Source organism: Pantherophis guttatus, chromosome 2 (genome assembly GCF_059756535.1).
Source record: "Pantherophis guttatus breed Tessera chromosome 2, ASM5975653v1, whole genome shotgun sequence".
NCBI classification, from domain to species: domain Eukaryota; kingdom Metazoa; phylum Chordata; class Lepidosauria; order Squamata; family Colubridae; genus Pantherophis; species Pantherophis guttatus.
The window spans coordinates 222,555,261-222,839,013 of NC_142064.1; the positions used below are offsets into that span (position 1 = coordinate 222,555,261).

General features: G+C 38.8%; 7 protein-coding genes across 13 annotated transcripts; 5 read left to right on the top strand and 2 right to left on the bottom strand.

Annotated features, from left to right (window-relative positions):
* Positions 1 to 15,908: 15,908 nt before the first annotated feature.
* Positions 15,909 to 140,980, top strand: COL7A1 (collagen type VII alpha 1 chain). 4 transcript variants are annotated; one of them, XM_034431483.3, is made up of 121 exons: positions 15,909 to 16,364; positions 22,890 to 22,983; positions 24,393 to 24,573; positions 26,570 to 26,729; positions 27,495 to 27,588; positions 29,095 to 29,253; positions 29,618 to 29,775; positions 31,037 to 31,166; positions 32,759 to 32,881; positions 34,783 to 34,932; positions 36,177 to 36,296; positions 36,690 to 36,836; positions 37,380 to 37,490; positions 38,166 to 38,315; positions 38,427 to 38,555; positions 39,640 to 39,786; positions 40,107 to 40,232; positions 41,665 to 41,811; positions 42,421 to 42,546; positions 45,873 to 46,016; positions 46,126 to 46,251; positions 47,115 to 47,261; positions 48,393 to 48,515; positions 48,631 to 48,777; positions 50,510 to 50,629; positions 51,506 to 51,652; positions 52,339 to 52,472; positions 53,415 to 53,541; positions 53,786 to 53,929; positions 54,553 to 54,722; positions 56,271 to 56,306; positions 57,598 to 57,624; positions 57,732 to 57,776; positions 59,187 to 59,279; positions 60,723 to 60,794; positions 61,524 to 61,559; positions 61,640 to 61,684; positions 63,285 to 63,353; positions 63,828 to 63,923; positions 64,641 to 64,667; positions 65,328 to 65,384; positions 65,669 to 65,731; positions 66,414 to 66,473; positions 68,696 to 68,731; positions 69,163 to 69,207; positions 69,667 to 69,702; positions 71,156 to 71,200; positions 72,114 to 72,149; positions 72,793 to 72,828; positions 73,150 to 73,182; positions 73,453 to 73,524; positions 74,156 to 74,215; positions 74,622 to 74,657; positions 75,252 to 75,332; positions 75,850 to 75,885; positions 75,977 to 76,021; positions 77,723 to 77,794; positions 77,884 to 77,928; positions 79,196 to 79,222; positions 79,310 to 79,351; positions 84,576 to 84,656; positions 85,167 to 85,202; positions 85,350 to 85,385; positions 85,712 to 85,792; positions 86,442 to 86,477; positions 86,678 to 86,749; positions 88,242 to 88,286; positions 88,486 to 88,521; positions 89,589 to 89,624; positions 90,373 to 90,477; positions 91,972 to 92,007; positions 94,100 to 94,135; positions 94,935 to 94,982; positions 95,406 to 95,441; positions 96,379 to 96,510; positions 98,165 to 98,365; positions 98,849 to 98,884; positions 100,456 to 100,500; positions 101,380 to 101,454; positions 102,138 to 102,182; positions 103,807 to 103,869; positions 104,067 to 104,111; positions 105,633 to 105,668; positions 106,927 to 106,962; positions 107,561 to 107,605; positions 107,919 to 107,951; positions 109,145 to 109,207; positions 109,292 to 109,327; positions 109,461 to 109,541; positions 110,193 to 110,261; positions 112,832 to 112,867; positions 114,259 to 114,300; positions 114,401 to 114,445; positions 114,577 to 114,621; positions 114,998 to 115,033; positions 115,416 to 115,475; positions 116,590 to 116,715; positions 117,329 to 117,400; positions 117,555 to 117,590; positions 118,083 to 118,142; positions 118,931 to 118,975; positions 119,063 to 119,098; positions 119,649 to 119,684; positions 120,153 to 120,209; positions 120,791 to 120,862; positions 121,673 to 121,744; positions 121,841 to 121,876; positions 121,966 to 122,046; positions 122,824 to 122,877; positions 124,757 to 124,810; positions 124,901 to 124,963; positions 125,663 to 125,725; positions 127,276 to 127,392; positions 128,578 to 128,655; positions 129,157 to 129,210; positions 132,100 to 132,148; positions 133,455 to 133,487; positions 135,301 to 135,396; positions 136,470 to 136,589; positions 137,956 to 138,135; positions 138,261 to 140,980. In XM_034431483.3, the coding sequence occupies exons 2-121, from the start codon at positions 22,899 to 22,901 to the stop codon at positions 138,293 to 138,295; spliced, it is 9,231 nt and encodes a 3,076-aa protein (XP_034287374.2). In that variant the 5' UTR covers positions 15,909 to 16,364; positions 22,890 to 22,898; the 3' UTR covers positions 138,296 to 140,980. The 4 variants fall into 4 exon arrangements, with proteins under 4 accessions (XP_034287374.2, XP_034287373.2, XP_087739851.1 ...); XM_034431482.3 differs by lacking the exon at positions 105,633 to 105,668 and adding an exon at positions 105,863 to 105,898; XM_087883725.1 differs by having other exon boundaries at positions 50,513 to 50,629.
* Positions 140,981 to 146,515: 5,535 nt separating this feature from the next.
* Positions 146,516 to 171,728, top strand: COPG1 (coat protein complex I subunit gamma 1). The gene is made up of 24 exons (XM_034431485.3): positions 146,516 to 146,871; positions 150,707 to 150,759; positions 150,851 to 150,931; positions 151,245 to 151,316; positions 152,195 to 152,274; positions 152,969 to 153,044; positions 153,265 to 153,357; positions 153,797 to 153,883; positions 153,998 to 154,155; positions 154,892 to 155,025; positions 155,669 to 155,736; positions 156,490 to 156,678; positions 156,795 to 156,890; positions 157,856 to 158,099; positions 158,732 to 158,807; positions 159,880 to 159,983; positions 161,721 to 161,846; positions 163,068 to 163,136; positions 164,010 to 164,152; positions 165,700 to 165,871; positions 166,632 to 166,729; positions 168,500 to 168,638; positions 169,390 to 169,488; positions 170,669 to 171,728. The coding sequence occupies exons 1-24, from the start codon at positions 146,835 to 146,837 to the stop codon at positions 170,797 to 170,799; spliced, it is 2,625 nt and encodes an 874-aa protein (XP_034287376.1). The 5' UTR covers positions 146,516 to 146,834; the 3' UTR covers positions 170,800 to 171,728.
* A 3,516-nt stretch (positions 171,729 to 175,244) lies between these two features.
* Positions 175,245 to 187,836, top strand: HMCES (5-hydroxymethylcytosine binding, ES cell specific). Of its 3 annotated transcripts, none has more exons than XM_034431487.3 (7): positions 175,245 to 175,547; positions 176,924 to 177,134; positions 180,437 to 180,580; positions 182,187 to 182,306; positions 183,822 to 183,991; positions 184,702 to 184,894; positions 186,327 to 187,836. In XM_034431487.3, exons 2-7 carry the CDS (start codon positions 176,952 to 176,954, stop codon positions 186,534 to 186,536), a joined length of 1,020 nt encoding a protein of 339 aa, XP_034287378.2. In that variant the 5' UTR covers positions 175,245 to 175,547; positions 176,924 to 176,951; the 3' UTR covers positions 186,537 to 187,836. The 3 variants fall into 3 exon arrangements, with proteins under 3 accessions (XP_034287378.2, XP_034287377.2, XP_034287379.2); XM_034431486.2 differs by having other exon boundaries at positions 175,299 to 175,689; XM_034431488.2 differs by lacking the exon at positions 175,245 to 175,547 and adding an exon at positions 175,583 to 176,184.
* A 3,223-nt stretch (positions 187,837 to 191,059) lies between these two features.
* Positions 191,060 to 191,970, top strand: LOC117673842 (histone H2A type 2-B-like). The gene is made up of 2 exons (XM_034431490.3): positions 191,060 to 191,161; positions 191,355 to 191,970. Exon 2 carries the CDS (start codon positions 191,441 to 191,443, stop codon positions 191,819 to 191,821), a length of 381 nt encoding a protein of 126 aa, XP_034287381.1. The 5' UTR covers positions 191,060 to 191,161; positions 191,355 to 191,440; the 3' UTR covers positions 191,822 to 191,970.
* A 6,165-nt stretch (positions 191,971 to 198,135) lies between these two features.
* On the bottom strand, positions 198,136 to 200,237 carry H1-10 (H1.10 linker histone). Its single transcript, XM_034431489.3, has one exon. The coding sequence runs from the start codon at positions 199,653 to 199,655 to the stop codon at positions 198,984 to 198,986; it is 672 nt and encodes a 223-aa protein (XP_034287380.1). The 5' UTR covers positions 199,656 to 200,237; the 3' UTR covers positions 198,136 to 198,983.
* Positions 200,238 to 212,414: 12,177 nt separating this feature from the next.
* On the bottom strand, positions 212,415 to 232,923 carry RAB7A (RAB7A, member RAS oncogene family). 2 transcript variants are annotated; one of them, XM_034431492.3, is made up of 6 exons: positions 232,745 to 232,923; positions 219,619 to 219,707; positions 216,455 to 216,581; positions 214,712 to 214,930; positions 214,248 to 214,376; positions 212,415 to 213,709 (listed from the first exon to the last, which is right to left on the bottom strand). In XM_034431492.3, exons 2-6 carry the CDS (start codon positions 219,669 to 219,671, stop codon positions 213,614 to 213,616), a joined length of 624 nt encoding a protein of 207 aa, XP_034287383.1. In that variant the 5' UTR covers positions 219,672 to 219,707; positions 232,745 to 232,923; the 3' UTR covers positions 212,415 to 213,613. The 2 variants fall into 2 exon arrangements, with proteins under 2 accessions (XP_034287383.1, XP_087739852.1); XM_087883726.1 differs by lacking the exon at positions 232,745 to 232,923 and adding an exon at positions 232,133 to 232,627.
* Positions 232,924 to 244,983: 12,060 nt separating this feature from the next.
* Positions 244,984 to 258,816, top strand: RPN1 (ribophorin I). Its single transcript, XM_034431493.3, has 10 exons — positions 244,984 to 245,583; positions 248,135 to 248,199; positions 248,686 to 248,992; positions 249,764 to 249,973; positions 251,944 to 252,136; positions 253,009 to 253,108; positions 254,937 to 255,075; positions 255,294 to 255,413; positions 256,143 to 256,388; positions 257,833 to 258,816. The coding sequence occupies exons 1-10, from the start codon at positions 245,347 to 245,349 to the stop codon at positions 258,013 to 258,015; spliced, it is 1,800 nt and encodes a 599-aa protein (XP_034287384.1). The 5' UTR covers positions 244,984 to 245,346; the 3' UTR covers positions 258,016 to 258,816.
* The last annotated feature ends 24,937 nt before the right edge of the window (positions 258,817 to 283,753 follow it).

Here is a 283,753-nt window from a genome sequence, read left to right on the forward strand (position 1 = left end):
CTGGAGGCTGGGGACAGCAAAAAAATCACTTCCTGCCCCACCGAGAGTTGGGAAATGGGCCCTTTCAGCCTCCATAGGGCCTCCAAGGGAGTGGGAAAGGCTGTTTTCGACCTTCCCAGATCCATAGAAAGGATCTGGAATCAGGTAAGAAAGAAAAATGGGCCTACCAGGCCATTATGTGCCAGGAGCGGGGGTGGGTGGGGTAGCGTGCGCATGCGCATGGGCATGGGCATGCGCTATCCTCCCCCCTGCCCCCCCTCTCCTGGCACGCGATGGCAAAAAGGTTAGCCATCATTGCCCTATACCATTTCTGACAAATGGCAGTCCAATCTTTTCTTGAAAGTCTCAAGTGATGAAGCTCCCACAACTTGCACCTAATGTTACTACAAAATCCCAATCAATGGGGATATTGTGTATTACAAACGGGAAAAGCATTTGTCCATAAATTAACCAAGTTACAGAAATGTCCAGTGTGGGTTGGTGGGCAGTGAACCCAGATCTTTTCCAAACAATGTTTTGTTGTGTTTTGTTTCCTTTAGTTTTGTGGTATGATATAAATTACAACCTGCTGCACAAAGGAGGTCAGATGAGATGTGTTGGCAATTGTTTGAAAGGAACAACGAGATGAGAAAATGACTGTCTCCGGGTCTTGCCAGATTCCCTATGCTGGAGGTGTGCCCTAACTCTTCATGAAGAGAATGAAGATCTCTCTTCCTCTCAGACAGAGGGGCTCCATTGGGCACAGTGCCTCCTGGGAGACTGCCAGGGCCTGCAGGAATGCGAGGTGCTGCTGATACTCAGCAGAGATGTAATTAGGGGAGCCATCTTTGTAAAAAAGATGTCACTGTCTGAGTTGCCCCCTTTAATTTTGCTTCTTTCCTCCTAACTTTAAGTAATTAGTGCTGCCACTCAGACTTTACGTGTGGCACCATACTGGAGTCATTCTGTCAGGGCTCCTAGCATTTAGCATATGTAAAACACCTATCCACCTCTGCTCCCCCACCTTGTACACACACATTGAGCTGTGCTCCCTGTCTGCCTAGAGGATTTATTCATTGCCTTTAGTTCTTTGTGTTTAAAGTCTTAGCCCAGAATAATTTAAATTAAGTGTGTTGTAAACAAAATGCTGCCATCTTGCTTGCCCTAAAGGTATGCCTAAGAAAACATCTTTTGCCTTTATTTTCATCTAAAGACATATCTAAAGGTTATAGGCGACACAAAGTTATCTTGTCTCTGGGGACATGGTATGGGATTTAATGACCCTAAAGTTTTCAACGAACTCTCTACACCTGTGCCTGGCCCAGCATTTGAATGGACCAGCACCCTATGCTGTAGTAACTTCTGCTTGGATTATTTTGAAGTACTGTGATGCTCTTTCCTTTAAGGCAGGGGACTCCAAATTTAGCAACTTTAAGACTTGTAGACTTCAACCCCCAGAATTCCTCAGCCAGCTATATTCCTTTTTACATCAAGGAGAGGATTTTTTGTATGTGGTTTCATCACAACTTAATTAGCTTTTCACTGACAGAAATCAGTCCTTGGCTGAAAGTGAAGAACTATTGTTTTACAGTCACAATAGAACAGCATCGATAGCTTGACTTTGTTCTTTAAGGTGTATTATTATGATGAAAAAAAGTTTATTTCTTTTGCATAGTTTTACTGTAGCTTATACTATGGATTGCAGTCATCAGTAAATTTGTCTAATGGTTTGAAAAAGAAGTCCTCCCAAAATAGGGGTGGGTGAGATTGAGTGTAAAAATGTAAATGGCTGCATTTCTGAATGGCTGTATAGTTGCCATAGCTGCAAGCACATATTAAATAGTTCCAAAGCCTGAATTGTGCAGCCAATATGATGGCAAATGTATATTCAAAAGCCTTGTCTTTCTGAATGACAGTTACCATAGCAACTTGTTATTGGAAAAAAAGGGGGGGGATTTGGGAGAAATAAAGTATCTCTAATGAATGAATTTATACATGCCAAGATATTCAAGGCCAATTACTCTACTTTCCCATGGAAATGAAATCGTGAATCCAAGGACAGTGGGAGAATATTTTGATAATTTCTTCTGTGTAAACTAGAGTGACCCCATAGACTGCAAAGAGGCAGCTAAACACTCTATGTATTAGTTAGGATGGTAAATTGCCAATTTTAAAGCTATAAATGCTTTCCCCCTTTTTACTGTCTGTGGAACATATATTACATTAGAGCTGGGATGATTTCTGGATCATGAAAACTTCCAGGAGGAGACGTACAGTATTTAGTTAATAAACTAGAAAACACCTGTGACTAAATCTGGGAGCATCAATAATTTTCACTTGCTTTACATCAAAAGCTAGGGCTTTAGGTCAGTGGTGAAATCCAAATTTTTTTACTACCAGTTCTGTGGGCGTGGCTTGGTGGGCATGGTGTGGCTTGGTGGGCGTGGCAGGAGAAGGATACTGCAAAATCTCCATTCCCACCCCACTCCAGGGGAAGGATACTGCAAAATCCCCATTCCCTCCCCACTCCTGGGGGAAGGATATTGCAAAATCTACATTCCCACCCCTCTCTGGGGGCAGCCAGAGGTGGTATTTGCCGGTTCTCTGAACTACTCAAAATTTCCACGACCGGTTCTCCGAACTGCTCAAAATTTCTGCTACCAGTTCTCCAGAACCTGTCAGAACCTGCTGGATTTCACCCCTGACCCTAAAATTTCTGTTGCTAAGCAAGACAACTATTGTGTGAGTTTTGCCCCATTTTATGATCTTTCCTGCCACAGTTGTTAAGTGAATCACTCCAGTTGCTAAATTAGTAACACAGTTGTTAAGTGAATCTAACTTCCCCATTGACTTTGCTTTTCAGAAGTTTGCAAAAGGAGATCACATGATCCTGGCCATCATAAACATCAGTCTGTTGCCAAGTGTCTGAAAATGGATGCCGCAGCAGTCATAAGTGTGAAAAACAGTCATAAATCACTTTTTTCAATGTTATGTAACTTCAAGCAGTCACTAAATGAACTGTTGTAAGTAAAGACTACCTGTACTAGACAATGAACCCCCCTCAAGTTAGAAGGTATTCAGTGTGTACTGGGGAAAGGCCAGAAAAGCAAATACAATTAGCCCACAAGTACTTCCAATATAGCTGGATTAAACCCGAAAAGTTGTTTAGCTGCTGAGGTATCTAAAGACAAAAGAAAAGTTCAAAACTTTGAAGTTTGAAATGGAGTAGCTATCCTCATCAATTAAAAAGACAACAAAGTTAAAGGTCACCCCTCCTAATTATGTTAATTGAAATTCACAGCAAGCCAACTGGCTTATTGTGTTTCATGTCTATCCCAAAGTTGCACACGAAGCAGAAGTTGAATAGTTTTATGGTGATTCGCAATACTTTGTTGACACAACATCAAAAAAGGCATCTTATTAATTGTAGGGGAATATAATGCATCTGGAATAATGCAAAGATTTGGCCTTGGTATACAAAACAAAGAGGACACAGAGTTCTACCAAGAAAAACCAATGCTTATAATAAATACCAGCTTTCAACAACTTAAAAGACAACTTTACATATGGACATTGCTGAAGACGGAACTCAAATTGACTGGATAATTTGCATGCCAAAACAGAGGATTTCTATTGACCTGATGTTCATTGTAGCTCAGATTTTGCAGAATTACAGTTTAAATGAAAGACGACAAAATTGTTAAGACTAGCAAGATACAACCTGCACAGCACTACATATGATTGTGCTGTGAAGATAAAGTATAAATCAATGAGTGAGATTTGCTCAATAGAGTGCCTGAAGAAGTCTGAATGGAAGTCCATAACATTATTAAAGATGAAACAAAAGTATCCCCAAATGCAAAAGAAGGCAAAATGAGTTAAAATGGGGTCAAAATATTTACAGAAAGATAGATACAAAAGGCAACAGAGTAACATTTGCCCAACTAAACTCTGAATTCCAGAGAACAAACCAGGAGTTGTGTATAAATAAGCAATGCAGGGAAATTGTGGATAACAACCAAATGGGAAGGATGAGAGTTTTATTTTGAAAAATGAAAGCAATGGAAACTTTTAATTTAAAGCCTGATAAAATACAAACAAAAGAAATTCTCAAAGCATCCAGTGATATTTTCTTCTGCAATTCTGGTGCCTTGAAAACCATGATAAACTGCACCCTCTATGACTGTGATGGCGAACCTCTGGCACACGTGGCACACAGAGCTCTCTCTGTGGGCACGTGCACTGTTGCCAGCTGCTCTTCTGGTTTCCAATGCGCACATGTGTGCCGGCCAGCTGGTTTTCGCGGGTACCAGAGTGCCAGAAAACGGCGTGAAAACGGCCTGGAAAATGGCCCCCAAAACAGCCTGAAAACAGCCGGAAAATGGCTTGGAAAACAGTCCAGAAAATGGCCTGAAAATAGGAATGCGCACACCAGCCAGCTAGTTTTCGGGTTTCTGGTGCTCCAGCATGCACACATGCACGCACATGCACACATGTTCCGGTTTGGGCACTCAGTCCCAAAAAGGTTCGCCATCACTGCTCTATGACATAGAAGGAAAAAAAATTATAGATTCACAAGCACTAGTTTCCATAAAATATTGTATATGATTAAAATGGTGGCAAAGATTTTTTATTAAGCTAAAAGTGCAATTTTTGTTGTTATATTTGTGAAGCTAATTTTATTTAGTCTTATGTTGGCATGGATTTTATCATATTTACTGATTGAGCAATAGTTGTAATAAAAGATGCTGTTATTGATAAGAGACAAAATACACAAGGATTTACTAGAGAAATAAATATAATGAAAAAGTAGCACAGAAGAACTATACGAAAAATATCTCCAAATCAATGATGCAGACAAAGTTTTGATCACTGGAGAGAGCCAGACATTTTGGAAAGTGGAGTAGGACCTAGAAAATATTGTCAGCAACAAAGCTGCAAGGGTTGATGAAATGCCAGCAGAATTATTTAAATTCATACACATAACTTTTTTGCCAAATCCTGTTTGGCAAAATGGAACATGCTGCTGAAGGAAAACCAAAGCAGAGGATTAGCAACAATAAACATGTTCTTTCTTCTCCTTTTCACTGTAGTATAAAAACTCTCTTCTAAGAACCTTTCCTCTTTATTAGACTGAAATGAATGTATTTCTGTTGCAACTATCAATTTGGGAAGAAAGATGCAGCACTAAAGACTAAGTTTGCTTCATTGTGATCTTGTGACTATCCAATATTCAGAATTAAATGTTCTGGTCATCTGATCTGACATTTTCACGGGGAATATATAAATAAAAATAAAACATAACAATATATAAATAAAAATAAATATATAAATAAAAATAAAACAAGACAGTTCAACTTATAGCTAATTGACTACTAAGTTTCTTGGAAAAGAAAGAAGACTGCAGTATGAGAATAAATTCTCAGGATAGTAAACAAGAGCATTTTAAATTCCTTTTGGTGAAAAATTGGTAATAAGGTATTCCTATTAAAAAAGTTATTATGTGCTTAGTGTGAGATATGAAAAATATAATTTAAAAAGATGTTTCCTGGGCATGTTTTCTTTCTTAGAACAGCCATAATCTTTGCCATGAAGCATGTTATTAGATATTCATTTAAACTCTAATAGCAGCAAGCCCACTTTGTAAACAAGTTTCCCCTCTTGGTTTATTCTCTCTCTCTCACTCTCTCCCCCCCTCCCTCTCTGTCTCTCTCTCACACACATATGCTGTTGTTCATGGTGACTTTGGCAGAAGACAAAATCATTCAGTAAATGCCTGCCAATGCTGACTCAACATACTGAGAAGCCAAAACTGTGATTGGGGCATACAGACAAAATAGCATGTCTATTGTCTTCATCACTTCCTTCCAACTGGTTGCCCTCCAAACGTTTTGGGATACAGCTTTCATGAAATCATTTCATGAAATCAGCTTTGTGACTAGTGGTCAGAAATTGTGGGAGAAATACTTCAAAACCTAGATTCTGAATCATCAGATCCTTTAGCTTAAATGTGTAATGAAGAATAAAGCCTGGAATCATACATCATGCTGTGTACACTATGTGGCTTATTTCATTTTACTTAGCATTTGGTCTGAGCTCTGTAGTTGTGCATTTACAAACTATGATTAAAACAAAGCACAGCTTGATAATATAGCTTTATGTACCTAACATCAGAAAAAGATTGTTTTATTGAAGACATTGATTATTCCAAGTGTTTCATATACAGTACATTATTTCCATACTATTGTAAATCTCTGCTGGTCAATTTCATTATGCTCTGGAGAAATTAAAGTAAGAAAATATGTTTGCCAAAATCCTCTGCTCCATTTTTGGCAGTTCAGATTTAATCTGATTTCTTTCTGGCTTACAAATTATACTCTCAACCACCTGATCAGCTTTTCCAAAATAGGCTTCCCCAGATGTGTGGATTGCTTGCTGCTGGAAACAAAAGAAACTGTAGTTCAGTAGGATAATAATATTTGAGCTGCAAAACTCTGGATGACAAGTAAATGGAAGCAAAAATAGTTTTCTCAATCTATCTCCTAGAGTTTTGCATCCCAAATATCATTGGCCCCTTTGAGCACATCTGGAAGGAATTATCTTCAGGAAGGTTGTCATATAGAATTAAAGCCAAGGATCCCTCTTTGGTTGAACATTTCATGATACTGTTTAAATATAGAAAGTGGGAACTGCAAATCATGTATTTCTATTCAGAGATGTATCTATCCAATCAACTAAATCCTCTTCCAAGATATTCATTCTATCCCTGCTTCCTGAATGCTGGCATTCTATTCATGTTCAGCAGTTAAGACTTCCTCATTCTGTAGTTCTGTATCCCAGAAATTATTTTGCATTGCTATACGTGTTGGTGTTTTGGTGATACGTTCTCAGATCTGCTGATATGGAGGACATATATTAGAGAATTGAGATTAATATATGTTAGAATATGTTAAAGTTTTACTTCAGTCTATTAGTATGGACACTAGAGGTGTCTAAAGCAGCCTTCCTTAGTTTGGTGCTTCCATATGTGTTAGAACTACAATTTTCAAAATTACTAGCTAATAGTCCTGCAAGTTGAAAATCCTCTAGCTGCATTATCAAAAGTTCTAGGAAACTTCAGCTTTGGAAAGCTCAACTAAAATGTTAAAAATATATTAAATGGTATAGACTTGCCCCATTTTTATCTTCTTAAGTTTTCTATAAATAAGTATGAGGAAAGGGGGGCTTGTGAGTGACATCTCTACCCATGGAAGGTAGTCTTTCTGCAGGTGCAACATATACTTGAAACCTCTAGGAAAGGACGTTCATTAGTTTCAGGTGAGATATCATCTATACATTAGTTATATTCACTTATCTGCTGCCAACACAACCCAAGGTGCAAGAATACAATAGCATTTCAATGTTATTGAAATGATGGCCAAGTGCATGAAGGTTATAAAGGCTATGATGTGTTAAAACAAGTTCAAAATAAATTTCTGGAAGACTAAGCTCTTGTTCGTTGGTGTCTGACATTTTAAAGTTCAATTTAAATGCTGTATTTAGGTGGTAGAGTTCACAATAGGTTCATAATTTGGATATCTTCTTGGACTTATGGTTCCTGCTTGAGGAACCTTGGAAAAGATTGCTGATCTTGTAGAAAATCAGGAAGGGACAGGATAAAACGGTTTGATTTAATTTTATTTTGGCAAAGAATGGACAAAATAGACTTAGAAAGATTGCAAAAGCTGTCCAGTGAGTGAACCACTTACATTGTTCCTAAAAGTATGCCCAGTAGTAGAAGCTAGATAAATTAAGCACTGCAGAAAGAAATTGCAAGATATTATTGACCTTATTTAGTCCTAGATGGATTGGTAAAAGTTTGTGCTTTTTAAAATCATTTTCTTGTAAAATTACAGCAACAATAAATATATAATAAGGGTGTGTTGATTTAAAACAGTTATTAAAGTTTTGTTTAAAATATATAAATATATAGAAAATTATTTAAGGGATTTGATGGAAACTTCTAAATACAAAACTAAAAACTTCTAATCACAAAAACTTCTAAATACAAAAATATATACATTTCTATTTCCTCTTTCTCTATTATGGTGAAAAGCAGAGTGATTTATTTCCCAACTGCTACAGTACAACCTAGAAAGCAAGTTCGATGGTGCCTTTAATTTGATGCTAAATAAACTTTTATCCTGAATTCTTTCCAGCTACATTACACAAGCAGTGAAGGTAACATGTCTGTGAAATCTATGCTCTTGAGTCCCTCTTTCAAAACATAGATTGATGTCTAAAGACAGACAGACAGAGATGCTGATTATAGCAAGAAGTTTGTGACTGGTAACCAACTGAATAGTGCTGCTCATATTGATCTGATGTATTTGAAAGACTCTCCAAAATACCAACCATCTCAAGCTCCAAAGAATTTTGCACTTGTAAACATTTAAAGTATCTTGTTTGGATTTCTTGCTTAAACTTAGCTACCTCTTGCAAGGACCCTATGCTGCCCAGATTAACTTTTTTTTTTTTGCAAGATTTGGGATCATGCTTCAGAGGATCCCAGTTTAAAAATCATTATTCCTGCAGGAGCCGCGGTGGCACAGTGGTTAAGAGTGCAGTACTGCAGGCTACTTCTGCTGATCACTGGCTGCCAGCAGTTTGGCAGATCGAATCTCACCAGGCTCAAGGTTGACTCAGCCTTCCATCCTTCTGAGGTCGGTAAAAATGAGGACCTAGATTGTTTGGGGGCAATATAAAGGGCCTGGTGGCTCAGCAGACTAAAAGCATTGTGATTAACACCAGCTGTCTGCAATTACTGTAAGTTCGAATCTCACCAGGCTCAAGGTTGACTCAGCCTTCCATCCTTTCTAAGGTAGGTAAAATGAGGACCCAGTTTGTGGGGGCAATAAGCTGACTTTGTATAAATATACAAAAGTATGAAGGCTATTACTTAACGCATTGTAAGCCGCCCTGAGTCTCCGGAGAAGGGCAGCATATAAATCAAATTTTAAAAAAAATGCTGACTCTGTAAACTGCTTAGAGAGGGCTGTAAACACTGTGAATCGGTATATAAGTCTAAGTGCTGTTGCTATAGGTTAATGAACTTACTTTCAGTTCTGTAATGAGTGCAGCCCTCTCATCTTCATTTGATAGGTCATCCAACTGAAATGATTTTCATCTTATAAAAATGATTAATAAAGGAAAGCATTTGAGAAGCTTATACCAAGTAAACAAAACAACTTCATTAAACAAGAGACTGATGAATCTGCTAAGAGAGTTGGATGTGGCTTCTAGGATCAAAGTATAAGATGCTTAGAAAGCAACATTTGCTGGAAATTCTAATAAGAATTTATCTTTATATTTGTTTCTATCTTCAAAGTTATTGGCTAGGTTTACATATGATACTGTCATGGTTTATTTTACCATGCTTTGAATAATCCACACCTGGCTGGGTTCAGACATCCTGCAAAGAAATAAATTGTAGTTTACAAACCCAAAAACTGGGTACACATATTGCATCAAGCCCAAACCAAATAAATCAAATTATATATCATGTATGAAACTAGCCACTATATTTATGCAAGCAGTTAAGACTCATCCTTACAACAGAAGAGATACAGATATGCTATTTGTGTTCTTTAAGCATACTTTAGCGGAGAAAAGGAAATTACAGACATCTTAGAGTTTGGTAATACTAGCTGCTGATGAAAAAACATTCCAAATTGTTCTGTTCTTATGAGAAAAAATATATCTGAATCCCATTTAACTGACAGTTTAATTCATCCCATCCTAAAACTTCTCCTAGTCAAAAATAATTTTTAATTTTTGAATAGCAAGGACAAGGTAAAGGAATTAGCCCAGGTACAAATGAAGAATATTTTGGCTAAAATTGCAAATGAATATTATTTTGGCTAAAGGTTGCCAAGATTGATCAGGAATGATGAAATGGTTGGTAAATAGTAACATAAGCATTCTGATTTAAAAATAAAACTGTTCTAGCAATCACATTATGCTGGTGAGCATATCTTACAATGAAGGATTCCCTATTTCAAGATTCCTCAAGTGAATTGTAGGCAAAAACCAGAGATAACTTCCACTGTGCTTTTGCTTACTTAGCAGGGATGAAATGCAATCAATTCGGACCAGGTCGTGCAAACTGGTAGTAATAAAAGCTACCAGTTCAGTCAAACCTGCAGTAAAAAAATGCTACTGGTTTGGACAAACCGGTATTTCCGACGATCAGCTGTGCCATGTGATTTATATTCGGTAGAAAGAAGGAAATCCTGCTTTATAGCGAATTCAAATTGTGCGGCACAGCTGTTCCCCCCCTATTTATCTTAGAAAAGGCTTCTTAAGCCTTCTTTTTCAGCACTGCACAGTAGCGTCTGTGGTGTGCATACGTGCAAAGCATATGTTTGGTGTGCACTGCGCATACGCGCGCAGTGAACCGGTAGCAGACTTCGGAGGATTTCACCACTGTTACTTAGCAACCTATTTTGATACACAAAATTACATTTATATATACTGCATACATAGTAGTTCTGAGGAACTACAGTTGTGGGATGGAAAAGTGAGGCTTATATATCATATATACATGAAAATTTAAATTAAAAATCTTGATCTGGCAATTAGACAATGTCTAATGACTTAGTTCTTAATACCAAATTTTGCAGCATGTGGTTAGAATTCCTAGAATTTTGTGAATAAATGTGCAATAAAAGTATAGTCTCTTCCCTATTATATATATATTAAGGGCACAAAATGTAATCAGTATTCATTAATTTAAAATGTAAACAGGGCTTTTAAACATTATATTAATAGAATTTCTCCTTTTCCATAGGAAAAAATGCCTTGTTTAAAATAAATAGCATAATCTATATACAATTAAAGTGTGTTTCTTGCATCAAAATTGTTTTACTCATATGGAAATTTAATTGTTAAACACATTGTTTCTAAAGATACAACCTGTTCTTTGCATAATATTCATATGTTATTTAATTTATACTTCCTGGCAGAGTACAAAAGTATTACTTATATGTTTAGCAGAGAACAATATGATTATGATCCACCATTCTGGATATCAAATTGAAGGGAATTCAGTTGTAGGATGTTACTGACTATAATTAAACAGGCAACGTCAAACAGCATCACAGTATACTTTCGTTGTTTTGTCTTCATAGTAGTTAATGAAATCCTATCGGCTTCATACTTGTGATTCCAGACAACACTTTAGTTTAGAAACCATATTTCTGGCTGTGTTGTAAATGCAAACCATCATGATTTATAAAATTAATTATAGCTAAGCAACTTATGGTATCTCTTAATGCAACATGTAAATCCGAACACTGACCTCAATAATGATGCTACTATTCTCTAGAATGTGTCTTTAGCTTTACTATATTTTGTTACATATTCCATAGTTTTATTATTTCCTGAGAAAAATTGGTTTTGCGCAAGTTGTATAATCAAGCTTCTGGGTTGTTTGTTTTACTGCTGCTTTTCCTATATTAGGAAAGAGAGTAAATAAGTTTTCCCCTTTGCACATATTTCTTTTCTCTCAAGCCAGGCTAGAGACCAAGCAATCCAGCTGAAGAATCCTGATGGCATTTTCTTGTTTGTCTTTTGTCTGGTGGTTAATTTGGAAAAGTTAAAAAAGTTAAAATTCTTTAACAAACTTTGGAATTGCTTCCATATGTTTAATGAAAATGTCTCCCTTATTTCCACTGTCCCATCTTGTTCCAGTGCTTGAGCTGAGGACACCCATATTCTCTAGGGCCCCACAAATTAGCTCTAGCTAGCATGATCAAAGTCAAGGCTGATGGAATTTGAAGCAACATCTCATGTGCCATGTTTTCTCCTCTGCTGTTTTATTAGTCCTCCGACATATACTAGCACAGGCAAGCATTTGAGATACAAAAATTAAGTACAAAATAAAAGTTAAAAAAAGTAAAATAAAAACCACTGGATGTCTGAAGTGACAAATGATAAGACATGTATCATGAGTTTCATCAGGCATCATGACATATTTCAGTCTGTGAATTGTGTGATGACATCATGATGCACATGTCAAGATTGGAACATCATTGTGGTCTGTTACAGATGCCACTAAAAAGATACATTCTTGTTGCTAATTATTGTACAGATAATAACCACTAGGTGTTTCATAATCATCTTCCAGAAACACTTATTGTGGGACTAAAAGCTGAATTGAAAATATTACTTGCTGAAATAAGATCATTTTCATCATTACAATAGATTTTCCAAGTAATAACAGAAATAGTGTACAATTCATACAACTGGAGGTGAAAGCCATGTAACATATGATTTACAATTACGTAACAACAATACTAGTACTTAGCAACAGACTTATATACCAGTTCACAGTGCTTTACAGCCTCTCTAAGCGGTTTACAGAATTAGCATATTCCCCCCAACAATTTGGGTCCTCATTTTACTGACCCTGGAAGGATGGAAGGCTGAGTCAACTTTAAGCCAGTGAGACTCGAACTGCTGACCTACTGGCAGCCGGCAGTCAGCAGTATTAGCCTGCAGTACTGCATTCTTCTAACCACTGTGCCATTGCAGCTCTTAGTAATAAAATACTGTAAAAACCATGATTCAATGGAAATGGAATCAATGGAAATAGAGACCTCTCTTGAAAAGAAACAATATTAAGATTTTTTTAGAAAACAGATAAATGATAAGTAATATGAAGAATAATAAAAGTTTGACCTTACATGATAAGTGATAAGTAATATGAAAAATAATAAAAGTTTGACCTTACATCCTCTATTGGTTTGCAGTGGGTCAGGTTTCCTGATGTATATCTCAAAATTAATAGATATTCGTATCTTCCACTAGTTAAAATGCTCCCTCTGTTTTCTGGGAGGAATGTTTGTCCTTCTGTAGCTACAATTTGACATGACCAGCTGTGCTGAATAGAGCCCATTACAGATGAATGACAGCTGATCAGATCTGGAATGTTATTACATTTGGATCAGAAGCAATGGTTCGTTGGGTTCCAAGGTGAGCAGGTCTGCCATAAAATTGCATGACTGTATTTCTATGACTGATTTTTGAATAATGCAACTAAAATGTATTTGATCATTTTACTAGCAAGAAACAGCTCTAAAAACAATTTTAACAGGTAGTTAGTACTATTAGGTAGCTGTGGCAATAAAAGCAATGTACCAATACAAGAGAATATCTGTATCTCAGGATTGAACTGCAGGGTCCTTAGTGCTTCCTTTGGAAGCTTGCAGACATTTTATTACCAACTAGTGCACTGATGATGTTACTTATTTTGGAATGAAACATATGCAAAAAACCCACCAAGATCAGAGAACACCACAAGAGATGATTGGAGCTGTACTGAAATATCTAGATGACCACTAGATGGCGGTAAAGAGTTGTACATAATTCTGCTGCCATCTAGTGGTTTGATAGCCCTTGCACCTTAAAGACAAAGATAAGATCAACTCTCCACATCTACACCAATAACACCATCAGAGGCTCCAACAAGTATACTGTACTATAGAGGCACAAGATTAGAGGTGCTTCCATATGATTATATACCATCATCTGCCAGCAATGCCCCTTTAGATTCTATATAGGGTAAATTTTGTGCAATAAAACTAATCAACTCAAAAAGTAAAATCAAAGCATTTCACTCTTCCAGGTCACTCTATGGCAGATCTCAAAATGATTGTTTTGGAAAAACAGGACTTTTAAAGCACCATCAGTGAAAAATTGCTAAACTCTCATACATCAAAAGGTTTCAGGCAATATCAAAGTTTTCAACAAACATATAACTGTTAATTGATAAAATACTAGTAATCTGTCTCATATAAAACAACCTCTCTTCTCCTCCCTTTTCCCAATCTAAATCTTAGATCAGATCAGTCCAGCCAGGTCACTTCAACTCAGCATACTGTAGTTTTTTAATAATATTTGTTAATTGGAAAAAGTAGTAAGTACCATATTCCTCCTAAATTCTTATCTCTACATTGCTTAAGTGTGCAGTCAAAATATCTTGTGCCCTATACATTTTTCTGCTTGTAGGAAAACACATTATTCTTCTTTCTCTTAAAAACGATGTTTTACTTTCCCTTTCCAATTTAGTTTCAAAGCAGTAGTCAGTGACCAAGCTTTTCACCTTCAATCCCCCTTTTCCCCCACAGTCCATCAGAGCCCTCTCTCACTACTGGTATGTCATTGCAAATACATAGTGTTCTTGTCATTTGCAGCCACAAAGCACATAAGAGCATATTGTAACAAATGGAGAGTGAGAAATCCCAGCTTTGGCTTCTGAGTTAAATTGAGCTATCTTCTGAATTCAAGGTAAATTTTGTGAACAGTGCACATCTTTAATTGGCTATGATTATAAGTAGAGGTGATATTTTTCCCATGCACAATAGTGATTATGTACATTGAACAAAGAGACAGTAATTATTTCAGATGAAATAGTGTAAACACTGATGATATTTTTTGTCTAAACACCTTTTTTTCTACTTAACATAGTTCCAGGAAATCTGGAACCTGTTTTTAGGTTTTCAGATGAATTCCAGTAGAACTTAAGTTCATAAATAGGATAAATAGGAGAATGTGCATTGTTCTTTTAGGGAAAAATAAAATTCCTTTAAAAGAGACATTTCCAACTCATTGGCTGTGGGCTGCATGTGGTCCTGGACAGCTAGTAATGTGGTCCTATAAGATTATAATTTTTTGAACTTATTCTGTGATTTATATACATTAATTATATTATATATGCAGTCCAAGACAATTCTTCTTCACTTAATGCAGCCCAGGCAAGCCAAAAGGATGGGCACCCATGCTTTAAAATAAATAAAGGTGGTAGGCTAGATTGAGAAGTTGGAGCATCTTGAAAGAAGTCAGTCCAAAACACCAAAACAATTGCCAAGAAAATTGCATGCAGGTATCCTTGTAGGGACTAAGAAGAGACAAGTTCAATTCCACAATGTCATTACCTTTTTATGTGGAGGGATTGCATAATGTCCTCTAAGATGTTCAACCAAGAAAAACCACTCTAACCACTGCGCCACTGTGGCTCATTTATATAAAAATGTTGCAAAAACATTGACATTTTTCCTATTGGTTCCAAATGAATTTCAGAATATAGATATTTTGTCCAGGTTGGTTGTCCCATCCGCCAACTTTCCACTCCAAGCAATAGTAAGCGCTGGCAACTTCGGCACAGAATGACTGGTTCAATAGGGAACTCATGGCCACTTATAAGAAAGATCAAGTTCAAGACATACTTTTACTTTGCAATGCTGATGGCACTATTTTCAGGAATTGATGAGAAATCATAGAGTGTACTGGCTGAATTTGGTATCCATAATAGGTAGCCCTCTTTTTTTTTTTTTTTTAACAAAGGGATGTGTCTTTTTTTAAAAATTCTCCTATAAGGAATAAATAGGGAAAAAACCCTCCCTAAACAACACTAATACAGGTAGTCCTCGACTTACGAACATAACCCAGCCCAAAATTTATGTTTGTTAGCAGATGGCCATTTACAGGTACTAACCAAGCAAATTTCTGTTGTTAAGTGAGCCAGTCGCTAAGTGAGTTTTGCTCCATCTTACAACCTTCCTTGCCACAGTTGTTAAGTGAATCCCTGCGATTGTTCAGTTAGTAACCCTGTTGTTAAGCGAATCTGGCTTCCCCATTGACTTTGCTTGTCAGAAGGTCCCAGAAGGTTATCAGGTAAGGTTACCTGGAACACCACAACCGTCATAAATATGAGCCACTGATCAAGCATCATGAATGTAAATCAAGTGAAAGCTGCAACAGTCCTCAGTGTGAAAAATGATCATGTCACTTTTCTCAGTGCCGTGGTAACTTCAAACGGTCACTAAACGGACGGTCGCAAGTCGAGGACTCTCTGTACCTCGCAGAACTAGCTTCTCACCGCTATTCCCATCCTTCAGGCACGAGAGACAAGTACCTGAGAAGGCCACCGGGGCTGGGCTGAGCTGTGGGGGCAGCCCACCGACACTCCCTCCCGCCGCCCATTTTTCTGCAAAGAAGCGAAGCGCGCTTGGACTCGCGGGGGCGGCGGAGTGGGGGGTGTGTGTGTGAAACGGGTGGGCCGAGCCCGGAGCAGGCGCAGCGCCGGAGGAGGGGCGAACGGCGTACACAGACAACGCCCCCTCCCCTTTTCTCATCCTTTTGGCAAAAGGCGTCGCGGGACTTCTCGGGTTGGAGTCCCCCCCCCTTCCTTGGCTGGTTTTTGGGAGACGGCCGGCTGTTTCTCGCTTCTTCCCCGATGAGCAGCGCGGGAGACGCTCAGGGGTGCCGCCGCTGAGGGGAAAGAGAAGCGAGGCAGAGTCCCCAAATCTTCTGCGGAGTATGCGCGCGGGCAGCGGCAGCAGCAGGTAATTCCCGCTTTCGAGGAGCGGATCTCTCCCGGCGGGCTTCCCGCCCGCCTCCCTCGGCTTCCAGGGAGGCGATAGTCAGCGGGGTCAGGTCTGCGCAGCCAGCGGGACGCACACGCACACACACACATACACACACACACTCTCACGAGAGAGAGAGAAGGCGCGCGAACTGAGGGGAACCGCGCTGCAGCTGCCCCTCGTCCCCCTCTTTCCGTCCACGCCGTTACTCGAAGTCAGGAGCGCGGAATTCGCTGGGATAATGGCTCCTTGGCTTAGCCAAAGAGGGCGTCTCGGCCAGTAAACTTCGAGGGGATTTAAGATTTAGACTTAGACTAAATTTTATTGTCACTTGGAATGTACACTAATCGGCATACATTAACATGAAATTTCGTTGCACTCTTCTGAGTGACACCTGCGCCACGGCTTTAAAATCCTGTACTACACGCACGCTTGGAGTTGCGTTCAGTGGGTGGTGGTGGTTGGGGGAGAACCTTACTTTGCACGTGCTCAGAGACACCTCGGGTTTTGCTTCCTGGCGCTAAAGGAAAATATTTAACCGGGTGCCGTCTTGATAAATTCTTACGAAATTTCTTCTTCTTCTTCTTCTTCTTCTTCTTCTTCTTCTTCTTCTTCTTCTTCTTCTTCTTCTTCTTCTTCTTCTTCTTCTTCTTCTTCTTCTTCTTCTTCTTCTTCTTCTTCTTCTTCTCCTCATCTTCTTCCTCCTCCTCCTCCTCCTCCTCCTCCTCCTCCTTCTGACTTGGGCTGCTTCTAATTCTTGTTTCCACTTGTTAATCGCTCAGAAATCAGATTTCCTTTCTATGCATGTTGCCATCTGCAAGTCCTCTCCGGGAAGGTTGTCCTGTTTCTGGAATTTGGACAGCGGCCACTGACACATTGTTGGCCATGCTCAGTTGCTTTCCCTGAACAGGGTGACTGTTCTCTTCCTCCACTTCTTTGGTGGCTCATTTCCTTAAAATCGGCTCTTGGACAGCTCAAGGATCTCAACCATAGATCCTTCATTTGCCCCTCCCCCAATTGTTGGGCTTTAATTCCCATCACCCTACACAGCAGGCTTGACTGTTGGGACCTGTAGTGCAAAAACATCAGCCAACTCTGGATTAAGTCCCATTGCCATAGACTGCTCCACTAGGGGAGAAGCATTCATTGAAAAAGATTACTAGCCCAGAATCATATATAGTTTTTCTTAAAGAAACAAAGGAAGGGTAACATAAAACTTTACAACAGTCTTGTGTGGTGGATTGGACTGAGATGAAGACCTGGTCAGGTTACCTTAGTGAGGGTTATAACTAGTTATACATTCAAATGCTGGCTTCCCTGATCCATAAATAATAAGAAAATGCTACAGTTTTGTTTTTGCAGGCTGATTTTGCTAGTAACGCTTTAAAAGGCAATAAAGTAATAGGTGGTCCCATCATAATGAAGACTTTTGGAAATGTAAAAGATAGGCTGGATATTTAAAGACTGGGGTTTAATAAAGCCTCATGCAACAGAGATTACCTTGGGGGGTCCTCCCTCCATTTTATAAATATTTCTGGAGTACCTGTATATGCTGAACCAATGAACTATTTCCTTCCTCATAGCTGCAGGGCAGGGAGGTGGTAGCTTGGCTGGAGTTCACCAGGATAGGAACTGTTTTTAGTAACTTGGGGGCAAGAGGAAATTACACTTTCCTTGGGACCAAAAAGAGCTCAGAAATAACTTTTATTGAGAAAAGTTCCGTAGACAAGAACAGTGAATTTAAACTTGATTTTCAGTCTAGAACATTTATGGCTGATAGGTGGTGCATGAGCAGAGGCAATTATGGTTTGGTCAGCAAGCTATGAGAAGTTATCCTATGGCTTAGCATATTGTGTGAATAGCATCATAGTTGTTTTACATTGTTTTGAATTACACTTCAGCAAGGTCTCAGTTTCTCCACCTAATTGTGCTACGTGTAAGACATGGCTGGTTTGTAGTTTACCTCAAAGTAATCTGGCTGCCTTATTTTTTTTTACTATGAAGTGTGAACAAATAGGACATCAATGTAGGGGAGACTGTCATTTTCCTCCAATGACTTCATTTGCTCTTTGGGCCCTATACAATTTATGAACTCATATTTTTTTCTATGCACATGTAGAAACTTGCATAATTAATTTCTAGTAAAGTTTCCAACTCAACTACAAGATGCTTTATATGCACGTAGTATATATTGAATACCTATTTATCTAACCAAGCATTGCATGCATACTCTAAGTATTGCATTTATAGCTGTAAATTTGTAGCACTGTGGCTACAAATTCAAGTTTGAGGGACAATTGGGAGAAATTAAAGAGTTGGAGAGCATCGCCTATCAGAAGTTTCCACTCCTCTTTTTAAAGGGGTAAAAGACATTCTGCTATGTATCAGTGGCATAATCTAGGAAAACGGAGGGAACAGCCACAGGCTGCAGACTGTTTACTATTTGCTGTTTTGTTAATTACTGCATTCAATGGAAATTCCTCTGTTTTCCTGAAGCTGCTAGGGGGAAAATATGAGAAAATGTACATATACATTTAATTACCTGATTCACAGATTGTGCTACCAATTCTGCCACTCCTATTAAAACCCTGATCTTGTTTTAGAATAGTAAGAAAGGGAGAATGCTCTTGACATGATCCAAAATGTGAATTTTTCCTGTGAATTTCCTGGTTTAACTCAAGGATGTGCATAATATAAAAAGACAGGAGAAACTCCAGAAGGCAGATGATGCAAAGATCTAAATGGCTAGGAAGTTTACATTATGAAAGTCACCGTGTATTACCACTGCACTCTAAATTAGCCATTGCATTGGTGGCCTTTTAGTGGATTAAATTTCTTCCTAACTATTTCACCCTTAGTTATAATCATTATTCCCTTCTATCAAATTTCGGCTATGTTTTCATAGGAATAGAGTGATTACAGACATAATCCAGCACTTTCTATTTTCCCATCAGAAACAGAGGAGATCTAGCTACTCAATGCAACCTGTATAAAAGCTGTTGGCATAGCCAGGGAAGCTACATGGAAATCTGGTTGTCTAAAGTCAACGTTGCACCAAAGCAATACAACCACTATTACTTATTAGAAGTATAAGAACAGTTACCTTGTGCAAGTTAACTGCCCTTGGAGAGCATTTGGAAGCCTCAAATGGCATATAGTACGTTGGTACAGGCAGTACTTGAGGCCCCCAGGGTGGCCCATGTTACACCACTCCTCCGTGAGCTGCACTGGCTGCCAATTGGCCTCCAGGTGCAATTCAAGGTGTTGGTTATTACCTTTACCCTACGTGGCATGGGTCCAGGTCACTTGAGGAATCATCTCATCCCACTAGGATTGGTGCACCCCAACCATTCCGGCAGAGGAGGCCTGTTGCAGGTCTCATTGTTAAAGGATTTCTGGCTGGTGGGTTCCAGGAAAATGGCCTTCTCTGCATGGCTCCTGCCCTTTGGAATATTTTACCCCCTGAGGTGAGATAGGTTCCCACCCTTCTGACCTTCCCCAGAGCCTGAAGACCTGGGTCTGCCAGATGGCTTGGGGAATCCAATGCAGGAACATGACACTAGAGTGGTTGATGAATTAAGAAGCAAACCCACCTGCCCCCTCTTAACTATAGTTCTATTTTGACTGTAATTTACATTTTCATTGTTTTAGAAATATTTATCTTTTATGATTACAGGTAGTCCTTGACTTATAAGCACAATTGAGCCCAAAATGTATGTTACTAAGTGAGACATTTGTTAAGTGAGTTTTGCTCCATTTTACAACTTTTCTGCCACAGTTGATAAGTGAATCACTGCAGGTGTTAAGTTAGTAACACCATTGTTAAGTGAATGTAGCTTCCCCATTGATTTTGCTGGTCAGAAGGTTGCAAAAGGAGCTTACATGACACAAAGACACTGCAACTGTCATAAATATGAGTCAGTTGCCAAGTGTCTGAATTTTGATCGCATGATCATAGGGATGCTGAAATGGGTATGTGAAAAATGGTCATACAATGGCACTTTTTTCAGTGCTGTTGTAACTTTGAACAGTGACTTAAAGAACTGTTGTAAGTCGGGGACTAACTGTACAAAGCTTTTAAAGCTGTCAGCTTTGTTTTGAAATGAAATGGGTGACAAATTGAATGAATGAATGAATGAATGAATGAATGAATGAATGAATGAGATTCTGAATTATTTCTCTAGCAGAATGAGCCAGTAAGGAAATTCATTATTATTTCCATTATTTCAGGTTGAGAGATGTCACATGAAAAAACCAGCTAGAGTCTGGACTTAAATTATAAGAATGATGAATACTTAAGTGTCCTATGTAGTACCCTGTTTCCCTGAAAATAAGACATCCCAATTGGGCTTTTGAGTGCATGCGCTAAAATAAGCCTCCCCCCCAAAAAATAAGCCCTCCCTGAAAATATTTAAACGCAGAACTGGAAATCAGGTAAGATGGCAAGAGGAGCCCCATCTTGCTCCACGTGCCCCAAAATAATATGACCGCCCCAAAAATAAGACCAAGCACTTATTTTGGGGTTCAAAAAAAATATAAGATAAGGTCTTATTTTTGGCAAAACACGGTATATATATATATATATATATAAATGATCTGCACTATTTATTTTTAGAAGTTTCAAAAGTTTCCATTTCAGTGGAATACAGTCTATTTATTGAAAAATCGATGAAACCAAGCCAATATTTTTGCATAATTTCTTTTTTTTAAGGGAAAAATTCCTGTTGTTTTTTTTAAGAAAGGAGATTATTACAGAGAGAAAATATGTATGTGGTATGATCTAACCACTAAGTATCTAGATGATTAAGGTGAAGGTTTGTTTCCAGTAGGATGAAGTATTTCCTTTTTCATTTAATCATCTGGTTTGGCCCATAATAAAGCCTTGTATAAGTGATAGTTCTCGGTTCACCCATTATGCTAAACAATGATTTGTTTAAACATGGGTATTCTGTTTTGTTAGTTAAGACTTTCATCTTGTATAATACAAGCTGAATGTTTAACCTCCTGCTCCCTTCCTTACTCTCTCTGAGGAAAGATGTCAGTATGTTAACTGTGATTTGTTCAATAAGCTATAGTATGTAAACTGGAATGGCAGTATGTATGAAATAGATACTAGACTGTATATATAGTAACCTGATTTACACATTGTGCTGAACCATAAGCCATTGTTTATGAACCACAATGGCTAGGTTCACATATGTGTTAAGGCTAGTCTAAAAAAAATCATATGATTTAGTTCTGCATGTAAAGCCAATTATCATGGCTAGATTTACAGACTTATATCTGGAGCTTCCAATTTAATTGATCCAAAATAATCAAGTATCATTTATTACTGTATGTAAATGTGTGGATATGTGCTTCTATGAATAATAAATGAAGATGTCTAAATGCTTTAAGAATTCAAACATTGAAAATTCCAAAATGAAGTGATTGATAAAGGAACATTAATGAATGGAATGGAATGGAATGGAATGGAATGGAATGGAATAGAATAGAATAGAATAGAATAGAATAGAATATTTTTATTTTTATAATTTTTTGGATTTCAGTCTTGTCTGGATTTTGTAATGTAGTTCTCAACTAACTATGCATTTAAAGGGGAAATTTTGAATTAAATATATTGAGACCTGTATATTTCTAATAAAATATATTTATTTAAATATCAATATGTATGTGGCCTAAACATTTTAATGTGAAAAACAGATGGAACAAATTTATAAATGCATTTGGACCAATAATAACTTGACCGTTCCTTCCTAATGTGCAGGTGGAAACCAAATTCTCATTTGGGAATTTCCCAGAGAAAGTAAGAATTTTAACTAAAGCATTATGTTTCATAAGCATATGTGTCTTCATCCTTCCTTCATGGTTTTGGTCTTGTGGCCATCTGCTTTCTTCTATCAGCGTGTTACTAAAGAGCTATCAGCCTTTATGTCAACCCAGAGATTTTGCATTACAATTTCTGTCATTCCTTAACATTTCTGGGCATGCAGGCTGTAGCTGATGGGGATGGCAGTCCTAAATTTCTGAAGGCTACTGATTTGGAGAAGGCTGATGCCTGAGGGTATGACTCTTAAATATTCCATTCTTTACTGCCTGATTTTTCCTATTAATAAACACACTGCATTCAGGTCTTTGCAATCATCATCTCTTGGAAGTTTTTAAGAAGAGATTGGATAACCATTTGTCTGAAGTAGTGTAAGTTTCCTGCCTAAGCAGGGGGTTGGAATAGAAGACCTCCAAGGTCCCTTCCAGCTCTATTATTATTCTATTCCTCTCTGGCCAGGGTTAAGCAGATGACCTAAAATTATAGGAAGCCTATTTCCAGAGAAACAATGAGATATAAAAGTAGCCTATAAATAAGCAGCGTGAACATCCTTTTTGCCACTTATCTGTGGTCCTGGGTTGGTGACTAGGACAATACTGCTCATGATAAACTTGTTCAGCTCTTGACTCCCAGTCTGAAGAATTGAGCATGCTTCCATCTCTTATTCTTTGTTTCAGACTCCCACCATGAAAAGCAAAATGTTGTTCCTCGCAGCAGTCCATGCGGTATTCTTTGCTTCCATACAAGTCTTGGCTCAAAAAAGGGAGAGAGGTGAGTCGTGGTTAATTTAACTCTGCATGGCAACTCTATAGATTAGAACAGGGGTCTCCAACCTTGGCAACTTTAAGACTTGTGGACTTAACTCCCAGAATTCCTCAGCCAGCGAAACGAAGCTGGCTGAGGAACTCTGGGAGTTGAAGTCCACAAGTCTTAAAGTTGCCAAGGTTGGAGACCCCTGGATTAGAACACCTACGTCTGTCTTTTGCACTCTGTTCAACCACCGTGTTGGCTAGAGAAGGGATAGCAGGAAACTCAGGAAAGCTAAGACGTAAAACTGTTCCTCTGTTAGAGAAGGAAAAAAGGGTTTGTAAAAACACCACTTGAAATCTTGGGAGAGCTGCACAGAGTGCCATATGGTATGATTTTACGTCTAGCACACCTGGTGTAATAGGAGAGCAAGGATTAGATACTGGAGTTCATTTGGAAGTCTCCAGAAACTACAGGAGGATTATTGTAGTTTGTTTTAGATTGTAGTTCCCTTTCTGAATCCCCCCCTCTTAGCTCAGATTCCCTGGTCCTGAATACAGATAGTTTTCAATATACAACCGTTTGTTTAGCAACAGTTTGAACAGCACTGAAAAAGTAGCTTTACACTGGTCGTTGTGCGACAGTTGCAACAACTCCACAGTCCTACGATCAAAATTTGAGCGCTTGGCAACCGGGTTGTATTTACAACAGTTGCAGCATCGCAACTGTGATTGCCATTTTTGACTTTTCCAGCTGCTTCCACTAAGCAAAGTCAATGAGGGAAGCCAAATTTGCTTAACGACCACACAATTCGCTTAACAACAGCAATGATTCACTTATAGCCATGGCAAAAAAAAAAAGTTTGTAAAAACAGGGGCAACTCACTTAACAACTGCCTTGCTTAGTGATGAAAATTCTGGTCTCGATTGTGGTTGTAAGTCAAGGACTATCTGTAGTCTTCTCACATTAGTTATTAAGCCAAGGCTTTTTCTACCTCTTTTATTGTTTATTGTAATGGTCAAATTATGGACTTGATGTATGAAGTACACGGAAACTGTAGACCATTTTTCTAGGAATGATTCAGTCTGGCTCTGTGGGACTAAAGCCTCAAGCTAGTTATATAACTCTGTGTAGACCAAGCCCAGCTCTTGCTGATTTTATTTTATTTTATTTTATTTTATTTTATATTGGATTTCTATACCGCCCTTCTCCCTGAGGACTCAGGGCGGTGTACAGCCAGATTAAAAAACATGCAGAACAAATATTAAAAACAATTAAAAGATATATAAATTTGGCCCAATTAAAACTCATTTACCAATTAAAAACGTTTAAAACATTTAAAAACAGTTAAAAATTTTGCCTTGTAATATAAATGGACGGAGGAGATCCACCGATGAAGGTAAGCCTCCTGACCAGTTGATGTTGCCTTGCAGTGGTCTGCACCAATGTGTACCTGGCTGACATTGCATTCCTGGTAGATGGATCCTCTAGCATTGGCAGGGGAAATTTCCGGATGATCCGATCCTTCATGGAAGGCCTGGTTGTTCCTTTTGTCAACGTGGTGGGTGCGAATGGGGTACGTTATGCAGCTGTGCAGTACAGTGATGACCCCAGGTGAGTCCTAGTCTACTTGCTTTTCATGTTACTTATTTTAGACCAGGGGATCTGCAACCTTAAATACTCAAAGAGCCATTTGGACCCGTTTCCCACAGAAAAGAAAACACCCGGAGCCAAAAAACCTGGGTGGGCGTGGCCAACTCAATGTTACTCACTTCCACCAGTCACATGACCCCCCTAACAACGCCTACCCAGCTGGTCATTAGGGCAGAGAACCAGTTGTTAAAATACACCAGGAACCAAAAAATCCTTTTGACATATCTCTCTCCCTCCCTCTCTCCTCTCCCTCTCTCTCTGTATCTCTCTATGTCTCTCTCTCTCCCGCTCTCTCTGTATCTCTCTATGTCTCTCTCTCTCCCGCTCTCTCTGTATCTCTCTATGTCTCTCTCTCTCCCGCTCTCTCTGTATCTCTCTATGTCTCTCTCCTCTCCCTCTCTCTCTGTATCTCTCTATGTCTCTCTCTCTCCCGCTCTCTCTGTATCTCTCTATGTCTCTCTCTCTCCCGCTCTCTCTGTATCTCTCTATGTCTCTCTCTCTCCCGCTCTCTCTGTATCTCTCTATGTCTCTCTCTCTCCCGCTCTCTCTGTATCTCTCTATGTCTCTCTCTCTCCCGCTCTCTCTGTATCTCTCTGTCTCTGCCCTGGCCACTTCTCCCATCCCACGCCGTCGCCCTTACCTTCTCGGGCCAGGCAAGGAATGATTGGGAGGGGAGGGCGAGGGGCGGGGCCAGCCAGTGTTGGGATCACCTGACAGGGAGCCACAACAGAGGGCCCAAAGAGCCACATGCGGCTCCAGAGCTGCAGGTTGCTGACCCCTGCTTTAGACAAATTCTTGGAGAACAGTTGTGTTACTGACTTGGATAATTAAATGGGGCTGCTATACTCCTAAGACATAATTTCACTAAATGCTGGGGTCAATCAGTTTGCCTTCATGGCATGTAGAATTCTTTGAGTCTCCTAGGTGGCCACAATTGGGAATATGATGTCCAATGGATTAGATAGCTTGCCTTCCCCCAGACTGGTACTGTGCAATCTGGGAGTTGAACTCAGTGCACCTAAAAGATACTGGTCTGGGGAAGACTTGAAGTGTCAAATCCCAAAGAACTTTTAACTGGTTTCACTTGCAATTAAAACTCTATTTACTTCTAACCATCTAGAATAAAAAGTTGGAAAAGACCTTGGAGGACTTCTAATCCAACCTCCCACTCAGGCAGGAAATCCTATACCATTTTAGACAAATGGTTGTCCAATTTCTTCTTAAAAACCTCCAGTGTTGGACCAGCCACAACTTCTAAACTGATTAATTGTTCTGTCAGGAAATTTCTCCTTACTTCTAGATTGCTTCTCTCCTTGAATAGTTTCCATCCATTGTTTCTTGTCCTGCATTCAGGTGCTTTGGAGAATAGGTTGACTCCCTCTTCTCTGTGACTGCCCTTTAGATATTGGAACACTGCTATAATGTCACCCGTAGTCCTTCTTTTGATTAATTCCAGCAACAGTTCTTTATATGTTTTAGCCTCCAGTCCCTTATCCCCTATTCCTAAATAGCCTCAAAAATAGCCAGCCTGCAGTTCTCAAGAGAAAGAAAAAGATTAATCCCCTTTCTTTACTCTATTTGCAGAATAAATCTATTTGATTAGAAGATGTGCGTTGAGTAACTTGTTAAATACTGCCAGCTAGGCACAAAAGGGGCTGCAGTGTGTGTGAATCTTGTACATACTCTTGAGATTCATGTTCACTCTAAAGACAAACATAACTGTCTGTTATTTGTTAGAGGAGCCAAGTACTCTATTTATAACGTTGAAAAGCTCCCAAAAACTCTCACTGAGATTGATTTTTTTTAAAAAAAAAACACAACTACTACTTGATGACAAAAACTGGTTATAGAGCAGTATTCCGGGAAATACTTCCTCTCAACTGATGGACTTTCAAGTAATAGTGTGGTTTCTGCTTTTGCTTCTGCTTAACTACTTTAAATTTTGTTTTGATTCCAGGACTGAGTTCAAATTCTCAGACTTTCTCAATGGAACAGAAGTGATACAGGCTGTCCAAGAGATAGCCTTCAAGGGCGGGAATACCCGCACAGGAGCAGGCCTGCGTTATGTAGCAAATAACTTATTTGGAGCCAATCAGATCCGTCTTAATGTTCCAAAGGTACTGTGAAAACTTTTTCTGTCCCAACAGAAAGAGAAGGGAATGGCCAGAGAATCCTGGGCAGAATCTTACCCGTTTTGACAATTCTGACAGCCATTTTTAGTCTCTTATAATATTGAAAAATCATGTTTGGCAGTAGAAGTATGATGTGTTGCTCCCTGAATGCTGAATGGATATGGTACTTAAACCTCAACATTTTTGGACTATAAGGGCCGTATGAGGAATATCTTTCCTATTCTAGCTTCATCATGTAATGTAAGCAAAACACCCCATATAAACATTACATATTGTTAATGGACCAATATTAAATAATAACTCTTACTGGTGTTCTGAAATAAGGGTATAGGTTCCCAGAAATGTGTATAGCAGTCCTGACCAGAGGTGGGTTTCAGCAGGTTCTGACCAGTTCTGGAAAATGGGTAGTAAAAATTCTGACTGACCCCACCCCCATCTATTCTCTGCCTCCCAAATCCCAGCTGATTGGGAGGAAATGGGGATTTTGCACTAACCTTTCCCTGGATTTGGAGGGGGGGATGGAGATTTTACAGTATCCTCCCCCTGCCATGCCCACCAAGCCATGCCCACAGAACCAGTAGTAAAAAATTTTGAAACCCACAACTGGTCCTGACCTTTATTTTTTGCCTCAGCCATCTAACTGCAGGTGGTCAGGCTGAGCATACACTGATCTGTTCTTCAAAAAGAATTGAGTTTAAGTCTTTGTTTGGGCATTTGTGTGATGTAGTATTAAATCCCCCCACCCCTTAGATCTGTATTCTCATTACTGATGGAAAGTCTCAGGATGAGGTTGAGCAGACGGCCTTAAAACTGAAGAATCAAGGCATCAAAGTCTTTGCAGTGGGTAAGTGATCTTGCAGCAAATAAGGACAAATTTAATGGGACTTTCTCCCTCTGCACCAGCCACTATTTCTCGTCACCTCCCCCTTGTTGTTAACTGTTTGCTGAAAGAAAAACACATTGGATGGGTGGTACATGAAATGCATATACCAGTTCTTACTTGCCAGTTTAGGGCTAGGTAAGATTGAGAACATTGCAAGCACGGGATGGGCCCTCTAGGTTTATTAATCCTGGAATCACTCCCCTCTTAAATCAGATTATAGTATCTTTTGAAATTACGAGGGTTAAATCAGACTTTGCTTATGCCTCTGGTAAACCTGGGGAAGTCTGCACTTGCAAACTGAGAATTCAGTTGTACAACTATAATGCAACACTCAGGCTAATTGTTACAGAAAGCAATTGTTTTTTTGGTGCATTGTTCTTGATACATAGAGAGATATTTTTCAGATTAGAATTATAATTTTTTTAAAAATTAAATCCCTGATTCCCCTACCAATGCAAGTGAAGTGCGTAAAAAGTAAAGGTGAATATATCAATTTCAGTTATACAGAAAAACAAGTACTGTTTTTGGCATGAGAAGTCTCTAAAATTTTATTTTATGAAATCAACTCAAAAGCCACAAAAATGTACAGGCTTTCAAAATTGCCACATTTCTTCATCAAGCAAGATATTCATCTCACCACCCTGATTATGAAGACATTACCATTTTAATATCTTTAATAATGCCTCTTTTCCTATTTTCCCACTTTCTTTTTTAATGTATTGCCCAGTGAAGAAATCTCAAAGGGCAGGGCAAGAAAATTACATGCATTTTTGGCATTTGCCTAAGAAAAGCATAGTCCTAATATGGATTTCAGATTGGAGATGTTTGTGCATAATATATGTGTGGAAACATATTTTTCTTAGCAAAACCATAAAAGACTTCCAGTACTCCCCAAGCATTTTTTGAAGGAGGACAAAATGCCTCCCGAGAGAGCTTGGAGCAACTATTACTATTTTCCACCAAGTTTCTGTGGTGGAAATTTAGTATATTTGGATTAAAAGCAACTAGGACAAGAACTGGCAGAGCTTAACTGGTCTCAACTGTTCTTTAGAGCAATAGGTTGGAGTTTTTCTCAGCCCTATCTAAAGATGTGGGGTACTGAAGTGCATGCAAAAGATGTGCCCTTCCAGGGAACTCAGATTATAGTATCTTTCCAAATTACAAGGATTAAATCAGGTTTATAGCTTCTGGAGGCCTCAATATGTTTTGGTTTAAGGTTTCCATATTTTTTCCCTTTGATCAAGTTGGCCAGGGGCTTATGGGAGTGAAATCCAAAATGTCTTAAGCATTTCAGTTTCTCAATCTCAATTTAAATAGTAGCAAAACTTACTTTAGTGATCAAAACCCAGTTTATTCTGAGAGTTGCTCCCAGTGTGAAAAAGACTGACTACTGCAAGAATATAGCAATTGTTTAAAGGAGGTTTGGAGCTGAAGCAGGGTGCTTCTTTTTCTCTCTCTTTCACCCAGGTATCAAAAATGCAGACCGGAAGGAGCTTGACCGAGTGGCTTCCACACCCACGGAAGATTATTCCTTCTATGTTACTGATTTTAAAATCCTGGCATCCCTCCTGCCACTGGTGTCACAGAAGGTGTGTGCCAGCACAGGAGGCATCCTCCAGACAATAGGTAAAGGATTCGGAGGACTTAATGTGTTCAGTTTAATGGGCTATATAACTTTCAGAACTTTCCCTTCAGTGAACCTCTGAAATTTGTTCTGTTCTTCTTTCCATGGAAACAATATTGGAGGAAGCTGAGGTCAGGGCCACTGATCTCATCTTTTTGTTGATTTGACTTGACCCAACAAATGGAGAGTGCTCCATCCTTCCATTGCAGACCACAGTCCCCACTGATATCAACACGGTCACTCTTCGTTTGATTGATCCTTTCAGGATGCTTAGCCTTTCCTTTCCATGTCCACAACTGTCTGTAATGGTTTGTGTCAACAAGAAATCTGATTTATGTTGTTCTCTCTGCTTTTTCTTTCCCTAAGGTGCCTACAATGGTCCTTCCAACCTGGCTTTTGTGGAACAAGGAACAGACATGCTAAGGATCCGTTGGACAGCAGCTGGTGGTCCTGTAATTGGATATAAAATTCAGTATGTACCTTTGACTGGCCTGGGCCAACAAATCATGTCAGAAAGGCAGGAGGTGAGTACTTTTTATAGTGCAATCTTCATGCTTTCTCGGAGGTAAATTTAGCTATGTTCAACCATAATGCAGGTCAGTTTTAATGTGGCAGATACATATGTGCAAACCATTCATTTTTGGGGAATTCTGAATTGTCCTATTTTTATTCCAAGATCACATTAGCCATGCCATTCTGGGGCTGATACAGTAGTTTTCTAGAAGTGAAACTTCTGGAATAGGAAGTGATTTGTAATGTTCTGGGGGTCCTGGGGTTGACATTTCCCAGGATAAAACATTATGCATACAACTAATGCGGGGGTAAGGCCCTTATTGGTCTGAAAAGAGGTGAAGGGTACATTATCAAGGTTATGCTATATTAATAACTTCCCTCTCCATATTAAAGCAACAACATAAATTCTAACAAACTTTGTCTGTTTTCAGACCAGCCCATGTTCCACAGTGCTCTTTTAGTTAACACATTGTTATAGTTGACATAATAATATTGAATTTTTGTTTATAAAAAAGGATGAAAGATCCAGTGTCCGCCCTGCATTCTAAGGGAGTTGTCACATCACTTTATCTTTTTAAGAATGTAACTTATTTCTTGAGCCAATTACCCCATCAGATTCCTTTGACCACTGGCCAGTTCTTATTTACTTAAAGTCCTTTTGGCTGTATAACAGAGCTGTCATTTTCTTGTATATTAGAAGTATTTGATAATAGAAAAGACTAACTTGGGGAGTGGTAATTTGACGAATTTAAGTGATAACGAAGCAGGGCCCTGCTTCAATCACTCTGTTATTCTGTCAAAAGTTGTTTTAAGCAATATCTCCATCTAATAAATTGCGATTAACACTTTAGTGCAAGAAATGTGAGGTGAACATGTGACATGATTTGCAAGTAGTATAAAATACATTAAATGTGTTAGATGATTTGCAAGCATTATGCAGTAAACATAACTTGAATAAAGTATTTTTCTTTTTATTATTTGCCTAGAAGAGGATTTTTTATTTTTACATAAAGCCCTAACACAGTTATGAAAAAAGGACATTTTATTTATTCCTAGTAGAATTAATTTGCTTTAGCATTGTAGTGACAAACTTTTATCAGGAAAGTAGTATAGAGATAGGAGTTAAGTACTGCTTGTCCCTCCTCAAGCAATTTTTCTTTGAGAAATACCAGAAATAGTATAATGTAATTTCATACAGATGTTATTTTCATATGTGATTAGATACAGTGGCACTTAATGAGTGATAACAGATCCATTCTGGATACTAAACAGGTCAGTGTGGGATCTGGTGAGACAAGCACTGTACTCCGTGGCTTGAAAAGTGGGACAGATTACCTGGTCACTGTTATAGCTCAGTATGCCAACCGCATTGGAGAATCGGTTTCTGGCAAAGGACGGACACGTGAGTAATAAGCCCATCTTTGATATATTGAGTTTCTGTAATTTATTTGACATTTCTTGATACATTTCCTTTTAAAATTCCTCCCAAATAATTCCAGAATTTGGTGCCTTCAGGTTTCTTGGGTATAATCTCACACTTGGGCTTCTTTGGGTGTCTGTGTAGGCTTGTCATGTATAATATGTAGAATTTACAGTTACGTAGTTTCTGTGTAATACTATAGTCTGTTATAACTGTGGCTATGTCCTATAGTAATATTATGGGACATAGCCACAATTTTTTGATTGCAGAGTCAGAAAGCTGGTGAGTAGAATAAGTTGATGGCTATCTTCTGGGAAGCCAATAAAAACCCTAATAAAAAGTCTGATATTGTTATGAATATATTTCTGGGCAATCCGGCTAATATATGAGTTTAAGCTCTTTTCCATTGTGATTTATTGGCGTCCCAAATAGTCTTCAAGATAAGTTGCGCAGGGCAGGTATGCCATCACCATCTCTTCCTAGAATTTGGCTGCTTTTTTCCAAACCCTGGGCACCTGCCTGGTACATTCTTACAGGGCATTATATTGCCTTTGAAGATGTCTTTATTTAGGTATCATGCCAAGAAACTTGAAGGTATAACACCATGTATGTCATCAGGAGTTGTGGTCTGCTCAAAAATAACTTCATATTAAAAAATAATGCATTAATTCATCAGACAATGTGTTCCGATCCCATCAGAATATTTCCCCCCACTATAGCTACCTCACATTATCACAGCTAGGCTGCTATTGGGCTGACCCCAGGAAACATTTCATGTATGTTTTGAAACTACTGCACAAACTACAGGTCCATTTTAAGTGTTATTCAAAGTCCTGCAATTGATCTTTAGAGCCCTATATAGCTTTGGACCTTGTGCTCAAGGACTGTCTTTTCTCACACATGTCTTGTCTGCACCATTTTTATGATTTTCACTGTCTGAAGTCAGGAAGAAATGCCCTTCTGTAATACCCTCTTTGTAACAGCTAAAACCTGCTCATTATCCTGTGTCATTTTTAAATGAGTTGCCAGCATAACCTTACAATGCAGTGGGTTTTGTTTTTTTTTTGCAACCATTATCCCATCAGAATGTTGGGGTTACATCAGTGGTGAAATTCAAATTTTTTTGCTAATGGTTCTGTGGGTGTGGCTTGGTCAGTATTGTGTGGCTTAGTGGGTGTGGCTTGGGCATGGCAAGGGAAGGATACTGCAAAATCCCCATTCCCACCGCACTCTGGGGCCAGCCAGAGGTGGTATTTGCCGGTTCTCCGAACTACTCAAAATTTCCGCTACCAGTTCTCCAGAACCTGTCAGAATCTGCTGGATTTCACCCCTGGGTTACATCTTTCATCAGTTCCAGGCAACCTAATGGTTGGAGTACAGGTGTTGTATTCCTGGAGCTCTGAAGGGAGCCTGGCTGGAAATGCCTTTGCCATTTTGCTCATTCAGCTCATTCCACTATGAGTGAAATTGACTCTGCAGATTCCTATTAGTATAAGTTCTCTCGTAACACAACGTGTCTGGAATTTACATGAATGTGAAGAACCCACCCCATTGATTCTTTGTTTTCCTTGCAGAGATGCTGTCTGGAGTGACAAATTTTCGGGTGTTAGAAACAGGACCATTTTTCCTCAGACTATCCTGGGCAGCTGATCTAAATGAAGCCCTACAAGGCTACAGGCTCACTTATGTGGCTAGAGGTTAGTGCAAAACTTGACAGGGGGTGATCTTTGGGGTTAGAAGTGCTAAATTTCAGAAAGATTCTTTACTCAAAAAGCAATTAATTCAATTGCTTCAGGGAATACTGGAGCTGAGCTGGAACAGGAAGTACATGGCTGGTGCTGCAGCTTCCCCTTAACCTCATCGATAGTTCTCTATCTCCTGATTCACAGGGATGAGGGGGAAACAGGAATTGCCGTGTTTCTTTAGGTTATACTGGGCTTGGACTCTAGCAGAAAAGTGAGTCCTTCAGCAGAATGGAGCACATTGTCTGAGAAGGAGTCAACCACACTACACTCCCCAGTCCTGTTGTTGTTTGTTGAGGTTTGCTCTGACTAGTCAGACTGCTTTTTAAAAAGAACAAATTGATTTGGGGAGAGGATAATTTTATGTCCAGCCCTAACTGCTCCCAAGCATCACTGTAATTACCAAATTACCGGAATTCAGGGTTTCCTGGGCAAGAAAGTCCAGGCTCGGGGAAGTGGACAAACCCTACTGGAATATTTACCTGCGACTTGTTGTGATGTGCTTGTCAGAAGCTGCACCTGGAGCTGCCTCACCCCAGCCTGCAGCCATGCTGGTGCTTATAGCCTGGCAACTCTCCCAGTGCCTCACCCAGTGTCTGGCCACACCTGCTGCCAAGGGAATTTATCTGCCTAGCAGAGAATTCTGGCCCTGTGGGCACCAAAATGAATGTTGATGAGATCACCACCAACTGTTCCTTTTGCTTGCTGCTGCTTTGCTTGGTGTGACTCAATCAGAAAGAAAGCCTGTGCAAAAAAAAAAAAGGGGGGGGGTCCTGTAGCTGTCACTGTCATTTGTCTGTCAATGCTCTTTAGATAGTTCTTTTAATCCACTTTAGACTAAAAATGGTCTATGCTAAAATGGTCTCCATTCTTTGTCCTAGCAGCTAGAGATACGTGTTCCATGCAATAGTAAGTACTCTGAATTAGAGGGTGGAGGTTTACATGGGATCAAATGGAAAGCAGCTGAGCCCAGTCAGGAGGTACGTGTAAGCTGGACTCCTGTAGCTGCTGTATTACAAGGAAATGTGGGCGACTTTCAATCCTAGAGCCACCTACAGCCTTCAGCCTAGTTCCATATAGCATGTGGCTTGATTTTTCAAAGCTTCCAGAAAGGATCACTTCAGATTTCTGTTAAGTATCTGTCTCATCTCTTCAATCTGCTATCGGAGGAAGATGGAAGAGAGTATCAGAAGGAAAGAAAGTAAGAAAAAGAGGAAAAATGGATTAGAGAGATTAAGACAAGTCCAGCAAGAGAATGGATAGTCTCCCTCACTTTTGACTCTGACTCAAAAGTAGTTTCTTTGATTCCACCATATGGCTGCTGGCCAACTGTGTGTGTTTCCTTCAAGTCACTGTTGACTTCTGGTAGCTGCCTGGCCAAGTTCTCTGTAGTTTTCTTGGCAAGATTTTTTTTTGGGGGGGGAGTTATTTGCAATTGCCTTTTCCTGGGGCTGAGAGTAATTGACCCTAGGTCACCCAGAGGCTGGACTAGAACTACCAGTCTCCCAGTCACTCGGTTTCTAGCCTGATGCTTTAATCACTGCAGGTACTCTCAACTTGTATTTCTCAGAATGCTGGAATAGCTGGAAAACTTATGGAAGATACAGGGTTGGGGAAGACTTGTTTTAAAAGGAAACAACCCTCATTTATCAATAATTTTATTTTCCTCAATTAATCATATAGTTCAGTCTTTAATTCTCAATGTTAAGTAATCAAGAATGAAGTCCCAATAAGAACTTGAGCTGTACTTATTATTGACATTCTTAAAGAAGTAGCACTATCCAGTGATCCTTTATGTTTCTCATAAATTTTTAAATGTACATTTCTAAAATTATCTTTGTTTTTCCTCCTAAAAGGTGAAACTGAAGCTGAAGAAGTGAATCTTGATGCCAGTTCTACTTCGTTCTTGCTCAGCAACCTTCGACCTAACACTGACTATGTGATAACATTGCACCCAATCTTCCCACATCATACAATAGTGCCTGCTGTAGTTCATAGCCGAACAAGTATGTGTCACCTAAATTAAGAAAGTAGAGCCTTGGTCTTTTTCATAGTTGGAAGGGACCTTGGAGGTCTTATAGTCCAACCCTCTGCTCAGGCAGGAAACCCTATCCCATTTCAGACAAATGGGTGTCCAATCTCTTCTTAAAAACTTCCAGTGTTGGAAATATTCACAACTTCTGGAAGCAAGGTGTTCCACTGATTAATTATTCTAACTGTCAGGAAATGTTCATGGATTTAGCTCTGATTAGCATGAATAAGTGTTAACAGAGTGCAGGAGGATGCAAGGGTGCCATGAGCAGATACTACAGAGGGTGGGTAGGTGCCACAGCAAGCACTACGGACTGTGGATGGGTGGGTGCATACCATGAGCAAGCACTATGGAGTGTGGATGGGTGGGCAGCTGCTTCAGGCAGGCATTATGTAGTGCTGATGGATGAGTACTGTGGGTAGAAGTGATGGACCACAGGCAGATGGGTACCATGGATGGCCACTACAGAGTGCAGGCAGGCAGTGCCACAGGCAGACACTACAGAGCACAGGTGGACAGGCAGGTGAAAAAATGGCAGTGGGAGAGACTTGTAGGAATGACTTGCAAACTCCTGCCTGCTTCCCCATTGACTTTGCTTGTGGGAAGCCAGCAGGGAAGGTCACAAATGGCACACATGCAACTGAGGGACACTGCAACTGTTTTGCAAGCCAGTTGCCAAGTGCCCGAATCACGATCATGTGACCGTTGGGTCACTGCAACAGCCTCAACTTTGAGGACTCTTCATAGGTCCCCCTTATTCAGCACCATCATAATTTTGATCACTGAACAAGCAATTGCAACCCAAGGACTACCTATAATTTGATTTGTTTATTAAATCCAGCCCTGATTAGGCATTTTAGGAACTATAGGCTTTCCAGTGTTTATTTTATACATGAAGCAGGCTTTGAGAAATGTGAAGTGCCAGGATTGAGACTTTTTTGTCTTTATCTCAAACTCTTAGTAATCTTTATAATTCACTATAAAGATATTGATTGTGGGTATTATTGACTATAAAAACATAAAAACATCCATAAATTCATAATTTAAGTAGGGAAATCATGCCTTTGCCTTTCATAAACTTTAAGTATAATTGCTTAAATATGTGAATTCGGTGAGAAAATATGGCTCAGGTAGATTTGGGTTCTAGGATTATTGATAATAAGTTGAAACACCCTTCTGCTCATTTTGGTTGACTTTTCCCTCTCTTTCTACCTTTAGTGAATTTGGCAGGAGTGCAACAACTAAATACCCAGAACATCTCCTCCCAAGGGATGCTGGTAATCTGGAGGGGTGTGAGTGGAGTTACTGCATACCGTGTTACCTGGGAACTCCTCTCAGGTATATCTATTCAGTGATACTCTTTGGTGTTATGTAAATATTCGATAAACTGCCCAACCTCCTGTGATTTTTTTTCTTTTTCCAAGAAATGTAGTAATTAACTCCTATGTTCCTCTTTTAGAATGCTCCCAAATTAATACAATTAGTTTTCCAGTTAATTAATAGATTAAGATGTTAGGAGTAGTGTTAAAAGTTCACTGTATCCAAAAAGACATTGTATTGTGGCAATGACACAATGAGAAGTGAAGAATTAAGGATCTCTTGCTGAATGTGATAGAAAAGTAAAAAAGGTAAACTTCTGCAATTCAGCATGTGGTCATGTAGTTCACAGATGCATGTTCCATATGGATAATGACTAACAGCTTTCTTGCTTTGTATTTTGAAATTTCTTAGGTCAGGGTCGTCAAACAGCTAATGTGGATGCTAGCAAGAATTCATATTTGTTAACAGGACTGCAGCCTAACACTGATTACCTAGTATCTGTTGCTCCACTCTATGGACAGGTAGAAGGTCCCAAGGCCTCCATTAGGAGGAGAACAGGTAGGTGCACTTGCTGATCATTGTTTTTATTACTAATAGTACTACAGTACTACTACTTCTGCTGTTGTTACAATAACTACCACTGCACGTAAAATATGTCCTATGGAATAATTGTTAGCATTCCATTTATAAACTAGTTTATAGCATAACATGTTAAATATTAAGATATCGAACATGAACATTGATTTAGGAAAGTATTCAGATTCAAGTTTAAAGATGGCATTCTGTTTACTATGTATTCAAAGGAAGGGGAGAAAATGCAACAGATATTATATGGTAATTGTAGCTGGAGCAAACAGATGTCTAGGTATCCTCATGTCAATATATGAATGTTATTTATGTAGCCCAGCTAAAGTCCATCTTTACAAAAAATGCTGGGACTTCCTGTAATAGTGAATTTGGATATAGATTGTTACTTGTTTTTCTTCTTTGAATAAATTTGTCCCATAGTGATTAAGGTTTGGATCTAAAGATTGTAATAACTGAGAGGTTATTATAGCTTTTCCTGATCATTCAGAACTTTACTATTTTTGTTGCTCTTAGAAATAGCCCAGATTCTTAGGACTATCGCTGTTGACCCGACATCAATTAAGGTTGCCTGGAATATCATCCCTAATGCTCAGGGGTATCGTCTGGAGTGGAGAAAAGCAATAGGTAGGATGGCTAAATTTGTGCAATGTGGTAGAGAAGTTATAGAGATTGTGGACACCTATAAATGTGGTGGGGAGAATCTGTTCCTTTCCCAGTCAGTTTCAAATATTTCTAGGATATCCTTTTGGAGAAGTTTTTATGCAGTGTATAGCTTTCCTTTTCCTTTAAGGTAAGTTTTAGAATAAGCTTCAGTGACTTGGTATCCTCCAGCATGTCCTATTATAATTCCATATCTCATCTAAGAAAGACAGAGGTGTTGGGAATGTTGGCTTAAAGAGAATGGTTGTTGCAGAATTTGATGGAATTTGGTGATCTGGATCTCGGTGGTAAATGAGCCTAAAGAGACTGAGTTGGACTATTTTTGTTCTGTGTTATTCTCATATATTTCGTGTTCATAGTTTGTTATGTTTCATTTTGGTGGTAAATTATAAATAATATTATTTTTTTAAAAAAAAACATCAATTGAATGTTTCTATTTTTCCTCAAAACATATATCATAATGCCTTTTGATATATTGGAGGGCAGAATGAACTATGATTATGCCTTAATGTTGAAGAAAATTGCAAGTTAAGCAATGACTTGGCATTTATGTCAAATTAGTGAGACACAGGGATAATACCTATTTGTTTTCAAATCCATAAAGATCAATGCTAATTTCTATCTTGTATTGATTTCAAGGAGCAGATTCTCCCAAGACTGTTTCTCTATCCACCAATGAGAACAGCTATACTCTGAGTGGCCTGCAACCAAGCACGGAATATCATATCACCCTCTACACTTTATATGATGGAAAAGAAGTAGCAACCCCAGTTACTATCTCAGAGACAGGTGAGTAAGAGGAAATTCATGCTACCTTTAATTCAGCTAGTCACATTCCTGGCTGAGGCTTTTGGTTTTCGCATTGTCTTTGCTGAATTAAAGTCAAAAGTTCTCTTTTAGGGGTGGCACCTTCAGTGGGAACTATCTCCAACTTGAGGATCATCGAGACTATAGGAAACAGAGTCCGGATATCATGGCTAGGAGTCCAAGGAGCCACAGGATATAAGATCGTAGTACGCAATATGCAAGGTGAGAATACTGGAGCAGCTGGTTGATAGGAGTGGCTTGATAGTGGCGGCTTGCTGAAAATCCAAAAGTATCCATTGAGAGGAGGAGATGGAAGAGCAGAAATGTACTAAAAGGAGGAGAAGAACAAAGACTTTCCAAGCAATAAACAGAGTATAGTCTGGAGCATCTGGTCCCTTTCAACATCCCTCTTTTTTCTGCTTTTCTGGGTTGAAGAGCATGTTCTGAAGGGAGATTTTCTTGCAAGTTATAGAATCTTGATAAAACATCACCTCTAATCATTTAAGCAGTACTTCTCAAACATTTTCCTTTATTACTCAAAACCACTTATCAAAAAGCCCTTTTTATCCAATGTAAGTAAAATATTTTAAGTCAATTTAAATGCCCCTATTGTGATTAGGGTTCATGTGTTACCTAAAGAAAAAGTACTTTTACCAAATTTAGGTATTTTACTCAGGTTTGGGAACCACTGATCTAAAGAGCTTTAAGGAACATTTTTTTTAAAAAAAAAAATTTATATGCCGCCCTTCTCCGAAGACTCAGGGTGGCTTACAATGCGTTAAGCAATGATGCAACATTGATGCAAGCACCCTCAAAACTTGTTCAAGTTATCAGCATTGGGAGTTGAGGGAATAGAATAGAATAGAATAGAATAGAATAGAATAGAATAGAATAGAATAGAATAGAATAGAATAGAATAGAATAGAATAGAACTTTATTGTCACTTTAAATGTACACTAATCAGCATACATTAAAATGAAATTTCATTGCATTCAGCTCTCAAAGGATAACCATTAGAGATGGTACCTGAGGAATAATGGAAGTAGGAACAACATTGAGGTGATTCACACCTAAGTAGAAGAGTGTAGCAAAACAAATCTTTTGTTGAAAGCTGAAGTGATTTGTTTGTGGCAAATGAAACTCTTGGTTTATTCTCCTCTCTCCTTATCCAATGTCAGATTCCTGGCTCTTTGTAGCCTGATGCTGTGACCACAAAATCATAAGATTTGTTTTTATGAAACAGGCTTTGAATTGGAAAGCCACAGTTATGAGTTCATGTTCACAACTATTGTGGTTTCTGCTGTAGATGGCACTGAGAGGGTTCGACACATCCCAGGCTCCCAGACCACAGAGGACTTAGTTGATTTGAAAGAGAACGTCTCCTACATGGTCCGTGTGTCAGCTCTTATTGGCAACCGTGAGGGTAATGCCGTTCCTCTCAACATCCAAATCCGTAAGTGTGTTAACCCTATCTCTATGCTCCACTGCCTCTTTTGCTGTCTTGTTCCCCACACGGAATCACTTTTGGAATGATTCATCTTCTGATATTCTAATAAAGAGAATATTTTTGTCATCAGATAATGTATGTAGAGCAACACTATAGGGGAGAAAACTGAGGAGACATTGTTATTGCAATTATTTGAGTGGGTATGTTAAAAAAGGAGCCAGATGTTTGTCTCTTTGTTTCAAGAACTTACTCAACTGTTCTCTCTATAAGCCCAAGCCATCTATTACATTCTTCCAGTAATCCTACTTTTTGTCTATCTGTGGCAGGACCACCGTTAGTGGGCAGTGTATCAAACCTGCGCATGGTGCCGGTGGGACTGGGTCGCATTCGGCTGCTATGGACTCCTGTTGCCAGGGCTACAGCTTATAGACTGGTGATTGTCAACACTCAGGGTAAGGACCTTCTGCATGCCTAGATAATTCTGATTCAGGAGGATTTTCAAGCTGTACAAAGCAGAAAAGGATCTAGTGAAGAAAAAAAGGGGGAGGGGAAATCATTTGGAGGTGGGAATATAGAAGAGTCTGTCTGTCTGTCTGTCTGTCTATTTATCTTCTTCCTTCCATCTTTCATATCCTGCTTTACTCTGTATCACTCAATAATGCAGACCCCCACCCCTACCCCAACAGCAACTCTGTGAAACAAACTGAACTAAACAGAGTAATTGGCCCCAGGAAGAAAAGGAGTTGATAAAAGGAATTTGAAACAGGGAGTCACTTGGAGAAGAAGCAAAATGAGAAAAAACAGCAGAGTTAATTGATGTTCTTTAAAGGTCTAAGAGGAGAGAGGGGAAATGAAGTAAAAGTTTAGCTGAATGATTATTGGATGTAGCTTTCATCCAGTAAGGAATGGCAAAAATGGCATTAGTGGCCACTGACCATGATGTCTGGAGCTGTGAAAACAGTGCTCACTGTTTAAGTGCTACCATTAATTATACTATAGTTATTTGTGGTTTCATACCAGCAGTAGTTATATTTAGCTTGTATATAACTGTATATATCTATTGTTTAATTAATAGTACCTGAGTGGTTTGCATTTAACACTAAGCCACAATATAATTTAGTTTTTGTTTGTTTGCTTGCTTGCTTGCTTTGGGCTTTGCAATAACAAGCCACTGTTTCTTCAGTATAAAATAACTTGGTTTCCTATTATGTAAAAAAAACACAATTTCTGACAATCTTGATACTAAGTAATTCTCACAATTTATACATTTATCCAATAAGCAAATGCAATGTGTCTCTCCATTTCCTAGTACTGTAACAGAATTTTGCGGTATGAATGTGTGTTTGCAATCATTTGAGAAAAAAGAGCAATGTCTAAGGAGATTCTCAGTCATCCAGGTCATGGTTGTCCCAAAGGTGCTTTTTCAAAAGGCAACTGGACTTTGCAACCCTTAACATTTATGAATGTGGGAGAAAATGGCCTGAGGTTTGAGGGACAATGGGGTGGAGAGAAACAGGGATGAACTGGAAGTCCAAATTGAAAATGGTGGGAAATAGTAAAAGTGCTTCAGGGACACACACACACACACACACACACACACACACACACCACTTACTTTCTTACTTGAATTATGTAGCCTTGCATCTCACATTTGTGGGTGCCTTATAATTTAAACAAACAATAGCAAAAACCAAAGAATAAAAATATGGTAATAATATAATAAAATTCAAAAAAATATAATATGAAAGATCTGAAGATGAGCGTGTGACCCAGTATTGAAAAATAATGTTTTTGTCTGGCTTACAAGGAGAGATGGGGTTGTGGTGCTAACTAAAGCTTCCCAAAATCCCAGGTTGATTTTGCTTCCTTTGCATCTTGTTTCAGATCGTTCAGAGGAAACAAGAAGAATTCCTGGAGACCAGAATTTCTTTGAATTGCAAGATCTGAAGGAGGGTGTCACATACTTAGTACAAATAACTACACAGTTGGGCACCCAAGAAAGCACTCCTGCCACCCTTACTTTCCAAGTTGGTGCGTTCTCTTCTGACGCCAGAGCTGCCTCCTTCTCTTGACAACTGTATTATGACTTTTTTAAAAAAACCTCTTCAGTACAGCACAGTCATTATGGCTGGTAAAGACTTAGCAGTAAATCAAGATTTGATGCAGCAGTAACAAGGCAGGAACATGCTCCTTCTAATGTCTTTTAAAACTTAGGTTGCTTTAACTAAGGCTACTCATTAAATACTCAGAACTGTGAAATACCAGTCTTTGGCACTTATTTCTATCCTTGCTCTGCAGAAAGATCAGGATGGGAGAAGCAGATAAACACAACTGAGGACTTTAGATCAGGGATGAAATCCAGCAGGTTCTGACAGGTTCTGGAGAACCAATAGTAAAAAAAATTGAATTTCACCACTGCTTTAGATAAAGTAGGATGTTTCAGCCTCAGCTCCCCACCAAGGGCTGAAAAGAATGTCTCCTTCTCTAACAAGTTGGTTGCACAGATTCTTGAGGAAATATTCAAGAGCAGGAAGAACAACTCTATATTTGAAATAATTTATATTAAATAATGGTAACCATTTTATTATTTTTCAATGGTTTATACGCATCATTCTTTCTTTTATATGCTTGACCTTGTAGAACGTCAATCTGTAGGCAGCATCAGCAACTTAGAGGCAGCTCCATCTGGGCCCAATCAATTGCGTGTTACCTGGAATCGGGTTCCTGGGGCCACGGGCTATAAAGTGACATGGCGATTGAGAGAGGGTGAGTTTTGACAAGTCATAAAATAAGGCATTCTAACTGCTGAAGTGTACATTTTTGGATTTTATCTTACTTGAGTATTGAAGTGTGGGTGGCAACATGATGTCAAGGCAATATATGGAGGGAAGAAAACAAAATGCAAATCCTGAGGTATTTGGATGCTTCCTATTGGAGAGTTTTTTACCATATTTTTTCCTAACATGATTGTGCTACTTTTCCAGCTTTTCCTCCTTAGTGACTTTTTCTTGGAAAGAAAAAAAATATGGAAGAAATTGGGATAAAACACTGAAAAGTAAAGTTGTCCTCATTTCATTCTATGAATGAGACAGGACTATCTTGATGAGAAAGGCCTTCTCTGAAAGCGTATTCTAATGCCACAGAGTTGTTTTAATAAATACCAATTTGGTGGCAAGCAGGCCATGTGATTTTAAAGCAAATTGAAATATCCATAAAGCCCAGTCAAACTTGGTTCTGAAATTTACAGCCTTCCTACTGGATCCTTCTGAAAGTTGGATGTTTTTAACCCAGTGCTAACCTTGGGTCATAATTTGACCTTAAACTGCACTTCTGTAAGAAATTCAGTGAGAATTCCCTTCAAATTGATTTTGCATCGGGGCAGAATTTGACACTTGCCTATGAACTAAAAAATATTCTACTTAGCGTTTTTCTTTTTTTGGCTTCCTGTTAAAACAAACAAACAAACAAAAAAACAGAACAATTGCCATTGAGGCAAGTCAATGGACTCAAAAGATTAAGCCAATAAGCTTTTAAAACTTTGCCAAAACCAAATAATTTTAGAAGAGGAAACACTAGTAATCTGATAAAATGCTAGAGTTTATCTGTGTCTCTGAGCAAGCTAATCTCTTTGCAGTTCAGAACTATTTAGGCAGTTAGTTGTCAGCGCTAAGCAAAAGGCTCTTCTTAACATTAAAATATTTCATAAGCATTCATAAGCACAGACTGGATTGTTGTCCCAATGCAAAACAAGTTAAAACAGGATTAGTGACTTTTTCCTTTGAAAATTTTTTAAGTATATAATAGATTTTATACACATACACACGGTATATATTAATATTGTGTATAAGCCCATCTGAAGATAAGCCAACTCAACTCATATTTTTAATTAAAATACTGTGAAAAATGTGCCATCTGGAGATAAGCCAACCCTCAAAGTTTTCATATCGTTTTAATTGTCACAATTTTCCACAGGTGGCACAGCTGGTTAAAAATTTGAGAGCAGCTTATCTGCATATGGGCTTATTCACAAATAGACTAGGAATATATAGATAGTACCATATATACTCACAGATGGGCCAAATCCAATTTGGAGTTATTTTTCTTGGCTTAGTGTGTGTGCAACTGTGTGTGTTCGTTCTAGAATGAGCAGGGATGCTTATATAGGACATGCCAACAACTTTTTATAGCAACTGCATCGTTTCCTTGGACAAAATAGCTTCTCTCCATAGCTATAGGCCACCCTATGGAAGATGTTTTTGGTTTAAGGAGCTGCTAATAGTTGCTATATGCTCCAAAGCAATTTTTTCTGCTTCAGATTCAAAATACTACCCAGCCTTAATATACATAAGATTAAATATATATTTTACTTTAATATGAATAATTACAAGAAAATAATAACATTTTTCTAGGACAAACTTGCACTCCTATTAGAGAAGGCCAGCTCAATTTCAGCTTGCTACTTTTCTGAATGCCAAAATATCTGTTTCTGTTGCTTGCACAGTGTGTGGCATATTTTAACATTATCTCATTGTTTCTTAGAAGATATAAAATTGAAAGATTTCATCAGTCCCCTTCGTCCTCCTTCTTCTCCACACCCTGAGAGATAGCATCCAAGAAATTGAGATGATACATAGATAATTTTTGCTTCATCTCTGTCAGTTCTGAATAAATTGGGGGATTATAAAATGCAACAAAACCTCAGATAGAAAAATTAAATTGGATATTTTGTCCTCAAAGTTTAGTTATCCTCTAGCAATCTGTGAAATACATTTTATTATAAAGAGGCAACAGCCTTGGTATTTTAGTCCTGTAGTCTTAAACTGTACACGTTCCATTGAAGTACAATATAATAGTTTATATTCAGAGTATGTAAAAGAATATTCCCTTCTATGCCTTCTTGTCTTTATTGTAGTAGCCAACGAAGAAATGATTTTGTATCTTGATATAGTCTACCTAGTTGATATGTTTGTATCAGGTAAAATAGTTAATATTTCATTTTCAGTTGACATTTTGAAAATGAAGTTAATGTACTGATAAAAACAATCACAGAGCATTGAATTTCATGAACAAAATCTTCTAATGATTTCCTGTTGTGTATGATAGCAGAAAAGAAATTAAAAGTTAGGCATCTGTGTTTTGTATCTTCTTGTGATCTGATTTTCATTATTGAATCTGTCAGGACTAAAATTAATTAGCTAACAGGAAACTCTGGGGACTGGAGTATATTAGCTGTGATTTCATCTCTCAGATCAGGAAATGTATTATGTAATATACTATCCATCACCCTGTTGCTGGCCATGTGTTGATTCTTTTTTCTTTCCATTCTGCTTTTTTGTTTGCATTCCTTAAGACAGCAGCATTTCCCTCCTTGTTTCCTCTTATATGCACATGGAACTCTTTTTTGCCCAATGAGATGCTTTATCCATGAAATTTGCATCTTGCAAATTATGTTGCAAACATAATTATTTACATTTAGCCTCCCATATAATGTTTTTGGAGCATGTATAGATTGCTAGTTAGATGTGAAAATCCTGGTTTCTTAGTTGCCAGATTTGAGTAAGCAGATACCCACAGCAAATATGCACCTATTTTGTTTTTTTTTTTACAACTTTTGAATTTTTGAAGTACAAGTTTATTCTTGGCAAACATTTCAGCAAATTTTCCAGAAACATGCATGTTGCAGATATTTTCATTTCTTCAACATGCATGTTTTGTATTCCTACAAACTCAAATAAAGGAAGAAATGGGTTAATAAAGTATACATATTATTTATTTTATTTGTTATATTCCACCTATTCTTCAGAAGCTCAAGGCAGCATATAGCCCAACAAACATGAAACAATGTTTGCTATAATTTCTGCTAATCAAGGGATTTTAGTGCACATTTTCTCCACGATTCTGATCAAATTCTGATCAAAGAATGACAGTTTAAAATGCAAAAGGGTGATTGAATTCCAGATTGTTTTTTAGCCTGGAAGCATTGGCTGATTTTGGCACCACTCTCTGGTGGTTTTAAGATTAATAATTCACTGTTTTCTTCCTTGTGTGAGTAATCTGTTGCCTCCATCTTGAACACACCTTTTCCCTTCCAGGTCAAGCGATCTCTCGACTCCTACCAGCTGATATAAACTCCTACACCATTGATGGTTTGAGACCTGGAACTGTCTATTTCATTGAGGTTTCAGCCTTAGTTGGTAGCAGAGAAGGGAGCTCAGCTACCACCTCAGTTACAACAGGTGAGACCAGTTGTAGTTGCAGATGAGTCAATGCATATCTCTCTGCCCTTTTTACTACACCTTGAGAATCCTATTACCAATCATTCTTTTTTTGTTCTTTACCTTGAAGGCTTTGATCCAGTGGGAACAGTCACCAGCCTCAGAGTCCTTGAATCCAGGGGAAATGTGATACGCATCTCTTGGATTGGGGTCCCAGGGGCTACAGCATATCGAGTGGTATGGAACCAGCGTAGTGGTAAGGAAGCTGCCAAAGTTTATTGATCTTCTGTTTCTGGTTTCCTCGCATTAATTGTGAGAAGTTGTGAGCCTCTTGAAGAAAATACTTGTTTGCTGTTGACCTGTAGAGTCTCCTTATTTTCATAACCACTTATAGTCCCTGGGAGAGGTTATCCATTGGTGCAGCCTGATATATTATCAGCACACTGATGGTAGTTTTAATCTCAATGATGGATCAAGTGAAATATACTGTTAAAATGTCCTAAAATGGGCTTGGGAATGGAAGCAGGGAATGCTCAAGCAACTTTTAAAAAAATCTTGCAAACACATACTTTTAATATACATTAATTCATTATTACAACGACTTAATTATTACATGTTACATAATTATAAGTATTCTATATTTTACAACAAAATAATTATTATATTATCACAACTATGCAATTGGATTTAGAGGGGAAAAATATACAGTACAAGCCATGGATTTGATAGCTAATAACTGACATCACAGTTTTATTAAGAAAATGAAGATTTAAGTATTTTTTTAAAAAAAATCCCTATGAATGTTAAAAGCAACCTGAATACACACACACACACACACACAAACACACACACATTCTGAATGCCTTTTACAGTGCAGACTTAATTTGCGCATCTTAGTTCTAGGAGTGAAAAACAAAGCAGTCATAAATCAAAAACACAGATCTTTTGAGGCTGAAGTTGGAGATTTTCTTGTTTACTGAAAGGAAATGTAGAATTAGGAAAAAGAGAGGCTTCTTGTTGCTGTGATCAAACTTTATACTTATTTGTGTGGGTTACAATAATCTTGCATGGCTTTGGTCGTCTTTTTCACTAGCAAAGTCACATTCTCTTCTTTTAAAGGTGGACCTGAGAGCAGCAAACTGGTCATGGGAAACGTTAATTCCTTTGATTTAGAAAACCTGGAAGGAGGAGTCAGCTACACTGTAAAAGTCACAGCACTGATTGGGAATCGTGAAGGAAATCCTGTGTCTATTACTGTCACAACACGTAAGACTTATTCATCCTTATTTGTGTGTCAGATTCTTACTAATCTTACTAATTTTAGTTGTATTATGCTTTGGTTTCTTTGCTAAGATTTGGAGGGAAATTATGTGGCACTTTCTACTGGTATTTAACACTCTACATTGTATTGTTCCTGCACTTGTCATCCTTAGAGAAGTTCTCTGAGTGCACAAACTATGAATAAAGGAGGTTCTGCCTCTGGAATGTTTTAATTTATTTATCTTTCAACACAGCATATATTAAAAATTCATTTTTATCTATCAATTGCTTCAAATCTTAGCTTCCACCCATTTTTTTCATATCTCCAGTTTTTCCCCAATTTTTAAAGTTCAATTTCCCCATAATGTCAATTTAGCATGGGAAAAGGGTCAAATCTTTTTATTGGACATTCCATTCCATAACTTTTCAACTAACATAATTGTTTCCAGGCATACTAGAGTTTTAGTGTGTTTAGATCCTAATACTATCCATTTAACCAACGTTGAGATAGATGATAGATGATAGATAGATAGATAGATAGATAGATAGATAGATAGATAGATAGATAGATATTCCAAACTTGCCCAAATTGGAAAATTAACACCAATTGTTTGGCTTCCAGTATTTAATATGTGACAATATATAGCTCCAGATTCAGAAAACTCAATTCTCCCTCATTAATTGATCATTATATTTTCTGTAAAGATATCCTCAGAATCAAAGAACCCCATAGAATTTTTTCTAAAGAAAGAATTTATTTTTCTGAAAATATTTTCCAGATACATCATCCCATCACATAATTGATTATTCAGGTATTATTGGGTAATATTTCAGTGATTATTCATGAAGTGAATAATCATCTAAAGTTAAAGTGAAAAAATTTTTTTTTACCTCATACCTCAATGCTTAACGCATTGTAAGCCGCCCTGAGTCTCCGGAGAAGGGCGGCATATAAATCAAATTAAAAACAAAACAAAACTGAAAGTGGAAAAACAATTTTTTTTATCTCAAACCGAAGACATAAATCTTATCTATGTTTCATAATGTTTCATCTTCCTAGAGTATCTTTTTCTCATTGTTAAAGATCAGACTTCCTGGCTTCTTTTCCATTGTTAATCATCATACCTTTCCTTTTAGCGGCAATCCCAATTCAACCGGTTGGAAACCTGCGTGTGACTGACTCCTCGGTAACCCATATTCGACTAGAATGGAGCCCAGCACAGGGGAGCACAGGCTATCGGCTCACCTGGCGCCCTGCAGGTGATCAACGCTTCCTATATATATGTTCCTATATATACTTTCCTATATGTATACACCTCCTCTATTATTGGCACCCATTATCCAATAAATTAACTAGCTCTCTTACATGGGACAGGTGGGCCTGAGAGGAGTCAGCTGTTGCCAGCCCATATTAATACCTATGTCATTGAAGATCTGCAGCCAGGAGGGCGCTACGACATCCGCATCACAAGTCTGAGTGGCAACCGGGAGAGCGAAGCTGTGGCCATTGTTGCCACCACTGGTAACCCAACTCTCTGTTATCCAGAGATAGAAGTCTATAGCACAAAAGTTGCTAGAGTAGCCTCTAGTTAAATATAGAATGTAAATTTCATATGTAAGAAGAATTAGAGACCAGACAGAGATAAACCAATTCTATCTGGTTTATTGGTTTTCATTAATGGCCCCTGTTGGCCTCTACTTCTGGGGAAAGCATTGTTGTGTTTTCTTGCAGCTAAGAGACCTGCTTTAGAGTTTTGTTGTTCTTTCATGCAGATTAGAGAAATTATATTTGTATTTGATATGTAATTGTAAGGATCTTCTGTAATATTGCCAAAGATCAGTAGATATTTGAATCTCTCATCTTTTGTGATATGTAATTCCATTGGCTGTTGCAGCTCCATTTTTAAACTTAAAACTAAAAAAACCCATCCTTTAAAAAACAATTTTAAAGAACAGTTTATTGTCCTTTAAAAAAAGGTTGAAACATCACACAAAGCAAAATGTATAATCTAAAACTGAAGTGAAGCATAAATAAAAGCATGAGTAGCTTTTCTAGATATTAGTCTAACCTTTTAGAAGGAAAACTCCCAAATAAGGGTGCTACACCAGAATGTTGCTATTAGGCTGTTTCTTCCACACTTGTCTATAGAGCATATAAGAAGATAGTTCAAAAAGCAGATAAAGCAGATAAGAACGTACTTCAAAAAGCAGAGTTTCAACAGTGGACATTTTTTTTCAACTATGACAGTATAAATTATCTCTAATTTATTGCTTTGGTTTTTATGTACAGAACTGCTTTTCTCTGTATAATATTCAAGTCAATGTGTCACAGACAATAACACTAGTTTTGCATATAGCTGTATTATATACTACTCATCTCTGGTATATAAATACCAGATCTGTAAAATGCTTATGCACTCCACCTCAGCAATCTGCTTTAAGCATCAGAAATAGTATGAACTTTCATTTATGCTTAAAACATTGGCAGGGATGTACTCAGCCTCACAAGCATCATGACAGGGCAATCTGCTTCAAAGAAAGTGACTTCTGCACTGTGTGTGCACAAAAGACCTCTGAAGGGCCAAAGAAGCAGCTGAAGCAAAGCATTAGGTAGAGGTAGCCCTCAACTTACAACCATTAGTTTAGTAATATTTCAAAGTTACAATGGCACTGAAAAAACTGCCTTGTAACCAGTTATCATATTTAAGAGATGCATAATGCATTGTAGCATCCCTTACAGTCATGTGATCAAAATTTGGGTGCTTGGCAACTAGCATGCATTTATGACGGTTGCAGTGTCCTGACTCATGCCATCACCATTTCCCAGCCAGCTTCCAGTAAACAAACTCAGTAGGGAAAGCCAGAGTTACTTAACAACCATGTGATTCACTTAACAACTGCACTGATCCGTTTAACGACCATGGCAAAAAATGGTTATAAAATCAGGTGCAACTCACTTAATAATTGCCATGCTTTGTGATGGAAATTCTGGTTCCAATTATATTTTGTAAGTCAAGGACTAGCTAAAAAATCCCAGGTTTTTTTTTCTTGGAGCAGCTATTATGGGGTGATTTGGGCCATTTACTTTCAAATGAAATCATCCCATTAAACCTTGTAAGGTTACAATAGATCACAAGTGTGACATCTACTCTCTGTGGTCGTCAGTGTGAGTTCCTATGAAGAGCTTCTCTAGATTTTTCTTTCAACTATCAAGGACCAAACTACCTGTCCCATATTTACTTTTATTTTTTCAGCAGCTGTGGGCCGAGTGGCCAATTTCCAGGTGACAGATTCTCAAAAGGATTCTCTAACATTGTCCTGGACTCCAGTTCCTGGGGCTTCTGGCTATCTTCTCACATGGAAATCTCCAAGAGGTTGGGCCTATGTTTGATATACATCACACCTTTCCTCCAGGAGTTCAGTCATATAGGAGCTCTGATTTCCCTTCACAACTTTTTGTGGAGTAGTGGTCAAAGTATTGGGCTAGGAATGGGGAAACCCAAATTTTAGTTTCCACTCAGTAATGGAAGCTTGCGAGGTGACTTTACACATGTCACTCTTTCTCAGACTAATCTACTCTTAAGGATTGTTGTTATGAGGGAAAAGACCTTACCCCTAAGACCTTATGCTTAGATATAGCAATAGCACTTATATACTGCTTCACAATGCTTTACAACCCCCTCTAAACAGTTTACAGAGTCAGCATACTGCCCCCAACAATCTTGGTCCTCATTTTTCCGACCTTGGAAGGATGGAAGTTTGAGTCAACCTTGAGCCGATGAGATTCAAACTGCCGAACTGCTGGTAGCCGGCAGTCAACTGAAGTAGCCTGCAGTATTGCACTCTAACCACTGCGCCACTACTGCTCTTAAACTTATGTGATATAAGCAGGTATCAAATAAAATACTGGGTTTCTTTATTTATACAGTTTCTTCCACTTCCTCAATCCATTCAGACTCTAGATAGTTTGCAGATATTAATACTAAATAAAGGATATTAACAAATCATACAAAAATCTCTGGTGCTAATGACTCCCTAATCAATCCCCAAAGGTCCAGAAGTGTCAGGTTTTTACCAGCTTCCAAAAGACCATGAGAATGAAGGCTCCCATAGCAGCAATGTAATAGAGCAGTATTGTGACCAATTAACAAGCGTACAAGCCAATATATTGTGAGACACACTATCTGCATTATTAGCCCTGTGTAAAATTCTCTGTGTTAATCCTCTATCATGTTTCTCCTTTGTTTCAGAGGGAGAAGAGGCACAAAGAACATTGCCTGCATCAGAAACATCCTACCAAGTGTCTGGGTTGCATTTTGGGGAGCAATACGCCTTTATGATTCGCCCACTGTTTGGGAGCATCTCCGGTGCTGAGGTTTCTATTTCTCACCAGATAGGTGAGGTTTTGCTTTATGGAAGAATGTCTTTACCAAGGTATCCATTCAAGAGGACAAATAACAAAGCATGTGTGATCAACCAGGTGCTATAAATTACATACTTGTGTCAGAAGCTCATCCGCAAGTAAATAATAACATTTGTTGAATTCTTCACAGCATGCTATCATTTTGGCATCACAGTAGTTTGCCATGGACACCAATGGGTCTCTAGAGCCTCTTGCTTGCAAGTTGCTGGTCAATTCACTTAATATTTGGTGGGAGAAAAGGGTGAAGTCCTATTTTTGAGAGGGAGTCCTGGGGTGTTTGTTTTTAACAATGATGATCCTATTTTAGACCTTACATTTTGGATTTCCTGATTTGTATATTCCTTGGCCTGTTTACAGAGAGATTATATGGTACTCCCTTGGTTCAATGTTGTTTGAGTAGATTTAGCTAGATCTTTCAGTTTCATATGGCAAGCCATTTGGAACAAATGTTTTAAAATATTGCAATATTTAAAAATAAAATAGAATTGATTTAGAAAGGTTCCGGTTGAGAATTACAAGCAGCTACACAGGAAGTTAAATCTCTTCAGTTATTATTTGCATTTGGGGTGGGGGTAGAGGAAGGGAAAATCAGACCTTTAGTTTATATTCCCAATCCATTTGATGCCATTCTGACTCTTTCTGAAACATTCCACCCTGCAGTCTGTCCAGATGCCCAGCGTGATGTCATTTTTCTTGTACATACAACTCGAGACAAAGCCTTCAATGCAGAGGTTGTGCAGAGCTTCCTCTCCAACATTATATCCATTCTTCATCCAGGCCCTGAAACTACCCGGGTAATCTACATCATCAAGATTTTGCAGTGCTTTTGTTCTTGTTTGATTCACATGCACAAAGACATTGAGAGTTATTTTAATTGGGTGAAGTGAACCCAATTATAACCTTGTTGATTTTCATTCTATCATTGCAAATCTATAGTTTTGTCAGTAAGGTGACAAAAGATAAAATTTGATAAAGATATGTTCTGTAACCTCCATGTGGTGGTGTTTTATTTGGCCATCCAAATAGCTGTGAATCAAAACTTTGATCCTGCAGGGATATGACAGGGATGGGATCCAGTTCTGGGATGAAACATTGGGATTCAGAGAGAAAGGAGAGAAGAATACTGAGCAATTACAAAAAAGATACTTGAGTTTCTGGGAAGGTAGTAAGCATGAGAAAGAAGCTCAAAACTGCATCACCTTCATTGTAATAGTATAATTTGAAGTAGATTGGGGGTTTGGTGCAGGGGTGAAATCCAGCAGGTTCTGAGAGGTTCTGGAGAACCGGTAGCGGAAATTTTGAGTAATTCGGAGAACCGGCAAATACCACCTCTGGCTGGTTCCAGAGTGGTGTGGGAATGGAGGTTTTGCAATATCCTTCCCACAGGAGTGGGGTGGGAATGGAGATTTTGCAGTATCCTTCCTCTGCCACGCCCACCAAACTACACCATGCCCACCAAGCCACGCCCACAGAACCAATAGTAAAAAAATTTGGATTTCACCACTGGTTTGGTGGGCTTTCACATTTCTGGTGCAGTAGCCTAATTGCATTAAAATACATTCCAAGGTTACTAGCAACTCTTGTTTCCTAATCTTGCCTATCTTAGACAGCTGAGAAGTAAATGAATATCACTCCTGGTTTCTCTCTGTTCCTAAAATGGGGAATTTGGCTGCATGCTACTTCATCTTTAGATTCTGCTTTTATCGCATTTCTTTTTTCTCTTCTGCCTACTCCAGGTGGGCATTGCAATGTACAGCTATCGAGGCCTCCCTTTACTCCTGCTTAATCGTTCCAATGACTTAGCAAGTGTCCTGCAGCACATTCGCTCACTGCGCTATGAGGAACCTAGAGGCAATGCCATAGGTAAGGAGTCACCCATTCCTTTGATTCAAGAAACAGGGAGGGAGCTGTTAGTTCCTTGTTCAAAGAACTCAGCAGGAAGAGAAAGAAGCAATCCTGTTTCTTTTGAAATTCTACCTGTGACCATGATGTCAATATTCACAGAAATTGCTGATGAAAACTTGAAATGAGCAATATATCACTAGTGCTCTTACTACAGTGTGTGTGTTTCTCTGGATGCATATCTGTTGTTACTTTTTCTATGAAGGAGCAGCCATTAATTTTGTGAAGAGCTACATGCTGAGCCCCACTGCAGGGCGAAGATCTGGCGTTCCAGGAACCTTAGTGATATTGGCAGATGGGTCATCCAGTGATGATGCCACTGGGCCGGCCAGGGAAATCAAAGCTGCTGGTAAGTCATCTATCCCTCATGTCTGGAATGCAACAAACATAAGAGAAGCATTTCTTGTAGCTGCTGCTCTCTAACAAGAATCTTCCTATAGTTTCCAGATGCTTTTCAAGAGCAGCCTCTTATAGAATGCATTGCAGTAGTCCAATAGGGAAGTGACAAAGGTATGAGTGTCTATAGAGATTCTCAGTCATCCAGGTCAGGGTTGTCCCAAAGGTGCTTTTTCAAGAGGCAACTGGACTTTCTGGTTTTTCTTTGAAGAAGTTTTGCTTCTCATCCAAGAAGCTTCTTCAGCTCTGAAGAATTAATCAGAGCTGAAGAAGCTTCTTGGATGAGAAGCGAAACATCTTCAAAGAAAAACCAGAAAGTCCAGTTGCCTCTTGAAAAAGCAACTTTGGGTTCTAACTGAGCAGTCTGTCATTTGACTGGGCTGAAAAAATAGGATCCCCCCTCCAGGTATCTTTTAAGTTGCTTTGGTACACTTTGAGTAGCCCTGGCTGAAATTTACCTTTAGAATATCAGCTGAGCTACTTGTGTCCTTAGTTTCTTCACCTGGACTGCACAATCTCCAATGAATAATTAACATGGAGGATCTCTTCTAAGTTTCCCTTTTGTGGACCTTGCAGGAATCCAGATTCTAGCAGTGGGGATGGAAGGAGCCGATCGTGAACAACTGCGTCGCCTTGTAACCAGTGAAGAATCACGTAACGTTTTCTTTGTGCGAGACTCAAACAGCCTGTCAGAGGTGGAAATGGGGCTTGCCAGTGCCCTCTGCAGATCATCCATGGTAGATGGGGTAAGGCACTGCTCATGCAGCAGAGGAAATAATTGCCTGCAGTTTTCCTAGCAATAGATCCAGCGGTGGAGAAGGTAAATGAGACAATTGGTATGGAAAAGCAATGGCCTCTGGCATTCAGATAGCAATCATGCTATAGAAGAAATGTTGAAGGAGGAAAGCACAATGGCTTTCTATGCTTTGCATTATGTCCAGAATTTCTTCTACAAGATGAAAATAGATAGATATACAACAAGTGGAATTCCTGCTTTGTATAATAACCTTTACCTTTGATCCAGTTACTGTGCATATCAGGGGTGTCAAACTCAGTTTCATTGAGGGCTGCATCAGGGTTGTGTTTGACCTTGAGAGGCCAGAGTGGGTGTGGCCAGTTTGACATCATTTGTGTCTGGGGCACCCGAGCGCTCTGCCAGAGAAATCGGGCTCCCGAGCTTCGTTTTTGACTGCTACAGCCTCCTGCAACCCTCTGCCAGCGAAAACGGAGCTCAGGAGGGCTGCACGCGGCCCTCCCAAGGTCCATTTTCACCGACAGAGGCACCACGGGCAAGTTTTTCACTGTTTCCAGGGCAGCCCTGTGGGCCAAATCTAAGCACCCCGTGGGCTGGAAACAGCCCCTGGGCCTTGAGTTTGACATTACTGGTGCATATCATGTCCTGCCAAAGTGTAAAAAGTACTTTACCACTGTCCTGCTCCCTGTAGTTTCTGATGAAGCAACTTTCTCTTCGCCTCTTCACAATTGCACTAAACAGGTGGCTTATCAAGGTCACTTATCAAGGCTTACTGACCACTCCAATCCACTCATCTGATCGGTCATCTTCAGATTAGCAGGGACTCCCTTTCAAAAGCAACCATAGTAGTCAGGGTGGTGGTATACCGAGACAGGATTAAAACCTCCCTATATGCCTTACCTTTCCTTGATAAAGTTTTCTTGCCACCTATGGTAATAGGGACTTAGTTAAAATGAGCTGTGCACAGAAAGGTTTTAGTCTTTTTTTTCCCTCTAGTCCTCCTGAAGATCCATGTGTGAGAGAAAGGAAATGGATCTGGTGGATGTGTCTGTTTTGTACTGGAGCCCTTAAAGAATTCAGCAAGAGACTTTGTGGTCTTCCCTGCCCCCAAAAAACCAGTTTCTTTTATATTTCCATGAACTCCAAAATACAATATTACTTAGCGCATGACCTGAGTCTAAAGCCAAGCCTCTAACACCGTGATGGTGAGCCTGTGGCACACAGAGCCCATTCTGCGGGCATGTGAGCCATCGCCCCAGTTCAGTCTCACCATGCGTGTGCGTGCGCCTCCCACTGGCCAGCTGGTTTTCGGATCTCTGCCGCTCCTGTGGGGGGGAGGGGGGTGGCGGGTAGCAGGCAGGGGAGGATGCATGCATGGGGCGCATGCAGGGGGCGTGCACACATTGCATTATGGGTGTGTGCGTGCACTCATCTTTGACACGTGACAACAAAAAGGTTAGCCATCACTGCTCTAACATGTAAATGTTTGCATTGTAACTATCTTAACACTCACCTTTTTATTCTTTGGGATTTTTTTCAGTCTAGACCAGACGTCTGTACTGTGCAGTGCCCTAAGGTAAGTCACTGACAATTATGCTTCACAAGATTTCTACTCATAAACAGTATTTGTTCTCTCAGGTGGCAAAGGAAAGATGAAGATTAAAAACCAAGAAAAAAAAGTCAGGGTCATTTGTAAAAATGGGAGAAATTCCTCTTATGGCCAGGTTGCCCCAACTTGTTTTATTTATGCAGTATTATTAAAAGAATATTTTTAAAATATTTTTTTAAAAAGAATATTCTATGGTTAAGACTATTTATTGAACACTAACTATTTTCAATAATGTGTAAACTGCCAGGATTTTACTAGGGCAGCTTGTAATAGATTGCAATGTGACCAAATAACATTCTAAATGATTAAAATATTAAATATAGCAATTAAAGTATGACATTAAATCTATAATGTAATAAAAGTGGCAGTAAGAGAGAATATCCATTCAAAATTGACACATGCTATTTTCCATACCTCATCCTGAAAATGCACCTGAAACAGGACCTCCAAAAATGATCTCAGGTTATGGGCAGAAATAGGAAAAAATATTCCACCAGATATTGCAATCTTGAACTATGTAAAGCTTTAGAAATTAATACCAACACTTTGAATTCACTTTTAGGGCCACAGCATCAATAAAATCTCCAATCTGTCTCAAATTCCCAATATAAAATACAAGCACTAAACTTTTGTTCTAAAATATAGACATGCCTGAAAAGAAAAAGAACTTTTAACAGTTATTCACAATTCCTCCCCATGGTATTATTAGAAGATTACTCAAACCTCATAAACTTAAAAGTAAAGCAGAGAATAAAGTGGTCCTTGTCTTCATTAAAATCCATAATGGTTTCCTGTGAAATGCAATCCTCTATTGCATCTCCCCTTTTGGTGTCTCATTGCCTTAAAAGTGTCTCACAACCTGGATGTTGACATCATCTGACCTTTAGAGGTCTTAAGGGGAGGGTGAGATGTTAATGTATTTTTCTTTATTACTGTAATTAATGTAGTGTAGTGTAGAAAGAATCCAATTCTAATAGATACTCAAAAAGAGCTAAAGGAAAACATAGCTACTCAACCAAGGAAACTTAAATGGGCCAATCTAGATAAGAGGAAAAGAGAAGGACATCAGGGAAGATTGCTTTTCTAAATTGGTTCAGTAGCATCTTCTTTCTGTAGCATGATCGCCAAACTCTCTTTGGTAGCTGGGGAAGAGAGATATAGACTTCCCACATATTCCTATTTTAAAACAATTAATTAAATATATTTGAGGTATCTGAAGTTCATATAATCAAGCCTACTATTGTATCTTTTCCTACAGGGTGAGAAGGGTGAGCCAGGTGAGCCTGTGAGTATCTGAGATTTATTGTAGAAGGAGGTATTTCGGATTCTTTTAAGGGAAAAATATAGATCATTCCTTGGGAATTGACCATTTATCTATCAATAATTTTGCAGGGACAGAGAGGACAAGTGGGAAATCCTGGCCCTTCTGGAAATCCGGTAATGTTTGGCCTTCTTGAGAACAAGTCTAACATGTGATATGGAGGAGGTTTGGTCCTGTTTCTTGAGCTCTCTTAGTTTGATTTGACTCTTTTGTCGGGGGCAACAAACATGATTAAAATCATTGGCAGAACCTCTTTCAGAATTTCAAAGAGTTTCTATTTCATTCAAATCACCAGAAGCCTTAAATAAAGTAAGTTTTTTAAAAAATTGAGATTAGTTAGATGATTTAATAATTTATTTAATCTCACTGGTTCAACATTTATCACAGAGGAAAGATTTGAAGACTCCAAAACATTACAAGATAATAAAACTGGAAAGAGCTCTTGAAATAATAGTTAGCTTTCTAGAAATTTCTGGCCTACTCCATTTCCTCAAACTCCTTTGCAGTTAATTTGTCTTTCATCAAACCATGTATAAACCAATGGCTGCAGAAGTCTTTTTTCCAAGGCTAAATGTTTCCAAATTACATGATTTTTCAAGGAGGATTTTTGAGTTGATTGTGTTGCTATCCAAGAACATATTTTTTTAGTTCCATTCCGTATCATCCTTAGGCAGAGTCTCTGTTACTTTATATTTAGAGACAATGGTATTTGTACGTTATACATTATGTATAATGTTGGTGCATTATGTTATACCATTTCTTTAAAAAAAACACCAATTTTTTTTCATATCCATTTGCTTTTACAAATAGGACATATACATCTGATAAAATGGGATTTAACATTACCTAAAATGGAACAGTCCTGAAACATATATGAACATACCTATAGTCTCCTATAGGAAATCAATCTCTCTGTATATATGAGATAGATAGACAGACAGACAGACAGACAGACAGACAGACAGACAGACAGACAGACATAGAGATACAAACACACAAACAAAACTCTGAAATTTCTTCTGAACAGATTGATTGGAAATTTCAGTCCTTCTTTGAAGTCATTCTTTATCAGAATCTGTGTTCATACATTCGCCATTTGGAGTGTTAATCAGAAAATCAAAGAAATCTATGGGTATTGTATATAACCTCCCCACAACACAGAATAATCTTCCTAAATCTTAGAGGCCTGTTATGAGAGATGTGAAAAAATAATTTAATTTAGCAGCCAATAATTATGATATTTAAAATGATAGTCATTTCAATGCCAAGAAACTACAGAGCACATAGAAGAGGGATTTTGCTGTAAGAATATTGTCTCACTTATCTGATCACAAGCAAACTGAATTAATTAATTAAATTTTGGACCCCCCCTTCACCTTCTCCCCTTGAGATTCGTACTGCTGCTGTTCCTTCATTTTATAAAAGGATATATCCATGAAGGATATGGGGAACTAAGTAAAGGAATCCAGCTATAAGAAATAGAGTGTACCCAATTATAAAACAAAATGATTATTTTTTCCCCCTAGGGACGCAATGGGATCCCAGGTCCTCCAGGTCCAGTGGGACCTCGGGGTCCCCCAGGTGACACTATTGAGAGGCGGGGTGAAAAAGGAGAGAGGGTGAGTTCTCACAGCACAAATGTACAGTAGCCTGAATGAAAGAGATGAATTTTACAGACTTTCCTCTTTAAAAGGAGAAACTTTCCTTGATCCTCTTCTCTATCATCCTTTATCAAGTTTTGCATCAACAATCAGTGAATTCCATTATATGCATTTTATCCATTTTAAGCTTAAGAGTACCTCTACTGATAAACCATTTTTGAAGCTTTCTGCCTTCTCTTATAATGTGTGGTGTAGTTCTCTTGCCTGAGTCATCTGGAATTATCTCTTCTGAAATTCTCTCTCTCTTTGCTGTTCATCTGCGTCTGCTTGGGGACAAAGTGGTTTGGATCTCATTGGTGGCTTGGTGAGTAGCAGTCTTCCATTATGTGAAGAGTGGCATTTTTGGTTGCAGCCATAGATTAATTTTCTTAGAGGAACTCCAGTTGCAATCAGGTTTATTTTACAGATTTGGTGTAAATCTGGGACCTGAATCAGATTGGTGTGCTATAAAGTCTATGTCTTCTGTTTTTGGGTCCTAAGAACTAAACAATTATTGGAATGATAGGTGTTGGTTATGCTTGCTGCAAATCTTCTAACATATTTCTATATTTCTCTGAAACAAGAAATTTTGGATTAATGAAGATGATCCACAAACAAAAACAGCTTTGAATTTACTGTACCCTAACCCTTCGTGTCTGTGTCTTTAATACTTCCAATTACAGTTGAAGGCTTACGTGACTAAATTTACATTAACTTAAGTAAACTTTTAGAGGAAAATGAGAAGACGAAGCTGCAACACATTTTTCTGACGTATTAACTTTCTGTTTGTAATATTGCTTTTATATAAGAAAGCCTTCAATTGTGAGTCCCTGCCCAAAGTATGAAGTTATAGCATATAGCACTGAAACAGGAGTAGCTTTATGGGAATTAGAACCCATTTGCCATGTGATGACATTATGACTTGATGACATTAAACCAAATTTGGTAAGCATATACATAAATATAAAATACATTCTACAGTAAGTTGGAGGAAAGTTATAACTCTGTAAAGATTTGTTAAGCCATTATTTGATAATGGATATGAGTCAAGTTCTGAATTGTGAACCCAATTTTCCAGCCTTCTATGGGGATGCATTGTGCAAATAATGTAAATTTCATGCTTGTAATATTTTGCATACTGATACAAAATGGCATCAGTAAATAATTTGTGTTGTATGCTCAACTACATTGATGTACCTGACATTTTGGCATCGTCATCATTTTCATTAGATATCTTTGCAACCGTCTCCTATCTGGCCCATTCTGGATTTGTTCAACTCTTATCTTCAGATCACATGATGAAGACAGTTGGAATTTAGAGAAAGCTGAAATCCTATCTGTGTTTTCATAGCTGTGCTTTTGATTCTTAAATGTAAATAATTTCTGCAAAGATGTGTCCTTAATGTTTCTATTTTCTTCTAGGGATTTTCAGGAGCAGATGGAACACCAGGGAATCCTGGTCTTCCTGGCAGCCCAGGTTCTCCTGGTCAGCCGGTAATTAACCTTTTTAACATTTTGCCATGTATAGTTGCATACAAACACATTCCTATATGTCCCTAATGCTTTGCTGTAATTGTGATAGTGCCTGCCACCATAAGTTGGAACTTTTGAAATACATACTTTTTTTACTGAACAATTTTTTCTTCATGGTCACAGTGAAGCATGCAGTTTTGTTCTTAAGCAGAAATAAAACTTTCTAGAACTGAAAGGTGGTTGTGAAGCCTTATGTAGTTAAGCATTTTGGTTTGACATAGTATTGTGACTTCTCCACCAGTACAACTCTGTACTATTTTAAAGGTGGTGCAAGTGCAAAAATTCAAGCCCCATTCATCGTTCTGATGAATCGAGTGCCAAAAAGAAAGAAAAAAGGATATGAATCTCTGCTTGGGACAGAAAAATATACTGGTGCCGAACACAAAGGCAAGGAGCCTCTGGTTTTATGAGTGTTTCTGCCCATCTGTACATTATATTGGTCCCCCATTTGTGTAATTCCCCAAGATCACAATGTAGATCTGGTGATTTACCTATAACTGAGATACTTCATGTACCCAGTTCTAAGTTCATGTTCTAACCATATTGAATGCTAGCCTATTTTATTTAGATCTAGGATTTATTTTCAAATGTATTGCTTTATCTTACTCTTCACCTCTCTTTTCTTATTCCCACCATAGGAAAACAAGTCCTATTCAATTTTTTTCCCCTTCTCTCCACTTCTCTTCATAGGGCAGCCCTGGCCTTCCTGGTCTCAGAGGAAACCAAGTAAGTAAAGATAATATTTGCCATTAAACTCTTTGTTTCCAAGTGAAGAGCCATTTACTCCTTATCTTTTTGCCTTTCAGGGGGAGCGTGGGCTAATTGGGCCAAGAGGAGAGAAAGGTGAGCCGGTAAGTGGATCTTTGAGAGTTTGACTGGGAAAAGGATCATATAGAGCAATGTTGGTGAACCTTTTCGGCACCAAGTGCCGAAACGGGAGCTTGTGCGCACACGTGCCAGAAACCAGAAGATCAGCCACCTGGTGCGCATGTGTGTGCCGGGTGGCTGCTCTTCCGGTTTCCAGCGCATGCCCCCTGCCCACCTGGTCTTCTGGTTTCTGGCACACATGCATGCACGAAAACCAGCTGGTTGTACGCATGCACGTGCCGGAAACTGGAAGAGTAGCCGCCCGGCTTGCATATGCACACCGGGCGGCTGTTCTTCCAGTTTCCGGTGTTCCCGCATGTGTGAAGACCAGGTGGCCGGCGCACCAGAACCCGGAAGAACAACGAGCAACGGCTCGTGTGCCCAGAGAGTTGGCTCTGCGTGCCATTGGTTTGCCATCATTGATATAGAGTTTATTTGTTGTGGTAGGATATGTAACATTTCCATGTAATGTATACCCTAGCCCAGCAACCTTAAACACTCAAAGAGCCATTTGGACTCGTTTCCTACAGAAAAGAAAACACCAGGAGCCACAAAATCATTTTGACATCTAAAATGAAGATAATACTGCATATATCATTTTTTTACCTTTATGCTATGTATAAAAAAACTATAGCGTGTTGCATTTATGAAATCAATGAACTGCTACAGAGAAAACAAATTTTTATTTCTGCATGCAACAAAAACATTTTGAACTCTGAAAAAAAAAGGATGGGCTGAGAAGCTCAATAAATCACGTGCTGGCGGGTGTCGCACATTGGCTGTTGTGACGCATATTTTGAGTGACGGAGCCACAGCAGAGGGATGAAAGAGCCACATGTGGCTCCAGAGCCGCAGGTTGCAGACCCCTGCCCTAGCTTCTCTGGTCACTCCTCCTAAGCAGTACTACAGCATCAAAGTTGCTGATATGGAATCCTAATGATAAAAAGGGAGCATCTGTCTGAAAGTAACAGTTGTTCTGCCATCATAACTTCAGAATGGAGATAATTACCTGGCGATGATTACACTCAAATGGGAATAAATGTGGGTGAGCAGAAGAAAGAAAGCTGAGAATACTTTACACACTCAGCTGAAATCTCCCATCAGAAAGGCTTCATCAAAAAGCAAATAGAGAGCTTTGCTTTTATCAACACATCTCTGTTTACAACCTGATATTTCACTGATATTGGTTTTCATACAAATTATCACATTTAATCTAAACAAAACTGTGTGACTCTGATCCCTCATTTGGGAGTTCTCTAAAATACAGAGCGCACCTATCTACTCTTAGCTCCAACCCTCTTATATTTAAAAAAATCTCATTTTTATTGTAAAGCGATTAACAGTAGTAGGCTGTTAGAGTTTCTGCACCATCCCATCTAATTTCTCTTTTTCATGCAATTCTTCTGTTAACACTCAGCATAAGGAAAAGTCCTGGTAAATATCAACTGTGAGTCACACTTTGTGATCTCTTCAGTTTATGCTTATAAAGATATTTCCATGCTCCTCTTGACATCCTAGATAGGTTCTTGTTTAATTCCTAAACTGTACTATGATAAGATAACATTAAACTTTTGTCTTGGTCAGGGGGAGCCTGGAATACCATTGAATGGAGGAAGAGGCCTTCCTGGCCTAAAGGGAGAGCCTGGCAATCCAGTAAGTAACACCCTACAGCAGGGGTCTCCAATCTTGGCAACTTTAAGACTTGTGGACTTCAACTCCCAGAATTCCTCAGCCAACTTTGCCCTATAGGCAAATAGGAGGGAGATGGAAGAAAAAGAAACTGAAAACAGGATTCCCATGGAAATGGATGGGTGGGGGGGAGGAACTATCTTAACCTTCATGAGGTCCTCATGTATGTGTCATTTGCCACACAGAAATATTTCTTTACAGCATCCTATGGCTATTTCACCACTTTGGTCTCACTTTGAAACATGCGCAGCAATCCTATGGATATTTACTTCGTCATAAATCCCACTGTTTTCCCTTCATGTTTCACTTCCGTAGATGTGTGTATGTGTTGCATACCTAACTTGATGTGTTGCAGGCCTAACTTTATACCTGCTCCTTTGGCTGAGTACCAAAGGGAAGCCAGTTCTTACTAAGTGTCTTTTTTCTTTCTGTCTGAAGGGAAGCCCAGGAATTCCAGGCCTCCGGGGTCTTGTAGGGGATCCTGGGCTACCAGGACCTCGTGGGCCAGCAGGGCCTGCTGGCATTTCTATCAAGGTACAACTTCCTCTCCTTGCAGTGATTGTCTACTTTAACAATTGAAACTATCCATGCTCATTTCTGAATATGAAGTCAAGCTATGCAGTCCCATCTGTATGCTCATAAAGTCCCTTTGTGCACCTGCCTTCAAGTCCATTAATAGTGCCCTGTTAGCAAACTGGCAAAGTAGCAACTATCACCCTTGTCTTTAACCTTCCTTCTCCTTCTTGAACAGGTATGCAATACCTCTGGAATTGGCCTCCATACGATTCATAGAGTTACAGTGCTTATTTTTAAACAGGTGTTCTGACTTAACTGAAGGCATTTTGAAACAGGAACATTTCTCCTATGTCGGGATACTTCCAGTAAACTTGGAACTGCTTCATATGTCTCCCAATCCCATATATTGCTTTTCACTACATCCATGTCCATTATCTTCATGTGTAAGGTGATAGACAGTTGAACAACCAAGTGTCAATAATTTTGGAAACTTAAGAAAATAATAATAGACCCTGACTCTATTATATAACAAGAATAACTTGGTTTAGACTATATCTGAAGCATATCTTTTTGTCATACTTTTTGCATAAACTTTAAAATTACATATTCACTGTATTGTATAGTCTGTATTGTATAGTCACTATTTCCTCTTACCCAATATTTGTGCTTTCTCACAATTTGTTTCTCTGCTGAGCCTAATGGATATGCTTACATATACTATAATTTTATTTACAGGGCGAGAAGGGCGACCGAGGTGAGCGAGTAAGTGATCCTTCCTTTTCCCTGCCTGCTCTGCTTTTGCTGAGAAATCAGTCAGTAATTCAGTTGCTAAACAGCCATATAATAGACCAACAAGGACTTCCAGTCAGAATGTAAGATTCATTTCTCTGTCCTGACTTCCTGGGAGGAAGTTCCCCAAAAATCTGGAAATGTTACTTCTAAGTAAATGTGACAGAACAGCGCTACTCTGAGTGAAAGTGAGCATGAAGAGTGCAGTGTGCTTCAGGAAAGCAACAAAAGGAAACAAAGAGTCGTAGTAACTTTGGTTTTGGGGTATCTGTGAGCACATTTGGAGCGATGCAAAGTTCCCAAATTAACAGCTGTGAGGGATTTGGCCAGGCACAAAATATATAAAAACCCTGTTCACAGTCCTCTTTATGTAAGTCTGTCTTCTCTTCTGGATGCTTCGCCCTTTTCACTCTGCTCCACCCTCCTGCTTCTTCTATGGTTCCCTCCCTGGGTATTCCCCCCCCCCCGCCACCTTCTAGTAGATTTTTCTCTCCTGCTACTTTTTTCCTCTATCCCTTTAGGATTTGGTTCCTTCTTTCTTTGCATTCCTGTACCCTTTTAATGTGCTTTATTTCATTTATGTGAAATTGGAGAAATGCAGAGATCCAGAGCTCACCTTTACTTTCTTCCTAGGGCCCTCCTGGATCAGGAGGTGCTGGGGATGTGGTCACAGGAGAACCTGGTATTCCAGTGAGTACATTCTTTGCCATGTTTTAGCTTTGGGACTATAGGACAACATTTAGGCAAAGGTGGGATTTATGAATGTAGATATTATTAATACTTGAGAAATTTGTTGGAGAACATTTGTAAAACTTAAAGTCTAGAAAATAATAATATGTCTGAAACAAAAGTATTGTCATAAGAGAGGACATCTGAATCTCCTAAAAAAATGAACAAAACCAGTAAATGACTGCTTAATTGTAAAGAATTAAAATTTGGTCTTTTGTGTTTACTTCTGTTTCCTTACTCCCCAGGGTATTCCTGGAGATCCTGGGCCCAGGGGACCTCCTGGAACTCCTGGACAAAAAGGTGATAAGGTAAGATAAGGATCTGTTCACTGACTGAAAGGGTGAATGGAGCCTAGATTAACCAAATGCTCCATTTGTTTTTGGGTTTTTTTGGAGGGGGAGGGGATTGAATACCATTCAAAATTCTAGATAGAAGCCTTCTACTGTATATTGCTGCTTCTGATTAGAAGTAGTCCTCAACTTACGATCAGATTTGAGCCTGGAATTGTGGTTGTAAGTTGTTGTGGTCATAAATTGAAGCATCATGAGATCAGACCCAATTTTTTGACTTGGTTTTTTTCCCACCCATTGGGTGGTTTTTTGCCCAAAATTGGAAATACATGCTGGAAACTTGCAAAAAATATTGCAAGGCAGTTCAGATGACTGTGTGACACTGCAAATGGACGTAAAGGTGAGCCGGTTGCAAAGTGCCCAAAATATGATCACATGACGATAGGGGTGTGTGGCTGTCATAACTTTGAAAACAGGTTGTAAGTAACTCTGAGGAGTCCATCGTAACTTTGAATGGCTATTAAGCATTTGGCATTAGTCAAGGACTACCTGCAGAGGTTGTGTAACTGAGTGTATGAATCCAGAATTGTGCTGATAAAATTAATTTGATCTGGAATTCTGTAGAGTTCACTTCCTGCTTTTAACCAGCAAACTTCCTTAAGTTTATAATGAATGGTCACTGCTTTGCTTTATGTTAAAGGGAGATGGAGAAGAAGGTTTTCCTGGACTGCCTGGACGTACTGGAGACCCTGGAGATCGGGTGAGATTTTAGAGAAAAACATTCTCTCTTCATGTTTTTAAGAGCCTATCAAGCAGAAACTATTTCAACTTAAACGAGTAAACTGGGCTGGTCTTGTACTGCCTAGTTATTAATATTTATGTGAAAAATTATTGAATGTAATCAGAAACTTTGAAATCAAATTCCATCAGTATGTGCATGATGCTCAATAATATTGCTTCTTGCCATTTAAGTTCAAGAAAGCAGCTAGGGTCCTTATGGGTTATCAAAGTATATTATAATAAGCACAGACTAAGACCAGCTTAGTCTTAACAGGAAATAAAATTAAAGGATGGAAATTTAGCCCTATCCAAATGTGATTTCAAACTCTGAAAATAGGTATGCATTGTGAGAGTGCTCTTTGATCCTCAACTTGCACAATTGTACTATTCATGACTATTTCTGAACAAATTAGAATTGGCCTTAAGTATTCATGTCTCATGTCATAGATCAAGATTGAAACACTTCAAGGCATTGTAAATGGGACTATCCTAAAATTTTGTGTTGTTTCATATCAGGACAATATTAAAGATCTGAATGTTATACACACATACATATGTGTGTGGGTGCGGGGGCGTATATGTGCATGTATTCATTCATTCATTCATTCATTCATTCATTCATTCATGATTAAATTAAGTTATTGAGTCTAATCTTTAAAATCCAAAAATATTCATTACCTAAATTACTGAGAGATATCTTTCTTGTTATGAATTTGTCCTGCTCTTAAAATCCTGCCTGAGAAGTTTTCTTAAAGATATCCTCTGCTTTCAGGAGCCCAACTGTTTGGCTATGTGGGAAGCTCCCTAGATAATAATAGTACATTATCATAAGATCAATGTAGGACAACCCTTTTTTCCACATAGCCAAACCGCAGCTACTTGGAGACAAAGCAGGTTTATTCAACATGATTTTTTAAAAGGGCTGGATGGAGAGAACATCCAAGGACAGAAATTAAAATCCCGTATTCTTCAGTTCAAAATCAGTAACTTGAATGAGTTATTAATCAGTGTCTTCTAGGTGATTCTATTAGTACATATTCCGTATAGGATTGTATAACAGAAAATGATCCTGGGTTATGGATTCATATAGGTTTTGATTTGGACATGTCCTTTGCTTAATGGAATGGTCTGGTTAGCAGTGACGAGAAGGCATGATACATCCATATATTTCCTTTTGTAGTTGCATTTGGCTCTTTAGCAAGTGCTACAAGTAGCTGATGAGTTAGAAAAGGGAGCTAGGTTTGGCAAGATCGAAGTAAGTAGAGAGAAGGGAAGACAAAAGATAAGATGGGTGGATGAGATACAGCAAATCATTGAATATTTTTGGAGATTGATTGATTGATTGATTGATTGATTGATTGAATATGTACCATCAAATTGACTCCTACCAGTAATGGCCACACAGATTTTCTACCCATGTGGTCTCCCAAAGGTGCTTTTTTCAAGAGGCAACTGGACGTTTTGGTTTTTCTTTGAAGACGTTTTGCTTCTAATTCAAGAAGCTCTGAAGCCATGTGGTGATTTTCTAAGTAAAAATACAGGTGTGGCTAACGTACTCCTGAGCAATATAAATTTATCTCTTTGTCATTGTCACAAAAGTGATCATCTGCTTCCAGCATCTTTCTATATCACTGCTGCCCAATATAAGTGTCTGCTAAACTATGCATTCAACTGTTCTCAGATTTAACACAGATTACAAACAATGAGCAAATTTAAATTAATTTAGCCTTAATTTTAGGGTACTTCCAACTTTTGGTTGTTCTGGTAATTTTTCAACAAAAGCAATTTCCTATCTTTTAAAATATTTCTAATCCAATCAAAGATGCACTTTAATTTTTCAGCATTTTTCCATGGCTGGTAATATAGTGATGAACAACATGAGTCATTTCCTTATGTTGCACTCATTTGTCTGCATTAATAAATATTAATTGTTTGATTATATATTATGTTTTACCTTTTGTTTGCTGCCCAAAATTCCATTAGTGGGTAGGTGGCTATATAAACTTTAACAAATTTATTAACAAATTAAATAATAATATGGACAGTAAACCAATACCAAAACTCACTATTACTGTACATTGTTTTTCCCATTTTTTAAATAATTTAATTTAAAAATGAATAGCTAAATTGGTCCCAAGAGAACAATATGCATTAAATTGCTCATAATCCCCCAAACAAAAATGTTCTTACTATTGTCTTTAGGGCCCCAGAGGACCTCCAGGTGAACCTGGGATCAAGGTAAGTGTTGCTCAAATGCCAATGCTGCATTTAGACTTGGAAGACTAAGCCCATACCACACTTCTAAATAAGAAAGGTGACCACAACTGTTGATGTCACTAATATTTATACTGAATGATAAGCATTGTTCACACAGATCTTCTGCCTGTATGGGCAGTGGGCAGTTATATTCATTTCGTTTTTACTTTTGATAATACACATTTCTGGGGAAATTTTCTGCAGAAGGTTCAGCCTAATGCACTGATAAGGGGAGCTGTTCGTTTGTTTGTTTGTTTGTTTCTTTCATAGGAAATTGATTTGGATGGGATTAGAGAGTCCTTACAAATAAATCTTTAATTTTACACCTATGGTTTTTGTCCCTTCATGAATTATTTGTACCTGTTGATGCTTCCAATACCTGATTTTGGTATTCCCCCCCCCCCCTGTAATAGGGAGACCGTGGTCTGCCTGGTGCACTTGGGCCATCAGCAGAGAAGGTAAGATTTGGGTGGAGCAATGCTGTGAATGAAATTCCTGTTCATGATGGAAGATTGCATGCAAGTGGTTTGGATCGAATTTTCAAATCAAGGGCTAACTTGTATGTGTGTGAATTACATAATTTGATTTTTCTAATTTCTTATATAACAATTCATGGCCTGTTAATGTAGTTACCATCATTTTACAGTGAAGTCGAATGCACTAGTGGCATCCAGACAGATTTTTATGTGTTCTCTGAAATTTTTATGAACTAGAGTGCCTAGAATGTAATTTAGGATTTCTCTTCAGATCCATCTTTAATATAAAAAACGGTTTCGTTTGTATTCAGAATTTTTCTGATGGAGCAAAATAGGAGAATATAAAGCTCAATAAAGTCATTGCTGTGGTATGTTTTTTATGGAAATAAAATGCATTTTGCCTACATTTTACCTTTTGCAAAAATTTCTTTACTCTTCTAGGGAGACCGTGGATTGCCTGGTCCTGAAGGAGAGAAGGTATATATATATTCATTCTGAATTGACCATTATATCAAAAGAAAAGTTCCTGGGGATTTTACTCCGCTGGTCATTGCCAAATATAGGGGGTAATGCTGATCTCTGTTTCAAGGCCATTGAGCCAGTAGTGTCTATTTCAGTGGTCATGTGGCCAGCATGATGTCACAGATCACTGTTACCTTTCCAAAGTGGTACCTATTTATCTACTTGCATTTGCATGCTTTCGAACTGCTAGGTTAGCAGGAGCTGGGGCAAGGATGGGAACTTCCGGCATCCTGATATAGCCAGCTGACGCCATCGCTGGCTATTGGGGGCGAATCACTCGCCCCCACGGAGAGGGCTCGTAACTTGGGTCCTCCTGGACGCACGGCTGTCTTTAGAAGATCATTTGACGGCCGTGGCCAGGGGGGCTTTTTATCAGGTCCGCCTGATATGCCAGTTACGCCCCTTTCTAGATCGGGACTCCATACGCACAGTCACTCAGGCACTCATCACTTCCCGCCTGGACTACTGCAACGCTCTCTACATGGGGCTCTCCCTGGGGTGCACCCGGAGGCTCCAGCTGGTCCAGAACGCGGCCACGCGGGGGATTATGGGGGCGACGAGGCGCTCCCATGTGACACCTCTCCTGCGCGAGCTGCACTGGCTCCCGGTGGTCTTCCGGGTGCGCTTCAAGGTGTTGGTGACCACCTTTAAAGCGCTCCATGGCTTAGGGCCGGGGTACTTACGAGACCGCCTTCTGCCACCAATAGCCTCCTACCGGCCAGTACGCTCGCACAGAATGGGCCTCCTCAGGGTGCCGTCCACCAGACAATGTCAGCTGGCGACTCCCAGGGGGAGAGCCTTCTCTGTGGCGGCGCCCACCCCCTCGAACAACCTCCCCCCAGAGATACGTACAATAACAGACCTCCGGATTTTTCGTTGGGCCCTGAAAACCCATTTATTTCAACTAGCTGGGCTGGCTTGAGTTAAATTTTAAATTGATTTTAAATTGGGTTGTTTTAATTTACGGCCAAAATATTTAATTATTTTAAACTGCTTTTAAATTTTGTATGTTCTGTTTTTTACTTTGGCTGTTCACCGCCCTGAGTCCTATTTGGAGAAGGGCGGTATAGAAATAGGAGTAAATAAATAAATAAATAAATAAATAAATAAATAAATAAACTCACCCCATCATATCACATGGCATTCAGGTCTCAAATCTGGACTGCCAGCTCTCCAGCCAAACCATTGAGTCACTGCACTGTCCCATATTATATCAAGGAATAACCTAATCCAATAGTAATTTGGATAGGTTTCTCTGGAAAAAACAGTATGGCCTAATGGCTAAAAATTAAGATTTGAACTAAGAAAGTTTTGCTTCTAAGTCTAAATTATCTGCCAGGTTTGTTCAGATGATAAAATTAGGAATATTTCACATAAACTACATGTTTACAGTACTTTTTCATTTTAGGGAGAACAAGGTCCCTCAGGCCGTCCTGGTCCATCTGGCAGAGATGTAAGTGTAGGAGTTTTTTTAATCTCAATATCTCATAATGCTGTAAAATCTAGACATAAATCAACAGTTTGTATTTCTGGGAGACAGAAGCGTTGATTGAGTTTTGGTCTTATTGGTGAAATATTGTCTATCTGGGAACAATTCTCCTCCTCCTATCTCTCTTTTTGAGTGCAATAGTTCAAAGATGATTTGGTGAGTCCAAAAAGAAGCAACTTGAGGAAAGGTTAGAGAAAGGATAAAACATGTTGAATTGTGTCTTGAATTTTCTGTACTAAAAATTGACTTTATTCTTTGGAATGAGGGGATCTATTGGACAATTGCAAATGATGGTGAAATATCATGAGTTGTAATGGAGAAGTAAAAAACAGACATGTTTTTTTTTTCTGCACACTTATTTTTTCTCCCAGAGTCTTCAAGCATGTTTTGCCTTTTCAGAGCATGTGGGGACCTAGAATGCCTTCCAAAAGGAATCAGTGATTGTAGGGAGGGTTGACAAACTTCCTACTTTATATTTCTCCACTTCATCCTCCTCTTTTCCATTTGTTGCAGCTTCTCAGTAGAAATTTAGGTTTCTTGATCTAGGTTTATCTGAAACCTGAAAATTCAAGGCCAAACCAAAAAGAATTATTTCCCATCATAAGTGACACTCAAAAAGTAATCTTAATGCTGCAGTTCAGTTATGCAATAATAAAAATATATATTTTTATCACTTTGAATCCTCTCATTACTAAGGTACACTTTTTCCTGCCTGTGTAATCCTCCAAAATAAGGACTCTTCTTAATGTTGGCCAATAATTCACCTTTATTCCCATAACTGACTTCAAGAACTCCTCCTGTTACTGCTGCCTAGCATGAGATCCATGGTTATTCTGAATAATAACTCTTCCCCCCCCTTTTTTTTAAAAAAAAATAGGGCTTACAAGGACCACCTGGGCCTCGAGGAGAACAAGTAAGGATCTTAGACCTATGGCAAATGCTCTAATTTATATTGGAAATATGCTTACACAGCAGGGCTCTTGAATCTGAAAGGAATTAGTAATGTAACCTGCCATTCCCATTTATGTAAGAACAGTATTAATAGTTGAATCCTTGCATTGCTTTTGACTGTTTCTCCTTACATTAATACTAATTTCCAGTTCTTACTACTATGAAATTGGCTCAGATTTGATCATTTGGAATATTGGAAAACTTATCTGGTGAGCCACAAATTTGTGTAGGTCTGACCTATAGAGCTCTGAATGGCTGGCGTGTATCTCTGGTGAAAACAGTTGACAATGCACTCATGTATCCAGAGCTTACTGAAATGCAAATTAACATGAGAAGTGGCCTGTTCCCACACAACAATATAATATACAATGGGCTGAATGAAATTTTACTCTCAGATTCTTAGGAGTCCAGTTTATTGATCATAACTCCCAGTAAAACTAAGATGTGGTCTTATAATGAGCGAAGGGAGTGAAGATGCAGTGCTTTGCCTGATGATTATGAGGTTATAAAGTTATCAGTGGAGATCAATAGTGGTAAAACCTTATGATAAGACTTAAACAATTTGGGCTGCCCTAACATGTTTCCTGTGTCATTTTCTGCCATAGGGAGAGAGAGGAGAGCCTGGTATACCCGGTCTGCCGGTAAGTGCCCCATTGTAATCAGCCATCATAAATATCATAAACAGCTAGAGTGGGTAAAACACCTTTCATCTTCATTCTAGTTTTCTCTTTTTCTTTTTCTGGTTGCTTAATGCCTGGTCTAGAAAAGACTATATTTGTTCTTCATCTGACCAAGTCAGCTATGGAGAACTTCATTATCCATCCGTCCTGGCATAGTTACGTTCATAATTGTATAAATGTTCATGCTATCCTATCCATTAGGAAGTGCCTTTTTGCAAGTTTGCATTTCTGGAATATGATCTGAAAAGGTCTCAGCAGTTATCTTTTTTATATTTCTTCTAGGCATCCAGCATTTCTGGAATCAAAGGAGATAAGGTAACTGCACAGGAACAAATCTCTTGTTACAGATGTAAGAAATACACAGAGTAGTGTATTTTATTTTAATTTATATTAGTTGTAGCAGGGAAGTTGACTTAAAGAAACTATTTCACGAGACTATTGTGGCTCTCTTTTTCCAGTAGTTTCATTTTGTAATTTGATTTAATAAGAAAAAGCAATGCTCAACTTAAATGTATCACATGGGAAGTAGGAATACTGTCATGCCAATATGGAACATTGATGTTGTGATTGTTTTCCTGTTTTCAGGGAGAAAGAGGCATTATAGGACCTGAAGGTCCACCTGGACTTAGAGGAGATGCTGGGGACAAAGGAGAACGTGTGAGTATTCAAGGTTATGATGAGATATCATAATACATTGATTATGATAATGCAGCCCGATAAAACGATCAATGTAACCCTGAGATAAGGTGGGCAGCCAATTAATTTTATAAATAAATTAAATAAATAAATAAAGTTGATTTTTTTTTCCCCTGCTGAACAGTAAACTGGGATGTTGATTGCTTCGATTTCTGCCAAGGCTTGTTTTCACTTTTAGATATAGCCTGATATTACCTTATAGGACTATCTGCCTTGGAGAGCAAAAGTGAGGACCAGGCTAAGATGGCTGTGAAAGTTACTGTTGGCTTCATTATTAGAATGGGATGATGGTTCTTCTTTGATAGAAGTGGAGAATATATTTCTTCTTTCCAAATATGGCTCTTCAGAGTCTCACCATTTCATCAGATCTTTCACCAGACATATTTCAATTCATTGATGAATACCCCCCCAAATACTCTTTGTGATTCAATTTCTTTTCATTACAGAACATTTTCCAAATCTTCTCAATATTTATGAAGCTGATCTTAAAGATAATACCTTATTCATAATGATGGATATGAATATTCATATATGAATATATGACAATCTTTTAAGTGTTTCTATTCCTTTTTTTTAATTTTTTTTTATTCAGGGACCTCCTGGTCTTAGTGTCCCTGGCCTACCCGGCCCAAAAGGAGAACAAGGAGAAAATGTGAGTCCTAAATTCATGCCATCTTTAAAGCTCTGTTTTTCTCCCTTTTTTCATTCAGACAGAAAAGGAATCCCTGTAAAATAGACCACTAGACTCCCTAGTTGCATTTCAATTTAATGAGCTGACATCAGTGCAATACTTTGGCTCCTAGCTCCATCATGTCTAATAAAAGAAGGCTCAAGTATCACTTCTCTTTGTAGAAATAGTAGATACAGGCCTAATCTGTTTGTGCATTCACTACAGAATGCAGAGCAATGTATGTATTCTTGCAGCCACTAATAGGTAATAAAACTCTGCTTTTTTTCATGGAATATTTATTAGTCCTTGTGCAACAACCTTCCTTATGCAGTTTTCCTGACTTAATCATTTGAACCATAATAATTATCCGTTTTCTTTTTTCTTTCAGGGACTCACAGGACTGGCTGGCAAAATTGGCCCAAAGGTGATTATTGGGCATTGGAGGAAGGGAGGAAAAGGATGTTGATTTGGGTTCTGGGATAGGTGGGTGGATTTTACATGGGTATGGTAATGATACATAATCAGTCTTGGGTAGGTGGACAATTTGGGAGTGTTCTTCAAGTTGTTGTTAACGGAAAGGCACAGTTTTTAGCAGCAGCAAGACACATTACACTCAGCTATAGATCTGGTTGAATGCATTGGGTTACCTTCAGCTTAGACTTTTGATAGACTATTGGAAGGTGTTTTGGTGGGGCTGTTACTATTAGATAGTAATTAGATAGTAATCAAAGTGGGAGTAGAAGGTTTCTCAGCTTATTTTTCTGAATGTTAGTCATTAGACTTAGTTTGCTTCAGAATTTTGCTGTATTTAGTTTATTCCCCCCCACTTGGCTCAGTGGCTAAGAGTGGCTCAGTGGCTAAGACACTGAGCTTGTCAATCAGAAAGATCGGCAGTTCGGTAGTTCGAATCCCTAGTATAGGTCTCCTGCGTGAGGAGGGGATTGGGCTAGATGACCTTCAAGGTCCCTTCCAATTCTGTTACCTGTGTTACCCTCCTTGGGATGGTTCACTTCCTTAGGGTGATCCAGGAGAGCCAGGGGAGAGAGGAGAGTCAGGAAGACCAGGTCCTGCAGGACCAACCGGCCCACGAGGAAAAGAGGTAAGGAACAACTCTACCTTTTCTTGGATTTGATATCTAGGCAACATAAATATTCATTTCTAAACTCATACTGTCCTCTATATTTTTTAACTGTTACATCAGTAGTACTGTAGCTGTAAACAGTCTTCAGTTAGAATGGTGATCCAATGGATTCATTATAAATCTTATTGCCTCACATAACTGATTGAGAGTACCTCAATCATGTCTAATAGCAGAACTGGTAAAGCTGCAAGGACACGACTTCCATAGAAACCTTTAAAAGAGTGCCATCACAATATTAGCACATCATCTTTGAGCATCACATCACTAGTGATCTCAAAACTGGATTAATTTCTTCTCAGGTCACCAGAAGATATACTCTTCCAATCTAACTTGTTTAGCAGAACTTAATTCCTGGAAGGCCAGGTTCATTTTCATAGGCGTACACGATTGCAAAGCTAGGACACTAAGTATATTCAAACACCGAGTGTATAATAGAAGCAATGGTAAGATATAATCTTTCTGCTGTGGATTTTAGGGTGAAAGAGGTGATAAAGGAGAGGAAGGAATCTCTGTAAGTAATTGTCTCAACTTATTTATTATCCACTCTGATGCTACTATTTATTTTATTTTATTTTATTTACTGCATTTTCTTTTTTCCATAGGGTGAGCCAGGCCTATCTGGGAAACCTGGAGAGAAAGGTCCACGGGTAAGTATCACAACCCAAGAGATTCTGTTAAAATGAGAAAAGGAAGTATAAGCAGTGTTGTAAATTCCCAGAGGTTGGATAGCATTGCATTGCTTCAGTGCATGGGGCTGCCTTTGGAGGCCATTTGGAAATGATATTTTTGAACTGATTATGTATCTGAGTTTATGAGTTCAAATATCAAACTTAATATTTTATGTATTAAACTGCCAGGCATCTTTTCAGTTTGGCAGTAAAGTAAATGACTTTTTGTTGTTGTTGCCTGAGCCTGAGCCTGAGCCTGAGCCTGAAACTAAAGAATGCTTTCCTCCTCTAAAGTTTTTGTCTGCATCTAGCTTGAAAGGGTGCTGGTATCAGCAGTGTGCAAGACTTGTTTGCATCAGCAGTATGGATTGACATTGCTCACAGGGGCTAAACCTGTAGACCAGTGGTGGGTTGCTACCGGTTCTCCCCAGTTCTTGCGAACCGGTAGTGGAAATTTTGAGTAGTTCGGAGAATCATTAAATACCACCTCTGCCTGGCTCTGCCCTCAATCTATTTGCTGCCTCCCGAGTCCCAGCTGATCAGCTAGAAGGAAAAAATCAGGGTTCACTTGACAAAGAAGAGAGAGAGAGAAAAAAAAGCAAGACACCGTAGCTTTAAATTGAGAAGCCAAGAAGCCTCCCAACTGATAGGCTAGAACCGATCCGCTCCTTGTAAACCACTCGGCGGTGGTAGATTGGCAATTAAGGCCAAGCTACCTGAAAGCAGTTTCCGATCCTCTCCGTGGTGGCAGAGCGGCAAAAAACTGTTTAAACTCTTGCCAGTGCGCTTCAAAGGGTCGCCCTACAGCTGATCAGCGGTAAAAGGCAGTGTGGTGGTAGACTAGTGCGCTCCAAAAACAAATGGGTATACCGGTGTACTCAAAAAACAAATAGGTAGACCAGAACGCTCCAAAAACAAATGAGTAGACCGATACGCTCTGCAAGCAGTTAAAAGCCTGGTAGACCAGTACCTCTGCTAAATCCTAAAGAATTGTTTAGTCAAAAAACTCACAGTGACTCTGAGATAATCGAACAGACAATGGCTGAAAGCCAGATCTGCTAGAGATGTTTCTCTCAGGCCGACTGAGTCGAAAGTGAGCCTGAGAGGAAGAAACAAGGGGCGTGGTCAAAAAACTATGACTCCCCTTGACGTGAGTGACATTGAGTTGACCACGCCTACCCAGTCACATGACCATCAAGCCATGCCCACAAAATAAACCACACCCACAGAACCGGTAGTAAAAAAAATTAGAACCCACTCTTGCTGTAGACTGTCAGGTGCAAAGTATCAGGGCCATACCTTAAGTTGCCGTTCGAAAAAGATTTATTGCTCAAGCCTATACACAGGAATTCAGTCAACTCACAGTCAATACTAAATTGGTACTACATAAGAGTTAATAGAATTTGGAGTGTGTGTGTGAACTTGGATTGTATGTGGCAATGCAATGATGCCAGATTGATTACTCTCTTAACTCCACCACATGGCTCTGCTTCTTCTTCTCCTATATAGACTGACAGTTTATTATAATCTACTAGTCCCACAATCTTGTATAAAGTTTGATTATTTTCTAGCATTATTTTTTCAAGCCCCATCCTTGACTAGCCAATTCCAAAAAAGATGTCTCCATGTATGAAATTATCTGATTCTATAGGTTCTTCATTTCTATTTTTTATTTCACAGGGTCCGCCAGGCATCAGAGGCCTTCCTGGTGAGAAGGGAGACCAGGGAGACCCAGGTGAAGATGGGAGAAACGTAAGAGCTCATTCCCATTTTCAAGTGTCATTGCAGAGTTTGACTGCTGAACATTGTCCAGTTTACAAAAATATTCTTTTCTTTTACAGGGCAGCCCTGGACCATCAGGGTCAAAGGGTGATCGAGGGAGTCCCGTAAGTCACCATGCCACTTTCAAGGAACCTTTTTCTTACTCAAGTTTGTTCTTCCCAGTCTAAATCTACTATTTGGTTTCCAGGTTGCTATATATTGAAACTGACCACAAATATAGAACCAGCCTATTCTTGAGGGTAGTGTCTGTTTTCCTCTTAACCAGGTTGCAAGGACTGAAGCTACAAGTTGGGAGCAAGTGATTCCTAGGCAAAAAAGGACAGTTTGATAATAATAATATTTAAACAGGTATAAAGAATAGACCTGCAAATTGAGAAGATGTTTCGCTCAAAAGCACAAAGCCCCTCTGCATCCATCCTTGAAAACATGAAATACAAGGGCAAGAATTCATTTCTGTTAGGCAAAGTAAAGCTTTGTGGACCTCAAAGCATATCTCTCAGATGCCCACCCCCTGCTGAGAAACCCCAGGCTCCAAGTACCCATCCAGAGTGCAGGAGTTGAGAGCATGAAAGAGGAAAACATATGGTCACACACATACTTCTTCTCTACCATTGTAGAAAAAAGCAATTTCTCTGCAGATATGTAATAGTCATCCAGATTTTTGTAGCTTAGGTATAGTATATGCTTATTCTAGTTCGCACAAAATGTGGAGGAAAACAAAAGGTAGTGTGTGACCGGCAACAATTACTGGCTTAGATTCCAAGAGCCGTGGTGATGCAGTGGTTAGAGTGCAGTACTGCAGGCTACTTCTGCTGACTGTTGGCTGCAATTTGGCAGTTCGAATCCCACCAGGCTCCAGGTTGCCTCAGCCTTCCATTCCTTCTGAGGACCCAGATTGTTGGGGACAATAGGCTGACTCTGTAAACCGCTTAGAGAGGGCTGTAAAAAGCAGTGTGAAGTGTATATAAGTCTAAGTGCTATTGCTATTGCTATTCCAAGGGCTCTGTAGCACCTACTTCTGTGAGGCAACAGCTGACCCAGAAGTCATAGAGGAGGAAGTAGTGGTAGACATAGCAGTGTTTCTCCACTCCATCCATGTTGTTCTTTTTCTGTGCCTTCTCTTGGGTTCCTGTACTTGGTTTACTATGTCTGAATTGCAAATACCTGGGCAATCACTACAGATTGCAGAAAAAAGATATTTGAGGAATGTCTCCAGTGATTTTTGGACACCAAATAAGAACTAGCTATCTTTCAATTTATTAAATGTGTATAATGCCATCCATAAGAAAAAAAGAAACATATTACAAGCACTATAAAATTCCCTCTTCTTATTTTAATCATTGTTGCTTTCTTGTCCTCTTTTCTCTGCAGGGAGAGCCGGGTCCTCCAGGCCAAACTGTGAGTGCCATATTTTTGTTTCCAATGTGTTGTTTTAAACCTTGATTCTGCATATGCCTGATGTACTGTTTCATTTCTGGTCTACAGGTTGGTGTGGGACCTGGAGAAGGAGGGCAAAAAGGTGAAAAGGTAATCCTGCTATAAAGTCCCAACGTGGATTGTATTTCATCTTATTTTACCACTTGTTAAGTAAGCAATTCCTACAACACTGAATTTACTTTTACAATTCTCCTGACCAAACGCTCTGTCAGAGTTTGTGGCAGCACACACAATCAGACACAATTAAATAATTCTGCAGGATTCAACTACATAAGAAACATCTTTATATACAATACCATACAGCAGAATTCAGCATACAAAATCAGGAACACAGAAGTAATATTCATAGAAGCAAGTCATTACAGAGTAGAGAGATAGAGAGGTTAATATATTGTACAGAGGTCAAACCAACTCTTATGTACAGTTCAGCAAGTTTAAGCCACACCCAGACTCCAAACTGTCTCTTATGGCCCCATACAAACAAAGAATAGAATAGAATAGAATAGAATAGAATAGAATAGAATAGAATAGAATAGAATAGAATAGAATAGAATAGAATAGAATAGAATAACAGAGTTGGAAGGGACCTTGGAGGTCTTCTAGTCCAATCCCCTGCCCAGGCAGGAAACCCTACACCACTTCAGACAAATGGTTATCCAACATCTTCTTAAAAATTTCCAGTGTTGGAGCATTCACAACTTCTGGAGGCAAGTTTTTCCACTGATTAATTGCTCTAACTGTCAGGAAATTTCTCCTTAGTTCTAAATTGCTTTTCTCCTTGATTAGTTTCCACCCATTGCTTCTTATTCTACCCTCAGGTGCTTTAAAGAATAGTTTGACTCCCTCTTCTTTGTGGCAACCCCTGAGATATTGGAACACTGCTATTATGTCACCCCTAGTCCTTCTCTTCATTAAACTAGACATACCCAGATCCTGCAACTGTTCTTCATATGTTTTAGCCTCCAATCATCTTCGTTGCTCTTCTCTGCACTCTTTCTAGAGTCTCAACATCTTTTTTACATCATGGCGACCAAAACTGAATGCAATATTCCAAGTGTGGCCTTACCAAGGCATTATAAAGTGATATTAACACTTCACGTGATCTTGATTCTATCCCTCTGTTTATGCAGCCCAGAACTATGTTGGCTTTTTTGGCAGCTGCTGCACACTGCTGGCTCATATCTAAATGGTTTTCCACTAGGACTCCAAGATCCCTCTCACTGTTACTACTATTGATCAAGGTACCACATATACGGTACCTGTGCATTTTGTTTTTCTTCCCTAAATGTAGAACCTTGCTTTTTTCACTGTTGAATTTCATTTTGTTAGATAGCACCCAATGTTCAAGTCTGTCAAGATCCTTCTGTATCTTGAGTCTATCTTCTGGGGTGTTGGCTATTCCTGCCAGCTTGGTGTCATCTGCAAATTTGATGAGTTTCCCATCTATCCCCTTGTCCAAGTCATTGATGAAGATGTTGAAGAGCACTGGGCCTAAAACACAGCCCTGGGGTACTCCACTGCATACTTCCCTCAATGTAGATGCAGTTCCATTGAGGACTACACGTTGAATGCGGTTGGTCAGCCAGTTATGAATCCATCTGGTGGTGATTCTCTCTAACCCACATTTTTCTACTTTATCTAGTAGTAGGTTATGGTCTACTTTATCAAATGCTTTACTGAAGTCCAAGTAAATTATATTGACAGCATTCTTCTGGTCCACTAATTTTATCACTTTGTCAAAGAATGCAATAAGATTAGTCTGGCATGATCTGTTTTTGACAAACCCATGTGGCTTTTGGTTATTACTTGAAATTACTGAAATATTATGTTTCAGTTTCCAAACAGTCCCCATTGGTTGACCTGTTACCATGTCTATCTAAACAGTCCCCATTGGTTGACCTGTTACCATGTCTATCTAAACAGTCCCCATTGGCTGATCTATTCCAGTCTATGAATATTCATATTCTGACCGCTCATCCCATCATCCTATCTCAAAACTGACTGTAATAGCATTAGCAGAAGCACAGTCTTATATACACAGCTGTTTTTGCTTCTTTCAATACACTTTCATTCTACACAACAACCTACAAATTGCCCCACTATCTTCCTATCAGTTTTGTACATCTTACAGTATCTTCATCCACTGGCTTTTCTTGAATAAACATTCTAGGAATACAGATTCAGCCACTGTGTCTAGTTTCTCATTGTCCATTTATAGCTTGCAATTAGTCATGCTATTTTCCTTGCCAAAAACAATATTAGTCTGTAGTGACAATAATTCTAAGATCCATGCTCCTCACTTTGATTTGTAAATAAATTATATAGGATTTGTTTTCTTGACATGTCTTGTTTGTCATTTTTTAGTAACTTTGATGATTTAGGTAGAGCCTGGACTTGTTTTGTTACAATTTTTCTTTTTCACCATTATGTCTTCTATTTTGGGGTAGCTTGACTTAAATGCTATGCTGCTTAGAGTGTCATGATTGTTTAATTATGTACAGGGGGCAGTAAAATAGGCAAAATTAGCCAGCAAAGTAAAATAAAATAGAATATGAAGAAAACAAATAAAACAGAATAGAATGAAACATGGAGCAACTAGATTGTCCTATAGGTTTATTGGTACCATTTTTCCTGCTTCACTTGTTACTACATTTTAAGGGCCTATTATTTGCTTCAAATTATCTAGGTTCACTACAGAACAGTCTTATCTCTGTACATAATTAAGTATACATTTACATCTCCAACAGCAGACTTATAACGTTGCCTCAAGCAATCCTCATACATTTGTCTATAAATATATTAAACAATTAAGGCATTATGGTCTTAATCTGGGTTCAATATCGATTGATTTGCCAAGCATTCTATTTATTCTCATACTTGGGAATATCTTTCCCTTTCTATAATATACCATTCTTAATCACTTCCAATAAACAAACCTTTTATGTTTTTACATTTCTCAGTGATTTGCTAAAGAGCAAAAATATGATCAGCACTGTCAACAAAAGCTGCACTGCACTTTTGAAATGTTGTTCCTTCATACATTTTAGATCAGAATTCTACCATATGCCTTCCCAGACAGCACACTTGATCAATTAATTCCCATGTGGTTTGTGTATTTACTCTGCTACTTTTCTTTTGTATAAGGGAAGAATAATGGCATTCTTCCAATCATCAGGCAAAGATCCAGATTTCATATATAGATTAAACAAATCACACAGCTACTCCAGAAGCAAAAAAATCCATATTTTAATCTTTCTCCAATTATATCATCATTTTTCAATATTCTCATGGCATTTATTACTTATTTTGCATGGTATCTATCTCAAATATGAATGTTTATAGCATCTCAGTTCCTTTCTTCTGGGTATAGTTATTATTCTTATGCAAATCTCTCTAATATCCTTCCTGCATTATTCTACTTCAATTTTATCCTAAATTACTTTTAGGATAAAACCTCATTACAATTTTTGAGACTTCATAATTACTCGTCTTTGCCCACATATAAAAAATACATTTCCAACAAAATTTTCATGCATTTTAATTATTTTTAATGTTAACCATTCCTTGTCATTTTGATTATATTCTTTGCAAAAATATACATATTTTTATGTATTCATTTATTATTTTAAGTTCAAGTTGATCAACTCCTAGCAATGCTAGGCAACTTGTAAATAAAAGAATTAAAAGACAATAAAGTGTATCAAGAAGAAGAAAAGTCATTTTTCTCTTATCATAATTTCTGGCAGTAATCATTTTCTCGCGTGTATTCTTTCTCATCAATAACCTTGTCACCTCATTTTTCTACCAAGCATCGGTTGTTCCATTAATATAAATCCATGTACATCTGTGTGTCTCTGTAATATAATTCTTTGTATTCTGTTGCAAGCAGCTTCCAGATCTTCTTTTGCTTCATTCACTACCAATATATTCTGTATGAGAGATTAAATTATTTTCCTAGAGGACTTCTCCTTCCTCTTCTTGCAATCAATCTACATTCATTTGTTTCCTTCATTTCTTTCTTTACCCATTTTTCCTAAGATCCACTTTTTACATACCAAAAGATGGCCAACCCCACATTCAGAAAGTCTCATCACCATTCCCTTCACTGATTCTCCTGGTCTTCCATCATAAAGAATGAGATCAGTCATGCTTTTAGATTTATAGTCATTCATTTGCCATTAATAGACTTGAGAACATATTTGAAAGCAACCTTTTTCTAAGCTACGGTAGTTCCTTGTCTCTGGTTCCTTTTACTTTTCTATACTCTTTCATCTCATTCATATCCATGCATTTGTGTCACTCATTCAATATGGTATATATTTCCCTAAATCATATTTATTCAGAACTCTGCATAATTTTTTCCAAAATTAATCCAAAATTCTTTCCATACACACTATTCATTTGAGTATATGTAGCTGCTACCAGCCATAGATTCCTACTTTCATGCATAATCATACTAATCTACCATTTCACCATTTCTCAAATTCTTTTCAATTGTTTCATTTATCTTTGCTTCCCTGTATGCAGTGATCAACTCCACAAAATCAGATAACTTTCATTCAGTTTTATTACGGTACATCATTCATCCTAACTTCACAACATAATTAGGTATTTTTCCAGCCCATTCAGTACTTTGCAGAATTCTTACAGAAAAGAGAAAACACATCAGTTTTCCCCTCTGCCATTGCCCCAGTTCAGCTCCACCGCACATGTGCCTCCCACTGGCCAGCTGGTCTTCAGGTCTCTGCTGCGCATGCATGGGGGGTGGGGCACATGTGGTTGAGCCACGTGTGCATGCAGTTGGGATGCACGTGCATGTGTGGGGGCAGGGCGCGTGCAGGGGGCTGCGCACACATGCGTGGTGGGCGAGACATAATGGGTTGCAGCTATCGGATCCCTACCTTACAGCAAATGGGAGGGAAATATCCCAGTGTGGAGTGATCTTTCCAGCATATCCTGTATACTATTCTGAGAAAATATTACTCATTTTCTCAATCTGGACATTTTTATGTATTCCTATAATAACTCACTTTATATACCAGTTTTCTGAATCTAAATAGTTTGAGCATTTTAAAATAATATTTTAATTCTTTCTTTGCACTCCTGCTTAATTTGTGATACTTGTTAGGTATTTTTCTTCACCTGCTGAAGGAATTTAATAAAATTTGTCCATTTTGTAAAAATGCATTTAATGTCATATCTAGTTTGCCTCAAAGAAACTGGGATTCTTTGGATACCTTAAAATTAGTTTCTGTGATTTAGTTTATAAAAAAAATAAAACTACTTGTGTGCTAGTTGTCTTTTTCCATTTTAGGGGGAGCCAGGAGACCCTGGAGAGGATGGCATGAAAGGAACAAAAGGAGAAGTTGGTTTACCTGGCCTGCCAGGAGAACGGGTAGGTTCCAGCTGCCACGCTGCATCTTTAAAGAAGGAAATATGGTGCCTGCTTCAGCTATTCTAGTCATGCAGTTAAACATGGAGGGAAGGAATTGGCACTTTTAATCCTTCCCTTTCTAGCATCACTCCAGGATTTGAGATGGAGGTAAGCTTTTGAAACAGATAATCTTCTCTGGTATTGAAAGAATTTCTTGTAATTGAGAATAATCATAATCAGGCTTCAAACTCAAATAGACAGAGTAAGCCCTCTGCTTCTGAAATTCACAGAAAAGAATTCACTAATTAGGAAATGTGATATGCTGGTAACTATCAATACACTCTTAATGCAGTGAGAGAATGAAATATGAAGAGCGCGAGATGAAATTACGGCTTGACCAAGTCCTTTGTAGTATAAACAGTAGTAAGGGGAGATGGTAAGAGGTTTTGGGAAGGCTTGTAAGTCTACAATCCAGGGAACTAGTATCAACCATTCCTTTCTCATAAGAGAATTGCATCCCCTCTCTTCCAGGGAATTGAAGGTGCCAGAGGGGTCCCTGGAGTTCGTGTAAGTCGTTGTTTTTTTTTTCCTTTTTCATAAGCTTCAGAAGGGAATGTAATGCTGTTGCTTCCTCTGGGATTATTGAATAACAGAGGGCCCAGTCTGCATAATCATTTTTTAATTAGATGGTCTGTCAACTGTCTCATTTTTCAGGGTGACCCTGGAGATCGAGGCCCAGTAGGAGAGAAGGTAAGAGTTCTGATTTTATCATTCATTAGAAGATATTATGAAAGAAAAGACACTGGCGAAATCCCTAATAGCCCACCAAATATTTTTATAAAGCTACAAGATCTGATATTTCATACAGAATTTAGAGAGAACCTTAGTGTTTTTTTTTCTTTTTAAAAAGAAAAACAAAGTAGCCTCCATTATTGCAGATAAAAGTGGATTTTGTCAAAATTATTGAACGGTCAATGTCCATGGTCTCATGAGCAGTAATTTCATTAATTCCCACAGCTCTTACTTGTTGCCATGGTTGTTTTCTCGTTCATTTATTCATTTAAATTTTTCCTCAGGGTGATCGAGGTCCTCCAGGCCTGGATGGTCGGAATGGCTTGGATGGAAAACCTGGACAAATAGGTCCTTTAGGCCAAAGAGTAAGTCTGATACTTGATGCCTTCAGGTATATCAGGACTGCAGCTCTTAGATTTAACAGTTGTTAAGCCACAATGATGCTGCATTTCTCTTAGCAAAGTCAGCTGTTTATGGGAAGCTGCTGCTAAGTCCAAAGGAATATTTTGAACATTTTGTACTGATACCAATGCTCACAATAAGGGAGTCACATTGAGGATCATCTTGTTAGTTCCAAAATATAAAAGTTAATTATCATTGGTCTTTACTGGAGCATACTAATTGATTTTATATATGCAAGTTTTATTTTCATGGCATTATTAAGCAGAACAATATAAAGAAATTATGTTTTTGATGTGTTGAAGCTTAGATACTACTGTACAAATGTTATGTAAATTTTATGAGATCATCACTATAGCCATTTGTCACTATTTGTCACCTAGAAAAAAGGAAGTTAATAACCTCATTTAGGAGATTGAAACTGGGTTCATATAGCACACTGGACCACAATATGCGGTGCGTTGGGTTGGATTGGTGAGGTGAGGTGAGGTGCACAAATTTAGCAAATATATTTAAATAAATATTTTGGGGAACTGCAGGTAAAAGACAATGACGTGAGCACAAGGCACAGTTCAATCCCTGACTTCTGATTGCATCCTTGCTTTATTTTCTTAGGGTGATCCAGGAAAGCAGGGTGACCCTGGTCGAGATGTAAGTATAAAGAAATCACTGACCTCTGACAAGCCTAAATAAGATAAGCGGCTATTTTCCTCATGTTTAATTGATTTCTGGATAATCTGCGTAGAGCTTAATTAGCATTCTTTCTCATATTGGGAAGCTTTCTCATATTCTATTCAGCATATCCACAACCGTCTGTTTTTGTTTTTGTTTTTTTGTTTTTTTAAAAATAGGGCTTGCAAGGTCATCGTGGAGAGCAAGGTCCTCCTGGAGCAATTGGCCCACCAGGATCTCCAGGACTGCCTGTAAGTGAAATGCTTAAAAGACTGCTGTGCATCCACTGCCCGTATGCAACATATGGGGCTGAAAGCCAATATGCATATTTTCCAGTAGGAGCATTTGTTAAGTGGGCCGTCATGTCTTTGCTAATCATCGCAGATGGCCTCTGCTACTTTACTTTACTTTACTTTACTTTTATTAGACTTCTATACCGCCCTTCTCCCGAAGGACTCAGGGCGGTGTACAGCCATATTAAAACACATAAAATTTACAAGATTTAAAAACCTTTAAAATCAAATATACCAAAATTTGGCCCACAAATTAAAACTAAAATACACCCATTAAAATTCATATTCATGTTAGGCTAGTCCGGCTTGTTGAAACAAGAGGGTCTTCAGGGTGCGGTAAAAAGTGCGCAGGTCGGGGATCATCCGCACATCTAGGGGCAGCTCATTCCAGAGGGCTGGTGACCCCACAAAGAAGGCTGTCCCCCTGGGCGTCGCCAGTCGACATTGTTTGGCCAACGGCACCCTGAGGAGCCCCTCTCTGTGGGAGCGTATTGGCCGGTGGGAGGCTGTTGATGGCAGAAGGCGGTCTCGTATATATCCCGGTCCTAGCTGCTAGTGGGTAAATTGCACAGATCTAGTGAATCAACACTCAGTTGACTACAAATTAAGGCAAATTGACTTCTCAGTTGACTAACTCACAACTGTATATACCAGTAGTACTGTATACCTCAGCCATAAAATGTAGAGAGAATGTTCTTGTACTTTCCTTGCTATCTAGGCCCATATAGAAACTTAAGATATATATTACTTAAGTTTTCCATTTCTGCTTTTTAAATTTAAAAAAATATTTAGGTTAACAACTGGAGCAAAATTAGTTAATAGAGAGTGATCTTGAGCTAAAGTGATTGGTAATTAAATTCTGTTCAATGCTGGATTCGTGTGGTGATCTTGGCAATTGAATTCCCATCTACCAATTTAGGCTTACAATTTAACAGAATGCAACACACACAAACACACACAGTGAGAGAGAAAATGTGGGATAAGGAGGGAGAAAAATAAAAACTCTGGCATCTACAGTATTAATACTATACTGTATAGATTTTATAATGTCTGTGGATAATTAGTCACATGGAAATTTATAGTTGTCTTGTCATCTAGAATGCAACAAATTCCAAGGAGGAGAAATCCAAAATGGCTGCACTGTCAACCAGACCAGTGAAATAATTCTGTTTTCTGTCCCACTCTTTGATGTGGTCCAATGGAACAGCTGCTGGATGAGAGTTTTGGGGAAAGACAAAACCCGATGAAGATGTCTTGTTAACAAGAATCTAACTGAATTTCACTTCACTTGAGTTTACTTCACTAACCATTGGTTGCAACAAAGTCATATATTCTGTATGGATTCATCCATCCTGTGTGTTCCTTGAGCCTTATGCAGGATCCTTATGCCTGTTGCAGTCAAGCTGGTGAGAGCTCTCTTAGCTGGCTGATCTCCTACATTTTTTTCCAGGGCAAATCTGGTGAAGATGGCAAACCTGGGCTGAATGGGAAGAATGTGAGTGTGGGGTCTGATCCCTCTGACCTGCTAGAAGTGGGGCTTCAGGTCTGACAGGCAAAGCCTGTATTGGGGTGGGAAAAAAGCAAAGGGAATAAAATGTGCTGTTTTCTTTCGTTCGTCTAATAGTAAGAGTATCATAGCATATGCTTCTAAATTAATCTGGAATACAAATGTGAACAAGATGTTTACTTTACAGGGAGAAGATGGGATCCCAGGAGAAGATGGGAGAAAGGTAGTTTCCTCTTACATACTTCAGGCATTTCAGCTAAACTTCTATCTCTTAACTAGAAATTAGAACCAAATTTCTTAAGAAGGGTCCCTGTTTCTCCTCCCTATTTCAATAACAGTTTTGGGCTATGTATAAATTTAAAAACTGCCATCAGAGGCACCAGCTCTATTCCTTGTTTTTCTGAGAGCTACATACCAATCCAAATAAACCTTTCTTGGGAAAACTGCTTTTAATTCCACCACCACCCAAAAAGAAAGTAGGAATGTTCTTTAGAGATGCCAGTCTCAATTTCATTCCTTGTCTCACTCCATTTTCCTTCCAACACTGAGCCAGCATTTCACACTTGGCATATTTAGTCTTTGTTGTCCTTTCCTAAAAATAAATAATAAATAAATAAATATTTTTGTAAGTGTTGAGCAGGCCAAGGAATTAGCTTAAGTACCTGTCTAGAGACATAAGAGAATGATTCTTTTGCGAGCCAAGAACCAGCAAATCTAAAAGAGACCTAATTTTGCTCTCTGTCATAGCTTAAGTTGAATATCAGATCATTGTTGATTTCTTCACTTCATAAGTGGTCATTAGAAGATAAGAGTCATTCCTTTTAGGGCCATAGTTTTGTTAGGCAATGATACAATAAGGAAGTGGCTCAGCACACATCTACAGTAGGCCATTTTGGCCCTCAGCAGTATCCAGAAAGTAGTCCATTTTATTGATTTCCATCTCAGTAGAGGAGTGTAACAGAAAAGTCCTCTCAGCATATTCCTTTTAGGGCCATATATAGCAGGGGTGTCAAACTCACAGCCCATGGGCCAGATGCATCATGTGCTGGCCACCCCCACCCCCAGTTTAGCGAAGGGGAAAAAAGTCACATTATGTCACGTGATGATGTGACGTTGCAATGTCACAAGTTTGACACCCATGCCCTATAGGGTTTAGGTGACTATCCTTTTTGGATGGTGGTAAAATTCAATGTGATGGATATTAGGATCCAAGAAAACTTTACTATTTATCTATAAGAAAACTCCAGAATGCATACAAATAGAGTTCTGATTTTTTTTTAATGTGTTTAGGGGGAGAAAGGTGAATCTGGAACACCTGGCAAAGAAGTAAGTACTTTTCCATAACAATGAGTTTTCTTTGCAAGTTTGTTTTACCTTTATTCTATTTTTTTTTTTTTAAGTAAAGGCACTGCCAGGGTTATCTGCCTGGAAAAGTAAGGTAATCAGCATTCCAGATCACAGTGATCCTGCCAAGTATGAGAGTAAATTGTTTCAAAGTAAAACATATGGAGGTAAAACACAGAAAATGCTATGCATGCAAAGAATCATGCTAGATTCTGATATAATTCAGAATAGCCCCAAGTCATGAGAAAGGAGAGATTTATCTTCACCCTTTCAATTCTCACAGCTTACCCCTTCCCAAGCTGTGAGATTTGGCACATGGGTAAAGTTTAAGGTAAAGAAAAGTTTAAGGTTAAGAAAATCTTTGGTCAACTTGCCTGGTCTTTAAATTGTTTTACTTTTATGCAAACATTTTAGAAAAAGAGAATTAGATTTAAAGTAAAGGGCTTTATAAAGTCATAAGTATGTAGGCTACCAAGAAAAGGAAAACGGATAGTATTTAGAAACATGGGGGCGGGGGAGACTGCTAGCAAGTTATTAGAGCCCAGAAGTTCTCTGCAGAGAAGAATTTACAACAAAGTCCTTGATGTCTCCTGTTAAAAGGCACTTCAGAAAACAAGGTTGGATAAGATCCTTGGCTCAAATTCTACAAAGCTGTTGCCAGTTTTAAAAAGACCGCAGGAAAGCTCCCTACAAACGATATCTAACTGTATTTGTCTTTTTTTTTTGACAGGGTCCTGAGGGTGTTAAAGGAGAGAGAGGAACCAGTGGGCCCCCAGGGCCTCCAGGACCATCAGGTGTTCCTGGCGTGCCTGGACAAGTTGGTCCACCAGGCCAGGTAATTTCCTCCTCCTGCAGAATCTACAATAGGAAATGATAAATTACAATAGGATATGAACATTAAGCCTCAGCAGAAACTAGCATGAAGATGGATAAAGGCTGAAATTCATTATGGGGAACATGTGTGCATGTATATGCAAAAAGAAAAGAAAAACATGCCCTGTTTCCCTGAAAATAAGACATCCCCTGATAATAAGCCCAATAGGGCTTTTGAGCACATGTGCTAAAATAAGCCTCCCCCTGAAAATAAGCCCTCCCCGAAAATATTTAAACTCAGAGCTGCAAATCAGATAAGACGGCAAGAGGAGCCCCATCTTGCTCCACGTGCCCCCAAATAATAAGACCTCCCTGAAAATAAGCCCAACTGCTTATTTTGGGGTTCAAAAAAATATAAGGCAGGGTCTTATTTTCGGGAAAACACTGGTAGAACTGAGATTGAAAAGCCAAAAAGAGAAGCTGAAACAACAGAAAGAAAGAAAAAAACTTTGGAGCAGGATAATTTGCATGTACATGCACATATATATAAGTAAAGAAAAACATACGGTACATAAATCTTTTAAATATGCATTTAAACATTTATGTTCAGAATCATAGTTATATAGTTAAGGACAACGTATTAAAATATTGCTTATATTATCAGTAATTAGTATATTGAATAAACTTATATTTTCATTTAGAGTTTTTCAAACCTTTTTATATGTTGAATTAGTTTTTTTAAGCAGAGCAATTTTCTACACTGTCAATATCACTAATCTGCTAGAAGTTACCTTTGAAGTGTTCTGCAAGCTTATCACATAAGAACATGATGAATGTTTATATTGTATCAATATTTATTTATTTATTTAGAAAAAGTGGCAATAGGCCAACAAGCTGGATTTGGGAACAAAGATCATTTGATCTTTCATCAAAGATCTCCCCAATATTTTCAAAAACTTTCAATCAGACTAATTAATTGGGAATTGCCAGTGAAGATGGTAATGAATACAATATATTTTACAGTCAGCAATATAATTTATCAAGTTTGCAGCTGATGCCATTTAAATAGATTATAATCCCATCCCTTCTCTTCATGATCAGTTCCTGTTGACTTGGTATAAAAATAATTCTATACAAAAAAAAAATATCATTATGGGAGTCAGTCAAAATCTTAGATCATCTTTTCAAGAGAACCATTTGTAATTAATAAAATGATTTTTGTGAGAATTGATAGTAGATAAATATGCATTGCATCAATCAGGAAGAATTTAGATTTCTAGAAATCAGTTTGAAAGAATAATTGGTGAATTTTGCTTTGGCTTTGCCAAAGAATTTATCTGAAATGCTCATAAAGAATGTTTATTCTAAGTGTTTTGGTATTGCCCATGTGGTTTGTTATTATCTTGAGTTTTCTATCCTTTCTTAGTGGCTGTTTAGGGAACATGTTGGTTGGTGTCAATAGGATACAGTAAATGTCTCTTTCTAGTTCTCTAATAGTACATTTTGCTATTTTCAGAGTTTGCCCGGCCTCCCTGGAATATCTGGCCACAAGGTAAGCAAAAATCTACTACACATTGTATCACATCAGTAGAATTGTAAAAAAAAAAACCAAAAAAACCCCAAAAACAAGTCAGATGGCACTGCAGTTCTCACTTCTGTCTCAATGGCAGCTGAATTCTCTGTATAACTTTGCAGAATTTTTAAAATGTAGTTTCAAGCCCACACATGAAGGGTATTGTTATTGTTTTGGGAACAACACAATATATATGTGTGTCTTTCTATGGCTTTTTTCATCCCAGAATCTATGAGTAGAAGCAGATGGTATGTGAAGGAAGCATATTATACGTAGGCTATATCAGCCTTCCACTTATAGTAATGAATTATGTTATCCTATCTTTCACAATCCACCTGATATTGGAATCTGGGACATAAATAACTTTGCATCTAGATCAGGCATCCAAAGTATCTTTCCTCTAGAGCAGGATGTTTCATTCTACTTCATTTTAATGGTAAAATATTTTTTTTAAAAAAATACAAAAAACATTACCTCACCAATAGAGTAAAAAGATAAATAGGGATTATAGTGAAAAAAAGAAAATCCAGATACATTATAGTGATTAAAATAAATGTTTCAAAAATTATCAGAAAAAAGATCCATACAATAACTAAAGATAACAATATAAAGTTTATTTAGCTGTTCAGTTTATCAAATCTAGATTGACAGCAATATATTGCATTACATTATCATTTTAGAATACAAACATTTTGTGAAAATAGTAAACACATGTCCTAGTTAACCATTAGTTAAAATTAGTTCTGTAAAATTCTTTGACATGCTTCATGTTATTTGGGAGATAATAATTTTCATTTTTTGGAAATATTGGTCAACATCACATTGAGATCCTTTAATATAATAGTTCTTCCCAAAATTACATTGATGTATATAGTAATTTGAAAATGAACAAGATTATAATTGGACAAGACCAGAGGCATTCTTCTTGGGCATCATGGTATAACTTCAGAAGCTGAGAGATAAAACCATTTGCATGACGGTAACCCATATCTTCATAGAATGCACCTCATAAATTCAGTCTGGACTATATCAAAATCTGTTTAACATTCATCAAAATTAAAACAATTTACTTCAATTTTTTTGTTGCAATACTTACAATAGAAATTACAAAAAAAGTATTGACAGGTGTTTATTATTTATTTCAATTGATAAGACTGTTCATCTTGATCTCAGCAAATAAGAGATAAAAACATAAAACAATAACATCACCATAAATGCAAATTAATAGCCAGGTCAAAGCATCTTGTAGATTGGACCACATTTCCAACCCCAATACGTATCTATTTTTTATAAATCTAGATTGAATTATAGATGGTATCACCATATATACTTTCAGATAAACTGAGAATTTTAGGTCCCAAAATAAACCCCCAAATTGGATTCAGCTTATTCATAAATATACATAAAAAGGAATACTTTTTAAAAGCACCCGTATACACTCATGGATAAGCCAAATCAAAATATTATGAAAAGCATGCTACCCGTGAGTAAGCCAATTGTGAAAATTTAAAATGGAATCTGTTCTTGAAAAGATTATTTATTGATGCAAAATATTAAAACAAATGAAGTTTTTCAGAATATAGTGACAAAAACACTTGAGGGTTGGTTTATCCATGGGTGGGGCATTTTTCATGGTACTTTGGTTAAAAATTTGAGGTTTGGCTTATGCATGGATGGACTCATTAGAGAATGTACAATATATGGTATTTTCTGTGGCTTCCTGGAAAACCTGAATATTTTAGCATCCACATTAAGCAGAGATATTGATCTACAATATCTAGGATTTAGGATTTAGGATTTATTAAATTTCTATACCGCCCTTCTCCCGAAGGACTCAGGGCGGTGTACAGCCATATTAAAACACATAAAAATATACAAAATTTAAAACAATTTAAAATTGAATATATAAAAATTTGGCCCATAGATTAAAACACACATACACCCATTCTAAAATTCGTATTAGGCCAGGCCTAATCTAGGAGGTCTTCCTCAGTCTTTAATATCTTCTAGAGTAGAACTGAATTTCTTTGTAATTCTCTGCCCAGTGACTTCTCATCCTGTTCTGTTTTAGGGAGAAAGAGGAGAACCTGGATTCAAAGGAGATCAGGTGGGCATTTCTCCCCAGGAATTTAATAATTCAAAATCAATTATTTCTAGAGCTTTGAAACTCATTATGAAGGCTTTCATGACACAAAATTTGGTCCAATAGGAATCCCATTTTATTGAATATGAATATGACTTTTCACTGAGCCCATCTCTTCTTTCTTTTAGTTATTTAACAATGAGATCTTCAGTGAGGTTTGATAGACCCTAAAGCACAGTAGAATCAGGTAATATTGTGTGGGACAACTATTAGCAGGTCAATGGCCACTGATATGGATCATCTGCAGTTTATGCCAGGTGTACCATGCATTTGGAAAGCTCCCCAAGTTATCATCCAATATAGCAATCCATATATTAGTAACTCATACAGTATGCCAGAGACCTCTCAATTGTGCATTCCAGTGGCTGGTTTCTGATCTGTTTTATCACTATGATGAAAAAGACCCTGGAAGACAATGATTCTGGAGAGTAACTCAATGATTAATCTGGAAATTGCTATAACAGTCATAACATACTGAAACTTTCCATAATAAATTAGTGAAATGATTTACTTCACCCCTGTCATTAATAAAAAGGAGTGACAGGATGCTGTGCAAGATTTCCTAAAACACTCTGGATGGTGTCCTTGCCTCGTGGAGCTTAATCTCTGTTTCTAATCCAGAGAAATATCTGCCTTTCTTCTGTCTTTTAACTCTGATTGGATTCTGCTTCTGAAGTGTATATTGTATGGTAAAGTCCAGATGCACACCTTGTCATTTGGACTATTTTCATTCTATTTTTTTTTTATTTTAATTTTCTTTCAGGGGAGAAATGGTGAACCTGGGCCACGAGGCGAACCTGGGACAGCATCAGTGAGTGAGCAAAAGTATTATTTCATCATTTCATTTTGAAAGCCTAGGAAGGAGAATTTACCCTTGTAAAAGTTTATCAATCAATCAATCAATTTTACTACAGTCATAGACCAGTTGTCCCTGTGAAAGTTTTAACTGAGAAGAGTGAACAATTTTATAAGACAGGGAAATTATTGAATAAAATGTTGGAGTATCAGAGCTGTGAAAACTCACTAATCAGGAGTTTTCTTTCTCAAGAAGCAGTTCACATACATGGGCATGACATTAAGTGATCTGTTAAAGTTGGAATGAGTACAAGGAAGGATCCTAGCCTACATCAGGCAACTATCATCTTATTCCAATATGTTTGATGTTTATTTCCAATGGTCTATTTTTGTTTTATTTTATTTTATTGCTCATGGTTCCCCATTTCTGTTTGTCTAGAATGTTGAACGTGCCCTAGAAGCACATGGTATTAAGGTAGGAATTCAGTTTCTATCCTCCATCTTATCTCTGTACTGTACATATCACTGTCCCTTTCTCAGAACTCCTAGCTGGCTCTGTAAGTGAACATCTAGAAAGAGATAAGTGCTTCCAGACTCAGGTCATATATGTATATATTAAAAAGAACTATCTTCTCTGAAACTATCTGAGTCATTAGATGGACCTTGGAGGATCTGTTTGATGTCTCATTACAGATAGACATAAGGATGGTGGATCCAAGAAAGCAAACCTTTTAGCATTAATTTCTAAATTGTGGAACGTTCTGTCTCAGGAAATAGTTTTAATTATTTATTTTTGGTGCTTGTGTGACCACTTGAACAAGTTGCTTTGGAATTCTGATAACCAAAGTAACATAACTTAAAGGTAAAGGTTCCCCTCGCACATATGTGCTAGTCATTCCCGACTCTAGGGGGTGGTGCTCATCTCCGTTTCAAAGCTGAAGAGCCAGCACTGTCTAAAGACATCTCCGTGGTCATGTGGTCGGCATGACTAAATGGCAAAGCTGCACAGAACGCTGTTACTTTCCCACCAAAGGTGGTCCCTATTTTTCTACTTTGCATTTTTTATGTGCTTTCGAACTGCTAGTTTGGCAGAAGCTGGGACAAGTAACAGGAGCTCACCCCGTTATGTGGCATTAGGGATTCAAACTGCTGAACTACCGACCTTTCGATTGACAAGCTCAGCGTCTTAGCCACTGAGCCATCGCATCCGTCTCAACGTAACTTATATACAGTTTAAAGTAAAGCATGGGAGTCTTGTTTATGTCTGAGCCGAATTTCCTAAGTGCCATAATGAAGTTGAATTAGGATGATGCCATCATTCTCTCTCATTTTTAAATAAGTTTAAGGAATATTAGTTTATAAATGTTTGCATTTTAGGCTGTGTTCAGTGATTCTTCTTTGCTTCCTCATAGATTTCCCTGCTCCGAGAGATCACTGGTGCTTATGACGGCAGCTCAGATCAGCTACTGCCTGTCCCTGACCGCCGAAGAGGACTGAAGGGTGAGAGAGGAGATCCAGGAGAAAGAGGGCCACCAGGGAAGGAGGTAAGGCTGAGTTCTTCATACGTAAGTATTAAGTGTATGTTTTGTTGTTCTTTTTAGTCTAGCTGGGGAAAGCTCTTCACACATATACAAACAAACCTCTAAACTCAGTATACATAATATTTTCCTGAATATTGTGTCCTAAACCCAAATACCATGGTGATGATGTAGACCAGGGGTCAGCAACCTGTGGCTCTGGAGCCGCATGTGGCTCTTTCATCCCTTTGCTGCGGCTCCCTGTCGCTGGTCGGCACAACAATTTTGAGAGGAGCTTCCAGTCGGGTGGGGGGGGGGGGAAGCAGGGCTTGCCAGGAGGATATTCTATGGCAAAGGGTGGGTTTTACGGTCAGCTCCACAATTGATAGGGCTTTCAGTTAGGACTGGTAGAGGAAAAAGAATGCCGCACTAGGAGGAGACACTATGGTGAGGGAACCAGATTTCCGGTTGGCTCCAGAATTGAATGGGCAGCTTCCAGTTAGGACCTTTGTGGCTCTTTGAGTGTTTAAGGTTGCCGACCCCTGATGTAGACAAACGGATTCAACATCGATTAATGCTTATATGTTAGTATTCCTATAGTATTATTTAGAAAAAGTTCACTGAAAGTGGGGCAGAGACCTCAGGCAATCAATTCACTACTTTCCTAAATGTCTAAATTCTGTGATAAAAGGCCAGTTTCAAATTGAGGCTCTCAGTTGTGAATTACAATGTTTGAAGAATAAAATATGAAATAGTAAGTTGCAGTACAACAGACCTGGGTGACTTCTGTGAAGTTGAAACTCAGCTTTGCAATTCTATGGAAGGAAGCAAAGGTTTTTCATGGCCCTCACCAGATGGGTGTGCCCGAAAGTTTGCATGGTTTGGGTAAGTTGTAAGACATAGGAAATTCAAACTTTTAGTATTCATTGCATCCCATTGCATCATAGGGTTCTTTACATACTTCCATAACTGAAAAAGAACCCCAAATCTAATCCACCTTTCGTTTCTTAGACTTTAAAGGGTGATAACAATGAGCACATTGAATCACACTTGGAAGCCTCCAGGTGTCCTATTTTGCTCAGTTAAATAAGGTGAAGCATTGGATTGAGATACCTCTAATACCTCCCTCAGAATACCCTTTATGGAGAAGGTTGTTTTGCCTAGGTTACGCTCTGTATTGGAAGGAAGAGCTAAATTGACTGAGACAAGACTGATTTACTATATTTCTAATGCTTAGATGTTAACTGGTCTCTCCACTGAAAATGAATGGCCTTCATCTGCTTCTCATAACGAAGTCTCATTCGTCATCTTCAGGCTGGTGTTTTCGGCTTCATGCTTCTAGGAGTCTGCGATCACACACATTGCTCCTAGAAGCACGAAGCCAAAAACACCAGCCTGAAGATGACGAATGAGACTTCGTCGAAACGTTGCCAAGACACCTCCAACTTTACGCGGGAGAAAACCCGAATAACCAAACACACACACACACACACACACACACACACACACACACACACATATAGTTTGAGCCTTACATATACCAGCTGCTGATTTTGTGGACAATTTTCCAGTATCTGCAATAAAGCAGTCTTTTAAAAAAAAAAGCTATGTCCTTGAATCTCTGCCTAATAAACTTTCTATTCCAGAATCGGCCTAAGTAAAGCCTGACTATCTCTTGTAGGGTCTCATAGGCTTCCCTGGAGAAAGAGGAGCAAAAGGAGATAAAGGAAATGAAGGACCACAAGGACCACCAGGACGTGCCATCGGAGAGCAGGGGCCAAGAGGATCACCTGGGCAGTCAGGGGAGCCTGGGAAACCTGGAATTCCAGGGCTGCCAGGCCGGGCAGGAGAACTTGGAGAAGCAGGGAGGCCTGGAGAGAAAGTAAGCAGAAGTATGAGCCACGACTGAAAAGCTAAACAAAAATCATCAGGAATAGTAAAATAGTCTTGATTTGCTCTTTGTGTGAATGTATGCTTTGATTTTATACATTTTGACGATCTTGGCTTTAGAGGGAAACTAAATGGGATTGTCTATTATAAAACACATCTGAATATTCGTTTATTCATCGCAGAACCTGCATGTATTTATTTATGTCACTATAAAGTTCTGTAACTGACAAATACAAAACAATATACATAATAACAGTAAAACCATTTAAAGTGCCTATAATAGTTCCTCACCACAATGGAGGAAAAAAAATCATACGATAACCTGAAGTTCCCTAGAAAGCTTCATGAATCCCCCTCCCCCCCAAAAAGAACCCACTTTACATTTCTAAGTTTAAACTGAAATTAGAGAGTGTGAGAAGTCATGCGACTATATTGATTGTTTATCTCTTTTTAAAATGTTATTTTCGTATTTCAGGGTGACAGGGGTGAGCAGGGTGCAAAAGGAGAACAGGTGAGTAGGAGAAAAAGTCCTTTTGGAGTAGGGATAAAACACAGCTCTTTGTGACTTGATAGACCTATGTGATTGTTTTGGCAATGGTATAAAATTGGTTTTCTATTGTCTTCTATAATATTTTTAGATTCTCCTATCTAGTGGCTAGTAGGAGATTCTGGAAAATTGAAATACTAGGGATGCTTGTGTGCTCTGTACTTCACTAGATCCTGGGGTTGTACTGACAGGGCCATCTTCTGCCTTCATGGACAATCTATCCATCCCACCCGAAGATATGAATGCCAGGCTGCATAGCAGGTCACCCTGGCTCAGTAGAAAGCCCTTGCCCTATGCAGAAATGACGATTTGAGAGTAAATTATAAGTACTTCTAGGACCTGTCACAGTTACCAGCCTTATAGCCAATTCCAGCAGCTGGAATTAAAGTTCTAGAACTGCATACACATAGCCAGGAGAATACTTATATCAACCCACAAAAGTTCTCCATTTGCTGGAAGCAGTTTTGCATCTTACTCCTTACCCTGTGCTCTTGACTTAGACTGAACTACTGCAGCTCAGAGTTAATACATAGAATATCATTTTCTGTGTTTCATTCCTGAGCCATGCTTCACATTTCCACTTTCATCTTCAGAAGAACTCTATGAGTAAATGGACACACAATGATCTCCTGTCCGTTGCTATCAATACTGGCAACTCCATATGCAAGTGCACGCATGTTGTCTGCCTGGCTCTTTCTGCTGGCAACTTAGTACATACCTTCATTTACTTATTCTTGAACCTTCATCACTGTTTGTTGCATCCCTCATGTTACATGCAGCTAAACCATTAAATGCCATAGTGTTCTCTAATGGTCTCTTTAGATAATGTAAACTTAAATTTTCTTGAAATGGAACAATGTAGAGAACTTTGCAACATTCTATTCCTGCTTTAGATCATGTTGATTCCAGTGTTTCAGATATCATGTTCTAGGTAGAGGCACATCCCTTAAAATATGGTACCAATATTTTTTTTTTAAATTGAGTGAACAATCAGTGGGAAAAGGATTTCCATATGTGTTTGTAGATCTATTATGTGTCTGCTCTGCATTACCCCTCAGTTAGTTTTCACACTGATTCCCACACAGATGTTTATAGTCAGATTTCAAGTAATCATAGTCCTCTACATATGTATGCACACACATACAGTGTGTGTGTGTGTGTGTGTGTGTGTGTGTGTGTGTGTGTGTGTCCAAATCATAAATTGACATTTAGAGCCCTGCTCAAAGCAATGTTTCTTTGAGGAAATTGGAAACTGTGAAACCCCCTTCTACCATTGCTTTTCTAATCTAAAATTCATTGACCTAGAAATCACTTGCCTTGAATCTTTTCACTTGTTTTTTAAGGTGTCTAGATTCTGTTATAGTTTTTTGTAAGTAAACTGCAGTTAGTCTGAAAAATAACTCATGATCTCTGATCTTTTCTCTTTAAAGTCAACATAGAAGGTTTGTAGCTGCAACCCATGGAGAGGCAAAAGAGAAGTGACCTCTAGCAATGCTGCATTTTGTTGATTTTTACCTGGTATTTCTTGTCCACAGGGTAGAGATGGCCCACCAGGACCTCCAGGCCCACCAGGACCCAAGGTCTGTTGGATTTAAAATAACTTGGCTACCAAATTACAAAAGATTAAGAAGTGAATGTTTTGATCTTTAAGAAGAAGACTACATGACCTATTATATTCTCCAATCCTTATATTTTATAATTCTATGGAAGGAAACTGGTGGACATTTGAGGTATATCTGTCTTGAAGAGACCAAGCAACTATGAGACAGCTATTCTTTTGTGTTTCTTTCCCCTGGAAAGAATGGATGGGTTTACGACATCACCATGAATTGAGCTCAGCTTGAAGTATATTTTACTTTATCCTAAGAAGTATTTTCCTAAACTGATAAAATTCATACAAAAATGGCTGTTTTGCAAGCCATTCACTTGTCAAAATGAAACAGAAAAGAGGGGCTCAGTGTGATGCCTCTGTTTATATTTCATGTCATATTGAACACTGCCAATCTAGTATTTAATGGCTATGTCTAGGAATTCTGCCCATTTTAGTTAAGGAGGGCATTTGTGGAATAATCATTCCAAGTTTCATATGACGCTAGTATGAACAATCTTTTTTTTTTATTATCCATAGGATTGAACTGGAATTTGGGTTGTTGCCTAGGAAAATTGATAGATTCATCAAGCACATGGATTTTTCAATATTTATTGTTTAAATATGAACAATCCCAACTTCAGTTACTATATATGTGTATGTGAAAGCCCTTGATATATGATAATCATGCACTTTCTGGGGGAGAGTTGAAATGTCATTAAATCAGAGCAGTTCTATAGCTGTGTTGAGAATGTGACTTTTGTTGATAATATTGTGGTCACAAACGGGAATCTATAGTAGTTTGTATGAGAGAGAGGCAGAGGCTGTCAGACAGACTGATGACAAGACTGACATATTTATGTGCTTTCAGGTAGATTCAGCAATAGAAGGGAGCGTCTCTGGATTTCCTGGGGAACGTGGACCTATAGGACCCAAGGGAAGCAAGGTTAGTGAATGTCCCTCCCCCCTTTGTTATTTTTTTCAATTGAATTATCTTCCTATATAATGTGATTGGGAAGCATCATTTGTTTAGTCTATGGGATTGCAATGGAAGGAATCAACATTTCTGTGATCTTGCAATCATATACTACCTTCTAGTTGCTGTCTTTGTTTTAAAATGTGTATATAAATGGGCAATGGTGGCGGAGTGGTTAAAATGCAGTATTGCAGCCAATTCAGCTCACTTCCAGGAATTTGATCCTGATCAAGGATGACTCAGCCTTCCTTCTGAAAAAAAAATGAGGACTCAGATTGTTGGGGGCAATAGGCTGACTCTTAGAGAGGGCTGTAAAGCACTGTGAAGCAGTATATAAGTCTAAGTGCTATTGCTATATAAACCATATTCACTAATTAACTGCATGACTAGTTTGACCTTAACATTTTATATTTATTGTTGAGAAAAAAGCAGGTGTTGTATTTTTAACAGAGAGATTCTGCTCTCTTCTGTGAGCAGAAGCTCTTTTGGTCGTAAATGGGTTATTAACATAGCGTCCCAGCTACTGAAAGTCTGTTGATGTTTGTTTTGATGATTGTTTTGATAGCAGGACATTTCCCCCATCCTTTTGTTTTAGTAAAACCCTTGTACTTTAAGGCTTGGAGGTAATCATTCCCTTTTTTATTTTTGCACAGGGAAGCCCAGGAGAAGATGGTGTAAAGGGCTCCAGAGGCGATAAGGTCTGAATGTAGTAAGTTTCTCATCTCTGCACTTCTCCAGCTGTCCTTGTGTCTGTTCTGTGCCTCCCTTGCGAGAGGAAACTCTTCTTTCCTGCAAGTGTTTGACTTGATCTTGCTTTAATATTATTTTGTCTCTTTCATTGTCTTAATGAATAATTCAGCAGCCCCAAGGGGTCTTTTATTCACAAAGGTGAATAAAAAACACATCTGCTGTGGCTCAGAAGTTCAGCCTATTTGAAACCCAAATAGCTTGCTTCCACCAGGTTTCAGCCAGGGTGTTATGGGGCAGGTATGGCAAGGCTGGTGCAACTTGTCCCTTTCTCTCTTTCTTCTCCATATGGCCTGTTCACCAAGCCACCTAACCAATCTTCCCAGTGCTTTCCTTCCCCTGTTCCCAGTTAACAATTGCTACGTATCACTGCCCTTGAATGAATTGTGCTATATCTGACTAACCTGCCTAACCTCTCCACTATCTCATGCAATGATTTGCACAGCTGTCATTTTTCACCATCAGAGCAATGGTGCAGTGAGTAAGAGTGAGATAGCTTTGTCCACCAAGATTACTTATCTCCTTTGATTGTATTGCCATTTCTATTAGTGACCATGAATTTTCTGCAAGAATCTTTTGCCATTGGTTTACATTATGCTTTCTTTTGAAGCTGAAGCTGAAAATGTTGTGGGGTTTTTTCGTCTGTTTGTTTATAATTACAGACCAATTTTCTGTAATCGGACTAGAAACTATGTATTGGCTCCATTTCTGTCTGAAACATTTAAAATGCTATGAAATGGTTATGTCAAGATATTGACGAAGAAGTCAAGGAAGAGTTAGGTAATCTTTTTGTGGCAAAACCCACAGGGTTTCATAAATAAATAATCACATCATGGAAGCGGTCTCCTTTTATTATTATTTTTTAAATTATACTGGGTTTTTATTTTATTCTTTGTGCTATTTTGCATTTAAGAAACACTAAGGAAGAAATTATAGTTAAGGATAATACACTAATAGAAATTCCTTGAACCTAATATGTAGTTAAAAGCATCAAATCCATTGCCTTCAATAAAACCTAGGACTCTTATCTTTTTCAGAATTGCTTCCAAGGAGTACACAGGAGATCTCAGCCTTTCAGTTGCCTTTGTAGAAGGCAAAGGAGAAAGGCAGAGCTCTCCTTGGCTTGGCAGGCTTTCTACTTTTGGTTGATCAGAGCCAGGGGTGTCAAATATACAGGCATCACCAAAAAGAGGACAAAAAGCAACACAAATTTCCGTAGAAAATTATTAAGCTTATGCATAAATGCAAAGTTACAAATAATTACTAGTTGAAATAGAAATATATTTCAACAGAACAGGAACATCTAGAGCAGGGGGGTGAAACTGGCGGCTTGCGTGCCAGATGCGTCATGTGCAGCCCACACCCACCCCAGGTCCGCAAAGGGGGAAAATTTGTGAAATGTCATGTGACAGCAACATGATGCGGCAAGTTTGACACCCATGATTTGAGCTAACCAGTAGAAATTAAACTAGGCATTGTAGTGCAATCAGTGATCCTGGTTTGTATGATATGGGGAGCTGACACCATAAAGTTGCCAATTTTCCTTTTGTGATGTCATGCCATCTTGGGTTGCAGGGTGAAGATGGTCAAAAAGGGGAGAGAGGTGAAGCTGGTGAAAAGGGCAGGGATGGCACTCCAGTGAGTATCAATGATGCATCATTGTCAAAATGATGACAGCTGTTGAAACAAAGCAATTCTGACGTAAACATTTATTCTGTTTTTTAACAATGAACGTCTTACTTTCAGAATGGGCCCGTTCCATTATCATGTATAGTTATTATTGCATTATACCACTTTGGCTTTGTTATCTGCTACTTATTCTCCATCTTCTACAGGGACTTCCAGGAGAGAGAGGCCTTCCTGGGTCAGAAGGGAAAGCGGTAAGTAAAAGGTTCAGCCTTGGCAGAGAAAACCCTATGGTACAGGGGAAAAAAGAGAGGCAGAAGAAGACAGCAAAAGAAAAGGAGTATTGTTGGAATTCTATATGAGATAATGTGACAGGGAGTTCAGTGAAACCCACAAGTCCCAAAGAAAAGGTATGCTTCCTATATCCCACAAGACGACAGTATTTAATGGAGGGGACCTGCTGAAAGGTAGGGCAGGAAGGTGGGCAGAAACAACTGGAGACAACTTGTCTCTCCATGAAGAACATTCTGTTTATTAGAACTACAATGTCTTAGTAGCACTGAGAAACCAGGATACATTTTCTTTATGAACCACGTTTGAAACTAGTTTTCGCGTGTTTCATTAATAATAATTAGTTTTAAGTGTAAATCATTTCTAGATCTCTTCTTGCTAAACTCTTGTATAATTGGATCTGATGTATTGTTTGCTTTCCAGTGCCTTGGTAGACCATATTCAGCTTAGAAGGCCTCATTAGAAGGGTTTTGCTTACTCTTTGTCACTTATAATTATGGTTGTTTCTTACATATGTCCAGTACACCTATAAACAGACGTGAGTTATTGTTCAAAATCTATAGAAATATTCAAGCATCTGAACAAGAGATATAAATATATTGGAATCAATCAACTATTCTGTGATGACATTTTGTTTCTTTTGTTTGATTGTTTTTAAGCCAGTTTGGTCAAGTGGTTAAGGTACCAGATTAAGGTATCAGGAGGCCAAAAAGCCAGGACCTCAAGTCCCACTTTAGCTATGAACACTAGCCTGGTGATTTTGGGCCAGTCATTCTCTCAACCCAACCCACATCACAAGATTGTTGTGGTGGGAAAAAAATAGTAGGAGGAATTTGCGTTGGATATGTTCACCACCTTGAGTTATTTTTAAAGATAATAAAGGCATGATATAGATGGATGCATGGATGGATGGATAGATTAAATTAGATAAGATTAAATTAAATTAAACTATTTAATTTAAATTAAACTAAACTAAATTAAATTAAAGACTTAAATTATAGAATGAAAATGTTATCATAACATTGGAGTTTATGAATTTGTTTTAGGTATCAGAATCGGCTTAAAATCCTTCCATTCAAGAACCACTTTTGGTTACCCCGAGTTTCCATCATTTCAGAGAGAAACAGTGGCGGGGGGGTAGTATAATGAATGGCAGTTATTAAACAGATAAAAATTGGACAATTCTGCAGAACTTGTGCAGAACATTCAAATATCTGCAGTCGGCTCAGTTGCCAACAGGTGTGCATGTTGCTCTGAAGTACCTTATTGTACTATTGTTGGTGCCTCCACATTGTAAACATGCATTTTTCTGGGGTCCCATTGCTAACGTACACAGCTTCCTCCAGGAGATGCTAGTGGATGCAGCAACGAGAAGGCCCTCCCTAAGAAAGTTCTTTCAGATGACAACAGTCCATCATGCTTCCTTGTGGTTGTATTTTATATAGCTGGTTCATGTGTCTGTATATGTTCTTGCCTCCATCTAGGGCTTACAGGGTATTAGAGGGCCCCCCGGCCCAGCTGTAAGTAACTTTTATACCTAAGCTGCAGCAGCCCTGAGTCTTTGACTGTGGTTGGCTTTCTCTGCCCGCTCGCTTTCTTTTTAGCGCAGAATGAACTGCTCTGCCTTGCCGTTTTGTGAGGCCATCCAAAGCTTGCTTCAGAGATTGCTCTGGGTCTCACTAACTCTTTGGGTCTTTGCCTTGGATCTTTGCAGGGCTTGCCAGGTTTCCCTGGAGTTCTGGGCAGACCGGTAGGTGCTCCTTTCCCCTTTCCCTCTCCTGTATCTCACCCACATCCTACCTTGCATGTAGCACAATGCGTCTTCTTACTAATCACAGGGGTGGGAGGATGAGGTTGCATTGCAGGGCTAATTAGCATGGTCAGCTTTGCTAAAGGAAGAGAGAGACCTTGGCATGGTGACCAAACCTGAGTTCAACAGAGGGACTCAAAGGAAACCACTTAAGTTCTTTTTTCATTTGTCGAATGCAAGATGTAATAATGAAGCTCTTGTAATATTTTTAAATCACTTTGTGAAAGGAATGAATGTATAGTATCAATAGTAATAAAATATTATGAATTACACACCAGTGTTTAATAATAGCAATAATGCAGCATAATATATGTGTGTATGTGTACATTTATTTCACAATATTTTAGTATTTGTATATTATTTTTAGAATTTAAAATTGAAGGATTATAGAGCGAGGAAATGGCAGTCAAGTATTGCCCCAATGTTTCAACTAGCTGTCTCCATCATCCTATTATATCCAGAAAACTGACATTTGGATAGTACAGCTCTGCAAAAGTATTGCTGTCATGTATGCAAATCATTGTGACATATCTGTATGTACCATAATTTCCCACGCTATATTCTGTCTATATAGAAAAAGATAGATGTCACAGCAAAAATGAGTTGATAAAAATGACTCTGAACTTGCTCTTAATGGGGAGTTCACCAGAACAAGACATAAGGAGGCTCAAATAATTAATTACTCCAGACCTGTTACCAGCTGATACTATCAACTGATATTATTAGATTGTAACAATTAGACTTTAATAGTCAGTACTATTTAAAATTCTAGAATAAGCAACATTTGGTTTTTCAGTGATCCGGATTTTTATGGAATGGGTAAAGATCTCATTTGAAGTCAAGCATTTTGACAAATCTATTTTATGGTCCTTCAGTTCTAAAAAAAAGAAAGAAAAAAAGAAAGAAAGCTACCTCAGATGTGTATCAGTACCACATCTACCACTGAGAATGTCTTTTCATTTCAACAGGGAAATTCAGGGGATCCTGGATCACCAGGCCCTCCTGTAAGTAAACCTGGTTCTTTTCTTTAAAAATATTACACCACAGTATCCATCTCGTTGAGTAGATATAAGAAAGTTTATAGAAAAATTTGGATCTCCCAGTATATTGGATACTCTTATAAGACTTTGGAATAGGCTCTTAATAGCAGATAGCAAACCCAGTTGGTCAAGGACAGAATGGCATGCATTTTATGGATGATTTCTAATTAAGTTGTCTTTGCAATTCTACGCCAGTCTTGTCATTTTCTCAGAATTGTTGGGCTAATTTATCAATGCAGAAGCGATGGATAAAAGTTGTCTTCTTATCACTAAAGATTCATTGAATTCAGAACATGGATTATTTTGGTTTAAGGTTTGTTAGTAAATGAGGTTTTGAGGTTTTGTTCAGGTCAGTAAATAGGCAGTTTTGATTGAAGTTCATTTATATAGAAATGTATATACCTTAGGGTGGTGGGACTTTTTTTTATAAAAGCAACCTTATCTTCAGAAAATGCCAATAATACAGTAAAGACAAGTTAGCATGCCTTATACAATATTTGAGTTAACTCAGTCATACTTGTGCTTTGACTACTGGAAATAATTGTCTTTTGTTTTCCTTCAGGGTCCTATCGGCCCACCTGGCACTCAAGGCATACCTGGAATAAAGGTATGTGACCTGATTTGATTGCTGGCTAGGGAATTCTGGAAGTTGAAGTCCACAAGTCTTAAAGTTGCCAAGATTGGACACCCTTGCTCTAAAGCTTGTGGAATCTTTCTTCAAACTGTAGCTGTAACTGTAGCTTTCTTCAAACTGTCTTTTCAGTAGCACTGAAAAGACAGCATGCCTCTCAGAATTTCTAATGTTATGCTATGTGATTTACCTACATTATCTTCTGTAGAAATTGAGACATTCGAAACTCAGTTTTCTCTCAAACACGAGTAATAATGTGAAAGTTTCAGTTTTTATTTGTTATTTACAGGGAGATGTAGGAGAACCTGGGTCCAGCACACGAGTAAGTAGCTTTTTAGGTTTCCTAAACTCAAAAATGTTGTGGCCTACAGCTATTTCAAGGATTTGTTCATTGTCAAAAAATGACAGATAGTCCTCAATTTAGGACCACAATTAGGACAGGAACTTCAGCAATTAAGCAAAGCAGTTGTTGAGTGAGACATTACATGATTGCTTCACTCAACAAGCACTCCCAATTGCACTCATTAAGTGATCTTGCGGGTCATTCAGTGTTAAGGACTCTCCAGTGCCTCAGAAGAGGTGGGGAAGCCCCTGTGGGTCTCCACTCAAGAGCTGAAAAGCCTCCCTGCTGAAATCCAAGCAGGATTTTCAACCTGGAGCCTCAAATACACTTGCACACAGCCTGTACTGGGTCTTCCCAGACCTCCTCCATCCCCTGAGGCATCCCGTGCTCTTTTCCTTACTGTGCTTTTTCTGTGATCAGGAGCTGAAAATCCTCCCTGCTGAAATCCAAGGAAGATTTTCAGCCTCTAAGCAAAGAGAGACTTGCGTGCAGTCTGCACTAGGCATCCCTGGGCCTCTCCTACCTGCCTGAAGCACTCTATGCTTCTTAGCACTGCCTCTCCACTTTCTGCTTGAATTTTGGCTTCCTCCCATCTCTAGGGGCTGGCTGAAAGAGCTGCCTGCCGAAGGAGTTCAGTTCCTTCATGTATGGAAGGAAACTCTAGCAGGCTGCATGAACTTCAGTATTTGAGCCCCATTTCTGCACTCCATCAATGTGTTTAGCTCCCTTGCCAAGCAGCTCTCTTGGCCAATCCCAAGAAATGAGACAGGGTCTCTCAACAGACAACAGAAGCTTGCAACCCTTTCCTGCCCCATTGACTGGCAGGGAAACTGGCAGAGAAGAATGCAAATGGTGTCACATGATTGTGAGGCACTTGGTAACCAGTTGAACAGATTACCAAGCACCCAGCTCGTGATCAGCTGAGCAGAGGTGTGATTTTGCAACATTTTTTGATGGTCAGCACCCTTTCTGAGCCATTATATTATTGGACCATCATTACACAAATGATCGTAAGTCTAGGAGTACCTGCATAGATGCATTTTGTGAATTTCCCTTCTAAAAATTGATATTTCCAAGGTCTGGGAAAGGGTCAGGATGGGAAAGTCATGCAATAAATCTGATTGGATGCCTGTTGATAACTTTGATCAAAGTGGGTTTTTTTTCCCTTGTAGGGTATGCCAGGCCCTCCAGGAAATGTGGGATTCCCAGGACCAACAGGATCTTCTGGGCCTGTGGTAGGTTGCAAATATCCTGCTTTAGTTTGAGAGAAGTATTAAATTCCTGAACTGATCCATGCTTCTTCTTGGGCTGCTTTTTAGGGTCCACAGGGCCCGCCAGGGTTACCAGGACAAGTGGTAAGTTGCTTCTGCTCCTTCTTCTTGCTTGTTCAGTTTTCCATGGGTCATCATTTCATACTCTGTATCAAATTACTGTTTCTTCTTAATGAATCAGGCTTTAATGTTCCTATGAACTGTAACTATTCACTAGGGTGAGCCAGGGAAACCAGGTGTACCAGGAAGAGATGGAGTGTCTGGAAAAGAAGGGGAGTCTGGACTGCCCGGGAAAATGGTATGTTGCCATGTGAAACTGCATAATTCTTCTCCATGCATTTAAGCAGTTTGGAAGCTATCCAATTCCATTAGATTAGAGTGGCTTTCAGAGTTAAAAGGTAATAAAATATTGAAGCGGGCAGTGAAAAATACAAACCATGCCTATCTGAAAAAAAGACAATTCCTCACACAAATAAAATTATACAGGAGCACACCCATTCTTATCCAAGTCCTGGGAAAAGAACTAGGTTTTCAGAGATCTCTTTAACATCAGCAGGTTGGAAACACACAAATCTCGGGAGTGGGGATGCTATTCCAAAGAGCAGGCATCCAACAGAGAAGACAGAGTTCCTGGGTGCCAATATATTACATTATCTAAGGGAGCAAGACTATATTGACTCTGCCTGTTAGGCAGAAAACATTAGACATAAGCAGTCTTGCAACTTCACTTTTAAAACATGAGCGACACTAAAGATGATCTCATATCTCACCCAGGGTCATGGGATAGAGAAAAGGGTAGCATTTAATAAATGAATCTGAATATAATGGGACATGTCTCTAAACAAACATGCATAGAATTGCATCGCCAGTGTGGGATGCAGCAGCCTAGCGTAATCTGTGCTTCTGTCCTCCTAAAGAAAAAAAAATGTTTTTGTTAATTGCTTTGTAGGGTATTCCAGGGCCTTCAGGACCTGCTGGTCCTAAAGGGGAGCCTGGAGATGCTGGGTCCCCAGGACAGGTGAGAGGCAACCTTTCTTTTCTTTATTCTTGATAGCTTACATGTTTTCTTTATGCTCTCTTCTCTGTTTAGTAAGTTTTAAAAAATACATTTTTGCTTTTAAGTTTTAAGTGATTTAAAAAACCCGATGGCCTGTCAAAACAAAACAGGTGGTCCTCTATTTATGACCATAATTGAACCCAAAATTTCTGCTGCTGAGCAAGGCAGCTGTTAAGTGAATATTGCCCTATTTTTGCCATATTTGTTAAGTGAATCATTACAGTTAAGTGAATCATGTGGTCATTAAGTGAATCAAGCTTCCACTATTGACTTTGCTTGTCAGAAGCTGTCTAGAAAGGTTACAAATGGTGATCATGTGACCCTAGAACAGGGGTGAGCAAATGTGGCCCTTTTACAACCTGTGGACTTCAACTCCCAGAATTCCTGAGACAGCCAAGCTGTCAAGCTGTCTCAGGAATTCTGGGAGTTGAAGTCCACAGGTTGTAAAAGGGCCACATTTGCCCACCCCTGCCCTAGAACATTGCAGCCATCATAAACAACATACTAGTTTCCAAGTGCTCAAACTTGATTACGTGACCATGGAGATGCTGCAATGATTGTGTGGAAACCAGTCATAAGTCACTTTTTTCAGTGACGTTGTAATGTCAAATAGTCACTAAATGAATGGTTGTAAGTTAAGGACTACCTGTAATTAAAGTTTGTTTTTCAAACCAAACTTGTTTTAATAGCTCTACAATAATAGAAAAGCTGTTCTATAATAGACCAAAGCCTGTCAATTTTAATATTCTGTTTCAACATGGCTTGGCCAGTTAAATCCTTGTAGGACATTTCCAGCAGGAGATAAATACAATAATACCCTCCTACTCCTGTTTCCCAATAGTGGCTACTGAGAAGGAATATGACAGTCTTGGCTAATAGAGGTGACATAAATATCACAATAGCTGTTATCCTCCATATTTATATTTTTATTAGTTGTCTCCTAAGACAAATTTCATAAGCATCATGCACTTGAAGAACTGATTTTTTGCAATAGTTGAGTTACATCATAATCTAATCAAAGTCATCAATCAGTATATATCTTTGTTCCTCTTAATCTTTTCTTTTGGTATGCACTATATATGTAATTATGTCAAACAATACAGGCCTCTTAAACATTTTTTAATATTAGCTGTGTGCTACTTTGATTAATCCTAAAATATGTTATTTAGCAATTGTAATAGCACTTAAACTTCTATTCCACTTCACAGTGCTTTATAGCCCTCTCTAAGAGGTTTACATATTGGTCAGCATATTGGCCCCCAACAATTTGGGTCCTCATTTTACCAACCTCAAAAAGATGGAAGGCTAAATCAACCTTGCCTAATGTCCATTTAGCATGGACATTATAAAACTACCTTTATTTTAAGGCTCAGGAGGAAAGAATATATAGTGTGTGGAAACTGACAGCACATTATCAAAACAAATCTCTGAAACAATCATGAGATTCTTCATTTTTCAGGAGGTTATATAAACTAAGAAGGTACTGGATAATGTTCCAAGTTTTCCACATTGACAAAATATGTTTTTTCAGTAAATAAATAACCTGGAAGCCTTCTTTAATGGTGAATGTTGAAATTTATTTAGGGCTAAATATGATGCAAATACCGTGTTTCCCCGAAAATAAGACCCTATCTTATATTTTTTTGAACCTAATTGCCATGCGCTCAAAAGCCCGATTGGGCTTATTATCAGGGGATGTCTTATTTTGGGGGAAACGGTAGTTTTTAGAATGGAAGAGATATTTGTTTCTTTATTTCCAGTGATTGGCATTCTTTAGGAGAGATTATAGAACCATTACATTTTGTGAACAACTATATGGAATGTATATTTTTTTAACAGTAACATTGTCATCCTTTGTTTTTTGGACCATTGTTTGAAGTATGGAATGTCAGCTTTGGAAGCCATATTAGGCCGGAAGCTTCCATGCTGCCACCTTCTCGTGTGTGAGAAAGTAGGAGGGGGGATTTAGTAGAGAGGTTGTCTGTAGACATAATAGCATTCTTCCTGTCGGTCAAGGTCAGGCCGATCCTGCATCTGGAGAAGGAGTGGTCAGGGGCGTTGATTGGAGCATGTGATTGACTGGGGAGAAAGGGGATAGTTTTGGGAACTTTGACTTACTGAAGGAAAACCCGGGCTTTTCAGATTCGGGTTTTCCCATATGTGCCAGTTTACCTATTCTAGTAAAGAGAACTTTGGAAAAATGCTTGCTTCTGCGTCTTTACTTGGAGTTGGGGTTTTTCTGGAATGCTGACAGAAAACATGATAGGATCTTAGGATTTCTTTTTCATTATTATATTGCTATTTCTTTCCTTATTAACATAATGATAAGATTTAAAGGACAGTACTTATTAATTGCAAAAAAAAGTAGAAAAAGTATTTCATCCTTCATTTTCTATTGTCTTAAACTATTTAGCTTTTCTTAGCTATATATCTAATTTCTGCATGCATTTTTTAGAATAAAACTTTATAACAAATGTTTTGATATCATTTGTTCCTGTTAATCTTTCTTCTTATTCTGATGATTATTATAGACTATAGTAGGGCCTCCTGGAGTGAAAGGTGAAAAGGTAAGCTAAAAATCCACATAAATAAATAAATACAGAAAATGAATATAATATTATTCAGGGCAAAAAAATCAATTAAATATTCATTAGTTGCTTCAAAATTTCCAGATTTTGGCTCACAACATCCTGCAAAAATTAGTTCTTAATATTTATAGTAATATTGTTAAAGATTATAATTACAATAGTACAAACTGAAAAAAGATAGAAGAATATAAAAGAAGAGAAAGTGCAGAAAAGAAAGAAAAGAAAAAAACAATACATTGGAGAAAAAGAAAAGAAATATATAAAGAAGTGATTTCTCACTTTCATCACAAGTATAAACAATTTCAGTAACTTATCACCTCTTAAAATATAACAAATACTGTATTCTTTTCTTCCCATTTCCCATCTGTTATCTATAAACAACTTCATAAAGCCACATCATTTCAGTTCTTATGTCAGGAAAAATCCAGCAAGGCTTAACAAAGATAACAACATATCTATTTTAATCTTGATCAAATAAATCAGTGTCCGCTCCACTTTTCAAAGCTATCTCCATTCTGCCATTTCTTCCTCCAGAAACCCCAAATAGTAGCCCTTGAATGAAAATTTGATTTTACAATGTAAGAAAATTGTGCTAGTGTATCTTAGTGTAGTGTAACCCAACAGCACAGACACAGACTTCAGAGGAGAATTAGAACTGCAGAAAAAACAATTTCTACCAGCCTGCCTTCCATTGAGGACCTGTATTCTGCACGAGTCAGAAAGAGGGCTGTGAAAATATTTAGAGACCCCTCACATCCTGGACATAAACTGTTTCAACTCCTACCCTCAAAACGATTGTATAGAGCACTGTACACCAGAACAACTAGACAGAAGAACAGTTTTTTCCCGAATGCCATCACTCTGCTAAACAAATAACACTCCTCGATTCTGTCAAACTATTTACTAAGTCTGCACTACTATTAATCTTCTCATGGTTCCCACCACCCATCTCCTTCCACTTATGACTGTATCACTGTAATTTTGTTACTTGTATCCTTACGATTTATATTGATATTGTTTCCTGATTGCTTATTTGTACCCTATGACTATCATTAAGTGTTGTACCTTATGATTCTTGATGAACGTATCTTTTCTTTTATGTACACTGAGAGCATATGCACCAAGACAGATTCCTTGTGTATGTCCAATCACACTTGGCCAATAAAAAATTCTATTCTATTCTATTATGTGAGACAATAGCTTGCTTTTGGCAGGTTTCCCTAGAAACAACTTATATTCTATGAACATCTGGCAAATAACTGAATTCTGTTAAATAAAATGGTGGGTTTTGTACACTTTCTAGAAAAGCAAGATTAAGCCCATTTAAGGTCATTAGTATATTGATAAATTATCTTCATGGTCTGTTTTAGGGTGAACCAGGTGATTTTGATGAGGAACTTCTGGAGAAGCTAGTAAGTTGGCTTTTTGTATTCTTTTCCATGCTTATTTCCTCCCATTTCCATGCAACTGGTTCCCAGGGCAAGTATTGAGATTGGTCTTTCTTCTTTGCAGGGTCTCAAGGGTGATCGAGGCATACCAGGTCCTCGTGGAGAGAAAGTAAGAAAACAGTTTTCCAGACAGGACCCTAAATTCTCATTTTCCAGCATCTGTTAGCTTCACAGAAATATTTGTCTTTAATTCATTCTCAGTGTTGACCTATCTAGATGATTTCTGTATTTTTATAATAGGGTAATCTTGGAAGTTCGGGGATACCTGGAGATCCTGGAGAAGATGTAAGTAATTTGGAATATACAATATAATAATTGTTTGATTACCGAATCTACAATGACTTAGTAGAAATGTAATACCCCAAGTGGGTTTTGATCAGCTGAAAAGACTCAGTTGTGAAGAGTCATGATCTAAAAATGAATAATCATTTTTAAAGGAGGATGTCCTAATTTGGTCAAATACACTAAAATATGCCTAATATTAAATCCCTGCCTCAAGAGGACGTTCACTGTTGTTTTTTAAATTTCAAAATAGAAGCTAGACTGCAATATACTGAGACAACATATTCCCAACACTAAGACTTCATGTGCCTTCTTCTATCTTTACATTAATATCAACCATGGAAACAATAATCTATGATATGTTTCTGAATTTTAATAGGGAGCCAAAGGATCACCTGGGATCAAAGGAGAAAAGGTATATGGTGATTCTCATATATTTTGTTCCTGATTCTATAGAAGATGAGTTTTTTAAGAAGATTAAATAATACACAATATATTAGAGTGTATGTTTTAGTCATTAATTCCAGCATAGCATTCTGAGAAATTCTCAAATCATATCATTCAAAGTATTTATTTGTGGGTAGGAGATCACAGCATAGAGAAGAATGCCTATAAAAGAGCACTGAGGAATCACTGGGTTTGTTCAGAAGTATGTCATGAACCTGTTGTGTTTTAGGAAGAATTATGGGAGTTCTCGGGGAGTGCAGTCTGTGAGAAATGTTCCACCACTATGCTATATTCACATAAATTACATAGCTATGCATTACATTATTTTTTTCTTTCACTGTAACATTTAGGGTTCAGTTGGAATTGGCATCCAGGGACCTCCTGGACAGGATGGACCTCAAGGCTTAAAGGTAATTTCTTTTTCTGTGCTACTGTTCCAAAATAACTTCTAACTTCTCATTTCATGATACACTTCTAAGGTCGCCTCACTTCTAACTTTTTCAGTACTGTTGTTGGTGGACAGTTCCTGCCAAATTAAACTGGTGATTCTATGCCAGTGATGGCGAACTTCTCGGCACTGAGTGCCGAAAAGGTCGCACGGAAACTTCATGCACGTACATGCACGTACACATGCGCTTGTTGGGGCTGCGCTTTGGAAAAGCTGAACTTCCGAGTTCTAGCGCACATGCATATCCGACGATCAGCTGGCCAGCACGCATGTGTAGGCTGGTTTTCGGCACTGCCACATGCGCAAAGAGATCACGCTCTGGAAAAGCCGAACTTCTGAGTTCTGGCACGCATGCATACTCAACAATCAGCTGGCTGGCGCGCATGCGTACACCGGTTTTCGACACTGCCACGCGCAAAGGACACTGATTGTTGCAGGCGCATGTGTGCCAGAAATCCAGAGGACAAACACGCAAGGCTATGCATGCCGGCCGACCGACATGGCTTCGCATGCCACTTTGGGCACGTGTGCCTAGGTTTGCCATCACAGTTCTATACAGTAGGACAGTGTTTCTCAACCTTTTCTTCACCACGGACCTCCTTTAAATATCTTTTGTGGCCACGGACCATGACCATGGACCACCAAGACTTAACTCAAGATTTAAATCATAACTTTTCTTCAAGCCTTCACAGACCCCCTGTGATGACATTGCGGACCCCCAGGGGTCCACGGACCACAGGTTGAGAACCACTGCAGTAAGAGAATCCTGAGAGTAAATTCTTAAAACAAAAAACAATAGATTGGAGATTTAATTTCTCAGATTAACCTTTAAAAGTTAGAATTTCTTGTTTCATTTTTGCATTCTATGTATATATCATTCTTCACTTAGAGTTTTGGCCAAGTCAAGAAACATTTTAAAGTCACTGAATAAAATTTGAAAATGCTCAAAATGGGGAAGTATATCCATACATTTGTAATTCTTTCTTCTCAAATAATTGAGGAACAACAAAAAAAAGAACGAAGTGCTGCTTCTTAACTTACCTATTAACTTGCCTATTCCAATGCTTTATTTTCAGGGAGATCCTGGTTTACCTGGCCCACCAGGCCCACCAGGTTCACCAGGTGCAGTTGGAACTCCTGGACAGCCTGGTCTGAGAGGAGAAAATGGAATGACTGGCCAACCTGGACCTCCAGGAGAGAGGGTAAGGCTGATAATTGCTGTTGTCATCCAATCCCTTAGCCTGGTGTGTTCTCTGAATAAATGAACAACAACCGCTAGAACCCACATTGAATTACTATTCCATCACTGATCACTCCCCCTTTTTATGACCCTTTATATTACCCTCTTCTTCTGGATTTCTCCATAATGGCGAGTAGTCTTCAGATTTGTTCTTTGTCTGAGCACTCATCCTATCTCTAAAGACAAATGTCACATTATTTAAAACTGATTCACTGGGTTTTACGCAGATGGGAAATCCTGGGTCCTTGGGGTAAATGCTGAACTCCAATTAAATGTTTCCTCCGATCTTCATCCCCATCTTGACCTCAATTTTAAATTTGAAGAAACCTTGTATAACTGATAGAAAGAGAATGCCTGATGTAAATGATTTTTTTCCATAATGTACCTTCATATTGAAGATGGTATGGTGTACCAGTATACCAGTATGGTGATCCATACTGGTATGGACCACCAGTGTGTCACTCTACTTATACAACTGGAATGCAGACTCCAGTAGATTTCATTAGGAGTACCATGAACAAGCCTTTTCCTGTCAGGACTTAAGCCTTTGAGTTGACAGATATTTTCCTTATTAGGGTTTGATTGGCTTCCCAGGGAGAGATGGTACTGCAGGGTCACCAGGACCTCCAGGACCTCCAGGGTCACCAGTAAGTAACGAGGTGGTTGGAAAGTGGTTTAATGAGGACTGTATGTACAGTCTGAATCAGATCCTCTGTGTTGCATTGCTATATATACATGTTCTTTGCTGTCTAAAATATTAATCTATTTTTTTTTTATTCTCTCATGATCGCTTTATTGTAGGGTACTTCAGGCACTCCAGGAGTAAAGGGTGACAAGGTAATCACATTTGTTTCTCCAAGATAGCTTATTCTAATTTTTGCTCATTCTACAATCAATCATTTCTTGCATTCACTATTAATAAATGGAGTTTTAACCCTCAAAATATAAAGAGATTAAAGGAATTATAAGGAACCTCTACTATATAGTATAACTATTATTTCTAGAGGGCTATATCTCCTTTCCTTTTCTTTTCCTTTTCCTTTTCCTTTTCCTTTCCTTTCCTTTCCTCATTCAATTTTGATAAAGCTTATGTGTCTAAAAATTATTCAAGAAAGATGCTGAAAATATTTAAGAGATTAACAGAGTTGGAAGGGACCTTATAGGTCATCTAGTCCAACCCCCCACTCAAGCAGGAGACCCTATACCATTTCTGACAAATGGCAGTCCAATCTTTTCTTGAAAGTCTCAAGTGATGAAGCTCCCACAACTTCCGAAGGCAAGCAACAGGATCTACTGATAGGCTTTCCTTTGTCATATTATGCTTTTTAGGGGGACATAGGTATTGGACAACCAGGACCTAGAGGAGAACGAGGAGATCCTGGAACTCGGGTAGGTATTTTACACTGACTCTGGAACTATCTTAACATCATTATCTAGACATAGTGACACTGCAAGGTATGGGTGTGTAAAATATTTTGCTTTGAATTGTTTGAATGCAAAACTTCATAAAACTCCTCATTTCAAAATTAAATTTATTCGAGTGCAAGATAGCCTTTTTTCTTTTTTCTTTTTTTTTTGAGATGGAGATGGAGTATTCCAAAGTTCACACAGTTTTCAGCTCTGAAAATTACTTAAGTTTTCGAAGGCAATCAGTTTCTCACTCAAAAGAACTGTTTCAAACTAGAAGAGAAACTTTGACAAATCAAAGCCCGAAGGTTTGAAACATGATGTGTTGCATACTCTTATGCTGGAATTCTAGTCATATTTGACCAACAACAAAAGAGGAGTGCACAGAACTAACTGCTAGATTTTGCATGGTCCGAAGCAGAATATATTTAGCCGTACTGTAATATCTGGCTTTTCCTCCTATTAAGGCAAAGAATTAGATATCTAGATTTTTGTGAACTAAGATTGATTAGAGATTCTACCTCCCAATATAATTTTGGACAAATTATATTATATTATTAAAATATTCAGAAGCCATTCTTCATAAAAGCATTTCTCTATTCAGAAAAGGACTGCAAAGTTTAATATAAGTGTTAGTGTGGCATTTTGGGATTTATCAGCTGGCTGAGTTTTATGGGAAATTGTCAGCTTTAACTTGATGCACAGTTGTCCCCCTCCCTGCCTCTGTTATTCTTTTGTTCTATGTCAATATTTTATTTGTCTTTCCTCAGGGTGAAGATGGGCGCCCAGGTCTGGAGGGAGATCGAGGGCCTGCTGTAAATATCTCATTCAATCTTCTTTCCTCTGTTTGTTTAGTTTTAAGCATAAGCATTTTGCATTTAAGCATTCTATTTTGTCTTTAGGGCCCTCCTGGAAACAGAGGGGAGAGAGGTGACAAAGTAAGTAAGAATGGGGTGGGACAGTTACTAGGAGGAATAGAATCTTCCTGCTCTGTCCTATTTCTAACACTGAAAAATAAAATCATTTTATTAATATAGTTCTAGCTTTGGAATGAGTGAAGAAGTAACTAAATTTCTGGCATTTCCTGTTGCCAAGCACCTGTTATGCTGCAAAACTGAATTCTGTCAAAAAACCTTTGGGGATAGACAAAGAACCAGCCTGTAAAATATCCATAATTCCAGTGTCCCCTTTCCCTTACATCACTTATCTAGTCCTCATAATAAATTGGCTCATTTATAAGCAAGCACCCAGGCCACAGTGAAATCAGATGAGTTTTCAAAATATCCCTATCAAAGTCTAACTCTGTAGATTCCTGGAAGCAAGGGCCTATTATCTAACTTTCTGCTGTGGAGTGCCATGCATTATAATTATTATCCTTAATATTAACCATCTGTATATTTATAATCTAACTGATCCAAGAGTGTTAGATCATTGACAATAATAAATTATGTAAATTAATTTATAATTATACTTTTTTTTTCCTCTTAGGGCGACATTGGGCTTATGGGGCTGAAAGGAGACAAAGTAAGTATCCCAGTTTTGGAAAGATTAAGTTGCATTAGCTGGTGATACCTAGGCAGTTGCAAAATAAACTTGCTTGGCAAGCCTTAGAAAATACATGAATGAATGAATAAACTCTTCAAAGCAAGCCAGCATCTATACCTGCATTATTTGAAGGAAGAAGGCATTCAAACTCAATCACGCACAGATTTTGCAGGCAAAAGTTGCAAGGTTGAGTCCTGGGTCTCTCCAGGTAGGACCAGCAGAAATTATGATATGAATCCCTGATCATTTCTTAGCTGTGAGATAATTGATTACTTTTCTCAGAATTGGTTTATGGGTTGGTTTTTGCCATGTTTCAAATAAAATATTTTATTATGGAACAGTTGATGTTTGCATTACAGAAAAATTGTATTAGTTCAGCGCAGAAATGGAAACTAAACAATTGGAGTATTTAGATCCTTCTTGATTGTTATATTTTCTCAATCATAGGGAGATACTGTCATTGTGGAAGGCCCAGCAGGTCTCCGAGGGAACAAAGGAGAACCAGTAAGTAATATGACACATAAAAGGTTTTAATTGGTTTTAAGGGTTAATTTTAAATTTTTTTAGATTTTGGTCTTTATTTTATATTGTGGCTTGTGTTTTATTGTTGTGAGTCCATTGTGAGATAGGGCGGCATATAAGCCGAATAAAATAAAATAAATAAATAAATAAATAAAAACTCTTAATTTCTGTTGCATTGCTTGCATCGCTCTTCTTTTTTTAAAAAAAATATATATATATTTTTATATACTTCTTAAAAATCAATCCAGATGCTCTTTCATAATAGTGCTTCTACTTTGTTTTTGATTCTCTTGTCAATGATTTTTTCCCCTTCCACTCAATTGTGTCTGATTCTGCCTAGACAAGTCCTTGCAGTTTTCTTGGCAAGCTTTTCCTAACGTGCTTTGCCATTGCTTTTTTTTTTTTTTTTGAGGGCTGAAAGAAAGTGACTGGCCCAAGGCTACCTATCTGGCTCAGTGCCCAAGGCAGGATTAGAACTCACAATCTCCCAGTGTTTATCCTGGAACCATAACCACTTTCATTAATTATTTAAAAAGTATTTTTTTTCTCTTGCATTTTTCTAGGGAGAACGTGGCCTAAAAGGAATGGAAGGGGAGAAGGGTGACAAAGGAGATCACGGAATCATTGGAGAGAAGGTACAGGGGCAGATCTTTGGGTTGCATTTATCACAATAGGCGAGGAATTTGGATTGTGCCAGGCAGGTAAAAGAGCAGACAAAGGCCCAAGTATTGATGTATCCTGCACAGATAAAGGAAGATGCTGGCTTATCAAAAGAGCTAAAATTCTTCCTAAAAATCCTGCACACTCTAGAGGCACTGAGGGCTAAAGGAACCAGTACCTGTATTAGAGTGCAGAAGATAGTTAGAGTGAAGGAAGTTGGTAAGGTCAGTGTGATCGCTGTACATCACCTGAAAGCATTCCAAATTGAAACTTTTCATCCTGCATTTTCAAATGCCATAGCTGAATTTTGTAACTTTTTTTCATTGGAGGGGGGGATCATGGTCAAAAGGCAAAATTAGATCTTTAGGCCTTTTCAAAGTTGACACCCACTCTCTGTAGCTCCCGACAGTTCTGTTGCTGCTGCAGAGTTTTCTGTTTGCTCGTTGTGTTTCTGAGTTATGAAAATCTGCATGTTGCCAGATATTTATCAAACTATATGAATACTGTATGTGTAGATCACTAGTGAAAAAGGCAGTCTCTATATTTAAGTGTATCTAGTCCATCCATCTACCAAAACAATAGGAACTTACTGGAATACAAGAGCACAAGTCAATAGAGAATCCACTGAAAGCATTATGTCAACTTTCATATGAAGGAGAACTCTGCTTACAGCATGGAATAATTATGAATACTTTCTTTTTTTTCTTGAGCACAGGATAGGCATTTATTTCTCTCTCTCTTGATCTGGCACTCATGTTTGTCTGTAATTTGCAATTTTAATTTAGGGAGTAAAGGGTGAACAAGGTGAGAAAGGATCCACAGGCTTCCCCGGTGCACGAGGACCCAGTGGGCAAAAGGTAAGAGATTATTTCTTCATTCATGGTTGCATGAATGGTTGGATGGTTTCATTTTCCTATCAGGTATTTATATACTGGCTGTTTTCCTTTACATAGGGAGAAATTGGTAAATCAGGAGAACCAGGAGAGCCGGTGAGTGCTTTTTACGTGTTGCAGTTTCTGCCTACAATTGTGCAGTTCCGTGTCAGAGAATCACAATGCCTTCATCTTTATTTCTCCAGGGTCAATCTGGGAAGGATGGTATTCCTGGAACCAGAGGGGAGAAAGGAGAAATGGGACCTATTGGAATGCGAGGCCCAAAGGTGCGATCTACCATGGTTATTTTTATCTTCTTATAAATTTAAGAGATTCCCTCTGGGTCATATGGTACTGATCTCTGTTACAAAGATTTGTGAAGCTGATGCAGGGAAGGTATCAAAAGAGAGGAGCACATTAGCTCAGAAAAGAGCTACTTATATGATGGAGTTAGAAGCTACACAAAAGCATTGGTGCCGTGGTTGTGCGGTGGTTAGAATGCAGTACTGCAGGCTATTTCTGCTGACTGCCAGCAGTTCGATTTTCACTGACTCAAGGTTGACTCAGCCTTCCATCTTTCCGAGGTTGGTAAAATGAGGACCCAGATTGTTGGGGGGCAATATGCTGATTCTGTTAAACCACTCAGAGAGGGCTGTAAAAGCACTATGAAGTAGTATATACTGTAAGTAATTGCTATCGCTATTAGGTTTAACTGCAAAAAGAGCAGCCTATCCCTTATATTGACAAGGAGGTTAGATCTCTGCATGCCAGTTTGCATCATATTTCATAGGAGATAAAAACTTGGACAGAGGTTCCAATCTTTTTAATCAGGCCTTTATCTTACCAATTTCTTATGGATTTCAGAGTATTGTTTTATTAATTGTCACAGTAGTTTTTGCTTTTTTAATGTTGCTTGTGTTATATTTGAGTAGGGGTTTTTGTTTCTTTGCTTTTCCTCTCTTCATGTTTTTAGAAAAAAAATTCTAAAAATAAGTACAATTAATAATTGGGGATGCGCATCAATGTTACATTTATTTGAGGTGCTCATTTTATATCTGTTACAGGGTGATCGAGGAATGAAAGGAGCCTGTGGCCAAGATGGAGATAAGGGTGAGAAGGTGATTGCCAGATTTACTCTTTGATTTCTTTGCATTATGAGACATTAAGTAAAAACTAAAAAGATTGCTTGGGGAAGAAGTAAAATACTTTGACAGACATTAAGGCAAAGAAGCAGAATTTTTTTTATAAAACAGAATGGTTCTTACATCTTATACACTGATAAAAGAAGCCACCAATAGTAGGGATTTAGAAAAGAAATGCATCTTTGCTTGAATATATCCTTGATGACCAAGATGCAAAGTATTACTTAGGACCACTTGGCCAAGAAAATTTGTGTATGCAAGAGGAGACTGGTATGAACATCTCTTCAGTGATTATTTTTCCAGCGGTGCTCTCTATGGGAAATTTCTGGCTATCATTGTATTTAGAACACACTGGCAAATGTGTGCAATGGAAGAATTCTGGGAACACATCGAGTGGCACTTATATATTGACCTTAGAATCATTTTTATGAACTCACATAAATTATAAGGCAATGTTGGGTCTGATAAACAAATATATGAAATGGCTCATAAACACTTCCTTGTTTGTTCAGTTAAGAGGAACTTGCAAAGCATTTCTTACATGCCAGTGAATATGAGTGTTGGGAAGAGAATTCAGTTACTAGGTTTTTTGACCGCACTGATATGAATAGAGACACAGAATAGAGTTATTTACTACAACTAGGCAGATAACAATAGACAAAGTTATAAATCAGGGTCTTTGCAAAGGCTGCTTGCCTGAATAATTCTGTTTGAAACTCAAGTACCAAGAGCATGGTTCAAATTCATTCCAGGAGTCAAATGAGGCAAATGGAATAGTCTGCCAGTCCAGTACTCAATGATTCAAGAGCAAGGAAACATAGGAACATAAGTCTTTAATTGGAATTCCAAACAACCAATGAAGACTGAAGACAAAGTAGCAACATAAATCTACCTGCAAACAGCTGGTTGTAATTACTCAGGCCTTGCCCTTTGCTTAGCAAAGAGCCTCATTGAGTACCCTTGTTCTACTCACTGATGTATGTGTCAAGACCCGGGGTTTGGGGGTTGTACCTCATCGTCCGATTGCTCCAGCTGATCAGGAGATGTCTGAAGTTGATCACCCTCAGATTAATCATGGTTTGATGATTCCTGAAGCTGACGATCTACAGACTCAGTTACAGCAATGTTGTTAGCATCAGAGTCAGATTTGGTCCCATGCCACAACTGTTCACAAGACACTCCTGATCACATATTTAAAGGATCTAATTTAATCTCAAAAGTAGAGACTAAAAGAAGGGAGTTGAATTATGTTGTTATTTATTTTACCTTACCTCTTTTGGATCCATCTTTCTGTCCCCAACTTCTGTTGAGCAAGGCTGACAGAAATATGCTTCAAATTATGAAACAAATCAGAGGCAAGGTGAGAGTTTATCTCCTCTTATTTATCTTCCTGATTTGTGGTCAAAATTGTTTCTATAAATAAATTGGGGCAGGGATATTTGGCTATATTGAATGCTATGCTGTCCACTTGCTTTTTGAGAAGATAACTTTTGTTTGTTTTTAAGGTGTATAATGATAATTTGGAATATTGTAAAAAAAAAAACATAATGGAAGATGAGAATTGAAAATATACAGCCCTCTGAAGAGAGAATTGAAATCAACAGTAAAAAATAAATATATTTTTTTCTTCCACCAGCTTCCCTCAGGATACATACAAGACTCTCCTTCTTAAGGGCAGAATTCTGGACATGTTTAGAATTCTGGACATTTTCATAATCTGTTCTGGGATAGATATATAATAACTTGGAGAATCTTTATCATAGCAAAGACCTTCACTAAGCCTATTGCAATATTGATGTCTACATTTTCTTTTGCCTTCTTCTTTCCAACTAAACATTTTTCCCTTCTGTTCTAGGGAGAGCCGGGATTACCAGGCCGAATGGGCCTTATTGGAAAAAAGGGTGATCCTGTAAGTATCTCAACTTTTTTTCTAATGGGGCAGTAGAGCTGCCCATATATTTGGACAGAAGAGCCTAAACCTTTTGTTTTGTTTTCCTAGGGAGAGATTGGCATGCCTGGGATACCAGGAATCCCTGGGAAGGAAGGCCTCATTGGTCCAAAGGTATAGAATAATGAATAGATGATATAATAACATAGTAAAAATACATCATAGAATACTATAGTGCAAAGCTGACTGGAAAATTCTGAGAATTGAAGTCTGCACTTCTTCACGTCGCCAAGGTTGAGAAACACTGATATAGAGTAATGAGCTTGTATGGGAAGAAAAGTAAATGCCAGCACCACAAACGAAATATACATAATTCTAAGGAGCTTAATGGCTGATGTCAAAGATGCTCATACTGTGGATTTGGGGGGAATAGAGGCAGCCCAGATTTGATGCACATACTTAGTATATACAAAGTGTCAGTAGATCAGTACTGAAGTATTGTTGGGGTGTGTGTGTGTTTCTGAATGACTTTTCTCACATCCCAGAGAGGCTTCCTTAGCACCTACAGTTCAGAGATTGGGGTTGCCTTGCAATATTGTTGTCTATGTAAGATTTTAACTTGGGGAGGAGTTGGGAATGGTGCTGTCTCCGTTTTGATTGGTTCAACCAATCACTAATAAATCAGCCTTTATGAATTTTTTTACCATGAAGTAAACTTTTTATTTTTTTTGCATATGTAAGATACATATACACATACTGACACATGCCTACATAAATACACATACACACACTGGGTGGGGGAGTGGAATATGACTACATGATTTACTTCTATACAGATCTCACCATTTATATATTTATTTATTTTCCCCATAGGGTGACAGAGGATTTGACGGCCAGAAAGGATCCAGAGGCGATCAGGGAGAAAAGGGGGAAAGGGTGTGCTATTCTTTCACTTAAGAGTAATGAAAAAACAAATTGATACAATAACATCTGTATATTTTAAAGATCTGAAATTCAGTGAAATGCCATGCTTTTAAAAGCTGTACTTATAGAGATAAATAGATATAGATGATATATCTAGATACGGGTATAGATAAATGAATAAATAAAATCCTTACTTTGGATGAATTCACCCATTTAATTTGCAGTCAAAGCAATAGAAATTCACCTATAAAAAAATAAATCTTTTGGTTTTCTACTTCAAATTGCCTAGATTTCAATCCCTTTGAGGGCCAGTTCTCACAATAGGAGAAATGCTTGTAACCAAACTTGTCCCAAAGCAAAACAGATGGAATTATTCTTCCTGCCCCAAAACATAGTAGTTGAAACCTCGATTTCATTATAATTAGGGCTTGTATTTAATACATAGCAGTTGCTGGAATTCTTTCATAATCATTTTATTAGTCTCAAAAACACATCTTCATATCAGAGTTATGTGTCTTTGAACTTTTACTTGCTCCAGTTGAAAGGTTCTAAAAAGCAGTTTAAATTAATTGTGCTGATAACATATCCTCTGAAACCTTGCAGTTTAATTTTCATAACATAATTAGTTTTCCAAAATTTTAAAATGGTCCACTTGTATGTTTATTCATCATTAGAGAAACATATGCAGAAACTGTTTTAACCCTATTCGTTGTGCAACCTCAGTTAAGAATATTACACGTTATAAGATTTCTGCTTTTGGGAAGATTGCCAGGACTTTACCTTTTAAAACAGATCTAGGCTTATGTGCATAATGAGGATAATATAATAAGTAATAGTAAAAGTATAAGTAACAGTAACAGTAAACCTGGTTTATTGAATTACACAGTAAAGGAGATAGCAATAGCACTTAGACTTATATACCGCTTTACAGTGCTTTACAGCCCTCTCTAAGTGGTTTACAGTCTCATCATATTGCCTCCAACAATCTGGGTCCTCATTTTACCCACCTTGGAAGGATGGAAGGCTGAGTCAATCTTGAGCCTTGTGAGATTTGAACTGCCAAATTGCAGGCAGCCGGCAATCAGTAGAAGTAGCCTGAAGTACTGCACTCTAACCACGGCACCACTGTGGCTCAATACCTCTCAAAGAAGTCATAAATGAGTATTTATATATATAATCCTTCTTACTGGATTCATAGAGATACTAAATTGAGATTACTTTTCCTTATGTATAGTCGTCTGCCGAAATCAGAAAAATTCAACAGGATTGACAAAAGCTAAAATTATCTTGAACAGTTGTCCTCAAATATTTTTTTGCAAAAATACGTTACAATAAAAAGAAAATTGTTGTTTTTAAATATTTAAAAACAATTTTAACAAGATTGAAATACTCCATTCTGCAAAAATTAATCAGATGTTCAAAAAGAAATTCTATTCTAATTCTATACAAACTCCTACATTCCAACCAAGTTAGCAGAATATTGATCCATGCAGAAGCAGGATAATTAAATTTCTTTGCAAGTGAAATCTCTATGTAAGAATTCTTCAAATCTCTATTGGTAGGGTACTCCAGGGATTATAGGTTCCCCAGGACCTGTAGGAAATGATGGACCCCCTGGGCCTCCTGGTCCACCTGGCAACATTGGCCCCAAAGGCCCAGAAGGAATTCAAGGGCAGAAAGTGAGTATTCACCATTGGACTATTTGATCGTTATTGTCAATACTCTAGGTCAAGGTTTCCCAACCTTGGCAACTTTAAGAGTGTGGACTTCAGCTTCTAGAATTCCCCAGCCAGAATGGCTGGTTGGGGAATTCTGGCACTTGAAGTCCATGCGTCTTAAAATTGCTAAGCTTGAGAATCGCTGTTATAGATTATCCTGTGCAGAATTGCCTGATATAAGATTTTGTGTCCTGGTGCTTCTTGTAATCAAATAATAAGCAAATATTGCATTTTAATCTCAACAAAAGAACAGGATGGCTGGACTGTGCTTTGTGTTTTCCTCTTTTTTTTTTTGGTCATTCCTTTCCATTTTAGGGGTGGGACATAATCCAACTAACATTCAAGTCCAACCTTTAGTAGCCTGCTCTATGCCAACCTTTAGTAGGAGGTAGATTCTTAGGCTCTTGGTTAATGATATCCTGGGCAAAGTGCAGCTCTTGACGTATAGGTGCTACATGGAAGACCATCAATGCTTGAGCCATTGCTCTCTGGATCAGATGAGGCTTCCAAGGGATCTTCAGGGGCAGCCTGCATAGGGTGGAGTCATGCAAATGGGAGATGATTGAGACGTGAGCAGCTGTATGAAGAGCCCCCCCCCCCAGTTTAGAACTGGTTATAACTGGTGCCACCAGATGTAACTGCAAAGCCATGTGAGTCACAGCTGTCATTTGCTCCTTGAACAGGTGCTGCTAATCCAGAGCACTTTGAATTTACGAATCATTTCTACACAAAGGCACATAACATACTAATCTCAGTTCTTTTTAAAAAGTAGCAGTCCCTAACTTTAAACCCATTTTTCTTAACTTATTTTCTTCTTTTCCATTTCTTCCAAGAAACAGAAACAAGGCAGATTGCTGTATTGAAAGCAATAAAACCTAAAATTAAACAAAACCATTAAGTGTCAAAAATAACCCAGAGACGGTTGGTATTATGATATATCATCACTAACATCATTAGCATTATTCAACATGAGTGGTTCACAATGGTTCAGGTTGATAAAATGTACCTCTTCAAAACACTGTTTCTGGGAAGGGAGGGAGGGAGAAAGTAAGGAAGGGCTAGAGGGGGTGTCTGGCCCTATGAAATGATTCCACTTTGAAGATCCTATGTGATGATATGATAGATGTGCTTGGTTTCCTCTTATAGGGTGAAAGAGGCCCTGCTGGTGAGAGAGTTGTAGGAGCTCCAGGACCACCAGGCACAACTGGAGAAAGAGGAGAACAGGTTTGTAAATACATTGTGAACTATCTTTACTTACCAGAATGCTTTCTCCCTCCCTCCCTCCCTCCCTCCCTATTTCAGAAATTAAGGGGGGTAGGAGCAAACTCTTAACTCAACAGCTAGTTGGATATACTTGAATATATTTCCAAATATGTCCTGGCTATGCTATAGTTTGACTGTTCTAAATAAATTGACCAGAAACTCTTAGGTTCACATATTCATTGATGGCCATCCAGTTTGACAGAAGATTTACTATGGTTGGGCATACTATTTAAACCTATTGTGATTTATGTAATAATTCATGGCTTAGCCTTTGGTGTGAAACCAGTCTAAATCGGAATGATGTCAAACTCATTTGCTTTTGTTGTTATCCAATTTTACTTATAAATCATACACACTTTTTAAATAAATGAAAATATGTATCTCAGATATTCTTCCAAATGAGCATATTTTTTCAGCTCCAAATGCTTTAATAACTTTGGTTATTTGTTTGCATGTTGACAGGGAAGTCCAGGACTTGATGGCTTAAGAGGAGAAAAAGGAGTATCTGGCATGACGGTGAGGGAAAAGGCCTTTCCAATACATTGGCCTGAGGACATTTGTTTATTGTTTTTGCCAGCTTTCTACCAGTGAATGAAACTGAAGCCTAGTAACATTCTGAATCAGAATCCTGAGACAGGATTGGGATTTGTGTATTCCTAAATTCGTTTTAGGTGGCTGCAGCAGCAGTTTTTTTTTTCCTTTACAAAAAATTACAATTAATTAAGCACTCTAGTTGATTGCTCACATTCCAGACTTTTATAAGTCTCTCTTTTGTATTTTGCTTTGACCTGGATGCTGCTTTGGAAGGTTTTGATGAAGAAAATGGAAAGGATTATTTCCCACATTTACAGTCAGGTCCAGAAATATTGGGACATCGACACAATTCTAACATCTTTGGCTCTATACACCACCACAGTGGAGTTGGAATGAAACAAATACAATGTGCGTTAACTGCAGACTGTCAGCTTTAATTTGAGGGTATGTACATCCAACTCAGGTGAACGGTGTAGGACTTACAGCAGTTTATATATGTGCCTCCCACTTGTTAAGGGACCAAAAGTAATGGGACAGAATAATAATCCTAAATCAAACTTTCCCTTCTTAATACTTGGTTGCAAATCCTTTGCAGTCAATCTCAGCCTGAATTCTGGAACGCATAGACATCACCAGACGCTGGGTTTCATCCCTGGTGATGCTCTGCCAGGCCTCTACTGCAACTGCCTTCAGTTCCTGCTTGTTCTTGGGGCATTTTCCCTTCAGTTTTGTCTTCAGCAAGTGAAATGCATGCTCAATGGGATTCAGGTCAGGTGATTGACTTGGCCATTGCATAACATTCCACTTCTGTCCCTTCAAAAACTCTTTGGTTGCTTTTGCAGTGTGCTTTGGGTCATTGTCCATCTACACTGTGAAGCGCCGTCCAATGAGTTCTGCAGCATTTGGCTGAATGTGAGCAGATAATATTGCCCGAAACACTTCAGAATTCATCCTGCTGCTTTTGTCAGAAGTCACATCATCAATAAATACAAGAGAACCAGTTCCATTGGCAGCCATACATGCCCACGCCATGACACTACCACCAGCATGCTTCACTGATGAGGTGGTATGCTTAGGATCATGAGCAATTCCTTCCCTTCTCCATACTCTTCTCTTCCCATCACTCTGGTACAAGTTGATCTTGGTCTCATCTGTTCATAGGATCTTGTTCCAGAACTGTGAAGGCTTTGTTAGATGTTGTTTGGCAAACTCTAATCTGGCCTTCCTGTTTTTGAAGCTCACCAATGGTTTACATCTTGTGGTGAACCCTCTGTATTCACTCTGGTGAAGTCTTCTCTTGATTGTTGACTTTGACACACATACACCTACCTCCTGGAGAGTGTTCTTGATCTGGCCAACTGTTGTGAAGGGTGTTTTCTTCACTAGGGAAAGAATTCTTCGGTCATCCACCACACTTGTTTTCCGTGGTCTCCCAGGTCTTTTGGTGTTGCTGAGCTCACCGGTGCATTCCTTCTTTTTGAGAATGTTTCAAACAGTTGTTTTGGCCACGCCTAATGTTCTTGCTATCTCTCTGATGGGTTTGTTTTGTTTCTTCAGCCTAATGATGGCTTGCTTCACTGATAGTGACAGCTCTTTGGATCTCATCTTGAGAGTTGACAGCAACAGATTCCAAATGCAAATAGCACACTTGAAATGAACTCTGGGCCTTTTATCTGCACATTGTAATTGGGGTAATGAGGGAATATCACACACCTGGCCATGGAACAGCTGAGAAGCCAATTGTCCCATTACTTTTGGTCCCTTAACAAGTGGGAGGCACATATGCAAACTGCTGTAAGTCCTACACCGTTCACCTGAGTTGGATGTACATACCCTCAAATTAAAGCTGACAGTCTGCAGTTAATGCACATTGTGTTTGTTTCATTCCAACTCCATTGTGGTGGTGTATAGAGCCAAAGATGTTAGAATTGTGTTGATGTCCCAATATTTCTGGACCTGACTGTATAGGAGGCCTAGACACAGTGCTGGCTTGAGAGCAGACCTTGCCCTTTGAAATACCTTCTCCTTGAGATTCAGCAGACCCCTACCCTCCTCTCCTTCTAGAAAGCATTAAAGACCTGGTTCTTCCCACAAGCTTTGTGGTACAGTGAGACTGGAGCTTAGTAAAGTTGTATATTGACGGGGGGGGAGTATTGTTTAGGGCAGGGGTGTCAAACTCGATTTCATTGAGGGCCGCATCAGGGTTGTGTTTGACCTCGATGGGCTGGAGGGGGTGTCCGGTGGCGTGGCCAACTCGACATCACTCAAGGCTCCGTTTTTGGCCACAACGGCCTCCTGCAGCCCTCTGCCAGCGAAAATGGAGCTCAGGGAGGCCACACACTGTCACGGCCAAAAACAGAGCCTAGGCAGGCTGTGCGTGTCCTCCCTGAGCTCCATTTTTGTTGGCAGAGGTCTGCAGGAGGCCATCGCGGTTGAAAACGGAGCCCTCATGAGCTCCGTTTTCACTGGCAGAGGCACCGCGGGTTGGTCCTTCGCTGTTTACAGGGGGGGCGGCCTGCGCGCCACATCTAAGTACTCCAGTGGCCGGATCTGGCTCCTGGGCCTTGAGTTTGACACCCCTGGTTTAGGGGGACAGTGGGAGTTTTTATTATTTTTTAATGATTTTTTTAAAGTTTTGTTGCTATTTCTAAGCTTCCTGGGTAATGGTGCATAATATAAATGTAGTAGATAAATAGTCATAAAGTAAAGTAATATTAGACTATAAGTCTAATAAATAAGTACAATATTATTGCTTTATAATTAACTGCTGAGAGTCCATTTGGATTGTGGGCGGGATATCTGCACTCAATAAATGAATGAATGAATGAAGAGCAATTAATTCAGTATTATTTGCTTTGTGCTTTTTTGCAGGAAGAAGAAGTCCGCCAATTTGTCAGGCAAGAGATGAGTCAACATTGTGGTAAGGCCTCCGCTAAGGCTAATTGGACCCTTCAGCCCTGCCATTTTCCCTCTAGATTCTTCATATCCATATTCTCATTTTCTTGTAAACAATTCAATCAGGGGTGAAATCCAGCAGGTTCTGACAGGTTCTGGAGAACCGGTAGTGGAAATTTTGAGTAGTTCAGAGAACCAGTAAATGCCACGTCTGGCTGGTCCCAGAGTGGGATGGGAATGGATATTCTGCCACGCCCACCAAGCCACACCATACTGCACCCACCAAGCCACGCCCACAGAACCGGTAGTAAAGAAATTTGGATTTCACCACTTAATTCAACTCATAGCTGCCCTGGATGGTGCTAAAGCATGTTTATTCAATGGAACGGCTATGCTTGGTGCTTTTCATATGCTCTGTTTAGGAGTATGCTATTTGATCCAAATCACTCAGTAGGTTAGAAATCTGGGGTTAGGATCTATTTCATCTTTTTTTAACTGGATGTGTGCTTACTGGGGAAATTGCAGATATGTTTGCAGCAGTGGGGAGGATTTTAGATGTTACACTGTTTACTCCAGGGCTTTTCAAAGTACTGTCCCATTGGTAGAGGTTTCTGAGGAAAAAAATACCTGCTATTTCTGCATTGTTTGTCATACAAGAAGCTGCTAGAGACAATTTTCCTAGGGAAAATAGTTTGGGAAGTCAAACATGAAGTTTTTCGCAGGACGAATAATGTTTGTAATGAAAAATCCTCAAACTGTAACTTGTAAGAAAGTACTGTTGAGGCTGATACTTGTGTGAACTTTATTCAGGAACAAACATAATGATAGGAAAATCTAGGTTACTAAAATCTATCTATAGCTAAGTTCTTTTTGTGTGCCCCAACCATTATGGAGAAAGAACAAATTATTGAGAACCTGAACTGCACAAATCAAAGTCAAAAGAAACCACGACATGAACTGAAAAACTACTGACAGCCCTAATTGCGTCAGTCTAACCTAGTGTTTCTTAACGTCAACAACTTTAAGATGTGTGGACTTCAACTCCCAGAATTCCTCAGCCAACATGAAGTTGAAGTCCACATATCTTAAAGTTGCTAGCATTGAGAAACATTGATCTAAGCAATAGGATGCAAGTTGGACCTGAAAGAAGATATCAGGACATCTACTGTATCGTCCTGGTTATAAAAAGTTGGGGCATTAAAATTCCTCTGAAAAAAATAGTGACCCTTATCCCCCACCTAAAATTGTATTTCTGTTTTAAAACTGCCGGACAGTCTTATCCCAAAATGAGTGTCCTGGTGAATCGATTGTTTCTTTGTTTTTCATTTCAGCTTGTGGAAGCCAGTTCTCTGTTTCTGAACGGCGTAAGTATTTTCTAATTGTCTTCCTTTCTGTAGTTCTTGTAATCTGAGACATTAATAAAGAGGTGTTCAATATATCACTCCCAAATATACCAGATATGTGAAACATTTCAGGAATACAGATTCAACCGAATGAGACGAGGAAGTAAACATTCTCTGGATGGATGGCTTTCTTTCTGTATCATAGCTATGCTATTGAGTCCTGGCATCTAACCCATTCTGATTTCTTTCTTTCATTTGAGCAAATCATATTTGTCTAGAAAAAGGTTCCATCCTGCCTTTGATATTTACTATTTATTTATTTATTTGTTTGTTTGTTTGTTTAGCTGTTTTAAAGCTCTCATTCAGCATGACCACAATATCATGAAGCGTTCAGGCAAACTGATTTTAGAAAGAGGACCTGGAAACTGAATGATATGTTTTCAAGATTAAAATAGATGTTTGCGAGACCTTTCTCTCTACCACACATCTGAAAAGTATTATGATTATTGTGAGTGAAATAGAAGAGTAGGAATGCCACTTTACCCTGCCCTCTAACCTACCATGGCATTCGTGCACGTAAAAGACAACAGTAGGTAGTAGTAATTAAGGGAAGGTTACAACTGAAAGAAGGTTAAGTAACCATCCTACCTTTGCTACTTTTTTGCTTTGGGTTTTAGATCTTCTTGCTAACTCTGCTTTTTCAGTGCTCCACAAAGATTCAGATTTCCATTTCCAAGTCTTTTACTTTAGACTTAGTTTGGTGACAAAAGAATTGAAATTCATAATTTTGTAGTTTGAAATACAACATTGCATCTGGGGAATTACAGTAATTATCAGACTAGAAAAATTGGCAACCAATCTCTGGGGGAAGGGAGGGGGGAGGGAGGAAAGAAGGAAGGAAGGAAGGAAGAGAGGAAGGGAGGGAGGGAGGGAGGGAAACGGGTGCATGAGAAATGCATGCAGCAAGCAGAAGAAAAAATAACTCCGTAGACGTTCAGGTCTCTAACAGCACAGATGGCTTAGAAAGCAGAGGGAGCTTATCTATTGTATAGGAAGATGTGAACTGTTTACAAATATTTACCACCTATGATTATGCATGAAATCAGTATTCTTTCAATCAGTAATGACAACAGAGGCAAACTTTGGAGAATAAGTGTGTTGTGCTTATTTGTTTCACTAACTTTAAATTTTAAAGTTTAAAACATTCCAATTGTACTAACCAAGAGGCCTGCATTGTGCATTAGTGTAGTGTTTTTAGCCACTCAGATTTGCCTGCATCCAATATTTTTCCATTCAAAGACAGGTAGCTTAAAATTCATCCATAAAGACTGTTCCGATATCCAGGATATGATTTTTTGTATTACTGATTACATCAGCTTTATTTGAGAACTCTCTCCTCTCTACATACATAATTATTGCTCACTTTTACTTGTCCCAGCTTCTGCCAACCTAGCAGTTTGAAAGCATGTAAAAAATGCAAGTAGAAAAATAGGGACCACCTTTGGTGGGAATGTAACAGCATTCCATGTGCCTTTGGTGTTTAGTCATGCTGGCCACATGACCACGGAGATGTCTTCGGACAGCACTGGCTCTTCGGCTTTGAAACAGACTCAAGACCCCCTAGAGTTGGGAACGACTAGCACATATGTGTGAGGGGAACCTTTACCTTTACTTAACTTTTATAGAAAAGTTCAAAAGGAGATATGTTTTCTGAGGGTTCTTGAACTTTGGCTGGAATCTTCTTCTCTTGAGGTGGGGAGGTCAAATATGTGCCAATTATTTTTATGGCAGTTATGTGCCTATTTAGGTTTGCATTGTGGCTTCTCCTTCCCAGGTAATCTCCCCAATGATCCATCCACCCACCCATACCCATCTGTTAAAGGTCAAATAATCCCTGTGCTTAAGCTGTCTCATGCTGAGGAAGAGGAAGGTGAGTTTTGTTTCTTAGTATTTTTTCCTTTTTTTTCCTTGAACACATTGTACGCTTCTTGATGTTATTATGCATAAAATAATAATTGCTGTCACACTTTCCTTGCAAGAATTAAGTATTTTCACCTTTCCTTTCAGTCCACTTAGGAATTCCAAAGTAAGGTGTACTTTGCAAGCCAGGCGTTATCAATTTGACAATCTATTTTTCTGTTGGAAACAAGAGGCAGGGTATGATTAGCTTTGTTTTACTTGGAACAAAATAAGGACCCAGATTGTTGGAGACACAATGTTGACTCTGTAAACCACTTGGAGAGTGCTATAAAGCACTATGAAACATTGTACAAGTCTAAGTGCTATTGCTATAATAACTTATGAAAAGGAAGGGGGATTGCATAAACTATTCTATAGGTAAAAGCAGTGGTGGGATTCAGCTGGTTCTGTCCAGTTTGGGTGAACCGGTAGTGACGACTGCGGGAGGCTCTGCCCACCCGCCCGGATGTAATGTGCGAGCAAAGAGCATGTGCGGAAGGCTGTGCGCATGTGCAGAGGAGGCCTGTGTGCTCACATTTGCGAACTGGTAGGGAAGGTAAGTGAATCCCAACTCTGGATAAAAGCAAGGGGAAATAATAAGTTGTGGTAATGTAATATTGCTCAATTCATTTCTTTAGTAATGAGTAATTTAGTAATGCAACAGATAAAATATAACAAATAATATGTCAAATGCAATAATATAAAATCAAAAAGAAACATAAAAATGCAGAAAAAAATAGCCATCAAGCTAATTGACATTCATAATTTATAGTGCCCTGGAATCATCTGGAAGCACCTTTGAAAATCACTCAGAAGCTGTGGCTGGTTCATAATACAGTAGAATGGGCAATACTGAAAATTTCAATTGGCTTGATGCTTATTTTTTCTGAATTTTTATGTTTCTTTTTGATGTTATATTATTGTATTTGACATATTATTTGTGAGTGGGCCCTATCTCATGGACTCAATATATTTGTTGTTCCTTCTTTCTCATCAAGTCTTCCTCACCTGAGATTTTTTGAATCAGCCATCTCTGTTTTTTAGGGAGCCAGGAACGAAACATATTGAAAGCGAGCAGGCCTGAGTATGAGTATATCTACACAGAGGAAGACTATGAAGAGGGCCTGGTAGCAGATGGAACGGAGAGTCCTATGTTGAGGGATGGTAAGTTACATCAGTCTCTGATGTGTTTGAAGGATTGGCGCATGCCTGTGGTTTTCTCTGTTGATAGTGAAAGGTTGGAATCCTTTTGAAACTTGTGGAAGTGATTAATAAAAGTGCAATCATTCATAGACTACTTGGTAACCTCTATGAAATAAGTAATGGCTTTAAATCTACCCTATCTTGTTGGCCTTGGCTGAATTTGAAAAAGATAAGCAGATCAAATATGGGACACATCAAACACTTTAGGCCAGGGGTGTCAAACCTGATCGCATCATGGGCAGTATCATATCGCGACATTTTTTGCCTTTGCAGAGCCAATTTGATATAAATCAAATTAAAAAAAAAAAAAAGTTGGGTGTGGCCTCTGTAGGCCGTATCCAACCCACTGGCTACCAGTTTGACAGGCCTGCTTTAGGCATTCTAGTTTAGATTGGAAGAAGTTCAAAACAATCCCATGGATGGGCAATGAAAAACCATGTCCATAATGTTACAAAGAAAATTAGATGGATGCTTCCATGTGGTTAAAAGGAGTGATACTCAATCAGGGTTTTTACACAAAGGATAATTTTGTTATAAGCTATTCCTTTTACATATTAGGTAATTATTTTACAATATTTTTAGATTATCTCAATTGCAAAACTCGAAGTGGTTTTCAACAAAAGCAGGAAAACAAAATAACAAGAATATTTCTTCTTCTTTTTTAAAATGTAAACATAAATAGTAAAACAAGTGCCCACCTTCAGTCATTTAGGACCAAAGGCATAAGAGGATGAATGCATTTTCTGCATTATAATACTGTATGCAAATTGGGAGGGGCCCTTGCTTATCTCTGGGGAAAGCCTGGAGCCAATTATGAGAAGGGCTATGGTTTAACCCAAGTCCTATATACACTAGCTGGCAATCTTGGATATATATTTTTTGAAGTAATAACAAGCTGGTGATGTGGTCTACTTACTGGAACTTAAATTCTGTATTGGTGCCATTAGAAGCAATTCCCCATTACCAGTAAATTTATTAAACTGTATAGTTTCTTTCTTGAGAAGGAAAATGTAGATAATATGTGAAGCCAGTCCTAAACTGGGATGGCTATAGTTTATTAACTTTAGACTTCTACTGCTCAGTGTTGGTCTTTAGGCTGAAATAGCTGGTGTATATAAAGTATAACTGGGTGTAACTACCAGCACTCTTTCTTCTTTCCAACATATTCTTGTAATATCTGACAGTAAAATTCTATCTAGAGCATTAGAGAGAATGGGCCACATTTCTGCTGAATTGCAGCTAAGTGTAATGCCTAAAGTAGCATTGTTGCATCTTAGATAAACTAATGCCTTGGCCTGTTGCATCCTCACTGTTATTTTTTTCCCAGCTGACCTGTGCACCTTGCCTCTGGAAGAAGGCGGATGCAGCAAATTAACCCTAAAATGGTACTATAACCAGAGAGTATTGGAATGTCGGCCCTTTATCTACAGTGGCTGTGGAGGAAATTCCAACCGCTTCAGCTCCAAAGAGGACTGTGAGCTTTACTGCAAGCCCCAGGCAGATACAGGTAGGAGCTGTTGACAGAGTATCCCATGAAGTGCCTTCACCTTCACACCTTTAATAGTTCTGAATATTGTAGTTTTCCATGATGTTTCACCATCTCTCTCTCTCTCTCTCTCTTTCTTTTGGCAGTTAATAGCACAGTGGATAGAAACAAAACAGTATAAATGCTGAAGTGAGTTTGGAGAACTAATGTACTGAAGAAGAGTTGCAGCCGTTTGGACTCCCTGCCATTCTTATCATGCATAAGGTCTTAGGTATACATCTGGCAGTGACCTGTGACTTGAGAATCACCTTGCTGCCATTTGTACTGCCTGTAACACAGCTGCTTGTGGGTGCATATGTCCATAGGAGTGTGTGTGTATGTACGCGTAGATTGTTTGTGTGTGGGCTGCTTCAGCTGGAGCAGAGAAATGGTGCTATTCTTCTTTTTTTTTTTAAATAGTAGCTTTGTTGCTCTTGATTTATTATTTTTTTAAATTAAGGTGCTTTTTTAATCAAATGGGAAATATATGCATACCATCTATTATGTATAATGTAAAGAAGAGACATATTTTTTAATTAGAGTTCTTTAACTTATTTGATACTGGTTAACTAATGACACGTGGAATGTATTGTGGCCTGACCAAGTTCTGATTCTGCCTGCAACTTGCAGGGTTATAGATCTATATATTATTCCTCTAGGAGTAGATTAATAAGAAGCCAACTAGACAGTATCACCCAGGCTAATCCTGAGAGGCTAAAATGTCTTTCCAGTCATAAAAATACAAAAGTCTTCTGATTCACAGGCAGTGCTAGAGTTCTTTCCATAAATTGATTTCATTATGAGCAGAAGTTATTAAGGAACACTCCCCTAAACTTTTTTTCATAACTTGTGACTTTTTATTGTTAATAAATAAAGTTTTGGGAATGCCAGTTTTTTTCTGAGCCTGAGATGTCAAAAATAAAATTGTCACACAATGGAATATCTTTTCCCAAAGCATTTTCTTTTCCCTGCCATCAGTTTTCCAAGGCCTTTAGAGTACTAGAATCCCTTAATCTCTTTCAACTCTTGAACAAAATAATGTCAGCTGGTTGGATTTAGTTCTGAATTGCTTTGTGCCCAAACTTCATGGATTAAAATAGTGGCACGGCTGGCAAAATTCAAAGTTGCAAAGATTCATATATTTTGTATTGTGAAAAATAACTGAAAAATTAAATTTGAATATTGAAAAAAATTCATTGTCCATTTCCAGGAGCAGTAGAAGTTCAACTTTATGACTAAGAATTGTTGCCTGCTGTGAATGTGCCTAATACTTTATTATATTAATTGAAGCTAAGGTAGATCATCATATCCATTGATAAAGAATGCCATATGCCTTAGAGAATATTATTTTTAATGTCTTTTGAAATACTTGGAGCTCTAGGACAACTAGAGGTATTCTATATATGGCTGCACTATATAGTTTTAAAAAAGCATTATTGTTTTCCATTTTTTTCCTTACAATTGAACTTACTTTGAATTGCCACTATTTATAGATAGTCCTTGACTTACGACCACAATTGAATCCAGAATTACTGTTAAGTGAGACATCTGTTAAGTGAATTTTGCCTCATTTTACAACCTCTCTTGCCACAGTTGTTAAGTGAATAACTGCAGTTGTTAAGTTAGTAACATGGTTGTTAATTGAATCTGACTTCCCCATTGACTTGTTTGACAGAAGGTCACAAAAGGGGATCACATGATCCCAGGACACTGTGACAGTCATAAATATGAGGCAGTTGCCAAGCATCTGAATTTTGATCACATGACCATGTGGATGTCGCAAAAGTTGTAACTGAAAAATATTCACGTCACTTTTTCCAGTGCCGTTGTAACTTTGAACTATAACTAAACAAGGTGTTGTAAGTTGAGGACTACCTGTAGTTTATTGCTTCTTTTCCCTCTTTTCAGGGCCACTTGTAGACATTTGGTGCCCTAGGAAAAGTTCTATTCTGGCTCCCCCTAAGGTCTGGATCATCTTCTGGTTGTTAGGAATTTCAAAAGGGCACCCTCTTGCTTCTTTCTTTCTTTAGATTTTCAAGCCCCTTATGATTTTCAGCCCCAGACAATTTTTTTCTTTCCTTAGGCATTGATATCTTATTTACACTGCAGAACTATATTTAATCCTCAAGCAAACACGGTGACTCACAATGTGAGCGGTTACCACTTTTAAACTTTTTTATTTTGTTTTTTTAGAAGTCTTTTCAATTTTGGTGCCTCCTAAAATTTGATGCCTCTAGGACAATACCTACTCAGCCTTAACCTAGAGCCACTCCTCCTTCTTTGGAAAGGCATGAACATGTGGATTTTATCTTGAAGTGACAAAGAGTGTTTCTATGGATTTCAGCATAGATTTCTGCATAGATTTCTGTTGTTTCAGAAATGTTCTGTAGAACCTCATCCACCATCCTGAATGTCATCAGGACCACATCAGAAGGGTAATTCATTTAGCCTCTTGCAAAACTGGTCTTTCACCTATGGTACCTTAAAGATTAAACATCAGTTATCTACTCATCCACATTGTTAAAATGCAGCAATTCTACCCCAAATGTGGATGATAAGTCCAAGTAAACTACAATAAACTAACATGGGTCATGTCTATTTTCTTCTCACCAATAAGCTTAAAAAAGCAAAAAATGTTGGCCAAAGAGAGCAACCTTGGTGTACGTATATATGGTGCTATAGCTATTTATCACTGTTGTATTTTCAAAATATTGAATGTACATATCACTGCAGAATTTTTCTCTGCTATATGTAAGATTCTTCTATTAATGATATTATGGTGCAAAAGTCTGAATGTGCTAATCAAATAAAAGTATACAGTACCTCATTCTTTCAAGTGTGTTTATTGACTTTGTTAGGCCCATCACAGATATTTTCCCCTACCTCTCAGCCCACACATCAGACTGCAGTGTTTGATCTGTAGCCTTTGGTCTGAAGAAGCTGCAGAATGCTTTTTCTGTGGTCCCACCATCCATATTTCCCAATACTGAAAGTGGGCATACTTTAGTGGAATACCTACGGGATGGTTTTACTAACATCAGTGCAATACCTGAAGTCTGATAGCTATAAAATGGACATATTTCTACATTCATTACATTTGAAACTTTAGGTGACCTGTATAGTTGTCCCTTGTTCTTTTATTTTTTTATTTTGAGCTTTTTTTAAAAAAAGTACAAGAATACAAAAAATAACCAGTACAAAAGGGCTGTGAAATACTAAAAATGATAGTTTTAGCCCTCAAGTTATCAGATTGGGGAAGACTGCAGTATATAGCCAAATTCGATTCACTATCTCCTGTTGGGTACAGAATCAGCCTTCCATCCTTACTGATTAGATTCTGGAATTTCAGGTGAAAAGAGGCTATATCAGAAAAGCAACTTTAAAAGTGTCATCAATCCAACCAATTGCATTGTAATGGGAATTGGATTTAATTCTTTCCCTTGAGCAACTGGTCATGCTCTCTAAAGATACTCAGCTGCGGAAATAATACCATATACGCTCTTGTAAAGAAGTAAGAATTGTCACCTCCTTTTACTGAACCCTGATTCCAATGTTTTAAGTACTTTGAGATAACAGTGGCTGGCAGTTTGGTGCAAAGTACACAGAGCATTTACATTGTGTGCTTAAAGGACACGGTAAGAAAAGGCTCTACTTAAAGTTACTGGGATTCCTCATAGGGTTGACCATGTTCTTCGAGGACAACTTAAGATATGGTAGGTGTCTTTTTCTTGGGGTATATTCCTCTTAATGTCAAACAGCAGTGGTGGAGGGAGTGTTTGCAAGGGTTGCCAATCAGTTTCTTTACTTTCCACAAGAACAATTGGCCACCACAAGGAATTATCATTACCATGTCATTTAATACTAATAATAAAACAGCAACTATAATAAATGTTGAACCTATCCATTAGTGAATGCATCATAATTATTCAGAAAGCAAATGCTGAAATAAGTTTTGTATGATACAGGCAATTATCGTGCTGGCTAGATGAGCATTTTCACAGCATACTAACCATATGTTTTCAGCAGTTGTACTGGTACTGAGAATTTACTGAACTAGTTTAGAAAAAAATATGGAGTGCATCTTTTAATTCCTTCAACTGACAATACCCTTTTGTCTGATCAGACAAAAAGGAACTGCAGCAATTCTTTTAGGTTGCCCTTAAGCTTAGCACAAGAAAAAAAAACATCTTAATGAATATGCTAAACATAAGAAGGTTTGATGTAATGCAGGTGTGTCTGACCTGCGGTCCATAGGCCACATGCGGCCCCGAATGGGTAATGTGGTCCAAGATTGTAAACTTTTAACTTTGTTATGTGATTTTTGGCAATAGTTACTATATTACACATTTTGTATAAGGCTCAAAAGTATTCCTCTTCACTCAAGGCAGCCCAGGCAAGACAAAAGGTTGGACATGATAGTGAAGTGATTAAGGCAACAGGCTAGTAATCAAGAGATTGAGTTCTAGTCCCACCTTAAGCACAAAGTCAGTTAGGTGACTGGGCCAGTCACTCTAGGAAGCAGGCAATGGCAAACTATGTCCAAAATCTTGCCAAGAAAACTACAAGGACTACACCAGGTAGTGACCAGGCAACAACGATTCAAAAATCACACATATGCAAGCATCAGCAAGACTACAGTATCAGTACGTATCTTGTAAATTTGTTTCTGGTACTAATTAACTTTGAAATCGAAAACAAACTCTAGAACATAGTTCTAGAAGAACATGTGCATTACAGTCTGATCTTCTTATGTATCAGAACAGCTGAATACCAAATAACATCACTCATCAATATTTCATTATTTTAAAAGCTGTGTAGTTGCAAAAAGCTTAGAACAGCCTTCCTTAATTCCCTAATGTCCTACATATGGATTTCAACCAGCAGAGCTCTAAGGAAAGGATAATGATGATTGGAAATTTTGGGAGTTGAAGTCCACTCTTGTGGAGAGGTCCTGGATTGAGGAAAGAAGGCTTGGTCAGTTAGGATTCCAGGCAAAAAAGTTACTCAAGCAAAATAGAAAATACACAGAATTTAATTGAGAACAGAACTCCTATAGAAGAGAATAGCTCAGGTTAGAACTCAGGAGTCTTTGGTGCTCCCTGAATTTGATAGTTTGCAAACATTTCATTGCCTGATTAGGTAAAATCATCAGTGCTAGCGAGTGTGGACTTTTCTCAGTTTATATACAGTAGCTTGTCCAACCAGTGATGGTGGGGGTGCGGTTTTCTTCTTGTAGTTTCCTTGATTAAGTTGTTTTCCACTTGATTGTTGTCTGGCATTAGTCCTTGTTTATCTGGAGGAGGAGTTTATGCTGGAGAATTTGTTATGATTTTTGTTTTTAGTTTTTTTTACTGTCTGCTTTGAATGGTGTATAAAGTGGTTTATCTTTGTGTCTGGCTTTAAACAGCTTTCAGAGGAATTCTCTGTCAATGGTACCTTCAGGCCCAAACTGGTTCAAATCACAAGGATAGCAAGCAGGTTTCAAAATTGTCCATTAGCAGTGGATTAGCGATTCAGCAAATTGTGCAAAGTCAGGTCACTTAATTGCCATACTCTAGATGTCCCTGTTCTGTTGAAATACATTTCTATTTTACCTAGTAATTATTTGTAATTTTGCATATATGAAAATTTTAGGGCATGTCAAATTTTTCAACTTTCAATTTCCAAACATTAGGGGTGCTCAAAAGTTGTGACATGCCTTGGGGATAAAGATATTTTGGTTACTTTAATATAATTTGTAGGGCTTGGTAAGTACGGTAACTACATAAATATAACTTTTAAACACTTTGTTTCATTGCATAAGCTTAATAATTTTCTACAGAAATCTGTGTTGCTTTTTGTCCTCTTTTTGGTGACGCTTGTATAGCAGCCCTACAAATTTGTGAGCCCAGCTACTTCCAAGCAAATTATAATACTATATATGCAACAAACATAGCCATCACACTATTCCCTTTAGGGTCAGCAACAATATGCATAGAAAAGAAGACCAGAAAAAAATGTGACCTAAAAAGAGAGATGTAGTTTTATTTTAGTTAACACCACCATTCATTATTTTTCTCTATTATTTTCTATCTTTGCAAACCATGCTTTTTTCTATCATATCCCTATACTATTTCACTAATTCTCTTTTATTCTTTACATTTCTTATGTCTCTCTGTTTGAGGTTCTCTTTATTCCATCATCACAATTTTCTTGGCCTGCCTTTTCTTCTCAATCTATTAATTCTTTGTATATTTGTTTCATGAATAAATACCCATTTATTATCTTTGTATGCTCAAACCACCTGAGCATATTTCTTTATCAGTCACACTTGTATATTCAATTCACATTAATTCAATACTTATTTATTTTTTATCCTCTTGTTTCATTATGCATATTTCTGATGTATCTGATGCCCTGCATTCATCTTACTTTTGTTTGTCCTGACATACCCGGATTTCATTTTCATAAAACAAAACGAGCAGAGCACATCTTACATACAGCTACTGTGTTTTCCCGAAAATAAGATCCTGTCTTATATTTTTTTGAACCCCAAAATAAGTGCTTGGCCTTATTTTCAGGGAGATCTTATTATTTTGGGGCGCATGAAACAAGATGGGGCTCCTCTTGCTGTCTTACCTGTTTTCCAGCTCTGCGTTTAAATATTTTCGGGGAGGGCTTATTTTCGGGGGGAGACTTATTTTAGCGCATGCACTCAAAAGCCCAATTGGACTTATTATCAGGGGATGTCTTATTTTCAGGGAAACAGGGTATTATCATTTCAAGAAGTACTCTTTCATCACAACAGTCTGCATGCCAACAAGTACTTCCTTTCTACTAGCATGTGAACATCTCTCCATCCATTTCCCCATCTTTGATAAACATTTTACTAAGCCACTAAATTCACCTTTTGCCCTAGAGTTTTTATGAATAACTAGCAATCATTTATTCTATTTCATTGTTAATGTTATGGAATGATGAGACCAAACAACATTCCTGGTCAGCCAGAGACAGTTTATTGCGCAGTTTCAGAATCAGATTTGTATCTGCAATTCTGAACAAAGAAGAGCTCTGATACAACTGCTTTTATACATATCCAAGACAAAGGATTTTGTGAGCACAGCAGTTTTCCATATATGGTTAACGTACATTTGTTACATGATAATTGATACTTTCTAAATTACTAAATTCCTACATTATTTTCTAGCTCATAAGATTATCTTAGCTAAACAACCTTCCTCAGTTCTGTGATTGCTGATGCGTAGATTCATGGCTGCTTTGGATAATAAGTAACTTTTGTTTCATATGGATGTCCTTGCATTTGACAACTAGGCCCTCAGAAGATATATATTACCAAGAATGGAATTTAGCTGACTTAGTGTAATCTCTAAACAAGCACATTTCTTTCTTATAATAATGTGAATAAAGAGGGTCCTTCAGTGTTCATATAGCTGACCCTGTACTATTCCTACATCATTCATATTAATCATATCTCCTTGGTCTTTGACACATCCATTTTCAGAGCCATACTTTTTATTGCAATCTTTAAATCAGCAAAAATACAGCAAACATTCTTATTTCAGGCACTTTTGAATGGATGGGTGAACAGAAACAATGGCAGGCAAATTTTCTGCTTCATATAAAGTCACAGTAGGTTTTCAAATTTTGCTGTCACTGCTTCTATCAATCATGCTAGCTGGGGAATTCTGGGAATTGAAGTCCATGCATTTTAAAGTTAGCGAGTTTAGAAAGCACTGAATTAAACCATCCTGGAGAGCTGGCCGGCCTGTTTCTTAAAGACCTCCAGAGATTTCCCCATCCCCTGCCAGGTAATGGAAATGTAAAACGGTTGGAATCTTGTTTATTGTGCAAACAATGAAACTTTTTCAGGAACACAAAAATAGGTAACAATAGAAACGGGAAAAAAAAGCGGGGGGAGGCTATTTTGGGTCAGAACAATAATCAAGGTACCCCTCCCCTCCCCGCTGCAGATATATATATTTTTCCTGGAAAATAATTCCAATGAGCATCCAGACCAGCAGCTCCAAAAAATAGTAAAGAAAAGAAAAAAAAAATCGAGGTTTTCAAAAAGATTGAAAGATGAAAGATGGAGATTGTCTGGAAAGAAACCTCCATCTCTTCTACACCAGCAAAAAAAAAAAAAAAGCAACGGTAACGTAATCTAAAACAGTATAAACGGGAGGCGGTTTCCCTGCTTGCTTCCAGCGCACAGAGTGGTGCAAAGCACAGCCTTCCCTGCCTCTCCACTTCCGCCCTTTGTCGCCTTGCCCGAGATGGGCTGCCAGTCTTCCTTTCCGGCCTGAAGCGTTGCCTTCGATCATTGGCTTGCAAGGCCCATGACGTCACGTCCCGCCTGTTTCCCGTCCTTTCCGCCTTTCTCCTGGCAGCTACGTTAGAGCTCTCTCCAGCCCGCGAGTGCAGACGAGTGCGCCTGCGCGTCACTGAGATGCTGAGCTGTCTCAACTTTGTCTTGCTGGCAGGAAGTGGCGCCTGTGCAGGAAGTAGAGATTTCCACGCAGATGCGGACTGTCTACCTAGCGCTGTCGTTTCCCGTAATTTCTGTTCTGTCTGTCACGGCGTCTCCCTTCTTCCCTTCCCTTTCCCCTGGGCTAGGGTGAGGTTAACCTGGGATCTTCTCCCGCTCCTTCTTCTTCACCCGGTTCTGCACCTCCGCGGACAGGATGCTAAAGAAATTTGACAAGAAGGATGAGGAGTCAGGTGAGTCTATATAGACCTCCAGATTTGATGCGTGGCTACTCCCTCCTCGCTACTCCCAGCTTGCAAAGAGCTACCCCATCCTGGCTGCAAAAATCCGGATAGTAGCCAAAAAAAAAACAAAAAACGTTTCGGACTTTTCTATAACTCCCCTTGGCTTCCAGCTAAGCTAGCAGCCGTCAGGATATTTGCAGGATTTCCAGCGGCTGAAATTACAGGAGCTGCAATCCAACATATCGGGGAATGAGTAAAGTGCCCTAGACTAGGAAGGGAGGAAAATACAACCAACCTATTTTATGAATGAAATGTTACTGCATCAGAGGGGTGCGGTGTGTGGTCTAAATTATGAATTGCAGTTAATAAGAATGTACCCACTCTTGTCCAATTCTTGTTAAGAGAAAGTACTACAGGTAGTCCTCGACTTGAACTGAGAGATTAGGTTCATGACATCTACATCAGAATATAGGTAGTCCTCGATTTACAACAGCTCATTTAGTGACTGTTCAAAGTTACGGCGGCACTGAGAAAAGTGACTTATGACCGTTTTTCACAGTTAACAACCATTGCGGCATCCCCATGGTCATGTGATCAAAATTCAGATGCTTGGCAACTGGTTCATATTTATGACGGTTGCAGCGTCCAGGGGTCTTGTGATCTCTTTTTGCAACCTTCTGACAAGCAAAATCTATGGGGAAGCCATATTCACTTAACAACCAGGTTACTAAGTTATCAACTGCTGGGATTCACTTAACAACTATGGCAAGAATTGTAGTAAAATGGGGCAAAGCTCACTTAACAGATTCTCACTTAACAATTTTGGGCTCAATTGTGGTCGTAAATCAAGGACTACCTGTAATGTCTCTTGATTGTGCTAAATACAGCATAGCATGATTTCTTTAATCTAAGAGAAAATGACATAACACTGACAATTAGATCTTATAATAGCGCAATTTTTCACTTTATGGGTAACCCTATAAAAGAATGAATTTTCTACAGAAATATAGGAATATTTAATCTACTTTTTATTTCCTAAATTGCTATTAAAAACAAAAGAAATTTTAAATTTAATTGTACTGTAAGCTTCCCAGAGTCACTTTTCAGAGTGATGTGGGTGACATATAAATTTAAAATATAAATAAACTCTTCCCCCCGAAACAGAGATTAGAAGTTATTGGGTGGTTACTCTCTCTCAGCTCAACCCAATTCACAGGATTGTTGTTGTGGGGGAAATAATGTACAAGACTATTAGATATGATTGCTGTCTTGAATCATATTTAAAAAAGGTGTGATATAATAATTGAAGACTGCACAGACTGATTAAAAAGGAGCAACAATGGTGCATTGAAATATCGGCAAGAAATACCATTTGCCTGCAAGCAAGAACTAGTTGGATTACATAGACATAGTAATAGAAAATGAAAAAGCAAAAGTGCTCTGGGATAATTCTTTAGAATTCAAGCAGACAAGACTTGCCACATAACATCCCAATCTTAACAATTGTCAATAAGAAAGACAAAAAAGTCTGGATAATGGTCACGACTGTACCTGGAGACAGTAGAATAGAAGAGAAAGAACTGGAGAATTAAAAAAAAGACATAAAAATTGAAGTAGAACAACTTCAAAGGAAAGCAAAGATAGTACCTATAGAAATAGATGCCCTGGGTACAATCCCAAAACATCTGGAGACTATTTGAACACCATTGGCATTGACAAAAATCACCATCAATCGGTTATAAAAGGCAGTTTTACTCACAACAGCTTACATCCTATGACAATACTTTTAACACCATCAAACAACAACATTGTCTATCCCAGGTCCTGGGGAGGGGGACTCGATAAGTGGATAAAATGCCAAATCCAGGCTAAACAACTGCCTGACTGTACAATCAATCATAATCATAATAAAAAGGATTGATGTTGGGTTAGTTCCATCCAATAATTGACTTTACCATATAACTTTGAAGAAAGATACAAACATCACAGTGGAGATCAAAATTAAGGAGCTGAAGATGAAATTACTATAATCTGCTCAGTACATCAGAAAATGATATTATAACTTGAATAGGCACAGAGATGGAAATTTACCTGGTTAAGATGATAGAACAGTACCTAAAGGTTAAAATATTTGAGGATCTTCAGCTGTGGGGGTAGAAGGAAAGTCAGGGAATATAACAGAAGTGTTACTTTTTCATAATAATTAAAATTTAAGTCATAATGAATGGAAGGAATATCACAATAAGAAAAAAGAACTATTAACACAGACTTTTGTTAAATCAGATAATTTGTTTATCATGAAAGTGATGGGCATCTATTTGGACAATTATAAAAGAAATAACACGGAGAAGAATGTTTTTAATAGCTGCTGTTTATAATTGCTACTATATAGATAATTCTCAATTTATGACCACAATTGAGCCCAAAATTTATGTTGGTAAGCAGCACAGTTGTTCAGTGAATTTTGTGAATTGTTGAAATTGTTGTAATAACCCAGTTGTCAAGTGAATCTGGTATCCCTCATTGACTTTGCGTGTCAGAACATCACAAAAGGTGATCTCATGAACCTGGGACACTGCAAGCATCATAAATACATGCCAGTTACTAAGCATCCAAATTGAATCATATGATCCTGGAGAGGCTACAAGATCATAAGTATGAAAAATAGTTCGAAGTCACTTTTTTTGGTGCTATTGTAACTTTGGTCATTAAATGAATGATTGTAAATCAAGGATTACCTGTATGCTACCTCCAAAATCAGGGACTACATGCTCTTGTAGCCCCTGATCTTAGAGAGAGTATACAGGTAATCCTTGATTTACAGCCATTCATTTAGTGACCAAAGTTATGCGGTATCTGCAGGATGGTATCATCATGTTGATGGCTTCTTATGAGATCTCCAGGACTTTTGTAGAATGCAATGCTGAGCTAGATAACTCTTGGTTCCATTCCAGCACAATTTTATGGCTTTTTTAAAACCAACCTTGTCCCTGTCATGTAAAGCTTCTCTGTATCTTAATTCTTTTTCCTTTCCCTACTTTTCCATCCTCAAATGCACATACTCCATTCTCAGAATCCTTGTTTTATAACCCAGCTTCCCCATATCGAGAAACATGAGCGGTGTATCAAGATGCTAAAGAAGTGACCAATTAAAGCAGCAGTTGCAACTGACTGGAAGCTGTGTGCTTCTTATATGGTAGTAAAGAATGTGCCTCCCTAGCTTTTAATTTCTCATTGTAGCATTGAATATCCTTTTAATAATAAAAGATCATTATGTTTGCGAGTTGCATTGTTCCTTTCTTACGTATTTTTTGCATTGCATATGAGAAATACAGAATGATACTTGTCCTTTAATCACAATTGGTCCCACTTACTGGTAATTGCAAGGCTAAGCTAATATTTTGTGACATTTCACTTTCATTTGCACTTGAAAAGGTGAATAATTGCTTAGAATGACTGCATTTCTTCTTTTAATCACTCCAACTTTTGTTATTAAGTTTATTTCAGGAATGTTAATTTTTATTAAGGGGCAAATGAACCTGGCCTAAATCTTTTCCCCTTTTAAATGTAAATTTTAATTTGTTTTTAAATTATTGGGTATTTTAAATTTGTCTCAGCCAAATTATTTAATTCGTTTTTATTCTGTTTTAAATTTTTGTATTTATGTGTTTTATTCTGTGGCTGTTCACCGCCCTGAGTCCTTCGGGAGTAGGGCGGTATATAAATCCAATAAAAACAAAACAAAAACAAAACAAAAAAACAAACCTGGACATTCCCAATTGAATTTAATTTTGGCCATGTGAAAACCTTGATCATTAATTAAATTGACTATCTTACATTGCAGGGGGAGGTTCCAATCCATTCCAACACTTGGAAAAAAGTGCTGTGCTGCAAGAAGTAAGTTCCCAAATAATGCCTGTCTTTTCTTCTAAGGCGAAAGCCTCTGAATATGTCCCAAAATTCTTATGTTTACATTTCTCTGTCCTAGGCACGAGTATTCAACGAGACACCTATAAATCCTCGGAAATGCGCTCATATCCTCACAAAGATTTTGTATCTCATAAACCAGGTAAAGGGGAGATTTTATTTACAAGGGCTTTATTATACGGATTAAACAATCCTGGTCTGCTTGCCAACATTAAAGCTAAATTGCTAGAATTCCTTCAGTTATTTTTTCAATAATAAAGGAGCTAGCAGTTGCATCAAAGAGCTCCTGCATGGTCTGAGGTAACATGAAAGGTGACTCATTGTGGTGGGATCATTGGCTCTCACTAACGTTGCCTCTCAGCTGGGTTAACTCTAGTCGTGAGCGTCTCTTGGCTAAGTCTTCCCCACCTACTGGCACAAATACTAGCCAATGTGAGGTTTTCCTTCCATTCTAGGGAGAGCATCTTGGCGTGATGGAAGCCACCGAATCGTTCTTTGCAATGACCAAACTGTTCCAGTCCAATGATGTAAGTCTTCCATTATGCATTTTGGCATTTACTTAGGCTGGAAAGAGGGTGTAGGGACTTTGTTTGGAAGCTCCATTGTCATGGGTTTTTCTGGGGATAAGATTACACAGATGTACAGGATAAGCTTTTGATCCCAAGTATGATCAGTTTATTACTTAAATACTAATTAAGCACTTTCTTGGAAAACTAACTTGTAAGTATATTTGAAACTTATTCTAGTACATCAACAGTGTCTGTACTTTTTATGGGTGATGCTTTACTCCTATCTCACAGTTAACTTATACCTATTAACAATAGTTTTTCCTTATTGCTGTATGCCTATTGTTCTTATACTTCTTTCCATAAGCCTACGTTTTTAGTTCTGTTTTTAGTTTTTAGATATCCTTTCTATACATACTTTATTTTCCAATTTGAACATTTTGTGCTATTGAATCCCAGTTTTCCTTTGGAGATAACCCATCCCCTTTCTTTCCCCCTTGCATGATCTTTTAGTTACAATTCCTTCAAAAGGGACTGATGTTGCCCCCTCTGGCTTCGGTAGCTGGCTGCCTCTAGTCTAGTCAGAGTTCTGCTGGGCCTCTGAATGGGTGGCCTTGGTAGTTTGCTGAGCTCGCTAGAGATTGATTTCACTGTTGGGATGACAACTTTGGCATCTCGCTCTCACGATGGCTTGATGCCAGGCTCCATTTGCACGTACCGTGTGTGTCTTGACAAAATATTTCCTATTTATTTATATCCTATGTTAGCTTCTCAGTTTTGATTTGTGTCATCCAGATGCAAGATCTATAGGGACCTCATCTTTTCCTGCAATATTGGCCACTGTATATATCCTGTCAATATTTGTACATTCTAAGTCTGTGGTTTGTTCTCTGTGTTAGCCAACTCTCCGCAGAATGTGTTACCTGACCATCAAAGAGATGTCTAGCCTTTCAGAAGATGTCATTATAGTAACAAGCAGGTAATTTCCTTCTTGAATCAATCAAACTGTATAACATTTCAATCATGTAAGCTGTGGGGGAGGAGCAGCAGTACTAAAAAGAGATAATGAAATGAGTCATTAGCTAGTAAAAATAAATGGTAGCTTTAAAAGGCTATTGAAATGCTTATATAAAAAACCCTCACCACTTAATTGATTTGAGTGATCCAAACACATATACAGCAAGATACGGATTGATATGTGTTGCTCTCCTTCTCTCTCATCTCTTCTCAAATGTTTTTGCTTTTTAATTATATGTTTTATAATTAATAATAATTATAAGGAAGTAAGGTTAATAATACATTAACCACATTCAAAATATTAAAGGGATGCCTACCAATGTTAGTCAACAATAACTCTTGAATGTGTATGTGTGTTACATACATGTGTGGGTTGTTTCACTTGTCTTAGCATGTGCTGCACACCCAACTATTGGGATCTATGAAGCAGGGTTAATGATTTAGTGCAATGGGTGAATCTGAGCTCACTCTCTCAGTGTTTATACATTGAAATACTACATTGATAATATGCATTGTGTATGTCTGTGTGATATACACAACATCTCTGTGTTGAAAGACATGCTCCAATTGAGATGCTCAGGGAAGCCAATTCTTGGAGTCTAACACCTGATATAATAAATACATAATACTAACATCTCTATTCCGTTTTTGTTCAGCTTAACAAAAGATATGACAGGAAAGGATGACAACTATAGAGGCCCTGCTGTGCGAGCACTCTGTCAAATTACAGACGTACGTATGACACTTTTGCATCTTCTGCAATCCTTGTCATTTTTTTTACACCTTCCCATCATTACCTGCATCTTCCTTTGTTTTGTTCTTCCTTGTTTTGTTCTTCACTATGATCACAAATCACAAAGATCACTATGGTCTTTGTCTATTCTTGGAAGTCTTGGCAGATGTTCTTCTATGTCCTTTCCAACCAGCCTCTATTGCTCTGGCTTCCCTGCAGACCACCATGCTGCAATCTATTGAGCGCTACATGAAGCAGGCGATCGTCGACAAGGTTCCCAGTGTGTCCAGCTCTGCCTTGGTGTCATCTTTGGTACGTAAGTGCTTGCAGAATTTATGAAATAGGCGAGAAATTTTAAGTGCTCATTGTCCAACAGGACACTTTTTTAAAAAGTGCAAAATTATGACGGAAAACCTCACCTGGCCCAGGCAAAGAAAGAATTGACAGATGAATAGTTCTTTCTCAATTCTGTGAGTAGTAGAATGGTGCACAGCCATTCTTAATTGTTGGAGCAAGTTGTCTGTTTGGAAAAAGCAAAGCTGTGTGTTTGTTTTTGCTAAATTATTTTAAAGGCACAAACTGTAATTTAGATCACGAATGAGAGAGAAAGAGAGGATAGAAAAATGATATAATGCAACTCCTGGCCATAAAACTTCTAATCTTTTTGGAACCATTCTGTGCCAATTGCAATGTTTCTGTTTTACATTTGAAGCAACTTTTTGATATGTTCTCTGGCTTTCTTCCTTTACAGCACCTTCTAAAGACGAGCTTTGATATAGTAAAACGTTGGGTGAATGAAGCTCAGGAGGCAGCATCTAGTGACAATATCATGGTCCAAGTAAGAGTTTTAAAGCTAATCCGGAATGTATAATGCTGTGTGGTCTGATGAATTTATGTGTACAAATATAGAAATAAAGTTGACAGATTATCTTCCTTTGCTACCTTGTTCCAGTATCATGCTCTTGGCTTGCTGTATCACATTCGTAAGAATGATCGCTTGGCTGTCAACAAGATGCTAAACAAGTTCATGCGTCATGGGCTGAAGTCACCTTTTGCCTATTGCATGATGATTCGAGTCGCCAGTAAACTGCTTGAAGAAGAAGCTGGAGGGTAAGAAAAGGACATTTTTCTGTCTTCAAAATATGTATGTATGTATGTACAGTAGGTCTATAGCATGGGTGTCAAACTCATGGCATCACGTTGCCGTCGTGATGTTTTGCGATGTTTTTTCCCTTCATGGAGCTGGGATGGGTATGGCCTACGTATGACGCATGCAGCCCGTGGGAAGCCAGTTTTACACCCCTGGTCTATAGAGCCAGTTCAGTGTAAGTGATTAAAGGCACCAGGCTAGAAACTGGGAAATCATGAGTTCTAGTCCAATACATGTCCTCACCAACCACCACATGTCCTCACTAACACATATCCAAACCAGACCCCAATACATGTCCAAACACTTATTCTGTACCATATTGTAGTTTTTGGCCTCCAGTAAAACCACAATTGCATAATCTGCCATCTCTGTTGATATGTCTATAAAATATTATAGACATATCAACAGAGATATTAGCGATCTGTTAATTTTCTTAAACTTGCTATTCTCACAAGACAAGATTGAGCAGGATGAATTATTGACGATTTAGTAATATTTTATAATCTGCAATTGTCTGTTTAAATTTAAAGAATGCTGGTGTTTGTACTATCTGATCAGCAATTTTAACCCAATACTTTTAAACTGAACTTTGATCACAGAAAAAAGAACCAGTCATCAGTGTTTAAATGAAGTGGGTGATAATGGATGTCTGAATTTAATATTTCTTTTTCTTGTGTTTTTTGTTTCTTGTCCTAGCCGGGATAGTCCACTGTTTGATTTCATTGAAAATTGCTTACGGAACAAGCATGAAATGGTGGTCTATGAAGCAGCATCGGCCATCGTTAACCTCCCTGAATGTACAGCTAAGGAACTAGCACCTGCTGTGTCTGGTAATTGTGACATTTTTTTTAATGATTTCATGCTTAAAGTTTGCTGAGTTACTTGACATGCATTGGTTTGGTTTATTAACTCTAAGTGAAGTTTTACTGGCTGCAAAATGAACTTTGTTGCTGTGTTTCTGTAAAGTTATTAACACTTTCAGCCATGTTGCTTCATGTTTAGATGTTGGACTGTATTGCAGAGTAGTATCAATATAGTGACAACTTATAGAGCAACTCATTGTTGCTCTATTGAAGAATATATATATATGTATATATATGCATGTGTATGTATATGTGTGTGTGTGCACAATATACTTATCTCTGTCTAATGGTCTCAGTGAAAGGGCTTCATCTTGTAATATAGTAAAAAAAAAACCAGTTTTTCAAAAGAGGAAAGAAGCTTAATGAGGGAAACAAATAAGGAACTGAAGCAGATACTACTTGTAATCCCCAGTGGATAGTTTATAAATTATTAAAGTAAAATGTAAATTTATGCTTTCTTTGGGGTCTTTTTGAATGATATAAACTGGTCTTTTCTGCATAATTTTCCCATTTCCCTGGTATTTTATGTAATGAGGCTGCTAATAATGGATCTGAATCATCCTTTCATAAAATGGTGTGATTAACGTTTTATAAATGTTACCTTTCCTAGTGTTGCAGTTGTTCTGTAGTTCACCCAAAGCAGCTCTTCGGTATGCAGCCGTCCGAACCCTCAACAAGGTAAGATGGATCAAAGAAATTGAACCTGAAATCTAGAGCATAGCCTTAGCGATTGCTTTCTGAAGACTCAAGTTTGGAATCCAAGCATCTCCACTCCGGCTGCTGGGTATTCTAAGTTCCTCATGTGAGGCCCAATTTCTATCCTTGTGGCAGTGTAGGTAGATCAGGAGATCAATCCTTGCTTTGTGTTTACCTATGAAATTCTCTTCATGAGGGAAGCTTAACTTTCTTATACTTTGCTATCTTTTTGGATACTTAGCAAATCTTATTTTTCCAAATAAAGGCAGAATGACTTCTGCATTAAAAGAGAGAGAGAGAGAGAGAGAGAGAGAGAGAGAGAGAGAGAGAGAGAGAGAGAGAGAGAGAGAGAGAGAGAGAGAGAGAGAGAGAGAGAGAGAGAGAGAGAGAGAGAGATATGTAGATGTAGATGTAGATGTAGATGTAGATGTAGATGTAGATTGAAGATCCTGGTGAGTAAACAGTAATTTTACTAAAAAGAGAAGAATTTGGATTAGTGGAAATTGTGGTCTAAAAAGAATAGAATTGAAGGAATGAAGACTGAATGAACCAGAAGCAAGCAAAGGGGTGGGGGAATGAGGAGGACATGGCTAGACACATTCCAGGCTTAATAGATGTATCTGTCTCATTCTCTCCAGATACACATTAAATTTATGTACATTTAATTGTATATCAATGCTGTTGAGGTCACCTGATTTGCATGAGGTGAATTCTACTTTGTTTTCCCTTTATTAGGTTGCCATGAAGCACCCGTCTGCTGTGACTGCCTGTAACCTTGACTTGGAGAATCTCGTGACCGACTCCAATCGCAGCATTGCTACCTTGGCCATCACAACTCTACTGAAAACTGGCAGTGAGAGTAGCATTGACCGTCTCATGAAGCAGATCTCTTCATTCATGTCTGAAATCTCGGATGAGTTCAAGGCATGGAAAATTATTTGTGTTAGGCCTTCATCGTGTTTCATTTTGTGGGATGGAATGGCTGATGGGGACAATTCTAGTTGTTCATGGTTCTTATTTAATTCCCCGATTTCATCTAGGTTGTGGTGGTTCAGGCTATCAGTGCCCTCTGTCAAAAATATCCACGCAAGCATGCGGTCCTTATGAGTTTCCTCTTCACAATGCTTCGTGAGGAGGTAAGCTTGGCTGCTTGACATATTGTCATTATTCTTGACTCTTTGCAGAAAAACAAGAGCTATCCTTCCTTATTTGCTTACTTTGAAATTTAAAGAGAACTTATCACAGAGCAGTTTTCAATTTCAAAAGGTTATAGCAAAAACAGGACGTACTCTCCTTCAGTCAATGTTCTTGGTGACTTTGACAAATCAAGGTATCTGCACCTCCAATACTGTAGAGTCAGATAGGTGGCTAGACCAACTCTGTACCACTATATATTTCACAGGGAGATAGGCTGCCGGTGATCCTCTGATAAGTAATAATTGATGATCTCAGCCTGAACACACAAATGTTTAGGCATATGGGATTGTGTCTATAGTAGAAGTGTTAGCTCCATTTCCAGAAATTTCCTTTCATTTCCTAAGAAACGGATAAGCATACCTCTATGTGCTGAAGGCCAGTTCCCCAGGCTGTAGAAAGAGAATAAGTCAGTGCCTATTTACAAAGACACGAAACAGAGTGGAGTAAGAAATGGACAAAGATTGTTCAAAGAAAAATACAATGATTAAACCTGAATTAAAAATTAGCAACCAATATTTGGTAGGAACTTTAATTGTGTGTGCTAACAGGCCAGTTTTATGGAACTACACAGCATAGTTAGATTTTTTACTTTTCACCATTCATTTGCAGACAAAAGAGTTCACATAAGTGGAGATCTTTCTAGAAAAGTAGGACAGAAACGTAAATTCTTCCAAGGACAGAAATACAAATTGATCTACAATATCTTGGGTAGTTTGATCAGATGTCTTCTATGTAATTCTTGCAGTACCCTTTTACCATAAGATCAAGTCATATGAAAAAACATGAGTTCATACAGTTTTTAGTTTGGGCTTGCCTAGACGTGTCTTCTTTATAAAATAATGAACTAGCATGTGTGGAAGGAAAGCCTAATCTGTCATTCTGATCCATTTTCCTTACTATTTAGGGTGGCTTTGATTACAAACGAGCCATTGTTGAATGTATCATCAGTATCATAGAAGAAAATGCTGAAAGCAAGGAAACCGGCCTCTCTCACCTATGCGAGTTTATTGAGGATTGTGAATTCACTGTCCTGGCCACCCGAATTCTCCACTTGCTGGGCCAGGAAGGGCCAAAGACCAACAATCCTTCAAAATATATTCGTTTCATTTACAACAGAGTTGTCTTGGAACATGAAGAAGTCAGGGCGGGTATGTGCACTAGAAAAAAACATGCTGTAAGAATGTTGGAAACTTAAGTAGGTTATTAGTCTACCTGTTTTCTCCATCACCATCATCATTCCTAACTGTTGGCAGTTTTCTGGTGTGCCCAAGCAAGGATTTTTTACAGTCACGCTTGGGAGATCCTGAAAATTGGATATTAGACCATCTGCTTGCAAAGCAAATTGAGGCACAGCTTTTCTCCTTTGGATTTGTTGTAGCAATTGAACTCTTTTATCACCAGATTATAGACAATATTTTGAAATAAGCACATTTTACTTAATTTCTTCTGAATTTCATCCACATGTAGAAAAGAGTTGAATGAGTTGGGAGAATTGCTAATTGAGCTAAATGGGGATCAGATACTAGGACATATTCAAATACTTTAAAGAATTCTACCTGTTAGCTTTAGATAAGTACTCAAATCCATTTAACCTTGGAACTGTTTTAATAATGTTTTCCTAACCATATTTGGTGCAGTAAATTATATACAAATAGTTAAATAAATGATATTTAGCTATTTGTATATAATGATATACATATCATGTATAAATAATGATATAAATATCTTCCTTGTCTTTTCCAATTAATCACTCCTTCTACCTTTTTTCACTTGTTTGCAGGTGCAGTGAGTGCTCTGGCTAAATTTGGGGCTCAGAATGAGGAAATGCTACCAAGCATCCTAGTGTTACTGAAAAGGTAAGCTTTGGGCACAGCAGCTTGGCCACATAGCAAATTTGGAAAACATAAAGATGCCATGTAAAAATGTAGAGTTAGTGAAAATTGAGTCTGTACTGAAGCAACAATAAGACTCTAAGACAGGGTTGTCAAACTCGATTTCATTGAGGGCCACATCAGGGTTGTGTTTGACCTTGGGGGGGACAGGGTGGGTGTGGCCAGGATGGGTGTGGCGAGCTCTACATCACTCATGTCAGGGGTGCCTGTGGGGGCCCAAGAGCTCTGCCAGCAAAAATGGGCTCCCGAGAGCTCCGTTTTTGGCTGCGCTGGCCTCCTGCAACCCTCTGCCAACAAAAACGGAGTTCGGGAGGGCCACACGCAGCCCTCCTGAGCTCCATTTTTGCTGGCAGAGAGTTGCAGGGGGCCAGCGCAGCCAAAGTTGGAGCTCAGAGGCCTGTTGTTGCTGGCAGAGGCATCACGGGCCAGTCCTTTGCTGTTTCTAGGGCAACCCCGTGGGCCAGATCTAAGCACCCCGCGGGCCAGATCCAGTCCCCAGGCTTTGAGTTTGACATCCCTGCTCTAAGATGATTAGTTTCTATATCACTGGGGCACATTGTGCATATTTTTGATCCATTTTCCTATTGTCATACATGCCCAGTGATTGGGATCTGATCATAATTTCTAAAATATGTTAATGCAAGTCTATAAGTCCTCGACTTATAACCAGTCACTTAGCGACTGTTCAAAGTTACCACAGACTCCCCAGATGCTGCTTATGACCCAATTTCAAAGTTATGGCAGCCGCAGCATCTCTAGTCACTCATCCACCAAAGGGAGATCAGGCCACCTCTAGAGGGGGGGAATCAGCTGGGGCTTGCTAGCCCCTAGCTTCCTTCCACTGCAGGTACAAAGTATCTTGTCCCACTTTTATGTAAGAAAACAAAATTATTTGCACACATTTTTATCCTGTTGTTGTAATATGTCATGTTATGTTTCCTGATTGGTTACACTGATTTAATGTTCTAGATGGGGGGTCTAAGGAAATATACATTCCTCCAATTGAGCAGAACCGTCTCTTTTTTAAAAACTTCAGGTGTGTGATGGATGATGACAATGAAGTCAGAGACAGGGCTACTTTCTACTTAAGCGTATTGGAGCAGAAGCAAAAGGCTCTCAATGCTGGCTACATTCTGAACGGTATTCTAAATTCATTATTCATTGCTTTTTTTAAAAAAAAATTAAGCCACTCATATTGATGGACCTTCACACATGATAAAACAAGTAAATGTTGAAAATTGTTAAATGCCCTCAAGTTTACAACATTGATCTCAGAGTAAAAATTTGTAAATGGCGACATTTTGGCATTTACATTTTGTAAAACTTTTTTTTAAATTTTTTTTTATTGAATTAAAAACATACACACAGAGAAAAAAAACACAAATACAAAATAAAACAATACACAACATATACAACATTTAAACATAATATCTTATTTCTTAAGAAAATACATCGGTAAATTGTATTTTTCCTCTATCCAAACCCTGGAATGATGCAAAAAAATTTACTCATGACTTTCTTTTTATTTATTGCCTTGAATACTTTTCAAATTGCATAGTAAGTAATAGTATCTTCTCATCATCCCAACATTATTATGTCAGCGATGAGGGCAAGCCTTAAATCATCTCTGTTGATTTGGTTATTTATTTAATTAAATTTCCAGGCCACCCAACTCCAAACAACTCTGACTGACTAATCAAGGATTTTGATGGAATAACAATTCCAACCACCCAAGGGAACAAACCCAGTCTTCCTCCTCTCCCTCCAGCTCCAGTGATGTCTGAGAGACAGCAGAAGATATTATTAGTCACTAGCAGGGAAAAGGCTGTTTCTCCTTAAAGTCAATTCTTTATGCCCATCTCCGTTCTGTTTGAGAGTTGGGTCAGGAAGCTCAGGTGTTGTGACAGCCATTTAGCCAGGTTGTAGGGAGGGTTGTAGCACTGCAATAGGTCTGAGGGGGACTCCTATTTTGGGGAGTCCACAAAATCTCACTGGGGCAGTGTCTGTTCCTCTTATTTTCCACCATTCCTTCTCCATTATACAGTTGTTTTGTTTGAGTTGGCTGAGATAAGCATTCACTTGTGTGACCATTGTTCTCATCTCTGATGTCTTTGTTGGTCTGTATGCTGAGGGGGTCATTGAGCAGGGCGAATGCCTTCACTTCATAATCTATGTATGTGTCTCATCCCCACTGTTGAGCGACCTCAATTCTTTATGTTTAAGACACAGCCATCAATTTCTTCTTGAAAAGGAACAAAAGGGAAGAGTGAATGCATGATTTCCTATTCCCCATTATTTCTCAGTAGCTGATCCATTTTGGTTTAGAGCAACATTCAGAATTCAAATGCCTGCTGGCTGGAAGTCTTCCTTTGATTGATGACATTGATGGTTCTTTTTGAAGGCCTGTGGGTGAACAGACATGGCTAACACGGCATGAAGAGCAAAGGAGGCGGGCACCCTAATTTCCAGCTCTGCTCCTCTTTGCTAGTAACATTTGCCATCTGAGCAGATTCTATTTTGATGCATGGCAGAGCTCCCTTGTCCCCTGTGTTTGAGCCTTAAATGGAAACAGATGTATACCAGATGTTGCTTCTCCTCTAGGGATTAGAGGTTTCCAGAAGTAATCTTTTGAGGATATGCTTGAAACACATACATTTATTAGGCTAAACAAATAGATGTCACTACATTTGGAAATAGACACAAGAAATGAAGCTGAGGGGGGAGGGCATTTCAACTGGTAAAAACCCAAACTCTTTCAGTAGAAGGAACCATATGGAATTACAGAAGAATAGAGTTGCCTGTCCTCTGATTTAGAAGTTGGCAAAGACCTGTCTAGTTTCTTGCATTTTGCAAGGGCTCAACACTTCTCTTTTCCAGGATTGACAGTATCTATCCCTGGCCTAGAGAGGGCTCTGCATCAATATACTCTGGACCCCTCTGAAAAACCCTTTGACCTCAAGTCCGTTCCCTTGGCAACTGCCCCCATCATTGAACAAAGAGCAGGTAAGAGAAAGCAATAGCAATAACACTTAGACTTATTTACTGCTTTACAGTGCCCCCTTTACAGCCCCCTCTAAGCAGTTTTATAGAGTCCACATCTTGCCCCCAACAATCTGGGTCCTCATTTTACTGACCTCGGAAGGATGGAAGGCTGAGTCAACCTTGAGCCACTCAGAATCGAACTCCTGAAGCGAGCAGTGAGTTAGCCTGCAGTACTGCATTCTAACCACTGCGCCACCACGGCTCTCATTTTAGAAAGGAAAGCCATTTTCCTGGTGTAGCATAGAATCCAGCTTTTTAATCCTTATCAAAATCAGGGGTGAAATGCTCCCAGTTCGGACCGGATCGCCTGATCCGGTAGTGATGACGGCGGGCGGTTCGGAGAACTGGTAGCAAAAATCCCTTCCCACCCCCCCATGCCCAGCTGAGCCCCGCGATCATCAGAGGCTTTTTTTTTTTTTACTTTTAAAAGCATTTTTTTGTTCGGCTGAAAAAATGCTTTTAAAAGTTTAAAAAAAAGCCTCTGATGATCATGCACTCAGCTGGGATCGTCAGAGCCTTTTAAAAGCATTTTTTCTATAACCACTTCCCCTGAAGAGATTGTAAAAAAATGCTTTTAAAAGGCTCTGACGATCCCAGCTGAGTTGCCTGATTGTCAGAGGCTTTTTTTTCTTTTAAACAACAAAAGCCTCTGACGATCAGGCAACTCAGCTGGAATCGTCAGAGCCTTTTAAAAGCATTTTTTAAACATTTTTTTACATTGTAGAAAAAATGCTTTTAAAAGTAAAAAAAAAAAGTTGGCCACGCCCACCCAGTCACATTTCCCCCCCCACCAAGCCACGCCCACAGAACTGGTAGTAACAAATTTTACATTTCACCACTGATCAAAATGTTTTGGGTTTGATTTGAGGGGAAATTTTGGCAGTAACATCTATGATGTTATGAACTGTTTGTCTTTCATTTTATTGGACGTATTTGAGAGTACTTCATTTCCCCTTCCATTGCCAACCGATTTACATTTTACCACAATGTATTGCATTATTATTGTTACAGACCTACTGGCAGTTCCAATTATCTCCCATTCCTCTTGCTCCTCAGCGGCTTGCAAAAACAAACGCTTTGTTGCGGGAGGATTTGCATCCCTTTTGAATTACCACAGCATACCTTTCAGTCCTGTTTTCTCCATTTTTATATTATTGTTGTGTTTTTCTTTCCCTTCCACAGAAAATACTCCCACCTCTGCAGTGAAGCAGTTAGAGAAAATAGCAACAACCCGACAAGATATATTCCAAGGTTTGTTTCCACTGGTGGTTGTATAAAACGAAATATAATGCAAGATATTGTTTTGTTCTACCTTCAACATTTTGATTTCTGGAATCTTACTTCCTTTACAAAAGTTTCTAAAATGAGGATTTTCCACCTTTACTTTTGGTTAAGAACTTCTATATTTAATATAGATTTCAGTCCATAGCGGGGGTTGGGGTGGGAGGGTTTTTTCCCCATATTACTAATTTCCAACAATAGGAAAACTAGTTTGATTAAGACACCAGACTAGAAACTGAGAAATTTTGAATTCTAGTCCTGCCTTAAGAATGAAGCCAACTGAGTGACTCTGGGACAATCATTCTCTCTCACTTTAGAAAGAAGGCAAGGGCAAACCACTTTTGAAAAAGGGAGCTGTCCAGATAGTTGCCATAAGTCAGGAATAACTCAAACAAGAAAATTCAAATAACCTCAAACAAAAAAATCCCAGTCAACAAAGTCCTTTTAGATCTTAAAAGTTTTTTTTTAATAACTGCTCCAATTTCTTTCTAATTGTTTTCTTACTTTGAATCAGAGTCAAATCTAGACCTTCAGTTTTTAATAACTATATTCAGAGTAACACAAAGTATTACCTCAAGAATATATAATGCAGTAATGACATTAGCCCAGAAAGAATTAACTTAGAAAAACCAGCTCAGATTTGGAGACAGTTCCTCAATATACTTTCCTGGGAATCCTGTTTTGTTTTTTTTTTTAAGTTACTGTTTATTCATAGGGAAAAGTCTTTCTACATTGAACCTACCAGATGTAATCTGAAAACTTTCTCCTTTTACATTGATCTCTATAGAAATATAGTCATGACATTAAACAAAAACCTGTGTATGTTTTTTTGCTCTCTTTTAGAGCAATTGGCTGCTATTCCAGAGTTCCAGGGTCTTGGCCCACTGTTCAAGTCCTCTCCTGAGCCAGAGGCACTAACAGAATTAGAAACAGAATATGTGATCTATTGTACAAAGCACACATTCTCCAATCACATGGTGTTCCAGGTAGGTGGTGTTGAAAAAAGCATTTGCACAGTTAATCTCACTGATATGCTGGAATATACTGTAGGTACATATATCATACTGAATAGCTTTTGGTACAATATCAATAAATTAATTATTTCTTTAGCTACACTTTGTGCATTTTATTGCACTTTTGTATTCTTTTGTATTACCTGATTGTAACGTTGCACAACCAGCTATTGTTATAGGAATAAAACTGAGGCTCACAGTAATTCTCCAATGCAACTCTAAAAGAAAGATTGAAAATAATTCTGTTTTGTTTTCATCTAAATGTGGTTACTTGAATCATCCAAGGAAAGAGTAGAGTTTAGGAAAAACCAATAATATTTTAAACTCTGATTTATTTCCTCAGGTCCTGTTTACCTTTAAATGCAGCATGTCCAGGATTGTTAAACCCAGATTTTAACAAAAGGGAGTCAAGTTAATTAAAAATGAAAACAAAGGCTATCAATCTTCATTGCTGTCCTGAAGCAAATGGATTATACAATATTCTATGACTTCTCAGATCATATTAACTCTTTAGCATTACGCTTTCTAGAGTCTGAAGATCTTCTTTAGCTTGATAGGTTAAAACTGTGACTAGAGGATTAAACCAGTTGACAAGCAGAAGTTCTTTTTATAGCTTTGTGATACCCAGAGGCTTTAATAAGTGGAATTTCTTCCACTGCAGTGTTTCTACTAAAGCGACTGAAAGTTTTAGCATTATTCAAATGCAGATATACCTAAAGAAATGTGCCCTTCTTCAGTTCAGCTAATAAATATAGAGAGGCTGAAATTATATTGATTGTAATAAGTATGCTAGGCCAAGAAGACGTCATTCTGAAAATACTATTAAACTTCACTGGAACACTTGTTCACTTAGAAATGAATATACCGCAGATTGAACACTTACAATTATTAGTTATACTGAAGATTTGCATCTTCTCCTGGAAACTGCCTTCTAGAAAGATGTTGTAAACTGAGGATTTTCAGATGAATATATTTAATGCCTTAAAAGATCATTTTGGAAGTTGCACAGACTATATACAGGTAGTCCTCGATTTACGACCACAATTGATCTCAAAATTTATGTTGCCAAGTGAGACACTTGTTAAGTGAATTTTGCCCCATCTAACAAACTTTCTTGCCACATTTATTAAGCGAATCCCTGCCATTGTTAAATTAGCGACACGGTTGTTAAGTGAATCTGGCTTCCCCATTGACTTTGCTTGTCAGAAGGTCGTCAAAGGTGATCACATAACCCCAGGACACTGCAACCGTCATAAATATGAGTCAATTGCCAAGAGTCTGAATTTTGATCACATGACTATGGGGATACTGTAATGGTCGTAGGTGTGAAAAACAGTCATAAGTCACTTTTTTCAATGCCCTTGTAACTTTGAATGGTCACTAAGTGAACTGTTGTAAGTTGAGGACTACTTGTACAGTACTGCAGGCAAACATTGCTTCCTTTTTTAAAAAAATTAACCCTCGGTTTCCTGTCAGAAATCTTGTTTTATGCTCTAATGTGCTTTCACTTTTTCTGATAGTTTGACTGCACAAATACGCTGAATGATCAGATTCTGGAAAATGTCACAGTGCAGATGGAGCCAACGGAGGGATATGAGGTCATTGCTTATATACCTGCCAAAAGCTTGCTCTACAATCAGCCTGGTACTTGTTACACATTGATTGCTTTGCCTGAAGAGGATCCCACGGCAGGTAACAATATTTTATCTGTTTCCTTAATTTACCTGCCCCTACTTAATACGTGATATGTAGCTAGGTCCATTTCTAGAGGTCCAAAATTAATGTTGCATTTTTAAAAACTCATTTCAAAAACCAAGGGTTAATCTTTTAAAAAAGAAAACTCACTCTAAATGAGATTGTTCAATTTTTTAGACACCTTTCAATAAACTCAAAAAGAGATGGTAATTTGATCAGTATGTGTCCATAGAAAACATAGATTTTACAAGCAAAGATCACTGCACGATGTGTTGGTTTTTTTTTTTTAAATCAATGGGAACAAAATAGGCCTAGGTCAGGGGTGTCAAACATCAGGGTTATGTTTGACCTGGGAGGGGGGGCGTGGCCAGAGTGGGCGTAGCCAGCTCGACGTCACTTGTGTCGGGGGTGCCTGTGGTGGCCTGAGCGCTCTGCCAGGGAAAATGGGCTCCCGAGCTCTGTTTTCAACTGCCACCGTCCGCCAGTGAAAACGGAGTTCCATTTTCACTGGCAGAAGGTTGCCGGAGGCCGTGGCAGCCGAAAACAGAGCTTGAGAGCCCGTTTTCTCTGGCAGAAGCACCGTGGGCCGGTCCTACGCTGTTTCCAGGGCAGCCCCGTGGCCAGATCTAAGTACCCCGTGGGCTGGATCCGGCCCCTGGGCCTTAAGTTTGACACCCCTGGCCTTGGTGGTAAGCAAGGAAGAACAGTTATTTCTAGAGTTCACAATGGTGTGACACCTGCTTTGTCCTCTTTACAGTGGCTTGCACTTTCAGCTGCATGATGAAGTTCACTGTGAAAGATTGCGATCCAAACACTGGTGACACTGAGGAAGAGGGTTATGAGGATGAATATGTGGTAAGACAGAACTTCAGTATCTGCAGGCTATATGGACTCTTTCCACAGTCATCAAGTAAGGTGATACCCAGCTTGGTGTCACCATACTGTGAAGTGTGAGCCACTGGATAAAATATTTTATTTCATCAATGGAGCCCCGTAACATGATCTGATAAATGATTTCATTATTTACACCAGGAAATAGTTCCACCTCATACACCAGTTGGTTTTATCTGGGCCAAAGAATGAACTTAATGAAGACTCTGAGCTTATAAGTGGATAAATCTCAGCATGTCCAGATGGCTCTGAGTCAGAGCTGGAGCTTCCTGCTGGAGCTCTGCCTGACAGACTTGGTTAGTAGCCAGCTGGTTTTGCAGACATAATCTTGAAGGTCCTTATGTCTCCCTCAGGGTCATGTGCTCTAAGATAGCCATAAATAATATGGCTTGTTCCAATTGTCTTTGCACATAAGAGTTTGAGCAGAATACTTTAGAAACGAAATTCCTTGTCACTTAAACTACACGTTCAACTAATGTTTTTCTTTTTCTCTCTCTTTCTGTCTCCGAGATAAGAATACATCATTCTATATTTTCCAGAAAATGTCACTTACAAGCTGAGTGTAGAGCAATGACGATCACTAGATTTATTCCTGTGTTGGAGGCTTATTGATTTATTGTTTGTTTTAGGTACGGTGGAATTGCCACTGTGAACTCTTAAATTGGAAATACAGGTATTGGTTTGCTCCCAGCCAGCATATGGAAGCACAGGACTCTGCAGGTTCTTGCAAAGCCACGATGAATTAAAATAGACGACTTAAGAAAAATCCAGCTTTATGTAAGCTGATTGGAGCTTTCCAGAGTCAAAGTGCCTGTCAAGTGTATTGGTTTAACCTTAATGGTGATAAGGAACTCTCATCAATCTGAAATGTCAGTGGAAAAGCAACACTTATCAGTTAGCCTATTTTGAAAAGAAGATGGGAAGGCCTGGATCCACAATAGCAATAGCACTTAGACTTATATACCGCTTCACAGTGCTTTACACTTTTAAAGCGGTTTACAGAGTCAGCATATTGCCCCCAACAATCTGGGTCCTCATTTTTACTGACCTCGGAAGGATGGAAGGCTGAGTCAACCTTGAGCCTGGTGAGATTCGAACTGCCAAATTGCAGTCAGCCGGCAGTCAGCAGAAGTAGCCTGCAGTACAGTACTGCAACAATTGTCCTTTTCCTGATCAGTCTATTATAATTACAAGGTTTCTGCAATGTACTCGAGTGGCCTAGTGGCCTAGTGGTGAAGACATTCGCCTCCCACTCAGAAGGTTGAGAGTTCAATCCTAGCTAGTAGCAGGTATTTCTCTCTTAGGGCGCAAACAAAAAATATCTGCTGTGAACTCCACATGGCATCAGGAAGGGCATCTGGCCAGTAAACACTCAGCTCCATCCAGTCACCCCAACTCTACCCCAAATGAAGGGATTACAGGATTGTAAAACCCACAGATTGTAAACCTGTGGGTTTTTACTACTTTCATCAAAATGACAAAAGCAAAGTTGTACTTTTGGGGCATATGCGTAATGGTATCTGTAGAATATGGGCATGGCTCGCATTGCAGTGCTGCTCTTTTCAACATGATTCTTGTTGCTTCTGCAGGCAGCACTGTTTTACCACCCTTTATCAGTATTGCAGCAAAGGATAGATGTTTTCAAATAATTATTGTTGCTTTAAAATCTGGTCAGTTTTCTAAAGAGCTCACTGAGAAGCTCAAGGGTAATTTACTGTCAAATGTCTTTATTAGCTAGAAGATCTGGAAGTAACAGTAGCAGATCACATCCAAAGAGTTTTGAAGCCAAATTTTGGAGCAGCCTGGGAAGAAGTTGGTGATGAATTTGAAAAAGAAGAGACTTTCACATTGTCTACTGTTAAAACACTGGAAGGTACGTAAACAAAAAACATTAGTGCACTGCTCTTGATTCCTGTGCCTTTAAAAAAGTTAATATTGTAAACTGAATAGTTACATGGTTTCCGGTAAATATTGGGAAGCCTTCTCAATCAGGCATGATCACAGGGAAATGTATTTTGGGATAACATTAACTAAACATTCCTATTCCGTTTTAAGTGGAAATCTTTGAATTCTGATACATGCCATTCAGTCTGAAAAGATTTACTAGTGGCAAGATGAAAAAAATCTACAATGATAGCTCAGAATTCCCTTGTCTGTTAATATGATTACAAAAGTAAGTCAAAAGTAATTATTTTAGAACCAGCACTTCTAGGAACCACTGTGGAGATCTCAGTAATAGACTGTTTAAAAAATTATAGTAATTATTGACTGCTTGAAAAGTTCCACCCTAATCCTTTGAAACGGATAAATGACTGTTTTTGACAGGGGAGAAAATTGAATCTTTGATTTTCATGTTCATACAAATTGATGTTTAAAATACTTGCTAATTCCACCAAATTAACACAACTGAAGATGGTGAGACCCCAACCTGCAAGACCTCTCACTGAACTTTCACTCTTTCCCAGGACTCAGAGCGTATGAGTTATTGAACTGGCCACAAGTGAAGTCACGTGGTCTCTGTACCTTACCTTTTGTTTCTTGGAGAAAATGACATCTACTTTCTCTGGGAATAGGAAACCTAATAATCTAGTTACTGTATGTCAGCAATATTTTTATTTCCACAGAGGCAGTGGGCAATATTGTGAAATTCCTGGGAATGCAACCATGTGAGCGGTCAGATAAAGTCCCGGATAACAAGAACTCTCATACTTTGTACCTGGCAGGTGAGTTTTTCTGTGTCCTATCTGCTGATCTTAATCGGATCTTTTTGGTTTTGGATGCCTGAATCAGTGTTGACACCTGGTGACTGCTGGACAAATTCCTGCAGCTTTCTTGGCAAGATTTCAGAAGTGGGTTGCCATTTCTTTCTTCCCAAGGCTGAGCAAGAGTCACTAAGTCACCCACCTGGCTTTGTGTCTATGCCAGGACCAGAACTCACGGTCTCCCAGTTTCTAGCCTGGTGCCTTTAAAGCAAACTGACTCCTCTAATTGGTTTGTTAGTCCATTCTAAGTGCCTGAAAAGAAGTTTTCATATTAGCTTGATGTAAATTCAGTCCTTTTTCTCAGTGAACTATACAGTTATCTAGTCTACTTCGATATCAATTTAGCACACACTTTTACTATTAGGAGAGATATTTCATGATAATAGTCCTACAGATGAGGAAGCAGTATCATAACTTTTCTTCAAGCTTTATTATTCTAATATATGTGGATATTTGTAGGAAATATGCTAGTGCCGGAGATCCCAGTGGAATGAGATCTCTATCAATACATGATATCAGTAGTATTTCTATGAATCTACTCCCATTATTTGATTCATGAAAATAGTGAAGGGGATCCTTGGGTGGAGTTCAAAGTTGTCCCAAATTCTGCAAGGTGGTTTCCCCCTTCTTCATTATAATCCCATTTAGGAAAAGCCGAAGAGATAAATCATCACAAAGTGATCTAAGTTACAATTCAGTTGTAAGATGAATTGGCCATTGACCAAAACACCGTCAGTGTTCTAAATATTCTTAATGATAATATAGGACAGTGATGGTGAACCTTTTTGGCACCGAGTGCCCAAACTGGAACCCGCGCATGGGCGACGGAGCAATGGAAATCCGAAGACCAGCTGGCTGGTGCGCATGCGCGCGCCAGCCAACTGGTCTTTGGGATTCTGGCAATGCACACCCTGGAAGCCAGAAGAGCAACTGGCAATGGCGCGCATGCCCACAAAGAGAGCTCTGCATGCCACCTCTGGCACACGTGCCATAGGTTCGCCATCATGGATATAGGAGGTTAATTATCTCCTTTTTAAAAAGAGCATTTAGTTTGGCAATTTACTTTAATTCCTTCAAGAGTGGAAATATAGTTCCAGCCATACATGCTGATAAAAGTATTACTCTCTTTGATCTGCTACAGGTGTATTTCGAGGTGGTCATGACCTCTTGGTCCGTTCTCGCCTTGTCCTCACAGAAATTGTGACAATGCAAGTCACAGCTCGGAGTAAAGAAGAACTTCCCGTGGATATCGTCATGGGTTCTGTTGGCTAAGCTCATTTTCTGGCTGCCTGTTTCAGACCCCCAAGGCTGAAGGGAGAATTAGAGGTCTCTTTCTACAGCTCTGGACATTGGGAGAAATATTAGAACGTTGGCATCAGTTCTTTCTCTAATTAGAAATGAAAGCTATGTGTGTAGGTTTATAACCACAAGAATGTTTCTGTGAAATACTGAATTGGTTATTTCTTCATGTTTGCCAGGTTACTTCAAAAGAACATCCCTTTTATACCAAGGTGCCTAATAACACTAAAGTAGTTGGCTCTAGCGCCTGTTCTGGTCACCATGTCAGATTCATTATGTGATTAGCCAGAGCCTTTACAACTGGGGCAATTGTTATATTTTATGACCTTTCTAAACCCTTACATATAAAATAAAAACATGGATTTTATGCCACCAACGCAGCTACTCTCAAGAATATGAAAATAAACACATTTTATCTCTTGCCCAAATGGTATTGAAAAGATATTCACAACACACAGGTCTAGTTGATTTGGTTGATTTATATCAAACTTGCCTTCATTTTCAAATTGTTAATATCATTTGTAGGCAGCCTGATTTGAAGAAGTGCTAGGGTGAAAAAGTATCAGGAATATGAATTTCACAAGAAACTGGCAGGTAATCTAGAGTAGAAAACCAGAATGAGAAAATACTGAAGCATCCTTTATTTCAAATCATGTCATTTTTGTATTGATATTTAGAAAAGGGGATATTTAAGGAAATTGCTCATTTTCATATTGCTTCACGTTTCTAAAAGTCATTTGTTTCAGTAAAACAGCCTAAATTGTTCTATGAGTGGGCATCTATTACTGTGGTTGATTTTGATTTTGTAAAGGCTGATACTGTGCTTTATTCTATTCGGACTAGATTTTATACATAAATGTTGTGCCATATAATGAAAGAATAAACAATGTTTAACATTCTTATAATTTGCATAGCTAATTATCAGAATTGTGATAAAATGTGGTATATACTACTAGATTTCAGTTCTTCTTGGTTTTAGCAAAAATAGATTAGGATGGTGATATAAGATCATCCATTATGCTAATAATATACATTCAACAAAGTTTTAATCCAGCTTCTCCAGCCTGATATCCATCAAAGTGTAAGGACTTTATAAATTTTCTACTAGCTATAGAATCATAAATTAAGAACCTTATAGTTTATTTATTGCTGAATGGACAAGTTTGATGTTGAATGGATTATATACTCTGCAAACAAAACTAGTTTTTTTTCAGGGTTGACTGAAAATCTACTCATGGATGTCCTGAAAAATTTAAATTTGAACTTTAAAAATAATATCTATCATATTAACAAGATATGACTTGAGCAATATTCCAAATTTGCCCTACAATGTCTAATTCCAGAGAAAAGTAGGAAGAGTCAGAGAAATTTATCTAAATAATGTAAAGGATGAGAGACCATTTTACACAGGGATGAACATATAATACAATACTACAAAGAAGATAGAGATCAACAGAGATAAAGAAGAGATGCTGTTCATGTATGAATAACTCTACAAAAAGACCTCTCAAATTGCTGATAGACATAAAGCTAGACCCAAATATTTTGGAAGGCGTAGTTAAATGGGCTCTAAAAAATATTGCTGACCATAAAGCTGCAAGAGTTGATGAAATGCCAGCAGAACTGTTTAGAACAGAAGTCTCCAATCTTTTCAGCATGTTGACCCTTTCATGAAATTTCAGATTGTTCATCAACCCCTAAACATTTATTATGTGAAAATACAATATTTGGATAGTCCCACAATCCATGGAGTCAATATTCACTACTTTGGGGAACCCGAGTTTAAAATCTTGTAAAATTATGCTGCTAATATTCTGCTTGTAATTGGTAAGCAGATATGGAAACAGTTGAGGTCAGAGAACTGAAAAAGATCAAACTCTAGTCTAGTATCCAGTAAGGCAGTGTTAAAAAAGCTCCAGCTATCTCTGTACTGCAGAATTTGTATGGTAATTAGCAACAGTAAAAATGGAATATGGAGCAATTAATTAGTTCAAAATTAAGAAAGGAGTATGACAAAGTTATATACTGTTAACCTATTTAACTTAAATGAAGATATAAAAATGCTGGACTAGAAAAAAAATAGTATTACAAATGTTGAAAGAAATACTGTACTAACAACCTGAGGTATGCAAATAATTCCGTTTTGGCTGCTGAGCACAAGAAAGACTTAAGAGCTGTTTTGTTGAAGGTGAAAGAAGAACCTTCAACAAAATATTATTTAAGTCTTTCTTGTTTTCAGCAAGCAGATTGATACCACTAGCACATCTGAGATTGCTAATGCCAGCCCATTGCAAATGGGTGAAGAAAAAGTAGTAGTACAGTGGTCTTTATTTAGCAACTATTTGAAGTTATGGCAGATCCTGAAAAAGTTACATATGACCTGGATTCAAAATTGTGATGGCTGCCTCCCTCCCCACAGTCACATGACTGCATTTTGGATGCCCAGCAACTGCCCCACATTTATAGCTATTTGAAGTGCCCCACAATCACATGACCGTGATTTATTATATTTTTCCCAGAAATCAGCTTTTACGTCGTTTCCAGCTAAAAATTCCCCATAGCAAACAATTGTTTGTTTAACTACTGCCACATTCACTGAAAAAAGGTGGTAAAATCAGGCATGGTCACATGTTAACTCATTTAATGACCATCACGACTGGCGATTGAAATTGCAGGCTCAACTATAGCTATAAGTTAAAGACTGCCTGTAATATAGACTATATCTTCCTAGGCTCCAAAATTGAGATACTCACTTTATCATGAAATAAAAAGCATCTGTTTCTTGGGAGAAAAATTAAGATATCAATAAAACACCTGTATTAAAATTAAATCAGTAATGTTACAACAAATATCACTATTATAGGCCTGCTGTATATTCAGTTTGCATAGAAAATATCTTAGAAGTTGAAGCATGTATCTCAAATATTAAAGCATGTATCTTGCAGAATGCTGCCTCATCTATTCTGTGATATGGACAAAATATAATTTTTGTAGCTTATGGAAAGGAATTGTATCATAACAATTTGCAAAACACTTTGAATGCAGACAAAATTAATTTACGGTGTAGGATATAGACACTTGTGAGCCTATTTTAAGGAAGTGTAGAAGTGAATGGGTGAAGTGTTAGCTCTCATGTGCATCAACCCATGAACTGTTTTTTTCTGGGGCAAACAGAATAGTCACAATTTCACTTTGTATGTTTTACACTTAAATCCGCTCTTCTGATTTAAGGGTGGAAGCTATAGTAAAAACTATAGTGAGGGTTCTAAGGACAGATTGAGACATGCTTACTGAATATACTGGCTTGTTTAATTTTTTTCGAAAATGATTACAAGAAAAAGCTGGCCACAAATTGACAACACCCGTTTAATTATAACCTTCAGCTACCGTATCTGGTTTGTAGACATATGGATGATTGTAGGTTGGCAGCTGAGTTAGAAATGTTTATTCATATGTATCCAACAGCCATTCGGCCTTCTTAAGGTCCCAGAGTCCCTTGGGAGTTGGGTAGCATAGAAATATGATAAATTAAATTAAGTATTGTAGTTCTGACACAAAAGCTACACAGGGAGTTAGGATATTTCTGTATAGCCTCTGCGAAGTAGAGAGAAATGACATATAGTGCATGTTTATTAGTAGATTTATGTCCATATGTGATTGTAGAAGAATCCTCCTATCTTGATTTCTGAACCGCAATTCCCCACCACCATCACGCACAACCTCAGCCCTTATAGATTCAAATTCTGAGTTCTACAACTCCTTTTCGGAATGAAGTTTTGCTTTTCAGGCCAGAGTGGCGGAGGCAGATCAGACAAACTTGCAGCGCCGTCCAGGCTGTTTTGACATTCATTCATTCATTTATTTATTTATTTATTTATTTAAATAATCAGTCTCAAGGTTAATGATATTAATCTTGAGACTGAAGGATGCCAATGACTGAATATTAATAATAATAATAATAATAATAATAATAATAATAATAATAATAATAGAATTGAAAGTTGAATCAAATTGAAGTTGAGCGACTGTGGAAAAAGAAATCGTGTGTTGTCCCGATTGTAATTGGAGCCCTTGGAGCAATACCCAAAGGGCTACCCCGCTATTTAGAAATTCTAAATTTGCCGGACTTGAACATTTTGACTCTACAAAAAACCACCTTACTCGGAACAGCTTACATCCTCCGACGATACCTTAACAGTTCCTAGGTCCTTGGTTAGGACTCGAGCTGCTGAGCTATTAACCAGCCTCAAAGGCTGTGAATCTCACTAAAGATTAACCAATAAATAATAATAATAATAATAATAATAATAATAATAATAATAATAATAATAATCAGTCTCAAGATTAATAATATTAATCTTGTCATCATTCAATGACTGATGATGATGATGATGATGATGATGATGATGATGATGAAGTTTCCTGGATGAAGACCTGAAAGCAGCGCGCACCGACCGGGGAAGACGCGTGTCTTCGGAGGGGAGGCGGAGGCCTCGCTGCGCTTCAGTGACGCGGGGGGGGGGGGAGAAATTGGTACCAGCCGCGGAGCGGGTGACTTCCGAGGCAGCGTTTTGAAAAACAAGCTGAGCCGCAAACAGCAACCCTGCCCGGGCTGGACCGACTGACTGACCGACCGACGGCCAGAAGCGGAGGGAGAGGAGCGCTGGAAGGCGGGAAGGGAGGAGGCGCCTGTTTCCTCATCAAAGGAGCTCTTCCCTCTGGTCAGGATCGAATCCGGGAGGCTGAAAGGGGCGGCGGTGGCGGGGATGCGGAAATGGCTTCTGACGTGCTAGGGAAACCTTTTGTGTAGCTGGTCCTGGTGAGCCCCAGATGATCCCTTCCTCTCAAACCTGGGAATCTCCGGTAGGAAAACGGCCACGTCCCTTCTCTTTGCTAGCTTTTCTTACAAGCGCGGCTTAGGCTCCTTTTGGCGCCCAAACCAGGAAGGGAGAAAGAAGGAAGGAAAAGTGGAAGGCGCTGAAGGAAGGAGCATCTCTTCCCAGGTTTCTGGTGTCTGGCAATTTATTGCCTGAAATAAAGCTCCTCTTTGTTTTTGGATGGAGGAGATACTTAACGGTGGATCAGAGGGCGTAGCAGGGGATCTCCGGAGAAGCCGAATTGATGATTTACTTTGGTCTTGTCTGTGGAAGTTAAGAGAACAGGGGTTTCTTATCAAAATTGGCCTTTTCAGACCGGTGGACTATTTCAAGATGCAGATTAGGAAGAAAGAAAAAAAATTAAGGCCCGACTGACACTTCTGGAGGGTGTTGTTGCTTCATCTATTTGTATTGAGGAAAATGTCAGGATACTTTTAAAATTATTCACTTATGAATCACTGTGGAATTTATCAAAAATCAGGTAAAGTGAAGCAGCCAGACTAAAGAGTTGCAGCATCAAGTAAAAAGTAGTTTACTCATTGCAGGGAGAGTGAGACCCTTCACTTTATCAGGCTTAGCTCTCTTGTAGGTTAGTTTCTGCCTTATTAATTTGATTGCAATTTTCTTTTGATTGTTGTGAGCTGCTTAGAGTTTTTGCAAGTTGGACAGTATACAAGTTTAGTTAATAATAATAATAATAATTAGAAGTGAATTGATTTCCAGATAAACATCTTCCAACTTGCGACCTCTCCTGTCGTCTTCCCCATTGGCTTTCTCCCTACAAGCATCCCCCAAGCAAAGTTAATACGGAGGCCATCAGGAAGTCAGAAGTTGACTGCTCTTTTGTTCACCCATCGCCATTTGGTTGATTGGTCTAGTTCAGGGGTTGGCAACCTTAAACAGCCTCAAAGAGCCACAAAGGTTCTAACCAGAAGCCCCCCACCCCCACCCCGTTCAATTCTGGAGCTAACAGGAAGTCCAGTTCCCCCACCATAGTGTCTCCTCCTAGTGCGGTGTCCTTTTTCCTCTACCTGTCCTAACCAAAAGCCCTATCAATTGTGGAGCTGACCAGCAACAGCTGCAGCAGAGGGATGAAAGAGCCACATGCAGCTCCAGAGCCGCGGGTTGCTGACTCTTGGTCTAGTTAAGTAAATATCTCTGAAATGATGACATAACAGGGCTCAGGTTGTCTAGTATGTTCCTAAAACATTGTTTTGTAGGTCACTGTTTTGGGTGCACTGTGGAAGAATGTGCGGACGGACAGCTGTTACTCTGGGAGCAGATCGTATCCGCCGTGCCTGTGCTTATCACAATAATCGAGGAGAAAGAAAGTATCCTGAATGGCAAAATGCTGACAAATATAGCCCTTCGTTCAATAAGAGCCCACAATCTAACAGTCCTGTGCTTCTCTCCCGGCAACACTTTGAGAAGGTGAATTTCTTCAATTAACTTATAACATAATATTTTAAAAAGTTCAGGTAATTCTTGACTTACAACCTTCTGTTTAGCGACCACTTGAACTTTCAATGGCCTTGGAAAAGGTGACTTAAATAGCATTGAAAAAGGTGACTTACAAGTAGTCCTCATACTTATAACCTTTACAGCATCCTTCTGGCCATATGATCAAAATTCAGCCACTTGGCAACAGGCATCTATTTATGTCAGTTGCAGCATCCAGGGGTTATGTGATTGCCATTTGCAACCTTCCCAGCTGGCTTCCAACAAGCACAGTCAAGGGGAGAATTAACTTAACAACTGCAGTGACTTGCATAATAACTGTGGCAAAAATGGTCATACACATTGAGTACAACTCACTTAACACCCACCTTGCTTAGCAGTGGAAATTCTGGTCCCACCTGTGGTCATAAGTCAAAGATTACTTGGAATTGTTTGCTGCATTCGCTTTCTGTTCTCTGACATTTTTACATTCATCCTTCATCCTAGTTAAAGCTGAATTTTTGTTTTAAAAAAATCACAAGCATGTTTTGTCTGCTCTGTGGCATTTTGTAGAAGAACATTAGCTTTCTGTTGTTATAGAAACTACTTATAATAAAGCAACATAAAATGACTTCTGGTTGAATGTTAGGGGGAAAATCCTAATAGCAAAAGCAGGAGAGCAGTTAAATGACCTGATGAATGCTAGGCTCCCCATTACTGCAGGTATTTGAATATCTGGGCTTAAACATACTCCAGAAAAGTTTTGACTTCAGGCCTACTTGGCAGTTTTAAAGTTGTAAGAAATTTATTTTCAGGTTGTTTAAGAAAATGAGAAGAAAAGATTTCGTGTATCTCCCTCATATCAGTGAGCTCAAATATATGTGTTGCTTGTAGATATTGAGGTGATTATGCCACAATTGGAATTATGCTCATTTACCCTCATTCCTGGATGAGTTCAAGCAGAGAGACAAGCAACTGTTAGCAAAACTTGAAGAAGGTGTTTTTGATTACGTATATAAAGTTTTCTCATTCTATGAACAACACATTCTTCTTGTTAAATACATCATAGTTTTAAAAGTTGTGATAATTGGGAAAGTTGACTAAAATATACATTTCAAAAAGTTGTTAATTGCACTGTTATTCTGTAGAAATAATCAACCAGCATCTGCATATTGTAGATATAAACAGCATCTCAGATAGTTCTTCTCCAATGCCATATTAGTTATATATCTCTTGGCTGGTAGACCTTGGATATATAAAATTATGTCTTGCACCAAAGAAAGTGTGTGTGTGTGTAGCTTTTTATTGAATTTTATTGAAGCTATTTTAGAGTTAGATAAGTGTCCCTTAAAAATAAAGGAACAGTGGCCTCTCCCTTTAGAAATCATTACTAATAATCTATAAAGGAATTTTTTGGTCTGCATATGATCTTTCTAGTTTCACGTGCTTAAATGCTGCAGATTTATTTAAATTAATCCACTATAACGTTTTTCCTGGTTTTCAAATATGCACGCTATTGTATTATCTGTTAGATAAACCCATGCACACAGGTATGAGGGGAGATAATAATAGTGTCCATTTTATAATAACACTAACTGCTCAAGCTTTAAAAAATACTTAAATGGGACATGATTTTACTTGTAGTTCAAAATAAAGATGTTTGGCATTTCAAAATAATAAAGTATCAGATCACTGCACACACTCAAATTTGAAACCTCATATAAGCATAACGCTTTTTCAAACTATTTCCTCTTTCATTTTCCTGTCTAAATGCTCAGGATAACAATCTACAGAAGTTTTAGCAGTTCATAAAATCACAAAGAGAGAAAAATAAACGAAGTTAATAAAGATTGCCACAGAGTCATATATTTTTCTCTTCCACTAGAAAAAAATTCTTCTGCTACTTCATTGGTAATTTATTTGTTATGCTGTGCTTCATAGGCAACAACATATAGTAAAGAATATTTCCTTGGGGAAAAAGAGATACATACACAGGATTAGCAAGCACGAGGCAAGACAAAAGGGGAATGGGCACACTTGAGGGGAAATAGATAACCAAATATTGTATTGGTGATTTTAAACATTTGGAATGCTGTGATGGCAAAAGCACCAAATTGACCCACAAAACATAATGAATATGGCATTAGAAACAAAGTTTTCAACATTTTTTAATATTTAAACTTATATGTGTATTGTAAGATTTCAAACAAAAATGTTGGTTTTTTTAAAAACCTGAATTTAAAGCTATTTAGAACTGATGCCCAGGGTATCACTGAAAGTGAATTTGATTAAAAAGAAGAAATGAAAGCCGTTGGTCTGTTTCAATTGTTTTAACTGAGAAAGTGCGAGAAATGACTCATTTAGGTAATGGAAGATATTTATAAATGCATTGTGTTTACTTGCAGGATTCTTCTGATTTGCATTTGCATTGTCTGGGCTCAAACCAAGCAAATTGAGTCTAATTAGAACTTGGATCACAGAGCCTGGAAATTCCATGTGTGTTTGTTAAACTTGGAAATTGAAAATAATCCCAAAAGCAATATCAACCCACTTCTATATTTCTGCCAAGAAAACTACACAGACATGTCTGTGAAATCTTCAGAAATGCAGCTCATTTTGAAGAGACTTATCTTTTGGAGGAGTGTTTTGGAATATATGACTCGGTGTGCACTCCAATATATCTCTAAAATTCCTATATAAAATAATTGAGCTTTTCTTATGATACCAACAGCTTGACTTCCTCCTTTCACATTTTTACAAAATTTTGCCACTCATTCTTTCAATAACTGAGCTGACTAGCTGATTATCACACACACACACACACACACACACACACACACACACACACACACACACAAAGTAGGGCTACCATATTTAGTCTGCAAAAACCCAGATTACTAGATGATAGCAAAGAGGTTTTTGTAAACATGTCTGAAGTTCTGCAGCCCATCAGACCTCTAACAAAGATAAAACTCAAGCTACTTATAAGATATAAATACACAGAAGCATATATTGTTCATTGGTGAGAAATGGGGAGTTGCATATTCAAGCAAGGTACACATCCTTAGCTGAATCTGCACATGCAGCCTCTTTCTTGAAATAACTTTTTAAAAGTCTGATTTTCTCTTTTAAGCAGCTGATTAATTAAGGTTTTTGCTATTTAAAACACATCAGCATTTACAATACCAGGAGTGATATGCACAGGGTTTTTGAACAGTCTTTGATTGTAGAGTAATCTTAATTTTATGTATCTATGCATGCTTCTTCACAATATTTCCTTTTCTGATTTATGAAAGAATGCCAATTCTTCTGAGCGTATCCTTGTAGCCATGCGGTGGGGCCTAGTTCCAGCTTGGTTCAAGGAAGCTGACCCATCTAAAATGCAGTACAACACTTCCAATTGTCGGAGTGATACCATGATGGAGAAATTCTGCTATAAGGTTAGTTGTATAGTTTGGGAAAAAAGTCTTTGTTTCCTTCCAGCCATGACCTTCGTGACTTTTGGATTACACATGAAAACTGGAGCTTTGTTTAAAATATGTTACCAACATCAAGATGCTGCAAACGCTACATGTTATTTTTTTTCTGAAAAAGGAAAAGCCCAGTTAGTGACACCATTTCAAATGCTTGACAGAACGAAATATTGACTTTTAAGACAGGCCTGTAGAACTACAATAGTATAAATAAGCCCATTAAAAACTAATATAAAGGCTGAATATAATTACTTTTTTCTACAATGTTTTTTTTGAAGGATCAGATTATTGCATAACGATTAAACAGAATCAGGAAATGATATACACATGACTAAGGAAATATAGTAGATATCTCCTGGAAAGCTAAGTGTTCTTCTGTATAGCAACAAATAACCTCAAGTTTGATCTATAATGACTTGGTAGCTTAACCAATATTATGGGAAACTGCTTTTACTGCTTTTTTATTTTTTCCAGTTGCATTTTCCTTCCTTTTTCCCCCAGACCTCAAAAGAATTGAAGTAGGGGAATATAAAAACAAGAACTGCTGCAATCTAATGTAAACAAATGAGGTTCTTACTTGCTGTTTTATCAGTATAATTCTGGAACATGAATAAAATCCTGTTATTCTCATTAGAGAACAAAATCCCATCAGAAACAAACCAAATATCTTATTCCTCGGATCATTTATGAATCTGGAAGCTGATTTCATAATTCAAATTTGAAGTGTAACTTATTGAATAAACCAGGAGCCCCAGTATAATCATTTCTTCTTGGGAATCTTCTGGTCTTTCTTGTAAAAGAAGCCTTATTTTGAAAAGGAAGTTGGTATTCTGAAGAATTCTGGCTTTGCATTCTGACTAAGTAAGGCTTTCGAGAATTATCAACCACAAATTTGTCTAATGAATAAGGAGAACACCAGTGTTTTCAATAGGCTTATTTACACTATTGTAGTTCTACCTGCTTTCTTAAAAGTCAGTATTTCATTCTGTCAAGCAGAATGAAAATTAGAGCAGAAAATTCAGAACAGTTAGCAAAGATTAGCTAATTTGGGGGGAAAACAATTCTTCATTTCAGCAAAGAAATCCCTCATACATTTTAAGTGATACAGTGTTTATTTTCACACAACAGTGAATGTTGAGGACTTACTATATGGAGGTCAAAATAGTGTAATCATTAAAATTAGAACTTTGTACCAACCTGGATTTTAAGGAGAGATGGCAAGACGGAGCACAGGTGTGCACTCACGTAGCACCTCTTTAAATCATATGTAATATTCCTTGTCCTGGGATTGAATGGCAGTGGTCAAGCAAACACAGGAACTCTGCAGCAATTATTGACAGATGTTATTTGTTTCTGTGCATTTTGAATCACCTTTCTCCCTTTGAATCCTGATTGCTGCACAGTCCTAATTAAAACTTAGAGTGAACTCTTGTTCTGAATATGATTTTATAGCCTGCTCTATGTGGTAGTATTATAATCTGCCAGCAACAACCATAAAATGTATCCTTTTAATGCATTTGAAGTTAGCATTGAATAGATTGCTTTTAATCCTACTCCTCTCTTTTTTTCAAAGGTACCTCTCTCAAAAGGCAAACGGTGTGTGGTGCTGGCTGATGGCTACTATGAATGGCGACAACATAATGGACAAAAGCAGCCATATTTCATTTACTTTGCCCAAACTGAGCAGGAAATGGTATAATATTATTGCAATTGTTATATTTCATGCTGAAGTTTCATTGATGTTTTTTTAAAGCTATCCCCATAAAAGATTATTGCTACTACTATTAATATTAGATTTGTCAGATAGAAATGGATGGAACTGTGCCTTTACATTTCCCCCTTTTTGTCATAACTGCCACAACTCAGGTTGAAGATGGTCATATATTATCCTGCTTGCTTAAAGACTTGCTTAAAGTTGAGGAAATGTGGTATTCCTAAACATACATTTTATTCTTGAAACACTTGAGTCCCTGGGCATTTAACAATTCCAAATGTATCACTGGTAAACTCTGCAATAACCTGGCACTTATACACAGATCAGCTTGACATTTCCAGTTTAGAATAATGAATAAAATGTATTGCTAAAAACATCCTAGCACGTATAATACATGATGTCAGAAATATCTGGAAGGACAAACGGGGCATTTTTGCCTAGCATCTAAAAGAAGAAAGTAACATAGGCACAAAGCAAAATTCCCTGAGGAATGGTGATAATACAACTAAAATGGAGTTGTTGTGGCACAGTGGTTAGAATGCAGTATTGCAGGCTAACTCTGCCTGCTACCAGAGTTCGATCTTGACCAGCTCAAGCATGATTCAGCCTCCCATTCTTCTGAGGTTGGTAAAATGAAGACCCAGATTGTTGGAGGTAATATGCTGGCTCTGTAAACTGCTTAGAGAGGGCTGTAAAGCACTAAAGGCAAGGGTGAAATCCAGCAGGTTCTGGAGAACCGGTAGCAGAAATTTTGAGCAGTTCGGAGAACCGGCAAATACCACCTCTGGCTGGCCCCAGAGTGGGATGGGAATGGAGATTTTGCAGTATTCTTCCCCTGCCACACCCAGCAAGCCAGTAGTAAAAGAAATTGGATTTCACCACTGACTGAAGGGGTATATAAGTCTAAGTGCTATTGCTAAAATTATTAACATTGCTTCATATGACAAAAACCTGGAAACCAGGCTAAGCTGTAAACAGCTTATCAAATATCGAATAAAGTTGTTTGAATTGTATTCTGAAATCAGTAACCGAGATAAGTTTCCAGCACCCGATTTTACTACTAAAAATGGTAAATTATTTGTGAAGACCTTTTTTCAATGATATTCAATTTTTGAGCAGTCTTCAAAGACAACCCCACATATGATATTATGTAGTAATCTAAGAAATTATCAGAGCCCGGATAATTCTGGCAAACAGATTTAATTTAGATAATTCACAAGCTTAATTTATAAAATTCATTCTGAGTCAGAGGAACCATTTTGTTCTCTAGTGTCAAAACATTGAGTTATGAGTTAAATTTCAGTTATTGTGATATAATTATGCAGCAGTAACACATTCAATAATAATTTGATGTTCCATGCAATTATAATGGTGTTAGTTAAGGACTAATAAACCAAAGTTTATGTGCAAGAAGATAAACTTAAGGATAAGAAATCTAAAGTTGTGATGTTTGTCTGTTTAAAAGGTGATCCTCTGCTGTCTTTTTTTTTTAAGTTCACCAAACCAGAAATGGAAGATGAGGTGGAAGATTCAAAAGGGAGGAAGCTGCTTACCATGGCTGGGATTTTTGATTGCTGGGAGCCCCAGAATGGAGCAGAACCATTGTATAGTTACAGTGTCATCACAGTAGATGCATCTGAATGTGTAAGATCCATCCATCACAGGCAAGAGAGACATGACTAGAGAGTGCTTCTCACAGAACATACTGTAAAATGTAGTAATTTAATGCTTCATAAATTGCACTTCCTGTTGTCTAATTTTTTTCTGTATTTACCAGATAGTGTCCCAAAGGTGCTTTTTCTGGAGGCAACTGGACTTCCTTGTTTTTTCTTCGAAGACGTTTTGTTTCTCACTCAAGAAACTTCTTCAACGTTCTTCTTCTTGGATGAGAAGCGAAATGTCTTCAAAGAAAAAACAGAGTCCAGTTGCCTCCAGAAAAAGCACCTTTGGGACAACCATGACCTTGATGAGTGAGAATCTCTACAGACTTTTACCAGATAGTGTGTTTAATTTTAAATATCAAAGTCAGGATATGAAAGGTTATCTAATCTTATAAAATGGAGGCTTCTTATAAGATGCCTATATGAAATAGGCATCTATGGTGATTTCTGTATGACTTATTCAAATAGAAATAATAATTAAGCTTTGTTCTAAACCTCCTACGTTGTTTGATCAGTGTAATCCTTGGAGAAATTAAGTAAGCTTTTAATGAGGGTGCTGCAATATCAGACTTTTTTTTTTTTTGCTGAATTTGATTTTTAGAATCTGGTTCATATTGATGCTTGGCCTTTTATGTTTTCTATTATTACAGGTTGTGGATTAGTTTAGATGTTTTTTTTCCATCACTAAAATCTATGTCTTTCTACTTGTCTAGAATGCCAGCTATTCTGGATGGGGACGAAGCAGTTAAAAAATGGCTTGACTTTGCAGAAATACCCACAGAAGCAGCACTTCACCTTATCCAGCCCACAGAAAACATTGCCTTCCATCCTGTGTCAACAATAGTGAACAATTCCCGAAATAATTCATCAGAATGCATTTTACCCATTGAATTGGATCCCAAGAAAGTATGTTTGCATTTCCTTTTCTAGGATATATATTCAACCTCCCAATCTATTTTACAACCCTGTAATTTTATGGTGGTCTCCCATCCAGATATTAAGCATGGCTGACCCTGCTTAGTTTCTGAGATTGACTAAGATGCTGCCCCCTGCTTTTAGGCTAAGCATCTCTATGCCAAAGTAAATGTCACACTGATGTTACTGATTGACTTGGAGAGCATGAAATTCAAAGATGGAGTGCATGTACAGCTTCTGCATCTGTATTCTGTTTACCAGTTCATAGGTAAAAAAATATTATTTTAGGGTCTTAATCAAGCTTTCCTGGATAAATTGGTGTGTGTAATCCCGATAAACTGAAATTGCCCTCATCAGATACCGTGTTTCTCTGAAAATAAGACCCAGTCTTATAGTTTTTTTGAACCCGAAATAAGCTCTTGGCCTTATTTTCAGGGAGGTCTTATTATTTTGGGGTACGTGAAGGAAGATGGGGCTCCTCTTGCCATCTTACCTGATTTCCAGCTTTGCATTTAAATACTTTCGGGGGGAGACTTATTTTAGTGCATGCGCTCAAAAGCCCGATTGGGCTTATTATCAGAGGATGTCTTATTTTCGGGGAAACTATAAATTTGTTTTCTTGGGTGGAGTGGTTTGGGAATCTTTTCTTTTCAGTACAGGTAGCCTTCAACTTATAACCATCCGTTTAGTGACTGTTCAAAGTCATAATGGGGCCTGGTGGCTCAGCAGACTAATAGCATTGTGATTAACACCAGCTGTCTGCAATTACTGTAAGTTCGAATCTCACCAGGCTCAAGGTTGACTCAGCCTTCCATCCTTTCTAAGGTAGGTTAAATGAGGACCCAGTTTGTGGGGGCAATAAGTTGACTTTGTATAAATATACAGAAGTATGAAGGCTATTGCTTAACGCATTGTAAGCCACCCTGAGTCTCCAGAGAAGGGCGGAATATAAATCAAATTAAAAAAAAATAATAATGGCACTGAAAAAAGTGACTTATGACTGTTTTTCACTTTTACGTCCATTGTAGTATCCCCATGGTCATATGATCAATATTCAGCCACTTAGCAACTGGCTCATATTTATGATGGTTGCAGTATCCCAGGGTCATATGATCACCTTTGTGACCTTCTAACAAGCAAAGCCAATAAGGAAGCCAGATTCACTTTACAACTGTGTTACTAACACTGTGATTTTTTTAACCACCATGGCAAGAAAGATCATAAAATGGGGGAAAACCCACTTAACAACTGTCTCACTTAGCAATGGAAATTCTGGGTTCAATTGTGGTAGCATTTTTCATTTAACCAAGTTGGAATGTGACATGAGACAACTAAATTGTAATATCAAGATTCACTAAACCAGTCTGTCGTTTTGAATGGACTAGTCATAAAAATCTTATTTTTCTTATTTTGTATCTTCCAGAATACCAAAATCAATGCAAGCAGCACAGTAATGCTGAACTGGTTAAAAAACAAAGGCCCCAGGAAAGATGAGAAGGATGAAGACAATTTACCAAAGTGGTCCAGCCAGTTCATCCAGACACCACCGTGTAAAAAAACTAGCATGGACTTAATGCACCAGTGGCTCAAAAAAGATGGAGAACCTTCTGCAAAGCAACTGAAAAAGCAGTGATAATTTGGTTACATTGCTTATTACCGAGCCTGTTCTTAGCCAAAGAGGATCTTATGTGTTGAGTTATTGCAATATTTAAATTTAAAGTTATTGCAATATTTAAATTTCTGATTTAGATTGTAATACATCTATAAATAAATTATAAGACTTCAGATATGCTTCCTTTCTGATGTTGAGTAGATGACATTTAACACTTAGTTTCTTTTGTCTGAAAGAAATAAGGTATAGATGTTAATGCAGCATTGACTTGACCTTGCCAATGTTGAAAAAGCAATAAGCGTTCCAAAATATGTAAGAAGTGAAGGATTTAATGTTATTTTTTTCTCCTCCAAGGACACAAGCAGAGATTTGGTTTGTCATGGTTATCATCTTAGTATTCATTCAATTCACTTTGTGGATTGCTTCATCTTTTATGGGGAAAAAATAGGTCACTGTTAATGCTGGAGATTTGCTGCTGCACAGTGAGAATGATAATTTATACTGAAACCAGTTCACGTTTTTATCCTTTTTAATCTGTTTTGGAAGATGTGGAATGTCATCTGCAAGCAATATACAAATATAATTCCTACTGGTTGGGAAGCTATTCCAAAAGGATCTTGTTTCACTATTTTGGATTTATTATTCGTTCCAAACCTTTGATAGTATTGTTTAACAAATTCATCAAAGCTGTAATGATGATCAGGCCACCACTGTAGTCAATATTTTGAATAGGTGGTATGAAAATAGCAAGGAAGAAAGAAAGAACTTTAGCCTTGTTTTTTGGGGGGAAATGAGGATAGGTAGCACTAGTGTTGGCTGTATTAAGGAGTAAAAATGCAATACTGTAAACTAAAGCGTTATAGGGTCAAGAGACAAAGACAGAATGTTAGCTGTTTACAAGGAGTCATACTGGACTCAAGGCAGTGTTGCGGTTCAGCCTAAGAGACATCAGGACCATTATTGTCAAAAGGGAGAGCTGGATAGTTAAAACGGTACTTCAGAAGATAAATCCACCTTTATGCATAGGATCAACTTATTCCACTCACAGAGAGCTAGAGTACAAGGCCTGAATAGGTCTGAATAGGTATCTTCACAAAATCCTGGGCTAAAGAGGGGGGAGAGCATTTAATTTTTTTCATTGGTTACATGATCATTCGTTTTATTAGATATGAAGAAAAATAGTTGGGTTCCAATTATTCATAGTTCCGCTGAAATGCATGAAAGATTGTTCACTAAAATAAGGCAAATTTGGGATACTTTTAAAGGTTTTAATACATAAACAATGCTGGCAGTATAAATAAAGATTTTGTTCAGAATTAAACCTATTTTGACATCATTAATTTCTAACCTTCTGACAACAGCCTTAGAAATAAAAAAGCATTTAGCTATCCCGTTAATGTTTGCACACATACAATTCCTACTAAATACAGTAAAATACAATTTACAGTGAGAGTTACTGTAACATATCTCCCTTATGTTGATATTTATAAAAGCATACAATAATATATACAATCAGAATTCTGGGCATTTGATTATTCAGTGCAGAAAGTATTCCCAATCCTGAAGAGTTTGTACTTTTCCACCAATTCATGTTGTAGCCATTTTGAACATTCTGTAGTTTGTGCCATCTCTTATAGGCTTCTTGTACTATCATTGGGAATGATGCAGGATTGTCTTTCCAATTATTTAAGAATGGCTACAATTGGAACTGAAGAAGAAGGGTATTGTCTGTAATCAGCTTGCTAAGATCTCCTTACTGGATAGCGAGAGAAGTTTAAGGAGGGATGCAGTTTCTCCATGGCCTTGATAGCGATTAGCTCCAAAAATATCCAGAGCCCAAGCTAAAAATGGGCATGACCATCTGTTTTCATGAACGGAGATCTTTTGTGAACACTTCCTTTGAAGGCTCAGGTGAACCTTTTTGGCCATGGCAACAGTTTTATGTAATTTAATTATGTGTGTGCTAATTTATAGTTATGGGAGTACGGAGAAGAGTCTCTTCAATATTAGTTGCACATTTGGTAATAATTTTATAATTTTACAGTGACTGCAGCTGTTGCTGAAATAGCTGCGGGGGGGGGAGATCTACATTACCGAGCAGCTGATTATATTTCTCCCTGCTTTTTATTGGCCCAGTTTATTGAATTATTCCAAAATTTCTCTTCCTCACTTAAATATGTATAACCTGCTCAGTACAAGGAAACATCCAAGTAACAATCTTGAATAGCAGTTTGCTAATTTTAGTTAGTTCCAAAAAGTCAAGAGCTCAAGGGAATGTACATAGAGGTCCCTATTTTTCTTAACAGCAATCCTGTGAGAAGATTGGGCTGTGAGATACTTGAATATGCTTCACAATTTGTAATAATAGGACATGATAGACAAACGTAAGTAAATCATCCATTATAGGGTTTTCTGCCTAAACAGAGAGTTGGACTAGAAGACCTCCAAGGTTTCATTTTGATTCGATCCTATCCTATCCTATCTTATCCTATTCCATCCCCAATGCCCAATCTGGCATTTGATCAGATATTTTATTACTATTATTATGATTGGTTGCACAGTCAGCCAGATGTTTAGATTGGATGAGTCCTCAAAGATCTGGGGTACCCAGATGTTTGATGTTGTTAAAGGTATTGTGCAGGACATAAACAGTTCCAAGTAGAGTTTCCTTTTGCAACTGACTGATGGTAATTCTGAAAAAAAACCCATTATTCTTTTGCCTTTCTCCGAATTTGTAGATCTGATGGGAAAGAATTAATAACTTTTAATTTCTCCATATTCATACACCACTTTAAATGCAATTCCTTCTCCTTAGCTGCATGATGCTAGAACTCTGGAAAAAAATCACATTCAAGAGGTTTGTGACTTTAACAACAGTCACAAAACTTCTGCTAAATGTGTATGTCTTTATCTTTCCTGCTTCTGGACTGAGCAACCTTCGCAAATATCCAAGCCACAGCTCCAGCTAAGTTTCCAGAAGGCAAACTAAAACCGGTCCCCATCCACATGCAGTTTGTTTAGATATTGCACAAATAAATAAAAATTGGAATAAACCCATCCCACTCTTTCTTGTTAGCCCACCACATTTTGTGACAAACCTGGCATTTCTTTACATGGACCTTTACAGAGCGGTTGGGTAATACCGATCCTTCGAATGCATTTGCACTTGTGTCAGTTAACCACGAACTAGGGAGCGAGAAACAAAATTATCCTGGGAAAATGAATTTGGCGTGGCACTGAAGGAAATACCCTGCTCCGCCACCTCTTACTCACTCTAATGCTTCAAAGCAGATTGGCCGTTCCAGGTGACAATGCACTAGAACAGGGGTCTCCAACCTTGGCAACTTTAAGACTTGTGGACTTCAACTTGTGGAGTTGAAGTCCACAAGTCTTAAAGTTGCCAAGGTTGGAGACCCCTGCACTAGAAGCAGCAAGCAAAAGAAAGTGCTTCTCTTTCTTCAGCTCCTTCTGTCACTCTGTGCGGAAGACCGGAGGTCTCCCGAAGGTTGCAACTTCTGCACCTTAATATGCTTAATCCTGAGGGAGTCCTTGGTGTTGTCTGAGGTGTTTTTTTGTTTTGTTTTTTGCAGACATTTCATTGCCAAACTTGGTGCTTACAGAATTTTTATCATTGATTTCACAACATACAGACAGACTTAATCATAGTTTCTATTGGGAAAATGTGACCATCTTAGACCAAGCCAAGTGAATTCAATTCAAATCTTTATTGTCAGTGCACAACATATGTGCAATGAGATTGGTTGAGCTCCCTCAGTGCACCCCCCCAACACAATACAACTCACAGTGAAGACAGAAAATCCCTAACCCAATAAATCATATTAACAAAACACCCAGTCCTATTGCACCAGTGTGAACATGTCACACATTGCGCCGGCCCTGCAGTCCATCATACTACATAGAACGTAGTCCAAAGACCAAGTCCATAGTCCAAACACACTAGGGAATTTCTAGAAGCCTGGCACTCTGTCAGATTAGCCATCAATAGACATATAGACATTAAAAATATCTATAGACTATGCAAAAGAGACAATCAAGCAGGGAACCTCCCCCCCCCCAACAATCAGCACCCAGATCAGCAGAGATAACTCCAAGGTTAACATCAGGCAAATCATCAAGTAAACGATACCCCAATCAAGAAACTGCCAAAGAAGCCAACAGCAAACAGCCCGATCAAAGAATCTCTACCAACACTTGACAGGGCAAGCCACCAGAATATAAACTGACAGCAAACAGCACTCCTTGCTAGCACTTGATGACGTTACCTAGTTTGGGTAATGAAACGTCTGCAATAAAAGAAGCAAGCTCAGAGAGCACCAAGGGCGCCTCCTGTCAACCCTGAGCTACAAAATATTCCCCTTTATTAATACTTAATCCTTTTGCACGCACCCAGAGGTCTTTCGCTCCGCCGCTGCCCTACTTCTCAGCCGAGCCCGAATATGGAGGACGCCAGCTACTATGCAAATCAGAGATCGGAGTGCCCCGCCAATAAGAGCGCAGCTCCGCTCTCTCGGCCGCCAATGGGAAGCCAGCGAGAGGATGCGCTTGGATTTATATCCTTCAGCTCCTCGCGCTTGTTGTCATTGCAGCTGCGGCTATTCCGGGGGCCCCCGTGGAAGTAACCAACGGTAAGGGGGGGGAGGGGGAATCCCAAGGAGAGCTAATCGGAGAGCTGGTGGATCGGGGTCATTAGATCGGGTTGAGGCCGCGGGTGGGAGGAGTGTGGAATGCGCGGCGTCAGCGTCCTGCCGCTCTTCTAGTCGCCCCCCTCCCCGCCGCCGCTTTGCTTACGCGGGTGTTATTTCTCTCCCGTTTATCCAGACGAGGCCGTTTCTGCCTGCCTGCCTGTCTTTTGCAACCGGGTCTCGGCGCCTTAGCTCTTCCCGAGCGCCCAGCCTCGCCCCGTTATGTCCGGCCGAGGTAAATCCGGAGGTAAAGCCAGAGCCAAAGCCAAGTCTCGCTCCTCTCGTGCCGGCCTCCAGTTCCCCGTCGGGCGAGTGCATCGGCTGCTGCGGAAGGGCAACTACGCGGAGCGTGTGGGCGCCGGAGCGCCTGTTTATTTAGCTGCCGTGCTCGAGTATCTCTCGGCTGAGATCCTGGAACTGGCCGGCAACGCTGCGCGGGACAACAAAAAGACCAGGATCATCCCTCGGCACCTGCAGCTGGCCATTCGCAACGACGAGGAGCTCAACAAGCTGCTGGGCGGGGTGACTATCGCCCAGGGTGGGGTTCTGCCCAATATCCAGGCCGTGCTGCTGCCCAAGAAGACCCAGAGCTCCAAGAAATGAAGCCGGTTGCCTGGCTAAAGGAAAGCGCTCGCCCGTTTATTTCCTTGCGCCCCACCCACAGGATCTGGTGCAGCGGCCACCGGGCATTTTCTCCTCCTTTCCTTCCTTCCGCGTCACTTGGTGCAGCAGCCCAGGACCGGGCAGATGATTTATTTACCGCATCGTCTGTCCTGGTGCAGCCGGCGCTGAGGTGTCCCCGCTCGCCCTTTCCGTGCTAACCTGATCCTGGCCCTCTTGCCTGCCTGCCTCCCTCCCCCCCAGCCCACGTCTCGGTGCTGCTGGTGCTACAACCGCTGGGTTCCTCAGTGCGCTTCCTCGCCTGGCCCAACGCTGAGTCCCCTGTGCTCCTTTTCAATTCTGGAGACTTGAGGTGGGAAAGAGCGGTCGTCATTTTTCGTGTCACCGAAAAGGGCACGTGCTTCGGGCCTGGCTGCCATCTAGCGCCCTGCAAATAGATGGTTTTTTTTTTCTCCGCCGCCCCTTTTCTCTGGGACGATTGAGCCTAACATCCCATTGCCTTGAGAGCTGTATAGCTTCAGCGAGTGGGGGGTGGGGTGGGGGGCGCAGTGGTTCCCCCCCTTCCCCCCCCCTTTGCTCCCTTAAATAGCTTTGATTCTTCTGGAGAAGAGGAGGGGGGGAAGGATTAGGCTTTTTTTTGACACTACAGTGGTCTTTGCATTTTTATCCTTGGAGAACTGAAAAAAAATGGGAGTCATGATGATGGGAAAGTCATGAAAGCAGCACAGGCCAACATTGGGAAAGCAAGAAACTGCTTAGATAGTAGGCCTCACTATGTGACAATGCTGATTTTATATCTCTTTCTGTACCTAAAAGGTGAGAGTATACAGAAGGAAGGAAGGGTTGGCCATTGCATTGCACCAACACTCGACTTAATCTCTAAAAACTGTGCGGTCCCAGAGCTGGAGATTGTGATGGATCGTTCTCTCTGATGTTGTTGCACATCCCCTTTAAATGTGATCATGAATTTATGAATTGAAAATGTGGGAGGGAAGGAAGTGGTCAGGAATTTCTAAATGTGAAAATAACTTTTTTTTTTTTTTTTTTTTGCTGAGAAAGGAATAGCTTCATATGTTAATGTTTCCCTTGTGTTTGCTTTATGATGAGCTATTGTGTAGTTGTACTGGCACTCCATTCCTGTTTCTTGAGTTTTGGTTTGTTGTGTTGTAGCAAAATCTTAAATGAGTAAATAATCTTGATTGAGAGGCAAAGACTTTCTAATAATTCCTAGGAAACTGTATGTACACATCTTTGCTTTATAGTTTTACCATCAAGCAGCTCTTGTAATACCTAATATGTTCCAGAGGCAAAAGTGGAATAGGAGTGCCACCCCATACGGAAGATTTTTCTTTTTCAAACAAAGGGGGTGGAGGAAAGAATGGGACAGGAGATGCTGTTTATCTCTAAATTTGATGTGATATATTCAGATCTGAATGTACTTAACAGTTCCAGCTTCCAGTTTATCTGGAAACTCATCCTAAGCAAGAGTCTTTGGATTTAGGTCTATTTTTGTCCATTTGATGTCACTGGAACAAAAATCAAAGTATTTTAGCATGACTGATTTTGTGGTTTTCAGCCTCAATGATATATGTTTGTTTTCTTGAAACAGGAAGCAGTTTTGTTGAATTTCCTCCTTCCATTATCAATTCTCTTGTAATGTCACCTGTAACAATTGAAGTCTAGCGTTTGTACCCTAGTTTGCACTTTAATCTATACACCGTGTTTTTTTGTTTGGAATTTTGCTTCTAGTGCTTAAAATAGAGTGCAAGTATGGCATCCATCTAACTGTAATCCTCAGTAGCTTAATGTTTGGAGGTTGGGTTTTTAGGAAAAGAAATAATTTATACAAGAGTAAAATATCTAGTTAGTGTTGGTGGTTTGCTAAATAGGTGTTTGGATAACGTATGAGCATGGAGGTTGGCCTAGCTTGTCCTGTAATGCCTAGTAGCTGTGGTACAGAGCCAAAACTTGCTTGCTTAGGTGAAAAGTTTATAGAGCCATGTGCATGCAGCAGTCTAGGATATTGAGCAAGTAGAATTTGTAATCATGTATATGGTCAGCTGTGTATGTGCAATTAAGTAGCATGTGTTCGAATCATCATGTGGGATGTAAATCTGTGGGTGAACTATTGTCTTGCTCTGGATTCAGCTAAGGATATCTAGACCAGTGGAGGCTGAGATACTTTAATAACAGAAAAAGGAATATGGTTTGTTCAGTCAGTTGCTGGTGACTATACAGTCTCATTAGTGATACTTAAAAAACAACCTTTAGCCATCTATGTCTGTCTGTCTTGCCTGTTACATTACAGACCCAGGGAAAAAAAGACCTCTTGGATTTAAATAGCTATCTCATTTTTCTGGCACTGGGCCAGGCAGGCTTTTGCTTTCTGTGAGAATGAACACTGGTTGCATCATAGAAGGGAAGGAATCCTTGAAATGCAAGGAATGGCTGAGAACTGGAAAACAAGGGTTTCTTTATTTGTGTTTTCTGTCTTTTAAAAATTACTTTCAAAATCAGTATTTTGTGTTTTGTCAACTATTGCTTTGTATTAGAAAATGCAAAAGTTGTGAAACTGGAAAGTGCAAAACAAATATTAAACTGATTCAGTCTTGAGTACACATCAAAATTGTCTCTCAACATGTCATTGATTTATCTGCTTGGAATTCTTTGGTTTGTGGAAAGAGAAATGGTTAGAAATACTGTTGGGAGAAAGGAAAGATCAACAGCAGAAATGTCTTGTTTGGAGTGAGTCCCTTAACTTCATATCCTAAGCTCTTTTTCATTTGGGGGAGGGGGAGGGAATGACAAAACATGCACTCATAAATGCTCTTACATATTTGTGTGATGTGATACAAATATGAGAATTTGCATTATGATGCCATAACACTTTGCAATGAGGAACAAACCACTATACCAACATATTAGCTGGAAAATTCTGTTATTTGAAAAATCAAAGCTGAATTGTGTGTTGGCATGTAAATTTTTTGTATCACTTTATGTAACTGCTTTAGTTTGCAAGTAGATAAAGTAGGGTGGTTTTCTTTTCCATAGATGCTATTTACACTTAGCTTTATCTACTGCTGCTGAGACTTAAAACTGCTGCAGAGCATCTTGGATATGGTAGAAATTTATTCTTACTTCTCTCTCTTTTGGCTTTTATTTGCTTTAAAGAAAGCCCTTGATTGCTTGATTGACTTTTGAGTCCTTGATTTACCTTGATTTACTTAGACTGGGTGTGATGTTGAGTCTCTTACTAGATTTCCATAGATGTACAATTACTTCCATGATCTTTCGTCATCTGTGCAATAATTATCAATGCCATATCTTCAAAACAAGCTATATTACTAATTTTTATTGTAAATCAACAATATTTCTCAGGACTTTTATAATCAGTTATAATAATGCCCTTCTACAATTTAGATATAAAAGGCTTAGTCTTGTTTTTACAACTTACCATTAGCAGCTTTCATGCTTCCATGAGCCACCTCTACTGATGGGTCACTGTTGATTTTTTCTCTATTACCGGTATGTCCCTCCAGTTGTAGTGGTTGAAACTAGTTTGTTGTTAGGATGAGTACTTTTCAGACTCCAAACTGGTTCTTCCCTTTGGCAAAATAATGGAGCAGGATTAAGTGGAGATGATGGGAACAGAATGGTTGTTAATCATATGTGATTTTGTGTGCCCGTCTAAGGTAGTCTATTGCCCTTAAGTAGAGTGGCGAATGCTTTTCCCTGCCAGTTGAATGAGAGTAAGATTTAAGTTTTAATGTAAACAGAATGGGTGGTGGGAATACAAGTGCTGTCATCTTGCTAAGAGTAAACCCTAAGGAGCAATAGGCAACTCTCTTAGGTAACATCTTTCTGACTCTGTTTGCTACCATTTCTCCCCCCCCCCCCCCGTAAATATGTACCATGGTATTCTGCAAATTATGCAATGGTGTCCCCTTTCCCCTTTGTGATGCTTTCTACCTTTCTCCCCAGAGCGCAAAATTAACAGGACTTAATAACCTTTGTGCCAGTCCTGAACCCCAAGTGTTAGCTATGTAATGATGTAATTTTGCAGACAGGAAAGGTTTTAATGAATAATACAAATGTAGCCATAAATGAAATAAGCAGCTTATTGAGAAAGGGAAATAGTGTAATTCTACACAACCCTTCTCCCAAAGATAATCACCTTGACTAAACTAGTTACTCCTTTCTTAAATCAGGTGTGGAGTTTCAGTATAGGGCTGTGATGGCGAACCTATGGCACGCGTGCCACAGGTGCCACACGGAGCCATATCTGTGGGCACGCCAGCGTTGCCCTAGCTCAGCTCCAGTGCGCATGCGCGTGCCAACCAGCTAATTTTCAGGCCTTCCAGGTCCACCAGAAGTCGGGAAACGGGCCGTTTCTGGCCTCTGGAGGGCCTCCGGGGGACCTCCAGAGGGGGTGTGGGAGGCCGTTTTTGCCCTCCCCAGGCTCCAAGAAAGCCTCTGGAGCCTGGGGAGGGTGAAAAACAGGCCGACCTGGCCAACCGGTAACCTTTTTGGCATCGCGTGCCAAAAGCGGGGAGAGTGCGGGGGAGGTCGCACATGCATGAGCGGGGAGGGGAGGGGGGGCATGGGGGCATTGAATTATGGGTGTGGGCACACACGTGTGTGGCCCCCCCCGTGTTCCCCCCACTTTTGGCACCCGATGGCAAAAAGGTTAGCCATCACTGGTATAGGGCATCGGAGCAAGGATAATTGAAAAGACCTGTGTAGTTTGCAGCAGCTCCTTATTGTTTTCTTGATCCTTTGTGTTTTCTTGCTTCACACTGAGCATTTCTCCCGTTTTACAGAATAAAGGCAGGAAGTAAAAGCCATCCTTTTCTAGGAAATTGCTGCTTTGCCCAAAGACAATTATGTAATGTCCTGGGTCTTGGCCAGCACATCCAAAATTATCTAATGCCTAGTCTTGGTATTATAAAAGTGTGGGCTGGTTTTTATAAATTTTGAGATTACATAGTTTTGAATTTTATATATCCAGATCCCCCCCTGCCCCCGCAGATTCATCAAATGCTTTAAGAGTCACTGAGTTGCATGTCCTTTACCAGTATTTGTTACATTTGAAAGGAATGCCTTATCCTGGGCACTTTAGTTTTTGCATCCAGCCGTGGTTTGTACTGAATTAGAAAGGGGCCTTAGATGTGGGGGAGGTGGGGAAGAATTTTTGTGTCAATTTTGCTACAAAGTGTTTATAGTTTCGTTTCCTACCACCGGGACAACAAACGCCACTAAAAAGTGATCAGATGGATTTGGAGGGGTGAGTAGTTATGACCAGCAATGGATATAAAAACGTTCCTGTAGGAGGGTTTCTCCGAGTTGTACCTCCCCTTGGGTACGAAAACCTTTTAAGTTAAGACTATCACAATAAATCCGCCTTTCCCAGTTTCGTTGTATTGTTTTCATTGTTCATTTTGGTCTCTGGATCTTTTAAGGGAGTCGCATACATTAAGATTACACCAAAGGGGGGGGGGAGTGAGGGAATGGGATGGCAAAAAGTTTTGCCTTTCCAAAATAAGCGAACACAAGAAGGGCATCTTCAGCAACGAAGGACCGAAGGAGCGCGGCGAGTAAAAACGGGAGAGCAAAATTCCTATAGTCAGAAGCCTTGACTCTCTTCCCCCCTCCCACCCAGGATTTACGAATCCGAAGCCTTCCGTCCGACGACGTCACTTCCGGCTCAGTGATCGCTCTTCTCCAGTGCCCAATCGGCATCCTCGCTTGCACATGCGCAAAGAACGCCAGATGACTCGATCTCAAAAAGGTTAGGAATAGAAAACTCGCCAATGGGGGCGGGGCTTTGCAAAATGCCCGGGTGTGTCCGCTTCAGGGTGGGCGTGAAAAAGAGGTTAATCCTCCTTGGAATTGGCCGGAGGGCTCCTTTACCTTCATTTTTATTTCGGCCCTAGGCCGCTCAGCTGCCCCCCCCCCAATAAGGCTACCCCAGAATGTAAGGTTATTTAGCAAGGAAAAACCCCAGGGGAGGAGACCGGGAAGGGGGCCGCATCTTTGCCAAAAGCTTAGATGAAGCAGAAGGGACGCAAACAGCCACGCCCACCCAGTTAGTTGCATTGCTAGGGAGTGGGCGCCAAACATCTGCACCGAGCCCCTCCATCATATCCACCGCGAGACCCCAATTCCCCAAGAGTGATTTCGGGATCTCACGATTCCAACGCCCCCGGTATCCCATCTTTCCTCCTCCTCCCCCCTCCCAAATAAAAACGACTGTTTCGTTTCGATCCTGAATATAAAAACACCGAGGAAGCAGAAAGTGAGAAAATGTTTTAAACGATTTATTGAACAAACAAAAAAAAAAACACGAGGAAATTTTGTATTTAAAAAAGGCATTTGAAGACGAAACCTGAAAAGGACGATACAAAATCTTGTAGGCGAAGGTGAACCGCATTCCCCCCCCCGTCCCCGCCCCCAGATTTGACTAGACACGTATTTCAAACCTGCAGTGATTGCGCAATCCTCCGAGGTAAAATCAGCTACTCTGCTGGTCACTTGGTCCCATGCGACCGCCCCCCTCCCCCCCCACATGCAAGCGCCGCCAGCACTCCAGGCCCAGGAACTGGGCGGACGCCCGTGCATCCAACAGGCTGTTGCCATGGCATCTCAGCCTTTAAAGGGGGCGACCGAGATTGCTGGTACTTCAAACTTTAGGTATCCACCAAGGATGACCCCCCCCCTCCCTTCCCCTGCAGTAAAATTGGGGGCCAATGACCAGGGGCCGAACCTCGCCCACATATGGGGGTGGGGAGTATTTACAACAAACATCACGCTACTTTTGCAGAGCACAAAAGCAGAAAAGCAAGCTTCCAATGGCAACAATATTCCAATAAAAAGGAAAAGGGTGCGATCCAAAATGTCCCAATGATCTCGATAGGGGTCTGCGGGTGAAAGCGAAGTGCTATTTTACACACGCCCGCCTTCCGAGGGAAGAAATGATGCAGAAATGGAGCCAAAAAGACCAAAAAAAAAATAAAATAATAATATCAAAGCTGGAAACATGGCTGTGCTTCGAGCTAAAAGTCAAGTGTCGTCTCGGGGCTCAAAAGTCTCGGGGCGAAAGACAACGGAGGCGGCATCTTCCCTCCAAGTTGGGAGGCCGGCAGTCTCATTTCCTGCTCTTGAGCGCCTTGGGCTTCGCCGATTTTTTCACCTTCTTGGCGCTGGGGGAAGGGACGCTTTTCTTGGGGGCTTTCTTCGCTTTCACCTTGTCTTTCTTGGCGGTCCCGCCGCCCGCGCCTTTCTTGTGCGATTTCTTCTCCAGCTTTTTGCTCTTGGCGACGGGCTTCTTCTCGACCTTTCGCGAAGTGGACGCGACGACCGCCTTCTTGTGGGATTTGGCGTGGGAGCCGCCACCGCCACCGCCTCCGGCGCCTCCTTCGCTTCCCCCCTCCAGCTTTTTCCTGTTGAGCTTGAAGGAGCCATTGGCGCCGGTGCCTTTCACTTGGAGCAAAGTGTCGTTTTGCACCAGCGCCTTGATGGAGTATTTGAGATAGGTCCGCCCGTTTTGCTGGTCGAACCAAGCCACTTTCTTGGCTTCGTTGTAGATTTTGGCCAGCGAGGAGCCATTACGCTCGCCCAATTTGCGGATGGATTCCACTACTAGCTGGCTATACTTGCCGGGCTGGTTCTTTTTCTTGTTGTTTTTCTTCTTCTTGGATGGGGAGAGCGCCGACACGCCACCTTTGGCTTTTTTGGCCGCCCCTTTCTTTTCCGGAGCCAGAGGCGCCTCTTCTGCCTCGGTCAGCGGCAGGTCAGCTTCTTCCAGTTCAACAGACATGGTGGGAAAACGCGCTGGCTTTCAGCCCAAAAGTGTTGGGAGAGAACGCTCGGCTGGCCCTCGGGGCTCTTTTTCCGCGGGGCTCCTCTCGGTCGCGGGGGCGCCGGGTCAGCGGAGACGAGAAAGAAGCAGAGCGACCGAGCGCGGCTTTCTTCAACGTCGCCTGAGAAAAGCAATCTGCCTGGGCGGGCTTCGGCACCGCTCTTTATATGCGTCAGGAGCGGACCATGTTGAGAACAACAACAGGGAGCGAGAAGGCAAGCTCTGAATTGTGCTTTTTGTGGCCCCTTCGCCGAGCTCTCTTGCACGCATCCGGGGCCTCAGGGACGAGATGCTGTTGGCATCTGCTCCTCCCGACGGTACCTGATCCAGCTGCCTGGGTGTCAGAGTTTTCCGGACACGGGAAAGGCTCTTCAGAGGCGATTTTAAAGGCGCACCCTATACTGGGGAAAGACAGAGGATAGGGGCGCCCTATATGGAGGGCTCTGCACCGCCTAGAAAGAGCCCCAGCTCTCGGGGAGCGCACGGCTCAGATAGGAAAGCGGGGCCCGCGTCTCTCTGTCCGGTCGGGGGGCGCTGACGAACTTCGGGGGGAGCACTAGCCCTGGGTTAATTTGTTGTAACTAACACACTGGACGCCCTCACGTGGTCGGCTGCAGCAGCACGGAGCCGGCGAACAGTTTTCAGGGGGGTCCCCGCCCGAACTGGAGGGGCCGTGACTCAAGATACTGCGGGGTTCAGAAAGGGCAGGATTTGGGTCGCCGGGACCCCAGAAATGGTAGCGGTCATCATCCCTTAACCTGAGTGCGGAGCTGAGTAGAATCCCTACCCGCATGAAACCCTGGTGGTTGGGGGTTTTTTGGTCTCGACTTCAAAAAAAACAAATGATGAGGCAGAGAAAGGGACGCTGTCGGTAAAACTTTTGAGGTCAGAGGGGTAGAAAGTGGCAGTTTACACACGCACCGAGGGAACGAGAGATGAGCGACGATCTTTCGAAAACAATTGGGAGAAGCCAAAAAAATGGTCAGCAGGGGCGCAAATTTCTCGCGCTGACTTTGGGATCGGTACCCTACCCATGGTACGTACTGGGATCGGTGCCAGGATGGCAGCTCCTTTAAACACTGGCGGCGGCGAGTTTTTTGAACTTGGAACCGGCACAAAATCTCTGGTGGGCACACGTGTTTTTTAAACGCATTTTACCCGCTCGCTTTTTTTTTTCAAATCGCGAAAACTTTGGAAAAGCGGCGCCGCGCGAGGAAACGCAACTGGGGATGGGGAGGGGGGTGTCACCTCTTCCTCGTCCCACCTTCCTTTCGGCTGAAGAAGGGAGGGAAGAGAATCACCCCTTTATGTCACTGATGGCATGGGGAGATTGGCGGCGGGAAAGCGGGAGAGCCATCGTCGCTTAATGGCGGAGGTGCCCGCACAGCAGAGCCGGATTTCCAGACACACCTTCCATCCCCCGATTTGAGAGAAAACAGAATTTTGGGCAAGAAGGGCGACATTTCTGAGGGCCGCGGGCTACGAGGACGCCTCTTATTCCCCCGGAACGGTGCCCCTTTTCTTTTGCCTGGCAACCGCCTTCCCAGCCACGCATTTTGGAGCAAGTTGCGGAAGGTGGGCGCGGGGGAACGTTTGCTTGTGTTTTGGTGTGATTGTTTGAAATCAGGGCGGGGGAAAAAAAATCCCTGTAGGAGGCGGTGGGCGGGTTGGTTGCTAGCTTTAAAGCCGCTGCAGCTGGAGAACAGAGCGAGAGAGAGGAAGGAAGGAAGGAGGGAAAACGTCTCTCCGTGGAGAGAAGCAGAATTAAAGTGAAATGTCGCCGCCAAGACGGAGAAGGTTCGTCCCTCCACGGATTATTGAAGCTGCTGCTGTCTGCGTTCCCCATGGACTGGAGCCGGCCCAAAAATCGCCACCGCACCGCGCTTGCTCTGCCCTCGGCGTCACTTAACAATGCTAAAGGCCAAACGCAGAGCTCGGCGATGAGAGAGAGAGAGAGAGAGGAGCCTCATGATCGGGGACAGCCGCCCGCCCGACTGCGCCATCACTCCCGCCTCTTCAACCTGCCCTAGTCTCGCAGAGCCTCCCCGCGCCTGGATTTAAGAGTGGAGTTTGCGCAGAAAAGAACTCGTGGGCAGCGAGCATCGCTGTAGCTGTTGGTTTGGGATTCCGGTGGATGAAATCAGGAGGTGGTGGTTTTCACGACTTAAGCGAGCAAGAATTGAGGCCTGAGAAAGGAGGTTTTGCAGTTTGCTTAGAAAGCGCCTTCCGTATTTGATAATCGCTGGAGATTCGGGTTTTTAAAACACCGAAAGGAGTCAGAACTGCTTGTTTTCTAGGGAGGTCAGTCAATCCCAAGATTAGAAACCAATTCCAAGGGCTGCGATCCTGGGCTTTTCCTGCGTGGTCTTTGGCTGCCACAAACACTTAAGGCAACTTGGCTTCTCTCAAAACTTTGCAAATAGATCAATCTCTCTCCCTCTCACCTGCATCTGACCCACTTAAGCCATTAAATCAGCTTTCCAGACTCAGATGTTTGCAGATTTCCAGAATCCCGTCAATGTATTTAAACACAGTCATTTTAATCTTAATAGCACTTAAAAACACTTCAGGGTGTTTTTCCAACCCTCTAAGTCAGTGTTTCTCAACCTTGGTAGCTTGAAGATGGGTGGACTTCAACTCCCAAAATCCCCCAGCCAGCAGTGCTGGCTGGGGGATTCTGGGAGTTGAAGTCCACCCATCTTCAAACTACCAAGGTTGAGAAACACTGCTCTAAATCTAAGCTGTTTACAGGGTCAGCATATGCTGTACTTAACTTCCTGTTAAAAGGAAATTGAAACCTTGTTGGTTATGATGACCCAGTGTTTAGCAATTTTGTAGTAGCCGTTTTGTACCTGTACATTTTAGCAATTCTTTAGCAATTTTAATATTTTATGGAAGCTTGCTCAGTAACAACCACAATACTTGCAAATCATTCACCCAGCTGAACTGAGAGATTTAGGTTCATGACATCTACATCAGAATACAGGTAGTCCTCGATTTACAACAGTTCACTTAGTGACTGTTCAAAGTTACAACAGCACTGAAAAAAGTGACTTATGACCATTTTTCAAACTTATGACCGTTGCAGCATCCCCATGGTTACGTGATTTACATTCAGAACAGTGGTGGGTTGCTCCTGGTTCTGTCCAGTTCTTGTGAACTGGTAGTAAAAGCAGCGGCCACCCGCCCGGACGTCATAATGGATGATCTGCGCATGTGCAGAAGCTTCTGTGCATGCACAGAAGTAGACACGCGCTCGCTTTGTGAACCGGTAGTAAAGGTAAGTAGAACCCACCCCTGATTCAGATGCTTCACAACTGATTCACATTTATGACGGTTGCGGTGTCCCATTGTCAGTTATGATAACTGGAATAAGAACAATCGTTTGTGTGGAGCTTGATGTACTTCCTCTAGTCTTGCCAATTTTTGTGTGAAATGCATGCTGGGAGAGTATCAGCAAAGTTCCATTGCATGAATTGTCATTTCCCATTTTCCAGGCAGCAATTAATAAAAATGACTTGGGGACGGCAGCCAATCAGTGTTTTGGAAATGCCTTCTGCATGTTCTGTGATGGACGCTGTTGCTTTTTCAAGAGATCTTAATTTCTAATTATTTTGAGGACTGAAAACTAGGAAAGGCATGAGAGGGAGCAAATGATGTGACTCATTCCATAAATGCTGTGATTTATGTGCTTGTGTCAGATGTTAGGACACAAGTACATAAGGTTGACATTTGTTTGATTACTTCAGCATGTGTGTGTCCTCATTTTGCCATCATTGTGGTTTTCTTTAGATACCTCTTCTGGGAACTACTCCACTTGGACAGGTTTGGGGTATTTGCATAACATGAATTGTCTGTTCTGAATTAATAATTCTTTTCTCCCTTATTGCTGACTAAGCTTTGGTGTACTTTTATTACATTATTATTTCACTGCAAGAGAGAGACAGAAACCAGGTTTGAAATGCTACCGGTTTGCTCCAGTTCGGGCTGTAGTAAAAAAAAATGCTTTAAAAGTGTAAAAAAAAAAAAGTTCCAACGATCACAGCTGTGCCATGCGATAGTCAGAACCTTTTTTTTTACTTTTTCTAAAGCATTTTTTTTTATTACCGGTTCAGGTGAATAGGTAGTAAAAAAAAATGCTTTAAAAAGTTTTTTTTTAAAGTTGGCAACACCCACCCAGTCACATGACCTCCACCAAGCCATGCCCACTACGCCACGCCCACGGAACCGGTAGCAAAAAAATTGCATTTCATCACTGACAGAAACCAATAGAAATCTAGAGCACTATATAAAATTAACAAATATAATCAGTCAGAAAAATATAATTTCACTGATTACCTGCACTGTTAGGAAATTTCTCTTAAATCTAGGTTGGCTCTCTCTTTAATGATCTTCCCACTCATTACTTCTTGTCCTGCCCTCAGGTGCTTTAGAGAATAAATTGCCCTTCTCTTTTCTGACAGCCCCTTAATATTGGAAGACTGTTATCATGTCGCCCCTGGTCCTTCTCTTTGTTAGACTAGATATATCAGTTCCCACAACTGTTCATTGTATGGTTTAGTTTTCAGTCCCTTGCTCAAAAAATCCAAAATATCCAAAAATATTTCACGTTTTGAGTACACACATTCAGCACCACACACTTCCTAAAATCATCCTATAATAAGTATTACATCAAAAGAGGACAACTATAGAACAAGTTTACATTATCTCAAATTTTCAGCAATGAGAAGCTGACATCTAGCCCTTTCTAAACATCTGCTCAGATATCCAACATGCATAGAAAATAATATTTTGGTATTCACAAAACAGACATACTAATCCTGTATGACTCAAGTTTTGCACATAATGCAAATTCAGATAGGATATTACAAATTCTTGTCTTGATAAGATAGAAGTTCAGCTTCATGTACACAGTCCTGTTTCCCACAGATATTAGGTACATAAGTCATCAATTTACAACCAATTGTTTAACAAACGTGTGAAGTTATAGTACCTTTGGAAAGAGTGTTCTATGATCTGTAAAGCACTTCCAGATGTCATAAAGTGTCATGCCACTCACCCATCCCCTCTGGTCACATGATCAACAATCTGGTATTTAGCAACCTGTTTGTATTTACAACCATTTGCCAAATGGCCTGCAATCATGTGATCACGTGTGATCATAAAAAAGCTGTGGTGGCACAGTGGTTAGAATGCAGTATTCTAGAATGCAGCTCAAGGTTGACTCAGCCTTCCATCCTTCCAGGGTCAATAAAACGAGGACCCAGATTGTTGGAGGCAAAATGCTGACTCTGTAAACCACTTAGGGCTGTAAAACAATATGAAGTAGTATATAAGTCTAAGTGCTTTAGCTATCACCGTTTGCAATGTTCTCTGCTGGTTTCCCCAGAAAGTCAGAAGGGAAACTGGCCGGGAAGGTTGCAAGCTGCTGCTGCTGCCTGTTGCAAGGAATCCCTCGTCTGTGGGGGAGGGGCAGCAAAAAGACCTGCCTGTGATCTGGGGGCAGAATATCTCAGCTCCATATGGACTTAAGATTCCTTCCTGACAGGGCAGCTCTTTGAAAGGGCTGCCCTCCAGAAGGCAATCTCAGCTGAGATTTCCAACCCACCAAAAAATTTCCCCTCCCCTCCATCCAGAGGGGAGAATCCTTTGTTTGCCTGTAGGAATGGAGTTAAATACTGCAGGAATTTCATCATGTTCCTGTAGCCCAGTGAAAAATTTCCCTCCAGAAGGGAGGGGAAACTTGTTGGACTGTAGGAAGATATTTTAGCTGCATTCTTGCAGTTCAATGAAGAATCCCCCCCTCCGTGGACCTTCCCAGGGCCTCCCCCACTTCTACCTTGCTAAAGCACCGGCTTCCTACATGAAATAACACTTAACGACCATGGGCCAGTGGTGGGTTGCTCCCGGTTCTGTCCGGTTCTTGCGAACTGGTAGTAAAAGCAGCGGAAGACTCCGCCCACATGCCCGAATGTCATAATGAACGATCTGTGCATGTGAACATTGCAAACCAGTAAGTAGAACCCGCTCCTGCCTTGGGCATGTGATCTTACAACTGCTTCACCCAACATCAGAGATTGTGGTTGTAAGTCAAATATTACCTGTATAGTGTTATTTATATATCAAGTAAAAGCAAAGTGAAAATCTGCATATTTTCTCTGTACCCTCTCCCCTGGATGCCACAAAAGTGTATATTGTAGAAGCTGGGACAATCTGTAGATTAAATTAGCACAAAGTAGATTAAAAACTCTTTTATCATGGTACATACTGTACAACAGCAGCATTTAATAATAAATAAGACTGCATACGCTTGATCTGGAACACCAAAATATTTTTTTCAGATTACTCTCCATAAATTCTTATGGTATATATTACTAAATCATCAGTTATAATTAATCTGTCTATTGCAGAACAATCCTACTGTTGAGACAAAAGCCTGTTGGAGTTTTATTAAAAATGAGAAAGGAGCGCCCTTTTCCAACTTCTTTGACATTAAAAAAATCTTACTCTGAGCAATATAAGGAAATAGTAGAAAAATGAACTGGGATTTAAAAAAAATTAAAAGGTGGCAATGGCAAATAATTTCTAGCCAAGAGTATTTGCAATAGTATTTCAAATAATCACTAAGGGTTCAGCCAGACTCAAGGATATACCGTATTTAGCTTTATGTAACAGGTAGATGTTGGAGAAGCATAAAATATTTAGTTCTTGTGTATTCAGCACCTTTAACATTGTTATCCAAGAGGAGTTTGAGCTTATAAATTTTGACAAGGTGAATAAAATTCTTAGGGCTATCAGAGTAGATACACATATATTAGATCCGCATCCCTTTTTTTCTTATGAAGGTCGTATCACCAGATGTGATATGTGGCTGGGTTCAAGCTGTTGTAAATTCCCCCTTTTATAGACACAGTAAACTCCAGTTTCAAAGCAGCCTGAAGGAAGTGGAGTTTCAGATGTCTTCTAGGTTAAGGTACAGAACTGAGATGGCTTTGATTGTTCTTGTGGATGATTTCAGGCTGGTGGTATCAGGTCCTATTTGATCTCTCGGTAACCATCTATCCTTCTTGATAGTCTCAAGGGGTTGTGAAAAGAGGCACCGTCAGACCTGCCCCAACTTAGACATTTAGGAAAGAAAGACCTGACAGGCACCTTATTCCAGCAGTTTCTTATCTTCATGGTTTGTTGTGGGAGAGAGGCCTTCACTTTGCTTTATTAGTGAACAAAGTTCAACGCAGGAGTAGAATAATTGTCCATGATTCCAAAAATGCTGCTTCTAAAGTACAGCTCTTTATTAAACTTATGCATTAACATGCCCAACTCTTACCTGATCCTGTATTTGACATGTGATACTTATGGAGGTAAAAGGACCCAAAAGCAGAACGTAAGTAGAGAGACTTCTATCAAGTCCCTAAATTTCAAGGGAACATATGTTTATTGTATCATTCTGAACCTACAGATGTGGTTTTGCATACTAAATAAATGCAATAAACATTTTGTAATCAGATGTTAATAACCTAAGTGCCAAATCGATCTGGCAAAGTTAGTACATTCCGGGTTTCTTTAATTAAGCACTGTCATCCATCAGGACCCGGAACTGCCTGTCGTTTGGAATGGGCCTCCCCCTGAGAGGCCCCCACCCTCCTAGTGTTTTGAAAGCGGCCTGAAGATGGAGGTCTTTACTAAGCTTTAGTAAGGATAACTGAAGCCTCCCTTTAAATGATTTTGTTTCCAGGCGATTTGTTTTGTCATCCCTAGCCCATTTTTGTGCCTTGCTTTTATTGTTTTCATGTTTTAAATCATTTGCAAATTGACCAGAGTCTCTGGAAATTCAGCAAAATATAAATTCAATAAATAATAATAAATCCTACAATGCAGAATCGTACAATCTGCATCAGTTCATATTTTGGTTAGTCAAAAAACAACAACAGGAAGTCATGACTCATGCAGATCACGTTGATATTTTTTCACATTTGAAATGTTTTTTTAAATCAAAGTACAATATTCAGGGTATAAAGTATTCAAGAACCTTTGTTCTTTTGGGCTCTGACTGAATGACAGATCCAGAATTCTGAATATAAGATGCACAATTCAAAAGCAATGAAAAAAATGCTAGTTTTCCAAATAACCTTCTTGTAGTCCTGTAACATTTTCACTCTGGGTCCATTAGAAAACTATGCAAGTAAACAAACTTAACAGTTACTAATCACTTGAGACTCTAAAGAGTAAAAGAATTTATCTTCTTATATTGATTGGTAACATATTAGGGCACTAATATATTGGATCCAAACAACTGTGCTATACTGAGGGGCCAGTGGCCTGAAGGCTTTCTGCATAACCTTTAACCTCCATGAATCCAGAGGGAACAGGGCTTATGCAATCATCAAATTTCCTGTGCAGCAAATTAGTTTTTCCTGCACTCATTTGGTGAATAATGGCATGCTGCTTACATCTATGCCATTGATTTTACAGACACTGAATCGATAATGCTTATGGGGCAAAACCCTTTATTGGCTCAGAGACTATTGTAGACTTTTTAAAGCAATGCTAGATGCTGAATGTTGCCTTCTTCCTTCCTGTACAGCTTTATTATTCCAACTTTTTAATAATTTTTCTTCCGCCTATGAAGTGGACTCTTCCTCAGCACAATCATCCTTGTCTGCTTATATACTTCCGGCAAAGGAGATACTACTTCTCAAGGCAGCTCCATTGTTTAATAGCTGATATGATCAGGAAACTTACTCCAATACCCAAATGAAACCTACTTCCTTGTAATTTAAACTCACTGCTTTTTTTGCCTGGCTTCTGGAACAACACTGAAAATTTCTCTCCACCTCCTAGGTGACAGCCCTTCAGATATTTGAAGACGGCTATTGTGTCTCCATAGAACACTTCTGCTGGTTGACCATACAAACTCCTCCCAACCATTCCTCATACGTTTTCCACCCAGACCCTTTATAATATCAGCTGCTGTGCTCTGGACATTCTGAAGGTGATAAACGTCCTCCTTAAAATGCAGTGTCCCAAACTGTCGGCAACGTTTGAAAGCAATCTGATCAAAACAGGAATTCTGTTGATCTTGACACTATCTCCCTATTGAAACAACATAGGGTAGCATTTGTGTTTTCCACATGTGCATAAATTGCTGATTCATGTTCCCCTTGAGACCATGACCATGAAATCCTTTTGTCTTGTGGTCCTCTTCCAGTCATGTATTCATGCCTTTGCCTTTTTCCAACCAAATGTTAAGACTTTTGCATGTTTCTTAGTTGAAATTCAACTTGGTTTCTGAACAGCTTGTGAAGATATTGTTGAAACCTGGTTCTTTTTTCTAAAGCATTGGCTCATTCACTCTTCCCCTCACCCAGTATTTACAGTTTGTGGATTCAACAACCATATTTTAAACTCTTCATTTATTACATTTCCCATCAAAGACACAAATGCTCTGTGCTGAAGAAGAGTTACCACTGGTGCTATAGTACTAGTGCTTCCTCCTGCCCTAATGTGAAATTTATATACATGCACTCATACCCATACATGAAGAATAATTCTACACTTGAATTGCCATATTCTTCTCTGGAATTTTTTGGCCTCCTAAAATGACAGGCTGGAAAGTAAACAAAGCAATTGCCAATGAAAAGAAAAAGCCAAACAAGTTTATGTTTAAGATATATTTGTCATGACTGCCTGTAATTTAAATACAACTCTAAGAAAGAAACACTGTTAATAGTTTTTAATCACTATCACCACATTTCTCTTTAGGGGTTATCTAGTTTAAAGATTGTGGTAGATTTTGTAACCCATGCTCTATGCTTCTGATATGCAACTATTTTTTCACAGCAATTGAAATTAGGGAACATTCCAAAGTGTATTACATTGTATTAAAAAGCCTTAATAGTTTTTGAAAAAGGAAAAAATAAGTGTCCCCCTTCTCTTAAACCTGAAAAATCCTCATTGTATTGCAGCCTTTGGAGCCAACAAAATGCCTCAGTGAAAATAAGGTGGCATAGTCCTATCCTTCATGAAAACCATGCTAAGGAATAAAAATAACACAACAATTATTCTTCTCCTTGTCCTGTTTCTTCTCGGAGTAAGAACACTAATGTGGGTCATCATCCTTCTGCACCTCCTAAAAAGCTTGGCATAGAAAATTAGTTTTCTTTCCAAATATGTATCTTGTCTGATGTTTATAAATTGTGGATAAAAAGCTTGTCATAATAAGACAAAACTCCAGGTACCAAATGCTCTTCCTCATGAACCAGCTTCTGATCAAAACATGTTTAGCAGCAATAATCCATGTGGAAATCACACTGAGTATTTGTCAACAGGAAACCAGAGCCAAGATGCTGATTCTGCATTCAATCCACGCAGAAGACCCAGTCTAACAATGATGGTTGATCACATATCTAGGAAAACATGCTCCCACCAGAACCTATGAGCAACAGCAGCAGATTAAGTGTAACATTTCATAAAATACTCTCTGAGCTGAGCTAAACTATAGCTGTATTCCTATGATTCTGCATAGGCATTATTTTGGGAAGAACAAACTAAAGCACTTTCCCTCTAGATTTCATATACTTTAGTTTAGCTCAGTTCAATATGCAGAAAACATGCCAAGGCCTTTTGTAATGTGTGTCAAATTCTTAATTAGCTACCCATATCATCACAAGTTGGTATACATAATGTCGAGAACTTTGACATTTTAATCTAAACCTCTAGTTAATTGGAAAAAGGAAAGCAGGGTTTCCAACATACCATACAACACCCTTTTTTGGAACAGGATTACATAAATAGGAATTGCAAAAATAAAACAACTACAAACCCTTAATATAACTTTTACTTGCAATCAAGGAGCAAGACTAAAGCTTTTTAATATTGTACCATTAACACTGACTCAATAAGCTGACTTTGTATAAATATACTAAAGTATGAAGGCTATTGCTTAACGCCCTGAGTCTCCGGAGAAGGGCGGCATATAAATCAAATTTTAAAAAAACCACGAACCCCAGGAAAGTGTTCTGCTCTTCTCATTCTAGAAGAAGAGATAGAAAAAGAAGAGAAGCAAAGACACTTGAAGGGCCAATGCCTGCTTCATCATGATCACCTTCTTATTAAGTACTAGAAATAGTTTTGTGAAGTGGGAATAAGCAGTATTCCAGGAAGTGACTCTTGCACAAACCAACTGCCATCCATCCCTCTAAGCCACTTTCATGGCCTAATGAGATACTGACAGGACTACCATACTATGTTAAGCAATAATATGACTCATGGTTTATTCAATTTTAGTTTATCAGAATTGCTTAATAACCAACTTATTTGACAAGATAATTAAATGTTCTTCATGGAAGATATGAATTCCATCACTTTAGAATTTAACTGCCACAATAAGTTTGATTATAATGTTTATGCAAGCAACACCTAGTGCCCAAGTTGGCTTTGTTCATTTCAATGAATTATTCTGAGGAGAATAAGCATCAACATTACATATTCACCAAATTAATGAGACTGATAAAGCAAATAATCTTGCCATTCCCATTTAACAGAAATAAATGTAATGACCAATAACATTTGTTCAGTAATTTTGCTTTCTAAAGCACCAAGCTTTTCACTGCCACAAAGCAGAAGCTACTACTTAAGGACAAAAGAGTTAGGATCCCAAAGATCTGAGAAACCAGTACTTCACATTTTGGTCTCTTTGTTAATTTGAAATTACACTCTATAAGCAACATTTCTTCAACCTAATTCTTTTAAGAACTACCATATTTTTATGTTACCCATCTCACCATTTTTAGAATTACAATTAGGACCTTCGGATGTTATGGGTCATCTGAAATTTTGAACACCACCATTTGAAATGGCATTTCCTATCAATCAAAGTCAGCTCTGTCTTGTAAAGTTAAGTCAAATCATATCCATATTGGTGCAATCTACTGGCATTGTCCTATTGCAGGGGTGTCAAACCACGTCGTCACGGCAGTGTCACATGACGTATCGGGACTTCTCCCTTCGCTAAACCAGGTATGGGCGTGGCCAGCACGGTATGTGTTGCATCTGGCCCGCGGGCCGGGAGTTTTGGAATTGCTTCTTCAGAGGCAGTTTTTCTTTAGCTCATATGCCCTCTGTGGAGACCTGCTCTAGAGAATTGTGGCTTCCCCAGTAGGAGATTTTTAAGAAAACTGGAGATTCCAAAAATATTTAGAAATAGTTCCAAAATCTGAAGATCATGGCACTTATAATGTTCAATTCTGTTTGAGTGATATACGATGAACAAACCAATTGTACTATTAGAAATATGGCTTCCAATCTCTAGAGAGAACCCTGAAACTTGTTACACCTGTTAGGAGCAGACTGTCACTATTACATATGAATTGGCCTTTTTTGCTATCCTTTGCATATTTGTTCTCCAGAACGTATCAACTTCTGGAGTAAATTTGGGAGCACATATTGGGTAAGTCTGAATAAATAACGTTTAGTGACCAATTGACTAATGTAATTTAATATAACTCAATAGTAAATACAGTCTCTATACATTTCTGTCATATAGTTTCTCCCTTTATCACATAAATTTCTTTCTCAAAATCCTGAGTGGAAAACCTAAATTTAGCAACTGTTCTCTGGCAGGCCACTATCATACAATGTGAACATTGGATAAAAACATAAAATTGGTTCTGAAGCACTAGCTTCCACAAGGAGAAACATAGAGACAGGGAGCAAGAATTTTTGTTCTTGTTAAGTTTATTGGCGTGTTCTTTACAGAAGAGTTCTGGCTACATACTAGAGTGTAGACCTCAAGTTTGGGGGGGGGAGGGGGATATAGAAATGCTCCATTGAAGAAAACTACAAATGCAAGGATAAGTAAGAGGGCAGAATGAAATGGTCAGGGTTTCATTAGAGGAAATCCAGACACGGGATGGGGGGAGGAGGAGGAAAGGACACTTGGCCATTAAGAGTGACTGTCACTATCCAGATGGAGCTGTATCTACAAGAGTCGGACATTTCATGTTAAAATTCCTCTTTACACATTTGTAAAGTAACTGTGAAGGGGTTAAAAGGAATCAAAGCAATCATTTTGAAAACTCTATTTAATTTCTGAAGTCCAATAGTCCGGCACGCAAAATCATGCATTTGAAAATTTTCCACTACAAATAAGCCAGATAATATTTTTCAAGGAGATGAAGCTTTTTGGCTCTTAAATCAATAAAAATGTTTACATAATTCTTGCTTCTACTGTACAGAATACTGTCTCTATTTGGACTTGTGCTGCTAGCACGCTGCATTTCACAAGTGTCCTGTTCATTTCCTAAACAGCTTGTGTTTCAGTACTTAAACATGTAATTCAAGAATTTTACACTAATTTATACATTTAATCGGTTGCATATATTAACATGTACTATAAGATTCTTTTTTCCTAAAGAAGCCATTACATAATATGTGGATACTGTAAAAAGATCTGATTAGTTAAAAGTAACAAGCATTAACAGATACATACAAAACTCAACCTAGTGGGACTGAGTGCTGAGCTTGCAATGAACTATGAGTAATCAGCCTTTCCAGTTGCCGCCTTCACAGGGGAAACACAAGACAATTAAAGGGAAATTGTAACAGTGTATCTGTACACAGTTTCTTTCCAAGGGACATCTGGATGTAGCTTAAGTTCCAAATGTATAAGAGGTTCCTTTTTAATAACTAGAGGAGAAAGGTCTGCTACCATAAAAATGTAATGGGATGCAAGGATACTGATGAAGTTGAGTGGAGGAATGAATGGGTTTACAAGTTGTTCACGGTCAGGGGGCAATTTTGGCCGCTGAAAATGGTATCTTTATTTCCCCCAGGACAGGAGAAGGGCCATTTATGGTCGAAGGCCTAAGTGTGATATCGGTTTGTGAAGGACTGTGCTTAATCCCTCCAGCCCCACCTCAGCAGCTACAGCTCTCCGCAGAAGCCTTCGCTCGGTCGTTCTTGTCTAGCTTGATAGGTTCCGGAAATTCATTGTAAAGCTCCACTTCAGTTTCCTACCAGGAAAGAGGAAAGAGGTCACCAACTACAGTTAAAAATTACTTTGCTCAAATTGACCAGCTCCTGCTTTGGGAATAGGAGGCATGCAAGCTTAGTGTCATTTCCAAGGAATGCTTATGGACATTTTTTTTTTTTTTTTTGGCTTTAATTTATATGTTACCCTTGTCCGGAGACTCAGGGCAGCTTACAATGCGTTAAGCAATAGTCTTCATACTTTTGTATATTTATACAAAGTCAGCTTATTGCCCCCACAATCTGGGTCCTCATTTTACCTACCTTTGAAAGGATGGAAGGCTGAGTCAACCTTGAGCCTGGTGGGATTTGAACTTGCAGTAATTGCAAGCAGAAGGTTTTTTTTTTCAAATAGGATGTTAAAATATTGCAAACAAGCTGGTTATTTGGAAAAGTAAACTGGAAGTCTGCTAATATATAAAAGACACAACAATGGCTGTTCTATAGCCAGCCATCGGCAAGTTTGATTTTATAAGGGGAATATGAATTAATTGCCAAGAGAGGGCACTAGTCAGGGCTCACCTGTTTAAGTGCATTTCGTGCAATTGTCTGGAAAGCTTGTTCCACATTAATGGCCTCCTTCGCACTGGTTTCAAAGTAAGGAATATTGTTTTTGCTGTAGCACCAGGCCTGTGCTCGTTTTGTGGTAACCTGGCAACACAGGAAGTTTATTTTAATTCAGTTAAGTTCATACATTCCTATTAACCAGCAACCCTTTGTTTATTACCAGTAGCAAAGAACTCCACATTATTTTCTAAGCTGTAGAGCTCATGAGTGCTGAGAAATCTTTGCACACCCAAAGCTTCTTCCCAAAGCAATGTTATTCTATTTACATTTTCAAAAGCAGATATTTTATTCATGCACTTTGGTATCACATTTTGCAAATTATCCAGTCTGAAAATCTGGTTGTTAATTTGCAATCCATCCTTTGGAGGGGCTGGGGGGGGGGGGCTTCTGCTCTGGTTCTACTTCAGCATCCCACTTACTTGTCTATTTTCTAAATCAATCTTGTTTCCCAGCACAACAAAAGGAAAGTTCTCAGGATCTCGTGGACTGGCTTGAATGAGAAACTCGTCTCGCCAGCTATCAAGAGTTTTAAATGTGTTGGGAGCCGTTACATCAAAAACCAGCACGCAGCAGTCAGCTCCCCTGTAGAAGGCAACTCCCAAAGACTGAAACCGTTCTTGCCCCGCTGTATCCCATATCTGCAGAGAAGAGAAGAACACAGTAGCTTAATAGCAAATTGTCTGTTCAAATCAAAGAGAATCTGATGCTTTAAAATGTGGGGTCAGCTCTACTCTCCTCTCTTCATATAGATAGTGACCCTGTGTTCTTGCCTCTTGTCTTTGAAACATTTTCTGCATACCTAAGAACTCTGGGGAATAAATTGGATTCATAGTCACATGAAGAGGCCCTATATCAAAGAGCTGTCAGCTTCCCTCTAGAAATGCAGGGGTGGCAAAGGAAGTTGTCTTTAGATCTACTCCTCTTTTTTATTTATAGAACCAATGTGAGTAAGGTTTTAATCATAGCCCAATTTCTTCATTACCAAGAATAAGGAATGCCAAAGTCAACCCAGACCTCCTTTTGAGTACTGTGGTTCTGAGATAACTTATCTCTCTTTGCTCCCACTGCCTCTTTGTTACAAACTAGTTTCTCCCTTCCCCACCATTTTTTTACTATGGAATTCAAAATGGAAGAATGTCTCCTGAACTATCTTTGCGACCACTCCAGATGTGTGATCTAGTGAGATCTATTAATATTTGAACTGGGAATCCTGAAGACTAGCCTGACATTATCCATTAGGTACAGCAACAGTAAGATCCCATAATTAAAGATGAGTAGCAGAATTTGACAATCGATTCATTATCTTTTATCATTATCAAATAACAGGAAACACGAACTACGTAAGATCCGAAATCTTCATAAGATGGCAGTTTATCAAATCAAGTAAATTCCCATATTGCAAGGTAACTTTAATCTGTAGCTTTTTTTGCATGCAGCTTAGTTTGACTGTAGTCAGCTTGCCATAAAAATAAAACAAAATGACACTAAAAGCATCCATAGATACTCGTTAAAAACAAAGCCATTGAGTAAAAATTACTGCTATCATTAGAAAGACTTTGCTACCTGAATGTCCTCCTAAACAGGACTGTCTTTACCATTGTCTTTTAGAACAGGGATCTTCAACCTTGGCAACTTTAAGACTTGTGGACTTCAACTCCCAGAATTCCTCAGCCAGTTTTGCTGGCTGAGGAATTCTGGGAGTTGAAGTCCACAAGTCTTAAAGTTGTCAAGGTTGGAGACCCCTGTTCTAAGACACAAGGATACATCCAACCTCGGGTAGGCTGGAACAGTAGGAGGTCACTACTGAGAAGGTCATTCCCTGGGTGCTGACCCCTCTGATTTCTTCTCAGGTGTGTGTATACTGGGAAAATCCTGTCTCTCTCAGACCATTTGGGTGGGGAGAAGATGTTCTATAGTAATAAGCAAAAGCATATGTTTGTCCTAATTTCAAATTTATTAAGATTGAGTTTCTGAAGACCCCACTATCTTGTTAAAGGTTTTTAAATCACAGCTGAGCCTGCACACCACTGCAAAATCTGGGGGGAAAACGTAATAAATGTCCTATATAACATTTTATGTAAATGTAAACTGAGTTGGCATACATTAATTAATGGAAAACAGAAATGGGGTCTTCTATAAGAAAATGCTAAAAGCACACTTACCTGCATTGTGACTAATCTGTCATCCACCATCACCTCCTTAGTCAGGAAGTCTGCTCCTATTGTAGCTTTGTATTGGTTACTGAATTTCTTGTTAACATACTGATTCATAAGAGATGTCTTTCCCACCCTATACAAACAGAAGAGAATTCAAGCCATGGAAAACAATAGCACAGGCTCAATAATATACTCAATCCAAGTTTATAATCTTGGGCAGTTAAATGTTAGTTTGCATGCATCTCCTTTTGTTTTTTCATATAAAGGTAAATCCTAGACTTATGACTGGCTGCTTAGCAACCATTCAAAGTTACAACCTACCTGTAAAAGGGGACTTGTGACCCAGATCTAAAGTTCCAACAGTTGCCCTCTCCTCCCCTGGTCAGGTGAATGCCCCTAGGGCACTTGGCATCAGGGCTGTACTTATGGCCAACTGCAGCATCCCACAACCACATGGCCACATTTTATGATGGCTTTGCCAAAAACTGGCACTTATTTCCAGTTTCCAGCAAAACAGTGCCATAGTGAACAATGGGTTTGCTTAACTCATGCTGCAAAAATGTCATTAAAATGGCCCACTCCATTACTATCATAACTCAACTACTGTATGTATCTTAATTTCTACAATTAATACAACCAATTTATTTATATTTATGTTTTGAGTTCAACTCAACTGACAGTAAGCCTGCAACTGATTCATTTAGAAATTACATATTGAACTAGGGTCAGGAATACATTATCCTGTACCTGCAGAAGTCTCTGCTCCAGATACCTAGTAATCTACATCGACATTTTTAAATATACAGATTGGAAGAATGCTTTAAGTGTTCATTATGACAGCATGTTGCTATTTACCATTTCTAGAATACACTATAAATAAGTAATTGGTCATACCATGTTAAATATAAACTTTAATCACTCAATGATTCAAAATTTATTTATGAATCAAGCTTAGTCTATGGTCTTCCAGATGTGTTGTAATAATACTGTCACCCACATTGGTCAAAGCAAATTATAATCTCATCATATTCAGAGGAACAGAATTATGAATTCTATTACTTGAATTCTGTAGCTACATCTGTTAATTGCAAGATTTATCATTATGAGAAGGAATAAAAGGATTCCTTCTGTTACAGCTTTCCTATAACTGAAACATAGCACTTTGCCACATACAGGTAGTCGCTAAGTTACAACTGACGATTTAACAACTTTGCAAAGTTATAGTGAACATAGTGTGTTTTATAGTCTGTAAAGCACTTCTGGTTGTCATAAAGGGTCACATTATGTCATCCCCTTGTGATTGCTATCCCATTGTGAATATGTGGCCACATTTCGGGTGTGCGGCAACCATCTCGCATTTATGGCAGGGTGCCAAGTGAGCCACAATCATGTGGTTGCCATGCAGTCTTCTCTGCTGGCTTCCTCAGAAGTCAATAGAGAAGCCAGCAGGGAAGATTGCAAGCGAATAAGATAAAGAGGATTTTAGGTCTGTTCCTGCAGTGCTCTGAGGGATTTCCTGTCATTTCCATGTGGAGAGGGAAAATTCCTTGGCGGGCTTCACCAATGGACCTTATTTAGCAACTGTTCAAAGTTACAATGGCATTGAAAAAAGTGACATACAATTGGTCCTTGCACTTAGGACTGTCTTAGCGTCCCTACAGCCATGGGATCAAAATTTGAGTGCTTGGCAATGGGCATGTATTTATGATGGTAGCAGCATTCGGGGGTCATGTGATCTCCATTTATGACTTTCCCAATTGGCTTCTAATGAATGAAATCAATGGGGAAAGCTGGATTAATTTAATGACCATATGATTCACTTACCAAATGGGCCATATTCACATAACAACCATGGCAAAAAAAAGTTTGTGAAATCAGGCATGATTCACTTAACCGCATCACTGGCGCGGTTAAGCCTCAGTGATGATCTCACAACTGAAGTTCTGGCCTCAATTGTGGCTGTAAGTCAAAGACTACCTATATTACCATTTGATAAACTATTATGCCTTATTACGTGGCTGCTGCTCAGATGGTATGCATATATTAATGAGATTAGGACTCCTCCTCGCCTCTTTAAATAAGATGCCTCTGATAAATAAGAATGATGTAAAATTATGTATTAGCAGTATTTATTTCAAGATTATTTTACTTCCAAATGTTTTTACATGGATGTTCAAGATTGTGGGAACATTATCTGAATCTCTAGCTTAATGACATTAGATTCAAGTACACAAGTGGGATTTCTTTTTACCAATCACAATAGCTGAAAGACAGTCTCAAAGATGCATTGAGTACTTCATACTGATCTGATTTGATCATACATTATCTGATTAATGATCAAAGTACAACTGACTTAGTATTTCATAGAATAGTTTATATACTATTTTACTAGCATACAAATATATTTGTATACTACATAAATTAATATATTAATAGTATTATATTCCATATACTAGCATACTAGTATTATTTTAATACCAGTATATTTTATATTTTAACTGGTATGATCTTGAGGCAGTTACATTGCTGATTGAATTGTTTTTTTTAAAACCTTTAATATGACTGATATGTTTATTGTTTATACTTTTGATGTACATTATCCAGTTACTTCTTCTGATATGGGTAGCCACATAAATTTGATAATAATACTTAGATAATTATCTTTGAAAGCTAGCCAAGCATTGGATTTCAATTTTTTTTCTAGTCTGTCACATCTACTTCTTATGTAAAGCTATAAAAAAAAAAAGGAAACAAAAAGCAAGCTTTTACTCCGTGTACTATACTTTAAGCAATCAGAACTATTTTGCTAGAATCACAGACAAAATGCTTTGACAATTTATTCAGTGCTGCAACCCGTTTGGTAGTGGTTTGTTACCTTATCTGGAAATTATTTTTTAACATATTTTTATTGCTTTAAGAATTGTATGCTCATACGCTTTGCATGATAATGTACTTTGTTAGGCTAGATATTTACGCTACGTTCAGTGCCCTTCTTTTGCAAAACTTTGTAAGCTGAGATATTTTCCATTATTCTTCATTTCAATTGCAGCAAAGCTTACATTTCTATATTATCTTGGATATTTTGTATGGCTTACTGCAATGCAATTCTCTTTGCTGACCATTTTTAAGCAATGCTAGTCAAGGCAAAATATTATTATATTAATACTTACCCTGAATCTCCAAGAATGATGACTTTGAGTAATACTTTCTTTCTAGAAGTCATTATTACAGAATTCAGATGAATATTCAAGTGCACTTACTAGATAAAAGGAAATTAAAATATAAACGTCTTACTCTGCAATCCATTTGCTTTTACAGACAAGTCAAAGTACAGGTAACATATTAATATTTCATATCCTTGCAAACTAGGTACTAGATATTGCTTTCTTGAAACAGATGTAAAGATGGAACCACTTCATTGCAAAAAAGCCTCTGTTTGGCTACTGATCAAATCCAGAGAATGCTTAGCTATTCAACTTAAGTGCCCCAAGTATAAAAGCAGGAAAGAAAGATTCCCCAGAAACTTCACTAATGCTGAATGCTATCCATCTTAAAAGCATTCCAACATTTCCCTCTTTGGCTTAAACAGAAAAAATAGCCTTAGTTATCTTCTTAAAGCTGGTTTATGAAAAACCGTTTTAAGTTTCAGGTTAATAGTCTCAGAAATTCCTCTGTGAAGGAATGTTAGTCCTACCAGAGATTCAACCTGAGAGAAAAGTCCATAACTCTTATTTTTGTTAAGAAGTTCTTATTACAGCTTTCTCTCTCTCCCTCTCCCTCTCCCACACACACACACACACAGAGCTTAATTCCAATATGAGAACAAGTGGAAAAGAGAATGAAGTACAGCAAAACTGTACATTAGGCATAGGCTTTGAGGTTACATGAAACATCTGCTCTGCAACTGTCTAATTATGCAATCTACTGCGAACTGAAATTCCAGCAAAGTCTAGAATAACAGCTTCATTTAAAATGTCCAGCAAGACTATGATTATTAGGCTTGTAAATTGCGAACGCCTGTTAGTACCTATATTCTACTGTGTAAGATTCACAAATGTTGAACATTAAAGAAAATGCCATTATGGATTGCAAGCTCCTTAATGTAGATGTAATGCTGCAGGGAAACATTGCGTGCCAAAAAAAAGGAAGTGTCCAAATGCAAAAGTTGCAGCTAGTTTAAAAAATATCAAGGCACAGTTGAATCATATGTCTTTCAGCGAGAAACTAGAAGAACAAATAACTGCAATATCATACAGTGAAATTTTAATGGAGGGTGCAGAGTTCCATTATTTCCCAAATTCTAGTAAATCAAAAAGCACTTGATCATAGCAAACCATGCTAATGACACAATTTGAGTTGTGTCAAATGCATCAGGACATCATCACACAAATGATAAATGAAGTACTGCAGTACTCAAATACTCCCTTCTGTGAGGGACATGGGCGCTCATAAACATGAAATATAAATAATAAATGAAATAAAATTGCAATGACATTTAGTCCCTTCCAAAAAAGTCTGTTGCACTGAGTAAATCATGGTTTTACTGTACTGCTTATAATTCTAGTTTTTGTCTTTGGAATTTGGAGAAAACTTCAACAACCTAATTAAGCAGTTATCAAAAACAAAGCAATCTTTGCTATGTTCAATAAACTAACCCTTATTTTTAAAGAAACCTAACATGGGATTTGTTTCCTCCATATTATCTCCAATGATGGGGATTCAATGTATTAACATTCTGTTGATTAAAATAATTTTTCCTTTCAGATGTTTGAATTATGAATAAATCTTTGAAAGCCACAGCTCTCACGCAGCTCTCCAAATGCCAATGGAGCTACTCAGTACCAGCAGAGCACAACTTCAATTATTAACACTTACATGATTAAGTGTTACTATAACAAAGCAAAATTAATAACAGATAGAGCACACCTACAAGGCTTAAGCTTGGTGCAGAAAGCGTTTAAACATACCCAGGGGAAATTGTTTTGTAATTTTAACACAAATTAGTCAAAGAACTTTCAATAGCATATAGGTATCAATCAGAAGCATTCGTTTATTTATTAGACAAATCCTGCAGTCATGCCACCCTTAACACCTTCAAGGAAAAACTTCCAAGATACAATAGTATAAGAATTATAAAAAAAATAACAAATATTTAAAAATATTTTCAGACAGTATCAATAACTTTATGACATTATCTTCATTAAAAAAGCCTTCTGGAACAGCTTTTTTAAAAATTGCATCCCAAAGACAAAAAGGGTCAGAGCTGATATCTGGTGGCAAACTATTCAGCAACAAAGGGACTTGGTTGTTTTCCTGCAGATGTTGCATTACCCGACTAGGTTAACATCTGTGCTAGTGATGATGATGATGCCTTGAAAATCATAATGACTAGCACTGATGATGTTATCTAGTTTGGGTAGTGAAACCTCTGCAAGAAAACAGCCAAGCTCAGAGAGCACCAAGGGCTTCTTCATTTCAACCTGAGCTACAAAGATTCTCCTTTATTGGTAAACAAAGGGACTATTTGTCTGGAAATTATCTCCTAAATCTCCTCCTTCTAATCTGTCAACAGTTGGGAACTACTAACATTATTCATTCCTAAACATTTCATTAATTGTATAAAACATCATGTAATGTTATCAAATGTGCACTTTGTTATAAATTTTAACATACTTATTTAACTTGTTAAAAATACCATGAAAAAGTACCTTTTTTAAAAAGATAAAATGAGGCCTATCAATAACGTGTTTGATATAACCTATGAAATTTGAAGCATCTATAAAAAATTAGCACTCTGTGCCAGCAATCAGTGTATAGTTATTACCAATATAGAAAGTCCCAACATTAACAATTGGTATTTCATGTATGCATACTCTTGTCCGTATCCTTTTGGAGTTATGGTTTATTTCTGACACAAAAAAATGGTATTTCATAGGAGGCTAATTACTGTCTCATCATTGTACTATATTGAGAAAAAAGGATATTGTAAACCAATGTTTTCCAACTAGTAACTTTCAGTATGTAGATTTCAACCTTCAAAATACTCAACCACAGTACCACAATTTAAAAGTGTTACATATTCCAAATTTGCTCAGGTTGGAAAAGAGTGCCGTGGCTATTTTAAGGTATCACTCCATTGCTGATTTATTTCTTCTAGTCTAAGGCATACCAGTCTATATGTAAGTTCATTTACCCAACTAAATAACATTGCCACATGCCTTAGCATGCAACAGTAAACTTTTGGGGAATTTTGAATTCCAGTCAGATGATAATGTAGGGGATTTAATGAACTGTTTGCTATTTGATAAAGATAATCAAGGTGAGATAACTGAGGTTAAAGAATTGAATTTTCGTATTTGCACATATGAAGCGAGCTATTGATAATTCTATTTCTTTATTGCTGTATTTCTCTTTATTCCCTCAGGTAACCATAGGAACAGTACTTAGCACAAGTCTGCACAATCAGATTACAACAACATGTGTGGGCTCAGAATGCTTAATCACATTCCTTCCTTCATGGAGAAAGCAGTTCATAATTTCTTTCTCTATAAGATCTCACTTTTATTGAAGTGTGATTTTCAATAAAACTCAAGGTTTGCTAGTTTCTCTGAAAGAGAATATGAAGTCAAACAGTATTTATTCAATGGGTTCTGAATGAAGACAGATCAAAGTGATTCCTTGGATGAGAGTCATGATACCAACTGTATCTTCCTCAAACCAAGCAGTAAGGCAGGAGTGTCAAACTCAAGGCCCATGGACCGAATGTGGCCCGCAGGGCCGCCCTGGAAACACTGAAGGGCCGGTCCACGGTGCCTCTGCCAATGAAAACAGGCCCTCCCGAGCTTCATTTTTGCTGGCAGTGGGTTGCAGGAGACCGTTGCAGCTGAAAATGGAGCTCAGGAGTCAGTTTTCGCTGGCAGAGCATTCAGGCCACCACAGGCGTTCCCGAAAGGAGTGATGTCAAGCTGGTCATGCCCATTCTATATGGTTTTCCATAGAAAGCTTAAGACTACCTTTAGTGTAACAATGAACAGTGAGCGAGCCTTCCAGTCCAGAAATTTCCATATAATAGAAATAGCACTTAAGACTTATATACGTTTCCCCGAAAATAAGACCTTGTCTTATATTTTTTTGAACCCTGAAATAAGCGCTTGGCCTTATTTTTGGGGAGGTCTTATTATTTTGGGGCGCGTGGAGCAAGACAAGATCGTCTTGCTGTCTTACCCGATTTCCAGCTCTGTCTCCCTAACCCTAACCAGAGGAAATGGCAGGGACCGGCTGCACATGCGTTTAAATATTTTTGGGAAGAGCTTATTTTCAGGGAAACATGGTACCACTTCACAGCCTTCTCTAAGCGGTTTACAGTCTCAGCATATTGCCTCCAACAATCTGGGTCCTCATTTTACCCACCTCAGAAAGATGGAAGGCTGAGTCAACTTTGAGCCGGTGAGAATTGAACTGCTGGCAGTGGGCAGAATTAGCCTGCAATACTGCATTCTAACCACTGTGCCACCACGGCTCATAATGGACAGATGCACTCTCTTACATGCCTTTACTTCTTCAACAAACATTGATTTTTCTCATACTACACCCTATCCACTATTTTTCTTCCAGCATTTGCACATCTTAAAATTGTTCCATTCATTTTCCCATTTCTACTTTTGGTTATTTACCATATAACTTGCAATCATGCACTCCATTTTTCTATCAAGCACAACTCAGTCATAATTTTGGGATCCATACTTGTTATGGCCATGTAATCTAACTTTCTGAGCATGAATTCTCAACCAAAAATGCAGCATGATTTACAAAGAACATCTGCATCTCCAAATATTTTATATATTCAAAAATATGCTAATCAATGGAATACATTTTTTTACTATGTATTCAGTATCAAACCATTAAAACATTCTATTTATTCTCACACATTTACTTCCTCTGTTATATACCAATCTTATATCCAGCAGCCATCTTTTAATTTCATTGCCACGGGGGAAAAACCCATAATTCCAATCTATTTCCTTTATTCCACATCTTCTCTTTTAACTTTAATTGTTCCTTGCTTTCTCTGATTAATCCATTTAACAGCATAACAGAGTTGTAAGGGATCTTGGAGGTTTCTAGTCCAACAACTGCTCAAGCAGGAGACCTACACCGACAAACAGCTGTCCAACCTCTTTTTAAAAACCTCCAGTGATGATGGAGCACCTACTTCTGTTTGCAACTATCATTTTCTCTATACACAAATATTTTCCTTTCACCCTTAGTTTTGCATCAATACTTCTTCTTATCCACAACTTCTTCTACTTTATCATAATACCAAACATTCTTGTTCGTACTTCTCAACATAACTCCATGTGCTTTAATGCTTCTCTGCCATACAGTTCTTTCCCTCTGATCCAATTATTTCCACCTATCCTACTTTTACATTCACTTTTGATTCAATTTTGCTGGATGGTTACTCTATCTTCCAATACCTTTTCCACTCCATCAGCTACGGATTAGACCTTAAATGAACTGTTTTGTAATGGTTCTGATTTTTGTCCTATTTATACTCACCAAGCCCGTGATATTAGGGAAATGTTTGAATCTACATAGATTTTTTGATGCCCATTGATGCCCATGCTCCTTGTACAGTGTGCAAAACCTATATGAAATCACTGGAAATATTGATTTGGAGTAAATTGATGATACCCAGCTCATTACTTACTACCAAATCCAAAGGAAACACAACACTACTTTTATCTGAATCTGGTCTGGATGAGGAAAAGCAAGCTGAAATCAAGTCAGAGGAGATGTTATTGATGAGGGGAAACCAGAATCGGGGATTGAGATGGTCATTTTGAATTGTGCACCTCTGGAAAAAGCAGATTTGCATCTGAGAGTGCTTCTCATCCCCAATGTATTTGCTATTTATTTACTATTAATTCTTATGGTTTATAATTTGTATTGGCTTTGTTTCCATAATTCAATGAACCCACAGACCCAACAACTCTACTTTAGCCTACTCTAATACGTTAAATGAACCCAACCATTAAAGTAGGTAAAAGTGTGTCATTTGCTCAATAGGCAGTATTATGTAATTTTTACTTAGTTCTACATTACAAAAATACTGATTCTGAATTAATCATACTTGTTGAAGAGTCATTGTTCCTGCTAACAATATATTCTCCCATAGATTTCACAATATTTAGTAATTTTACTGGTTTCCCTTCAAGTCTTTTTTCCCCAGAAGACTTCAGAGGGTTGAACAGAATAATCTTGCCAGGATTTAATTATTTGTCGTCTAACAACTAATAAATAATGGGCAATCAGACTAATAGATTTGAGAAGGCATGTTACATTTGATAGTATCCACTAAAAGCAACGCTTTAAAAAACCAGCTGCATCCTTGGCTATATATCCTTGATGCTGGCAAAATACTCTTACAAAAAATGCACACCCTTAAGCAGCAACAATGATATCATCGTCAGGCAGCTTTAAACACAGCTGCTGCATCGATTTTTCATTTTTATTAAAAAACAGATCATAAGCAAATATGCTTGCAGCAAGATATACCAGGCTAGATAACTACTGTACTTAAAACTACTAAGCCTATGAAATGCCTGTATGAAAAGCTATACTATTTCAATACAGATAGTCTTCAATTTACAACCATTTGTTAGTGACCATTTGAAATTACAATAGCACTGATAAAGGTAACTTACAATTTGTCCCCATGTTTACGATTGTAGCAATATCCCCATGGTCACCTGATCAAAATTTGGGCGATTGGCAACCAGCATGTATTTATTATGGTGGCTGCAATGTCCCGGGGTCATGTGATCACCATTTGTGACCTACCCAGATGACTTCCAATGGCAAAATCAATGGGAAGCCATATTCACTTAACAACCATGTGATTCACTTAACAATCATGGCAAACAAAAGTAAAATTGGGTATGACTCACTTAACAACTTGCTTAGCAACATAAATTAATGATCCCAATTGTGATTGTAAGTTGAGACCTACCTGTATACTATTTGGTTGTAAAGCCTACCTTAAGCCTCCAGTACACAAATATGATTTATCTAGTAGAACTCCCTGAACCAGCTCTCTTATGTGCTGAGCTTAAATATTTAAAAAACTCATCAGCAATGCTAAACCTGAAAAGTAGGGAAATGTTAGCTGAGTGAAAACCTTTTCTGACTGCTGCATTTCAAAAGTGTTAAGATTACAACTTTCACAGTAGCTAGAAATTTCTATGTTTTAGACATCTTAACTGCTGAGCATCAGTCTGCACAATAGTAAATGTTCCAGTTCTAAGTAAGCCTAGCAAGAATGTATGCTCTCTATACATTGCCTATACTTTTGTTTAAAGGGATGCTGACACTCATTAAATATTAATATTTAGAGAATGCAATTGTCTTCTTGAAGCAATTTCACCATGCATCGCAAATAACTATGCTGGCAGCAGCTTCATTTTCCACTCTGCATTTATAACTGAACCAAAGCTGTGATCAAGAGCAGCCAAGAAAACTGAAATATAATTGGCATGAATGCCAGCATTATTGCCTCTATTTGTCTAAAATCCGCTTCTGAATATCTCACTGCCTCACAGCTATTTATGGTGTCAATATAAATAGAATATTCCAGAGTGAAGTAAAAAAAAGATATTAATTGGCACTTAATGCACTCAATTATCTTCCAAAGAATACCATCAGCCCTCTTAAGCTTGAATCCTCCAGATATTATAAATTACAATTTCCATCTAGCGAGTATACAAGAATAAAACATGAAAAGCAAATGACAGACATAAACTAGGGCTTTCTTAAATAGAATCCTGCAAGATTTCTACATTAATTCCCTCAAAAGAGATGCCTAACAGTATACAAGTGTATCTGAAATTAAAGAAACTGAATGGGGTATAACAGTCTTTTCAGTTGAACCCTGGCAAGACTGGAAGGTTCCTACAAGGATTATGCTATCTTTGGTGCTAGATGGGGAGGCACTGCCCAGACAGACTCAGCATGTAATCTGGGACTCCTCCAGATTCACGACTCCTGCTCAAAATGTATGTTGCAATTGTGGCTGGGAAAGTCTTTGCATTGCACTCCATTAGATCAGGCAGAGAAGGAATACTAAGGGTTTTATTGGTCAGGGAGTTACATTTGATGGGTCCCAAGAGATGGGCCTTTTCTGTTATGCCTTATGGAACATTCCTGCCCCCCCCCTCCATCCCCAAGTTAAGCTAGCTCTTTTTGTTATTGTTTAGGAATTCCCTTAAGACTTGGTTATAAGACACCGGGCAATGGAAAATAGAGAAATTCTTAGATGGCTCAACTATAATATTCAAATTTGATAGGGGATCTGACAAATCATAGTTTAGTGAGCAGCTCTGTAAATACAACATAGTAAACAGCAATCAAAACAAATTGCATTACTTGGTGTAATGTGTCTCTCTAGCTATTAGTTGGCAGCTGAGCAAGATACAGAAATAACTTTTAAAGAAGAGAGAGCAATTAAAATGGCAATGTGGAAGAATTAAGTGGATGAGGGACTTGTCTAACACAAAATAAAGTATTATAAACCAATAATGAGAGTCACTTTGGAGTAATGGTTATCAGGCTAGACACCGTGAGACCATGAGTTTTAAGTATGAAACCAGTTATGTGACTTTGGACTATCACTCATTCTCATTCTACAGCCCTAGGAAACCACTTCTGAAAATGTTCTCAAGAAAACTGCAGGGACTTGTTCAGGCAGTTGCCAAGACTGACTTGAAGGCAAAGGTGGAGGCACATGAGCATTTGGGAAAGAAAAACATCTCAACAGACAAGGCCACTACCAACTTTGCCTTTTACTGTGGACTAGTCATAATTCACGTCTTATGCAAGTTCAGCAATAGCATCTTTTAATTAAAGAATATTGATAATTTCCCATACTTGTGAAATTAGTGGGACTTAGATGGGATTTAGGATTTCAATAAAGTGTCACTGCCTATCCCACTATTAATATTGCTTCTATATTAATGGTGAACGGGCTAAAATTGATCTCAGCATGAATTGCACTGTTATTTGATATGAGACAGTGCTAAGTGGTAGGAAAAGTAATTATTCTGTAAACAAACACTGATTTCTCTACTTCTAAACAAAAAGTTTAATATTACTTTTTCACGTTACAGCTTTAGTTGTTTATAACAACTTACTTCATTTATATGGTTACGTCAAGAATACTGTAATCACCTGTCTTCCATGCCTGTTCATTATATTTCCAGAGAGAATATACCAGTATAAGCACTTCAAGTTCAACATTTATGGGAGGGTAGCAATGAAATTTAATTCTGTATTTATCCTCAGATTTAAAAGAAATTACCCCACTTCTGACCAAATAAACCTGGTTGTGCCATACATGCTTTTAACATAACTTATGTTTTCGGATGCCTTCAAGTTAGTGGGGGCTCCTGGTCATTGACTAGACTAGTCCCTGCAGTTTTCTGAAGAAAATTTCAGAAGTGGTTTAACACCGTCTTCTTCCTAAAACTGAGAGATAATGGTAGGACCAAAGTTATCTAGCTGGTTTGGTGCCTAGAGAAGGACTAGAAATCACAGAACTCCTGGTTTCTAGCATGGTGCTTTAACCACTACACAAAAACCTATCTCTTAGTGAGTAGTCCAGGAACACAGAATGTTGCCTTACAACAAATCAGATTCTTGGTTCAATTCTCCATATTTTTTATATCTAGGATATTTTGTTGCAAACCAGATGCCCCATCATTGTGCTCTTGTGTAACCTGTTGTAGACAATTCTTTAACCTATGAAAATATATTCATATATAATATATGCAGTATCTCCATCAGAAAAAGCTTGAACTAATCGTATCGAGTAGTTGACTGCCTCAAATCACTCATAACAATGAATTATGTTTATAAATGAGCTTATAAATATCCACGGTGAGAAAAATCTGATCTTGGATCTTGGTAATCACATTCAACTTATTTTTTTCCCATTATTTCTGAGCAGGTGAACTCACAGCCAGAGTAATGTAATGGTTAAACATCTGACTGATACCAGGTAAACCCATTCTTAGCCATGAAAACTGAATGATGTTGGGCAGCCAATCTTATAGGGGTTGTTGTAGGGGGAAAAAAAGAAAGAGAAGTGCTAGCTATGTTATCCTGAGCTCTTGAACAAAAATACAGGGTACAAATTTGACAAATAAAGGTCATTTTTCAATCAATTACACAAAACACATTTTAGAACTATCCAACCATTGCAGTGCCATAAATTGACCGGTAACACTAGGACGCTACTGTAAGCTATGGGGGAGATGGCCAAAAGTACCATAACATCCAACCAATATATTTGTTTTGTAAGAATTTCTAAGGAGAACAGTGACATATTTAACATAAAATTATGCTGTTGAGTTCAACACTTTTAATATGCCACTTTAACTTTTAAAATGAATTGGGGGAAAATTAAGACTTTGGAAGGACAATCTAATAGACCTTAAGGGAGTTACTAATACACATATTATACACTATTTTAAATAGAAGGTACTATAAGGTTGGCCTTTATTTATAATCCAAATACAAGTGCAAATATATGCATAGTATCATAATTGGTCTAGAAGCTACTACGGATTTGCTCATGCTAACAGTTTTATAGCATTAGATGCAAGTCTCCTACAAATCCGCTACTACTCAAAACTTCACCTGTTTGAAGCAACAACTATGCTTTATATATCAGGATGTAAGGATATGTTTGTATTATTTGCCTACAATTTTCACTACAATAAATCAACAGTTCTCAAGCTATGGGTTAGGATCCTGGAAATAGGGGTGAGGCCAGGGGCATAATTTTTTAAAACGTTGCACAGGTAGGGTTGGGATTGCTGTCAAAATTTAACTCTAGGATTTGCTAATTTTTCATGGGCAAGCTCTAGAGGGCAGTATTGATACTACAAAATTTAATAACTTTGTTGAGTTTAAATTGAACTATTAAAGGGATGTATTTATTCCCTGCCATTGTCTCAGAGGTGTTTTTTTCAAAAGGCAACTAAGTTGTTTTTTCCTTGAGGAAAGAAGAAGAAAACCTTTTGCTTCTCATCCAAGAAGCTTCACCACCTATCTTTCCATCACCATTGATGAAGCTTCTTGGATGAGAAGCAAAAGGTTTTCTTCTTCAAGGAAAAAACAGCCCAACTGCTTTTTTGAAAAAAGCACCTGAGATAGCTATGACCTGGATGACTGAAAATGTCCAGACATTCCTTGCCATTATTCATAGTAACCCATTTCCTTTCTCATTTTCAAAGGTTGTGGTAATACAAAGTTTGAGAATTTCTTACCATAAGCAGGAAAAAGAAACATTTAAGAGCAAACTGAAATATCTACTTTGAATAATTCATGTTTTAAAGTTTATTTCTTTTCAGTTATATTAACTGAATTTTAAGACAAAGCATATAACAAACTTGCCTTTACAGAAATTTATTACTACAGAGCCAATTTCCAAAGCAATAGGTTGTATATACCAGTTTCCTCTAGAAACATTTGATGACATTTAATTCCTAGATAAATTGCACTTAACTACTCATGAACTAAATCATGTGCTTAATCAGCTGCTGCAATCACAAGGGAAGACAGCATGCTTGCTCTTCCCAGCTAAGGAGGGAAAACAGAACAGGAAATATACATGGATTCCATTTAATATAGGTTAATTTTACTACCCAGTAACTTAAGAAAATTACTTTGAGCTTTAAATATAAATCATATCTCAGATATATATATATATATATATTCATTTGAGCCCAGAAATGTTTTAGAATAGTTAAATGTATTGCTTAGCTTTCATTGGGATATGCAATTATCACAGAAAAATCAATTTAGTGGCCCAATCCATTATTGTCATTTGCCTTAAATTGCCAGGCTTTAAATACCTAAATATTCCTAAATATGGCACACACTACTTCTTCAGTATGATGACATATTCATATGCAATAGCACCAAAGATAAGGTTAGCTCTCTTCAAGGGTATCAATGAGTCAAGTCTTGAAACCTAGTTTTATCCTGAGTCATTTGTTGTCTAGCATTCCGATTAAGTACTTGTGGCAATACAGAAAGACACTGCTTTGTTTACCATCCCTAACTTAGTAAACTACATCATGTTTAGACAGGGAGATAACATTGTGAGCCCCAACCGATTTACCATTCATCTACTCAAAGGAAACTCTTGTATTAGATTGAGCTCAACTGTCCTTGTACATAATCGCTCAACTGATTCCACTCTTGAATTTACTCTCAAAAGTATTGTCTAACTCGAACACAAAAAGGGCTTCTCGCAGCACAACCTGGATCACGTAAATCATGTAAAACTGCACTAGGTTCAGGTAGAATGATCTCCCGATACGCATATTAAGATGACAGTATTAAATCTCTGGGGCACTTCTATTTGCTCAGAACAATACGGGCATTTTCAAGCTGGGGTGGGAAGGGTAGCAAGGAACGGATATATCCCCTTGGTTAAGTAGCTTTGGACATTTTTAAAAATGCACATGCTTGTTTAAATATCGAAGTTCGATATTTACCGAAGAACAAATTGAAGCCATGGATCCGTATTTCTATTAAGTCTTCAATTGGGCAGTAACAGGAAGCGTTATTGTTTAGCCAGCGAAGGCGGGCAGGAGGAGGGCTCAGCAGCTCTCTCACCTTTCAGTTTTCCAGGGTTGGGCCAGGAACCAGCTACGATCAACCAAACCACCAACGGACACACTGGGGGCTCCTCTAGCCCACGTTTCTTTGTTCCGGAAAAACGGAGTGGGTGGGTGGCTGGGTGGGTGGAGAAAGAGACGGAAGGACAGGAGCCACCGCTCTCTCCCGAGCTTCTTCCCAGGGACATCCTACCGGCAGCCTCCTCGCCTTGCCAAACCCCCCGCCCACCGCAGACGGATCGTTATTAAGCGGCTGCCACCCCCCACTTCCCCCCCCTTGAACTGGCCCTATGGAGAACTACCAGCCCCAAAGCGAGCAGGGCGGGGCCCCCAGACGGCCGCTCCCTCCTCCCGTCGCGAAGGCAGCCGAGGAGGAAAAAAAAAAAAAAAAGACAGCGACAAAGGAATTCTCTCCCCCCCCCCTACTCGGACGCCCCCGACAGAGCCGCGCCCTTCTCCCCGTTCTCCAACCCAGCGGGCTAAGCGAGCGCCCCCCCCCCACTCCTCCCGCAAAAGCCGTTAGGCCGCTCTCCCGACGTCGAGCCCAGCAACAAGACCCCCCCCCCGCGTTGGTGGCGCTCTGGGGCCCCACCCTCACCGTCGGACTCACCGTGTAAAAACAACGAAAACCCGGCCTTTCTCGCAAACTGTTTCTCCCCCACCCTTCAGGACCGCCAACCCTCCGCTCCCTTCGGCTCCGCTTTAATGGGGCCAAACACCCTCCCCGCTTTCACTTCCGCCTCTTGCTCACCCCTTCCGGTCACGCGACCCGCCCGGCGTCTTGATTGCCCTGACGTGTAAAAAGGGCGGGGCCAAAGGCCGGACGGGGTTCGGGAAGCCTTTTTGGTTCTAATTACGGCAGGCTCACGCTCTAGCCTAGCCTTTGGCGGCGGCTCTATGATACGTTGTAATTGAGCCCCCTTGCAAAATTCTGAAACGGGGTTTGTTGACGGGAGGCTGGCCGCTGAGGAGCCTCTGGATACCGTAGCTTGGTTCTCCTGCTCCGGGTTCAGTTTATTAAGCAGCAACCACCTGCTTTAAAAACAACGTGAGCTTCGTTCAATGGGCGGGAACTTATTTTTGAGTAAACAGGTATCAGATTGCATGACAAGCAGATTAGGAAGTCCATCGGCTTCAAAGGGGCTTTCCTCGAGTCAGTATTAACAGCTTTGCTGCCTACCTACTTCGTTTCCTGATCTTGTTCTCCCAGCACTGTTGCATTAATCAGTCCGTCTCTATTAAAGCAAAATGTCACACCCGGAACGTTGAAGTGTAAGGCAAGAGGAGTCGAGACAACGCAAGCATCTATGGGGAGAACAAAGACAGTATCGAGTAAGATTCATTCAAAATCACCAAACATGTCCTTGTGCTAATATCTGTAGAGGGTACAACTCGCAGGAAAGAATAAGAACCAATTTAGTCCACCCAATGAAAAAAGTTAACAGTAACAGAGTTGGAAGGGACCTTGGAGGTCATCTAGTCCAACCCCCTGCTCACGCAGACCTGTACTAAGGATTCGAACCGCCGACCTTTCTGATCGACAAGCTCAGTGTCTTAGCCACCGAGACACCTAGTCAGGCTAAAGGGAAGATTGGAGTGCAATGCTATGCTCCATTAATAACATACTGAAATTATATAGATCTACACTTAAGTAAGATCATTTCCAAAATTCACAGCACGATGGTATCTTTATTACACCATCCCAGTTGCACCGCAACCAGCATTAACCTTTTAATCTCTTATGTCTTCATTAGGAAGAATGTTACAGAAACTGGTGGAGAAGGGAAAGAATGGGAGGAACGATTGCTGGAGATCTTAAGTCTCTGTAGACCCAGCTTTTAAACTGGCAATTTAAAAAATTGTCCTGTAGCTTCCTTAAACAGGAAGCGGGAAAGTGGGAACTATTCAGTCAGCCTATTCTAGTGCTGGACGGAACCCAATGATTTTCGGAGAGCGAGCTTGGAGAATTTCTAAGAGTGAGAAGGTTCTGATAGTGCTATATCGGATTCTTCTGAAGCTGCCTCTCTGTGCACCTCTCCTGGAAAATCCTTTGGTTTCCTGACAAGCTCCAAGGAATGAAGCTGAAAAGCTGTCTCAAACACCTCTGGAGAACTATGAGCAAGTCTAACTGGTCGCATGCATGACCCTGTATTAAGACTCCACTGTGGTGATACTATGAGCAATTCCCCTGCCCTCCTTTATGTGTCTATGAAGTGCCATCTGGCAGCCCATTTTAGTGTTGTTCAAACTCTCTTAGAAAAACAACAATTGGAGGAACATTTCGAAGGCTGCTGTGAGGATCCTTCTAGATGTCCAATGAATATTGCTCAGATCTGCTCCATAGAACTCCAGCTTGGACAGGTCCTATTGAGGTGACTGAAGCTGGATCTTCCCATGTTGTTCTCATTCTTGAGGAGGTGGACAGGATTTTGGGAACTCTGAGTGTAACTATTGTTCGTTACTTTATTTCATTTTTAAAAAATTAACTTTATAAAGATATATCTTGATATAATATGTAACTGGAAAAAGTAGCAAAGAATGTTATTTTTGCAGGTGAAAATTAAGTGGTGCAGACAAACATAAAGGGATTTTTATGGAAATAAAACATTGGGCTGGAAATAAACAGAAAGGACTAATAATGAGCCTTTAGCAACATGAATGGAATTTTTAAAAGTGATGAAATTACTTGCCATGGAATTGAAATGACATGTTAGAAGTACAGTATTTTAGAAATTTGCATGAGAATAGTAATATCTTTGGAACTGAAAGAAATACTGTACTTTTTAATGTCCAAAATTTAGTAAAAATAAAATCATAAAAACTATGGGAGTATTGAAACATGGCAAGGTTGCTGGTAGAGATAGTGTAACTGTAGAAAGATTAAAATATGGATGTGGATTGCTTACAGAGTGACTGATTTTTGCGTGAAAACAGCATCTGTTTTTACACAAAAAAACGCTATTGTTCTTTCTTTAAATAAAAGTAGGAATATGGATCTGAAGATGTGTCTAAGACCAAGGTAGTTGTGGACAGAATGACAAGGAATACATACTACATATGGCAATAAATTAAAGAAGACAGGTTCATGTATCTTGATAGAATGCTTCCTGATGAGGTAATGGATGGAGAAGTTTAAATATGCGTAAAAATTGATAGTGAATAATATGTGATTCTTGCAAAGAATTAATACTTAATATGTATAAGTATGTACATTCAGTATAAGTGAAGGTACTCCATTCACTTATAGAAAAGTGAGAATTGGGTATGTCAGGAGAAAGATAAGAATGCAGCAGAACTGACATATTTAAGAAGTATATGTGGCAATTCAAGAAGAGATGTGCAAAGTGTCATGGACATAGTTGAAGCGATAATAGTTTGTAAGGACAGAAATATATGAAGAAATTTAGTGATCGGTGTTAGTATAAAGTAGATATGCTTGGAACAGTTACCAGTAAAAGGAAACCAGGTCATCGAAGAACACGGTGGCTGGACACCATCAAAGTTGACACCAGCCAGGGCATAGAACAACTCAAAAAAGTAATGCAAGATCGGAAGATATGGAGAGACCTGGCTGATAGAATTGCCAAGAGTCGGACACAACTGAATGGATAACACCATCCTCATAAAGTAGGTTTAACTAGATTTTTCCTTAATGCATGCCTTTAATTTCTTTTGCTTAGTACTTTTCATTCTTCCGCTATGCTTTGCGTAACACTACTTACAGCTAGTCCTCAAATTACAACATTTTGTTCAGCAGCAGTTTCAACTTATGGCAATGCTGAGCTAATGGTGTTTATACCTGATCCCCAAAGCTAGTCTTTACAGCACTCCTAGTCATGTGATCAACATTCAGGTGCTTGGCAGCCCACCTGCATTCACAACCCCAGGGACACCTCGGCTCCCCCCATTTGCCTATCCCCATATATGCCCTTTTGGCCTTCTGTGGCCTTGCATTCCGCTGCCCCAGCTGACCTTCACCATCTTCTTGCTCTTGCTGCTGACCAAGCACATGGGCTGGCCTTTGCAAGCTCCTGCTAGTCAGACAAGGTTTTCTTCCTGAAGTCAGACTCCTGAATGAGAAATAATATCATAACTATGTAGCATGATGGACTGCAGGGCCGGTGCAATGTGTAACATGTTCACACTGGTGCAATAGGACTGGGTGTTTTGTTAATATGATTTATTGAGTTAGGGATTTTCTGTCTTCACTATGAGTCGTATTGTGTTGGGGGAGGGTGCACCGAGGGAGCTCAACAATCTCATTGCACATATGTTGTGCACTGACAATAAAGATTTGAATTGAGTTGAGTTGCATGCAGAGGTTTCCTCATGAGACTTGAGACCTTGGTAGTAAGTGGGAGCAAGAAGATACAAGCAAAGGTCAGCTGGGGGAGTGGAGTGCTGGATGGATGGCAAGGGTCTTGGAGTGCAGGGTGTCAAAGGTGGCTAGGTCTGGGTGTTCCTAAGGCAGCTGTGGGTTTGTATCACATTTCTGGGCCAGACTGAGCTTGCCGTGGCTTCCCAGTGCATCTGCAGTTTTGTATTCCAGAGGCGGCTGCAGTTTTATGCTGTGCTATAGCTCAGGGACTTCTTATAGTCCACAGATCCGCAGTGTGGCAAGAAGACCCTGAGCTGCACCACTAGCAAGCAGCCTCGGAGCCTCGTGGTTCTGGGGCTGCTTGCCATCCTAGAAGGTAAAGTGGTAGGGAAGTCAAAAGGGCAGAGATGGAGGAGTGGAGGGGAGTTGGGGAAATTGAAAGGGAGACAGTCCCTTACCATGCTAGAGGTACTTTGGAACTGGGAGGCACCAAACCTGGAATAGTTTGGATCAGGGTGGGTTCTTGGCTAACGACTGGAATTCAATTAGCAAAGGCAACGGGGAGTACCAGGATTGCTGCTGCTAAGTGATGCTGTGTTGTGACATCGAGGTTTACAACTGCATCACTTAGCACCAGACATTCTGGGCATACTGCTGTCATAACTTTAGGATTTTGTGTATCCTGAAAGGCAATTGCATCCCAGATATCTATGTATTATACAGGAAATATGTATAAAGAAAACACAATGTAAGTCACATTTATGTAAAGTTTAGTCCACCCACCCCACCCTGCAGTTTATGCAAGAATCTGATCAAGGGAAGGTGGGTCTGTTCTGCCTAGGGCAAACTGTTCTGCAGTTTTATTTTTATTCATTTATAGGTGTATAGGCTGCTCCAAATAACTGGCTCTTTTAGTTGGGATTTCTGCCTTGTCTTGGCATTCCAAGATCAGCAGGAGTGAAGCTGGTAACATGCCATCTTTGGAGGGTAGAAAGAGTGCTACATGGAAAAGGCCTTTGCATACTTTATTGTTATTCAGCGATAGCATTCCTTATGTTGAAATCCTCCTAAAGTTTACTTGCATATGAAATCCTTATTGTAAGGTTTCATCCAACAACAGGACTTTCTCGGTGTATGTTATGCCTCTTTTATCACTTGTTCAGAAGTTAATTAATAACTGCATCAATTACATGCTTATGTTATCCACACTTCTTACAAGGTAAATCCCAGTGAAATGAATAAATAGTTATGAAAGAAACAAAGGTAGGTATTCTAGAATATAGTAAGACTACAATGTGGTAGGCTGGCTTGTGATTCATTGGATGTGTTTGCATGATACACAACTAGCTAACTACATTGTAGCCTAGTATACTATGAGATTTCTGCATCAGCAATAGATCTTTAATTAGGGTTAGCATGTTGTATAAACACAGCTATAGTAGAAATTGTGGGAATTTATAGGGTGCTTGATTTATGTCTGACTGAGGCCATTAAATTTATTAGGTCTGATTAAGTCCAATTAGGTCCAATTTCTGATAATTACTTCATATTTGCACTTAATTATAATAAAGCAAAATTACACAAGAGAATTGATTAATTAAATACTAACAATAATTATAGTCTTTATGTCCTAAATCCATCATTTAATTATTGCAATGATGAAACATTAATCAAAGATCAGTAGTATTTAGCAGTCCTGTATCTCTTCAAGTCAAAAGCAATATATTGGGCAGAAGCTGCTAAGAAGAAGAATATAATGGGAAAAGCACACTGGATATATACATTGCTACAAGTAAATTTTATTATAACAAAAGAAATAATTTTTAAGGAAACCAAGCATGCAAAACACAGATGAAAAACAAAAAGCATCAAAATGCAGTAGGTCACATTACCTTGTCTAGTTTCTAAAAATATGCTTTTGAGTCAGTGTCGTCTCTTGGCAACTGCCTGGACTAGTCCCTACTTGTTGGTTATTTCGTTCGTTGGCTACTTGATTAATTTTTTGGCAAGATTTTGGGAAGTTTGCTATTGTCTCTTTCCTAGGGCTGAGAGTGATGCACTGGTCCAAGGTCACTCAGCTGGCTCCATGCTTCAGACAGAACTAGAATTTAGTTTCCTGGTTTCTAGCCTGGTGCCTTAGCTACTACACCAAACTGGCTCTCAAAAATACATTTTATACTGTTTAATATAAAAATGCAGTGGTCAGTAGGTGAAACGATAACATTCTTCTTACATTTATGAGGTGATTCTTATTTTTTTTATGTGCTTTTGAATTGTAGCACACATTCTGAAGTTCTTGAGTTTTTAAATGACCAGAAAAATGTATAATGAATTACTCAGCAACTCTATTGTGTCTAATGAATGTAGAAATAAATAATACTAACAAATAATCCACTAAAGCAATTGTGGTAATAAAACTTTGCTGTGGAAGATTAACATGGGAATTCCTCTGGAGATCAACAGATCTGTGTACAGGTAGTCCTTGAGTTACAGCCATTTGTTTAGTGACTGCTCAAAGTTACAATGGCACTGAACAAAGTGACTTATGACCATTTTTCATACTTATGACCGTTGCAGCATTCCCATGGTTATGTGATCAAAATGTGGACATTTGGCAACTGGGATGTATTTATATTGGTTGCAATGTCCTGGGGTCATGTGATCACCTTTTGCGACCTTCTGACAAGCAAAGTCAATGGGGAAACCAGATTCATGTAACTACTGTGTTACTAAGAACTGCACTGATTCACTTAACAACTCTGACAAAAAAGGTTGTAAAGTGGGGCAAAGCCCACTTAACAACTGTCTTGCTTAGCAATGGAAATTTTGTGTTCAACTGTAGTCATAAGATGAGGACTACCTGTATAACACTAGCTTTCTTAAAGGACCAAAGTAGATAGAGGAAAATGGGTGAGCTATTGTAGCAAATTCATTAGGAAAATGAAGAAATAGCTAGTTAATACATTTTGTTTAGATCCAATAAGATTAGAGAGTTGATCAATCTTTTGAACAAATGTGAGTTTTGAAGAGGGAAGTAAGGAAGGTAGTTGCATAGAAACATATTGGGAGATGTTTGAAGACATAACAAAGGAAATTGTGTTGAATCGTATCAGAGAACAAGATAGCTTACGACTTCTTTGTATGAACAAAAGTCACAGAATGTGACGTGCTGGGAAATAAATGCAGAGAGATAAAGTATGAAGTTCTAAAGGTAAGAAGAAAAAGATTATTAGGATCTAGAGGAGAGAATGTCCCTGAATAGATTTAAGGAGCCAAGTCATATAATAAGAATTATGGAAGTGATAATTTAGACAAATTACTGGATGAATGTGAGTAGATGGATGATGTCATAACAAAAGAACTCAGAAAAAAATCCCACTATTCTGACATGACTTTCCTAACAATGATGAAAATTCCCCTCTTTCCCAGGATACGTGACAAATTCTCCACTCTAATCTTCCTTACAAGGACAAAAACCATCTACTGCAATGTTGAAACTTACTGATATTATGTCTAAATTAAGGCAACTTGAGGTTTATTAAGCTTTCTGATAATCTCTGATAGCACTAATCTAAATATAACAGGAGAATTTTGTATACTCCATATATATTTGGAAATATACCGTTTCCCCCAAAATAAGACATCCCCTGATAGCCCAATCGAGCTTTTGAGTGCATGGCAATAAGGCCAAGCGCTTATTTCAGGGTTCAAAAAAATATAAGACAGGGTCTTATTTTCAGGGAAACACGATATTAGTTGTCTTGAATGGAACAAGTGTCCTAAAATTTAATTTAATCCTATGATTTTCAGAACTGAGAAATTAATGGCCTTGGGCACACATGTTTTGTTTAATATGTTTTGTATCACATCAGAAACCATGAATTCTAAAAGGTTGTAATACTTCACAATTTGTTACTTATGCTTTTAACTGAAAGTGAAAGAACAATGTGTGGTGTATACAGTATATACAAAATAAATTTAATTGAGAAAACAGTACAGTATCGAAAGAAAAGTATACAATTTTCATTAAATTTATTTCCAAGTGAATGTGCTTATGACTACAGTTCCAGTAATACTCAATTCAAAATGTGCAGGCCATTTATTTTCCTAATTTTGAGTCAGAACAGATTTGACAAATTAAGAGTAACAGTTTACCATAATCATAATAGTGCACAAAAAGATTCTCAATTATTTTTATAAAAGGGATTATGCGGGCCAAATTGGCAAAAGAAACCTCAGCACCATATTGGTTGGAAATATGCGGAAGAGGCCTTTATCCTGCAGTGGATAAACAATGGATAGAATAATGAGTGGTCATGAGACCACGTAGAGCTTTAAAGAACCTCAATTACTTATAACATCAGCAAATTGCAATAAAGAATTCTTCTGCTGCATTAAACTAATTTTTATTGTGGTTTTAGTTTTGATGGCCTCACCAGTTTTGTGGGCTGCTGCATTTGACCAAATGAAATATCTATGGTACCTTACAATGCCACAACAAAAAGGCATGCTTTCAGATGAATGGCTACCAGTGTTCTCAGCCAAAAAATTACTGTAGTTATTCTAATATAAAAGCCTTGTCTGAAAGCTCCTAACTATAAGATATCACAAGATTCTTGGTGTCAGTAATCTTTACTACACTACATAGATCTCTTATAACAATAAATTCTAAGCTGGCTAACCATTTTATTGCTTAAGTAAGTCTCTCAATTTAGAGCTAAATTTATGTTTTAAAAATAATTTATATAATGTCATATACACTGTAAACTATTTTATTTTTCTAGTGTATATTTTTATATCAGCCTTGGGCTAGAATTAAAAATAAGGTGGACATTTAATAGAGATGTTGAAAATTATTAAATTCAGTAACAGACTGTTCTGTTGTTTCCTGGAGCAAGCTGCTTTCTTCCGGGTATGTAGGAGTGGCTCATAGTGTGTTTCAAAAATGGTGCAGCCGTGAAATCTGTGCATCAGTGCAGAGAGAAGAAAAGGGAAGAAAATAGAAAATTTCCAGGAATATTGGAATATTTTGTTATTGGGTCCTGGAGATTTGAGTTATTGCTTTTTAAAAATCCCTATAAATTAACTCAGAATGAAAAGGTCCATATAAAGACAAATCACAATTTTTGTTTTACCAGAGAAACAAAACTGAACCCTAATAAATGTATCTCATAAAGCCAGTGCATTTTTAAAATGGCCTGTCCTGCTGATCTTAGCATCTGGAAAAGTTCATATAGTGCTGAGATAGGTGACCTTTAAGCTAATCAATTCCTAAGATATTTAGATTAATGGCTAAAGTCAACATCTGAAATCATAAATGGAAAGCATTTGACAAGCAGTGCAGATCCTTTAACATGGCTGTAGTATATGATGAATGCACAAATTTGCCGTCAAGTTAATTTCCTTCATTTTGTACTAAATACATCTCAAGAATGATACGCCAGTTGTGTCCCTTTCTGGATCGGGACTCCCTATGCACGGTCACTCATGCCCTCATCACCTCTCGCCTGGACTACTGCAATGCTCTCTACATGGGGCTCCCCTTGAGGAGCACTCGGAAGCTCCAGCTGGTCCAGAATGCGGCCGCGCGGGTAATTTTGGGAGTGACTTGGCGCTCTCATGTGACACCTTGCCTGCGCGAGCTGCACTGGCTCCCGGTGGTCTTCCGGGTGCGCTTCAAGGTATTGGTTCTCACCTTTAAAGCGCTCCATGGTTTAGGGCCTGGCTATTTGCGAGACCACCTTCTGCCACCGATAATCTCCCACCGGCCAATTCGGTCCCACAGAGAGGGCCTCCTTAGGGTGCCGTCGGTCAAGCAATGCCGACTGATGACCCCCAGGGGGAGAGCCTTCTCTGTGGGGGCACCCGCCTCTGGAACGAGCTACCCCCAGGAATACGACTAATCCCGGACCTCCGGACCTTCCGTCGAGCTTTGAAGACCTTCCAGCAAGCTGGGCTGGCTTAAAATTTTAAAAGGGTTATTTTAAGGGTAATGGGTTTTAAACATTTTGGGAAGCCAATTGGATTTAATTCTGTTTTAAATTATTTTAAATTTTGTATTGTATGTATTTTAATCTGGCTGTGCACCGCCCTGAGTCCTTCGGGAGAAGGGCGGAATACAAATCTAAATAAATAAATAAATAAATAAGAATAGGCTACAGAAGAGCTAATTGCAGCAGTTAAATTGGGATGTAACCAAAACATATTGCCAAGTGAAAATGGCTAAATTGCAACTAGCACATTGTGCATCACTATAATACTACTATCCAGGGACAGGAGGTATTCAAGAAACATTCCCAAATTGCACATTGATTCCTTTCTTCCTTCCTTCCTCCCCTCCCCTCCCTACCTGCAGAAGAGGCTGAACTCCAACTGGGACAAGAACTGGTTTGTTTTTAACCAAAAATTATTTATCATGTTTGAACTTAATTTCAGCCTGTAGTATAACTTTAGTTGTATGCAAACTTTGAAACAAAACCCCATTATAATTAGAGCAATATAATCTGCTATTTTATGACAAAAGGTTATATAGAACATAAATAATAGGGTTGGAAGAGACTTTGTAGGTCTTCTAGTCCAACCCTCTGTTCAAGCAGGGGACCGTATACCATTTCAGACAAGTAGTTGTCCAGTCTCTTCTTGAAAGCCACCAGCCAATTGTGGAACACCCACAATTTTTGAAAGCAATCTGGTTGATTGCTCTTACTGTTAGGAAATGTCTCTTTAGTTCTAGGTTGCTTCTCTCCTTGGTTAGTTTCCATCCATTGTTTCTTGTCTTGCCTTTTGGTGTTTTGGAAAATAGTTTGACCCACTAGTGTTACAGGAGCCCCTCAAATATTGGAACACTGCTATCATGGTTTCCCTAGTCCTTCTTTTCATTAGACTAGAAGTATCCAATCCCTGTAACCATTCTTCATATGTTTTAGCCTCTAGCTTCCTAATCATTTTTGTTGCCCTTCTCTGCACTCTTTCCAGAGTCTCAACATCTTTTTTTATATCGTGGTGATCAGAACTGGATACAGTATTCCAAGTGTGGTCTTAGTAGGCTTTAGTAAAATGGTACCAGAATTTTACATGATCTTGATTCTGTTCCTCTTAATGCAGCCTAGGATTCTATTGGCTTTTTTGGCGGCTACCTCACACTGTTGGCTCATATTTAAGTGGTTGTCACTTACAACTATAAATTGAGCCCAAAATTTCCATTTCTAAGGAAGACAGTTGTTAAGTGAATCTTGCCCCATTTTACAACCTTTCTTGTCAGAGTTGTTAAATGAATCACTGCAGTTAAGTTAGTAACATGGTTGTTACTAACATGGTTGCAGCATTTGCTACAAGTCGTTTCGGTTCTCTGCCAACAGCATGGCTGTGTCTACATAATTTCCCTTCCATTCAATGTTGTACAATTCACAGACTGCCTGGATAAATCCCTGCACTTTTCTTGGAAAGGTTTTTCAGAAGTGGTTTTCCATTGCTTCCTTTTTAGGGCTGACAGAAAGTGACTAACCCAAGATCACCCAGCTGCCTTTGTGCCTAAGGGTGGACTAGAATTCACTTTCATTTGATTTTTAGCTAGATGCCTTAACGCTGGCTCTACGTGTATATTAATTTCTCCAACCAACACATCCCTACCATAACAATTTCATTATTAAACAAAGGGACAGCACATATCCTAGTCATACTTTCAGCAATACTCCAATTTATTATAAATACCGTTTATTCTCACATATGGTTTATTTTTATTTATTTATGTATTGGTTCAATTTATATGCCGCCCTTCTCCGGAGACTCAGGGCGGCTTACAATGCGTTAAGCAATAGCCTTCATACTTTTGTATATACCTGCTTAGTAGGGTTCCCCCCCCCCAGCAGTGTTCTTTTTTATACAGTCAGCTTATTGCCCCCACAAACCGGGTCCTCATTTTACCTACCTCGAAAGGATGGAAGGCTGAGTCAACCTTGAGCCTAGTAAGATTTGAACTTGCAGTAATTGCAGGCAGCTGGTGTTACTTAATAGCACTTTAGTCTGTTGCACCACCAAGGCTCTATATTTCCATATGTATAATTGCACTGAGCAGCCAATGGAAGCCTTCTAGTGTGTACAATATTCTATCAAGCTTATATCCTTACTGTCTCTAAATCAATAAACATGTCACAAACTGAATTTTTCAGATGCATACATTTTCAAGGACTTGTTCAACCATCTGCTGCTCAACGTGGCTTTCATCAACTGAGGCTTTCACTAAATGCATTTTACCAATATTGTATGGCTAAACCATATGTATCTGTGCCACATGCAACGTTCCCTGCTGGCTATAAGGAGTGTTCTGGAAAATTTGGGCCCGTTTTGCACAATATGCCACAAACTGTAATCAAAGCTCAGTTGTACATCAAGCATGCTTATACTACAGTACTATATGCAAACTGCGATCTTCGTTGTAGAGAACCGCTTATAAGCTAACGAACTGTTTCCTACATTTCCCCCTTCCCCAAAACAAAAACTCGGCGACAGTTGCAGCGTCCTGACACACATTCACACACCCGGATGAGTTTCCGAGATCTCAAAATCATTCGGGAAGGCGCGGACTGGCGTCACGTGCAAACGGCTCTGACAGGTCGATCTTTCATTTGCCATCAGTCCACCCCGCCCCCACCCCGCCTCCCCGTACCTCAACTCCCCTGACGCGAATGCGATGCGCAGGTCAGGACGTCGCGTTGTAAGTAAGGGCCGTTGTTTTTTTTTTTCCCCGAGAGCGGCGCGTTGCTGGGTGTCGCCATCTTGTCTGTGGGCTCGGCGTGGGGGGCGCCATCTTGTGCCCTTTGGATGAATGAACAGCGACGCGAAAGAGTGAGTCCATCCGGTTTGCACGGCGGCTTCGTTCTTCAGCGTGGCCGACCATGGGGATCCACCTCGTCCACCTCTTGCTCCTTCTCTGCCTGGGCAAGGCGGCCCTGGCAGCTCCCGAGCTGGTCAATGAAGACGTAAAGCGGACCGTGGACCTCGGCACACACCTGGCCAAAGTGACGGCCGAGATCAACCTGGGCAACTCCGCCGGCAGCTCGGCATCGGCCACGTCTTTCCTCCTGGCTTTGGATCCCGGCTTGGAGAACCACCTGGCCTACCTGGGGGCGCAGGTGAGCCAACCGCTGGGCCGTCAAAGCTCCCGGCCTGCTTCTTCTGCCGCTGCTTGAACCCGGATGCCGCCCTCCCTCCTTCTCTCCTTGCCAAAGTCTGTTACTTTTTTTCGTGACGGGGCTTCTCGTTTCCACGTTGCCCGTTTTTAGGCGAATCTTGTGCCTTTTATGAGCTCCTCTTCCTCGTTTCCTCCTCCTCCTCTTGCTCCGCTTCTCTTCCCCGGCATTGCTCGGCTATTACGCTTCCTCTCCACCCTTCCTAATCCCAATTGTTGGTGGAAAGGAGCGGGTCTGGCCGTTTTTAAAGTCCTTAAATCGGCGGTTGTTATGGCGATCGGGCGAAATGCTTTGGGCTGAATCGGTGGAATTGCAGGGAGATAAGAGCGGCGATAAGAGCGTTATAAAGCCCAGACACTCCATGTCAGTCCGAGTGGTTGGATTTTACACACCTTTTGCCCGTCCTTTTGCCCAGTTGATGTTGGTTTGTGGGCGCTGAAAGTTTTTAACGCGTTTGTGTCTGAAAAAAGCACCCCCGTTGGAGGAGAGCAGGGTACACACAGCATGGCAGAAATATAGACAAATGCTGTGGGTGTAAGTGAAACTCCAGAATCTTTCCAGGCCGTTTTGTGTGATGGGTTGTAAACTTAAGAATACAGAATAATGGACGTATAATTTCATTGAAATATAATTATATTGCTCTTGAGATGTCCTTTGGACTTTTGCCAGCAGGCCAGATCAAATAATAATGCCGTTCTGTGGCCAGATTCACCCCCTCTTTTTTTTTTGTTGCTTCCTGTTACTCCTGTGTGTCGATTCTCTTCCAGAGTGCTGCTGTAGTAAAAAGCCTGGTGAGTACTGACACGTAAGCATAGACTATTTCCAAGAGCCATGAGCAACTAGTTTAAATCAGACAGAGGGAGGTGTGGCTTTCGAAGCCTGTCCATGTCTCTTCGGCTTAAGTCTTATAGCAAATAGTTTGTAGCATTTATCTAGGCATCCTGGCTAACTGTGGTGAAGGAAAAGTTGGTTTGGATTCTCTTGAGATCCTGGATAGAAGTTGCAAAAAACACTTTGTTGCTGGGTTCTACGTTAATTAAAAGTTTTAACAGAAGCTTCACCTTGAAAAAACTACCAATAACTAGTTTGCATCGGTTCTTTTGTTAGGAAGCAAGTGCTCTTAAATGATTTTATTGTGCAAGTTCGGTGTGATTTTAAAAATCAAATTAGGAGTCAGAAAGTCCAGATTAAGCTAATTTAGCTAGACGAAAATGCTGTAATTGTTTGAATAATGGCACTTATCAATGCCCGTGTGAGACTGAGCTGAGATCTGGGCTGTGGCAACTAGTCTTCATTTCCAATCCATTAAAAAAAGATAGGTTTGTGATTTACAGTTCTGCTCCTTGAGTCCAATGTGAATTTATAATTATAGGAGTTGTGTAGAATAGATATCCCGCGAATTCATATCTGCTGGATCATTTCTAAAATTGGCCTGCGTTATTAAATAAATTGAACAAACTCAGAAAAGTAGCCCTTCATTCTTTGCATTATCCTTCGATAAACAGTATTTTCTAGCTGACATTTCTGATAACATGGCTCTACTTTTGGATAAAATATTATAAAATGATTTATTTTTTTTAGGAGAATGACTTGTAACTCTCCCTCTGTATGGCATGTGATGAGGGAATTTGAATGTTGCAATTCAACACACCAGGAAGGGGATACTAAATTACTTATTCCTTTTTTGGTCATGGAGAGTTTTTCTTTTACAGTAAACTCTTTGCCTTGAAGGTAAAAATGAAGTTTGCAAAATCCACTTTTAAAGTAAATTTTAAGAGGCTTTGATTATTATTTTTATCAGTAAAAAGAAAATGTATTTTTGGACTCCAAAGTCAACTCAGCCTATTCTCGGCTATTCGGGAGCTCTTTCACAAGAATTCCAATAGGATAGATTTTAAATGAAAACTGGTGTCATAGGTACTATTACTGTTTTAAAATTGGGTATCTGAATGCTGTTTTCTTTATTGACAGTGAATGCATAAATGCAACCAACCAATATTTACTTAGTAAAAATCTCAGTGAAATTGAAGAATTAAAGAATATGTATTTTTTGTAAGCACTATCATTGTTGCTACTTTCTGTAAAATTCTAATTGGAAAGGAAACATCATTTTCTTTTTCGATAGACAGTTTGCTAGAGAAAGAGAGGGTTTTTAAAAAATTCCTAGTTGGATTTTTGAGGGAAATAGTTATGTATTTCTTACTGGTTTTCTACAATTCTTTTATTAACCGTAATGTTTGTGTATTCTAAAATAGGAATTCAACACATTTGACATTTGTCAATTTCTGATGGGTGATGTTTTAGGTTTTAAGAGTTATGACTATTTTTTTTAGTAACAATCTTTAATTATTAGTATGTGCCTCAAATTAAAATGTGTTTCTGGTATCTCTACCGACTTGATCCTTCTTGGCAAATAGTATAGATGAATTCTATTGCCTTTTTGGGAACTGTCAATGGTGACACCGACCAACATTTTATATAATTTTTTGAACAGGTAAAAGCTGAAGAAGAAGAGGAAAATACCCTGGAGGTGAAGGAAACAAAAGTAAAAGGTAAAAGGTAAGGTTTGTCATGGGGAAATAAGGGCTGATATTTCTACTTCATTTTTTTTTTAAGAGTACTTTTTAAAATATAATCTTTAGTGTAACCTCAAAAAAGTCATACGTTTAATTAGATTGTATAAATAAGCTGATACCTCAGATTCAGTTTTTATAATTGGTTCTCTTGACTGCTTGCACTATTTTTAGGAAAAAAGATACGGTGCTAAAAAAGTTTCCTAAAGTTGTAAGACATAGTGATTCACATAAATGTAGTCTGGTTAATATGTTCTTTATTTCACATTATTGTATTAGCAATGAATACATTGCATTGGTTTTTAAATATATGTATTGCTTTAAAACCATAAGAGCTAACCATTGAATTTTAACAGCGGAAATTGGCCAGTCCCATGACCGATCAAGATTCCTGACAGCAGTGATCTTATTTAGAAGCAAGGAACGTAGAAATGGTCTGACTGATTTTCTATTTTTTTTCCCCTCTTTTTAGTGGCAAATTCTTCACTGTGAAATTGCCGGCTCCTTTGCCTCCAGGTGGAAAAATTCGTTTATCTATTGAAACAGTTTTCACACATGTCCTGCAACCCTACCCCACACACATCTCTCAGGCAGAGAAGCAGTTTGTGGTTTTTGAAGGTAATCATTATTTCTACTCTCCATATGTAACCAAGACCCAGACAACTCGTGTGAAACTGGCCTCAAGAAACATTGAAAACTACACCAAGTTAGGCAATCCCAGCCGCTCAGAGGATATGATTGAATATGGACCCTTCAAGGATGTACCCCCATACAGTGAGGTAAACTTTTACTTGTGACAAAGTGACAAAGAATGAATTAAATAAAAATAAAATTTAAAAAAAGCAGTCTTGTATTTAACGACTTAGCTGGGCGCTATAGTATTAAAGAATTCTGCGTGGGTAAATAAAAGGAAATCTTTGCAAGTGACTTCCCAGATGGTGCAGGATAGAATGCTCTTTCAGTAGTGCATTTGTAAAAACTGGAACCTTTTATGATCTGTCATAAAAATAGTCCTCTGCTTACATCCATTTGTTTAGCAACAATTCAAAGTTATGATGGTGCTGGAAAAAAAATGGAAGTACGTCCCTGAAATTCCAGCCATTGCAGTGGTCGTGTGATTGTGCTCACTTACCTGGTTTATGATTACAGTGACACAGCTGCAGTCACATGATCACCATTTGCAACCTCCCCTGCCAGCTCCCTACAAGTCAGTGGGGAAGACAGCAGGGAAGATTGCAAGTCATTTCGGTAAGTCACTCCTGTTCACTGCACATCTGCTGCCTTCATAGAGCTTCCCAAGCCTTCCCAGCCTCCTGTTATACGTTTCTGCTCCTTACCTGGGATTTCCACCTCTTCTTGCTTAATAGCCTATATGTCTTGGGGTTACAACAGCAACTGGGACTATTGGAATTGCTGTCACTAAGCTATTTGATCATAATGACAGTGCGCTTTAGGGTTCTTGTGGCTTTACTAACTGATCACATGTAAGTGAAACGACTACTGCTACAAATAAATATTCAATTTCTCTGTTATATTTTTCTTTTTCTCAGGATAGCCTTAAGATACATTATGAAAACAACAGTCCATTCCTGACTATCACCAGCATGATACGTATCATTGAAGTGTCTCACTGGGGTAATATTGCAGTTGAAGAAACAGTTGACTTAAGGCATACAGGAGCTGTGCTCAAAGGACCTTTCTCCAGATACGACTATCAAAGACAGCCAGATAGTGGAATATCTTCTGTGAAATCTTTTAAGGTTTTTCATTATTTCTTTTATTTCTTGTTGTATTGCTTTGTTTTAAGCAATAGCATCATAATGTGAAAATGAGTCACAATAAAGTAGCCATGAATGAGCCAACTACTGAAGGAGGAAAGAAGGGGAACATTTGGAACAAGTAGTACTTCTCTGCTTTGAGAACATGAAATGTTACCAAGAATGTTTTCTTGTTTTCAGCTCCTTTTAAAGTCCTGTTTCTATCTCTTCCATGATGCAATATGCTAAAACAGTTTTAATAAGTATCATATTACTTTTTAACTAGTAGTTAATAAGTAATATGCTATTATTTTTTCTGCTGCTAATTGTGGCATCTATCTGAATTTCATTCTTTGATTCATTTATTTGAAACATATTTTTGTAAGGTCGTTGATATGTTTATTTGTAGGTAAATCTCATTTAGTGCTTTATATTCCAAGTGCTTAGAATATAATGTTTGATAGTACTTAGGGGGAATTTTTTTAAAAAAATAAAGACTATATCAGGGAAGTGAAGCACTTTTGTTAGCTCAAAGGTGCAGAGACGAGTAGGAGCCGATTCCAGAGCAAATGAACATTTCTGGAGGAGGATATATTTACTTTAATGATTTTAAAAGATATGCTTCATATATGTTCTTGAGAATTCTGAAGGGCCCCTTTCAAAATATTTGCAAAACTTATTTTTATTCTTTGTGGCCGATAATACCAGCTGTGACTGATGGAGATAGTTTGACTACATTTTATCTGTATTGTGTAAGTGTCCCTTGTGGATATGTGATACATGGAATTTTGGTTTAAAAAGTAAAAACTCTTTAAGTTTTAAAAATTAAGCTATAAGATTTCATTGAATCAACATTTTGATCATGCTGTACTTGTGCTTTACTGAGGACACTAGTTCACAATTGGCATGTGTGTCCAGTTAATGATTTATCATATAAACAAAGAATGAGAAAACTTTCCTCCTTTCTCATCTTCCTGAAGAGCTGTATTCCCTCAATGAAAAGTGTTCAGGGACTGTATGATATAGTAGACACAGCCAATTCCTCAAGTGGGAAAACATACAAGGCCAGTCTTTCTTGCTCTTAACCTATTATAGCCTTCTCTGTGTCGGTGCCTCAGTCATGGAAAAATCTCCCTGAGTAGATTCACTTGATACTTCTTGGCATCTGATAAAGATTTTTTTTCTTTTTCAGGTTTTTAAAGTTCTTTTGAATTCACCATATTTTACTTCAACTTAATCTGAATGGCTGGTGTTATGCGTTTCAGAAGAAACATACCGTGTTTCTCCGAAAATAAGACTCTGTCTTATATTTTTTTGAACTCCGAAATAAGCACTTGGCCTTATTTTCAGGGAGGTCTTACTATTTTGGGGCGCGTGGAGCAAGACGGGGCTCTTTTTGCCATCTTACCTGATTTCCAGCTCTGTCACCTTAACCCAGGGGTCGGCAACCTTAAACACCCAAAGAGCCACAAAGGTCCTAACCAGAAGCCCCCCATTCAATTCTGGAGCTGACCGGAAGTCCGATTCCCCCACCATAGAGTCTCCTCCTCCATCTTTTTTCCTCTACCTGTCCTAACCAAAAGCCCTATCAATTGTGGAGCCGACTGGTGACAGGGAGCCGCAGCAGAGGAATGAAAGAGCCACATGCAGCTCCAGAGCCGCAGGTTGCTGACCCCTGCCCTAACCAGAGGAAATGATGGGGAATGGCTGTGCATGCATTTAAATATTTTCAGGGAGGGCTTATTTTCAGAGGGGCTGGCTTATTTTAGCGCATGTGCTCAAAAGCCCGATTTGGCTTATTATCAGGGGATGTTTTATTTTCGGAGAAACAAGGTACATGCTGCATTTTAGTTGTTTTAATTAATCTGCAAGTTACTAATATCTGATCAACAGCTATATAAATATAATAAATTAGATTACATTTATTTTATAGTCTCTGTCCTTATGGGTCTTACTAAAACTGTCTTTTGCAGACTATCCTGCCTGCTGCTGCTCAAGATGTGTATTACAGAGATGAAATTGGCAACATATCTACCAGTCATCTTCTTGTCTTGGATGACTCAGTGGAAATGGAGATTCGCCCTCGTTTCCCTTTGTTTGGTGGTTGGAAGACTCACTATATAATTGGCTACAACTTGCCCAGCTATGAATATCTCTTTAATCTTGGTAGGCAACCATATCAGATTATTAGCCCCCGGGAAATTGTTTATATATAATGAAACAGTCCAAGTATAAAACTATTCTATTTCTGTATTTATGATCAGATAGGAACACACTTGAGATTTTCAAGAATTTGAGGGTTTTTTCCCCCTTGATTTTTATTTTGCATATATATTTAAAAGTTTTATCTTGAGTTTATTTTAATCATGAAAACAATATCTGAAAAGTAACTGAAAACATTGCTTGGAGTCCTTTCAAAGTTTAATGTTCCATCTACTGAAGTTTTAATTTCTCCAACTTTTTATTTATTAAGAAAATTTGCATGGCCACCCAACTCATTCAGGCCTACAGAATTAAAACACCAAATAAAAAAAACAATAAACTTACCCCGTGGTTACAGTAATGAAAACACTTGATGGACTCCACTCTGGGGGACCCAGTCCCACTGGCAAAATCATGTCTTTGGGGCTTTTTAAGAAGCTATTAAGTTGTGGGGGGGGCAGTCTTATTTACATGAAATAATGTTCCACAGGGAGGGAGACACCATAGAGAAGATCTTTCTTGATCCTAGTACACGGGCCTCCTTAATAGAGGCAACCAGAACATCCATTTTTTCTCTTGCACAATATACCCAGAATTCTTATGTTTTAGGAAGGGGAAGGGTTTATGTATGTTCAATAGCTTATGTTGAATACAGAATTGGGATATTTTATTGTTGTGTAAATCTCTTACAATTTGTCACTGAATTTATCTACACATAATCAGTTCTAGTGGTTCTTAGTGTCTTAATGTACAAATGTTACATTGATGTTTTGTACAACTAGATCTTGCCATTATAAGAAAAGGAAAAGTTTACAGTGCTTGTTAATCTTTTCAAGGTGATCAGTACGCCCTGAAGATGAGATTTATTGACCACGTTTTCGATGAACAAGTTACAGACTCATTAACGGTAAAGATTATTCTTCCAGAGGGTGCCAAGTAAGTACAACATGGTTGATGATCTGTCGATCCATGAATCTCTGTGCTGTTAGTTTTGCACTCATAAAAATTAGTTCCTGTGCTATGCATGTGGAACATTTTTTTAATAAATCAGTCTAATTTCAGTACTTACAGTGCATTCAGAAAGTGTTCAGACCCCCTTTACTTTTGTCAATTTTATACTGCAGCCTGATTCTACAATTGTTGAAATTCATTTTTCCCCATTTAATCTACACTCAATACCCCATAATGACAAAGTGAAAACAAAATTTTAGAAATGTCTCTAAATTTATTTTTTTTAAAAAAGTTGAAGTATCACATTGGCATAAGTATTCAGACCTTTCACTTAGTACTGTGTTAAAGCACCTTTGGCAGCAATTACAGTCTCAAGTCTTTTTGGGTATGGTGTGACAAGTTTTTCACACCTGGAGTGATTTTCTGCCATTCTTCCTTGCGAATCCTCTCAAGCTCAGTCAGGTTGGATGGCAACTGTTGGTGGACAGCCATTTTCAGGTCCCTCCAGAGATATTGAATAGGGTTCAAGTCAGGGCTCTGGCTGGGCCATTCTAGGACATATACAGAATTGTCCCTCCTATGTTGTCTAGGCTGTGTGCTTGGGATTGTTATTATGTTGGAAAGTGAAATTTCATCCGAGTCTGAGGTCCTGACCTCTGTGGAACAGGTTTTCACTGAGGATATCCCTTTACTTTGCTCCATTCAGCTTTCTCTCAACCTTGACCAGTCTCCCAGTTCCTGCTGCTGAAAAACATCCCCACAGCATGAAGCCACCACTACCATGCTTCACTGTTGGGATGATATTGGGCAGGTGATGAGCATTGCTTGGTTTCCTCCAGACATAACGTTTAGAATTGAGGCCAAACAATTCAATCTTGGTTTCATCAGACCAGAGAATCTTGTTCCTCACAGTCTGAGAGTCCTTCAGGTGCTTTTTTATAAACACGCAGGCTTTCATGTGTTTTGAACCGAGGAGAGGCTTTTGTCTGGTCACTCTGCCATAAAGTCCAGCTCAATAGAGGGCTGCAGTGATGGTTGTCCTTCTGGAACTCTGGATCTTGGGAGGTCAGTCAAAATGATCATCGGGTTCTTGGTCACCTCTCTTACTAAGAGATTGCTCAGTTTGACTGGGTGACCAGCTCTTGGAAGAGTCCTGGTTGTGGGAAACATCTTCCAGCTGAGAATTATGGAGGCCACTTTGCTCTTAGGAACCTTCAGTGCAGCAGAAATATTATTGTAGCCTTCCCCAGATCTGTGCCTTGCAATAATCCTGTCTCTGAGCTGTGCAGGCAACTTCTTTGACCTCATGGCTTTTGCTCTGCTACAGTATGCATTGGCAGATGTGAGACCTTCTATGGAGAGGTATGTGCCTTTACAAAACATGTCCAATCAATTAAATTTACCACAAGTCAACCCCAATCAAGATGTAGAAATATGCTAGGAACGATCAAGAGAAATTGGGAGGGGGGCACCAGAACTAAATTTCAAGTGTTGCTGCAAAGGTTCTGAATACTTATGCCAATGTGATATTTCAGTTTTTCTTTTTAATAAATTTACAGACATTTCTAAAATTCTGTTTTCGCTTTGTCATTATGGGGTACTGAGTGTAGATTAATGAGGGAAAAATGAATTTCAACAACTATAAAATCAGACTGCAGCATAACAAAATTGGCAAAAGTGAAGGGGGTCTGAATACTTTCTGAATGCACTCTACATGCGAGCTACGGCATATGTTAACCATCTAGCCCTAACTGTTACATATCTTTAGATTTTTTTTTCGAGAGTATCTGACATTTTTGCATCCTGTTTGCAGAAATATTCATGTCGACAGTCCATATGATATCAGCCGGGCTCCTGATGAACTTCACTATACCTATCTTGATACATTTGGCCGTCCAGTCATTGTGGCACATAAGAGTAACCTAGTTGAACAACATATCCAAGACATTGTGGTAAAAAAAAATATTTACTTGGTTCATGTAAAGCATTAAAATAGTTTCTCATTCTTTTAGCCCAAATTGCTGTGAATTTAGTATTAAATGTGTCATGGCAATAACAGAAAAACATTAGTGGATGATTAATTAAAAAATACTGAGATAGGATGGTTGTAAATCAGCTAGGGAAACATGTAACAAAGTTTCCTTGTGCCTTACTACTTGTCTTTTTCCAGGTACACTATACCTTTAATAAAATCCTGATGTTGCAAGAACCTCTGCTGGTAGTTGGAGCATTCTATATCCTATTCTTTACGGTGATTCTGTATGTGAGGTTGGACTTCTCCATCACTAAGGTATCACAATATAGTTTTGAGAGAAGATGGAGTGATTATTTCATAGGATAACTTTTTATTTGGGGATTAGAACTTTTGCATTAATTTTGTTGTACCTGACCTGCTTTTTTATATGCAAACTAAAAGTTAGCACACAGGCTGTTTATATGTAAAGCTAATATTTAATTGCTTCTGAATATAGACAATTATTTGTCTAAACAAATGAAATCAATCAGCAAACATCTATACTGTTTTAAAGGTTGATCTTTCATTTTTCAAAAGTTTGCCCAGATACAAAACTGGGCAGTTTAATATAAGCTCTTTACCTTCAAGTTGTGGTGTTTAAAAATGTTTTAAACTCTAGTTTTGTTGACTCCATTTTAACCAAACATTGACCTATCAAGCACCTTCTTGGAGATTCAACAGTTGTGTGTCCCCCCCCCCTTTTAACCTTTCAGAGAGCATGCAAAACCTGGCTCTTTCCCCTAAGTGCTGAAATAGGGTGAAATCATAATGGGAGGAGAATGTGATAGATAGTATTAGTGACATGCAGTTGCAGTACCAGTTTTTTCTATTTTTTTTCCTTTTTTGGTTTTATTATTTTTTGTTTTGTATATATTGTTTTATTGTTGGGTCAGAGTTTGGTTTTAAGATATACACATCTTTTAAATAAATACATAAAACATGAAATGCAATGTAGGAATGCTTCATCTTAAAGTTTTTCCCATGTAAAGCATTGTTGTCTTGCAGGATCCAGCAGCAGAAGCTAGGATGAAAGTTGCTTGCATTACAGAGCAAGTTCTAACTGGAGTGAATAAGAGACTATGTCTCTACCGCCTTTTTGATGAAGCTGTGAATAAGTACAAGCAGTCACGCGATATTTCTACTCTGAATAGTGGCAAAAAATCTCTGGAAGTTGAACATAAAGCCTTAACAAATGAAATAGCCTCATTGCAATCCAAGTTGAAGATGGAAGGTTCTGACCTGTGTGACAAAGTAAGAGTCTGTTAATACTGAAATCCAATCATGCATCTTTTAGGTTTTTGAAGTCCAGAGAAAAAGCTGAAATATCTAATTTTGACATAGCTTCATGTGTTGCCTTGCTCAATATAAACGTAGGTAGTCCTCAACTTACAAACACAATTGGAACCAGAACTTCCATCTCTTAAGTGAGGCTGTCATTAATTGAGTCAAGCCTGATTTTATGACCTTTTTTTGCAGTAGTTGTTAAGTGAATCATGTCATTAAGCACAGTTGTCATCCCTCATTGACATTGCTTGTTAGAAGCTGGCTGGGAGGGTAGCAGATAGCCATCACATGAGCCTGGGATACTGTAACCATTGTGCATACATGCCAATTGCCAAGTATCCAAATTTTGGTCACATGACCACTGGGATGCTGTGACTGTTGTAAGTGTGAGAAACAGTTTAGTCACTTTTTTCAGCACCATCATAACTTCTAACAATCACTAAATGAATGGTCGTAAAGCTAGGCCCATCTGTATTTTAACTAGTATCGTTTGATTTAAGACACTTTGACTTGACTATATCAATTAATTCTAGCAAGGCCTCCCTTCACAGTTAATAGTAATAGCACTTAGATTTATATACTGCTTCACAGTGCTTTGCAGCCCTCTCTAAGCAGTTTACAGAGTCAGCGTATTGCCCCAATCAGGGTCTTCATTTTACCGATCTCAAAAGGATGGAAAGCTGAGTCCACCTTGAGCTGGTGAGAATCGAACTGCTGGCAGTCAGCAGAATTAGCCTGCAATACTGCATTCTAAACACTGCACCACCAGGGCTCTTAAAGGAAATGCATGACACTAGCAGTATTGTAATGCCACCTGAGCAATATCAAAATCACTTCTCTTGCTGCATCATACTTTTTGGTTATAATTTCTTCAGCACTGTCAGTACTAGAAATGAAAGATTTTCTATAAACTACACATATAGTTATAGGGAATTAAAATAGTTACGTCAAAGTGAAATGAAATACAACAGCTTCAGAAAGTGGTAATGGCTCTAGTGTCTATTCGAAAAAGCATATAATTTCTATCAACTCTGCATGTAAATAAATACATGTTAAGATTTCATACATTTAATGAAAAGATCTGTAATGACAGCTTGCGCCATAACGCACTTTTTGGTCAAAGTGTGAGTAAGTAAAGTCAGTCCTGCAGGCACTTTTCAACAGGAAAGGACAAAGTATTGGCTCATTGCAGTTGGCAAGGGGAAGGTGAATTTTGGGAGAATTTAGGCCAGCATGTTTTTTGTCATTCAAATTTGCTACCAGCCAGAAGAGGAAACTTAAATAGCATTGTACATAATAATTGAGAAACATGTTTTTATAAAAGATTGTTTCTATTTTTTAAAGTAATATTGCTTTTAAAGTTGTGACTGTGTTTTTGCATTCCTAACATTCTGTCCCAAACTCTTTCAAGGTCAGCGAAATACAGAAACTGGATAGTCAAGTCAAGGAGCTGGTTGTGAAATCATCTTTGGAGGCTGAGCGTCTGGTTGTTGGCAAACTTAAGAAGGACACGTACATAGAGAATGAAAAGATCCATTCCAGCAGGCGTCAGGAGTTGATCAGCAAAATTGACAACATTCTCGATGCACTATAAGTTAGGATTTAAAAACTGGGGTGATGTGAGGGAAGAATGCAAAGCAATTGTATGGGTATATTGAGCCATACTAATTTAGAAAGTAAGAGAGCAGTAAATAAGAATGCCTGGTGTTTAACATGGGGGTGGGGAGGCTTTTTTTTCCCTTGTAAACCTGATTTTGGAATTTGAGGTTTGTTATTTTGGGGCATGTTTGCATTGCTGTGTGGAGGAGGTCGGATACTACGTTGGCTTAATACAACTTTTGTCCTCCCATAAAATTCAAAGTGTTAATTATTATGACTTCCAAGTCTGTTGTAAAGTCCCCTAATCACCAGTAGAGAAACATGCACACAGGTCCTCTTCGGACACTGGATATCTCAGAAGACAATAAATACAATTATTTTTTTCAAAGGTTTGATGTCAAATCTTTCTCTCTTCTGTTTTTAATTTAACTACGGATTTAATGTAACTATGGATAAATACCGTGTTTCCCCAAAAATAAGACCCTGTCTTATATTTTTTTGAACCCTGAAATAAGCGCTTGGCCTTATTGCCATGCATTCAAAAGCCCGATTGGTCTTATTATCAGGGGATGTCTTATTTTGGGGGAAACGGTAATTCAAAAGGATTTTTGTAATACTTGTTGCACAGATTGAGATTTTTTTACATCTGAATTTTCTGAGCCTCTTGAATTTATAGCATCAGGGCAAGTGAAGAGTATAGATAAGATCAATTTGCTTATAAGCCTGTGCTTTTTTTCTCTAGACATTTGGTTTCTTTGAGAAAACAAAACTTAAATAAAGACATACGGATGTTTTACTTCTGGTTTTAAATTTCTTATTTGGGTATCTGAAAGTTTTTAGATTCTGGCACTGAACTGTAAATGTTATTTTCTTCTACTTTCCCTTATGTAAGAATTCCCAATTCTTGAGTTCCCAATTCTGTGTGGATATTATACTAAATAATACATGCCGAGGATATGTAAATAATTTTCAATTGAAGTGCAGATATTCTTGGCTTGTGCAAAATTATCTAAATTTTATTGTAAGGCAGAATTTAAATGAAATACTTATGGAAGAGAAGCTGTTCTGTCTTACATTCTCTTGACCAAAGTATTTTGAAAAATGTGAAAATAGAAAATGTGAAGATTAACCCCAAAATCAGCCTATTTCAGTTCCATGTAATAAAACCCTTCTGCCAATCAACAAAAGCCTACAAACAGGCACAAACACAAATACAGTAGCTGCCTTCCTCACAAGGCATTGAGAAGCATATAGCTTCTGATAGGGAATATATAATCATTTCTTTATTTTAAATATTTATATACCACTTCCTATTAAAAGGAATCTTGAAGTAATATGACAAGTAGAAATTCACTGCTCATTGTAGTCGAAGTGAAATTGTTCCTGAGAAGTACTTTGTAGAAAAAAGTTATATATTCAGAATTTTCACCTCTTGAGAATATTCTTTGACAGATTAACTTGTCAATTGATTGGGATCCCATCTTGTACAGCAGATGGCACTATGGTTACCTCTGGCAAGGAAGACAATATTTCATTTAAAAGTCAATCTCTATTTGATGTACATCATTAATCAATCTCTTAACAAACTCCAGTCGAGAAAAAGTTTTAATGAAAAAAGAGTGCATAGTTTGCATTTTATTTCTTATACAACTGAACTGCAACACATAGCCCAGTGATGGCTAAACTTTTTGTCATCGCGTGCCAGGAGATGGGGGGGCGGGGGAGGGTCGCACGCGCCCACGCGCATATGTGCGCAACCCCCTCCCCCCCTGCTCCTGGCACATGATGGCCTGGTAGGCCCGTTTTTCTTTCTTACCTGGTTCCAGATCCTCTCTGTGTATCTGGGAACGGCGAAAACAGCCTTTCCCACTCCCTTGGAGCCCCTACGGAGGCTGAAAAGGCCCATTTCCCAACTCCCGGTGGGACAGGCAGTAACATTTTTTGCTGTCCCCAGCCTCCAGAACCTCTCTAGGAGTCTCTAGGAGCCTCTCTAGGAGTCTTTGGAGGCTGGGGACAGGAAAAAACGTCACTTCCTGTCCCACCGGGAGTGGGGAAATGGGTCCTTTGAGCCTCCGTAGGGCCTCCAAGAAAGTGGGAAAGGCTGTTTTCGCCGTTCCCAGATACACAGAGGATCTGGAGCCAGGTAAGAAAGAAAAACGGGCCTTCCCCCCCCCCCAGGCCCTCCAGAGGCAGGAAACAGCCTGTTTCCCTACTTCTGGTGGTCCCAGAAGGCCCGAAAATCAGCTGGCCGGCGCGCGCATGCGCCCCAGAGCTGAGCTGGCGTGCCCACTAATATGGCTCCACGTGCCACCTGTGGCACGCGTGCCATAGGTTCGCCATCACGGACATAGCCTAATATGTATATGTCAAATCAAAACAAAACTTGATTATGGTCAAAAACCAGCATAGCTATCTGATCCATTTATAAGAATAATTGTGTAAAACTCTCCTTCATGCCAAGGAATGCATGGGTGGCCAATACACGTGAAGTGTTAAATATGTGTAATGAATTTCACAGTCCATGCTGCCTTAATAGTATTGTAACCCTGATACAGAATGACCTTTCTTAGATTTTTAAAGCTTTCTCATTTCTAAATACTCTAAATTCAGTTATGTATTCATTTTAAAGAATGAATCTTAAGGATACAGAGATTGAAAGCAAACTAAAAAGGGATAACCTTTGTGCCTCTTAACAATAAATACATAATCAGGAGCTAAGGCACAACCGCAAGAACCTACCCTGTTTTCCCCAAAATAAGGCATCCCCTCATAACAAGCCCAATTGGGCTTTTGAGTGCATGGCAATAAGGCCAAGCGCTTATTTCAGGGTTCAAAAAAAGATAAGACAGGCTCTTATTTTCGTGGAAACACGGTATCAACAGAGCCATCTTATGGATTCTGCCATGTGTTCATACCTCCATGCCTAGCGACAGCCACATCTTCAAGTCCTTGCAAAAGGCCAGCAGGGTTGGAGCTAATCTACTGGGCGGAGGATGTTCCAAACAGCCGTTGTCATCACTGAAAAATCTTTTCCTGTAAGATGATACTTTTAATAGGTGGGATTTGTAGCATGGCTTTCTTGCCAGATCTGGCCAAATGCAACTGGAGAGAATTGGTCCATGAACTTAGTCCCATGCCATAAAAGGCTTTACAGGTAACCACTAGCACCTTGAACTGAACTCAAGCATACTGACAACCCGTGGAGTGTGCGAAGCAGAAGGGTATGCAGAGATTGAGGAATGCTCAATAATTCTTGGCAAACTTGGAAAGCATTTGATCTTTCCTCATTGGGGTCCAGTGCTTATGAAAACAACCATAGCACAGAAAAATAAAGCAAATTTGAAAATTCTCTTAACTATAGATCTCTTAAAATAGATACAGCAATAACTTGCATAAATAAACCATTGTCCAGCTGCAGATATGTGCTGTTCTCTCCCCTTAGTTCCATAGTGGAACGTGAATTTTTTTTTTCCTAAGTAAAAGTGAAATGGATTTGAGAATGGGTAAAAGGATACTGGCTTGGATTCAGCTCAGTGCCACTTAATTCCAAGAAAAAATACGTGGGCATTTCATTCACTTTACCCCTATGGTCTCTATCAAGGCATCCACAAATTATCAAAAGTAACAGAAAGTTTAACTTTCTTTTTAATCATCTATATTTTTTTTGTTTTCTTTGAGAACATTTTCTTTGCAGTAGGAGCCATGGTGGTGCAGTAGTTAGAATGCAGTACTGCCGACTGCCAGCAGTTCGATTCTCACTGGCTTAAGGTTGACTCAGCCTTCCATCCTTCCGAGGTCGGTAAAATGAGGACCCAGATTGTGGGGGCAAATATGCTGACATTGTAAACCACTCAGTGCTGTAAAGCACCATGGAGCGGTATATAAGTCTAAGTGCTATTGCTATTTTCTTTGCAATATCAGTGTTCATCGGCCATTCTGGGTGCAAATTTTTAAAGTTGACAGGTGTCGTCCACATCTACAGTCTTGAAAAATTATTTCTGATTGGTATTTTATCAGTCAATATTTGCAGTGTCCTTCACCCAGACCCCCCAAAGTCAAACACAACTCTGATGCAGCCCTCAATGAAATTGAGTTTGACGCCCCTGTCTTAGTGTTAACAAAGGTAGATTTTCTCTATGATGATCTGTCCCTATCTGATTCCTTCAGCATTTCTACCTGTTGCACTCATTGTTACGGTAACTTGAGTCCATCCACCTTACTACTGATTATCCTCTTATTTTCATTCCTTTTACTTGTCCTGACATAGACTTCTCCAGAGAACTAGGTCTTCCCACAATGTATCCAAAGAAGGATATTTCAAGCTTGACCATTTGTATCTTGAGTGAGAGCTCTTGGTTGATATGTTTGATAAGTCATTTGTTTGTTTTCTTCATGGAGTTCTTCAACATCAGATTTCAAAAGTATCAAAATTGTTTCTATCCTATCCTTTCAACTTTTGCTTCCATAAAGTATCACAAGGAAAACCATTGCCTGCATGATCCTGCTTTTTTGTAGGTATAGATATATCACGTTATCTGAATATCTTTTCCAATTTCTACTTTATCAAGCGTTAGTCCATTCTATATTTTTTTGAATATTGGATTTTTACCACTGATTTTTTTAAAAATTACCATATTTTTCAGATAAGACACACCTTTTTCCCCCCAAAAAGGGTAAAAATCTGGGTGTGTCTTATACTCCAAATGTAGCCCCGCCCAGCCTTGCAAACAGAGATTTCAGAGGCTGAAAGAAGCCTCTGAAAGAAGCTTCAGAAAAAAAGCCTCTGAAAGGCTTTTATCTAAAATAATATGGCAAGCAACAAAAGAAGAATCAGTAAAGGTTCTAAACAAACTATGCTAACAAATCTGGAGAATGACACAATAACCAACAGATCGGAAGAGGTTAATCTATATACCAATACCAAAGAAAGGAGATTGAACAAAGTACAGATAGTCCTTCAGAATAAAAGCCTCAGAAAGAAGCATCAGAAAAAAAGCCTCCAAACAGAGCTTCAGAAAAAAAAGCCTTTTTTTCTGAAGCTCTGTTTCGGAGGCTTTCAGAGGCAGAAAAAAAAAGTTTTTTTCTGAAACAGAGTTTCAGACATTTCAGAGGCAGAAAAAAAAGCAAGGCACAGAGCTCACAACCAACGAACCTGTTGCTAAAATTCACCTCTGGGAACAGCTGATTGAGGGTATTCCAGGCGGCCTATCCACCCAAAAACTAAGGTGCGTCTTATACTCCAAAAAATATGGTAAGTGCCAACAAACCAGTCTTGACTTTTAGTGACCACAAAGACAGATTTTTCCAGTGGTGGGCTGCTGCCAGTTCGGACCAGTTCAGGCGAACCGGTAGTTCCAATGATCAGCTGGCCCCGCACACCTGCCCCCACCCTATCCTGTCCTATATTTATTTATTTCTGGCTCAGCAGATTAACGCGGCACAGCTGATTTCCACGCCTCCACTGTTCTACTTATCATGGCTGCCTTAGAAGGTAAGCAGCTGAGCTTCAAATTGCTGTATTTTGAACGCTGCGTGCAAATGCGTTAGGTGCATGCGCGTGCGAAGCACATGCTCACAGAACCGGTTGTTAAACCGGTTGTAGCCCACCATTGGATTTTTCTCTTAAGATTATTGTTGATAGTCAGATCTAAAAAATATAAAAACTATCCCTCACTTCAGTAACTTCACTGTCAGTTCTAATTCCTATTTCCAGGAACTCTGGGGAATTGTGCAACTTCTACAGTGCATTTTACCTGGGGCTGCCTTTCAAGGCTTTTCAATTAATAGAGAGAAGTTTATTTTATAAATAGACCTTATAATGGGGTAAAGCAAAGAGAAGGTAAAAATGGAAATGAATTAATGTATAGTAAAACATCCTTCATAAAAAGTGATTGGTGGGAAGAAAGGAGAATTAGATTATTTTATAATTATTAGCTGAGATTAAATAACGTTAGGTTAAAGGTGATTTCAACTAGTTTCTTTTATATTTCCCATTCCGTGTCTATTGAGAATTTCAAATGATTTCTATTCAATATTATTATTTCTTGAGTGATATTTTTCTACATATATAGATTCCCTGTAAACTATTAAGCCCAAACCTGCTAAGCTACCATAAAATTGCTGACATAATGTGCCCCTTGGTCACATCCCAAAACATCTGTGGTGGCATTCAACCAGTTCTATCCAGTTTTGGCGAACTGGTAGCGGCGGCTGCGGGTGGCTCCACCCACTGCATGGATGTAATCACGTCCCATTCATCCAGGTTTTTGACGCTCCTCGCATGCGCGGAAGGCCCTGTGTATGTGCGGAAGGCCCCGCGCGCACACTCACATTTGCGAACCGGTAGCGAAGGTAAGTGAATACCAGCCCTGCAACACATGTTGCATTCGTTCTTTTAGAGATGAATCTAGAACTTGAGATACACCATTCGGCATAGGGACAGCTTAAATATAAAATCAAGATCTAAAATCTTTGAGACAGACTACATGTAAAATAGCTTGCTGCAAGCGAGATCTTCCAACAAAATGGCTTCCTCATGACTCAAGTTATGTTTCTCATTTCTGCAAATGGATGTTTTCATCAAGTTGTCATTCTCCAGTGCTTCAGGATTTGCTTGAGTGCCATCTGTGGTTTCCCAGCTATTTAGGCACTAGGTTTTTCAGCATCTCAACGCATCTTAAAATTCTTTGGGTGAAGAATGAGGCTTGGGCACCATAGACCTAAGGCATGCAAGGTTATATTTCCTTTGGTTGCTTTTAGGATTGTGTAAATCCAAGCTTCCTCTTGGAGCAGGAGGCCCAGGCAAAAATGTACATTGAAGGAAAACAGTTTCTCTGTTGCCATTTCAACAGAGCACGTAAGTAGGTAAGATGGTGAATTGCGATATTTTTTTTTTATTTCAGAGAAAAAATGTTAATAAGACATAACCAGCCTCCCACTGGCCAGTGCGCTCCCACAGAGAGAGATTCCTCAGGATACCATCGGTCAAACAATGTCGACTGGCGACACCCAGGGGGAGAGCCTTCTCTGTGGGGATACATGCCCTCTGGAATGAATTGCCCCCGGAGATACGGTTGATCCCTGACTTACGCACCTTTCGCTGTGCCCTCAAGACGTTATTGTTCCAACAAGCTGGGTTGGCCTAAACATTAATTTTAATGGGTTGTTTATGTTTTAATGATGTTGGGGCCAAATTATTTAATGTGTTTTTAAATTGTTTTTAAATTTTATATGGGTACTTGTTTTATCTTTGGCTGTGCACCGCCCCAAGTCCTTCAGGAGAAGGGCGGTATAAAAATTAGATTAAATAAATAAATAAATAAATAAGAATTTATAGGCTGCTCAGAGAGATTGCTGAGGTATAGGATTACAGATTAACAGAGTTGGAAGGGATCTTGTAGGTCATCTAGTCCAACTCCCCGCCGAAGCAGGAGACCCTACACCCGTGATGGCAAAACTATGGCACGTGTGCCACAGGTGGCACGCGGAGCCATATCTGTGGGCACGCGAGTGTTGCCCTAGCTCAGCTCCAGCGCACATGCACATGCAGGCCAACTGATTTTCGGGCCTTCCGGGCCCACCAGAAGTCAGCCTTCGGAGAGCCTCTGGGGGGGGTTGGAGAAGGCTGTTTTTGCCCTCCCCAGGCTCCTAGAAAGGCTCTGGAGCCTGGGGAGGGCGAAAAACAGGCCTTCCAGTCCCACTGTGCCATCGCGTGCCAATAGCAGGGAGAGCGTGGAGAGTTGCAGGCACATGCACGGTGGGGCAGGGTGCACTGAATTATGGGTGTGGGCACATGCATGCACAGCACCTCTGCGCTCCCCCCACTTTTGGCACGTGATGGCAAAAAGGTTAGCCATCACTGCCCTACACCATATAGGAGCTGGAAGGGAAAGAAAATGGAAAAAAAGGAGTTTACAGATAAAGGAATGCCTCAGACTTTCATAGCCAGCAGGAATTTGATCTGAAAGGCCTATGACAGGCTCCAAGTTGACAGTCAGAGTTGCCCCACTTATGTGACAGACACAGACCTAGTATCCCCATCTTCATGTGGGTGAGATGCCTTGTTTAGGCATATAATACTCTTGATACTTTCTCTGATAATGACAGAAAATTTGTGTCTTTTTTTGTAAACAAGCAGAAGTGGAGGAGAGAACGGAAGGAAGAAACTGTGAACTGGGGCTCTAAGAAAAAAAAAGGGGGTCTCATTTTTCAGAGCTTCAAATTAACATTGAATTATCAGGGAAAGGAAAATCAAGATAAAATGAAGAAGGTGGGTTTTGGTTCAAGAAAAATGCCTATTTTTGTAGAAATACCTAATTTTGTTCTTATAGGGGTTAAATTGGATTTTTTTCCCCCGTGTGGCATTAAGTCAAGTCTAAAATTCTTACTTCTCCATAACTAAGAGAATAATTGACCATGCCATTTTAGCCTTTCATTCCCTCCTTCTGGCTAGATAGGATGATATTAATGTTATTTACAACCTTTTGAGAGTCTGCATCCTCTCCTGCCTCCTGTGTTTGTGCATTGCACACCAGCATCATCTGTAAATCTACCCTGGAACATTACATTTTCTTCTGTAATCCATTTTCATTTTGTTTATGAAACGGCAGAAGGGCTAAAACCTCTCCTGATACACATCAGGAAAACACTCCTGATATGGTATATGGTCAGGGATATATTTTCATTGTTTACTTTTTGCCCCTTTAATTACCAAAAAAGCCAACAAAGTTTCTGAGAGCTCTCTCACACCACTCAAGTGAGGGAGTGGAGGCCAGATAAAGTGCCCTCTTGAAGGTCTGTTGTGGCAGTTGGAATTACGTAGCCACTGTCCCAAAGCAAGGGGTTGGGCCAGCAAGTGAATATCTGGAAGTACTTTGGGAGGGGAGGTGTGAGCTCCCAAGCCTTCTACCCAGTGGTGAAATCGAAAATTTGTTACTACCGGTTCTGTGGGTGTGGCTTGGTGGTGGGTAATGTGACTGGGTGGGCGTGGCCAATTTTTTTTTTTTTACTTTTAAAACCATTTTTTCTACAACCTCTTCCGGTTGTAGAAGAGGTTGTAAAAAAAAGCTTTCAAAAGGCTCTGCCGATCCCAGCTGAGTTGCCTGATCGGCAGAGACTTTTTTTTCTTTTAAATGCCTCTGAAGATCAGGCAACTCAGCTTGGATCGTCAGAGGCATTTAAAAGAAAAAAAGGGGTTTTTTTTCTTTTAAAAGTCTTTGACGATCCCAGCTGAGCTGCGTGATCATCAGAGGCTTTTTTTTTTAACTTTTAAAAGCATTTTTTCAGCCGAAGAGGTTGTAGAAAAAATGCTTTTAAAAGTAAAAAAAAAAGCTTCTGATGATTGTGCGGCTCAACTGGGCATGGGGGGGGGGGGACAGGGATTTTTGCTACTGGTTCTCCGAACCACCCACCTCCATCGCTAATGGACTGAGCAATCCGGTCCGAACCAGGAGAATTTCACCCCTGCTTCTACCCTACATTCCACTACAGTCTATAATTTCTCTTAGTATTTTTTTTTTATTGAAAAGTTTTACAAAAAGTTTACATATTTCTCCCCCCCTTCCCTACCTCAACCTCCCCCCTCCCCCCCTCCCCTTCCCAGAACAAATTACAGGGTATAAACTTCAACAATCATAATCAATCCTAATCTAAACAATTATGACATTTCACATCTCTTGTTTCTTCAATTCCCTAATTACCCGCCTAGCTTTATTACTTAAAGACACACTAAATATCTATATAATCATTCATAACCTATCTGCAATTTCTTATTCCGATATTTATTTTGAATATAATCTATCCACCTTCTCCAGTCTCTTAAATATCTTTCATTTGAATGATCCTTCAGGTACGCCGAGATTTTTGCCATTTCCGCTAGATTTATAACTTTCATTGTCCACTCTTGGATTGTAGGTAAACCTTGCTTCTTCCAATATTGTGCCACCAACAGTCTTGCTGCAGTTATTAAATTCAAAATCAATTTAGTCTCTATAACTGTACAATCCGTAACTATACCCAAAAGAAACAGCTGTGGTGTAAATTTCAACCTCTTTTTAAGAATATTTTGTAAAATCCACCAGATTTTAATCCAAAACGCTTTAACCTTTTTACATGTCCACCAAATGTGAAAATAAGTAGCATCCTCACAATTACATCTCCAACATTTTGGTTGTACATTCGGGTACATACGAGATAACTTTTTTGGATCTAGATGCCATCTATAAAACATTTTATAAAAGTTCTCCCTTAAATTTTGCGCTTTGGTAAATTTCACATTTGTTACCCATATTTTCTCCCACGTTTCCATCATTATTGGCTGTTCAAAATTCTGCGCCCATTTTATCATAGAGTCCTTAACTAGCTCTGTTTCCGAGTCCATCTCTATCAATATATTATACAATCTTTTTATATGCATTGGGCTTTGATCTCTAATTTGTTTAATTAAATTTTCGTCACTTTGTATAACACCAGTTTTCTGGTCTTTTCTCCATCTGGCTTGTAACTGTACATATTGAAACCATGTTTGAATTATTTTCTCCTCTTTCAACACATTCACAGATTTTAATTTTAATATACCTCCCTCCATAATGAGAATATCTTTATACGTAATTACATCCTGTCTACATTCTATACTCGTATTCTCTATTGCGTGCCTGGGTGCTGTCCATATAGGTATTTTTTCATTTAACTTATATTGATATTTCTTCCAGACACGCAATAAAGCATTTCTCAGTATATGACTCTTAAATGCTCTGTCCACCCTTTTTTCATACACTAAATAAGCATGCCAACCATAGACCAGATCATACCCTTCAATATTCAATATCCTTCCATTTGTTAAATTAATCCAATCACTAATTGCTGATAAAACAGCTGCTTCATAGTACAATTTTAAATTTGGCATTTTCAGTCCTCCTCTTTCTCGTATGTCCTGCATTATTTTCAATTTTATCCTTGGTTTCTTACCTTGCCATACAAACTTATTAATACCTTTCTGCCACTCTTCGAGGTTGGCATCCTTTTTTAGTATTGGTATCATTTGAAAGAGGAACAAAAACCTAGGCAACACATTCATTTTTATAACTGCTATTCTACCCAACAAGGACAATTGTAGTTTTTTCCAATTATCCATTTCAACTTGTATTTTATGCCATATCAATTCATAATTATACTTATACAATTTACCATTAGAAGATGCAATATAAACTCCTAAATACTTGACTTTTTTAACTATTTCACATCCCGTTACCCTTTGTAACTCCTCTTTTTGATTAGCTGTCATATTTTTAACTATCATCTTTATTTTTCCAATGTTTATCTTAAACCCAGATACTTGACCATACTGTTTTATTATATCAATCAAAACCTTTGCTGATTCCACTGGATGAATTAAGGTCATAACCAAATCATCTGCGAATGCCCGTATCTTATATTCATAATCTCTAACTTTGATTCCCTTTATCCCATCTGCATTACGTATTTTATTTAACAGCAACTCCAAAGTTAATATAAATAATAATGGCGATAAGGGACATCCCTGCCTCGTGCCTTTTTCAATTTTAAAAGTTTCTGTCAAACTGCCATTAATAATTATCTGAGCTGTCTGTTCCTGATATATTGCTTTTATGGACTGCATAAAGCAATTTCTCTTAGTATTTAATGCACAAGAAAATCACTCAAACATTAGCATGGGCATTGAGTCAAAGAAGCTGTGTAACCTGTCCCAGGGATCCTGATGTGAAGGATGTGGTCACCCAAACAATGCATTAAGCAAGGAACAAGACCAAAGTTCTGTTACTTCTTATAACTCCTTCAATTCCAAGGCAACTGGATTCCTTCACAACCACAGAGTTTTTCCAACGCATTTCTCAGCATTCTGTCTTCTGCCTCTGGAATATCCCAAGGCCTTCCAAACTGTTTCTGTTTTCAAGTCATGATCCTGAGAGAGTCTTCCAATAAGACTCTCTCTGGCTTCCCGATGCTGTCCTTTGATAACTGGTGGTTTGCTCTTCCTTTCCTTCTATGGTGCTTGAAATTACTGCAGCAAAAGGAATAATAAAATCCTCAAAATAGTTAATTTGCCCCCAAACAGCCATTTTTAGAAAAAGGTAGCATTAAACGTCTATCTTGGGCAATATTTATCCAATCTTTCTTCAAGGAACTGAACAAAGTTACTATTCTTCCTGTTATCCTCACCATTACATTGAGTTAACTTAGGCGGGGGTGGGGGGAAGAGTAATGAGGCTAAAGCAGGGGTGAAATCCAGCAGGTTCTCACAGGTTCTGGAGAACTGGTAGCGGAAATTTTGAATAGTTCGGAGGAGCGGTAGTGGAAATTTTGAGCAGTTCGGAGAACCGGCAAATACTACCTCTAGCAGGCCCCTGAGTGGGATGGGAATGAAGATTTTGCAATATCCTTCCCCCAGGAGTGAGAAGGGGATGAGGATTTTGCAGTATCCTTCCCCTGGAGTGGGGTGGGAATAGAGATTTTGCAGGAGTGGGGAGGGAATGGGGATTTTGCAGTATCCTTCCCTGCCACGCCCACCAAGCCACGCCCACAAAACCGGTAGTAAAAAAATTTGGATTTCACCACCGGGTTTGGATTTCACCACTGGGCTAAAGTTACTTGAACTCTAATTTATAGGCCCCTCTTATGAGCTTGATTTTACACTGGAGACTCAGAAAGGAAATACTGGAACAAAATGATCCATAAAAAATTTGTCCTCGAATAACATAATTATATATAATTACAAAGAGACTTTGACTGGGTCGTGTAAGTGGGAGAAAGCTGTGATGGACAGTGGTTTGGGAATTTCCCATAGAGACTTGACACAGTTTTCCTCTCAGCAGAATGTGGATGTTATAATGGCACCAAAATTTACATGATGTCGCATGCAAGCTCTGCTCATTATATACTTGTATGCCACATTAAGACACAAATGCAAATGGGGTAACATTTGCATTACCATGTTGCAACTTAAGTTCCAACATGTGCCTCACTTTGCCCTTCCTGTGGGCATCCACAATAGTACCCATTTCAGCAACATTAACATCTTAAAATAACAGAGTAACAAACATTTTAAAACAACAGTGCAGTAGGAAAGCACTGAAGCCTAAGATTGGATAGCTTCCTTTGAATTAAATTCAACTCCTGTTAATTGCATCAATGCATCTCTGTAAGTTTTTTGGCAGCAGCAAAGAAATTGCTTGCCATTGTCTTTTTCCAGGTTATTACTTTGACTTCCTAGGTTAGCTTATAGCCTTGGCACTTTATGGTGATCTTCAGTTTCATTCATGTAATAAAATAGATCCAACCTTCAGGTTCAGCTAAGGGCTACTAGATGTTGTCCCCTGGCTGTCTATAAAGTCCAGCTGAAAGCTATCTAGGACTATGACTGGAAGTATATATAATAAAGGAGAGAAGCAACCTAAAACTAAGAAGAAATTTCCTGAATTTTTTAAAGAAGAGATTGGACAACCATTTTTCTGAAATGGTATAGGGTTTCCTGCCTAAGCAGGGGGTTGGACTAGAAGACCTCCAAGGTCCCTTCCAACGCTTCTCTTCTCTTCTCTTCTCTTCTCTTCTCTTCTCTTCTCTTCTCTTCTCTTCTCTTCTCTTCTCTTCTCTTCTCTTCTCTTCTCTTCTCTTCTCTTCTCTTCTCTTCTCCTCTCCTCTCCTCTCCTCTCCTCTCCTCCCTTCCCTTCCCTTCCACCCTACCCTACCCTACCCTACCCTAATTTTCTCAAGTGGAAAGCCAGTTCAGCTGTAGGACATGATACCTTGCCTATACTCCTCTAGTAATTTTTAGAAGCTGCTGCTGCTGCTGCTGCTGCTGCTCAGTTTCAAGCAATGTTTTTAAAATTTGGCAACTTTAAGATGTGTGAATTCACTCCCCGAATAAGTCCACACATCTTAAAATTGCCGAGTTTGAAAAATACTGGTTTAGAATTTGCAATACTGCTATGGAGAGAGAAATGATCTCACTAGTATTGTAATACAACTCGTTCTGTACAGCTGATGATTCACTAAACCAAAAGCTTGCAGCATCTAGCAATCAGAATATAAAAGAAATCCACCACAGATTTCAACCGAAGTGAAATGATGTGATTCACCAGGATTGGAGCATTACTTGCAGTAATGAATGCAGGTTGTTGGCAGGTTTCATTCTCTGTTGAATAATTTAGGAACGTATGTATGTATGTTTGTATGCATGTGTATTGGGGCAGTTGCATGAAATCAAAGGTATATATTGAAGCTTGCATTAAAACAAATGTATTAAAGATGTTACTTTAGTTACATTTATCAAAATATAAAATACAGAAATACAAAGATGTGACTAATGGGAAAAAGGGGGAGGAGAAGGCAAAAAGGAAAAAGTGTAAGATAAAAGGGAAAAATAAAGAAAAGCATTGACTTCTGACTCTTTTTGGCACAATAGAATAAGGTAATAACAAAGAACTTCAACTTTCTACTTTTACATAATAATATACTGAATACTAGTCATTTCTGTAACAACAAATCTATCTAATCAGGAAAACCCAAAATCAAAGTTTCATTTTTTTCCACCTCAAGAACAAAGTGCAGAAGCAGTTTCTAAACAGAAACAAAATTAATTGTATTTTTTTCTTTAATCAAAATAGTCAATTTAGCCATCTCTGCTAACTCCATCAACTTTTGCAGCCATTGTTCCATTGTGGGAATCAAAGTATCCTTTAATTTTAGTACATAGAGTATACATAACATCAGCATACATAACATCAAAGTTCCAAATTGTTTTTCAACTTCTATGCTAATTAAGCCCAAAAGAAAAATCTCTGGTTTTATTTTTAAATTCATTTTAATAATGTTCTATATTAAGATGTGAATCCTGCTCCAATATTTCTTTGGGTTATCACAAGTCCATCATAAATAAAAATGTTATTTTTATTAGTTTATTAAGACCGTGCTATTTGTATCTCATGGCAGGATCTAAAATCAGAGTCATAATACATGGACTAATTTTTACTCTTCTTGATTTTATTTTTCTCTTGATATCTCTCTTTTTTTCCCCTGCATCATATGTCTAATGAAGAGTTCTCAAAAATTCAAGCATCCTTTTGATGACTATTTGGCTAGCATTAAGGGTAAGTATTGTAGGAGATGTCCCTGTGCGTGCACACATGTGATTTGTTTGTCCAGCCAAATTGCCAATCATCTGCTGTGCAGGCTCATTTACTATTTTCTGATTTGTAGGATTTTATCTGTAGAAACAAAAGGAAGGGAAAAGAGTTCATCACTTGTCCAAGCCTCTTCTTTTCAGAAAAGAGTCATGAAAAGTACAATCTTTGATGGTGAGAGATCATTTGTGATAGTTTGTCCACACCTACATAGGCAAAAACACATGCTTCGGTTTTGTTTTGAAACATACAGCCTAATTTTCCTTTCCCTTTTTCATGGCCTACCGGAACTGCTCTGAACCCAGCAATTTTCTTTGTGTTTTTGCAAAAAAATAAAAATATTTGGATTAAGGATCCACTAGGCTTAATACACATCCTTCACTTGCTCTGAAAGAGGAAGAAATAAGCTGTTTTTCTTTTTTCATCCCTCAGGTGATGTGATAATACCACTATCCCAAATCCTATAACCTGAACCAAAGACATTTAGCTACCAAAAAAAATAATAATTGTCTCTGTTATGCATGGATGTGACCAGACATGTTTTGTCATCTAAAAAAGGATCGAAAAGAGGATTGCTCTTTTTTCCTGCTTTCTGTTTGTGAGCATAGATTTCCAAGAAATGTAAATCACCACACCCACATAAATCACTGTACTAAAAGACCGGATACTTACATGACAAGGAAAAAGATGAATAATGGGATGAGCTGAGATAGTATATCTAAGCTGTCTGGTTCCCTTGAGTCTGCCTTTGTAACTTAATGGTACTGCATTGCAAGAAGCAACCAGAAACAGAAATCTTCCTTAAAGTAAATCTGAATGGCAGTGAAATAACAGGACCAATTGAGGATGGTCCACCATTCTCTTAAGAACGGACCCTGAGGTTAAGGAGGCAGTCGGAAACATGGTACTGATTTCTCATGTATAATGGATTTTGTTGTTGTTGTCTTTATACAAGAAAACAACATGCAGAAATGATAAATTTCAGGCTGTTGTAGAAGTGGATTGAAAAGATCCCAGAAGGATCTCACTAAAGGAATGCAACCAGCTGCCTGCAAGGAGTATAAATCCTTCCATTCCCCACCATCCAGTCAGAGCTGAAGAAGCTTCTTGGATGAGAAGCAAAATGTCTTCAAAAAAAAAAACCCCAGAAAGTCCAGTTGCCTCTTGAAAAAGCACCTTTGGGACAACCATGACCTGGATGACTGAGAATCTCCATAGACATCCCAGAAGGAGCAAAGTGTTTTCTAGTATGTCAGTTTTTTAATGTAATCTCCTTCAGTTATTTTATTGGAGGCTCAATATATGCAGAAGCATGCATGTAGATACACCTTTTTTGTTTGCTTTGCCATGCTAAATTTTTTTTTCTTTCATGCCGGTTTCCCAGAGGAATGATCCATAAAGTGTAATGGCTCATGCTCTGCCACTAGGCGGACACATCAATGCTCCATTGTAATTTGACCATGTTGAAGAACTTTCTAGCTTTTTTTTAAATAACCAGGTTGATCAGAATTCTCCCAAATCTCAACCCTTGCCATAACACCACTTGGGGGACTCATTGCTTCTTCTTCTGCACGCCCAAGAGAAAAACAACAGTGAATAATAGGCAATGACAAGGCAGGGCATCTTTCCTCAGTCTCTGTTTTCACCACTGCCACCCCACATCCAATTTGTCTTCCAGGTTGACATCGGAGAAAACCCCAAATTGCTGCTCATGCCCTGCACAGTTTTACCACAGTATCCTGAAAAGCATCTGGTGTGGAGCTGATAGCACAGGGGGGTTCAGGCTGGAGCCCCAGCCGGAAGCCTAAGAGTTAGAAGCGGTTGGGGACCCACTGCTTCTGTCAGGACGTCAGACAGGAAACCTTATCATGGCTCTGATGTGAAGGCTCCCTGGATCTCTGCCTCTGTCTGTGTAGAGAGAGGCAAATGCACTGGCCTGCCTACCAAGGGACAGCAGAAGAAGACAACCACCAAGGAAAAGCTGAGGCCATCTTGTAGCTTCTCTTTGAATAAACCACTGGAGTCCCAGGAAAGCCCTTCAGGCAGCTAGAAGAAGAAACATCTCCCTCTCCAGAGCCTTCCCTCTTGATCTGAGATTTCTAGCAATGGGACTGTGTGAGGAGGCTGCCAACACTGTGCAATCTCTTCTCCATATACCCAGAATCAGTTTCTGCGTATGTTATACACAGATGGTCCTGCAGGAGGCTTTCACTCACACGCTGATATTTATACAAGGGAAACTTTGAAAGAACAAAATTATAATCATAAAAATGATACAACCAGGAATTTCTCTATCCATGTTTCTCCCTTTCATTCACTGGAGGAGAATGTCAAGGAGATTAACATTAAGTTGGCATCTGACTCTTGCTTGAGAGTGTTAATTTGGACTCTCTGGTGTGTTTCTCTACTGCTTGCATATTTACGAGAATGAATAAAACATGTAAACAAGAAAAAAGAGAAAAAAAGGTCTAAGAATGGCTTCCCCTTTTTAGGACATTCTAGAAAATCCAAAAATCATCATGGCAGCTGGCATTGTAAGGATGATGAGAGCAATTCCTATGGTTATTTGGCCATTAGGAAAAAGAACAGAGTGATATATATTGTAATTGATTTAGTGCAGGCACAGTGGCTAAATGTTTATTCTCTATGGAGTTTGAAGACAGGCATTGTGTGTGTGTGTGTTTTTGCATCAGAGTTGACTTCTGCCAACTCCCTGGACACGGCCCTTCAGTGCTCTTGACAACATTTCGGAAGTGGTTTGCCATTGCCTAGGGCTGAGAGAGAATGACTAACCCAAGGTCACACGATTGATTTTCTGCCCAAGGTGTAACTAGAATTCTCAGTCTCCCGGTTTCTAATCTGGTGACTTTTATTTAATTTTAATTTAATTTAATTTTTAATTTTAATTTGATTTATATGCCGCCCTTCTCCGGAGACTCAGGGCGGCTTACAGTGCGTTAAGCAATAGCCTTCATACTTTTGTATATTTATACAAAGTCAGCTTATTGCCCCCACAAACTGGGTCCTCATTTAACCTACCTTAGAAAGGATGGAAGGCTGAGTCAACCTTGAGCCTTGGAGAGATTCGAACCAGCAGTAAATTGCAGGCAGCTGTGTTAATAACAGGGTGCTTTAAACCACTGTAGTACCAAGGCTCTTATTAATTTAAGTAGAATAGTTATGCCTTAATATCAGTTACTTTGAAAAAGTCAGTTTCCCCAAAATATCAACTACAATTTTTAGATTCTAAACTGCTATAGAGACAACAAATAAATATACCATTGGATATTGAATGAGCTATCCCAGAAATTTGTCCTATATAAGCGAGGAGCTTAGCTATGGAGAAAATGCAGTTTTTCAATGTGTTAGTTCTTTATTCAACTAGAAGATAAATTATTCCTAATATAATAATAATATTCAGGTTTAATAACATGAGCATTACATTAATTTTATCTTAGTGAACCTATGAAAGCTTCGGTGGCTTGTGTGTATTAGGAATCTCACAATCAAACTATGTTGCACATTTAGAATTATATGCAGGAGATATAGACTGATTCAATGTACTGGTGAAAACAGAAAAAAAATCTCGACACAACTAACTACATATATTTATTAAATGTATTTCCTCACTTTCTCTTTCTAAAAGTAGAAATAAAAATTATGAAAATGGAAAATAAAACAATAAAATAAAAATCAAAGTAAAATTAAAATAAATCTCATTAACATTACTCACTACTCATTTACACATCAGTGTAAAAGGTAGATCAGCTTTCCTAGTTTATTGACATGCAAGTGATTCTAGATTAAATCATTCACATCTCAGTCTCCATAGTATGACCCACAGTCATTGCTGTGTTAGCCTGTGTGATTCCCTGGGTCAGAATGCTACATAAGATATGATGGGATCAGATGGGATGGGAATGGAATGGATAGAAAAAAAAAACCATTAAGTAAATGCACCAAGTTGCCAAGGCTATCTTTAGAACCAAAATGAGAGATAAAGGCATTGACTTAATTGATAGGAGCCTTACAACTTGAGCCTCCTCATTATGGAAATAGACTTCTAGATAAAAAATTAAAATCATATGCTTTGCATACCAAAATCCCAGAGTCTGTCTGTAGCATCTCCCGGTGAAGCTATAAAAGACCTCTCTGCTAGAGATAGTGTGTCTACAACAATGAACAACATAAACCAAACATCTAATTCAAATTATAGAAGTTTCCATGGTCCAAAACAAGGACAAGCTAGGAAGACTGCTTTCTTTGTTGTGATAACTGTCCTTCCCAGAGATATGGATGCCCCCAATTCATTGGAGTTTTGGAAGCCTGAAGATATGGTTTTTCTCTCAAATGCTGGGACCAGATGTATGTGTGTGTGTGTGTGTATACCAAACTTATATTTTGCTGATAAAGAAATAAAGGGAGACTAGTATAGATCTATTTCAAGCTATTTAGTTCTCATCAGCTAGCCATACCCTTACTTGGATTTGAACTTGGGCTGCCTGCGTGTTAGGCAGTTGTATTAACCTCTGAGCCACAAATACATCTGTCTGTGTGCGTGTGTGTAGGTTATATGGGGAGACTGATTATTTAGAGGCACCTCTATTTGGATTTTGTTTTGTTTTTAATGATTTGCATTTTTATGTTTACTGCCTAGAGTTTCCATGGATAAAAGACATAAAAATAAATACTGTAAAAGCAATTATGTCTAAATTCATATTTCCACATAGGGCTTATAAGAATATATTTATGGTATAATTTCTTCAACTATCTTCTCTTATGGTACACTCTCCTTCATTTTACATGGGTTTGATATGCTGGATCAAAGTTTTACAGTATATGAAGCTAGGTTGTATTATAGTTATGGAGAGATATAGTGAGAAAACATTTCCCAGGTTAATTTTCAGCAACTGGAACAATTTCATATTGGAGATTTGTTTGTTTTTAAATACGGGGACTGTCTGGGAATTCCAAAATGGCTCATTTAAAGGGGTTGTTGAGAAATAGTTACTCAATTTATGATAGATGAATCTAAAAGCATCTGCAGAATCAATCTTAGTTTTCCCCGATCTACAATTCTGGAATGTAGATCGAACACATTGGGAAAGCTATCTTACAGTCCTGTTCATGGGAATATTTACAGTTGGTCAATACTAGTCACCATCCTGTCAGGTTTTTAGGACTTTTATGTCTTCAATATATATGGTGCTAAAGAGAAACATGGAGGGCCATCAGGATTTGAAATGATCCCATGTGGATAGTAGAGTGCATTGTTATTGTATGTTCACAATTGGAACTAAACCTGAAATAGGCTAATTTAATTTGTCTTTTAACAACAAGACAATAAGACTCAAGAAAGTAGATTAAATTGAAACTATGCTTCCAAGGATGAATGTACAAAAAAAGCTTATTATCTGCTTGTCTAAAACAATCAATCACAGTGGAAGATTGATTGGCTATTAATTTACACATATAATTTGAAATAAATCTAACATGATAAGTACTATTCTGTGAATATTAGGGATAATTACCTAAACCTTTAAGTGTATGATTCTTGAATTTCCACAAATGCATTTTACAGGCAATCCGTAGAAGAAGAAACTCTTCTTACCTCGCTAAAAATTCAGTAATAAACAATATCTTGATTCCAGGTTGCTGAAATTGAGTCTCATGTCCAGTCTTCATCCAGTTGCTTTCTTCAATTAACATTCAGTTGCTACAAAGGGACAGTGAAATCTTTGATTCTGATTCTACTCTTGGTTCTTATTGTAGAACTTCTGTGACATGTAAGAGCAATAACTTGCCCAATTTAGATTAAATAACTTTAGAAATTTTGAGAGTTAAGAATCAATTTTGTTTTTGTTTGCTGGATTATCATAAAAGTATTGTATGTATGTATTTTGGTTTATATATGAATTAGTCATCACAATGACACTAGATTACTTCCACTGTGTCTTTTAATGTTTAGCAGTAATAGCATTCATGTCCTGTTTGTGGACTTCTGCTAGAAACTGCCCTTACTGTCTTAACTATATTTTTTGTCTGATTCATCAGAATTCATCACATCTCTCTTTGGTTTCCCAGATTGAGGTAATGGTAAAGTGAGTTTTTTATCAGATTTGGATGCTATGCCAATTGCCTCCCAACCAGAGGTGGGTATTCAGCAGGTTCTGACCAGTTCTGGAGAACTGGTAGTTCGGAGAACTGGTAAATACCACCTCTGACTGGCCTGCCCCCATCTATTCTCTGCCTCCCGAGTTCCAGCTGATCGGGAGGAAATGGGGATTTTGCAGTAACCTTCCCCTGGAAGGTGGGAATGGAGATTTTACAGTATCCTTCTGCCATGCCCACCAAGCCACGGCCATAGAACCAGTAGTAAAAAAAAATTGAATCCCACCACTGCTCCCAATTTAAGATAGTAACTTCCTAGCTTGGTTATTTAACATATCCTACACGGGATTAATTATTGTAACGCATTCTACATGGGAGTGCCCTTATGTTTAATACAGAAACTTTCTTTGAAATCTGAGATTATCTGAAGAAATTTGCCTAATCTTGCTGCAGATTGCTGCAGACTAATCTGACTGTTGCTTGGATTTGAGCCTTCTTTGGGATCATCCTGATCCTTTGGGAAGCACAGCATGCTGATGCCAGGTAGTCTAGCCTCTATCTCCATTGTTTAAAACACATTTGCAAATTGTTAAAAACAATTGTTTACATTATTTTAAATATCGTTGATTTTGGTATTGGTTTTATGTGTTTTATAAACAGGAAAGAAACCTCAGTAATAGGTATTGCATAGTTTCATAAATGAAATTGTTTTCCTCATTGGACCTTTTAAACTAGCTAGTTTGCTCTACTGGTAGTCCTCAACATACAACCATTCTGTCAATGACTGTTCCAGCTTATGGTGGTGCTGAACCAGTGGTGAAATCCAGCAGGTTCTGACAGGTTCTGGAGAACCGGTAGCAGAAATTTTGAGCAGTTCGGAGAACTGGTAGCGGAAATTTTGAGTAGTTTGGAGAACTGGCAAATACCACCTCTGACTGGCCCCAGAGTGAGGTGGGAATGGAGATTCTGCAATATCCTTCCCCCAGGAGTGGAGAGAGAATGGGAATTTGCAGTATCCTTCCCTTGGAGTGGGGTGGGAATGGGGATTTTGCAGTATCTTTTCCCTGCCACACCCACCAAGCACTCTCACCAAGCCACATCATGCCCACTAAGCCACACCCACAGAACTGGTAGTAAAAAAATTTGGATTTCACCCCTATGCTGAACAAAGGGTGATTACAGCTGGTCCTTGGCGTTCTGACCATCTCAGCACTGCCACAGTCACACAATCATTACATAGACGATTGGCAATCCATTCACACTTAAAATTGATTGCCAAGTACCCTGTAGTCACATGATTGCCATTTGCAGCCTTTCCTCCCAGCTTCCCCAGAAAGTCAGTGGGGAAGCCAACAGGGAGGATTGCAAGTTGCTAGGTTAAGTCTCCCTCACTTGTTCACTCTTCCTAGGCTCCTCTGCACTCACAATGTGCTGGACACTCGTGAACCTCCATGCATCCTCCTTGACCCATGCCATGCCTTCTTGCACCCCCATGTACTCATCCACCCTCTCCCCCACCTATTAGAGCAATTTACTTGCCTGTGAGCATGATAATTACAACTTCCTGCTGACTTCCCCACTGACTTTGGTTATGGAACTTTTAATGTTTAATATATGGTTTTTAAATGCATTGTAAGCCACCTTGAGTCTTCAGAGAAAGGCGGCATACAAGTTGAATAAATAAATAAATAAATAAATAAATGGGAAGCTGGCAGGAAGTTGCCTCACCTAACAACCATGGGATTCAATTAATGATGGCAACTGGGACTGCAGGGATTGCCATCACTAAGCAACGTAGTCATGTTTTATGACTGCATTGTTAGCAAAGGAAATTCTGGTCCCAATTGCCATTGTAAATCAAGGATTACCTGAATTGGCTTGTGGTCTCACATATACACAAACAATAAGATGCAAATAAGAACTGATGAGAAAATTGTCTTCACTTGATGATGTTTGATGCTGCCAAGTTCTGAGCTACGTGGAGACTGTGCAATATTTTGTAAATAAATACTGTATATATTCTGATGTTTTCAAGCCCACCAAATTGCTCACAGGACTAGTTATCAATTGTTATCTGTAATTCTTCCAAACCAATTATAATAAACACACCACTCAGGTACTCTTCAGGTTGTTTATAAGACTATGCAATGACATATGAACAGTGAAGGGCAAAAGTTATTTGAGAATAGGCCATTCTTTTTTAAAAAAAACATGAACTCCATCATCTTCCCTGCAATGACTTTGTGTCAGCTTGCTCAGTTTGCTCAGTCATTTATTTTGAGGTATAACTAGACAAATTTTATCTCAGCAAATTATATGGTGGTGCCTGGACCTTTTCAGTGAGGTTTGAAACAGAAATAGACCCAAATTACTCCACAACTACAGATGTATCCCCATTAATTTTCTTCACAAAACACATTCCAAGGGACAATTCTGTGTGAGAAATATTTGCTGCTTCATCTGCTAAGCATGAGAATCTCTGGAGACCATTAGCCTTTGAAACAATATCCACATTTAAAATGTGGGCATATGATTTTAATAGCTCAGTGTCCATTCTTATACACTCAGCACAACCCAGCTTCTATTAAAAAAAAAAATCTCACGCTCCAACATGAACCTCTAAAAGCTTTTAACATGTTACCTTAGATCTGCTGTTCTTATCATGAAGAATGTTGTCATCTTTGTTAACAATAAAGAAAGGCTGAAATGACGGAAACTTGCAATAACTTTAATCATGCCAACTCTCCAGACAGGGATCTCACTTAGCCTGCATCCTGAGAACAGGGTATAAAGCCAATTTACCCAATTTTTCAAAAAATGAGAAATCGTGTATGGTATTTAGTGTGCATGCATACGACTGAACATATTCAAGCAACGCTGGGAATTATCTACAAAACTCCAACAGGGGAATTAATCAGCTGGAATATATTATATTGCTATATGAAGAACAGACAAAGCATACTAAAAAGGAAAGGAGTTGCTTTTCCAGCTAAACTCAGGGCTAGGATATTGGTGAATCAGCGCTGATGGCTGGCACGGATTGAACAACAGTTATTTTCTTGATCATGCTGGAGATTAGAATTAGAAACTGGAGTTTAGTTTAGAGTTGGGTACCAGAGCTATTGGCAGAAAGAAAGAAGAAAAACAAATGTAGAAATGAAGGTGTTAGAAGAGAGCCAGTTTGGTGTAGTGGTTAAAGCACCAGGCTAGAAACCAGGTGATGGTGAGTTCTAGTCCTGCTTTAGGTATAAAAAACTAGCTAGGTGACTTTGGGCCAGTCATTCTCAGCCCCACTTGCCTCACAGGATTATTGTTATGGGGGAGGGGGAAATAGGAGGAGAAAGGAGTATTAGGTATGTTTTCCCCATTGAGTTATTTATAGAAATAATAAAGCGGGATAATTTTTTTTTGAAACAAGCAATAAATCCTGTAACAGATTGCTTTCTGGCATGTGCCGTACTAATCATATTTACATTGGTTTAATATCAGCTGCAATGGACACCCATTTGTTCTGCATGCTTTGTAACCATAAATTGGATTATCTCATATCCCATATCTCATACCCATCTACTTTCTGAATTGTTGCACTGAGAGATCCTGTTTCAATTGGAGCATCGTAATTGGAACAGGAGGACTTGTACTGAGTGCCGGCAGCCACTAGGTGCTCCTCTAAGACAGAAAGTCAAATTGCAGAGCTATCTGTTTTCTTGAACTTTATTAAGTGTAGGTTCAGAGCCCAATCTTTTATGCACCTTATTGATATTCATTGGGGCCATTTAAATACAGAATAAATGCTGGCTGAAGACCAACTAGGGAAAGTGTTTTCCTATACATCACACTCAGTGGTGGGTTCCTCCCGGTTCGGCCCGGTTCCCCCGAGCCGGTAGCGGTGATGATATGACGTCACCGAACCGGTTCTCCCCCCGCCCTCCCACCCCCCCACGCCCCGCGTTATTCTTACCTTTTATTTGGTCCCACCCCCAATCTATTGCTGCCTCCTGAGTCCCAGCTGATGGCTAGAGGGAAAAAAGCTGTTTAAACTCTTGCCGCGGGTCTTCAAAGGGCCGCCCTACAGCTGATCAGTGTTAAAAGAAAACAAATGAGTAGATCAGTGCCTGTAAAAATAAATGGGTAGACCAGTGCCTGCAAAAATACATGAGTAAATCAGTGCCTGCAAAAATAAATGGGTAGACCAGTGCCTGCAAAAATACATGAGTAGTTCAGTGCCTGCAAAAATAAATGTGTAGATCGGTACAGCTCTGCAAGCAGTTAAAAGCCTGGTAGACCAGTACCTCTGCTAAATCCTAAATAATTGTCACATGACCATCAAGCCACACCCACAAGATAAGCCACACCCACAGAACTGGTAGTAAAAAAATTTAGAACCCACCCCTGATCACACTGTTAAGTGTAGAGCTTGCTGTTTACAGGATGTGGAGATGTAAAAGAATAAAAACAAAGAGGACA

What these genes read in the sequence shown, in the direction of transcription:
- HMCES (XM_034431487.3), top strand. Translation starts at nt 176,952, where the DNA reads ATGTGCGGACGGACAGCTGTTACTCTGGGAGCAGATCGTATCCGCCGT. An exon ending in CCCGGCAACACTTTGAGAAG is followed by an intron (nt 177,135 to 180,436) that starts GTGAATTTCTTC and finishes GATTTATGAAAG; the next exon opens with AATGCCAATTCTTCTGAGCG. An exon ending in TGGAGAAATTCTGCTATAAG is followed by an intron (nt 180,581 to 182,186) that starts GTTAGTTGTATA and finishes TTTTTTTCAAAG; the next exon opens with GTACCTCTCTCAAAAGGCAA.
- H1-10 (XM_034431489.3), bottom strand. Translation starts at nt 199,655, where the DNA reads ATGTCTGTTGAACTGGAAGAAGCTGACCTGCCGCTGACCGAGGCAGAA.
- COL7A1 (XM_034431483.3), top strand. Translation starts at nt 22,899, where the DNA reads ATGAAAAGCAAAATGTTGTTCCTCGCAGCAGTCCATGCGGTATTCTTT. An exon ending in GTCTATTACTGTCACAACAC is followed by an intron (nt 47,262 to 48,392) that starts GTAAGACTTATT and finishes CTTTCCTTTTAG; the next exon opens with CGGCAATCCCAATTCAACCG. An exon ending in CTGGGCTGAATGGGAAGAAT is followed by an intron (nt 88,287 to 88,485) that starts GTGAGTGTGGGG and finishes TTTACTTTACAG; the next exon opens with GGAGAAGATGGGATCCCAGG.
- COPG1 (XM_034431485.3), top strand. Translation starts at nt 146,835, where the DNA reads ATGCTAAAGAAATTTGACAAGAAGGATGAGGAGTCAG. An exon ending in TGCTGGCTACATTCTGAACG is followed by an intron (nt 159,984 to 161,720) that starts GTATTCTAAATT and finishes TCTCTTTTCCAG; the next exon opens with GATTGACAGTATCTATCCCT. An exon ending in TCATACTTTGTACCTGGCAG is followed by an intron (nt 169,489 to 170,668) that starts GTGAGTTTTTCT and finishes GATCTGCTACAG; the next exon opens with GTGTATTTCGAGGTGGTCAT.
- RAB7A (XM_034431492.3), bottom strand. Translation starts at nt 219,671, where the DNA reads ATGACTTCTAGAAAGAAAGTATTACTCAAAGTCATCATTCTTGGAGAT. An exon ending in TTGATTTAGAAAATAGACAA is followed by an intron (nt 214,377 to 214,711) that starts GTAAGTGGGATG and finishes CTGTGTTGCCAG; the next exon opens with GTTACCACAAAACGAGCACA. An exon ending in CACGAAATGCACTTAAACAG is followed by an intron (nt 213,710 to 214,247) that starts GTGAGCCCTGAC and finishes CTTTCCTGGTAG; the next exon opens with GAAACTGAAGTGGAGCTTTA.
- RPN1 (XM_034431493.3), top strand. Translation starts at nt 245,347, where the DNA reads ATGGGGATCCACCTCGTCCACCTCTTGCTCCTTCTCTGCCTGGGCAAG. An exon ending in CTTCTGTGAAATCTTTTAAG is followed by an intron (nt 249,974 to 251,943) that starts GTTTTTCATTAT and finishes TGTCTTTTGCAG; the next exon opens with ACTATCCTGCCTGCTGCTGC. An exon ending in ATTCTTCCAGAGGGTGCCAA is followed by an intron (nt 253,109 to 254,936) that starts GTAAGTACAACA and finishes TCCTGTTTGCAG; the next exon opens with AAATATTCATGTCGACAGTC.
- LOC117673842 (XM_034431490.3), top strand. Translation starts at nt 191,441, where the DNA reads ATGTCCGGCCGAGGTAAATCCGGAGGTAAAGCCAGAGCCAAAGCCAAG.